The sequence below is a fragment of the Salmo salar genome, chromosome ssa16 (assembly GCF_905237065.1).
Source record: "Salmo salar chromosome ssa16, Ssal_v3.1, whole genome shotgun sequence".
Taxonomy (NCBI): Eukaryota; Metazoa; Chordata; class Actinopteri; order Salmoniformes; family Salmonidae; genus Salmo; species Salmo salar.
The window spans coordinates 68,051,711-68,329,654 of record NC_059457.1 but is presented as its reverse complement, the minus strand read 5'-3'; the positions used below and the strand labels follow the sequence as shown (position 1 = coordinate 68,329,654).

The following is a 277,944-nucleotide window of genomic DNA, read 5'->3' as shown; positions in this document are numbered from 1 at the left end:
CCACAGGGACGCTGGCCCATGTTGTCTCCAACGCCTCCCACAGTCGTGTCAAGTCGGCTGGATGTCCTTTGGGTGGGGGACCATTCTTGATACACACGAGAAACTGTTGAGTGTGAAAACCCCAGCAGCGTTGCAGTTCTTGACCCACACTGATTGAAGTGGTTTTAACAGGTGACATAAATAAGGGCTTTCACCTGGATTAACCTGGTATGTCTGTGTCATAGAAAGAGCAGGTGTTCCTAATGCTTTGTACACTTAGTGTACAGTACATATTTTAGGACAACCCATTGGGCATCAGTTCAACGTCTAGTTTTGATTTACATTTGGCTGAGTTGTCAACTAATGTGAATTCAATGTGAATTCAACATTTCATTAGAGTTAGGTTAAAAGTTGGGTGACAAAAATCCAAAATTCACTTACGTTGATGTTCAGCCTAAACTTACGTTCAGTTTCCCATGTATATTCGAACTCATCACAATTTTTGTTTATAGTTGAAATGACGTGGAAACAATGTTGATTCAACCAGTTTTTGCCCAGTGGGAAATGAATCATTGCCAGCTTCTTCACATTCTTATGTAACTAATAATACTGCTGCTTTATCAATGAGCTATTATGCATATCGTCATGATGAAAAATAACCAGTACCTGAAAGTCATGAAGCTGGCGGAGGTAATATTAATGCATGTAAATACTTTTCATATGATTATTATTCACAGTTCAGACAGCACAATTATTTAAAAACTATAAGTATACCAGTAGGTTTTCACTTTGTAGCACTTCCGTTTAGGCTTTCATTCATCGGCAACATTAATAATTGCCACATTGATCCTAATAGTTCCCTTTTTTATTTCACACTGAGGTGAATTTTTATTATGAAGAGACACACATGGAGAGGAGGCAGTGTGTCAACAGAGTGGGCTGAAGCTGAGAGAGGACTCAGAGGACGAATACTGGCATAACTATAGAGAATACATGTTGATCTCCAAATAGCAGCAGTGCAAAAACCACTCTCCTTCAAACCAACACTGACACTTACATTACAGGACCAAAAGTATGTGGACACCTGCTCGTCGAACATCTCCTTTCAAAACCATGGCCATTAATATGGAGTTGGTCCCCATTTGCTTTTATAACAGCCTCAACTCCTATTGGAAGACTTTCCACTAGATGTTGGAACATTGCTGCAGGGACTTGCTTCCATTCAGCCACAAGAGCATTAGTGAGGTTGGTCACTGATGTTGGGCGATTAGGCCTGGCTCGCAGTCGGCGTTCCAATTCATCCCAAAGGGGTTCGATGGGGTTGAGGTCAGGGCTCTGTGCAGGCCAGTCAAGTTCTTCCACAGTGATCTCAACAAACCATTTCTGTATGGACCTCGCTTTGTGCACGGGGGCATTGTCATGCTGAAACAGGAAAGGGCCTTTCCCAAACTGTTGGCACAAAGTTGGAAGCACAGAATTGTCTAGAATGTCATTGTATGCTGTAGCGTTACGATTTCCCTTAACTGGAACTAGACCAAACCATAAAAAAGAGCCCCAGACCATTATTCCTCCTCCACCAAACTTTACAGTTGGCACTGTGCATTCGGGCAGGTAGTGTTCTCCTGGCATCCGCCAAACCCAAATTCATCCATCGGACTGCCAGATGGTGAAACGGGATTCATCACTTCAGAGAACGCTTGGCATTGCGCATGGTGGTCTTAGGTTTGCTCGGCCATGGAAACCCATTTCAAGAAGCTATCGCCGAACAGTTCTTGTGCTGAAGTTGCTTCCAGAGGCAGTTTGGAACTCAGTAGTGAGTGTTGCAACCAAGGACAGACGATTTTTACGTGAGCGATCCCATTCTGTGAGCTTGTGTGGCCTACCACTTCGCGGCTGAGCCGTTGTTGCTCTTAGATGTTTCCACTTCTCAATAACAGCACTTACAGTTGGCCAGCACAGCATTAGCAAGGCAGAAATTTTACCAACTGACTTGTTGGAAAGGTGGCATCCTATGACGATGCCACATTGAAAGTCACTGTGCTCTTCAGTAAGGCTATTCTACTGCCAGTGTTTGGCTATGGAGATTGCATGGCTGTCCTCGATTTTATACACCTGTCAGCAACGAGTGTGGCTGAAATAGCCGAATCCACTAATTTGAAGGGGTGTCCTCATACTTTTGTATATATAATGTAGCACAACGCAAGCAATATTGTAACATCAAATATATCTTGACATCATACCTCAGAATGATGGAGATACAGATATTTCAACAAAAATGTAAAGGTCTATAATGTATGCAAACTGACTAGCTAAAATCATTGCCAGCTAATATTAGCTAGCTACAGTCACTAGCGGTTCTAGGGGGGGGGGGGTCCAGGGGGGGCCAGTGCCCCTGTGACAACAATTTTGGACCCCCTTGTGGCCCCCCTAAATGTGGAGTATGAAATAATTTTTACATAACTAATTTTTGCTATCGTTCTTTTTTTACATCCGTTATTAGACAGTGGCAACGATGATGATTATGAACATGGTCTTTTGCCTGCTAATGCAGTGAAGAAAACGATATGACAACAATAACATGTAACTGGCCCCTCTAACAGTACAACTGCTCCCAGCTTGCCCCCCCCCCAGTTGAAATGGTCTAGAACCACCACTGGCTACAGTTACCTCATTTCAACTCTGATTTGTAAGCTGAGTAGCTAGCTAGCATTCGTGGGCTTCATCTGCTAACCCCAAACAGCACACCTGACACTGTTTTCATACAAGTTTATTATGTGTAGGGCAAAAATGTATTAAGAATCGAACTATGGTAATAACTCATGTCAAACTACTACTATCATCGTCCAAGACACAAAGGGACCATTGTCACTGACCCCTGCTGACATTTTAATACCTCACATGAAGCAGTACTACCCTCGCTCTTACCAAGCATACAATAGGACAGAGTAGGTGCACAGCTGACCTCAGCTAAATGTACATCTAAATGCCTTTTAAAGTGGTCAGTAAGCTAAATCAGGGTCACACAGTGATTATTGGTAGTCTTAAACAAATCTGCTTTGAAACAAAAGTATACAACTCACACACAAGATTATGGGCTTAAAAAAAGACATGTCATATATAGAGTTGAAATGTATTCAATTTTGAGTTTCCATCCAAATATTACCATGGCCAAGGGCAGTAGGGGTGCTGAGGGTGCTGCAGCACCCCCTAAAAAATCTGAATTAAAAAAGTATACTGAACTTGCAACCATTTCAGTGATTTTACTGAGTTACAGTTCATATGAGGAAATCAGTCAATTGTAATTAATTCATTAGGCCCTAATCTATGGATTTCACATGACTGGCAATACAGATATGCATATGTTGATCACAAATACCTTTTTAAAAAATTGCCTCACAATGGGCCTCAGGACCTTGTCACACTATTTTTGTGCATTCAAATTGCCATCGATAAAATGCAATTGCATTCATTGTTCGTAGGTTCTGCCTGCCTGCCCATACCATTACCCCACTGCCACCATGGGGCACTCTGTTCACAACGTTGACATTATCAAACCGCTCGCCCACACAACGCCATACACTTGGTCTGCAGTTGTGAGGCCGGTTGGACTATTGCCAATTTTTCTAAAACAATGTTGGAGGCGGCTTATGGTAGAGAAATTAACATAACATTTTCTGGCAACAGCTCTAGTGGACATTCCTGCAGTCAGCATGCACTGGGCCTTTACTAGTCCTGTATTAGCAGACCGATATAACCTGTCTCAACCCCCCCCCCCAAAACTACTTCCTGCAGCTATGAATATTACACTTTATTTACATCACAGAAGACTGAAATATAACAAAACTGTTTGACATAGAAACATTGGATTTTCGTTGTTTTATTTTATTTATAATCCTAATTAGTTATGAAATTATGAAATATATTAATAACATTCCACCCATGAGGCCAAAGAGTGCGCTTTTGGTCATTGAATTCAGGAAAGGGCTACTCATAGCAGTCTAACACTCTAAATCCCAGCACCTAACTCTTCGATGACATGGTACGGTTATAATAATATTTGAGAAGGCAGAGTTTTTGACAAATACACTATGGGAGTTTACATTGCATGAAAAAGTTTCAGGAAATACATTTTGCATGCATCTATCACAGGGAAAATACGCCTTTTCAATGTATAGAGGCATACACACTACACCCTTTTTGCTTTAGGAGGCTGCTCAGGAAGATATGGGTGTCTGTGTGGGTGGGTGGGAAATCACAAGTCCATCCAGTTGGAAAGGACTGGTAACTAAGACAAATGTGGCATAAATTCTTCACAGGTTTTGTGATTTGAATGATACATTTCAGTTGAAATGACAAAATACACAGAATGTCAGTAGGTGTTTGATAAATACATTTCAGTCTGCTTTCAGATTAATATAGGAACATTTACCTTCTATTTTGTTTAATCAGTTGCATGTAGGCCTACAGTATTTACTGTATGCTGCAATTCAGCTTTTAGCTCCAAATGTGTACTATTCAAATAAAACTTGTATATATAATTCACTCAAAACGGTCATGTTAAGTACATTGATTAACTTTATCACAGATCATGATACAGTATTAAAACAAAGACCAATGAACCCTTCAGTAATGTTCAAAAGAAAATATGTCTCCAAACATTTAACCAACAGGTCAAGTTGCGATTCTCACCTGATAACTTCAGGATATGCCGAACAGTCTGATGGTGGACTGATCTTTCAGTGGGTTGCTCCAGTGACCTTGCTTCGGGAATTATGTCAGACGTCTGGTCATGGGCATGGGCCTTTGAAGGGGAAAATGTTAAATACACATCTAATTTAGCTTTGTGGAACCTTTAATGACAGCACAGAATTCAAATTGTTTTTTTGATGAATTAAAAACGCACCATTTACTTAAAGTCTTCAGTTGGCGATTGCAAAGAGTGAAATTTCACGATGCCACTTCGGGAACAAGTGAAACGCAAAGCAATTGTTCACCTGCCTGAGCCATACTAATGTAATGAAGAACTGTTAAATGAGCCATGTGCCGCCTACCATCTTCACCCAATATCTAACGAGGGCAAAACTTCTTCATTCCAGCATAAATAAATATAACCCAGGCCCTACGTGGATTTGAGTCCAACTCAGTTCACCATTACTTGAAGACCTAAACATCTGACATTGTCCATATTAGTACAATCTATTCTACCAAAAGGGAATAAGACACTTTTTGATAAATCACATTAATACCAAAATGATAACTTTACCAGTGCACGCTAACAAAGTAAAGAAACTTTGACGAGCCTAAAGGTATGTTAAATCATGGTAGTCAGATGTGTCAGTCATGCTTAGGGAGTGGCATCATCCCTTCTGGTGTCCTCAGCTAAACCCAGGACCAGTAATAAAACACAAGCATGAGTTACAATTAGTTCATGTGGCCAATGTCCTTGGCGTAATTTGGATACACTGACATAACAAGCATTCATTGTGTCATATTTAAGCAATAAGACATGAGAACCCAGGGATTATCGTGTGACAGCCCTTAGGAGGGTGTTGTTCACGATAATTACCCGGTTCGAGGGTTTTATTGCTTTTTTATAAAACAGGTTGTTTGGATCCTGATTGGTTGATAGCAGGGAGTTATTCACAACAATTACATTATTTAGCAGATGCTCTTATCCAAAGTGATTTACAGGATAAATGAACGTTAATTGCCTTGCTCACGGGCACATCGATAGATGTTTTTACTTAGACAGCTCAGGGATTCGAACCAGCGACATTTTTGTTACTGGCCCAATGCTCTTAACTTCTAGGCTACCTGCCACCCTATCTCCGGGTAATGCGGGGTTAACAATCCCGGGGTAATGCCTGTTACCAGTTCCATTTGAATTATCAATGTGCGTCTACTGTTCCACAGCCCAGCCAGACAATTCATAAACTTAATCTCCCCTGGAAAAAAGCATGTAGATATTATTTCCCCATGCTACTAGCCTAGCATTTGATTTGCAAAAGTTTGTCTAAACCTTGCTGCCTGCCTCTCCACCGTGCCATAGAGCAGGGGTTTTAAACTTGTCTTGCCTAGGGACCCCCGCCCAGGCAAACCAGCGACCCAGAGACCCCATCGTCTGTTAGCAAAAAAATATCTAATCACGTCTTGTCTTAACATCAGGTGAATGCAGGGGAGAACGACTGCCAGTTCTCATTGAATCCACAGAAGTTCAAGGCCAACCGAGCTACTGCAGGCATTCTTAACAGAAAAAAGGATCCCCCATTATAGAGAATGGAAAAATTGCCATTATTGTGGTCAATATTCTTGTAATAAGAACTTTTTTCGAAGACAATCGAAGAAAATTGTGTGTGGTTTGATGAGAAAAAAATAAACAATTGAATCAATTTTAGAATACGGCTATAAGATAACAAAATATTGAAAAAGTCAAGGGGTCTGAATACTTTCCGAATGCACTGTAGGTATCCCTCTTATCTAGATGGGTGAGGGCAGTGGGGAGTGCAATTGAGATTGCATCATTTATGGATCTGTTGGAGGCGGTTTGCAAATTGGAGTGGGTCTAGGGTGTCTGGGATGGTGGAGTTAATCTGTGCCATAACCAGCCTCTCAGAGCACTTCATGATTACAGAAGTGAGTGTTACAGGGCGGTAGTCCTTGTGGCATGAAGTCTTAGAGTTCTTGGGGACAGGAATAATGGTGTTCATCTTAAAACATGTGGGATTACAGACTGGGACAATGAGAGGTTGAAAATGACCGTGAATATGCCTGCCAGCAATTCTGCGCATGCTCCGAGAATGCGCCCTGGAATACCGTTGAGCCCCGCGTCCTTGCGGGTGTTGACCTGATTAAAGACCTTTCTCACGTCGGCCTCGGAGAGCGAGATCACCCAATCCACACGACCCAATCCACACGGTCTCGTGAGGGCCCTCACACCTGGCACGATGTTGTTGTCAAAACATGCATAAAAAACATGGAGTTCGTCTGGTAAAGAGGCATCGTTGGGCAGATCACGGTTGGGTCTTCCTTTGTCATCCATAATGGACTGTAGTCCCTGCCACATGTGGCGGGCGTCGGAGCCTGGGTAGTATGATTACACCTTATTCCTATAATTTCCTTTTGCTCATTTGATGACTCTGTGGAGGTTATAGCGGGACTTCTTGTACTTTTTCCTGTCCTCTGCCATGGCCTCAGAGTTGTCTATGATAGCTCTGTGTGCGGTAGCACTGTCCTTTAGTTTAGCGCCAACCTCTGTGTTAATCCAGGGCTTTTAATTGGGGAAGCAGCGAACCCTCACCGTTGGGACAACATCGCCGATACATTTTCTAATGAAGCCGGTGACAGAGTCGGTTAGTGGAGTCTCAAAACATATTCAAATCAGTGCTAGCAAAGCAGTCCTGTAGCACAATCTCTGATTCTGGTGACCATTTTCAACGGCACGAGTCACGGGTACATCCAGTTTGATTTCTGCTTGTAAACAGGAATCAGGAGTACGGAGTCATGATCTAATTTGCCAAATGGCCGACGTGGGAAGGCCTTGTATGCTGGCTTGTGGGTAGAATAACAGTTGTAGGACTTTATCGCCCCTAGTGGCATTGGAGACGTGTTGATGGAAGTTGGGCATCCCGTGTATTAGTGACGCGGAATTAAAATCGCCGGCAACCAGAAAAGCAGCCTCTGGATGAAGAGTTTCTTGCTTGTTATAGCCTTGTACAGTTCGTTAAGTGCCAGCTTGTTATTTTTCTTGTACTGAGGTGGAATGTATACAACAGTCACAATGACAGCTGAAATCTCCCTCGGGAGGTAAAAGGGTCGGCATTTGACCATCAGATATTCCAAGACAGGTTAACAGTGGGTCGACACTTCCACCGCGCTGGAGTTAGCATACCAGTTGGTGTTGATGTCTCCCCCCTAGATGTCCCTGACTCCACTGTCCTGTCCGTCTGGTGAATGGAGAATCCATCGTATCTTGTCCGAGAACCATGTTTCAGAAAAGCAAAGAAGAGACCCGTCCATCCGTCCATTTATGTTGACATACTCATGTTCCGGGAGCCATGTTGAATTGCAGTTACCCATGACTCCCACCTAGGCTAATCAACCATCATTATAAGACAAGCTTAAAATTGACTCAATGGTAAAAAAATGTTTTACTTATGCTGTGATCTTAACCAAGCATGAAGGTGGTATTACCACATACGACTGGGAAAAATCCACTTGAACACCCCTCCAATTCGTAATTACAAGTGGGAGACACGTCTATGACGCCGCGTTCATAACAACTGGCTACTCAGATCTTGGAACTCGGAAATCTCTGACTTCGGACTTCAAGACAACTGGGAACTTGGGAAAAAACTAGCTCTGACTGGGAAAAATTGTTTTGAGCAGTCATCAATGGAATTCCAGCACCTTTATCATGAGCGGTCAACTCGGAAGCTCCAACTTTACAACCGGAAGATCACTGATGTCATGATTTCACCGTCTTTTTTGGGGGGAGTTTCCAGTTGTCTTGGAACCACCATCATTCCTGAGCACCAACTTCTCCCACATGCTGACCTCAGACGTCAACTACTAAGAAAAGGACCTCGATAACAGCATTTTCAGCAGTTAAATGTAACAACAAAACATTATTTACAAAAAGCAATCTATTAATATGGTTTTTGAACACTACAATTTCTTTACAAGCATGATACTGTAGCTGTACTTTTCGTTTATGGTTGACGCAGCTGGTTGGCCATTAGCCAATCAACGTTTCTCAACTAGTTCAAGCACGTAAATACATCAAACCGGTATTTACAACTAACTACCATCTCCAGTTGGTTATGAAAGCAGCAATATTGGTGCTTTTTTGTGATAGTTGCGGGCAAAAATGATTGATTTGCTCTGGCAATTCTGACATTTTGCAGTGACTCCTGTCCAATGTGTCACGAAAATGCACTGGTGAGGGAAAAATATGGCTTGATTGAACCATTTTCGTCTGTAAAAGTGTGGCGATTGGCTAAAATTGTGAGCCCTCTTTTTGAAATGCAGTGGTCAGACAGTAATATTGCAGTGATTTGAATGTTATTGGGCAGTTTCCATTGAAACAAGTCCCGCCTGTGTAAGTGGGAGTTCCCTCTCTTGCATGAGCATGCCAGAGATTGGGCATTCCTCTGCCCAGGCGTTGCTGACACATACCAGATCTAAAAACAACTGGATAGTTAATTTAAGTATCAGCTATGAGCTAAACACGTTATCGCAATCTGTTAGTTGATGACACAGTCTATGAGCGGCACACAACCATTGGTTTATGCATGCAATGTCTGAGCAGGGGAACACGACCTATATGGAGGAACCATGAGCTCATGCGGGAAAGCATGCTCACATGAGAGAGAACACCCACATACAGACAGGAACCTTGATTTTAAATGGTAAACAGCCATATCTTTATTTATCCACCATCTTTGGTATATACAACTCATTTGTCTTTTTTATGTTAATTCCTGATGAAGACACTCCCTGAAATATGTTGGGGGGGGGATACTGAAGAAATATTCCATTGTCCTACTAAGATTGCTGAATATCATTTACTCTTCATGTTAACTGCATTGTTCATTCACCTTGGTTTGAAAGTAACATAACAAAAGCACTTTCTAGACTTAATACACTTACTGTACCATTAAAATAGTCCTTTCAGGTCATAACCATCGAGACACATTTATAGAAATATCTGTCTGCCTTTATTGGAATGTGGGTTGGCGTTGAAATCCACAGATTTGGTACATGGTCAAATACACGAGACCCTCGACAGCAATGATGGTCTAACAGTCATTTCAATTTAACTGATAATGTCACTTTTTTTGTGAAGATATTGTATGATTCAGGGATTCATGGATTATTCCAAACCAATCCACGAAGCGACCACACAACAAAACAAAAAAACTGTGGATGGTAAGACTACGTTATAGTTTGAGATAATAAAACCACTGTCAATATTACATGGGTAGTTATGGGTTCTGGCCCTCAAAAAAGTATTCATATATATATACACACACACACAACCGTTCAAAAGTCTGGGGTCACGTAGAAATGTCCTTGTTTTTGAAAGAAAAGCACATTTTTTGTCCATTAAAATAGCATCAAATTGGTCAGAAATACAGTGTAGACATTGTGAATGTTGTAAATGACTATCGTAGCTGACAACGGCTGATTTTGAATGGAATATCTACATGGAAGCTGGCCTTCTAGGCAGAGTTCCTCTGTCCAGTGTCTGTGTTCTTTTGCCCATCTTAATTTTTTATTGGCCATTCTGAGAGATGGCTTTTTCTTTGCAACCCCCATCCCGGAGTCGCTTCTTCACTGTTGACGTTGAGACTGGTGTTTTGCGGGAACTACTTAATGAAGCTGATAGTGACTTGTGAGGCGTCTGTTTCTCAAACTAGACACTCTAATGTACATGTCGTGCTGCTCAGTTTTGCACCGGGGCCTCCCACTCTTTCTATTCTGGTTAGAGCCAGTTTGCGCTGTTCTGTGAAGGGACACAGCGTTGTATGAGATCTTCAGTTTCTTGGCAATTCTCGCATGGAATAGCCTTGATTTCTCAGAACAAGAACAGACTGACGAGTTTAAGAAAGTCTTTGTTTCTGGCCATTTTAAGCCTGTAATCGAACCCACAAATGGCGATGCTCCAGATGCTCAACTAGTCTAAAGATGGCCAGTTTTATTGCTTCTTTAATCAGCACAACAGTTTTCAGCTATGCTAACATTACATTTTAGTCATTTAGCAGACGCTCTTATCCAGAGCGACTTACAGTAGTGAATGCATACATTTCATGCATTTTTTTTATATATTTTTTTTGTACTGGCCCCCCGTGGGAATTGAACCCACAACCCTGGCGTTACACACACCATGCTGGTGTTGCAAACACCATGCTCTACCGAACTGAGCCACAGGGAAGACTGTTGCAAAGGGCTTTTCTAATGATCAATTAGCCTTTTAAAATGATAAACTTCAATTAGCTAACACAACATGACATTGGAACACAGGAGTGTTGGATGCTGATAATGGACCTCTGTACGGACCGCCTATGTAGATATTCCATTCAAAATCTGCCATTTCCAGCTACAATAGTCATTTACAACATTAACAATGTCTACACTGTATTTCTGATCAATTTGATGTCATTTTAATGGAAAAAAATAATAATTTGTTTCAAAACAAGAACATTTCTAAGTGACCCCAAACTTTTGAACGGTAGTGTGTGTATATATAAAAACTCAATAATATGAAATATAAACAAGCTCTACCCTTGAACACTCAGAAGTACATTTGAAAAAAAGAGCTATTGACTAAACATAATCCAACTATACTTAATTGCTGTATGTGTAGATACCATAATAATAACAACATACGTCGGGCACATACTTAATCATACATGAGTCGACTTTATTATCTTGCACATTATTTTGTGTCCACACAATTGCTCTGAAAATGCATTTGGCTTTAAGACACCATTTCCTTCTCTTTTACATAGATATTCACCCCCGTTTGTCAGCCTGATAGTTTGGTCTGCAGTTGATAAATGAGTCATTCTCCATAGGAATAGAATCTAGTCACTCTTCCTGTATTTTGTCTTTAACCGTAGCCATGGAAATAGGCTGGATTAAGCAGCGACTGTAGTGCAGTAATGCCACTCTGCCTCTGTCCGTCCACTGCATTCTGCAAGCTCCAGTGATAACCGAGGGAAGTCCTTTTTAAGACATGACCCCGAAGACAGGGTTATGGCGGCAGATGCTCGGCCCGATCTCCTCATAGTCTTTTTTGGTGTGGCACACTTGGTAAAACTCCGGCTGAGGAAAGAGTAGATATGACCGTTATTATTTGTTGGTGTACACTTTTCCTTTCAAGTTTCCTATTTTATATTCTAACCAAGGCTAACAAAGCCTTCAACTGTCTGTCTTTAGCTTTTACATCAGTAGAATATACACTGCTCAAAAAAATAAAGGGAACACTTAAACAACACAATGTAACTCCAAGTCAATCACACTTCTGTGAAATCAAACTGTCCACTTAGGAAGCAACACTGATTGACTATACATTTCACATGCTGTTGTGCAAATGGAATAGACAACAGGGGGAAATTATAGGCAATTAGCAAGACACCCCCAATAAAGGAGTGGTTCTGCAGGTGGGGACCACAGACCACTTCTCAGTTCCTATGCTTCCTGGCTGATGTTTTGGTCACTTTTGAATGCTGGCGGTGCTTTCACTCTAGTGGTAGCATGAGACGGATTCTACAACCCACACAAGTGGCTCAGGTAGTGCAGCTCATCCAGGATGGCACATCAATGCGAGCTGTGGCAAGAAGGTTTGCTGTGTCTGTCAGCGTAGTGTCCAGAGCATGGAGGCGCTACCAGGAGACAGGCCAGTACATCAGGAGACGTGGAGGAGGCCGTAGGAGGGCAACAACCCAGCAGCAGGACCGCTACCTCCGCCTTTGTGCAAGGAGGAGCAGGAGAAGCGCTGCCAGAGCCCTGCAAAATGACATCCAGCAGGCCACAAATGTGCATGTGTCTGCTCAAACGGTCAGAAACAGACTCCATGAGGGTGGTATGAGGGCCCGACGTCCACAGGTGGGGGTTGTGCTTACAGCCCACCACCGTGCAGGACATTTGGCATTTGCCAGAGAACACCAAGATTGGCAAATTCGCCACTGGCGCCCTGTGCTCTTCACAGATGAAAGCAGGTTCACACTGAGCAAGTGACAGATGTGACAGAGTCTGGAGACGCCGTGGAGAACGTTCTGCTGCCTGCAACATCCTCCAGCATGACCGGTTTGGCGGTGGGTCAGTCATGGTGTGGGGTGGCATTTCTTTGGGGGGCCGCACAGCCCTCCATGTGCTCGCCAGAGGTAGCCTGACTGCCATTAGGTACCGAGATGAGATCCTCAGACCCTTTGTGAGACCATATGCTGGTGCGGTTGGCCCTGGGTTCCTCCTTATGCAAGACAATGCTAGACCTCATGTGGCTGGAGTGTGTCAGCAGTTCCTGCAAGAGGAAGGCATTGATGCTATGGACTGGCCCGCCCGTTCCCCAGACCTGAATCCAATTGAGCACATCTGGGACATCATGTCTCGCTCCATCCACCAACGCCACGTTGCACCACAGACTGTCCAGGAGTTGGCGGATGCTTTAGTCCAGGTCTCGGAGGAGATCCCTCAGGAGACCATCCACCACCTCATCAGGAGCATGCCCAGGCGTTGTAGGCAGGTCATACAGGCACGTGGCGGCCCCACACACTACTGAGCCTCATTTTGACTTGTTTTAAGGACATTACATCAAAGTTGGATCAGCCTGTAGTGTGGTTTTCCACTTTAATTTTGAGTGTGACTCCAAATCCAGACCTCCATGGGTTGATAAATTGGATTTCCATTGATTATTTTTGTGTGATTTTCTTGTCAGCACATTCAACTATGTAAAGAAAAAAGTATTTAATAAGATTATTTTTTTCATTCAGATCTAGGATGTGTTGTTTAAGTGTTCCCTTTATTTTTTTGAGCAGTATATATACATCTCTGATAGTAACATGAGTTAACAGACAAAGATCCCTCTAAGTTTTAGAACTCACAGTTGATGCCAACATAGACCCGCCGAACCAAACAGCATATCTCTGCATGTGGTGAGTGATGACTTGCACGTCGATGGGTTTGGGCTGACAAGAAAACATGAAACATGTCATCATTGAGCCAATAACACCAATGATTATGCTGGAAATGCAAAATATGACATCATTTTGAACATTTTAGGAGCCACAACACCCATAAAGCTGTAGCATCCCTATAGAGTACATCAGCTGACTAGGTCAAATGTAAATCGGTTCTCACCTTCAACTTGCCACCGCTCAGTTCCTCACTGAGTTTCAGTCTGCCGTCCACTGTCCTTTTCAGGTCCCTCTGCAGACGACGGCCAAAATCTCTGAACATAGTGGAGCCTCCAGAGAGCACGATGTTCTGCATAGCAACAGACAAGGTAAATAGACACTTGGAACCTCGACATACTCCTGAATAGATCATTAAGAAAGTAGAACACATTTCATCATCATACTTAATCTCCTAACTTCTGGATGGAGACAAGTCTCAGTATCTGGCATAAGTTTATGTTTCAGTAAATCATGAGGACTGCTTTTCTATTGTCAAACACAATGTTCTTGTCGCCCGTCATGTGAATGAAATAAAACAAACTTGAACTCCACAGACGTACCTTATAGAGGGGACGTCTGACGTCAATAGGGCAGTTCTGAATGACCTCATCAACAACCTCTGAGATGGGCTGGGTGAAGTCAGGGTTGGCAAACTGGGGGAGGAGAAAAGCACAACACATACAGTACAACCAATGTTATGATACAATTAGAGCTGAGTGATTAACAGAAATGTCAGTTCAATTATTTGAATTCCACTTTGTTCAGTTTTTTTTCTGTGAGCTCAATGCCGCACATCTCAGTTTCTCTAGAGATAAGAGATCCAGCCTGAACTGTGCAATGTAGTAGGGAGTTGTAGCTTCCAACAGGCCAATATTCTACATAGTTTAGCGCATAAAAACATGGTAATTAGCTACAATGACCATAATCCATTGTGCCTCTACTTGTCCAGTCTGTTTATTTTATGCCTGCTACTGAACAGAGAAGAAAGAGTGGTCGTGAGGTGATATAGAGAGCAGATGTTACTCTGCGGGGTACATCATATGACACCTGCCCGTCAAACATCTCAATCCAAAATCATAGGCATTAATATGGAGTTGGTCCCCCCTTCGCTGCTATAACAGTCTCCACTCTTCTGGGAATGCTTTCCACTAGATGTTGGAACATTGCTGCGGGGACTGGCTTCCATTCAGCCACAAGAGCGTTAGTGAGGTCGGGCACTGATGTTGGGTGATTAGGCCTGGCTCGTAGTCAGCGTTCCAATTCATCGCAAAGGTGTTCAATGGGGTTGAGGTCAGGGCTCTGTGCGGGCCAGTCAAGTTCTTCCACACCAATCTCAACAAAAAAAAAATCTGTATGCACCTCGCTTTGTGCACGGGGCTATTGTCATGCTGAAACAGGAAAGGGCCTTCCCCAAACTGTTGCCACAAAGTTGGAAGCACAGAATCGTCTAGAATGTCTTTGTATGCTGTAGCATTACGATTTCCCTTCACTGGAACTATGGGGCCTAGCCCGAACCATGAAAAACAGCCCCAGACCTTTGCATTCAGGCAGGTAGCGTTTTCCTGGCATCCGCCAAACACAGATTCGGACTGCCAGATGGTGAAGCGTGATTCATCACTCCAGAGAACAAATTTCCACTGCTCCAGAGTCCAATGGCGGCGAGCTATACACTATTCCAGCTGACGCTTGGCATTGCGCATGGTGATCTTAGGCTTGTGTGCGGTTGCTGGGCTATCAAAACCCATTTCATGAAGCTCCTGAAAAAAACGGTTATTGTGCTGACGTTGCTTCCAGAGGCAGTTTGGAACTCGATAGTGAGTGTTGAAACCGAGGACAGATGATTTTTACGAGCTATGCGCTTCAGCACTTGGCGGTCCCGTTCTGTGAACTTGTGTGGCCTACCACTTCGCGGCTGAGCCGTTGTTGCTCTTAGATGTTTCCACTTCTCAATAACAGCACTTACAGTTGACCGGCACAGCTCTAGCAGGGGGGCAGAAATTTGACAACCTGACTAGTTGGAAAGGTGGCATCCTATGAGGGTGCCACGTTGAAAGTCCCTGAGCTCTGCAGTAAGACCGTTCTACTGCCAATGTTTGTCTATGGAGATGGCATGGCTGTGTGCTCAATTACATGTCAGCAACGGGTGTGGCTGAAATAGCCGAATCCACTCATTTGAAGGGGTGTCCACATACATATATATATATATATATATATATATACACACACACAAAGGTATCTCTACCTGAATATACATGATCTAAGTGTTTGACAGTTGGAATTCAGCAGTCATAAAAGTATGCCTTATTTACTTTGAAGAACTACAAAATTGTGATTTTGTCAGACAGCATAGGGAGCAGCTCTAAAGTGATGATGACTTGGAATGAAATAATAAAGTAATCAAATAAAACAAATGTAATATACACAACAACTGAAATATTTTATTAATGTAAAGTGACTAAATAAATGGTTATAAGTGATAAGCAGTAATGGGCAGTCACTACCATCATGAGACTTTTATTGTTTTATTCTGTGTTGTTACAGTATTCAACCCACTTAATGCACAATGCATTTCATGTTTCCAAAAAAATATTGAAACCGAAATCTGTGATTTTGGTTAGATTATTAAAACATAAAGCACTAATCGCTCAGCACTAGATACAATACATTACATAACACAAGCACAACAATATATATTGAAAATCAATGGGATCATACCTCTGGGTGGAAGAAGATCTCAGGGCCGAGGAAGCGCTCGTAGCCCACGTCGATGGTAAACTCCTTCTTGCTGATGGAGTTGATGCCCGTGTACTGCTTGATCCACTTAGAGCCATCCGTATCGTACTTGTTGAACTCTTTCACCAGGTCAGGGCAGACATAACTGAACCTTTCCTGGAACACAATATGGAATCATTATCAATTGTAAGTCATAACCAAGCGTACATAAGACACTGGGTAGATGCCAAAGAGTTAACAAGGAGTCATGATCTGTGACTGTACATCTCTAGTCAATGGTGCAGCAATACTGACCTCTGCTGTTGAACCTGAGAAATGCTCACAAATATTACATGTAATAATTCCTTTGGTTTGTGCAGGGAACAAAAAAATTTATAAATGTGCTGGTACCTTGATGGCTTTGGCTGTTTCTAATGACTGCTCTGGTGGGATGCCCACCTCCCGCTCTCTCAGCAGCTGCTGGGTGAAGTAGGTGATGTCTCGACCAGCGATGGGGATGTGCTTTATACAGCTACCGATGACGTAGCCTTCCGCCTGGAAGAAAACAAACACCAATTGACAACAATCTATTATCGCTCATACAGGAATGTAATGTTACCATGTATGTGTTAGCAATAGTATATAGGTAGAATACATCCGAGTAGTGTTCAGTAGGGCACACTGTTCCAAACTTTTGCAGCAGATTAAGAAAATGTGTTCTTGTTGGACAAGTTCAGGAAGTACCTCCCCGTTTCACTTTGTTACAAAACGTTTGCTACCTACTAAAACATGACCCAGTTCTAGTAAAGACTATATGGAATGTTGATCGAACGAATGTACCCACCACTGGGATGACGTGGGTGACCCCATCACCGCTGTCAATCACCGTCCCCGTCAGGGTCCTCTCACCCAATTGTCTGGAAGTCCATGAGGCTGCCAGCGCCAGGACCGCCTGAGGAGGAAAACACAGACCGTGCCACTTTCCACTAATGATGACAAACCGTATTCGCAAAGAGTCTCAGATCAGGAGTGCTAATCTAGGATCAGTTTAGACTTTTAGATCCCAATCAATACAATTATATATAGTCAGGGGAGATCTGAACCTAGATCAGCACTCCCACTCCTTTTTTGAAAAGGGACCCAGAATTGAGATCCACCCAGAGGTTTCACGGACACCCTCATTTCCTCTGTGAAGTGTGTTGAGAGTTGTGATAATGCACTCAAAATCAAGTTTGACTTGACCCTTGAACATGAAGAGGTGCAGGGAAGAGATTACATAGAACCAACCAAGAACGTAGAGAGGATTTACCTGTACAGCGATGTAAAGACCTGGAACGTTGAAGGACTCAAACATAATCTCTGCTGTGTACTCTCGGTTTTCAGGGGTATTCAGAGGAGGCTCTGTCTGTGGAAAAGAAAAGCACAAATCCCATAGGTCCCTGCTACTAGGTAGCATACTTTCCACACTAACGTGCATGTTAGGATCGTACCAAGAGGAAGTAGTGGTCCTCGGGCTCTGCCCGCAGATACTTGAAGATGACCTGTTCCATGAACCTCTCCATGAGATCCCAGTCATCCACGATCCCATGACGAATGGGCCACTGTTACAAGGGGAACAACCACACACACACACACACACACAACATAATTTTTTCCATGAGGCTATTCAGTTCTAACAAGTATTCAGCATGACTTTACATTTAAACTTTAAAGGGGCAATAACAAAGCGAACTCCCCGACACTGTTGTTTTCGAGGGGAAAAAAACGGACTAATGGGGCTGAAGAAATTTAACACCTCTAAAATGCATAGAGAGAGATATGGTTGCAAAGACTGACCATCTAACATTGTAGTTTTCACCATGTTTTGTTTACAAACATTGGAGTAAAACAATATTACATTTTCGGTTCTGATGGGATATGCCAGTTGAGCCCAAAAAATATGCCATCAGTCCAAAACCGTATGTATCAACTGCAGACTTCCCCTTTAAGTAGACCTCCATCACTGGAAAATGCAATGTACCTTTGTTGCATAATTTGGTTTGTCTATTGCCTCGTCACCGATGTAAAAGTCCAGATCGTCCACCCCCTTCGTCATCCTGCGCTGGGCTTGGTCTCCAACCTTGGCCGACTCTTTGATGGCAATACCTGAAGTTTAGGAAGATTCGACACAATTAAATCCTTAGTACCAGCCTACATATGGTTAGGACATTGTTGATTGAAACAACATGACTTGAGGGTGCTGATAGTCAACGTTACACAGGTGAGCTGATTAAATCAAGCACAGGGAACGCAAACTGCTGATGCTAAACACAAGAGGAAACTCAATGAGCGGCAGGCTTATTACTTCGATTTGTCTTGTAAAGTCAGTAAACAAAGAGCCACCACTTTTATTAAAGAGATACTGAACGCACTGACTCTGCACGGGTTTTTCGGTTGCTCATTACGAAAAACAAGATTTCAGTCATGAGGGTGTGGTTCAATGTGGCGGTTACTGATGTTTGTCCCCCATGAGACACCGTAGGAATAAAGCCAGTATCACTTTCTCAAAATAGTCAGAATGAATTCAATTAAATTCAAATCAATTCAAAGGGCTTTATTGGCATGGGAAACATATGTTTACATTGCCGAAGCAAGTGAACTAGATAAACAATTAAAAATGAACAGTGAACATTACACTCACAAAAGTTTGAAAGGAATATAGCCATATTATGTCATTTGAAATGTCTATGTACAGTGTTATAACAATGTGCAAATAATTAAAGAACAGAAGGGAAAATAAATAAACAAATATGGGTTGTATTTACAATGGTGTTTGTTCTTCAGTGGTTGCCCTTTTCTTGTGGCAACAGGTCACACATGTTGCTGCTGTGATGGCACACTGTGGTATTTCACCCAATATATATGGGAGTTTATCGAAAGTGAATTTGTTTTCTAATATGGTCATACATTTGGCAGGAGGTTAGGAAGTGCAGCTCAGTTTCCATCTAATTTTGTGGGCAGCGTGCACATAGCCTGGCTTCTCTTGGGAGCCAGGTCTGCCTACAGCGTGCTCACTCAATAGCAAGGCTATGCTCACTGAGTCTCTACATAGTCAAAGCTTTCCTTAAAATTTGGGTGAGTCACAGTGGTCAGGTATTCTGCCACTGTGTACTCCCTGTTTAGGGCCAAATAGCATTCCAGTTTGCTCAGTTCTTTTTGTAATTTCCTTCCAATGTATCAAGTAATTATCGTTTTGTTTCATGATTCGGTTGAGTCCAATTGTGTTGCTGTCCTGGGGCTCTGTGGGGTGTGTTTGTGAACAGAGCCCCAGGACCAGCTTGCTTAGGGGACTCTTCTCTAGGTTAATTTCTCTGTAAGTGGCAGCGTTGTTATGGAAGGTTTGGGAATCCCTTCCTTTTAGGTGGTTGTAGAATAGCTCTTCTCTGGATTTTGATAATTAGCGGGAATCTAATGCTAAATCCCAAATCCCCCCCTTCCATAGTCCCTACATTAGCGCCTTCACGAGTGCCTCCGCCACATACACAAGTGTCTCAAAACTGAGGGAGTAAAAATTAGAGGGTGTAGGGGCTTACTTAGACCCTCTGATAGCCATTTTGACCAAGCCAGCAAGGCTGCATGCTCCAGAGCGAAGTGGTATCCCACACGCAGCGATATGCTTGGAGTTTGCGCAATTTCATACAAAAGAATGGAGAGGCGTGCCTAATTACATGCATTGTTTTAAATCAGATGAAAACTTGTCATGTAACAAATGGAATACCTCCCAAATTAAATTAGGTTTATATCTTGTAAATTGGCGGGGGGGGGGATTTGTTATTTGGAATTTCATGTTCGTTTTATTATTTGAATGTGGAACATGAATTGCATCATTCAAGTCACGAGTGTGTCCTAAAGTTGTTGGGTTCATTGATCCCCTTGCCACGCTGAAAGTCTCCCTTGTTGTTGCCAGCAACAAATTACAACGGAACACCTTCTGGGCGAGTTGGTAGGGGCGTTTTTGACGTTTTTGCCGAGGAGCTTTTAGTCGCACAGTTTTACATCTAGCTAAGGTGTTTGGTGCAGTATTTCTCAAGTAAAACATTTTTGTGACGTGTTGTTTTATGTAAACAAAGTCCGATCCTCTGTGCTGCTGGGCAAGTCTGTCTCGCTGTCTGTGCTCTGCCATACGACTGGATATCTATCCCGTGGTAATGGGAATTGTTGAAATCAAAACCAAACCCTTAAGTCATGACGAACTCTTGAACACAAATCTCACAAAACTCTGTTTTGGACAATACTGACCTTATGACCAAATTTAACCTACTTGTGCTTTTTAGTCAATTTTATCACTGGAATAAATGTTTGACTAATATCAATGTCACACATGCCATTTTTCAACAAGATAAGTTATTTTAGGTTTTTAATTACTTTCATAAATGAGGTAAGCTTTATCCAACAACTGAGTACGAACCCATTACACCCCTTTGTTTTGTCTGAATTTACGTGTTTTACGCACCAGCTAAGCTTCTGGGAGAGAGCGATCATTCTCTTTTGATTTGAAAATACATTCGATACAGAACCTTCTAATCAGCAGGTTTTACATGGGTGGAGTTACGGCTTGCCTGGTGACCATCACAAGACGGTAAATAAATTACACCAATAACAGCTATTTTTTCCATCCCCACTCAGACTACTCCCAAACAGTCCTAGCAAAATTATTGCTTGAGAATTATAATATTTTGCTTAAAAGCCATTTCTGTTTCTTTTTAACAATTTTTATGGAAAACTATTACAGTAAGGTACTTAAATTGTACCCAGAAATGATTTGACGTTGATATAAAAACAGCTGCATTGGGCCTTTAACTAACTGCATATAACTAACTGCATAATGTGACTTCATTGACAAAGTTGAGAGATTTACCAAGAGCACTTTGGTTTCCCAGGCCCACACGTACGTAAAATGTATGCACGCATGACTAAGTCGATTTTGATAAGTGTCTGCTAAATGGCATATATATTATTATTATACTGTCGGACGATGAACATTGCTCCTTCAACTACTTCCTTGTAGCCTCTAAATGTTTAGGCCTACTTGTCATCTGTCCAGGCTTCTAAAAGTGCACGTCATCTATCTACTGGCTACTTCAAGTCCACAGGCAGGTGGCCTTGGCAAGCTTGTCCGTTATTCTAGTCAGCAGGGGCACAAGGGGACTTCTGCTATGGAGCCATATCACTCAATATAGGCTGGACTAGCTTCCTTTCAAGCTGTGTCTGCACAGCTTTCAAGTACTGAAAACAAGTGAATAGGCAAAGATGATTGAAAATAGCCAAAAAATGGTTTGGATTTGTCACTGAATAACTAGTCTATGGTCCTCTAACAAGATGGCATTGCCATTTAGCGTCCACTGGATGACTCAATGCTAGAGGAAGGCGGCCAACTTCAAACTTTGTGGTTTTACATTTGTTGAATTAGGCGTGCTCGCCTACTTCTTTTGAGCACTCCAATCAGATAAGAAAAACAGGAAGGACCAATACCAAAATGCTTTCAGCAGATTCATTTAACTAATGACCATACAGTATGTCCGCCTTATGAGTTAGCCAAATAATGGACTAAAGGAGCCGAATGTTACTCCTAATAGACCAAGGATTTTCTTTTTAAAGGGTAAATTGGCTCTGGAAGCCAAAACAGACAAATACACCATCTAAACGTGAATCGGTTCTCAATTGCGGTACGGTTCGAGAAACATAAAGCCCTCTACTTTTATATCACGTCAAAATAATTTCACAAATGCAAGATGCACACTCACTGTACACTCTTTTAAACACAGTTGCAGCAGACAGTAATTTTCAGTGACAACACATTTGTGGCATCCATCTTCCGTTGATAACAGAATAAAACTTTGTCGATCCAGGATGGACATTTTACTTTGGCATCACCTTCCATTAAAATAATCACATATAGTTGAAGTCGGAAGTTTACATACACGTAGGTTGGAGTCATTAAAACTAGTTTTTCAACCACTCCACAAATTTCTTGTTAACAAACTATAGTTTTGGCAAGTCGGTTAGGACATCTACTTTATGCATGACAAGTCATTTTCCAACAATTGTTTACAGACAGATTATTTAACTGTATCACAATTCCAGTGGTTTAGAAGTTTACATACACTAAGTTGACTGTGCCTTTAAACAGCTTGGAAAATTCCAGAAAATGATGTGGCTTTAGAAGCCATGACAATTGACGTCATTTGAGTCTATTGGAGGTGTACCTGTGGATGTATTTCAAGGCCTACCTTCCAACTCGGTGCCTCTTTGCTTGACATCATGGGAAAATCTGCCAAGACCTCAGATATAAAATTGTAGACCTCCACAAGTCTGGTTCATCCTTTGGAGCAATTTCCAAATGCCTGACGGTACCACGTTCATCTGTACAAACAATAGTACGCAAGTATAAACACCATGGGACCACGCAGCCATCATACTGCTCAGGAAGGAGACGCATTCTGTCTCCTAGAGATGAACGTACTTTGGTGTGAAAAGTGAAAATCAATCCCAGAACAACAGCAAAGGACCTTGTGAAGATGCTGGAGGAAACAGGTAGAAAGGTATCTATATCCACAGTAAAACGAGTCCTATATTGACATAACCTGAAAGGCCGCTCAGCAAGGAAGAAGCCACTGCTCCAAAACCGCCATAAAAAAAGCCAGACTATGGTTTGCAACTGCACATGGGGACAAAGATCACACTTTTTGGAAAAATGTCCTCTGGTTTGATGAAACAAGAACAGAACTGTTTGGCCATAATGACCATCGTTATGTTTGGAGGAAAAAGGGGGAGGCTTGCAAGCCGAAAAACACCATCCCAACCGTGAAGCACAGGGGTGGCAGCATCATGTTGTAGGGGTGCTTTGCTGCAGGAGGGACTGGTGCACTTCACAAAATAGATTGCATCATGAGGCAGGAAAATTATGTGGATATATTGAAGCAACATCTCAAGACATCAGTCAGGAAGTTAAAGCTTGGTCGCAAATGGGTCTTCCAAATGGACAATGACCCCAAGCATACTTCCAAAGTTGTGGCAAAATGGCTTCAGGACAACAAAGTCAAGGTATTGGAGTGGCCATCACAAAGCCCTGACCTCAATCCTATAGAAAATATGTGGGCAGAACTGAAAAAGCAAGGAGGCCTACAAACCTGACTCAGTTACACCGGCTCTGTCAGGAGGAATGGGCCAAAATTCACCCAACTTATTGTGGGAAGCTTGTGGAAGGCTACTCGAAACATTTGACCTAAGTTAAAAGGCAATGCTATCAAATACTAATTGAGTGTATATAAACTTCTGACACACTGGGAATGTGATGAAAGAAATCAAATCTGAAATAAATCACTCTACTATTATTCTGACATTTCACATTCTTTAAATAAAGTGGTGATCCTAACTGACCTAAGACAGGGAATTTTTACTTGGATTAAGTGTCAGGAATTGTGAAAAACTGAGTTTAAATGTATTTGGCTAAGGTGCATGTAAACTTCCGACTTCAACTGTACATTCTCACATCATACACATTTAAACGAGTCAGTCCATCATGTTGCATACACTAACATAGAGGACATTAATAGATTCACTCACAAACGACCACTGTCTCAACTGCACTAGATAGATAAGTACATATACCGATACAATTTACTTCGCATTTAGTAGTAAAACAGCACAAGGAACGAATGAATGTTTGAACACGTTCTTCTTGGCCAAGGGCATTCTGAAGTGCCGGACAGAGGGAATCCTCTCGAACTGAGGGTGGGAGGGGGTCGCCAACAAAAGCCAGTGCCTTCTTTTTGGTTGCCTTATAGAACAGAATGCTCAAATGTGCCTGTGGTCGACCAATTACTTTGCTGGCTGTGTTGACTATTGTGGTTTGTTTGCTTTTTCTCCTCACTCTCAGATTCCCCAACCAGACTCATATTGAACGTAAGGATGCAGGTGTTTGGAGACACAGATAGCCATTTAGCACTTGTTCTGTCCGTTTTCCATAAACAAGCGCTGTAACATGGACTGATATGAAAGATAAGGTCCTTATGCTTCCAAAATCATACTGCAAGCGATGCGTGTTAATGTTCAGACCGAGCATCGCGGCTCTTAACAAATCTCCTCAGTACAGTCCAATGACTCATGTGTACGTAATGGAAAGGAACTGATTCTCATGATCAAGGGCTACATATGAATGAACATGGTACATTATCATTAGAAGATGACAGCGTTTCCCAAACTCGGTCCTTGGGACCACAGGGGGTGGTTTTTGCCCTAACACTACACAGGTGATTCAAATGATCAAAGCTTGATGATTAGTTGATTATTTGAATCAGCTGTTTAGTGCTAGGGCGAAAAACAAAATGTGCACCGAGTTTGGGGAACCGCTGATGTATGATACAGAAATACTTACATGAAGGAACAATAAACTGTGGCTCTGTGTTTCCAGCATATCCAATCTTTGTGTACCTACAACAAAAGCATTGCATGAGAAAGTTCAGTGGGTTATATAGATTCTAATGATGCATGATCTAAAGCAGTGGTTCACAACCTGGGGGTACTTGGCCATCCACAGGGGGGTACTTGAGAAGCCTCGTGAGACCATAGGCCTACTGGTAAAATGCACATAAGGGGTACTCAGTCCGAGCAGTGAAAATTCAGTTGGTGGTACAGTAACCGAAAAAGGTTACAAACCACTAATCTAAAAGGTGGCATGACTGTCTGTGGACTAGGCCAGTTATACGCTTCCATAAATTGAAACAGTTACGTAGACTCCTGTAACAGGTTAAAGTCAATGCATACCACTAATGTAACGTCTAACGAGTGGGGAACCCTGATGGAAATTAGCTACTAGCAAGCTATCTTCTAATGCCTAAAATGGTTAACTAGCTATCTTGCTGGGTGGATTAAACGAAATTAAGCAAATTAAGGTTGTTGCTGACTAGCTAGCTATCTTGATTGGTTTACCTTGCACGCCCAACATTTCTGCCCTGTCTGGGTGCATCTAGCTAAAGCCAATCAATCAGTTAGCTAGTTATTAGCATTAACACTTGGTACGTACCCTGTGCCACAGTCAACTACACAAGCCGGTAGACGTCCAGCCATGTTTCCTTAAATATCTACCGCAGACTGCAATAATGAATTGCTGCTTTATTCCAGTGGGTCTTATAAAAAGGAAAGTCGTTTGTTTTGGGTAGAGGGATAACCATTTATTTAGCTAGCTAGTTTAGAGGCGGAACCCTGAACCCGCAGAGTGAAGTTACTTCCGCAATCACCTGATGCGGAAGTTGAAAGCGGCTGACGCGACGCTGATCATAACGTTTGTTAAAGCATTTCTAATATCGCACCTTATCAGAAGGGGAGGTGAATGTACACTTTCTAATTGAAATGTAAACATATTAAACAATTATTCTCTATAATGTACCGGTAGTTTGTATAGTAGCAGCAGAATACCCGTGTTCAGTCAATTCACGGACAGGATTCTGTGACGATTGATATGAGTGCAGTAGACTATCTGAATATAATATCTTCTTTGAACATTGCATGACGCTATAGACACCAATGACATTAAAATGCATTGTATCAATGCGTTAGGTTGACCTTTTGGGTGAACATGAAAACCAAGATCTGTTCTCTCTATCCTAGAAGTAAACTGCATTAGTGATCAGTTTCACCCAAGACCATCTCAAAAGTTTCCATCATTTTCAGAGACCGAGTTAAAATCAGTTTCAAGTTGGATATTCGACAATAGCTTTCAAACCACTTGAGCCACAGATTCCAAATAAGTGTCATGATGTTGGAAAAATTGTGACCGTGACATGTGGGTACGTTTCATCAAGTTGACATTCAGTGATCCGTGCCCAGTGGGAACCTAGGCTTCTTCCGTCCGTTTTATGGTTCCGCAGCAAAACAATGGGCATGGATGGTACTACCCACATCAGATATAGGCCTCCCTCCCCAGACAAGCTGGAGATACCTCTCCCCACTTCATAGGGCATGAGCCAGATCCATGCAATGCCAATGAGTTTAGTCTCTGCCTCAAGTCTAGTGAGCGTAGAGGAGACCTCCCCACCTACAATGTGTGGGGCCGGCAAGCACCGTAGCTAGGGAGATCTACGAGAAGGGCCCGGCGCGCGTCCAGAGTTGCCGGACCCAACCCCCAACCGGCCCGCGGACAGACAGCACCCCGACAAAACCCCGCATGCAGCCCTTTGCGAGACCACGCACAAGAGACCACGAGATGGGCCGCACAATGACCTTCCAATGGTGGCAAGAGGAGGGCGGCGGAGCGACTGCTCCCCCAGCGGCGGCTCGAGCCCCACTTCGCACCCCAGCCAGACCGACCCAGCCCTTAGAGCCAATCCTTATCCCGAAGTTACAGATCTTTTTTGCCAACTTTCCTTACCTACATTGTTATAACATGCCAGAGGCTGTTCACCTTGGAGACCTGCTGCGGATATGGGTACGGCCCGGCATGAGATTTACACCCTCTCTCCCGGATTTTCAAGGTCCAGGGAGAGCTCACCAGATGTTGCCAAAACCGCAATGCTTTCCAGGGCTTGGGCCCCTCTCTTGGGGCGAACCCATTCCAGGGCGCACTGCCCTTTACAAAGAAAAGAGAACTCTCCCTGGGGCTCCCGTCAGCTTCTCCGGAATCGGTTGCTCACAGTGCCCGTCTCCGCCAGTCCGTGCACATTCTGAAAGTAGTTTGAGGTCAGTAGGTCACATTACCAAGGAGATATTGAAATGATAAAGTTTGAAAAATGTATGCAAAATTGTGTGAGATGAAAATGGACAAACTAAAGGGTGTGCAAGATAGAAGGGTAGTCAGTAGACTTTCTGAACCTTGTTTGAAGTCAGTAGGTCACATGACCAAGGACCTATTGAAATTTTGAAAAATGTATCTAAAATCGTGTGAGATGAAAATGGACAAACAAAAGGGTGTGCAATATGTTGGCCCACAATTGTACATTCTGAACCTTGTTTGAGTCCAGTAGGTCATATGACCAGGGAGCTATTGAAATTAGAATGTTTAAACATTTTATGTAAAAATGTGTGAGATGAAAATGGACAAACTAAAGGGTGTGCAATATAGTAGGGTAGTCATTGGACATTCTCAACCTTGTTTGAATTCAGTAGGTCACATGACCAAGGAGCTATTGAAATTTTACATTTTGAAAAATTCATATAAAATTGTGTGAGATGAAAATGGACAAACTAAAGGGTGTGCAATGTGTAGTGTCACAGGTGTCGAAATGTAGAGACCAAGGCGCAGCGGGTTGCGTGCTCATAATTATATTTATTATAGCGAACATGGAAAAACAACAAACAAAGAACGACAGCTAACAGATTTGCAGGCTATAACTACAAGCAGTGCAAATACAACTACCCACAAAATAACCAAACCAAACACACACCTCTATATAGGACTCTCAATCAGAGGCAACTAGAAACACCTGCCTCCAATTGAGAGTCCAACACCCAATCCTAAACATAGAAAACTAAACTAGACAGACCATAGAAATGCATACACAACACAAACCCTCTGCCACGCCCTGACCAAAACTAATACAATTACTCCCTCTGCTGGTCAGGACGTGACATGTAGGGCCACTGAGTGCACCGTCGTGGCCAAAAGTTTTGAGAATGACACAAATATTAATTTTCACAAAGTCTGCTGCCTCCGTTTGTATGATGGCAATTTGCATATACTCCAGAATGTTATGACGAGTGATCAGATGAATTGCAATTAATTGCAAAGTCCCTATTTGCCATGCAAATGAACTGAATCCCCCCAAAAAACATTTCCACTGCATTTCAGCCCCGCCACAAAAGGACCAGCTGACATCATGTCAGTGATTCTCTCGTTAACACAGGTGTGAGTGTTGACGGGGACAAGGCTGGAGATCACTCTGTCATGCTGATTGAGTTCAAATAACAGACTGGAAGCTTCAAAAGGAGGGTGGTGCTTGGAATCATTGTTCTTCCTCTGTCAACCATGGTTACCTGCAAGGAAACACATGCTGTCATCATTGCTTTGCACAAAAAGAGCTTCACAGGCAAGGATATTGCTGCCAGTAAAATTGCACCTAAATCAACCATTTATCAGATCATCAAGAACTTCAAGGAGAGCGGTTCAATTGTTGTGAAGAAGGCTTCACGGCGCCCAAGAAAGTCCAGCAAGCTCCAGGACGTTTCCTAAAGTTGATTCAGCCGCAGGATCGGGGCACCACCAGTACAGAGCTTGCTCAGGAATGGCAGCAGGCAGGTGTGAGTGCATCTGCACGCACAGTGAGGCGAAGACTTTTGGAGGATGGCCTGGTGTCAAGAAGGGCAGCAAAGAAGCAACTTCTCTCCAGGAAAAACATCAGGGACAGACTGATATTCTGCAAAAGGTACAGGGATTGGACTGCTGCGGACTAGGATAAAGTTTTTTTTCTCTGATGAATCCCCTTTCCGATTGATTGGGGCATCTGGAAAAAAGCTTGTCCGGAGAAGACAAGGTGAGTGCTACCATCAGTCCTGTGTCATGCCAACAGTAAAGCATCCTGAGACCAATCATGTGTGGGGTTGCTTCTCAGCCAAGGGAGTGGGCTCACTCACCATTTTGCCTAAGAACACAGCCATGAATAAAGAATGATACCAACACATCCTCCGAGAGCAACTTCTCCCAACCATCCAGGAACAGTTTGGTGACGGACAATGCCTTTTCAGGCATGATGGAGCACCTTGCCATAAGGCAAAAGTGATAACTAAGTGGCTAGGGGGAAAAAACATCGATATTTTGGGTCCATGGCCAGGAAACTCCCCAGACCTTAATCCCATTGAGAACTTGTGGCCAATCCTCAAGAGGCGGGTGGACAAACAAAACCCCACAAATTCTGACAAACTCCAAGCATTGATTACGCAAGAATGGGCTGACATCAGTCAGGATGTGGCCCAGAAGTTAATTGACAGCATGCCAGCGCGGATTGCAGTGGTCTTGAAAAAGAAGGGTCAACACTGCAAATATCTACTCTTTGCATCAACTTCATGTAATTGTCAATAAAAGCCTTTGACACTTATGAAATGCTTGTAATTATACTTCAGTATTCCATAGTAACATCTAACAAAAATATCTAAAGACACTGAAGCAGCAAACTTTGTGGAAATTAATATTTGTGTCATTCTCAAAACTTTTGGCCACGACTATACATTCTGAACCTTGTTTGAAGTCAGTAGGTCACATGACCAAAGAACTGTTGAAATTCAAAAATGTTAATAAATTCTTTAAAATTGTGTGAAATTTAAATCGACAAAAAAGAAAGTGTGTGCAATGTGTGTCTATGCCATCAGGTTAGATAGAATCAGTTTTGAACGTTTTAGGAGTAGTGGTTAAAGAGTTATTGAAATGTAAAAAATTGGATTTGTCACTATGTTTACTGCAGCCCCCACAAAAACCATCTCCACCGATCTGCTCTGTTTAAAGATGATATCATTGAATTACCTCCCATCAACCAGCCAAGGAGGATTGTATTCCCTTCCACCATGACCACATTGAATGGAAGGCCACTGATAAAGAAGATGTATTAGCCGAGAGAGCTCTGGGGCTTAGAGTTGGATCCATCATGGAGGACCATCTAGCAGCTACACTAGATCCAATCCTTGAGCTTTATAGAACATTGCCTTATTTCTCTCCAGGAAGAGTCATCCATCGCTCACGTCGGTGGTCCCTCACTCCCTGTATCCTCCCAAAGCCCTCAGCTTTCTCTTCTTGTCCAAATGGTCCTCTCCAGTCTCCAGTCAGTTGGAGAAACCATTCCTTTACTGTGTCGACATTAGGATGGGATCAGGAAAAGCTGACAAATAAATACAGTTTAGCTGAGAAACCTTTCAAAGGTACATTTGATTCCAGTCCTTATTTAATATTAAATGTACAGTGTACAGTGTATGTACTGTCTTTGAAGGGCTGCTATAAGAAAGAGGATGCATACAGTAAATTGTTATTATAGTTTGGGGAAAATTGCTATTTGCTATATTGCTATTTCACCAGTAGGTGGCAATGTGCATTTGACAGTACAATGCACGGTCAGTGCCTAGAGAAAGAACACCCCCTGTTTTCACATACGTTTTTGTGGGATTGAAATAGACTTTAATTGTACTTTTTTTTTTACATTGATCTACACAAAATACTCTATGTGAAAGTGAAAATATGTATGTATATATATATATACACACATATATATATATATATATATATATATATTCTATATTTTTTTTTACAAATGAATAAAAATTAAATAACTAAAATATAGTCGTTGCATAAGTATTTGCCCCATTTGTTTAGGCAAGCCTAAGTTATTTCAGAAGTAAATTTGGCTTAAGAAATCACATAATATGTTTTCTTAACTCACCAGGTATGTGCCCGGGTAGGACGCCAGGTGGCGCCCCTAAAGGGGGGAGGGGTCCTGTCACACCCTGATCTGTTTCACCTGTCTTGTGCTTGTCTCCACCCCCCACTAAGTGTTTCCTATTCTTCCCCATTATCCCCTGTGTATTTATACCTGCATTTTCTGTTTGTCTCTTGCCAGTTCGTGTTGTTTCGTCAGGTCTTTTCAGTGTGTTTCCTGTTTCTCAAGTTCTTGTTTTCTAGTCTTCCCGGTTCTGACCTTTCTGCCTGTCCTGACCCTGAGCCTGCCTGCCGTTCTGTCCCTGATTGACTCTGCCTTGGATTACAAACCTCTGCCTACCCTTGACCTGCCCTTTGCCTGCCCCTTTGTTATAATACATATTCTGAGAACCAAACTATCTGCCTCCTGTGTCTGCATCTGGGTCATATCCTGAGTCGTGATAGTTGTTCATTATTTTGACCTTCCTATCTACCATATACTCCATCTAAACGTGAATCGATTCTCAATTGTGGTACAGTTAAAATACTTCTCCTGGACATTATCATTCACCTGTTGATAAGACAAGACGTGAAAAAAATACGCTTTTTTGCTAATGTATGAAAGGTCCCTGGGTCTCTGATTTGCTTGGGAGGGGTTCCCTGGGCAAGAAAAAGGTTGAAGACCCCTGTTATAGAAAGAGAGGATGAATGTCAATCCAATCATGGCACAGGAACTGGACAGAAATATACACTAAATATACAAAAGTATGTGGACACCCCTTCAAATTAGTGGATTCGGCTATTTCAGCCACACCCGTTGCTGGCAGTTGTATAAAATTGAGCATACAGCCATCCAATCTCCATAGACAAACATTGGCAGTAGAATGGTATTACTGAAGAGCTCAGTGACTTTCAACGTGGCACCATCAAAGGATGCAACCTTTCCAACAAGTCAGTTCATCAAATGTCTGCCCTGCTAGAGATGCCCGGTCAACTGTAAGTACTGTTATTGTGAAGTGGAAATGTCTAGGAGCAGCACCAGCTCAGCCGCGAAGTGGTAGGCCACACAAACTCACAGAATGGGACCACCAAGTGCTGAAGCGCATAGTTCGCACAAATCACCTGTCTTAGATTGCAACACACACTACCGAGTTCCAAACTGCCTCTGGAAGTAACGTCAGCAAAATAACTGTTCGGAGGGAGCTTCATGAAATGGGTTTCCATGGCCGAGCACAAGCCCAAGATCTCCATGCACAATGCCAAGCGTCGCCTGGAGTGGTGTAAAGCTTACCCGCCATTGGACTCTGGAGCAGTGGAAACACGTTCTCTGGAGTGATGAATCACGCTTCAAAATCTGGCAGTCCGTCCCCAGATGGTGAAGCGTGATTCTTCACTTCAGAGAACGCGTTTACATTTGGGAATCTGGGTTTGGCGGATGCCAGGAGAATGCTACCTGCCCCAATGCAACTAAACCTGTTTGTTTAGTTGGTGTTGACTTAGAGTCAAAATCTGTGCATGAGAAAATAAATGCAACTATTTATTCAGTTTTACTCCCTTGAGGGGATGGATTCAAGCTCTTTTTGTCACGTCTACTCCCGCTCGACGTCACCGGTCTACTAACCTACGGTCCTGGCAACACATTATTACGCACAGCTGGCAACTGAGGTAAAGTTGCTTTTATATTCACACATTCAGACATTCAACAGACAGTCGCCAAAAGCCATTTATAAATGTAAACATCTATAACTAATTCACTGTGTTTCACAGAATCATGAAAATAGATATTATTTATTCTATAAATGTCTAGCATACTTTTACAACCTTTGTTTTGAGTAGAAATTCCAGTTTTGACTTGATAGAAATACATAAAATCTATAAAATGCCATTTAATGCGGTATAAATCAATAACTAATTCACTGTTTGTCACATAAACATCAAACTATGTATGATTTATTCTATAAATGTCTAGCATACTTTTCCAACCTTTGTTTTGAGTATAAATTCCAGTTTTGATTTGATATAAATACATAAAATCTATAAAATGCCATTTAAAGCTATAGAAATCAATAATGTTTTCACTGATTATGTCATAATCATCAAACTGGGAATGAATTATTCTATAAATGTCTAGTATACTTTTACAACCTTTGCTTTGTTAAATGTTAAATGTTAGTAGAAATTCCAGTTTTGAAATTCCAGTTTTGACTTGATAGAAATACATAAAATCTCAAATATTGTATTTTTAAAAAATGTGAAAATTGTCACGTCCTGACCAGTGGAGGGTGTAGTTGGGTCAGGACGTGGCAGAAGGGAGTAAGTGTTTTATTGTTTCATTTAATTTTGGCCGTGTGACTTCCAATCAAGCACAGCTGTAGAGGGTTGTGGTTGATTGGGAGTCACACATAAGTTGCCTACGTTTCCGTTGTGTGGTGTGGGTAATTGTGCTTGTCACTGTTGTTGCACCTGACAGGACTGTGTTGGCTGTCAGTTTTGTTGTTTTGTTAATTGCATAGTGTTCGTAACATTAAAAATGACGAACCCTAACTCCGCCGCATTTTGGTCCACTTCTTCCGTAGACAGCCGTTACAAAAATATGCATTTATTTGCAATAACTTTAAAGAAATGTTCATTTTAAGTGCAATTTGTTCTATATGAAGTTAGACCATGTTTACATAAAGCTGTACAATGTTTACTATCTTAAATTGTATGCCAAATCAATGGTTGCATTTTTAGTGCAACAGTTCCACAGTTACAAGGCACAACAGTCATTTATTTATACGTCTCTAATCTAACAGCAGAGGCCCCTTCCAATCATTTTCTATTTTGGCTTTGTTGAAGTCCTTTGTCATCCCCAGACAAGCTGAATGGTACCATCTCTGGCACACAGAGCATTCTATCTGCAGTATTAAAAACATAAAACAGGGTTATGTTAATTTACATGTAAATTACAGTTCTGGAATACCCAAATTCTGTTACATGCTTTTGCAATTAGGACTATTTTCAAATTGAATTGGAATTTTTGTTCAATTGCTAAATTGACATTAAATGACATGCATTTGCTCACAACCCTGACAGAAGCATACATAACCGAGGTGTTAATCATCGTTGAGTATTCAGGCAATATAAATCATATAGTATTAAAAGAATACATTGTAGATATCACAAACAACGCCGTTTAGGCAGTGTCTGTCTGTTATACGTTTGATCAATGGGTATAATGGTAAATCTGATCCCCAAGGTTCTCATAGGCTCACTTGGATATATAGAGTTGAAGGTAAAGAAAAAAATATGAAACTAGGACATTAAAACACTGGCAGAATTCTTTCATCCACATCCATAAAATGTATTTTAAAGTATAAATACCCTTCTAAGACCACTGTCTTTCTGGATGTTTTAAAATGTTTGCAAATAGTTCTTTCTGCAAGGAATGGGAATTGAAAGGGATATGGTAATACCGATGTTGGTGATGTCGTTTCTACACTGGTATAATGGGTATAATGTGTAGTAGTTGCACACCTCGCTGCTGAATTATTATGTAGAGCTGATTTGGGCCAGTTTATCTTTTTTTTCTTGATCTTTTGTGAAAAAACAAATGTTCACGTAGGCTTTGTACTAGCACTTTGTACGTTGTACTTTAAATAGCATACGTACAGCCTGGTTGACGTCCTAGCTTTTAATGGTTAGTGCCAGCAGGTTGCAGAGGGGTTCACATACAGTTCAGAGACGAATCATAATGTATACATTTAGCCCAAAAACCAAACATGTACCGTCTACTTCTTATATTAGTGCTTATATTAGCTTTTGTCATCTACCTTCTAGTATCTTTCGATACCAAATCATATTTATAAAGCCCTTATTACATCAGCTGATATCTCAAAGTGCTGTACAGAAACCCAGCCTAAATCCCCAAACAGCAAGCAATCCAGGTGTAGGGGCACGGTGGCTAGGAAAAACTCCATAGAAAGGCCAGAACCTAGGAAGAAACCTAGAGAGGAACCAGGCTATGAGGGGTGGCCAGTCCTCTTCTGGCTGTGCCGGGTGGAGATTATAACAGAACATGGCCAAGATGTTAAAATGTTCATAGGTGACCAGCAGGGTGAAATAATAATAATCACAGTGGATGTCGAGGGTGCAACAGGTCAGCACCTCAGGGGTAAATGTCAGTTGGCTTTTCATAGCCAATCATTCAGAGTATCTCTACCGCTCCTGCTGTCTCTAGAGAGTTGAAAACAGCAGGTCTGGGACAGGTAGCACGTCCAGTGAACAGGTCAGAATTCCATAGCCACAGGCAGAACAGTTGAAACTGGAGCAGCAGCACGGCCAGGTGGACTGGGGGCAGCAAGGAGTCATCAGGCCAGATAGTCCTGAGGCATGGTCCTAGGGCTCAGGTCCTCCGAGAGAGAGAGAGAGAGAGAGAGAAAGAAAGAGAGTTAGAGAGAGCATACTTAAATTCACACAGGACACCGGATAAGACAGGAGAAATACTCCAGATATAACAGACTGGCCCTAGCCCCCCGACACATAAACTACTGCAGCATAAATACTGGAGGCTGAGACAGGAGTGGTCGGGAGACACTGTGGCCCCATCCAATAACCATGCTAATATATATATACAGTATATGCGTATGTTATGGTTCACTCTTAGTTTTCCTCATCTCCACTGTGGAATGTCCATGTTGATCCTCTTGGTTATCTTGGTCCTCTTGATCCATCCACCTGTCTTCTTTGTTAGTCAGGCCTTCATCCTGTAGTTTTTTCCTGTAATCTATTTTAATATGACTAAAGATGCAGTATTTTCTGCCAGGCCCCTTCTAATAGGGTATAACAGACTCTTTAGAACTTTGACCACATGCCCTCTAGATGGACTACATGCCCTCTATCAAATCTATAATTTTTACTCACAACAAAGGTTGTAAAAGTATGCTAGACATTTATAGAATAAGTCATACCTAGTTTGATGTTTATATGACAAACGGTGAATTAGTTATTGAGTTTTACATTTTGAAATGGCTTTTGGTGAATGTCTGTTGAATGTCCGAATGTGTGAATATAAAAACAACTTTACCTGTCACGGTTGTCGTAAGAACGGGACCAAGGTGCAGCGGATGTTGAGTTCCACATATTTATTACAAAGTGAAACTTTAAGTAAAAACAATACATCAATAAACAAACAACGAAACGTGACTACGTGGTGCACATGCACAAACACAAAACAATATCCCACAAACACAGTTGGGAAAAATAGTTACTTAAATATGATACCCGATTAGAGACAACAATACCAGCTGCCTCTAATTGGGAACCATACATAACACCAACATAGAAAATAAAACTAGAACACAACATAGAAATTTAAACTAGAATACCCCCTAGTCACGCCCTGACATACTACACCATAGAGAAACAAGGGCTCTCTATGGTCAGGGAGTGACATTACCTTGGTCACCTGGCAACCATTATTACGCACACATGCGCCCCATCATCTGTCACACCTGGAATTCATTACTACCTTGATTACTTACCATTCATCTAGCACTCGGTTCCATTAGTCATCAGGTAGTATTGTTATGTTTCCTTGTTCGACACGGCTCTTGTTTTTGTATTTGTTTGTTGTTATTAAACTCACACTGCACTTTTCTGACTCCCTGCGTCTACGTTACACTTTTGCAAAACAGATGTCAAACGTTGGTTTCACTTTTGTTTTAAACATAGCAAGGCCAAAGGACAAACACATAAATATGAATTATGTTAATATATGTGGTCCTTGAGGGGAACAAGATCAAAATGCTGTAGGCATCTTTTCCTGATTTTATAATATTTATGTTTATTTGAGGTTTTGGGACTATGGACTACTCCATGATGATAACATAATGCATTCTGAAGTGACTGTTGTGAATCTGATGCAACAAAGTTATTTAATCCATTTAAATATCATAACTTACTTTGCCCAAAGGGGACTTGGTGTGGGAAGTTGGATGAGATACCTAAAGTAAACCTAACAGCAACATTCACATAAGACAATAGCAATACCACTCAATACCTAGGTGGCTTGTTTTGTCTGCATCAAGTGCAACAGCATCCATTATTTGTGGGTGACAAACTAACCTGTGACAGTCAATCTGGAGGCGCTCATGAAAATGCTTACTAGTGACGGAGCGAAGCACCTGTAGAGCAAACTCCTGGTCAAGATGAATCACCTTCCAATGGGCCAACAGAGGCTCAGCACACGGATGGAAGTCATAACCCTGAAACTACATTTTGTGGGAAGAGAGATTATATTTCAGGTTGTTATAACTAAACAATGGAATATTGAAGGAATATACTCACCATACCACATGGAATATGTGTGATATTGCATGTTTTGTATGTACTGTAAATGCTCATATCCACAGCATCACAAATACAATACATATAGTAACAGTCAAAAGTTTGGACACACCTACTCATTCAAGGGTTTTTCTTTATTTGTACTATTTTCTACATTGCAGAATAATAGTGAAGACATCAAAACTATGAAATAACACATGGAATCATGTAGTAACAAAAAAAGTGTTAAACAAATCAAAATATATTTTATATTTGAGATTCTTCAAAGTAGCCACCTTTTGCCTTGATGGCAGCTTTGCACACTCTTCGCATTCTCTCAACCAACTTCATGAGGTTTGTCACCTAGAATGCATTTCAATTAACAGGTGTGCCTTCTTTCCTTCTTAATGTGTTTGAGCCAATCAGTTGTGTTGTGACAAGGTAGGGGTGGTATACAGAAGATATCACTATTTGGTAAAATACCAAGTCCATGTTATGGCAAGAACAGCTCAAATAAGCAATGAGAAATGACAGTCCACCATTACTTTAAGACATGTAGGTCAATCAATACGGAAGATTCTTCAGGTGCAGTCGCAAAAACCATCAAGCGCTGTGATGAAACTGGCTCTCATGATGACCGCCACAGGAAAGGAAGACCCAAAGTTACTTCTGCTGAAGAGGATAAGTTCATGAGAATAACCAGCCTCAGATTTCAGCCCAAATAAATGCTTTACAGAGTTGAAGTAACAGACACATCTCAACATCAACTGTTCAGAGTAGACTGCTTGAATCAGGCCTTCATGGTCAAATTGCTGCAAAGAAACCACTACTAAAGGACACCAATAAGAAGAAGACTTGCTTGGGCCAAGAAACACCAGCAATGGACATTAGACCGGTGGAAATCTGTCCTTGGGTCTGATGAGTCCAAATTTGAGATTTTTGGTTCCAACCACCGTGTCTTTGTGAGAGTAGGTAAACGGATGATCTCCGCATGTGTGGGTCCAACCACCGTGAAGCATGGAGGAGGAGGTGTGGGGGTGCTTTGCTGGTGACACTGTCTGTGATTTATTTAGAATTCAAGGCAAACTTAACGAGCATGGATACCACAGCATTCTGCAGCGATATGCCATCTCATCTGGTTGGGGCTTAGTGGGACTATCATTTGTTTTTCAACAGGACCCAATGACCCAGCACACCTCCAGGCTGTGCAAGGGCTATTTGACTAAGTAGGAGAGTGATGGAGTGGTGCATCACAATCAACACAACCTCAACCCAATTGAGATGGTTTGGGATGAGCTGGACCGCAGAGTAAAGGAAAAGCAGCCAACATGTGCTCAGCATATGTGGGAAGTCCTTCAAGACTGTTGGAAAAGCATTCCAGGTGAAGCTGGTTGAGATAATGCCAAGACTGTGCAAAGCTGTCATCAAGGCAAAGGGTAGCTACGTTGAAGAATCTCAAATATATTTTGACTGGTACTGTACATGTTACACTAATGAAAAACAAGAAATTACATCAGTAAAATGTATGTTTTTTTAATTGTTATCTAATCAAATTTGTTAATTCAGTCTATAGTCAGGGGTCTATCAATTCTGAATCCTGGGACAGTTAAATGTTTTACTCTGAAAAAGTGGGAATCTGTTTATAATTATCCCAAAGTTGTAAAAAAACATTTTAAGACATGGCATCTTACTTTAGGAGATAAATGACTGGACTAGATTAATGCGAGCCACAAATTACACCCTATTCTCTATGGGCTCTTGTGTAAAGAATGCACTAGATTGGTAATATAGTGCCATTTGGGACGAACACTACATCCATTTCCATCACTGCATGTCTCCATCTATAAAGCATTACTATTGAATTCCAAGTGCCGGCTTCTATTTTAATCAGTGTAAAACGACAGGACATTGCACCAAGGGTTCTCTCGACCGACATTATTGTGATTAATACAGTCTCTTTTATCTTCTGGCTTCTTCTGGTGGCTTGATGCATTTAGTGTAGGCCCCAAAGCTTGTTAATGTTTTCCCATTGCCTAATGATATAGATCCTCTCGCTCTCATCCCTAACAACGCAGATGAATCAATCAAAACAGATTTGTTATTAAGTTTCGTTTTCTTTATTAGCTCCCTTGAGAAAAAGTTGAGACACTTTTTGTTTCCCATCAGATCACTTTAGAGTGGGAGAGAAACTAACATTTACTTCGTCAATTAGCTGGTTTTGATCAGCCTGGCTGTATAGTTGATCCTCATAACTTGGAACGTTTAGACATAACTCAGGATGTCTAAGACACAAAGAAATCGAGGCAAAGACACTATTGTGTATAATGCACGCCCGTTTTTCCGTGGTAAATGTACACCACATGCAGACACATGCTCCTATAGATCTCTACCTGCGTAGAGCACATGCTCCTATAGATCTCTACCTGCGTAGAGCACATGCTCCTATAGATCTCTACCTGCGTAGAGCACATGCTCCTATAGATCTCTACCTGCGTAGAGCACATGCTCCTATAGATCTCTACCTGCGTAGAGCACATGCTCCTATAGATCTCTACCTGCGTAGAGCACATGCTCCTATAGATCTCTACCTGCGTAGAGCACATGCTCCTATAGATCTCTACCTGCGTAGAGCACATGTTCCTTTTCTTTGCCGTTCCAGTCTCTAAAGTGTCCTTTTGTTTTGGGTAAAAAATTAAAACAATTATACAGCTTAGTCGTTGTGGCTCTGAACACACTGCCCGCAAGCCGTCGTAAAATTTTCATTAAATATGTGTCATTTTATTAGCCAATGTGGCCATATTTTGCTTTTGTGTAACTAAGTCATCAAAGACATAACTGCTCAACGAGTCAGTGACCGCGGTTACGAATTTTTATTTTTAGGTGTCCTTTTTGTTTGAGCACCTGCCCCCCAAAAGTTCTGTGCATTGCCCTGACCGTGCATGTACGCAACAGCATGTATTTGTGATGCCATTTTATTTTTTAAGTCTACTGCTGAAGCCTGGTATCCCCCCATTAAAACCACGTATTGATATGTACTGTATGAATGGTTTAAACATGCCAATTAACACACACGTGAAATGATAACTCAGATCAATCACATTGAAACTGTGGCTCCAAAAAAGTCCTATCAAGTCAGTATTAGAAGTCGAGTGATTACGATGTCCCTAGGGTTTTGGACCCACCTCCTCTAACCCATCCCAAAAACATAATAACTACCTTGTACACAATCCTTCCCAAAATATGAATACTTTTGCCATCCTGGCTAACACACTTACAAAGTAAACAAATCAAACATGAGTTGAAGTCCCTCATCAACTAGAGTGTTTCAACCAGCACCCCCTAATATGACTATGTTTGCACAAACATCATTAGGGCTGAAGCAGAGGTAGCCCTATTATTTCTAATAATCTCTGTCTTTTTGCTGTTTCTTAAACCCAGGAGGTCTGTAGTCTGCAGTTAGTACCCCCTCTTATCCTACTATCTCAATCCTTTGGCTCTCTCCTTTTCCACACAGCCTCTCTGCTTAATAGCGCTGTCTGTCGCCAACACTTTTTTTGCTGCAGGGTGCAGTTGCCGCTGCTTTAATGATCCTGTCGAGAAGGCACAGGAGCGTCTGCTTTGCCTGTGTTCAGCACTGTGGTTTCTCTGTGATCTTGTGCATCTAACTGTATGCTTTTATCCCACCGGCTGAGGCTTAATCTTCATGTACTGTATGAAGAGTACATACTTGCTTTCCGACTCACATGTACCTCCTCCTATGATTTTGTGTGTGTTTACTAGAAATATTACTACTGGGGACTTAACACTGTAAATGTACTGTTGGTCCATCATTGCGCATTCAAATGGAAAGCATGTAGGCCTCACTTCAGACATGGATGACAGTTGATGTGAATGAGAGTGTACGCTCGTTGTTACCATCGTATTCCTAAAGGAGAGTAGATAACAACAAAAGAATGGTGGCGGTGAAAGGCATCTCCTCATCCACCCTCTCAAGCACATCAACTAAAAAGCTCATGAGTTTAATGAGGCATTAAGGCTAGTCGAACGTACCGGGCAGAAACAGAGATCTCAAGGCCCAGTACACCTCACAGGAAGCTAAGACTTATATGTTGCTAGGTTTTTGTTGGGAACACGTGCCAGGTGTTGAAGCCTGTAACTGATAATTCATCTGTAAGTCTATGTCGTTGTTTTTTGTTTGAATTGTTTACGTGTTCGCTATGCGGGGGAAATGATAAGACAAGTGGAACTACGTGGCTAATAACTGTTGTAACGGGGATCATTATCGTAGCAACACACCTTTGGAGGTGAAGGCATTCCCGCGCGGTGTTAGCTAAGTTTTCATGTTACCGGGTGTAGTTCGTAAAGGTTGATATGTGTATGTTAGGATGAAGTGTGAATTCATGCCAGGAATATTAAGTGTGAAGTTTGACTTCCTCCCTTCTGTAATAAGCAGCCAATGAGGTATTTTTTCCTTTATTCGTGTGTTCAATCTGATACTGTTATAGCTCCGGCTAAACTGTTTATGTATGTAAGCACTTCAGAGTTATACCAAGCTAATAAGTCACTCATAAGACAAGAAGGTGTAAGAGTGTGCTTAAACTGTATTTTCATTTACTTTATAGTCCTCACGGAAGGTGATAATTCTGACTAAACGACAGAATAAATCCGACAGTTAAAATCAAGGAACGGTTGTGCTCGTGGTTACTGGAGGGAGCTGCAGTGAGAACTCAATGCTCTTCACGAGCAAGAGAGAAAGAAGTATCTCATCCAGCTGTAAACGTCTACAAGATGCCCAAATCCTGGTAGGCCATGTCATCTGCCAGATAAGAGTTGTGCACCTACCTGCAACCTAAGAAGAAAATCGCCACATAAGGAAGCATCGTGAGGCAACATAAGGTCAAGGCTAACAGGAAAGTCAGACACGCAAGTACAAGTCAATGCGTTCGAAGGTGGCCCTAGCCTTGTGAACGGCTAATTAGAGACTTTAAGATTACAATTCGTAAGGACTGGAGATAGTTGTGTATTTCATCAAGACGCTGGTATTATGCATTTGCTCTTTCTATCTTAATGTATCGCTGTTATGTGTATTACTGGAAAAAGATTATTTGATACTTACTAAAACAATATATATATTGCTACAAAACATTAAGGGTCAGCGTACACCTATTCATTATATTTTCACCTGTAAGTTAATAGTGTAATTGTTTGGTAAGGTGTTTGTTCAAGCCTTTGTTACAAGCATTATACATGTTTATACCACGTACTATGGTTTAAATAACCTACTCACTTATCCAAACCTTACCTAGAATTGATTTGATTTGATTTAGAATGTCAGAAAAGGGTAGTTTCCCTAAAGGTGATAGAGATGGGGTGGGTCAAGTTGAGCAGCTGCAGCAACACCTCGCAAACTTCAAGCCTTCATCAGAACAAACAGTGAAGCAGGAAGAGACCCAGACTGGTGTGGAGTCACGGCTGCCAGCGAATGATGATACAGAAACTGCTAATGAGACATCACAGCAAGAGCCACAAAGGTGAGAGGGTCCGCAAGTTAACTGAAAAGGGCAGAGAACTGCGCGACGAAAGGTGGAGACAGCTCGAACATCGTTTCAGGGTCAGCTATGAGAAGTGGAAGGCTCTGGTAAAGGAAGCAAAACTGTCACTGACAGGCTGTTGCTCTGAAGACCTACTAGAAGACCTCTTAAACAAGATCAGCCATACCTCTACAGAGCTAAACCTTGTTTATGTAAATTTGCGTCAAATTGACATTCCCGACAATGATATACGCCGCAGCGTTTATACGTGTGAAGCAGTTACAATGTCTATTATCAAGACTGTAAGGTGTCATTTAAAGGTCAGGGAAGAAGGTCAAAGTAACCAGATAGAGCTGCACTGGAAGGACAGCAATTCCTTGTGCATGTCTGAACTCTCACATAAGTCAAGTCTCAACTATCAGCCCTCAAGCATTTCCTCCCAGTCTCAAAGCAACTCAAAGGTCAACTCCAGACACTCAAGCGTGTCATCTGTCAAGAGACAAGAGGCTGCAGCGGAAGTTGCTGCTAACCAAGCAGCTTTAGAAGTAATGGTTGAGCAAGAACGCCAACTAGAAGAGCTTCAGAGACTCGAAGATGAAGATAAGAAGAGGACAGCGGAGCAAGAAGCTGAGGCTGTGAAACGCAGCTTAGAAGAAGCTAAGCTGCGAGTCAAGTTAGAGGTAGAAAATGCTGCCAGACGAAGGACGCTAGAAGGCAAGCGTAGAGAGTTAGAGCGCCTAGAAGTGCTCAAGAAACTAAATACTGCCAAGGCGCGGATGCAAGTGTATGAGCAAGATGAAAACTCAGAGGACGAGAAGAGAGAACTACTCTCTAACTGCAAATCTGTGAAAGAAGTCATGCACAGAAGTGGCTCATTTCACAGTCTCTCACCATAACATGTTGTGACAAGCACACAACATGAAGATAGCACCAAGACCATGTTCAGGTTACTAGCGAAATCAATCAGTGAAAGCCGCCTCCCCATACCAGAACCCGTAACATTCAATGGAGAACCACTCTCGTTCACTGACTGGAAGGTCTCTTTTCAGACTCTGATAGACAGGAAGAACATACCAGCAACTGAGAAGATATATTACTTAAGAAAATATGTCGGTGGGCCTGCCAAGAAAGCCATCGAAAGTTACTTTATGTTAGGAACAGAGTCAGCCTACCATGCTGCGTGGACCATTCTTGAAGAAAGGTACGGAAACAAATTCCTCATCGCCAAGTCCTTCAAAGATAAGCTCAATGCATGGCCTAAGATAGGATCCAAGGACAGTCTTGAACTTAGAGACCTTGTAGATTTTCTTCGCAGCTGTGAGGCTGCTATGTCTCAGAATAAGGGCCTGGAGGTGCTTAATGACTGTAATGAAAACCAAAAGATCCTCGCTAAACTTCAGGATTGGCTAACTTCAAGATGGAATAGGAAGGTCATAGACATCTTAGAAGAAACTGAGACCTTTCCCAGCTTCAGTCAGTTTGTGAAGTTTCTCACGAGAGAAGCCAAGATCGCTTGCAATCCTGTAACATCCCTTCATGCTTTGAAACCAAGCGAAGATGGAAAACCTAAGACGCCAAGAATTCAAAGCCCTGGAGCAAGGGTATTAGCAACTAACTCTGATGAGAAAGATACTGTCACTAGTTGTGTCTCCTGTGAGAAGTCAGGTCATAGTCTCCACAAATGTTGGAAGTTCATGGATAAGCCCACCGCAGAGCGACAGAAGAATGTTCAAGAGAATAAATTGTGCTTCGGCTGTTTAAGGCCTGGGCATCGTTCGAAAGATTGTGATAACAGGAACACCTGTGACACGTGTCAGAGGAGGCATCCATCCTGCCTGCACGAAGATCCAGCTAAAGAAAGGTCAAGGGATAGGAAGACAGAGTCCCCACAAGATAAGGGGACAAGTGCGTCAAGTGAGGCCATATCTAACAGAGTCGTAAGGGACATTAACAACACTCACACCTCCACAATCATTCCAGTATGGGTGTCAACCACAAGCGAGCCCGATCGTGAAGTTCTCGTGTATGCACTTCTTGACACCCAGAGCGACACCAGCTTTATCCTTGAAGAGACAACAAAGGCTCTCAATACAAGGAAGGAGCCAGTACAACTGAAACTCTCTACAATGGCTTCAAGGAATACCATCGTGCCCAGCCAGAAGCTGTCTGGTTTGCAGGTTAGAGGGTTTTACTTGGAGAAGAAAATCCCTCTGCCCACGACCTACTCGAGAGAGTTTATTCCTGCAAACAGAGATCATATTCCTACTCCAGAGACGACAAGAGCATGGTCTCATCTTGAACACATTGCAGAGGAGATTGCTCCTCAACAGAGCTGTGATGTCGGTCTCTTAATTGGCTACAACTGCTCCCAGGCTCTCCTTCCAAGAGAAATTGTGTCTGGTAAGGGAAATCAGCCTTTTGCTCAGAGAACAGACCTTGGCTGGAGCATAGTTGGCTATGGAAACCCATGTATCGACTATGGCTATGCTATTGAAGTGAGTCATCAGGTTATCGTTAGACAGGTGATGCCAAGTCTTCAATCTTCTTCCAACCTCACAAATCAAGTACACTATGTTTGTAGAACACGCGTAAGAGAGGTAATCACAGCACTGGACGTTATCAAGACGCTTGAATCCGACTTCAATGAGATAGCTGCAGAAGAGGACCTCATATCTCAAGAGGATATCCGGTTCCTGACAAAAATGAAAGCGGGCATCAGACGCAAGGACAATGGACATTACGAGATGCCACTGCCGTTTAAGGAAGAAAGACCCAACCTGCCGAACAATAAAACATGTGCAGTTCACCGTCTCAAGTGCCTGGAAAGGAGGCTAAGGAGAGACAAGCAGTACTACAAGGACTACACAGCATTTATGGAAGAGACCATAGCTTGTGGAGATGCTGAGAAGGTCACCAAGGAAGAAATGAACAAGCATCCAGCATGGTACATCCCAGATCATGGGGTTTATCACCCACAAAAGCCTGGGAAGATACGAGTCGTCTTTGACTGCTCAGCTAAGTTTCGAGAGACGTCCTTGAATGACCATCTCCTCACCGGTCCAGAGTTGACAAACACATTGCTGGGTGTCCTTTGTCGTTTTCGTAAGGGTCCAGTTGCAATCATGTGTGATGTAGAGCGCATGTTCCACCAGTTTCATGTGAAAGCAGAAGACCAAGATTATCTGCGGTTCCTTTGGTGGGAGAACGGAGATCTAGAGTCTCAACCCTCAGTGTATCGTATGAAGGTCCACTTGTTCGGCGCAGCTTCATCTCCTGGTTGCGCCAACTATGGTCTCAAACATCTCGCTGCCGAAGGACGAGGAAGCTTCAGCGAGAAGTCTATCCAGTTCATAGAAAGGAACTTTTATGTTGATGATGGGTTGACGAGCGTATCGTCTGAAGCTGAAGCGGCCCAGCTGGTGAAAGAAGCAAGAGAGCTTTGCAGCATCGGCAAACTTCGGTTGCACAAGTTTATCTCTAACAGCAAGGAAGTTATAGCCACAATTCCCAAGGAAGAATGTGCTGAGGGTGCCAAAGACCTGGATATGGCTCTGGGTGAACCACACATGGAGAGGGCGCTTGGTGTACTGTGGTGTGTCGCATCAGACGAGTTCCAGTTTAGGGTAGGAACGCCCACTCACAAGAAGAGGAGTGTTGTCTACAGTAGCCTCTGTATATGATCTGCTTGGGTTTGTGGCACCCTTTGTCCTGGCAGGGAAGCAGATCTTGCAGCAGATGTGTCATGACAAGATCGACTGGGGTGACCCCATTCCAGATGACCTACGTTTCCAGTGAGAATTCTGGCTCCAAGGTCTACAAAAGTTGTCGGAAGTAAGGATCCAACGAGGCTACTTGCCATCAAGTTTCAAGGAAGTGCAGCGTTATGAGCTCCATCACTTCTCCGATGCTAGTACCTCAGGTTATGGAGAGTACTCATACCTCAGAACAATCAGCACAGCAGGAGAAGTTCATTGCTCCCTAGTTATGGGGAAGTCGAGAGTCGCCCCTTCCAAGATTACGACCATACCACGACTGGAACTTTCAACAGCGGTGGTAGCTGTTCGAACAAGTGACATGCTCAAAAGGGAGCTAGAGATACAAGGTCTACAGGAATACTTCTGGACAGACTCGAAGGTAGTTCTTAGCTATATCAACAATGAAGCCAGAAGATTCTATGTCTTTGTAACTAACCGTATCCAACGCATTAAGCAAAGCACAGATCCCGAACAATGGAGATATGTGACCTCTGAAGAGAATCCTGCAGATCATGCTTCCAGAGGTCTCACATCAGAACAGCTCATGGCTTCCAACTGGTTCACAGGTCCAGACTTTCTTTGGCAAGAAGAACTTCCCAAAGGACAAGTCAAGGGGGGAGAGTTCTCAGACAATGACCCAGAGCTGCAGAAATCCCTGGTCCATGATACCCAGGCAAAGGAAGAAAGATCGTTACTAGATCACCTTCACAAGTTCTCAGACTGGGCAAGAGTGGTAAAAGCTATTGCCAGGCTCAAATGACGTGTCAAGGAAGCCATAGGCTTAAAATTGAGGTCCAATGAAGCTACAAGCATAGAAGAAAGGAGAGAGGCAGAGCTCACCATTATAAGGATGGTTCAATAAGCAGCCTTCTCCCATGAGATACACAACCTTAGGCACCAAAAAACATCAAGACCAAAGATAAAGCAAGCAAGTTGCATAAATTCAGTCCATTTCTGGATGAGCAAGGTATCCTCAGGGTGGGAGGTCGCTTGGCTCATGCAACTCTTCATTCCCACATGAAGCATCCTGCAATCCTGCCAAGAGATAACCACTTGTCAGTGTTGCTCGTCAAGCACTATCATGAAAGAGTACGACACCAAGGACGTGGAAATTCAGAAGATGTACAGAAGAGCAAAGGATGGCAGATCTTCCGAAGGAATGCATGGAGACCACGCCTCCCTTCACACACTGCGGGATGGACTGCTTTGGATCTTTCTATGCCAAGGACGGAAGAAGAGAGTTAAAGCGTTATGGGCTCCTACTCACTTGCATGGGCTCTCGAGCAGTTCACATTGAAATGCTTGATGACTTAACCACCGATGCCTTTATCAATGCCCTGTGTTCATTCATCGCCATACGTGGCAATGTTCGTCAAATCAGATGTGATCAAGGCAGCAACTTCATTGGCGCAAGACGCGAGTTTGTGGACGCCCGGAAAGACATGGATCAAGAACGATTGAAGGAACTTGGATGCGAGTTTATCATGAACACCCGATCTTCAAATCACATGGGTGGTGTTTGGGAAAGGCAAATCCGCACGATACGAAGTGTCTTGACATCCATTCTTGATCAGTCAGACGGAAGACTCGACAGCGCTTCTCTGCGTACCTTTCTCTATGAAGTCATGGCGATTTTAAATAGTAGGCCCCTAACTACGGAATATCTGAATGATCCATTAGGTCCAGAACCGCTCACACCAAATCACATCTTGACAATGAAGTCCACAATTATCTTACCACCACCTGGACAGTTCATCAAGGAAGATCTTTATCTCCGCAAGAGATGGCGCAGAGTACAATTCTTAGCCAATGAATACTGGACAAGGTGGAAGAAAGAGTACCTCCTAAACCTCCAACACAGGCAGAAATGGAATAAAGACAGAAGAAACGCAAGTATTAATGACATTGTCATATTGCACGATGATACTGCACCACGCAACCAGTGGAAATTGGCAAAGGTTACAGAAGTGTACCCGGGACAGGATGGCCGGGTGAGAAGATGCAAGTTACTGACCTGGATGAGAGAGGTAAACGCATCACCAAACCCACCTATCTGGAGAGGCCCATCCATAAGACAGTCACCCTCCTGGAAGCCGATCAAAAAACCTGCATACCCCTTTCACAGAAATCACAGGTGATTGGTGAGAGTGTAACTGACAATTAATCTGAAAGTCTATGTCGTTGTTTTTTGTTTGAATTGTTTACGTGTTCGCTATGCGGGGGAAATGATAAGACAAGTGGAACTACGTGGCTAATAACTGTTGTAACGGGGATCATTATCGTAGCAACACACCTTTGGGGGTGAAGGCATTCCCGCGCGGTGTTAGCTAAGTTTTCATGTTACCGGGTGTAGTTCGTAAAGGTTGATATGTGTATGTTAGGATGAAGCGTGAATTCATGCCAGGAATAATAAGTGTCAAGTTTGTAATAAGCAGCCAATGAGGTATTTTTTCCTTTATTCGTGTGTTTAATCTGATACTGTTATAGCTCCGGCTAAACCGTTTATGTATGTAAGCACTTCAGAGTTATACCAAGCTAATAAGTCACTCATAAGACAAGAAGGTGTAAGAGTGTGCTTAAACTGTATTTTCATTTACTTTATAGTCCTCACGGAAGGTGATAATTCTGACTAAACTACAGAATAAAGCCGCCAGTTAAAATCAAGGAACGGTTGTGTTGATGCATTGATTTTATATCTCTGCGGGAATGACTATACGTTGGGGCACCCTTGCCAGAGCTTCTAAATGAACCATGGGGCTTTATGTCTCACTGAAGGGGATTTTAGGCCTGGTGAATCAGCATTCAACGAGAGACTGACAGACAATGTCATTTTGGCTACATTTACACAGGCAGTCCAATTTTTATATTTTTCTCAACTAATTGTTATTTTGATCAGTCACATTAGCCCATTCATTTAACATATTTTTCAGAGCTGACTGATTGGACAAAAGGCCAATTACAAAACAAAAAAATCTAAACTCAGCCTTAGAGAGACACATAGAATCGGTTTCTAAATTCCTTACGCCTGCAGCAGCCCCTTCTGAAGTGCATGTTATCTTGTTTAACGCCTAAAACTATTTTCCTAAAAGTTTATTTGTTGAAAAGCCATAACAATCACATCTTCAATGTGTTCTGGTGTAATTGTATTCCCCTCCAAGACGCTTCAAATAAGCAGCAAGACTCATTGTGAGAAACAGTGTAGAATAGCATTAGAGGGGAGGTTTTCAATCATGGCCGCTTTGTATTGATACCGCTCTCTAGGTGTTTTTATTCATGAGTTTTAAATTGTGATCTCTTATTTTCTTTGCCAGCCTTTATCAGGTCAGAATGAAAACCAGCGGTGACTATCTCTAAAGTGGGCAGTCTGGGCTTTTGTCTATGATATTAGAAACGCGCACACAGAGATATTGCTAACTCCAGGAGAAGCCCAATCATGCTCGCAGAGGACACATCAGACTTTCTGCTGACTGTTGACCAAAGATACTTATTTCGCTGACATTTTCCACCAGCCTTGTTATAACATTTATGTCAACTATACTTCATTCTCCTCTTTTGTATGAGGAGCCAGTCTGGCCCTCTCTCCCCAGACAGATCCGTAGTGGGAGAAAGCTAAAGGCTCAATTTTTTTTTAAACATATGTTGCACTTGCAATGTGTTGAAATGCACCATCAAGGTATATTTGAAGACATCTGATAGAATATCCCTCTATTGCTTAGCGCCCCATCCGTCTGTGTTGCCTCTAAATGGCAAAACAGTGCTATGTAAAGGAAAGAGTATTGCGTAAAGACTTGCCCACTGCCTACATTACGACAGCACTGGGTTGTTTGTCACCGCACACACCAAGAAGACAGAGGAAGACCCTGACACAGCTGATCTCTCTTACCCACAGATCTGAGCTGTATCACCCGTCAAAGGTCTAATCGATAGTTTCTTATACCATAGAGAAACCCACATCCTGCACCATCCTCTACTTTCTTTCCTGCGTGAAGCAAATGATTGTTGTGCTTGTTAGCACCTGCTTGTTCATGACTGACTGCAGTGAAACGTGTACTTCCACGTGTGTGCATGAATGAATGGCAAGAAGCAGCTTGGTTATAATTGGTCTCTGCACCAAACTCCTTATTGCTTTTCGTAGCATGATAATTGAAGGTGGTGACAATGTAAAGTGTATGATAGTGTGGTACGCAAAGTGGACGGCAGAAAGTAGCATTATACGGTACAGTTAATTTAGTCCCTCACCTACTGCGGAGGAGAATGTAGAATCTTGGGTGTGAGAAATGTGCATTACAAATTAAACAAATTATTATTATTTAATGGAAAGACATTATAATGGTAAAACTAGTTTGTACAAGGCTAGACAGTGAAACAGTGACAATGTTCTGAAGACCTGGTTAATAGTGGTCACGAATGGGTTGTCATATTCCAACACAATTATAGTTGTCATTAGAGAAACCTAATAATGTAATCTTTGAGAGAAAAACTCAAATGAAGGTCTATTGCATTAGTATTGTCTGTAATAATGGAATTACAACAGTCGGGGGTCATTGGAAGTTGGGAGCGGCAGAATTATTATGAAACAGGTGCGTGGGTGGGTGCTTTGTCCACTTACAGTTGAAGTCGGAAGTTTACATACACTTAGGTTAGAGTCATTAAAACTCGTTTTTCAACCACTCCACAAATTTCATGTTAACAAACTATAGTTTTGGCAAGTCGGTTAGGACATCTACTTTGTGCATGACACAAGTAATTTTTCCAACAATTGTTTACAGACAGATTATTTCACTTATAATTCACTGTATCACAATTCCAGTGGGTCAGAAGTTTACATACACTAAGTTGACTGTGCCTTTAAACAGCTTGGAAAATTCCAGAAGATTATGTCATGGCTTTAGAAGCTTCTGATAGGCTAATTGACATCATTTGAGTCAATTGGAGGTGTTCCTCTGGATGTATTTCAACGCCTACCTTAAAACTCAGTGCCTCTTTGCTTGACATCATGGGAAAATGATGTAGATATATTGAAGCAACATCTCAAGACATCAGTCAGGAAGTTAAAGCTTGGTCGCAAATGGGTCTTCCAATGGACAATGACCCCAAGCATACTTCCAAAGTTGTGGCAAAATGGCTTAAGGTCAACAAAGTCAAGGTATTGGAGTGGCCATCACAAAGCCCTGACCTCAATCCTATAGAAAATTTGTGGGCAGAACTGAAAAAACGTGTGTGAGCAAGGAGGCCTACAAACCTGACTCAGTTACACCAGCTCTGTCAGGAGGAATGGGCCAGAATTCACCCAACTTATTGTGGGAAGCTTGTGGAAGGCTACCTGAAACATTTGACCCAAGTTGAACAATTTCAAGGCAATGCTATTAAATACTAATTGAGTGTATGTAAACTTTTGACCCACTGGGAATGTGATGAAAGAATTAAAAGCTGAAATAAATAATTCTCTACTATTATTCTGACATTTCACATTCTTAAAATAAAGTGGTGATCCTAACTGACCTAAAACAGGGAATTTTTACTAGGATTAAATGTCAGGAATTGTGAAAAACTGAGTTTAAATGTATTTGGCTAAGGTGTATGTAAACTTCCAACTTCAACTGTAGATGTCAACGTTAATCGATGAAACCACTTCAATGTTTTCCATTCTGCCTTAGCCTACATCTATCTGTGTGGAAGTTACAGAAATAGTAAATGCAGGGACATCTCCCTGTGATATTCATTTTCCAGACGGTTCAATAAGTTGAGCAAGGTCCACATGTACGTACTGTATCTGGTGGTGAATAATAAGAAAAGCCTTAGCCGCTGGAGGTCACTGAAATTTCAAGCTAGGCTCCGAGACAGGATATTTCACAGCCTCTGTCACCCTGTGTCTCTCATTTAAACGTGGTGCACGGCTGTGTCGGGCATCCCTCGCTCCCTCACTCTCTTCCTCCATCTCTCTCTCCCAGTGTGAGGCTGACCTAACTAGACCAATGTCTCATTTACAGACAAGCCTTAACTCCCCAACAAAGGAGGTTGGCATTTTAAGACTCCCGAGGTCATTAAACTGCCTTTTGAAGAAAAATAAATAAATAAAATCAAAAATGTTATTATAAATATTGTATTTGTCTATTACATATTGAAAACAGAATGGCGAGTCTGTTGCTTCAGAAGCACTGTTTTTGGTCACAACTCTTTATTTGCATTTCACATGGGCAGAATATACAATCACTCTTCACAGAAGACCAATTAAGGGAGACCATCAAAAAAATTACCCATAATACCCCAATTCTGTTAAACATGTCTACCTGTTAGTTCAATGCCTTACACGTTCAAGATAAACATCAAATCAGAAGGAGAAAAAAAGCTGTATCATTATCATTTAATTTAACCACTATCTTTTAATTTGAAGGATGAATTATGACATACTTCTTACGTTATCCTCTTTACAAAGCTTTTCAATAATTATAATGGCCAATGAATAAATTAAATAAAATACAATTGTATTAGAATAATGAGAGTAAATTATTAGATATGTTTCTGAAATCTATTTACATTTCATAAATGCTGTATTTCAAAAAGAATGGTCTTCCCTTCAGTCTCTGTGCTGCCTTTTCATCGGAATAAATAATTCATCAATTGACAATAGAATCGGCTGAAAAGAAAGGCAAAGTAGATGACTGTAAAGCTACTGTTAGGCTAATACTGACTATGACTGGCAAAAGCCCATGGCACAAGAACCAAGAAAGAAACACTAGCCAACATAAATAAATACCCCATCATGTATTTCCTACTGAACTGTTGTCTGTACTCTTTTGTCAAATGAACTCCACATTGTCACTTCAACATTCAGTAGTCATATACACTCTGATATACGTGAGTGACGTCAGTTTTAGGGGTCAATAGAAACATTTCGACCAGTCACTCACTCCAATGGTTCATGTGGATCATTTTATACAATCCAAAATATTGTAGTTGTGCTTGTGCGCTCTCTGGTACTTTCAAGTGACAATCCATCAGATAGGAAACATCAATAGAAAGAGAGAGAAAATGATTTCAGTAAGACATAAAAGTATGAGCAATATTTGTACATGATGTATTGTTGAGTAAATGTATCCATCAACTATGCCTCTCCACTTATAGCTAAGTGATCCATTCCACAACACGCCGTACGTGGTGAGCGTTCCGTGAGTCAATGTGTTGCAAAGGACGTATGCTGCTGAATGAGCATTATACTAACATCATCAATAGTTCCAGATGAGCAACTACACTAAAAAGCTCCTCTAAGCAGTTTTAGCAGGTAGCTACAATAACCAATACTTATATCTGACCTTCCCGCAATGACAGCCACATATCTCATGTCTGTACAGAAAATTGAATAATATGCATCCCTGCATTGAAATGTCCTTAATGTGAACTTGTGAATCAGTTATGAATAATGGAACTGCATAATCTCTACAACTAAAAAGCTGAACTATACTATAAGGACTGTTGAATGACTTCAAATATACTTGAAGAATGACACCTCAAAAAGTTTTTAAAGTTGAAACTGGATGTTGATACAGATTATTATTATCATCCTGTAAATGACTACAGCTAATAACAGGTTATTGAATACACTACCGTTCAAAAGTTTGGGGTCACTTACAAATGTCCTTGTTTTTTGAAAGAAAAGCACATTTTTTTAACCATTAATATACATCAAATTGATCAGAAATACAGTGTAGACATTGTTAATGTTGTAAATGACTATTGTAGCTGGAAACGGCAGATTTTTAACGGATTATCTACATAGGCATACAGAGGCCCATTTGTCAGCAACCATCACTCCTGTGTTCCAATGGCACATTGTGTTAGCTAATCCGAGTTTATCATTTTCAAAGGCTAATTGATCATTAGAAAACCCTTTTGCAATTATGTTAGCACAGCTGAAAACGGTTGTGCTGATTAAAGAAGCAATTAAACTGGCCTTCTTTAGACTAGTTGAGTGTCTGGAGCATCAGCATTTGTGGGTTCGATTACAGGCTTAAAATGTCCAGAAACAAAGAAGTTTCTTCTTAAACTCGTCAGTCTATTTTTGTTCTGAGAAATGAAGGCTACTCTGGGATACTGGCCTTCTAGGCGAAGTTCCTCTGTCCAGTGTCTGTGTTCTTTTGCCCATCTTAATCTTTTCTTTTTACTGGCCATTCTGAGATATGGCTTTTTCTTTGCAACTCTGCCTAGAAGGCCAGCATCCCGGAGTCGCCTCTTCACATTAAATAGTACTGCGGGTACTATTTAATAAAACTGCCAGTTGAGGATCTGTGTTCTCAAACTAGACACCCTAATGTTCTTGTCCTCTTGCTCAGTTTTACACCGGGGCCTCTCACTCCTCTTTCTATTCTGGTTAGAGCCAGTTTGCTCTGTTCTGTAAAGTGAGTAGTACACAGCGTTGTACGAGATCTTCAGTTTCTTGGCAATTTCTCGCATGCCTTCATTTCTCAGAACAAGAATAGACTGACGAGTTTAAGAAGAAAGTTCTTTGTTTCTGGACATTTTAAGCCTGTTATCGAACTCACAAATGCTGATACTCCAGATACTCAACTAGTCTAAAGAAGGCCAGTTTAATTGCTTCTTTAATCAGCACAACCGTTTTCAGCTGTGCTAACATAATTGCAAAAGGGTTTTCTAATGATCAATTAGCCTTTTAAAATGATAAACTCGGATTAGCTAACACAATGTGCCATTGGAACACAGGAGTGATGGTTGCTGATAATGGGCCTCTGCACGCCTATGTAGATATTCCGTAAAAAAGCTGCCGTTTTCAGCTACAATAGTCATTTACAACATTAACAATGTCTACACTGTATTTCTGATCAATTTGATGTTATTTTAATGGACAAAAAATGTGCTTTTCTTTAAAAAACAAGGACATTTCTAAGTGACCCCAAACTTTTGAATGGTAGTGTATGTCAATTTATATAACGTTTAAAAAGAAATCCCTTGTGTCTTTCAGCAATATTTGAAGTCCAAGAAAGTAATTGCGTATATACAGATGTAGGATCTTAATTTGATCGCCCTGTTTTTGCAGGGAATTTTCTGCACAGCAGGAAAAGCAAACTTGTTGTGTATTCAAGGTTTTTAAAGGCTTCTAAAGTTGTATTTTCCACTTTAAAATGTTGGTTTGCCTAAACAAAAAATGTATCAACCCCTACGAAAATGTCCATTAATTATAACCCACAATATAATTCACATTTCTGTAGGATTAGTTGCTGTAGGAATATTTTCCTGCTGTGAGAAACTGGTCAAATTAAGATCACACATCTCTACTTACAAATGATATAAGACATGAGATCCAGCAGTTAGTACTTACTGTAACAAGAACTTGTACGAGTAGTAAATGATGCAGACATCTAAGTATATCTCCAAAATCCCTACAACTCACTGCTCAATGTCCTCAACTGTCAGTGCCATCTCTACACTCAGATCCATGAGTTAACACAATTCTCACAGCTAAACGGCTGCTGAGTACTCACTGACTATGATCACGTCTGGCTCCTAATCATCAGGAGTATTGATCTGAAGCGTTCGATCTTCCTATAAACAGGAGAACACCGACGTTGATGAGGTCAGTGCCCATTGCCCCCAATAGGGACCCTACGGAGTAAGCAAAGGGTGATTGGAGGGCAAGGGAGGGACAAAGAAGAAGGAGGCAATGGCAAGCATTCAGTTCTCAAAAACTCTAAACACCAGGATTATAAAAGGGGATCCTTCCAAAGAGTCTGAAGCTCTTGAGTATCCAATCCAAAGGTGACGATGTAGAGTCCACAGGAGGCTGCTGAGGGGAGAACGGCTCATAATAATGGCCGGAACAGAGCAAATGGAATGCCATCAAACACCTGGAAACCATGTGCTTGATGTGTTTGATACCATTCCAGTCATTCTGATCCTGTCATTACCACAAGCCGTTCTCCCCAATTAAGGTGCCACTAACCTCCTGTGATAGTCTCTTATGTATGGGATTCCTCTCCAAAGATGACACTAGAGTCTGATGTAGCCAATACACTACGTATGGTTATGTACTCTCATAATACTCTAGTGTTATCTTCGGGTAGAGGAGGGGACAAATGGACGCCTCTAGGTCTATGCCAGAGAGAGGGAGACCAGCGAGAGGGACACCAGAAGAAAAAGAAGGGAGGAAATTGAAGATGTTGCGGCGGATGGGACCGGGCGGTTCTTCTTCCGGGGCCCATTGCAGAGCGGTGTGTTACAGCAGGAGATGCACACAGAGTTGATCCTTCCAGTGCAGAACTGCTGATAGCCTGATGAGGATATGAGGCATGCCCCGGACGAGGCACAGGACTTGCGGTAAAATATGCCTGAAGAAGGAGAGAGAGAAGTGGTCAGGGATAGTGCAAAGCTATACAGGAAGTCCAGGTCAAGGTATATGAGGTAGTGACACCGTTGGTGAAACTGAGCCAAGTCTCATAGCAAACTGAGGTAGCACAAACACTGGGGAAGGGAGGGGTAAAAGTACGTAAACTGTCATTTTTGTTTTGTTTTCATGAATGTGTGTCTGTTTTATGTTATGCCTGGCCTATGCCATGTCTCTCACCCTTTTACATCGCATGTTCTTGTACGTAAAGCAAATATCTGTGAAAATCAGACAAAGCAATATCTAATCTACCTTTTTTCACAAATAAACAGGAATAACAATTACACATCAAGAAAATGTGGTGATTTGAACATATTTGCCTTAGGATCTTAGCCAAGTGAGAAATTCTTGAGACATACAGTATATTGTAATTCAGTGCCATTTGCAATTTAACAGAACTTTATCCTGATCAATACTGGAATGGTTCATATTACTGGGAGGTGATCCTCTAAGTGCCTAGAACCTTTGTAGAGCCGTTGTAAAAATAAAACATTGAGAATGTCATCTCGACATAGAATATAATGCTCTCAAACTATGGAACAACTGCAACAAAACTATGCTTTGATTTATATGGTGGCGAGAGAATGCACATGAATAAGAGTGTTTTGATTTCATGGAAATGTTGTTGTGCCATTAGTCTTACCATAGGAGGTGGTAAGAAAGCCTGCGTCTCCCTGCCTGATAAATGAACACCTTGCAGGGACTCAACTCCCATTTCTCCCTACTCCTTCCTAGGAAATAGACACTGCGCTTTTGGACACAAACAAATCCAAGGTGACCCTGGAGATGCGACTCAAGCTCCACTGAATCTATAAGCATCAGTACTTGTTATAAGCATATATGGACGCTTATAATATCTTAATACAAGGTTTATCATGTGTTCTCTGCTGAAATTTGTCAACAGACTGCAAAGAGCTGTAATTATGAGAAGGGGTTCATAAGTGCTTAAGACATGTCTTACATTGCATTATAACTGTGGCATAATGCGTTATACCTGTCGACGTTAAGTGAAGTGTTACGAAAAGTTCAAATGAAAGCGTAGAGAGGAAATAGATGAAAGAGGTAGATGAAAGGGGGGGAAGAGAACTGCTAGTCACGTTAAAAGTTACATCAAAACTTTGCTGCTCTAATTTACTCGTCTTTCTCTTGAAATAATAACAGATGAGCTGTCAGACGAAGTGTAAATTTGTAAATGCAAGACAATATTCTTGTTTTGTCTCAAAGATGTCAGACAAGCCTTCAAGACAAAAGTAGACCATTTCAGTCTGCACCAGCCCCTGATTACTGCTATTAAGTTTGACAGAGTTAACAATGCAACTTCAGCTTAATCAACCCTCTGCTTTGTTCCATACTTCATCACTATGCACATTTAGAACTGACAGTAAAACAAACCAAGTTCCCAAACCTTTGTTGGGGGGAGGAATGGGTACAGACTAAGCTGGCACCAATTCACGTGCAAAAGCCAACTTTCCCTGAGGATTACGTTACAGATGTCTTCACATATCATAAACACATTATGCAAGTGTTTCTTTCCGCCGATAACATTGTGGTAATTCGCAAATTCATTATTTGTGATAAATTGAGGTTGCTGCATATAAAGATAATTAGTTAGGCTCCTGGTCTCAGGCTGACATTATATGAAATGATCAAATTAAGGAACACATTCATTACCAACATTGCTAGAAGGTTTCATGTTAGAATAAAAGTTTGCATGAATTTTCTGTTTATCTGCTTACAGAAGCACATAAGAATCCCTTTGCCAACATCGCATTTGAATCAAATGACTCAGAAGACCTTTCTAAAGAGTGCAGAGGCTGGAAAAGATTTGTGAATATATTGTAAGCATGTGCATTTCACACAAAAGTGAATCCTTATCTTAAGGTTATTCAAACCATTACACAACAGTACATTTGTTCATGACATTATTGCCGTAGATTATTGCCTTTGAGTGATGAATCTTGTTAACCATCATGTTCAGAGACATAGTTTGGGCATAAAACACTCGCTAAGGACAATCTTGCTTTGGCGGTCTTGGTAAAAACAATGTATGCTCTTGTAATTGGAAGCATACATTTGATCACAAATGACATACTGTACATAACATTGGATGTGGTAGGATCAATAGGCCTAGTGTATTTGAAGGGCGTTCTCTCATAAACCCTCTTGTTGTGTTCGTTTCATGTTAATTCATTCTGTGTTCCGGGTCCAAAATGACCGCCCCCATTAAAGCTGATTAGAAATCCATAATGATACATATATTATCACCTAATTTTATGTCATATCTTTTTAGCAACTTAAGTTCTTGTGAACATTACAAGTTTTGAACTTCTATTTGCTATTTATGGCTTGTAGGCCTCGTTGACCTGAGCTCATACAACTCGTTTATGAGTAAAAAAGCATAATGTATGGATTATTTTGACAATAACAAATACTCAGATGAAACATAGTGTTCTATTTATCTCAGACTACTTTGTGTCAAAGTTTAACAAGGACTCTCTCCTCCTCACCAGTGTTATGATCAAAGATATGATCAAGAGCCTCACATACAGTATATCGTTTGGTCATTGTGCTGCCACAGAATGAATTGTGAGCAAGGCCTCAAAAAAGCTTTTTATACCAGAGCCTGAGAAAAGTTCTATATATTATTGGAACAATGTTGCGATTGTTTGTGAGAATGCCAACAGGTGTGGTTCCTGTTGGGAAAGATTCTATTGGGGAAAGGTTCCCGTCGGGGTTGCCATGGAAGCCAAAGAAGGGGAGTGAGGTGTGTGTGTGTGTGTGTGTGTGTGTGTGTGTGTGCGCGCGCGCGTGCGTGCGTGCTCAAACACACATGCATGTGGGGGTCTGGGAGAGGAAGTGTGTCCATCTGATGAATGGGCATGTGCCTGAACTCAATTTTATACACTAATTGTATTCTCACCCATTCATTTCTAATGACCGGTCATTTCTGACCAGGAACATCACAGGTGTACAAAAGTTAAATAAAACACCCAAAATTTTATGAAAATCATCAACATTTATTTTGTGAGTTCAGTTGCCCTGTGTGGACAAAGTCATGGAACCTTATGACAATCAGATTAAATGAACTACATTTATCGGAGAGAAAACTTGTAAATAGGTCCAATTTGACCGGAACACAGCTGGAGGGTTAAGCAATAAGGCACGAAGGGGTGTGGTGTATGGGCAATATACCACTGCTAACGGCTGTTCTTATGCACAGCGCAACGCAGAGTGCCTGGATACAGCCTTTAATTGTGGTATATTGGCCATATACCACAAACCCCCCGAGGTGTCTTGTTGCTATTATAAACGGGTTACCAATGTAATTACAGCAGTACCAACAAATGTCTGATATACCACGGCTGTCAGACAATCAGCATTCAGAGCTCGAACCACCCAGTTTATAATAAAAAATATTGCATGGATCAACTGAGTACAGCAAACAGCAACCAAGGGGTTAACCACCCTTTGGGATAATCCCATTAAAATAATATGAGCCATAAACCATGAATGAACTATGGTAATAGCCTCTTCATCTATGGAGATTCTTTGATAGGTCCCAATTGATGTAGTGGGCATACGTATAGGCCTAGTTTATGATCTCATTTGTTGACGTTACAAGGAGACCCTATAGATCAGTTGCACTAAATTCAGAGATAGAGAGGAAGTACATGAAAGAGGAAAATATATCTTATTTAGGTCACATGTTAAAAGTGTCACAGTCCGGTGTGGCTTGGTTTTACATGGTACGGTAGGTGTCAGAGAAGGCAGTGTGCCCTGGGGTGGTCTAGCTGCAGACCACATTTATATTGTGTCGGCGTGGGTTCGAATCCGGCCCACACCCTTCTGACACAAAACAGATCCCCCAACCTCCCTGTCTCTCTCTCTCTCACTGGTCTCTGTCGTCAGACTGAACCTCACGCTCTGCTGTGGCGGAGATACAGCGGCAGTGAGAAGGTACTACTCTCCCACTATCTCTATCCAATAAAGAGCAAATGATGAAAGGAATGGGATTGCTCAGAAGACGCTGTTTTCTTACCATCCTTCTTCACCAGTACCTCTTTCTGACACATGTCCTGCACGTTGACCGTGCAGTTGACAATGAACTCCGGCGTGGAGCATTCATTGTTCTTCACCTCCTCACACTGGTAACACTGGATCTGGAGAGCATAACCTGTACAAGAGAGAGACAGGAAGAACCACAAGGGTAAAAAAAAAAAAGTCCACAAGAACAGTTCACCAGTATCTGGCATATATCTCATTATCTCATTAGTCTATGAATGTTGGTCAAGAGAGACTAGAGGCAAATTCTTTCAAATTTGTTTGGCTGTGCTTGATTGAGCTTTCCCGGCACAATGGAACCAATGGAGTAGTCAGAAAAGTGCAGAGCAACCCCACTCAACTAGCACTCCAGACGGGCTCGATCAAAACGCTGAAACTATTTGAAAGATTAGGCCTAAAATCTCATTTGAAAGATTTGAAAATGTTATGCTGTGCACCCAGGTCTGCAGTTCAGTCATTAGTCTTATCCCTTGTTCATCTGGAGCCTTTCAGCCTCCCATGTTTTCCTCCCAGCTAATCAAGAATAAGTGTTTTCGTGATCTATTGCCATTACCACAGATCAGGAACTGTATCCTCGAGGAGAGACAAATGCATCTTTGAAATGAAAAAGTCTCTTTGCTGGCATTTTGAAAGTCAACTTGATCCCTATTTGCAAGACTGGATCTCCTTGATGAATAACACATGTGAAGATTATCTCAAAGAGCATTTAATGTGGGAGAGACGATGTTGACGCTATCCTTACACATGCGGACATGTTACAAATATCAGACAATAGGACTTTGAGCTAATATGATGACATTTCTGTACCCCACCACAGGAAGCACTGATGAGTCACACAAACACATACTTCTCTGACTGCATACACGTTTGTCATGACAACAAAGAAACACAGCAGAGAGGAGTTGTTTAGTGCACAAACAGATCTGGAGTCAGGATAAAGGGATTTTGACTGAAAATAATGAACAAATACGTTTCAACAATATAAATCCATACTCTCATTTACTTGCCAACTAAACTTAATATAGAGCCGTCAGACATAATTGTGTGTGGAAGCTGGGCATACTGTATCTGTGCAGGGAAAAAGGCCACTCAACTTTACCCACTAAAATAATAATTGCCATTCTGACTACTACAGGTCCAAACAATCAAGCCAGAGTGTTTCAGACAAAGTGCTTTATCCACACACTCAATGAAGCTGTTGCTCCAGCACTGACTTAAAATGAGATGAATTCATTCTAACTTGACTCATTGGAATTAAATTGAAATTGAGATTAACAGATGGTTGGCTATTCATGCAAAGTTGTTTCACAGGGAAGAAAAATCTAGAGAATTTAATCGAGGATACCGATGGATAGCACAATCTGATTCAGGGTTTACACATGGGGGTTTAGCAGAAACATGCATGACTGTGCAATGAAAAACAATCATTCAAAATGTTCTCAAGTGCCACAGTTTCAGGTCATTTGTTCTCCGTGACAGTTAGTACTGTGTTCTAATTATTGAAATGGCGACAGTCATTCATCTCCCAGTCTGACAGCGCCATCAAGTACAAATTAAATTGAAAAGGATCCAAAACAAAAATCAGAGTGTAATTACTTTAAAAAAAGATAAATGCTTCAAAACTCCATCCATCAACCGAGCAATAGAGTCTCATAAAGTGCCTAAACACATTCTACACTGTAATGTATTTGTCCTCTATAAACCACTGGCTATTGATACTATATATAATTAACATTTAGGCAAGCATAAAGTTATGTACATATTGTCTATACTGTTCATATTGTTCTTCAATACAGTTTTCACTGAGATAAAAACATCCTCAAGTTATTTAGAAGTAATTTCTGCTAACAGCGAAGATGATGTTTAAGGAGTGAGTATGTTAACCAAATGCAGCACATCCAACTCAGAACGAAGAGAACATTTGTATGTTATTTACACCAGAGGCATTTTTTGGCGAGATCAAGTTCTTACACGCCACTGTTCATATGCCATGTGCAATGTGTTGAACTGGAAATATGGACTGGAAAAGCTCTGAGCGGCTGATTGTCACATCATTCTGATGATATAATCGGTGGATGTATGTTGGAATGACAATGCGGACTACTCCACTGACATAAGATTATCATTGTCATTTTACCTGAACCTTTTTTTAACAACTACATTACCACCGTTTGTATACGTTATTACCAAATCATTGCTATAAGGTGACCCATGTGGATTGAGAAATCAGTTTATTTGCCGTCATCTATCGTAAATGCTGTATTTTCCTTCCACAGTCATCTGAAGTGAGACAGCTTTGTTATTCTCTGCATATTTAGTGATATTAATATTCATCACAGGTGTTCATGGAGTGGTAGATCAGCTCCTTTAACACCCACTAAAAAATGGTGCTTGAGTTTATTACATTCACCTGAGCTGACAACTGTTGATCAATCAAGTTCCTTATCACTTGAGCTTGATGGAATGCCTACACCTGTAAAATAAAATGTTGAATTGCATCTGTGTTGTCAATTAGAGAGCTATTAATTAGCTATTGATAATGAGTGGCCTAAACATGTCCCTCTGCTTTATAAAATGTGTGAATACATTCTTCACCTGTAATGGTGTCTAGTCATGTTTAGTAGCAATTAATCGGAATATTCAATAGCCGAATTAGCATGCCATGTAGGGCAATTGTGAGATCAGAACGACGCTCCAAATATGGAATAACGTTCAATGTCACGCTCTATTATTTGTCACGCATTATTTGTCAGAGCATGTCACGCTCTATTATTTAACGTTTACATTTTTAAACAATATCATTCAATTCAAGCAAAGATATGTAAAATAGTAGCCTAAATCACATTTTGAAAAATTGCCTTTGCACAAGTGATATGCGCAATAGTTTTACAGACGCAATTATGACCTAAGGTGACATATTTTCTCTAGCTGGAGCGCAAGTGTCATTACAAATGTTAAATACAAGAATCTGTGTCACAATTTCTTATTCCAAGACAGTTATAAATGCATTTAACGAGATGATTTGATCTGCAATGGTAACCTCCTGCGCGCCTGCCTCACTGTTGGCATTACCAGACCTCTATTGGACTTCTGAAAACGATTTAATTGTTTTCATCCGACAAAAAAAAGCTCCCCAAAATCATTTAAACGTAATCCAAACTTGAATTAGATTGGAATACATGGAAACGTTGACACATCACTTGAGGAAATGCTCTCAGCATCAGAATACAACGCAGCAAGCCAACACATGTAAGATTACGCAGTCTCCAAAGTTTAGCATACCTGTTTTGAGGAAAATTCCAAGCAAAGTTGCATAAGTGAGAAGCAACATCCTCTCCCAAATGACACTATAGAGGAACACATCAGACCAGGTGAACTTAAAACGAAAGCAAAACCCTTAGATGGATCCGTGGCATCAATGTGTGAGAGCACATTCTGCTGCGAGGAATGTGATGCGCAGCGCTGAACGAGGGCGAGCTCTGCGGTTAGAGAGACTACGTTGCGGAATTCCAGTGAAATTGGATGAGGATAAATCGTAAAACGTACCACGTGATGAAAGATCGTGGCATGGAAGCAATTCTTCAATCACTCATATCCTACACACGCAGATCAGTGACTGTTTAATTGCCTCCAAATATGAAATGGTCACCATTGGATAGGCTTTTGGACATGGAGTGCACCGTTGGCAGCCATGCACATTTAACCAGATTTAGAAAGGCTACTATTCATTAAATACATTTGTTGAGATCATCTTATGGATCTTCTGTGTCTGTTATGGATCTTGTATGTTTCAGTTAGAGAGAGAGAGAGATGGGAGATGGGAGAGAGAGCGAGAGAGAATGTTTGGAAGTCACTCTTGGGTGGCTGAATTAATTACTTTTATTTATAGTCACATAATTACCCATCAAGAGACTCTAATTGTTATAAATACCCCTGCTTTATAAGCACTGTCAAAGAGAGTGAAGCTCAGTGAACACAGGCTATACGTTTAACACGTTTTGTAGTTGAAGACTATGACATGAGCTTTACGGCAAGCATTTGAAGGCAGGACTTGGCTCAAACCTTCCCTTGCCATTATTAACAATTCCCTGCTCTAGCCTACTTACCGATATTTCAGTTACACATTTATGAGCGCAATGGCAAAGATCAGCGAAAATCTCACTGTTCCTTATGACTACAGTACCTTACATTTGACTACAGTATATGATACTGAACGCACACGCACACACACAAACGTCAACCTCCAACAGTTACGGAAGCTGCACCAAATTTAAAATAGGACATAATTTCTTTTTATTTGTCTGGGAAATTATTACATAAAATATAGCATTAAAAGTCTAATGTAACAGCCAAAATTGCACACGTAATTACCAAACTAACACTGCTGGTAACAGGTTCTCTTACAAAGGAACAATCAAGCAGAGATGTGAAGTAGGACAATTAAACACCACTATACAGTTCCATGTACAAAAAGTGGGATATAAATACTCGTCAGCTAGAAAAATACACATTATGGTCTTAGCAAGACTCTCCTTACATATTATTAACAGTTTCATGGAAAATTGTTCAAACAATGAAACTTACACAGTCTGTTTTTGATTAGCACCAGAATCAAATTACGCACGTTTGGCGTGATGATTTATTCCCACTACGTGTCAAATGTGTTATAGGATAAAGTGATAAAAGGTTGCAGTAGTAGCTTTTATTCGACAAAATAAAACATTTTGTATCGACAAACCCTACAGGAAGTCACAAAACGAGGAAACGATCAAGAAAAGTTGAACCGTTCTCAATCAATAGACATATAGGTTGAATGATTGGCAAACATTACACAATTATTACATGTTTTAAATTGCATATACCAGTCAGCAATGCTCCATTCTGATATTAATTTAATTGCAGTTTTTAACACAAACAAAATATACAAAAAAATAAGTGTTTTATGATGCTACAAGAGACACAGTTTCAACAGTTATGTTATCTTGCAGTTCATGAAGGCTTTACTTTTCAAAAAATGTCTGTTTTCCGTTTTAAAAAATGACAGTATTTTCCATGAGTTGTAACCTTATATTCAAGGTAACTAGGTATACGCGTTGCATTTTCCCTGAGCTACTAGCATAGACCTTGCTCCGCAAATATGTTATTGAAGCAAACAGAAGTTTCTGATTCATAAGTACCATTCTGACACTAGTTCAGTTCTATGTTTACATTAAATACTGAGTGACCCAAGTACAATGGTGATGGCACGGTGATTGCTTAAAGGGATAATTCAGGATTTTTTTCTACTTCCCCAGAGTCAGATGAATTCGTGGATACCATTTTTATGTCTCTATGGGCAGTTTGAAGGACATTGCTAAATAATGTTAGCATAATGACTGGAAGTCTATGGTAACTGCAAACATGCTAGTAGATACCATATACTTCCAGTCATTGCGCTAACACTAGTTAGCATTAGCTCACACAACTAACTCTAACTTCCTTCATACTGGATGCAGAGACATAATAATGGCATCCATGAGTTCATCTGACTTGGGAAGAAGATAAAAGGCTTCATTGCCAAATATCCCAAAGTATCCCGTTAAGCCACTACACAGCAGTTGAAGTTCAGTATGACAGTTTTGACTTGCTGGTAGAAATGATTGATCATGTATTTCTCAATCTGTACTACAACTCAAAGTCAATACTGACTCCAGTACATTCAATATGCAGGATACTATTCTTTAAGATTCCACAGTACTGGTGGTTCAATTAAATGTGCATATGCATGTATTTAGGTCACTTAATATAAAGTATAAATCACGACACTTAAAAAATAAAATACATTATTTGTTCTTGTTCTAATGTGTGTGTGTGTGTGTGTCACATTTTAGTTCACCATGCAACTTTCAAGATACCACAGCAGTCTAGAAATCGTACACGTTTGAGCCAATGGCTTTAGGAGCTATGATTGTATGGTATGGGTTGCAGTGTATTGCATGATGGTAGTTGTGGTGTGTCGGCCTGCCATTATGGCATACAACACTGTGGCAGTAAAACATTTGAGAAATCATTTGAGAAATAATGATCTGTGAGAAAACCATCTATCCACATCCAACAACCGTAATATTTTTTTGCACATATTATGATTCTTTAGGTATTGCTTCACACTACTAGGCATCATCAGTTGCTCCTGATGATATTACTGATTGGTTTGATTTGGATTTGGTGGTATTTACTCTAGTTGTGTCTTCAAGTTGAATTCCTTAAAAACTTTGTACAGTATTTGTTACAGTGCAATGATTCAAAAAAAATATTCCCCCTTCGGGGAAAAATATATAATGCAAGAAGACAATTTCTAACATTGCTTTCCACACCTTGAACGGTGGTACTGTTGTAGCCTATAGTTTAATTGTCCAGCTCAGAGGTCATGCATACCGTACAGTCTGGGTTCACGTCCTTATCTTATGACATCACCTATGACATCCCTTCCTTCCTTGTGACCTAAGTGCTTCGGTTGGTGGGAGTAGCAGAGGACTCCAACAGAATCGCCCACGGCCTCCACTTTCTTACTCTACACATCGTTGGAGCCTTGACTGGTGCATGAGGAGAAGCTGTCGTAAAGCGAATCGCTGAGAGAACCCACACGCTCCGCCCCGGGCTTGTTGGAGTAGTAGCTGGACGACGAGGGCTCGTTGTCAGCCCTGCTGCAGCAGTCCTCTTCTCTCTCCCCTGCGGAACAGGAGCAGTCACCGCTACTAGGCCTTAGCTCTGTCTCCGGGTACAGCCCCAACCCACTGCTGTTCAGCTTGTTCAGGGAATCCATGGACACGTCTCTGGAGCCGGCCTGGACCCCTCCTCCGCAGCCGCCTGTCGTCATGTCCACTTGATTCCCTTTCTACAGCAACAACAAGACAAACAAGAGAGGAGAAAATGAGACGAGAGGTGTTTTTGTCATCTGCCCACACTGAGTCCACACTGTGTCCACACTGCAGCACATTATTATCGTCATACTTTAAAAAGGGCCAATCTGGTATTCAAACAACAAAGCTGTCCCAGATTACTTATATGAAACGATATGGAGAAAGGAGCTATCTGTCACTCGGTCTCTCAACAAAGAATATCCAGAAACAACAAAAACAAGGCTGTCATGCTGACTTTACACTGAGTGTACAAAACATTAGGAACACCTTCCTAATATTGAGTTACACCCCCTTTTGCCCTCAGAACAGCCTCATTCGTCGGGGCATGGACTCTACAGGGTGTCCAAAGTGTTCCACAGGGATGCTGGCCAATGTTGACTCGCGAGGTCAGTCTATGTCATGGAACTGTTTTGTACACTCAGTGTACATCTACTTCAGCGTAATGCAACACTACAAAGCAATTTGACTGCCATTCCCGAGTATCGCATTGATTTATTGAGAGCTTTGTTCATTCTCCTCCCATGCTTAAGGCCCAATGAGTCTGTCTGGGGGAATCTGCCGTGAGAGAGAGAGAGAGAGAGAGAGAGAGAGAGAGAGAGAGAGAGAGAGAGAGAGAGAGAGAGAGAGAGAGAGAGAGAGAGAGCGAGAGAGAGAGAGATTCTCCTTCGTAGCTGTTTTAACACAGCGTATTATATTTTTGTCAGGAGTCCATGTTGTTAAAAAAGAAACGAGGGAAACGGTGGCCGGCTTCGTCTCGCCATAAATTAACGCAAATGGCTTAACCTCAAATATACTGTAGAGAAAACCGCTGCTGTGTATCATTTTGCATATTGACAGGTGTTTTGGTATGCACAGAGAATCTAACTTAAAGGTATAATGTGGTATCTGGGTATCTGTTCAATGGAGATTTCAATCCTTTGATTCTTGAGGAATATACCACAACAAGAGTGGGGCTGCCATTTTTCTAAAGAAATAAATCCCAGATTGCAGCATTAATGTTGCAGTTTCAGGATGAATCCCTAGAGCCCTCTAGGTCCTGTTGTTTATGTACTTTTGAGAAATATTTTTGGCATGTACACTTTTATCGTGTGTGGTCGCTGAACTCATTGGCTTCTTTCATGGAAAACGCCTCCAAGCCATTCCACCACCCTTAAGTAAATTGGCAACACAACAATAGGAGAAGTCCCCATTGAGATACATACATATATATATATATATATATATATATATATATATATATAAAGTACATATAAAAGCTCTGCATCTCCAATCTAGCATAATCACAGAAATCATGCATAATGCATTTTTCCCACATACAGTCATACATCTAACCACAGTGAATACAAAACACATCTTCAGTAGAAAAAAAGTGATGTGTAATTCAACCTTGGTCAATAACTATTAGAATATCTTAATGGAAATATTTATGCAGAAATGCACTGAGGAATCTTGAAATAATTTGAGGAATCGTTAGAAGGAGCCTGTGCTCTCTGGCTACATTTTATCTGTGGTAAAGGTAAACACAATTCTCTGGGTAACTGGATTTTCCTCCAGCCAATCTACCGAAGGGGCCAAGCCATCCACACACTTCCTGGGTGGAGAGTACACAGAGGTATTACCGTATTACCAGGGGTATAGACTGCCCTCGGGGTTGCACTAACTCCTCATCATTAAGTGTTCACTGCCAGGTGCCTCTTAGAAATGGCTTTCCTCCCAGGAACTCCAGCCCAGAACCATTTTGCTAACAATCTGGCAGTTTACAATAATGCATTCTAAACACAGGCACCGCGGGTTAGATATTCTTCATGTAATAAATCAGCACATAGAAAAATCAGAAATACCCTAGACTTCTGAAAAATATCACTTTTGAGGTACAGTGACTAATAATGATAATTCAAGGGTTGGTGATAAAAACTAATGTGATTCAAATCTGCACCATGACACATCTCCATTCTAGCAAAGTTACTGGAGAATCAAAAGTGCTACATCGAAAATGCTTTTTAGTCCAAGACTACGCTCAATCTGGGTCCGGGAAACCAACCGTATAGTATGTGCCAGTGTAGTGGAGTCTACAGGTGCATGGATGTGGAAGACCATGAGAGCCAAGTAGAGGGTGTATGACTTGATTGTGATCAGTGATTGGAATTGGGGTGGCCTTTCGTTCAGTGCCTTTGACAGTGAGGAACAGCAATCATGGTCCTGTTCTTCTCCTAACAACACTGAGCTCTCTATCTCAGTAGGAGGGATTCTTATCTGTGATTGAATTTGATTTGGTGAAACACAATTACCACTCTTGTTTGTGGGTCGAAACCAACCTCCGTGCAGACCTTGACAATCCGAAGGCACCTAAGGAGCCAGTTGAAGTGTATCCTTTACAACGGAACACACAGGAAAACATCGCCTCAGGGGCACATCAGGTGGAAAAAGAGCTTGTCAACGGCTAATTGGTTATCATCTAGCAACACTGAGGTATTTCAGTTCAATGGGAATGTCTTGGGTACCTGGGATTCTAAAATAATATATATACGTTGGAAACATTCTTACTTTCTAAAGGTGTTAAGAGTAAGTCGATAAGGAGTCCAAAGAGAGAATGGCTGTTCTTCTCCCTGACTGGGATTCTGGACAATTGTTGTGTGTCTGAAATATTTATTGTTCATATACCACTAATGGTATACTGTTGTGTATGTACGTATAGGCAGTAGCAGCTGGCATACAATTGATATATATATATATATTAGCATGTGGGCCTTGAGAGACAATACTTTTTCTCTACACTTGGTGTCAGGTGTATAAAAAAATACACCTCTGATATTTACAAAATTACAAATAACTCATAACATTCCGGCCCAAAATTTGATTTGAAAGTCTGTCATCTGAAGCACATCTTACATGTCTGTACTTCTATTTCCAATTGCATGTCCAAGACCAAAAACATCCCTCTCTCTCCCCATTGCATTAGTGCTCCAGGTAACAAGCTGTTACAAGTAGCTGGAGAGAAGGTGTGACACAGATATTATATAGTTATGAGGAATATTGCTGTGTAACCTGGCCCGCTCTGGTCTGGCTCCTTAGGCCCTGCCATGCCCGGCCCCAGCACAGCATCTAATGCTGCTTTCCCCCTGTCGGAGAGGCCTGCAGCAATCTCTATTACCCATCGGGAGAGAGAGAAGAGAGAAAGAGAGAGAAAGAGAGAGAGAGAGAGAGAGAGAGAGAGAGAGAGAGAGAGAGAGAGAGAGAGAGAGAGAGAGAGAGAGAAATATAAAAAGGGGGGAGATTGAAGGAGGCAGAGGGGGTGTAGCCAGGCAGGCAGAGAGGCAGGCAGGCAGCGTGGCTGTCAGGCAGTGTCAGGATGATGAATGGGGGCCAGGCTGGGCCATGAGGTCTCTGATGGGAGCTGCTGAGCTTTACATCACTCTCCTGAGTGTTTGTGAAAGGTTATTAAAGGCACTTAAATCACCCAATCTCACACTGCACCCGCGCTCCCCTCGTCCGCACCTTCCACACACTTCCCACTTCCCAAACAAATCTTCCATAACGATATTATGAACTTACCTGACTGACTTTGTCACGCCCTGACCATAGAGAGCCTTTTATTCTCTATGTTGGTTAGGTCGGGGTGTGACTAGGGTGGCCTGGTTGGCCTGGTATGGTTCCCAATCAGAGGCAGCCGTTTATCGTTGTCTCTGATTGGGGATCATATTTAGGCAGCCATTTCCCCACTGTGTTTTGTGGGATCTTGTTTTGTTTTTGTGTAGTTGCCTGTGAGCACTCCAGAACGTCACGTTTCGTTTGTTCTTTATTGTTTTGTTTGTGCGGTTCACTTCGAATAAAATGTCAAACCGATTTCACGCTGCGCTATGGTCTGATCGTTCTTACGACAATCGTGACAGAAGATCTATTGTAAAGTGGTTGTTCCACTGGATATCATAAGGTGAATGCACCAATTTGTAAGTCGCTCTGGATAAGAGCGTCTGCTAAATGACTTAAATGTAATGTAAAAGATCTCAACAGGACCAAGCAGCGTGCCCAGGAGGAGAAGGTATCCTGGGCTTGGGAGGAGATCAAGGAGGAGAAGATATCCTGGACATGGGAGGAAATCATGGAGGGACACGAAAGCCTTCCTTGGAAGCAGACGCAAGGAGATAAGGGAGGACAGCAACGACGCCGGGGTTCGTGGCCACAAGGAAAGCCACGAGGGGGGGGGGCACACGGGGTGGTCGGCGGAGCCGAGGCGTGAACCAGAGCCAATCTGGGAGAAGAGGGAAAAATTGGAGGAGAGTGAACGGAGTGAACCAGAGTCAATCTGGGAGAAGAGGGAGAAATTGGAGGAGAGTGAACGGAGTGAACCAGAGCCAATCTGGGAGAAGAGGGAGAAATTGGAGGAGAGTGAACGGAAGGAGTCAGAGACCATCAGTGAGTTGATGGAGAAATTGGAGGAGAGTGAACGGAGAGAGTCAGAGACCGTCAGTGAGTTGATGGAGAAATTGGAGGAGAGAGAAATGAGAGTTGTTGTGTTGGTGTATGATGCACGACATTCGCCCTAAGGAGCGTGTTATCTGTTTGATGCCACCTGAGTCAGCTCTCCGTACTCGTCCTGAGGAGCGTGCTAGCAGTCTGGTAAAAACTGTGCCAGCTCCACGCACCAGGTCTCCAGTACGCCTCCACAGCCCTGTACGTCCTGTGCCAGCTCTCCGCACTCGCCTTGAGGAGCGTATCATTTGTCCGGTACCATGTGTGCCAGCTCTATGCACCAAGTCTCCACTATGCCTTCACAGCCCAGTACGTCCTGTGCCTGCTCCCCGCACTCGCCCTGAAGAGCGTTTCACCAGTCCGGTGCAACCTGTGCCGGTCCCACGCATCAGGCCTCCAGTGCGCCTCCCCAGTCCGACATGTCCTGTGCCTATTCCCCGCACTTGCCCTGAAGTGCGTGTCACCAGTCCGGTGCAACCTGTACCGGCTCCACGCACTAGGCGTCCAGAGCTTCCGGCAACGGTCCCCAGTCCGGCACCTCCTGCGACGGTCCACAGTCCGGAACCTCCTGCGACGGTCCACAGTCCGGAACCTCCTGCGACGGTCCACAGTCCGGAACCTCCTGCGACGGTCCACAGTCCGGAACCTCCTGCGACGGTCCACAGTCCGGAACCTCCTGCGACGGTCCACAGTCCGGAGCCCTCCTTTGCGCCAGTGCCCATTCCAGGCACGGCGTCCAGTCCCGCTCCATGGCCGGAGCCCTCCTTTGCGCCGGTGCACAGTCCAGGCACGACATTCAGCCCGGCGCCATGGCCGGATCCGGGGTCTGGGCGGGGGTTACGACCTGCACCGGAGCCGCCACCAACGCTAGATGCCCACCCGGACCCTCCCCTATTGAGTCAGGTTTTGCAGCCGGAGTTCGCACCTTTGGGGGGGGTACTGTCACGCCCTGACCATAGAGAGCCTTTTATTCTCTATGTTGGTTAGGTCGGGGTGTGACTAGGGTGGGTAATCTAGGTTGTTTTATTTCTATGTTGGCCTGGTATGGTTCCCAATCAAAGGCAGCCGTTTATCGTTGTTTTGTTTTTGTGTAGTTGCCTGTGAGCACTCCAGAACGTCACGTTTTGTTTGTTCTTTATTGTTTTGTTTGTGCGGTTCACTTCTAATAAAATGTTGAACCGATTTCACGCTGCGCTTTGGTCTGAGTGTTCTTACGACGATCGTGACAGACTTTTTCTTGTGAGGTCTTTCCAAGACCAATTATTGGACAGCAAAAGATGGTAGGATTAAATCCATAGTGTTGCTCTGTCTTTGGTGTATTTGTTGTCGTTGTTTGGGTGATCTCGGTGCAGGTTGGATGCACATGATCTCTGTCCGACACGCTGCATTTCTGTAGGGAATCTCGTCACAATCAGAGCCATGCTTTCAAACCCCCAGCTCATCACCGCAGCAGCCAACCACACATAAACCGTGTTAGAAAAACCTCAGTTACAACCCCACGTCCACAACCAGCAACCACACTTCCCTTTATTTCACACTGACATTAAAAATGGTCAAATCCTGGTCATTTTAGCACAAACGTCTTTGTAGAGTGGGAGCGGAAGCCTCATATCCAAAATGGTTTTATTAAGTGTAGACTAATGGCTGAGGAGACAAAAAGCGGCATATTCTATTTTTTCCCCAGTTATTCAATGAATAGATGAACCAATGTTTCTGTATGCAGAACCTTCGTCAGGGTCAAAGCATACGCCAAGGACATTCGTTTTTTTCCACATTCAATTTTGAGCAGTCAATTGTTCAGTCAATGCAGAATGGAATGAATCTGTACTTATTGAATCTATTAGAAATGTTTGACCCCAAAAAGAGACTGGCAAGGAGGATGTTGTAAGTTTAATAAAAAAGGCATACACTTTGAGCCCTGCAAAGTTGTATTTTGCTTTAGCAGAGTAGCTGCGAGTTTCAGTACTGCTCCTCTTTCATAGTACAAGGCCTCCATAGGACAACAGTAAGAACCATAGTTCAAGAACATAAAACATGTTCATGTATTTTTCCTCTCGCTCTCTTTCTCTCTCTGAACTTGTGTTGAGTCAGATCCTTTTGCAGATTATGGATTTTTCTGTCAGGTCGTGTGTGTGTGTCTGTGTGTGTGTGTGTTAGGTTATTCTACTGCACTGATCTGAGGGGAAGTGGGGGCCGAGGGGGGTGAGGGCCATTTCATGGTCACTGCTCCTCATTTGTCATTCAGTGAAGTTAAATACTGGTAGGCAAATACCCCGTGACACGAGAGGGCAAGCCGATCGAAAGCAATTAGGTGACTTTCAGTTTTTTTGTTTTATGAAAACGTCCGAACAATCCAACTACAGAGCTGTGTAGGAGGGTGAAAGACATCAAGCTTTGTGGACTTGGTACGCACTTTGAGAAAGCTGGAGAAGCTGGAAAAGGACAAATGTTGCTTCACAGCGATTTGTTTTCACATGAGTTGGAATGTAAGTTACCACGGAAACAGTTTGTTTTGAGCTAATGCATGATCTTACATAAGGTAAAGAGGTAAAGTGGTCCGTACAATATATCCTCCTAAAGCAACATCAACAGACCATGATCATCTAGCTGACGAGCTACAAAAGGATATGTCAAAGGTAATATACTGAACAAAAATATAAATGCAACATGTAAACTGTTGGTCCCATGTTTCATGAGCTGAAATAGAAAATCACAGACATTTTCCATACGCATGAAAAGCTTATTTCTCTCCAATTTTGCCCACAAATTTGTTTACATCCCTGTTAGTGAGCATTTCTCCTTTGCCAAGATAATCCATCCACCCAACAGGTGGATCCATCCACCCAAGCTGATTAAACAGCATGATAATTACACAGGTTCACCTTATGCTGGGGACAATAAAAGGCCACTAATATGTGCAGTTTTGTCACACAACACAATGCCACAAATGTCTCAAGTTTTGAGGGAGCATGCTCTGCAGGAATGTCCACCAGAGCTGTTACCAGGGAACTGAATGTTAATTTCTCTACCATAAGCCATCTCCGACGTTGTTTTAGAGAATTTGGCAGAGGGTGCTGAGGAGTATTTCTGTCTGTAATAAAGCCCTTTTGTGGGGGAAAACTCATTCTGATTGGCTGGGCCTGGCATATGCCCTCCCAGGGCAACCCGTGGCTGCGCCATTGCCCAGTCATGTCAAATCCATATATTAGGGGCTAATTAATTTATTTCAATTGACTGATTTCCTTATATGAACTGTAACCCAGTAAAACCTTTGAAATTGTTGCATGTTGCGTTCAGATTTTTGTTCAGTGTATGTCATAGGTCAACAGGAAGTACTTACGCTTAGTCTGTCTCCTGCTTTGCCCTCTAGCGATGACTGGTTCTGCAACAAGTGGTATTGGGAGAAACTCCCCCTGTGGTCGTCTTTCTCTATGTGAGAGAACATGTCATGTTGATAGTAGTCCATGATTGACGGGAACTTTCCCACACTGTTCCTCTTCATCGTCTTCTCTTCGTAGTAGACTGTGGAGCGCATGTTTCAATCAATATATCAACCAATCAAGATAAACTGGCTAAAATCAAATGATGTAGGCCTACATCTAAATAACATTAATATTGTGTCTGTGGATGTGGGATGCAGACAAGATTCTGACCTTGTTTGCTCGTCTTTTCTCTGTTGGTAAGGGTGCTTTGGGTGGAGCCTAGCGTGTTCCCTTCAGACTCTGTCTCGGTGTCACTGCTGCTGCCTGAGTATGTGCACACTCTTGGGGCTCTGTCCTGTTCAGGAAAGAGAGGGACATCAGGACAGAATGAGAAGATTGATAAATCCCTTTAAAGACTACTTCCCCTGAGTCAGATTAACTTGTGGATACCATTTTTATGTCTCAGCATCCAGTATGAAGGAAGTTAGTAGTTTCGCAAGCAAATGCTAATTAGCATTAGCACAATGACTGGCCGTCTATGGCACACTAGCTGTTAGACGTCTAGTCATTGTGCTAACGCTAGTTAGCAATTGCTGCCTTAAATGGATACTTTGGGATTTTGGCAATGAGTCCCTAGATCTACTAGCATGCCATCAGATACCCATAGACTTCCAGTCATTGTGCTAATGCTAGTTAGCATTGGCTCGCGAAACGACCTCTAACTTCATTGATACTGTACGCAGAGACATAAAAATGGTATCCACGAGTTCATCTGACTCTGGGGAAGTAGAAATCCCTTTAATATCACTGTATCCTCAGCAGATTACGGAGATACTCTTTCATAATGATAATGCTTCTTGGAGATGTGAAATTGTATAGGGATTGTATGGAAGCCACAATTACAGATGATAATGTGTCTTACGTGCTACACAGAAACACAACCATTAGGCATTTGAAGTACTGTAGATTTTTCAGTTTAGCAGTTCTCACATTGCTGCTATTATTCTGTCAGAGGATAATTGAACTACGTCCCTCTACTACTAGCAACATTTACTGTATTTCATGCAACATAAGAAATTGATGCTATTATATGCTACTATGCTATTGCAGTCTATTTGCTGCCAAAACACCACCCCTTTGACATAAGCCTAATAGTGCTGGGGAAGTTCCTTACACTGGGTGAGTTTAGATCCTTATTGTTCCTCTTCTTCTCCACTTGTTCCTCGTGGGCCTCCGTAGTGACTGTGTGGCTGGTGCTGCATAACTCTATCTGACTCAGTCGCTTCCTTCTGATCACATCTATCATTCAAAATTGAAGAGAAACAAATCATGATATACAAATAACAACCAAACCCACACACTCACATCAGTAAGAGAGCCTACGCATTGCGTACATAGAGGGTGGAAAAGTAAAAATGTCAAAGCTATTAGGTCCCGGAGTTTCAGTAAGACTCATAGCTACATCCCAAATGGCTCCCTATTCCCTTTATAGTGCACTACGTTTAACCATGGCCATAGGTTACCATTTGGGACACACCCATAGCTAACGCTATGCCAATATAGTTGTTAACCTGTGAAAGCACACGCTGTACAACATGAGCATGATGCTACAATTTCTTTAATTGTGAGGAGAGTTTGGCATTTCATCTATTAATAGTCAATGGCATCCTCCCTAGGGAGACTACATCGCTACATCTCTGACTTGAAGCAGCCCCGAACTATCAGCTTCAAACTGTCACTCCCAATGACAAAGCATCCAATGATAGTCACAGCTGAGTCAGTGTGAATTTTAATGACTACCTACCCCTTCCTTCACACTTTTTTTCTCTATACAACTTCCTACCTTCTCCTGACAATATAATTAACTGGGCCTCGTTGGCGGCGGCACCGCGGGAACATCAGCAGAATAATTTTTGCCGCACCGAGGACAAAATAGTCCTTTCATCTTCTTGACTACCTGTGAGGGAATCCGTGGTGGAGATTAGGCTCCTTCTCTATTCCTTATAATGACAGCTGCTGGTCATGCCTACCTTAACTGCAGTACCAAGGTCACACAGATAGACACTAATTCCCTGATTGCATAAATCCCTAGGCATGATCACGGAGATCACTCATCCCTATACAAGTACATTGTTAGTGTTACTTCCCTCAGCCCATATGATCCCTCTCTCCCACCCACTGTCATGCTATTGTGCTGCCGCGGTAAATGAACAGGCAGAAGGTGGTTTATGATCTATGTCGCTAATTGTCGCTATTGAGTTTGCGTGTCTAATTGTATTAGCGACTTATCCTTGGGATATGGTCTGTGGGTCGTATTATCCGGAGGGTTTTGAGAAGGTAGGCGGGGGACGCAGGGCCCTTTGTTAAGCAGAGCTACAGAATATCACTCAGAATACCAATAGGCTTGTCCATCTAGTCCAGCATTCAAAATGCATAGGAGACTGATTAACAAAGGTACAAGGTTTTCCTTTTCACTGAATAGCTTCAAGTAGAGAATGGATCCTCTGTTGAGATTGAGAGGGTGTATAGTGTGTGTATAGTGAATTCTTGAGTGTGACTTAAGGTTCATAATGATGTGAATTGAAGTAAAACACTGCCACCTTCATTGCACAATCAAATTGAGCCAGCGAGAATCTGAATTTTATCCTCTCTCATTTTATACACAGTTTATAGATGGGTTAACACCAAATTGGGTTTCATGATAGTGGCCAAACATCCTCTGAGCCTGCTCAGTCATTCTAGCTTTTATATGCAGCTGTGAATCATTGGTTTACCTAACATAAAACCATTGGCATGAAACAGAGACAACACAGAGCCTGTAACAGTGGTTGTGTCCCGATCATCGACTTTTCTCCCTGAAGTGTGCACTTCACATGATGGGACTGGACTGGTATAAGAGCAATGGTGTGGACATTGTCCCAGCCAATACTTATGGATTCTTAATACATCAAGGGGAGTGTGAAAGTGCACGCTTTGGGAGAAGGGTATAAAATGGAGACGTAACGGGGATGTTGATATGAGGTGAACCCCCAGTCTTACCTGAGTTGGATGGTCTGGGGAGGCGGCTCAGGGCTTCCTGTCCACAACCTCTTCCAGTAACTGTAGAGTCAGACAGGGAGTGGCCCAGGGCACTGGTGGGTGGTGCATGTGGGTGGGTCTCAGACAGGGACGGCACTTTCACATGGGATGGGGAATGAGCAGCAGAGGCCGAGAGGAGGTCCTGGTCAGGATCAGTGGGACTGTGAACGCTCGCCATCATCCGGTCGGGGCTGGACTCAGATCTAGGAATGTGGCGCCCGTTGATCCGGGTGACTGAGTCAGGGAGGGGGAAGGTGCCAATCCCGCTGTCCAGGGTTCTCATTTGGCAGCTGGAGCCTGGGGGGGTGGGGGACAGGAGAAGCAGCGTGTGATGATGGGGTTGGGGGAGGGGGGGGCGGAGCAATGGAAAAGGAGGGAGAGCCACTGGATTGGATTCACAAGCAACGGAAGGGGTTATGGGTAAAAAGGGCATCTTGGGGTAGGTTCAAAAGTATAGGAGAACGAATGGAGGCAAAAGCAAGAGATACAGGAGCATTACTTCACGTACGGAGCACCTGGGTACAATCCAAAGCCAAATCATTATGAGAAACTGTAGAAATGTAATGCAGGAAAAGGTCTGACCTTTTCGTATTACTTTGCCCAGTAATATGTGTGATACGATCTGTTGTGTGTGTAATTAATCAGGTTTATTCCTATAAGTGGTTATCGGCCCTCTATGATCAAATCTGTATCACTTCTTCATAAAATTAATAAAAGGTATCTGACTAATCTTGAAAAGGATCTAAAATGAACGGCCGCTTGTAACTCCTAGCTCTCTCTGCGTTCCCAATCTAATTTCACCCATTTGGAACCCAGCGTGACTTTAGAGTGCCAATTTATTAGTGATTTTTTTTCTCCCTACCTCCTGTATCAGCATTATGTTGATTTACACACATTCGCCGAGCTTGATATGTTCCACACTGCGCAGTGATCTAAGGACATTGTAGCAACAGATGGACAGCGTTTAAAATACACAGTTTTGCAAAGCCTCCGTCTCCGAGCGAGACAGATGGATGGCTGTTCGACATGATCCAATTCCATGTAACTGTGAATGATGTTGGCTAATCATTCTGTGCTCATTACTTAATTGCAACAATTTGGGTAAAAAAAACAAAGATAAGATTGAACTAGTTCTAACATTAATTAAGTTTAAAGACAGAAGTGGGGGAAAGGTCAGATGGCTGATATGACTGCAACTTTGACAATGTTCTATTTTCATTCTAGGTTGCACAGTATATTGCTGCATTGCAAAAGTAGAACATATAAAATCTAGCGTTATATACATTATAGACTAGTTGAGGATAGAAAAACCTTGGAAATGATTGATCCTTTCGAGTAAGCAGTTGTTTTGGAATATATCTTTCCCCATAGGACAATCTGTAAGTTCTGATTTCTTTCTTGCCTTTTATGGACAAGCATGGGACCTATTTTTTTTAGAGTTGGGTTGATTTCTGCTAGCTCTGCCCTTAACCTTGGCGCTTGGTCTTATAACGCCCAGACCATAAACATCCACTTCTTCTATATGCCCTAACACATCCCTCCATCGTTGGCATACAGTCTCTGGATGTTCAACGCAAACTTCTAGAAATGAATGGATAAATGGATGGATGATTGAATTAATGAATTCATTCATTATATATTAACCGTTTCCCCTGAAGGGGTTCAAGGCATGTAAGAGGTAGCCCTCATAACATCCATGGATATGCTTTAGTACAATAACCCATAAACCGAGGGCTCGCACAACATCTTCTCCTAACAGCTGCATCAAACCCTCATAATTAAAACCAAAGCTCTTTATCAGAGGCAATACGCTGCCGTTGTAAAATACATTATTAACCTAATAAAGCAATATTTTCAGCCCCCCTCTAAATTTGCAACCAGACATTCAATTAAACCAACAGTGCATCAACAAAAATAATTAATTCAATTATGCGTCAGAAACGTCCCACTGGATGACTGGGAGTAAACACAGTCAACTTAATCATGCTATTAGTACACAGTTAGAGTCATATTGTAGGCATATGCATCTTCTTCTGCCTCTCTTGCACCTCCTACTCTGCAGTAATGTTGTAGCTGAGGTGGTCATAAACCACCTCAATGGACAGATGGCCTGTTATGTTGCTTAGATAAATCTGCAATGAGTCATCACGGGGCGGTTGTGGCAAGCCCCTAAAACAGCAGCTGATCAATTACTACAGAGTTCTGCATTATGCATCAAGGTTAAGCCAGTTCAGAATGTCTCACATTCATGTTCACATAGTCAAGGAAGAAGACAGAGAAGATAAAGACGGAGATAGAGAAAGGGAAATAAAAGAGAAAGAGAGAAAGGAAAGAGAAAGAGGGAGACATCCATACCTCACAAAGCTTAATAATCTAAGGAGTTGATTTGGCAGTTGTTTTCAATATGCCGTTTGCACTCACACGATAACAAGGTCTAACATGGACCTATCGTCCTTTCTAATCGGGGACTGGTTTAGACCTGGGATGCCAGGTTTGTGCATATTAATTATCAGGTAGAACAGAAAACTAGCAGTACTCCGGACCTCGTAGGGTATGATTTTAATGACCCTAGGTTAATACTATCTAAAATCACAGGAAAAAGTATCAGAGAGGGTCTGAAATTGTGTTTACTGTGATCCCAATCACTTCTATATTAAACCTCCTGGTGATAGAGAGCTAGCTCTGCAGACCAAATGACATGTTATGATGAGGACTCATGTAAAACCCAGACATTAACCACCATCACAACTGCATGGGAATTACAACCAGAGATCATGACTATTGTCACATGACCGAGACCTCAAACCATTTAAATTCAGTCCAAGGTCAAAACTTGAGCTGTTTATTATCTATTATCTATGCACAGTCACTTTACCTCTACCTACATGTACATATTATCTAAATTACCTTGACTGACCTCTAACCCCGCACATTGACTCAGTACTGGTCCCGTTGTATGTAGTCTCTTTATTGTTATTTTATTGTTGCTCTTGAATTTTTTTAATATAGTTTATTTAAGAAATATTACATTTTTATGAAAACTGCATTGTTGGTTAAGGGTTTGTAAGTAAGCATTTCACCGTAAAGTCTACACCTGTTGTATTCGGCGCATGTGACAAATAAAATTTGATTTGATTTTAACCATGACAAAGCAACACCTCAGACTCATGAGTCCATCCGCATCCTTTTCTAGTTTCTAGTTTTAATCCCTGCTACAATATCACATTATGTAAAAAAATAAAATACAATTTTGTTTCTAGTTTCTTGTGTTCAGAGAAAATAAGTAACTGAGATCAGGCAAATGTGTGACATATTCTACCCATAAAAGCCCAGAGTAATATGATATGCTAGGCTGGACTTCAGGACCTATAAGTGGACTCTTTATGAGACCTTTAATTCATACTGAGGGGAGGTTGGATAGATGTGCTTAGCTGGCAGAATTAAATATGCCATTCAGTTAATTAGAATACAGAAACGATTAACAATCTTATTTTTGGCTCTGTTCCACGATATGGGGCTTAGTTGAATCAGGAAAATGTTCATACATCCTGGACATTTTCCCATGTCAAAACAATTTCTCACAATATTGGTGTGGTCGACTCCATCAATACAGAGGCTAGCATATAAAAATGACTTCGAGCCAAAGAGAGCAGCTTTTATAAGTAATGGTATGTAGGCCTATGGTTTTCCATGTTTGATGTAAATTATGTCCAAAATAACCTGCAAATCTAGGTCCTTAATGTCCATCCTTTAGAACCTCATTTGCACTCACTGTACATAGACTTTTTGTTTTCTTTTGTTCTACTGTATTATTGACTGTATGTTTTGTTTATTCCATGTGTAACTCTGTGTTGTTGTATGTGTCGAATTGCTATGCTTGATCTTGGCCAGGTCGCAGTTGCAAATGAGAACTTGTTCTCAACTAGCCTACCTGGTTAAATAAAAGTGAAATAAAGAAAAAGATAGTCAGCATAAAATAGTTAGTGAAATATTGCGTACCAGCAGCCATATCATCTGTGCCGACCTATTATGTGCATGGAAATAAATAAACCAAATTAAGCAGAGATAAGCCTGTGTGAAAATAAGGACAAACTTCAAATATAAAGAAAAGACCACTATAATTCAAGTCAAGGCGTCACAAACCCCTTTTGCACAGGTTGTACATGACTGTTTTGCTGCTCTCCTGCTCACATAATGCCAAAGCCCACATCAAACTAAGTGAGAGAAGACCCCATTCATGAAAGGACAACAGTCATCATCTCTTCAAAAGATAGGCAGTTAATGTGCCACTCAGTCTAAAACATTCCAACAGAGCAATGGGCACCTAGCATTATAAAACTCTAATAAACATTGATTGCCCTGTCCTAGTCCCGTTCCCTAAGAATGCCTTCCACCTGCCAATGAATGACAAACTGCCCGGCGTGTAAAGATCGCCTTGTCATTGAAATAGTAAGTGGGTGTTGCATATAATTTTCCTATCACACATTGTACGCTACCAAAGCTCTCAGAACAGCAGCTGCCCTGACAACCCCCAATGTCTTAGGCACGTAAACAATAATGTGCGCTAGCAACGCTAAAAGGATTTCTGAACGCCGGAGACAGTAACCATTTTGTTGATGACCTCAAAACGCAGTGGGAGAGTGGCGTGATAATAAAGACTCACTCTGCTAGTGACAAGACAAATCAGTCCTGCAAAGATACAGGAAAAATTTGTATAGGCTCTAAGCTTAGTTTTTCACTGGTATGAGAAAGTGGTACACATGCAAGTCCCACTTGCATTTGCCATTAGGTGATGAATGGCAACAGTTATTTCTGTATACTACAGAAGCCTAAAATAAGAAACCGTTTCTATAATCTATTACAGAAATACTTTACACAGAGAGCAACAGTTGGAGATGTATTGCTGGAGACTACTGAAAATGTCTATGTTGAAAAATGTATTTTAATGTTACTTATTAGCACTAAAATGTTATGTTTTCAGACGTTAGCTCAAAGTACAGTAGGCCCGTTGCTACAGTAAAACCTTACCTATCATGTGGTCCTGACATGAAGTCTCAGGGTTGGGGTCCTCCTCATTCTCTCCTTGCAAGCTGATCTTCTGTGTCACAATGATGGTCTGGTGGGAAAAAATGAAGGATGAAGTGCATTTAACTTAACTTGGGTTCTCACAACATACACTACCGGTCAAAAGTTTTAGAACACCTACTCATTCAAGGGTTTTTCTTTATTTGTACAATTTTCTACATTGTAGAATAGTGAAGACCTCAAAACTATGAAATAGCACATATGGAATCATGTAGTAACCAAAAAAAGCGTTAAACAAATCAAAATATTTGCTTATATTTGAGATTCTTCAAATAGCCACCTTTGCCTTGATGACAGCTTTGCACACTCTTGGCATTCTCTCAACCAACTTGACCTGGAATGCATTTCCAACAGTCTTGAAGGAGTTCCCACATATGCTGAGCACTTGTTGGCTGCTTTTCCTTCACTTTGCGGTCCGACTCATCCCAAACCATCTCAATTGGGTTGAGGTTCAGGGGGATTGTTGGGGCCAGATCATCTGATGCAGCACTCCATCACTCTCCTTCTTGGTAAAATAGCCCTTTCACAGCCTGGAGGTGTGTTGAGTCATTGTCTGGTTGAAAAACAAATGATAGTCCCACAAAGCTCAAACCAGATGGGATGGTGTATCACTGCAGAATGCTGAGGTAGCCATGCTGGTTAAGTGTGCCTTGAATTCTAAATAAATCACAGACAGTGTCACCAGCAAAGCACCCCCACACCATAACACCTCCATGCTTTCCAGTGAGAAATACACATGCGGAGAGCATCCGTTCACCCACACCCCGTCTCACAAAGACATATCTCCATTTTGGACTCCAGACCAATGGACACATTTCCACCGGTCTAATGTCCATTACTCGTGTTTCTTGGCCCAAGCAAGTCTCTTCTTATTATTGGTGTCCTTTAGTAGTGGTTTCTTTGCAGCAATTCGACCATGAAGGCCTGATTCATACAGTCTCCTCTGAACAGTCGATGTTGAGATGTGTTTGTTACTTGAACTCTGTGAAGCATTTATTTGGGCTTCAATTTCTGAGGCTGGTAACTCTAATGAACTCTGGGTCTTCCATTCCTGTGGCGGTCCTCATGAGAGCCAGTGTCATCATAGCACTTGATGGTTTTTGTGACTGCACTTGAAGAAACTTTCAAAGTTCTTGAAATTTTCCATATTGACTGACCTTCATGTCTTAAAGTAATGATGGACTGTCATTTCTCTTTGCTTATTTGAGCTGTTCTTGCCATAATATGGACGCGGTCTATAACATAACTGATTGGCTCAAACGCATTAACTTCCTCAGGATTGGTGGGTGCACTGCATGACAGGTTGAACTTTTGTAGGCTAATACAATTAGCATGAGGTTGTAAAGTAACAAGAACATTTCCCAGGAAATAGACATATCTGATATTGGCAGAAAGCTTAAATTCTTGTTAATCTAACTGCACTGTCCAATTCACAGTAGCTATTACAGTGAAACAATACCATGCTATTGTTTGAGGAGAGTGCACAGTTTTGAACATGAAAAGTTATTAATAATCAAATTAGGCACATTTGGGTAGTCTTGATACAACATTTTGAACAGAAATGCAATGGTTCCTTGGATCAGTCTAAAACTTTGCACATACACTTCTGCCATTTAGTGGCCAAACTTTAAATTGCACCTGGGCTGGAATAATACATTATGGCCTTTCTCCTTGCATTTCAAAGATGGTACAAAAAAGATTGAAAAAAAAATTGTAGATTTTTTCTTTGTATTATCTTTTATCAGATCGAATGTGCTATATTCTCCTACATTCCTTTCACATGTCCACAAACTTCAAAGTGTTTCTTTTCAAATGGTACCAAGAATATGCATGTCCTTGCTTCAGGGCCTGAGCTACAGGCAGTTAGATTTGGGTATGTCATTTTAAGCGAAATTTTTTAAAAAAGGGGCCGATTTTTAAGAGGTTTTAAGAAGGAAAGAAATTCCACAAATTAACTTTTAAGAAGGCAAAACTGTTCATTGAAATGCATTCCAGGTGACTACCTCAAGAAGCTGGTTGAGAGAAAGCCAAGAGTGTGCAAAGCTGTCATCAAGGCAAAGGGTGGCTATTTGAAGAATCTCAAATATAAAATGTATTTTCATTTTTTTAATACTTTTTTTGGTAACTACATGATTCCAAATGTGTTATTTCATCGTTTTGATGTCTTCACTATTATTCTACAATGTAGAAAATAGTACAAATAAAGAAAAACCCTTGAATGAGTAGGTGTTCTGAAACTTTTGACCGGTAGTGTATAATATCAAGTTCTAAATCATGTTTATGACAAATTTGTTTAGGCATAATGACAGAACATTGAAATAAAGTTTTATTAAATGTGCCTCACAGCGTCATCAACAGATGGTATGTTATTTGTTGGAAAAATGGTAGGGGAGATTGGGGATTTCTTGTCCACTTTTAGGCTTTTGCTTATTGAAAATATTATTTGATTTAGATTAAATAATATTGTTATACAAACATACATATCTCAGCTACTATTACATACTGTAACTACGTTTCTAGAACATTTACAATTCAACCAAAAGTGGCAGGAGTGAAATGTTACAATTGACCCACTATGTGGGGTTAAATGTAACAGGGAAAGGGGGATACCTAGTCAGTTGTCCAACTGAATGTATTCAACTGAAATGTGTCTTCCGCATTTAACCCAATCCCTCTGAATCAGAGAGGTGCGGGAAGCTGCCTTAATCGACATCCACGTCTTCGGCGCCCGGGGAACAGTGAGTTAACTGCCTTGCTCAGGGGAAGAACGACAGTTTTGTACCGTGTCAGCTCGGGGATTCGATCCAGCAACCTTCCGGTTACTGCTACGGGGTTAAAAGTAACATTGTCTTCAATGTTAAAAATGAAGGGTAATTGAAACATTTTATATTTTTGAAACTGATATTTGGATGGTAATACACTCAATTGACAAATATTTCCATTTGATCTTTTAGGAATGTCATATCGACCAAAAACTCTAATTGTATGAAAATGAATATAACCTGTTTTATATTAGCATTCAAATGTGTAAATTGAACTTTTTATCTTAATTTTACTACAAAACATTATGTAAAGAAGTTACATTAACATAATGCTATAAAATGTATCAAAATCCCCCCCCCCCACATAGAAGCCTATACTAATTGGAATCTTGTGAGAAAATACAAATAATTATTGTCATCACCTATACAAATCAAAATACCCCATCTTACTGATAAAAAATACTATGTTTAGATACATGGAGAATGCTCCACAGGTCAAAACATTAAAAAAGAGAAGCGGAGGGTATATTTACTGAAGGGCCTCAAAACCAATTTTTTTGTCAATAAAACAAAAATGACTGATGCATTTAGGCATTTAGAGACACCACCGAAGCATTAGCACATTGCACAACAGCTTTCTAAGTGGTTTTTAATTTGAGTTATTAAGCTCTTACAACTGACCCCGTGTTCCATTTTTTTCCCAGTCTCCCTTACATCATTGTAATGTGCATCGCATTGTATTCATAATTGCTTTGCTGCTTGTGTGTGTATTCAATCTTTTGTATTGTGGCCTTAACATTCCTTGAATATCATTCACACAGATAATAACAGAACAAACTGCTAGTTCAAGGACATGTCTGGTATGATTCATAAACCACAAACAAGCAAAGTACAATTTTCTACGTGATAATACTTCATATACTTCTACGAAGCCAGACATCCAAAATAACAAACGCAGCTAAGCTAACACAGATGCAATAGCTGGCATATTCAGATAGAACATTATTGATATATATTCTGTGTTTCCCTTTAGCGCTTAAACAAAACAATAGTGGAAGACGATTCATCAATTCTTTAAGCGATGACTCAAAACAGAATCGACATACACCTTAGATTTACAGAAATTACTATTACATTTTCAGAGCCTCTTTCATAATATGTAGTTCTGTCAGGGGATGCAACAAGGTAATTGATCTAATATGGAGGTGGGCTAACAGAGTGTGATGTTGAAAAAGTGTTCTCCGAAGGTATAAAGGGGATTTGCAGGTCATAAACACTTATTTTCTTCTGTTGTATTTCTGTAGAGGGGAGATGGAGATGAAGCTGCAAGGATAGTATTAAACAGGCCTTTGTTGAATTGAGTGTCTGCGATAAGAGCCTCCTCTTCGCTATCAAAGTTCCCCATCAGCTGGATTGAATTTCCTGCATATTGCATGTGGACTCTTTATTTATTTCTCCCCCTCCCTTCCTTGCTCTCTCTCTCTCTGTCCCTGACAAAGAACAAATAATATCTTCTACAAGGTCAGAATTAGGTGGCATTCTAAGTCTTACAAATCCCATTTTTTCTATGCAAAGCTTAGTATGTGGTTCAACATTGGTAGCATATCTCCCAAGATGAAGTGCTTTAGTGAGAGAGAGAGAGAGAGAGAGAGAGAGAGACCCATGCAATATCCTGGAAGCCAAGCAATGTTTCATTACAGGACCCCTTGCTCACTCACAGCTGTATCGGAGCAGATCTCCATATCTCCCCTCATATCGCTGTTTCTCTTGGGGATGGAGATGCCAGGGAGAGATTCAGCGATGGAGTCGCCCTTCCTCACACTCCTGTATAGGAAACATGATTTGATACATTTTCTGTCAGTCTGCTTAACTGATTTCATATGAACCGTGCAGGTGGAAAGAGATCCCGGGTGATAAATTCCACTGTTCTCACTCAATACGGCCTCCATATACACTGAACAAAAATATAAACGCAACATGTAAAATGTTGGTCCCAAGTTTCATGAGCTGAAATAAAAAATACCAGAAATGTTACATATGCACACTAGCTTACTTCTATCCAATTTTATGCAAATATTTGTTTACATCCCTGATAGTGAGCATTTCTCCTTTTCAAAGCTAATTCATCCACCTGACAGGTGTGGCATATCAAGAAGTTGATTAAACAGCATGATCATTACACAGGTGTTGGGGACAATAAAAGGCCACTCTAAAATGTGCTGTTTTGTCACACAAGACAATTCCACATGTTGTGGAATGTTTTGAAGGAGCATGCAATTGGCATGCTGACTGCAGGAATGTCCACCAGAGCTGTTGCCAGAGAATTGAACGTTAATTTCTCTACCATAAGCCGCCTCCAACGTCATTATAGAGAAACAAATTCTGATTGGCTGGGCCTGGCTCCCCAGTGCCCCGCCAAGTCATGTGAAATCCATTGATTAGGGTTTAGTTCATTTATTTAAATTGACTGATTTCCTTATATGAACTGTAACTCAGTAAAATAGTTGAAATTGTTGCATGTTGCATTTATCTTTTTGTTGAGTATAGCTATCCCCCTACCGTAGGATCTGAAATAACCTCTTTTTAACTGCTCTTCCCGACTCCAGTCTCATTGAGTGATAAATGTTTGTAACTACTCTTGATAAAATCTGTCAGCTGAGATTTTAGGTATTATATCAATTTATGGGAGGAGGGGTAATTCTGTACTCTTCCAGCCAAGATAGCTCAGGGCTGACAGTGTATCTAGATTCCAGGCTAGGAAGTGCTAATGTTCACTCAAGTAGAACCATAACTCAAAGAGACAGCTGGTGTTGCTGTTGTTTAGCTGTGTGTGTTTTTGTCTCTTTACATGCATGCATAATGTAGCAAGACTTGTGTTTTACAGCAGCATGAACACTGGGAGAAATGCTAAAACGACAATCCGCAATCATTTCGGCATCAAAGGAGACAAGTTACCTAATGAGTGTTCTTTTTCCTGATCAAATCACTGTAGTTTTTGGGAGGTTTTTACCTATGACTAATTATGCAAATGTACTTGAAATATTTGACAAATCACATTTTATGAAAGTTGCTACGGTAATACCAACCTTCCAAGAAGCTCTTTCATGAACTGGTCTTTCCCAATGTAGTTTGTAGAACACTGGATCTGATTGGCTATTTGTCCCATCTGAATATTGCAATGATCCAAGATCGAGCTCAGCTTGTTCTCCGACAGCGTCAGCTCTGGACTCTTTTCAAACTGGCTGTCGATTTTTTTCTTGTCCTTCTTTTTGTCTGATTTCATCTGTTTGCCTCCTAGCACAGATCCGATCTTCAGCTCTTGTTTCTCATCTTTCTCTTTCGGGGAGGTGGCGTCTGATTTCTTTCCATTCAAGGCTGGCAGCTTGCTTTTACGCAGGCCGAACCAGTTGGCCAGAGACGGGCCGGTCTTCTGCTTGGTCTCCGATGCTATTACCTTCTCTTGACCCTGACCTTTCTGGATATTCTCCTCAATCCCCATCATGACCTTCTCCTCGATGGTGCAGACTGTGGGGCTCACTGGTTGTTCTCCCTCATCGATTGCCTCTTGGGAACAGCCTGCCTGGACTTTGACACTCCTTGTGAGGTCTAGTTTGCTGGGGCTGAGCACTTTCCCACCCTTTGTTGTGGCCTCCGGGCTATAGACAGGAGAGGCCGGCAACTCAAATGGAGGATGAGATGCGACCTTCTTGGGATTTCGGGAGTTCTTCAAGCCGATCCGGTCGGCGAGGGGTAAGCTACGCACTTCTTTTTGAGGTGGAGCCGTGACGCTCTCCCCCTTTGTGGTGCTCCGTGGCCCTTCACCGGTGAATCCCGATTTGGAGGCTCTCTCCGGAAGACCCTGGTGGCTGTTTGAGCCTGTCATACCTCCGTAGTGGCTCAGCCTGTGGCTGGGGCAATGGACTGGACTTTCCCCAGATCCACTACTGGGTTTAATCTGTAAACCCTCAACAAACGAGCTCTGCCTTGTTAACGAGTTCCCCCTCTCTCCAGAGTTGGTGATGATCTGGGTTCGAATCTTCACATGTCCGTCCAACATGCTGATGTTGGGTTTTTCCATGTAGTGGGTGCTGAAACTCTGGCTGCGCGCTTTCGCCCCATTCATCCCCAGGACAGGCTTTAGGTGAGGTTTGGTCGTGACAGATGTGGACCTCTTGAACAGTCTACTGTCACATTCCGACTTGTCACCAACCCCCTGCTCTGCTAACTCAGAGGTGTGTTCCTCCTCTTCCTGAATGATGCACTGGACCTCACCCTTAGTCTCTATGATGGAAGTCATGGCTAATGAATCAACATACACTGCCTGAAAACTGTCACACGGGACGAAAGCATTTGAAGTCACAGTCTCTTTGGAGACCGAGTTGATGTGTTCCTTCTCTTGCTTTCCTGGTATCGTGGTGGAGCCTTTCTGCAGTGAAGGGGGCGATTTCACAAAAGCTTTGAAGCCCATAGGAATGCGTGTCTTTGACGCTTTTTCACAGGAATTTTGAGTGCTAGTTCCACAGACAGGTGGGATTGCTACAGCCTGGGGAGGTTGAGTCATACTACTGTGAGGTTCTGTTGGACACTGAGGGTGGCCCTGCAGAGTTACAGGAAAACTACTAGAGGACTTATACGACATAGAATGTCTACTGTCATTGGTACCTTTCTTACTTGTAAATGTGCTTTGAAGCGAAGAGCCACGTTGAGAGTTGTATAAGGGAGGAGGAACATTCTTTGAGCTTTTAGGTGCGTTTTCAGGGTGATCAGGCACATGCCCTGAGGCTGAGGAGGGGAGGTAGAGTTTTGTGGGGACCCGTTTCGAAGTGCCTTTAGAGGGGGTCTCATTTGAAGCAGGGTGCTGCTGGCTCGACTTGTCCAACAGTTTCTGAGGTGCGATTGCGGTACCGTAGCCTGCGTCCAGGTCTGTGGTATCTTGCCCCTTGTAGGGTGGTGGTGGTAATAAATGTTTCATATTTGGTACAGGCGGGGGGTGATAACTCGGGGGTGGCCCCCTCACAGTTGTCGGCGTGGATGGTTGAGCCCCTGGCTTTAGTGCTTGAGGTGACCCATCGTAGTTTGGTCTGATAAGTAAGGAGGTGGTGCGGCCAGGGGCCGGGGGAGGAGACGGGGACCTGAGTTCAGTTTTGCTGCTGGCTTCACAGTGTCTGTCTCTGGTTGGCTGTTCCCTGTAGTCAACGTGGTCCAAATGCCTTCTTGGGAGGTGTGGGGAGCCGGTTGGAACACTAGATGAGGAGCCCTTTGTCCAGTCATTCCTGCCAGGAAACTTGTTGATCACTGCCTTGGGGCTTGTAGTGCAGCCTGGAGCTTTGATGAACCTGGACATCTTGACCAGAGGAGAAGAAGGGGACTTTGACTCCTGAGCTGTGAATCCGGAGGTTGGGCCACTGTTGCTTGTTTCCGTGGTGGAGACCTTAGAAACCTTCAGTGGAGATCCTTTCCCCCGGCTGCTGGGGATCTTTGAGCTGATGGCCTTGGGGCTGGTGGAAGCATTGTTCATGGGAGGGACAGAGTGGCCTTTATTGGATCGATTGGAAGGTGGCTTTATCAATTTCCGCAGTGGAGTGACGTGCATTTGCAGCCTCTCTGGGCTTCCTTCCCTACTATTGCTGCCGTTGTTGCCTACTTTCTGACGAATGGGCCTATCATGAGGCGACAGTGCTGCATACTCAGCAACCCCATTTTCCTTCCTCCCAGGAATCTCTTTCCGAGCCCCAGCACCCAAAGAGGACTGCTGAGCACTGAGTTCAATGGGCTGTCCGTCTGCATCGAATATAGCCATGATACTCTCCTCAGACTGGGTGTTAGCCCCCTTTTGTTCCTTGATTAGGCTGTAAGGCCTGGGCCTTCCGTCAGCAGACTGAGTACGGCCAGGTTCCCTCCTCAAGCATTGTACGGGAAGCAGCTTGTCAGAATCTCTTGAGAGCCTCTTGATGTCCTTCTGCAGTTGCTCAGCTCTCCGGCTAACAGGCAGCCGGTGGTCGCTGACCTCAGAGTGCAGATCCTCAGGGTCGGTGTCTGAGAGGTGGAGGGGACATTCAGCCTCTGTGGGGCTGATGTCAAAGTGCAACAGGGAGGGGTTTAGAACAGCCGAGGTCCGCCCCCCGGAGAGGAAATTGTTGATGAAGCTTTTGAGTTTTTCTGGCTGCTCCTTGGAGTTATAGCTGGGCGGGTTCGTCATACCCTTGCTGCAGTTACTATCCCCTACTACGCCACTGTCCTGCAGCCCGTCCCAGCTACACACACTGTCCGAGACGCTGTGCGACAGCTTCCTGAAGTACATCCAGCCTCCGTCCTTACTGGGGACGCAGTCTCGTCTGCAGTACGCCGAATGTAGCGACTCGTCGTCCGCATCATCAGAGTCATACACAAACTTTTTGCCCCCCACCCCTGAGACAGTGGTCCTTCCCACATAAGTGGGCTTGGAGATTCCCTTGCTCCCACTCTTAATCCCCAGAGAGTAGATACCCTCATTAGAGTTCATGCAGTCCTTGTCGCCCGACTTGGAGACCCAGGAGGATGAGGAGCCTTTTGGTTTTCTCCTCTGGAGCTTCCGCAGGCCTTCTAGGATGTGGCTCTCTTTCCTCCTCATGGGGAGCTGCTCCTCCAGGGGGGCGCAGATGTTCCCGGGGGCCGAGGAACCCAGGCTCAACCTTTTCTCCCACGTCAGAGAGGACTGCAGGAGAAATATAGAGAGACAGAAGTTATTAGAAAACTCAGAGAGGACAGAGGGAGATTGAGAGACAGACACATCATTCAAAAATTCAGCTAAATTGAGCTGTGCAACAGCAATCCAAGCATGAACATAAGGGTGTTCAAGCACCTGTAGTACTTCTCAGAGGATTTGTGATCATGGCCCACACTCAATCTAAACAACAGAGTTGGTTGTGGAGTCATATGATTAATTTGTTGAGCTGTTACTCAGTCTGCAATTTGTTTTACTTCCTTTCACATGGTCTAATGGAGATACTAAGCCCTTTGGGTTATGTCTCAAGCTAAATATTTAATGCTTTGATTAAAAAAAAAAAAAATGAAATAACACATATGGAATCCTGTAGTAACCAAAAAGGTGTTAACCAAAATATATTTTATATTTGAGATTCTTCAAAGCATCCACCCTTTGCACACTCTTGGCATTCTCTCAACCAGCTTCGTGAGGTAGTCACCTGGAATGCATTTCAATTAACAGGTGTGTCTTCTTAAAAGTTAATTTGTGGAATTTCTTTCCTTCTTTAATGCATTTTAGCCAATCAGTTGTGTTGTGACAAAGTAGGGGTGGTATACAGAAGATAGCCCTATTTGGTAAAAGACCAAGTCCATATTATGACAAGAACAGCTCAAATAATCAAAGAGAAATGACAGTCCATCATTACTTTAAGACATGAAGGTCAGCCAATATGGAACATTTCAAGAACTTTGAAAGTTTCTTCAAGTGCAGTCGCAAAAACCATCAAGCACTATGATGAAACTGGCTCTCAAGAGGACCGCCACAGGAATGGAAGACCCAGAGTTACCTCTGCTGCAGAGGATAAGTTCATCAGAGTTACCAGCCTCAGAAATTGCAGCCCAAATAAATGCTTCACAGAGTTCAAGTAACAGACACATCTCAACATTGACTGTTCAGAGGAGACTGTATAAATCAAGGCTTCGTGGTCAAATTGCTGCAAGAAAACTACTAAAGGACACCAATAAGTAGAAAAGACTTGCTTGGGTCAAGAAACACGAGTAATGGACATTAGATGGGTGGAAATTTGTCCTCTGGTTTGGAGTCCAAATTGGAGATTTTTGGTTTCAACCGCCATGTCTTTGTGAGACGCGGTGTGGGTGAATGGATGATCTCTGTATGTGTATATCCCACCGTAAAGAATGGAGGAGGAGGTGTTATGGTGTAGGGGTGCTTTGTTGGTGACACTGTCAGTGATTTATTTAGAATTCAAGGCACACTTAACAAGCATGGCTACCTCAGCGATACGCCATCCCATCTGGTTTGGGCTTTGTGGGACTATCATTTGTTTTTCAACTGGACAATGGCCCAACACACCTCAAGGCTGTGTAAAGGCTATTTTACCAAGAAGGAGAGTGATGGAGTGCTGCATCAGATGACCTGGCCCCCACAATCCCCCGAACCTCAACCAAATTGAGATGGTTTGGGATGAGTCAGACCTCAGAGTGTAGGAAAAGCAGCCAATAAGTGCTCAGCATATGTGGAAACTCCTTCAAGACTACTGAAAAAGCATTCCAGATTAAGCTGGTTGAGAGAATGCCAAGAGTGTGCAAAGCTGTCATCAAGGCAAAGGTGACTATTTGAAGAATCTCAAATATGAAATATATTTTGGTTTTTTGGTTACTACAGGATTCCATATGTGTTATTTCATAGTTTTGATGTCTTCACTACGTAGAAAATAGTAAAATAAAGAAAACCCTTGTACGAGTAGGTGTTCTAAAACTTTTGACCGGTATTGTTCAGCTATGTGTTACTTCAAATTTTTTTTCAGCTGATTGAAACCCCACATTGATAAAGTTCATAAATGAGAGCGACAGAGACAAAAAAAAATAGAGAGAGACAGAGACCGACACACACACAGAGACAGAGTGAGCAGAGGTTGGTCTGGTCATCGTACCATTTTCCCACAGGAGCGTCCTTCATTCCAGGTGTAGGAGCCACTGGAGTATTCACTGCAGGCGCTAGACAGGGACAGCTCGCTGCTGCTACAGCTGCTGCGTGGGTAGACTGGCGCTTGCACCGTCAGACTCAGCTGGCTCAGACACTTGGCCACAGGAAGTCCCACCTTTCCGTTCAGTTGGACATCCTGCAGGATGGATTCCAAAGACACCATTAGTCATGATTTAGTGCCACATACATTAATGAGTCTGGATAAAGGGGATTAAGGTAGAGAAGGTAGAGACAATTATGAGAGATGCAGGAAAACACTACAAAAACTCTGATTAACAAGCCTTACTTCAGCTTCTCAGTCTAGAAGCTATAGAGTTGGGTCTGGACCCATACAGCGTGTTATATTGTATTTTAACTGAAAGGCTTTCCCCATCACTCTCCAGTGTTTATGTCTTGAATGGCTTCAAATCTAGTCTGGGACATAGACACAGGGCTGATGCCAGGGGAGGAGCATGGCTAAGGTTAGGAGCTAGGGGTGACAGCTGATGGGCTCCAGTGAAAGCCAATTATCTAGGGAGATAAGGGAACAGCTGGAGGACAGGTGGCAGGGGTGAACAGGGCCGAGCGGGTTGGCTCGTGTCACAGAGAGCTTCACAGGGTCATATGAGATGGTAATGATGTCAGAAGGTAAGAATATGGCCGGAAATCTATGACTATGCAATATTGAGTCGCTGGTGCATTTTACAAGGCTGTCTAAACACACACACCGCTATTGTCTTTGTACATTCATGTAAAAAAAAACTGGGTCTTTTGCATGTCTATTGACTGTTTTAAGTTAGATTACCGGTGGCTGATAATTTATGTGTGAGACTTTCTGGGGTTTTCAGTATTCCTGTAAAGTGTTACGAAAGCTACTGCTTCGACTCTGTAATTAGCCAGTGAGATGCAAATGATCAATCATACTTTCAGAAGCAATCTCCCCAACAGATGTTTTCTGCATCAGTCCTATTCCACAATTCTGTCCAAACAAATGTCGATTCAGAATTCTAATCAACTGTTCAGTCAGAGAGATAATAGGAAGCGAACTAATTGCCCCAGGAAATCTGTACCAATCTGTACTGCAAGTATATCACATTTGCGCGGCTTCTTTTCCCTAACTCGTTACCTTGTCGCAAACACATGAATACATTAACAGATTTCAACATTATTACACCATACATTTTTCACAATTTTTTTTCTCCACTTTTCTATACTATATATGAAGGTTTATCAGGTTGGGCCCTCAAGGAGTAAAAGGACACAAGACCAGAGTGAATTCATTTTAAGACCTTAATACATAATATATAACATGACTAATGTTCTACACTATCCCGCAGACTCATTTTTACTGAAGACGAGCCTCAATCGATGGTCCTCTGGTAATATGACAAGGATTTATACCTTTAAGAACGTGATACTGCCAACTCTGCTTGCCGAGAACAGCAGATCAAATCCCCAAATAGTTAGATCTGGTATTTTAATCCTCCCTAATGATTCCTCTGGGCTATACGTCAGTTCTGATGCCTGGACAATACATATGGGTGAGGCTGGGGGGAAAAGAACATGCCATTGGTTTGTTTTCCATCAATCTTACATGAGGTGGAGAGTCAGTGTTCCTGGATAGCAGGAAGCTTTTGCTCCTCTCCGGCTCCAGGAGGAGATCAGAGGCAGACAAATCCATGATCCGAGAGTGGAGTTTCTGAAAGGACAAGAAAGCACAAGGTCTTACTGAATGTCTCTACTACATACATAAATATATCAACTACATAGACAAGGCATTTGACACATTCGACTGTACAGAAGAATGTGGCAAACAAACAACTATATTATATTGCATGCTATTTTGCATTTCATATTGTTGTTCTGTATCAATCCCACCTTTCCAGTAGTAGATTAATGAATACACAATAGAAAGTCTACCATCAAACATAAATCATTTTCATTCAAATCTCACAACGAAAAAACAACAAAAAACACATTTGAGCAGGTCGCAAAAACGCTTTGGTTCAGCCGTACTTTCCCAGGGCTTGAAAGTAAACCTCTTTCTCCCTCCACTGAGATCGTATGCAGGGCACTCTTCAATAGTCTTAGACTCAATGTCATTAATGTCATCTGTTAAGAATAATTCATGTGAATGGGAAATAATTGCATTGGGGAGCGAGGGATTCCTTTGATTTTTGTATTCATATTCAAACACTATTTTGCGATCCATTACTTTCTTTGGTTTCTGTTCACAGGGGAAGGATACAAAACCAAATACATTTTCACATATTAATCCTCCAACCTAATTACTGCCCGGTTCCCCGTGCTCGGATCTACTTAACGGCAAACGTGCTGTAACAAAACACTCGATTTATGCCACATTCCCCTCCAAAGGCAACTTTAATGCTCGTTGAGGGAGGATATTTTCTCCTGCGCTATCTATTTTAATTTCTCCATCTCGATAATGAAATACAATTGCCAGATTCCTGTACTCTGCACTAACTTTCCTTCCCGTGCTGTGTACGCCCAATCTACATCAACATAACCGCCAGAAGGATTTCACGCTGCCGTCGTTGCAGCGATGAGAGTCACCGTGTGGAACTTTTAGTGTATGGTATATTAGCTTAAATCCATCTATAGTCTTCCTCCAGTGTCCTCCACAATTAATCCCAATCATTTGAAAGTTATGAAAATGATTATTTGCATGACATCAATAGTTGGAGATGCGGGCGATATCCCACAATGTTCCTTTAACATAAATGAAGTTTATCTGAATAAAAAAAGACAGGGAGAGAGTATACAATATGACAGGTCGAGCCTAATATACGTTTCTCTTTTCTTACTCAGTACAACAATAGAAATGCAATTTCTACCTCACATCATCTCTGTTCTACGACTCAGACTACCGAGATGGCTCCTTGAGTATAAAGCTACTCCTCTACTAAATCACAGAGGACACTCGGAACATGTTTATTAAACAACAGTTTCACACCTCGTAAACTCTCTGCTGCACAGCTGTGTCATTCAGGAAGCACTGATCTCAAACTCCTTGCCCAAGGCCAAACCATAGTATCACATCATCCATTATTTCATACAAACATCCTTCATGTTACCACCTGTTTAAGTGTGAGATTCCGATGCAAGATTTTGCCATTCTAGAGTTTGTATGTGCTATCTACCGTTACACTGAGTAACAGGGACAGAGCTACAGTACGGAGGTGACCTTCCAAAAATAGCCTTTAGCAATGAAGACACCGGCTCACTACATGAGTCCACTGATCCAACAAAGAAACAAAGAGCCAGACAATAAGTCGAAAAGCTTGAAATAAAATCAGTCCCAGTGCTAGTGATCAACACACCGGCCGAGCCCTGGGGTCCCGGAGGCTTCGAGCTAACAAGCCTTCCTGCAAACGCAGTGTGAAAGCCATAGAGATTGATATAAATACAACGCAATAGTGTATCTACAGTGGAAACCATATTCCTGGAAGCCATATTCCTTTTACTTGGGATGACAGCCCCTTGTAACCAGTTTCTTTTGAATCTCCAAGAAAAAATGCATTCATGATGAGAGGGATAACAATCCTAGTCCTTTGTTTCATAAACCCAGCTTTGGGCATTGATAATTGCTACTTGAACATTATGTTCAGAACATCCACAGACTACTGTCAGAGGATCAATAGTCACAATCTCACTGAAAGCAACTAACCAAAGCCACCTGAAGACCTCCCAGGAATTTACAGGTAGGTCACCTTCATTACAAGGCTCAATATGTTATATAACATTTGTGATGACTGCTGCACTAGTGTAACACACGTCATGCAATGTGAAGTGAGGCTTTAGTAGTAGAACACCAGCTAATACATATATCTTCACCATATGGCATCCCTTAGGCTAAAGAAACACTTCCCAGGACATACGTTTTGGTTGACTTGACATGGAATCTCAATGCATTGCATTTGTATTGATCAAGTTTGAAAAGCTGCAAAGGCTTGCTTGTGTGTGAGCCACCCTCTGCGAAACACAGGGAATGGATAGAAACAGTTCCAAGTGGTGCTGTTAATTGTAGATGCATTTATATGTGCAAATTAGAGCGAATTGGAACTAGTTTAAGGGAACATGGATGTAAACTGAAGATGTGAATTAAATCAGATTTAGAAAACCCTTTATCTCCTTAGAGTGCCAAATTAATCCTCCCTCTTGTTTCTCTTTCCGTAATCTCAGCCCCATTTAGACTGAGTTTAAGGGGACACTGACTATCCTGCAGACCAGCTAAACGATGATAGGCTATAATGGCAACATTCTAATGGATTAAATCATATTGATTTCCAATGTGTTTTTGTAAAGGTAATTGGTTTGTATTTTGATGTGTGTGTGTGTGTGTGTGGGTTGGTTCTTCTAACCGTGTTCTAAAATCTAAAATCCCATTAAGTTCCCACAAGGATAGTAAAACGAGGAAAATTGTCCCGCGTGGGGACATTACCTACGTCCCAATGAGGACAAAGGTTATTTTAAGCTTAGGGGTTAAGTTTAGAGTTAGGGTTAGGGTTACAACTAGGGTTAGGGTTAAGGGAAAATAGGATTCTGAATGGAAATACATTTTAGGTCCCCATGAGGATAGAAGAAGAAAAACTGTGTGTGAAATTTCAATTGAGTTGAAATTGCTCAACCCATCATGCAGTGCTGTGTATCGGCAGCAACGGGAGACAACCATTGTTTTAATTGTTTAAATGAATATACTCAATTTTGACAGTATATATTTTATTTTATTTTCATGAATGGTGACCATGTAATGCGCTTATTACGTCTTGTCTGGTTCTCTAGTACTGTACAGCATATTGTGTGCTAGCAGGGACCTGGAGGGACATCAATACTCTCTTTCACAGCTAATAGGCTATTTGACTATTTTCTGGAAATTCTGAACCTTGAGGTCATCTCGGTGGAATGCTCCGTATTTTATAACTTGGCCCAAGTCAATTTGGTCCAGAGCGGTCGCGATCGATGGGGATGTGGAAAAGGATTAGACGCAATGTGCTCTCTTGTTCTCCATCGTCAGTTAACTTATGAAATATAGAAATAATGATAGAGCTGTTTGAACTGGATTAAATGGGAATGTAGTACAGTATATAAACCGCATGTTGAGCCTCTAATCAATTTTATTTCATCCCTTTTTTTGCACAGTTCATGCACATTTGATGATAAATAGTTTTCAATTAGTTTATTAGGTATAATGAAATTGTTACATAAACTATATTATTGTTTATTGCTTACACATTTATGCAAAGACTTAAAATGTAAGAATTAATGGTAAGTGACAGTAATTAAATGAAAAGGTTTTAAAACACGTTCTGCTTATTTGTAGTTGAATATCATATTCATATCATGTACATAACTGTGAATTAACGGAGGCAAAATATACCTACTGCAGCTTGTTCTAAACCAAGTATTTTCTTGAATACCGCTAAACTTCCCATTATGACCTAAAGTTTATATGTAGATGAGAATTCTTCCCCTGTAGTTGACTCAGTCCAGGTTGTACTTTACAGTGGACTTAACATGCCAGATGATGTCTCTCTCACCATAAAGCCCGTAATAGAAATGTAGTCCTTTCTGAAGCCATATCGCTCCTCTCCAGGGTATAGGCTGTCCACACAGGGGGATGGGAGTGGTTGAGTGTCAGGAGAAGAGAAGGGGGGGCTGATGTTATCGTAGGGGTGCAGGATTACACCTCCTCAGCACAGTCATCAATGATTCAGTCAATAGTGTCACAAGGCCTCCGATGGGGAGGGGTGGGGAGAGGGAGTGGGGACATGGGGGCGGACAGCTCCCCCATCTCTGTGTCTCTTAGGCCTAGCCTCACTGTACCTGACCGCGTGGAAGTGTGATCTAGCCAAGGACGGAGGCACACTGAGGGAGCTCACCTTCTCTGTTACTACCTAATCTACGTTTGATTCTGCACTCAAGGCTTGGTCTTCCCTTAGTCAGAGGATACAGGTAACGTATAGCAGGGAATTGGCTAAGCTAAGACTCAACATGGCTCTCGTACTACTGCTACTACATTAACCAGAGTAGGAATACTGTGCAGGCAGTCCAGTTAACAAAACTCCAGCAAAGGCAACCCTTTGAGGGGAACCATAGAGCAAAAGCCCATCAAAATTCAGAAGGCAAAAATTACTGAATGGTACTGCGTAGCTACTACGTCCTGCCGGAGAGGCCTTGGAAGTTTCCACGGCAACCAGGACCTACTTTTACGAATAATTGTCAACTCAATTACCACTCGCCTGTCACTTTTGATAAGGCTGTATAAGTGGAAGGAGGGAATTATTATTCGCTACTTATACACCTTACTAAACACCTGGCCGAACTGCAGCAAACAGAGCTTTGCAGCATGTGAAATGCCAAATTACACGAGGCGACAGCAGGTCACGCATATTCCCAGTATTCCTAATCACAATCTCAATAGAGAGCAGTGAGTCGTTATCAGGGAAATTCAAGATGGCCCCAGGGGCCAATAACACATTTAATTACCGACTCCCAGAACAGTAGAAATGAAATACTCTGACTGAAAGGAAATATTAATATGTCTAGCTCTACTGTCGCTAACGACTATTTGATGCAAACCCCTAACTTGCCTAGTTAAATAAAGGTAAGAATTGTTTTTTATAATAATAAAAAAAACAGAAGGTTACCTGCAGCCATTTTAGAGGGCAAAATATTAGGCTACTTCAAGAGAAATGATGCACAATAAGTAGCAAGAGAACTGATTTCAAACCCATGTTTTAATTGACTCAATCAATCATATACTCTTCTTTCAGCACTTGTATTACTAGTTGTCGTTGTCACAGCCACCTTTATAGAGAAACTAATCCCAGAAATAGAAACAAGGTTTACAACCTGAAACATATCGACAAAACCACAACCATGAAAGAATCATGAGATGTTCAATAAAATGAATGTCTGTTTGAGGAATCCATGTAAAAATACAAAAAAAGCCTCCTATAACGTATGATTTAGCTATCGCTTACACAAGTGTCAATTATTTTCTTGTTGTTTAATGTGCTGGCAGACATCGGTTGGACATAAACCTTTCAAATCTATCCACCTCCTTCATAATAAAATCTCACTTCCTCACTGCTGAAAAAATGTCTTGCTACAAATCCTCATTCCCGGCATACTCCCTCGTGAAAAGCCAGCTCTGTCCCAAATGGTACCCTATTTTCTACATAGTGCACTTCTTTTGACCAGAGCGCTATGGGTTCGGGTAAAAAAAAGTAGTGCACTATATAGGGAATAGGATACCATTTGGGACAGAAACAGAGGCTCCTGCTACACAAGCAAATAGATTTACGGTATATTGCTCTCTTCAATGTCTTGTTGATCACGTTGTATAATTGAACACAAATGCTCTACTGAACAGACAGCTAACATTTACTGTTGTAGGAGATAACCAGAACATACGTATTAGTTTATTAAATCAAAATATGATTAAATAGTTAATAAACAATTACACATTTCACTTTATTCATGCCCTGGTTAAATTGGGACAAAAATAGCGCATCCACAGCCTCGCTCAATCTGTTGGGACGACGAAAATGCCTCCCTTCCAGCCAAAATTGCACCTTTCACTGGACAATGTGGACTGTGACTTTCAATTATCCATATGTCAGCATAGCAGAGGGCGACTGACAGAGGGCATACTCTCTCCTGAACTTGAGGTAGATAAAGGATTGTCGTCAGCTCGCTCTTTGCAATTCTCATTTATATCCTTTCGAATTTTGTCAACACCTGAACAAATCGTGATGAGGGTCTATTGATCGAAACATTGCTTAAACGAGATCCATTAAAATGGTTTGTGGACTATTCAACAATACCAGTGTTCTGGAGGCTGTTGTTTTACAGATATTGTCAACAATAAAAAAAAGTTATTCTTCAACTATAACTTTCTTTGTTTCTGTACCTGGATGTGTTGACTTGCACAGTACCTGGATGTGTTGACTTGCACAGTACCTGGATGTGTTGACTTGCACAGTACCTGGATGTGTTGACTTGCACAGTACCTGGATGTGTTGACTTGCACAGTACCTGGATGTGTTGACTTGCACAGTACCTGGATGTGTTGACTTGCACAATACCTGGATGTGTTGACTTGCACAATGCCTGGATGTGTTGACTTGCACAATGCCTGGATGTGTTGACTTGCACAGTACCTGGATGTGTTGACTTTCACAGTACCTGGATGTGTTGACTTGCACAGTACCTGGATGTGTTGACTTGCATAGTACCTGCACTCAGCTCTCCCCTGAGCTCCTCTCATCCATCCTTTCTGAGCCACATGTTCTCATTAAGACCAGTAGGAGTCTCATTATCCATCTGTGCCCTCTATAGGCCCCCTTTACCCCCATCCCCCTGAGCTCCCTCTCACACCCCACATCTCCCTCCTTTACACCGTGGCAGTCTGAGAGCCTCCACCCACCGCTCTGAGAAGAGGTAAGGTAACGAGAGCTGGATGGCCATAGCTGCAAATCAGATTAAGGAAAATCCATGCGGCCATTTTATAGCAGACATGGTTGTCAATATTTCTCTCTCTCTCTCTCTCTCTGCAGTGACTGGAGTAAATGATTTCTGCGTTACAGTAAGTGTGCATTCCTACCCACGGCAGACTACATACACACACGGGCGCACACACACATACCCTCCCCTCTCTCTAGCATCTATGTCTGTGTTACGTGCCACAAGGTCTGGTGCGCTAGAGGTAATTTGGTTGAGAGGTTTACCGTCCCCCCGAGAGAGCCCAGGATGGATGACGCAAGTCTCGGTACTTTCTCAAATGATCTTGTCTGAGCCCCGCAGCTCTGTGGAGGCTGGATGGTTCATGAGCACACTGTTTTTTTAGCGATGATGATATCACAGACCCCGGACTCAGGATCACATCGCCATCACAAAAAGATGGATGATCTAATATCGCTGCTCTTCAGAAGTTTGAAGTGAGCAAATATGCTACTGGAGCAGATGTCCTTACATCCACACTGTTGCCTTCAACGATATTGAATACAAGAACCAACATAGTTCTAATACTGAAACTAATAGCAGTGAAATGCTATTTTAACTCCATCAGTCAGGCACACCTGAGTCATGGCCAATAGTTGCTCTATGAGGTTCTATCGTGGTTCTGGTATAATTAGGTTTTACAGTGGTTCTGGGACAATGAGGTTCTATAGTGGTTCCGGGACAATGATGTTCTATAGTGGTTCCGGGACAATGAGGTTCTGTAGTGGTTCTGGGACAATGAGGTTCTATAATGGTTCTGGAACAATGAGGTTCTATAGTAGTTCTGGGACTAGATGAGTGGACAGGTCCCTACCTGCAGGAGCAGGTCTGATGCAGGTCGGACTCGCTGCTGGAAGAGGACACTCATGGTCCGGTTTTGTTGCTCCAGGTCAAACACTCTGGTCCGCAACTTCAGACACTCCTCCCTCAGATCCTGCATGGGGAAGAACAACAGAGAGAGAGTTATTACAAGCAGAGGTGTGAACTTACAGTGATGTGTGACTGTCCAAATATGGACACCATAAAAGTTGATTAGTTAACACGGGATAATGAGAAGTGTCTAAAAAAAAAGTGAATGGTAAGATTAAGTTTTGAGCTACTGTATTACATACATGTCTAACAACATCATTGGATCTAATATTAGTATAATTCTGAGACATTTCTATAACACAGTTGCTTTGGAAACCAGACTCCTACCTTTTGGGTGAGCAGTGCCTGCACAACTTGATTGGCAACCTAAAACAGAATGAAAAAAGAAACAAGATGTCATGCCGTGTGTGTAGGTGGCAGGGAAGTCAGGCGCAGAAGAATCAAACTTGGTATAAATGGAGTAGTTTAATAACGTAAAACAAAACCTCCAAAACCAAAGTACATAATAAAATAAAGGTGGGTACAAGAACCCGTCGCGCACCAAACGAATATCACGAGCATAACAACAAACAATCTGACAAGGACATGAGGGGAAACAGAGGGTTAAATACACAACATGCAATGAATGGGATTGGAACCAGGTGTGTAGGAAGACAAGACAAAACCAAAGGAAAATGAAAAATGGATCAACGATGGCTAGAAGACAGGTGACGTCGACCGCCGAGCACCGCCCGAACAAGGAGAGGCATCGACTTCGGCAGAAGTCGTGACAGTACCCCCCCACCCTGGAGCCGCGCGTCGACACCGGCCTCGGGGACGACCCGGAGGACGAGGCGCAGGGCGATCCGGATGGAGACGGTGGAACTCTTGCAGCAGGGAAGGATCTAACACGTCCTCCATCGGAACCCAGCATCTCTCCTCCAGACCGTACCCCTCCCAGTCCAAGAGGTACTGAAGGCCCCTCGCCCGACGTCTCGAATCCAGGATGGATTGAACGGAGTACGCCGGGGCCCCCTCGATGTCCAGAGGGGGCGGAGGAACCTCCCGCACCTCAGCCTCCTGGAGCGGGCCAGCCACCACCCGCCTGAGGAGAGACACATGGAACGAGGGGTTAATGCGGTAATCAAGGGGAAGCTGTAACCTATATCATACCTAGTTCACTCTCCTCAGGACTTTAAACGGCCCCACAAACCGCGGACCCAGCTTCCGGCAGGGTAGGGGGAGGGGCAGGTTTCGGGTCGAGAGCTAGACCCTGTCCCCCGGTGCGAACACCGGGGCCTCACTGCGGTGACAGTCTGCCGCAGTACGGCGCGCTGAAGGTGGACGTGGGCGGCGTCCCATGTTTCCTCCGCGCGCCGGAACCACTCGTCCACCGCAGGAGCCTCGGTCTGACTCTGATGCCAAGGAGCCAGAACCGGCTGATACCCCAATACACACTGAAAGGGAGAAAGGTTAGTGGAGGGGTGGCGGAGCGAGTTCTGTGCCATCTCTGCCCAGGGCACGAACGCCGCACACTCCCCCGGCCGGTCCTGGCAATAAGACCTCAGAAACCTACCCACATCCTGGTTAACTCTCTCCACCTGCCCGTTACTCTCAGGGTGAAAACCTGAGGTAAGGCTGACCGAGACCCCCAGACGTTCCATTAAAGCCTTCCAGACCCTTGACGTGAACTGGGGACCCCGATCAGACACTATATCCTCAGGCACCCCGTAGTGCCGGAAGACGTGTGTAAACAGGGCCTCAGCAGTTTGTAGAGCTGTAGGGAGACCGGGCAAAGGGAGGAGATGACAGGACTTAGAAAAAGGATCCACAACGACCAGGATCGTGGTGTTACCCTGTGAAGGTGGAAGATCGGTTAGGAAATCCACCGACAGGTGCGACCACGGCCATTGTGGAACGGGTAAGGGTTGTAACATACCTCTGGGCAGGTGTCTAGGAGCCTTGCACTGGGTGCACACTGAGCAGGAGGAAACATAAACCCTCACATCCTTAGCTAAAGTGGGCCACCAGTACCTCCCACTGAGACAGCGCACCGTCCGACCGATCCCAGGATGACCAGAGGAGGGTGACGTGTGGGCCCAATAGATCAGCCGGTCGCGGACAGCAGACGGAACGTACAGATGCCCAGCTGGACACTGAGGGGGAACGGGCTCTGCACGTGACACCCACTCAATGTCCGCGTCCAGCTCCCACACTACCGGCGCCACTTAACAAGAGGCTGGGAGTATGGAAGTGGGATCCATGGACCGCTCCTCTGTGTCATACAGCCGGGACAGTGCGTCTGCCTTAACGTTCTGGGAGCCTGGTCTGTAAGAGAGGGTAAACACAAAATGGGTGAAAAACATGGCCCACCTTGCCTGGCGAGGATTCATTCTCCTCGCCGGCCGGATGTACTCCAGATTGCGGTGGTCAGTCCAGATGAGAAAGGGGTGTTTAGTCCCCTCAAGCCAATGTCTCCACGCCTTCAAAGCCTTGACGACAGCCAACAGCTCCCGGTCCCCCACATCATAGTTTCGCTCCGCCGGGCTGAGCTTCTTAGAGAAGAAGGCACAGGGGCGGAGCTTCAGTGGCGTACCCGAGTGCTGAGAGAGCACAGCTTCTATTCCAGCCTCGGACGCGTCCACTTACACTATGAACGCCAAAGAGGGATCCGGATGGGCCAACACAGGAGCCGAGGTAAACAGAGCCTTCAGGCGCCTGAAAGCCCCGTCCGCCTCAGCCGACCGCTGCAAGCGCACCGGGCCCCCCTTCAGCAGTGAGGTAATGGGAGCAGCTACCTGACCAAAAATCCCGGATAAACCTCCAGTAGTAGTTGGCAAACCCTAAGAATCGCTGCACCTCCTTCTCCGTGGTGGGAGTCGGCCAATTACGCACGGCTGCAATGCGGTCACTCTCCATCTCCACTCCTGACGTGGAAATGCAATGCCCTAGGAAGGAGACGGACTGTTGGAAGAACAGCCATTTCTCAGCCTTGACGTACAGGTCATGCTCCAACAGGCGACCAAGCACTCCGCGCACCAGGGACACATGCTCGGCGCGTGTAGCGGAGTATATCAGAATGTCATCGATATACACCACTACTCCATGCCTGTGCAGGTCCCTGAAAATCTCGTCTACAAAGGATTGGAAGACTGATGGAGCATTCATCAACCCGTACAGCATGACGAGGTACTCATAATGCCCTGAGGTGGTACTAAATGCCGTCTACCACTCGTCTCCCTCTCGGATACGCACCAGGTTGTACGCACTCCTGAGATCCAGTTTAGTGAAGAAGCGCACCCTGTGCATTGACTCAATCGCCGTGGCGATAAGAGGTAGCGGGTAACTGTACCTCACCGTGATTTGATTGAGACCTCTATAATCAATGCACGGGTGCAGACCTCCATCCTTCTTCTTCACAAAAAATAAACTTGAGGAGACGGGTTTAGTGGAGGACCGAATGTACCCCTGACGCAAGGATTCAGAGACATATGTCTCCATAGTCACCGTCTCCACTTGCGACAGGGGATACACGTGACTCCTGGGAAGTGCAGCGTCTACCATGAGATTTATCGCACAATCCCCCCGTCGATGGGGTGGTAATTGAGTCAAATCGGCATATTCTGGGGAAATGCGCACGGTGGAGACCTGGTCTGGACTTTCCACCATAGTAGCACCAACGGAAACCCCTAAACACCTACTTGAGCACTCTTGCGACCACCCCGGGAGAGCCCTCTGTGGACAAGAAACAGTGGGGTTATGACAAGCTAACCAGGGTAGGCCCAGCACCATGGGATAAGCAGGAGAGTCAATAAGGAAAAGACTAATCTTTTCCTTGTGACCCCCCTGTGTCACCATACTCAAAGGAGCGGTGACCTCCCTGATAAACCCTGACCCTAATGGCCGACTATCTAAAGAGTGAATGGGGAAACGCACATCCACGGGTACAATGGGGGTCCCTAAACTGTGAGCTAACGCTTTATCAATGAAATTCCCAGCTGCGCCTGAATCTACTAGCGCCTTATGCTGGGAACGCGGGGGAAATTCAGGAAAAGTGACAGACACAAATATATGTGCAACAGAGGGCTCTGGGTGAGACTGGTGCTGGCTCACCTGGGGTGACGCCAGAGCGCCCTGCCTGTTGCCTCGATTCCCAGAGGAACCAACCCAGCACTAACCAGCAGTGTGACCTCTGCGGCCACAGATGGTGCATGAGCGGGAACCGCCTCCGGTCTCCCTGCGCACCGCCCCTCCCAGCTCCATGGGTATCGGAGAGGGGGTGCGGGAGGATGGAACCACCAGACCCCGATCTGGACGTCTGCGAGCAGTCAGCAGGTTGTCCAGCCGGATGGACAGATCCACCAGCTGGTCGAAGGTGAGGGTGGTGTCTCTACAGGCCAGCTCCCGACGGACGTCCTCGCGCAGACTGCAACGGTAATGGTCGATCAGGGCCCTGTGGTTCCATTCCGCGCTGGCAGCCAGGGTCCTAAACTCCAGGGCAAACTCCTGGGCGCTCCTCGTCTCCTGCCTCAGAGGGTAGAGGTGCTCACCCACCGCTCTGCCCTTGGGTGGGTCGTCGAAGACTGCCTGGAAACGGCGGGTGAACTCCTCAAAATGGTCCAACGCCGCATCTCCCTCTCCACACACGGCGCTGGCCCACTCCAAGACAAAACCAATGGAAAATGAAAAATGGATCAATGATGGCTAGAAGACCGGTGACGTCGACCGCCGAGCACCGCCCGAACAAGGAGAGGCATCGACTTCGGCAGAAGTCGTGACACAAGAATTATCCAAACATTTTATGCAAGCTGCTTAGTGACTGACCATAATATGGTGGCTGTTATGGGTGAGAAAGATGAGTGATAAAGAAAGAAAGAAAATGTCTCTAGTTGACCCACAACCTCAACTCTAAACTGCCCCTGCTCTGTGCATGCCGACGCTGCATTTTCTCACTTCCCCTCTTCCTCCAACAACATTTTATACACAAGTTCCTCCGACCGCTTACATTATTATGACAGGCTTTAGTGAACACGATGTCCCAATACATTACAGCATTGTCCCCCCGTCTGCCTTCCTTTGGAGGAGTGTGTTGATTCCTAAGGGGCCCAATCATCATAAATCTGACGCAGGGTGGCAGAGAAGGCCAGTAGCGGCCCGGCGAAGCAGAACAGATTGGAGCCAGGCACGCTGCATGTCTTCATGATGTTTAATTGTCTTCTGTTGATCCTGTATTGACAGCAGTGTCAGGGCTGATGTAGTGGCTTGGAGAGTAGGGGTTGTGTCCTGAATGGCACCCTATCCCTTATATACTGCACTACTTGACCCCATAGGCCCTGGTCAAATGTAGTGCACTGTATAGGGAATAGGGTGTCACTTGCGACACAGCGGTCAGTCGGAGAGAAGAAGTGGCGGGCTAAAGTACTGTTGTGCCTGGGCTTTGCCCGCAGAGCGCCTCACACCCCTACCACTCTTCCAAGTTTAGACCGCAATGCCCCATCGACTCTGACTCTGATTACAGCCCATTGATTGCTCGTTAATTCAATGTAAGCACGCATTGGCTTTTTCTCAGAGGTGTCCTCTCCCTCTATTGAATAACGGGAGATGGAGTAAATATGATGAAGTGATTGAGCCCTGTGGGGAGTGATACAGAGCTGCTCCTGTAAAACTGAAGGGCACTAATTCAAAGAATATTTAATGATCTTCAAGTTAGAATCTAAATTACAACTGATAAATAAAACAACTTATATAGGCTTTATAGAACATTCGTAGTTCAAGTCATATTACATGAAGTGTGGCCTAACAGTCTCTTGCATCTGATGCATTGCCAAATATAGCATAACTCCTTTTACCAGCCTTTCAATAGCATGACATTTGCACATATTTACTAAGTGTAACAAAAATTATATATATATATATATATATATATATAAAAATATCATTTTAAAAACTAAAGTGAGTGGCCAGCCCAAATAGCATACCAAACAACCACCACTCTGCTTATGTAGAGATAATAATCCACAATCGTTTTATTTAAAAAATGCATCATTACTAAACAAGCCTTGCTTTCTCTTCAGTTTCCAAAGGTCCTGAGCCCATCAGCAGAGTTGTTAGGGCTGTGGAGTCTTCCGCATCACAACATGCTCATTAGTGAGCTAGCTCCAGTCAGAAGAGACCTCAGAGGACAACAACACCAGACCAGACAACAGAGCAGCACAGCCCTAGCTTTTTGAGGTCACGGAAGTGGAAAAGGGATTTGGTCTGGGCTACCCCAGGCATTAGCCTCCAAGGCTGCAGCATGGTGTGGAGTTTCATACAGTATGCTTGGAGCATTGCAAAACAATTGCATACCACGGATGGACTGTTAACAACACAGATGAAGTATTGTTAACGCTCATTGTATCTCTCTATCCCGTTCTCTCTCTTTCTTTTTCGTTTTCTTTCTTTCATTCTCTCGCTTTCTCTGTCCCACCATAAATCTACGTCTCCCCCCTCCCCACCCCCACTCCCTCTGGCACCAGAGCCCAGATCTCAGGTCATATGAGCCCCAGTAGCTGGCACCACAGTGTATTAGACCAGTCTGTCCCTTCTGGTGCCCGCGGGCCTCCAGCCTTCCCTCAGGGTGACTCAGCGTGCGGTCCGAGCCAACAGGCTCATTAATTGCTGTCATTCGGCTCCCTCAGGTCACCATTTACCCAGCTTCTCCCACAACACAGTTCACCGTCAGAACGCCAAGTACCTCTTTCTCCATAATCACATTTCCTTTGGAGAGGAATTACTTTGGAATTGCATTGATAGAATTTGAGAGCAGGAAAATTGTCTATTGAGAAATAATCTCAAAGAAAGTCGGTAAAGGTAGAGAAGGATACCGGAAATAGTGTAGTGTTTGTAACCTGTTTGATCAGTACTATATTAGTAAGATCTTAAAGAAAGTCGCTAAAGGTGAATAGAAAAGAATACAACTCACAATAAGTCACAGAATCGGAAAGAAATACCACTTGTTCCTGAGATGTAGGCTATCATCAGTGTGGTGAAAAATAGAATTCCCTCACTGAGGTTGAGGGCTGGGTGAATAGAGTGAGGGTTGGACTACTCACCTCATCCAGACAGTGCTCATACTGCTCTCTCTGGCTCTCATTCTCCATGGCCAATGCTGAGTTTTCCTCCTGTACAGCGAAATAAAACGCATTTAGTGATGACTGAAATCCACCGAGAGCTTGTCGTTAAAAGCAATTCATACAGTTTGTATGCATCAGATTTATTCATGAGCCATTAACCAAAACAGTAATGAAGGAAGAGTTAAAGTAATTAAAGTAGTATATAAAGAAATACCAGGCAGTGCCTGCTAGTCAATTTAAATAAATAAAAAACAATCACAGGTGGTTATAGAACAATCAACATATAATTATCTACCCTGACTGACATACACTGAACAGAAATATAAACGCAACATGCAACAATTTCTAAGATTTTACTGAGTTACAGTTCATAGAAGGAAATCAGTCAATTGAAATACATTCATTAGGCCCTAATCTATGGATTTCACATGACTGGGAATACAGATATGCATCTGTTGGTCACAGATACCTTAAAAAAAAGTATGGCCATGGATCAGAAAACCAGTCAGTACTGTATCTGTTGTGACACCATTTGCCTCATGCAGAGCGATAAATCTCCATCGCATAGAGTTGAACAGGCTGTTGATTATGGCCTGTTGAATGTTGTCCCACTCTTCAATGGCTGTGCGAAGTGGCTGGATATTGACGGGAACTGGAACACGCTGTCGTACACATTGATCCAGAGCATCCCAAACGTGCTCAATGGTGACATGTCTGTTGAGTATGCAGGCCATGGAAGAACTGGGACATTTTACGTTGTACAGATCCTTGCAACATGGGGCCGTGCATTATCATGCTGAAACAGGAGGTGATGGCGGCGGATGAACGGCACGACAATGGGCCTCAGGATCTCATCACAGTATCTCTGTGCATTCAAATTGACATAGATAAAATGCAATTGTGCTCATTGTCCATAGTTTATGCCTGACCACACCATAATCCCACCGCCACCATGGGGCACTCTGTTCACAACATTGACATCAGCAAACCGCTCACCCACACAACGCCATACACGTGGTCTGCAGCTGTGAGGCCGGTTGGACATACTGCCAAATTCTCTAAAACAAAGTTGGAGGCGGCTTATGGTAGAGAAATTAACATTCAATTCTCAGGCAACAGCTCTGGTGGACATTCCTGTAGTCAGCATGCCAATTGCATGCTCCCTCAAAACTTGAGACTTCTGTGGCATTGTGTTGTGTGACAAAACTGCACATTTTAGAGTGGCCTTTTAGTGTCCCAAGCACAAGGTGCACCTGTGTAATGATCATGCTGTTTAATCAGCTTCTTGATATGCCACACCTGTCAGGTGGATGGATTATCTTGGCAAAGGAGAAATGCTCACTAACAGGCATGTAAACTAATTTGTTCACAACAATTTAGAGAAATAAGCTTTTTGTGCGTATGGAAAATTTATGGGATCTTTTATTTCAGCTCATGAAACATGGGACCAACCCTTTACATGTTGCATTTATATTTTTGTTCTGTGTAGATGTGAAATGATACTGCATATGTGGCCAATGAAAATAATGCCAAAGGCATTTTGTAGTCTCTCCAATCTTTGTTTTCATATGAAAAACTATTGATGCAACAAATCATATCCGTGTTGTGCAGCACAAGACTACACTGCCAGAGAACAAGATAACAACAAGAGAGGATTCGCCGGAGGTCGAAAAGGTCAGGTGTCAACCATAAGACCGGGGCCAACTAATAAAAACCTGCAGAAGTATCTCACAATGAAAGGTCAAGGGGATTGAAGTTATGATTCTGAACTTTAAAGGTACAAGTAAGAAGTTAGGTAGAATGGGCTAGAAGGGGCTAATGTGAATATGTCCTTGTTTTAGGTGGGGGAGGGGGGGGTGAATATTGCTTCACCTTTTAAGGGAGAGGGGCTATTGATCTCCTCTGTTTCTAGTTTGTCAAATGCAGGCGGTCCAGGCAGGCCATATTAGAAGCTGTCAACATCGCTCCGGCTAGCTCGCCTCTCTCGGCGCATGCCCTTTAGTACAAACAGGCAGCCTTTGATTAAAACCCAGGCTAAATAATTGCACCTAACATATTCCCCTGCCTTAATCGAAATGGCACAGAGCTATAACAAATGAGCAACTTTGAGATGTACACGAAAACCCCTTTACAAAATGTTTTTGCTTGTATTAGTACGTATTAATATTAGTAAAGTAAAAACTCCTAGTGAAGGCAAATAATTGCCCAAAGGTTGCATATAAGCATGTTTTTGAATGTTTTTATCATATTCGTTGTGTGGGTAGTAACTGGTTGAATCATCTTTCTCTATGGAACAAGGGGTCGGAGAAAGGTGAAGTGGCGTGCTATATTGACAATATTGTTGATATAGGAACTATGTGGAAAAATGTGTCTACTTCCATCAAACTGAACCTATCAGTACCTGATAAACACACATCTAAAAGCATCCATGATGAACGCTGAACATTTTCTGCTTGCACTAAAAGCATTTGAGATCCTTTCATTATAGTGCTCTTTTGCCATCTTCTATTGCAAAACGTCATGGAGAGCATCTGACATCGCAGACATAATCTAACAATAAAAATATTATTTGAGCCTAGTTGAAAAACAATATTTTGTTCAGCCACAGTGCATAATCAATTTTACCGTGAATGAATGCAGTGCACGGCTGCGATGCGTTATCAACAAATGCTAAACTAAATAAATGTCCCATGCCAGAAAAAAAAACATTTTGATTGGGGATGAAAAGAGCAACTAAATCACATAATAAACATGTATTCATATTTGCGCATCCTGTCAATGTATTGCTCCTACAGCCGCTCCAATTAAAGCCTAGCAACTACAACTGCTGTTGCCATAGATTTTGAAACATATCAATTATGCATGCCATTATAAGTTGCTTTTTATAGAACAGAATACATGCATGATCATCCAGATAGTTTTCTCCCGCTGAGTTCCCATGATTAGAGAAGTGGTATTCTAGAATCATGGATGTATTTTTCTTTTAAACTTCAATGGAAATTAACTAGCTAGAAAACAGAGTTATAGACAGCAGGAGTTTTTGCTTCTGGCTTACAGTAGGTTTTGAATTGGGGTGAGGAGGGTGGAGAAGGGATGAGGGATTGTATGGAGAGGGCTAGAGCTGGCTGCACCACAGTCAGTTCTCACTCTGCCTGTAATTGAACAGGAGTTAGAGCCAGCCCTGCACTGAGACCAAAGTGCCAGCTGTCCTTCTGTGACGCCTGTACGCCAGGCCTCCTTTCCCTGGCACCCGGCTGCCAACTGTGCCAGCCAAGCTGCATGGGCACAAGGCTGGGCAATGGGCATGCACACTTGCTCAAACTGCAGACAGTTACCCAAGACCCAGTCACTTGCTTGCTCTAGTGCTCTGTCTTACTATGGAGTCTCTACAACACTGACTTGTGTGGAAAGCTAGGAGCATTGAGAGTTGAGCTGGAGTGGATGAGTTAGGTACAGGTATATTATCTGTAGCGGTGACTTGTATTCCATCCTATGTCCACTCGAGATGAACCCTAACTCATTTTGTCCTTCGACCGAAAGTCTAATCACTAAACGACAATGCTTCCATTAGTGTTTTTTTGGGCCGTAAAGAAAATATATAAATTAGAGTAGCAGCATTAACTGATCTTTCAAGCATCTGAGAAAAGAACACCCATTTTTTTTCTTCTCCAAGACGGATTTTTTCTAACGGATTCAATCTAAACTTAAAGTAAGCACCATTTCTAAAGGCATAGCATGCCCACCATGGTAATGAATGATATCAGTTGGGCTGGGCTGGTGGTGGGGAAATAGAAATGGGCGCCCTTACTTAGTGTCATCACCGTTTACACATAACAAAGGCCAGTGATGTATTGCCTCGCCGTTGTTTTAGCCGGTTCTCTTCTGGAGGAGCATCCATCATGGATGCAGCGGGATGGAAGAAAATGGCAGATAAATTTCGATAAACTCATTTAGAATGTAGCTTTTTGGGGTAATGTGGGAAGCTTCCTCCGACAAATCACGAGACAGGCCAGCCATTATTTTCTTTGACTGCGGGGAAGACAACTTATACAGTGATAGAGGAGCTATAAAACAACAAGCAATTACACTGCATTTTGTTGTAATTAGCCTTAACTGCAATTTCTGTCAGCGTGGAGTTAGTGTCACTGTTAATAACGTCTGTAGAACGTGCCGGTTTCTTGGGTCGTCTATCTCTGGCAGCGTTTTCTCATGTCTGAGCTGTCCATAGTGGCTGAGGAGAAGACCTGGGTTCAAGTAGTATTGTCGGGCACTCCGGTAGGGGCTCTAACATACGCTCAAAGTATTTGAACATTAGCCACAGACCCTTCGTAAATGAGTAGGTGTGTCTCTGAGTGTAATTTGATTAAGTCTTAATAGACTTAGCCCCTTTAATTGCTGAGGAGATCTGAAGGCCTGGCGTGTCATTCTAGTGGGTGTACTGTATGGTCGGAAACAATCAAAATGGATTTCTGACTCATCTGTTGCTAATGCTGAGAACAGAACACACAGTGGAACAGTGGAGGAGCGCTATGGAAATGAACAGACGGTTGTAAAGGCCCCAAGTCCGAAACCTGAGCCCTCTGTGGAGCGCTTTGCTCTTCAAACAGCAGAGCGCACAAGACTTTGATAAGACCATTATGCTCCAGACTGCAAACACAAGAAGGAGAGCCTGGTCGCGGCGGGAGAAGGGGACGAGGGAGGCGAAGAGAGGCGGAGCCATGTTTCGAACTGTACCTCTAGGGTGCGCAGACGCTCCAGAAGGAGCTTTGTTTGGTCCTGAAACTCTTCCGCTCGGCTGACGCTGCCGACGTCTGGCAGCAAAGGGTCTCCAGAAGACGGCAGTGGGCCGCCACCGCTGCTGTTCTGCTCCAGGCTGTCACGCGTCTTCTGCACCTCCTCCGAGAGTTTATCCTGATAGACAGACAAGAGGAGAGAGAGAGAGAGAGAGAGAGAGAGAGAGAGAGAGAGAGAGAGAGAGAGAGAGAGAGAGAGAGCAAAAGAGAAATAGAGAGAGAAAGGCAGAGAGAGAGGGAGAGAGGAGAGAATGAGAGAGCGAGAAAGAAAGAAAGAAAGAAAGAAAGAAAGAAAGAAAGAAAGAAAGAAAGAAAGAAAGAAAGAAAGAAAGAAAGAAAGAAAGAAAAGAAAGACAAAGGCGGGAGAAGAAGGAGAGAAAAAGAAACAGATAGAGAACAGAGAGGAGAGAGCGAGAGGGGAAGAGAGATTTTTATTTTTTTTTAACTCCAAAACATCCCCTAATCCCTAATCGCGTTTCACTTGTATTTCAAGAGAGTGGCAGTGACCTTGAGACCTCTCCATCTTGTCTGCCGATAGGGGACCCCACACCCCCCCTTTCTCCCCCTTCACACCCTGCCTCAGTCTCCAGCTGTGACACTAATACACAGGCGGAAATTAAAAGCAAGCACAATAAAATGATGGGGTCCCTGATAATGGCTCACCAGGAGATTCACAGACCAGACAGCATCCTGACATTGACTAGCTAATTAGGTACTGTACAATCAACACAGGATATAGAGTACTAGTAAAGGAGGATATGTCATGTGTCGTCTGTCAATTATTCTAAGTATTTTCACACTATCCTAGAAGTCAAGGAGGGATTTTCTTTAACAAATAAATTATATCATGCTACTTTGGTCTTAAATCAGTACACCATGTTGTTTTGTATGTGATATTGAGACATATGAAAACCATAGCATAGCCTGTTGTTAAATATAATATACTGTATTTACAACAAACTCCCTTTTCCTTACAATTTAATACAAAACCCCTACCAATGGGGATTTATGATGGATTTCCTGCATCCAAAACAAAGTGATATGCCGATAATATGAAACGCTTAACCTCACTGAACTAAACTGGGCATTTATCTGTACGCATTGAATGTGCTTTAAAAAAAACAACACCGCTTCTGGGGTGATATAGTTGCCATGAATCCTAAATGTAGGTACATTTCAATAGGAGAGATTGAGACACCTTTAAATACTCAGCATGCATTGCTTAGTCCGATCGAGGAGGTCACCGCCCTTTCATTTGCAACATCCATTTCACAAACCCTCTTATCTCCATCCTATTCCAAATCTGATCAAGGACCAGAGAGGGATGAAACTACAATTGAGCTGGGAGTTAGATGTCGTGTAAACCTCAACACATGCCTATAGCCAGCCAATGAGCTTTGCAATGCAAGTAAATGGATTTTCCCCCCCAATTTTTCCCTTAAAATCTCACCAAAGCCTTTTGTTGTTATCGCCTGATGTACACCTGTGCACCTCTGTTACATTTTCATTCAAACCTTCTCTTCCCCCCTTGACAGTTAATTGTCAAGTCTGATGATAGGCTTTCACGGACGCAGACAGCCATGGCTGGAGACATTGATAGATGAGGTTGAGTCCTTGCTAACGCCGCCATATACAAATGTATTCCAAATCAAGTCGTCCCTCCCTCCCAAACATAAATTGGAAATGCTGTCCTTGGCAACAACTAGCATTACGTTTTGCTTTGAACTTTAAAGGACTATTCCAATCTTTGCTGAAACATACCGGTGGTTCCCAATCTTGACTTTGTTTGATTATTTTGTTTTGCAGGCACTTTGAAACCAGGGTTGTATTCATTTGGACACTCTGTAGTAAAAACTTAAGCATTTCTTATTTTCCAAGTTCAGGTCGTCCCGCCCTGTTTGAGTCAGTTTTCTTCTGTTTGGTGCATAATGAATATGACCCATATCTCTCCCCCAGTAATGGTACCATTAATTGAGAGCTTGTTCTTATTACCACAGCCCTGTTATGTCTGATTGCTTGCTGAACATCTGGTTACAGTAGGTACAGTCATCTCGGTAACCTAACATATGTCTCTCTCCACATGTGTATGTTTGCTGCATCCATTCACATAAGTTAGCGCAAAATCGATCCCCCACACTGGCACACGTTAGAGCGAAATCAATCCCCTCCACTGGCACATGTTGACAGATCCTAATTCCATGTTTAATAATCCACTCAGGTTGATTCATTCTGGGGCTGCTGTTAGTCTGTATAATACCCATCATTTGAATAATCACAGGGTATCTGGCTATGTGGAAATATGGTCCACCGCTGAGAGAGACTCTACACCGCAAAAGGCACCGTATTCCTGTTATGCCTAGTGCTAAATACTCTATGGGCCCTGGTCCAAAATTGTGCTCTGTATAAGGATAGGGGATTCAGCCATAGAGTTGTACTTCCTACGTTCACCCACAATAAATCTAGCTTAGGGCATGTATTAGGCTTATTGAAATGTATACTGCCATACCTCCATTTCCCGTTATGACGCTCATTTTTTACATTTTTTCTTTTATTCCACCTTTATTTAACCAGGTAGGCCAGTTGAGAACAAGTTCTCATTTACAACTGCGACCTGGCCAAGATAAAGCAAAGCAGTGCGACACAAACAACACAGAGTTACACATGGAATAAACAAACGTACAGTCAATAACACAATAGAAGAATCTATAAATAGTGTGTGCAAATGTAGTAAGATTAGGGAGGTAAGGCAATAAATAGGCCATAGTGGCATAATAATTACATTTACATTTACATTTAAGTCATTTAGCAGACGCTCTTATCCAGAGCGACTTACAAAATGGTGCATTCACCTTATGATATCCAGTGGAACAACCACTTTACAATAGTGCATCTAAATCTTTTAAGGGGGGGGACAAATTACAATTTAGCAATTAAACACTGGAATGATACAGTAGATGTGCAGAAGATGAATGTGCAAGTAGAGATACTGGGGTGCAAAGGAGAAGAAAAAAAAACAATATGGGGATGAGGTAATTGCGTGGGCTATTTACAGATGGGCTGTGTACAGATGCAATGATCGGTAAGATTCTCTGACAGCTGATGCTTAAAGTTAGTGAGGGAGATATAAGACTCCAGCTTCAGTGATTTTTGCAGTTCATTCCAGTCATTAGCAGCAGAGAACTGGAAGGAAAGGCGGCCAAATCAGGAGTTGTCTTTGGGGATGACCAGTGAAATATACCTGCTGGAGCACGTGCTACGGGTGGCTGCTGCTATGGTGACCAGTGAGCTGAGATAATGCGGAGCTATACCTAGCAAAGACCTATAGATGACCTAGAGCCAGTGGGTTTGGCAACGAATATGAAGCAAGGGCCAGCCAACGAGAGCAAACAGGTCGCAGTGGTGGGTAGTATATAGGGCTTTGGTGACAAAACGGATGGCACTGTGATAGACTATATCCAGTTTGCTGAGTAGAATGTTGGAGGCTATTTTGTAAATGACATCCCTGCAGTCAAGGATCGGTGGGATAGTCAGTTTTGCGAGGGTATGTTTGGCAGCATGAGTGAAGGATGTTTTGTTGTGAAATAGGAAGTCGATTCTAGATTTAATTTTGGATTGGAGATGCTTAATGTGAGTCTGGAAGGAGAGTTTACAGTCTAACCAGACACCCAGGTATTTGTAGTTGTCCACATATTCTAAGTCAGAACCGTCCAGAGTAGTGATGCTAGACGGCGAGCGGGTGCTGGCAGTTAGTTTTACTTGCATTTAAGAGCAGTTGGAGGCCACGGAAAGAGTATTGAATGGCATTAAAGCGCGTCTGGAAGTTTGTTAACACAGCGTCCAAAGAAGGGCCAGAAGTATACAGAATGGTGTCGTCTGCGTAGAGGTGGATCAGAGAATCACCAGCAGCAAGAGCGACATCATTGATGTATACAGAGAAAAGAGTCGGCCCGAGAATTTAACCCTGTGGCACCCCCATAGAGACTGCCAGAGGTCCGGACAACAGGCCCTCCGATTTGACACACTGAACTCTATCAGAGAATTCTAATGCATGGCCTGTGTTACCAAGCAAAGCATTTCTCCTACACAAGCCTCTACGGTTTGGCTTTATAAAGAGCAGGAAGGAGAGCCCATTTTGGAGGAGTGCTGAGCAGTGCGGTGTTACCTTGTAGGCCTTCATGATGTCCACAGTGTCCACGGCTGTCTGCTCCAGCACCCCCTGGTTCTGCAGTAGCGTCCGCACCGTCTCTTCCATCCTGCACATGCACGCACAGAGGGGGAAGAAGAAGGGGGAGATTGGTTTAGAGCCAGCAACACAAGAGAGGACGGTGGGTTTTGGATCGTACCCCAGTCCCTTCCCACTACAGTATGTGGTACACCACATGATGTGGTGCTGAATGGGTACATATGGTGCTGGGGAGGTTCAGAAGGGCATCCACTGAGGCAGAGCATTGACTGACTGCCTCTGCCTCAGTGCCTCTTTGGGACTTGTGATACGGTTGTGCCTCGATTTCTGTGCCAAATAAGGATTTCTCTCAATGCAAACCAGAGACTTTTACCCCACAGCCTACATCAATATTCTACTCCTCACCCCTGATTCCCATATGAATCACTACAATGGCATTACCTTTTGCTCTACGTTCTCCCTGGCCTACACCAGGTAAAAAACACATTCAGTGAGAGTTGAAACTTTAGAGAGATTGTCTAGGATAGGGCTCCCTCCGTTGACCCGGCTGAAAATAGGCCTACAAGTCAGAGTACAAAGAGATGGAGCGATGAAACCACTGTGACATTTCAGGAGAGGAATACCATTGTGGAGCAGGGAGAGAAGGCCAGACTTTGATAAACGAAGACGAATTCCAAATCATCACACGGACAAAGCCAGGGACAGAGCCAGGGTCACAGCCAGGGTCACAGCCAGGGACCTAGCCAGGGACCTACTGTAGCCAGGTACATAACCATGGATGGACAGATGGGTGTGTCATAAGATCACTATCTTAGGAACGGCATTTCAACATTTCATAGGCAAAGAGACAGCAAAAGGACAGAACTTGATGTTGCAGTAAACAGCATTAGGCAACCTACTTGTGTCTCACTGAATTCCCTGTCAGTGTCAGTCACCTTTAAGTGGTAGTTGTGATAGTTGACACTGTTAATTGTTCAGGCTTAACACACTCTGGAGAAGACAACTCAGCCACGTTTGTTTTGTTTGTTGTTTTGTTCTTACATCTGAGCTCAGTGCCTGTTTTCCCATCGCGGTTTTCACAGTTGAACTGTTGCACGACGGCAAAGCAACGGGTTTAGCGAAGGCAATGCTGTGCTCTGCCATCGTGGTAGCCACACAATCTGGCAGGCTGAGTTGAAAGCCAGAGAAAAGCTGGCTATAATCAGGCCTAGCTAGCTGACTGACTGAGAGGCTGAGTGAGTGGTCAGGTCTATGGCAGATTGCTGTAGCCCGCCACTTAGGACACTGTCCTTCATTGTTGTGGTCAGGGATAGTGGGTGTGGGACTGGGACATTGTAGTCAGGCCACGTCAAGGACTTTATGACTGAATGACATGCTAAATCAGATTAGTATGGTATTGGAAGTAACCAACATGGGGTAACTGACTCATTCAGAGTTTATTTACTTAACATTAGCTGGGAAACAAATATGGCTGAGCTGAAATACAGTGGGATTCAGTCAACCTCTTCACAAACGTACCGGTGTGTCTACAGTATGACCAGGGTCATGAGTTTTTCCTGGTCAGATCATGTCGCAAGGAATAACTCCTGACCCTTACTTTGATTCACTAGATGAATGGGAGAGCAAAGGCATTATTTACCCAATATTTACATTGATAAATGTTTTATAAAGGTTATAAAAATAAAATAAAATCCTGCTTCATCAAAACAACTTTATTTCACTATTTCATTCCCTCCAAATCTTTTCTTCCCTAAAAAAAAAAACGTATTCAAATCAAATTCTCCACATTCTCTGCCACATTACCAGACAGACAGAACGTGACTGTGTAGAGAGGTAGTGGTCTGACCCCGGTGACCTCCACATGGCTAAGTGACAGGATGATGGGGGCCTTTGATGTTCCTCTCCTCTGGCTGGCCTGTGTTGTGGATGAGGACTAGGGGCTGTAGGCCGGAGGTCTGGTGGCTGCGGCTAGCCAGCACCTGAAAGGGTCTCTTTGTGTGTTTTTAATAGGGGCTGATTCAGGGCAAATCACGAGAGCACATGGTGTGCCTCAAAGTCCCAACAAGCAATGCTGGACACGCCCAGGCCCATTCTGAATCTACAGCCTGACCATGAGAGATGGGCAGAACAATTCCCCTGCAGCACACACGCACTTACACACGCGCACACACAAGGCTTCCAGTGCCAACTGAGGGGAATGACTTCAACATGCATTGGATTCCCCAGACTGTTTGGTCACAGGGTCCTGTATGTGCACCATATAAGCAGAGAGAGAGCAGAGGGGGATAAAGGGACTATGGATATGGATGGAAGCCACTGCAGAGAGGTGACAAAGTCTGACTTCATAATACATGCTGAGCTACAAAGTACCTGACGCCATACCGGGACTGTCAGAATGCTATTCTATGAATCAGGAATGTCCAGGACTAGTTGTAATGCTCTGCTGAACAGCTTATTCTAATAGTTAGTTAAACATTTAACCAATAGCTACCCAGAATATCTGTACACTGTATCTTTTAACTCATCACATACGCTGCTGCTACTATCTGTCACTTTATTCCTACCTGTATATGTACAGTACATATCTACCTCACTTACCTCGTACCCCTGCACATCAACTCGGTACTGGTACCCTGTGAATATAGCCATGTTATCGTTATTCGTGTATTTATTCCTCCTGTTGGACTATTATTTTCTAGTATTTCTCTTTTTTTCTCTCTACATTGTTGGGAAGGGCCCGTAAGGAAGCATTTCACTGTTAGTCTACACCTGTTGTTTACGAAGCACGTGCCAAATCCAATTTGATTCGATTTAATGCCATGACATGTTTGTAATGCCATGACAAGTCATAACGCTATGACAAGTCGTAACGCTGTGACACGTCGTAACGCTGTGACACGTCGTAACGCTGTGACACGTCGTAACGCTGTGACAAGTCGTAAGGCAGCAACATTGTCATTCAAAAGCTACATATGAGAGGAAGCCAAAGAAATCTTTCTCAGGTGTTTTTTCAGCTACTAGCCTACAATTTACATATGACACATCTCATCCCTCAGCACCATACATGACTAAGAGAGATGAGCTACACACACAGTGACCTGAACATAACATTTAGTTCTATTGTCCTCTCGAAAGGCGGGTTCAAGTTTAGCTCCCATTAATTCTAACCACATTTCTCCCTCCGATTCATCTGGGAGAGCATCCCAAATAGGACTGTCTTGGACAATTACCCCTGATAATCACATTTTGATGGTGTTCTGATTAGGAATTATAGTGTTTTCTGATGCTATTTAGAAGTATAATTTGCGAGGACAGGGGAGGGAGATCCACGATGTTGTTTTGAGTGCATAATGCTTTTAAAAATAGTTTTATGGTTTATATGTAATCAAATAGAGTGAGAAGGGTTTAAAAGATCCTGAGTGTTTACTTCATTTATCTCTTATAACAAACTTGGATTAAGATCCTAACTGTGATCCATTGACAATTTCAAAACATCCTCAAGTGGCACATGCGCTGTATATTAAGTGTGAATATGATATCACTTCGATTCAATCTACATAGGCCAGAGTCTATGATTTTTTTCTCCCTAACAACTTCAGCCATTAACTTTGTCTATGATACTAAACGCATTAACATTGCCATTTAAAATCTGTTGGAAATGTCCTATTTTTGTGTGAAACACTTCAATCTTTTCGCTATCAACTCTACTTGATGTCATCCCAACCCACTAGAGCTGATAAAAAAAGCTGTGAAAGATAGCTTTGATTCTACACAAAAAAACATAAATCTGTGTCCAAACAGATTTAACTTAATATGGTTACAATCTCAGTGGTTGTACATGACCTTCTACTGAGGACCTCGCTGGAGAAAAGGAGGGAGGAAGGGAAGGATGGAGGGATGGATTAAAGAAAGCAAAGTCTGACTCATTTGACCCCGACTGCACCAGCTGAATTTCAAACACGTCGGCAACAGCCAGGAAGTACAATTAAGTCTCCAATCAATCTCCAGCCCCAGGTATAAGTAACACACGCGCGCACGCACACACGCACGCCCCCCCCCCCCCTTCCACATCACTTCAAGTAAATCCAATGGGTGAAGGAAGCCAGATGTCTGAATGAGCTGAATGAGGTGTGTTTGACAAGTCATCAGAACATGCAAACCATTGATGGACCAAACTGGCCTGTTAGAGGTAGAACACCCTGTGTGGCGGTCTCCCCTGCGTCCTGTGTCTCACATTACTCATGTCTCAGCCACTTTCAGATGGCCCGAACATTGACACACAGATTTGCAGCTTCCTGCCATTAAAGCCATGAAAATGTTCACCACCGTCCAGACTTCAAATGGGACACCATTTTTATCACCCGTCAAAAAAAACTATCAAGCGCTATTCCAGTTGTAGAACGGATACTAGTGAAATTAAATGAGTTCTCAGAGGTACCTCTAACAATGCTCATGCACAACCAAGGATTTAGCAAAAGAATGACACACACACACACACACACACACACATAGATCACATACAGATCACTCACACTGATCACTCACACTGATCAGATTGCCTCAGTCCGACTTACCCCATGTTGCTGAATTTGTGTCCGTTGGGGTTCTTACAAACATCCTTTCTCCTAATCAATGCCACAAACACCGTGCACACTTCCCTAAGCTCCATGGGGACAAGCAGAAGGACCAACCAGCCAGCCTGCTCTCAGCACTCAGTGTCACCGGATGACCCAGACACAGATCAAAATGTGGGTCCGCTAAAATAGGCCAGTCAACAATCATACAAGCCTGAGTGCTTTTCCCATCGAACAGACACTGCCAGCATGTTTGGTTGGTCGTTCGTTAGCTGGTCGCTGGTTTGGAATCATGAACCACACACAACCCGCAGGCCAGTCTGAACCAGTCTCTCTTTCTATTAGGTGGGTTATTATCCAATCCCTATGCTGTCCCAGTCAGGACCATGGTCTGGTAAGGGAAGGGAGGGAGAAGTAAAGGGGGAGGGAAACCCTTTCCCATATGTCCCATGTTAAGCCTGAGCCAGAGGAGGACAGCCCCTGCTGTGTCGACACTAGGCTGCGGCTAGGCTACGACCAGGGATCAGGTCTGTGGCCACAGGGGGGAAGCCAGGATAGGGATCACTCAGCCTGGGATGAGTGTGAGGGATGGATGGGTGGAGGGGTGGTGGATGGATGGACAGCAGACATGTGGAGCTTTATTAGCTGCCAGGGATTAGGGAGGCTGAGTTGAAACCAGCACTTTCTATTGCTATGTAAGTCACTGCTGTGTCGTCATGTCAATACTGTGCACAAGCAATAATCCCACAAATTGACAGACAGGCAGACAGACAAAGACAAACGGACGTATTTCTCAGGACACATATTACCATGATAGAGAAAGAGTGAGACCGTTGGATTGATCTATCTGACTACTGCAGTCTCTGGGCTCATTGGGAAAAGCCCTGGTCCAAACTCTCACTCCATCAACACAGTCTTCCCTGTGGCTCAGTTGGTAGAGCATGGTGTGTGCAACGCCAGGGTTGTGGGTTCAATTCCCACGGGGGGGCCAGTACAATAAAAAAAAAGAAAAAAAAAGAAAGAAATGAAATGTATGTATTCAATACTGTAAGTTGCTCTGGATATGAGCGTCTGCCAAATGACTAAAATGTAAAAATGTAAAATGTAACATGGTATTAGGAGCTGAGCTTCCCCAAACACTCCATTAACCAGGTTTGACAAAGGCACAATTTGAAAAGTCTTGAGCCCCCCCCACCCCCCCCAAAAAAGAGTAGGGAACAATCATCAGGTTGTGGCTGGATTGGGGTCATGAGGGGTCACCATGACTTGATGGATAAATATTATTATCACCTTATCTTCACCTGGCAGCAGCAGCTGGAAAACTCACCCAAACTATCCGACTCAGCATTGCAAAGTAAAATTTTTCTGGTTGAACACTCTTTTTCTCATTTCCACTAAATCTCCTCCACCTCTATAAATGCATGTAATTGCCCGGCAGGCCGATAGATTAAGCTAAGCCACTTCTTTATCCTCTTTCAAACTTTGGTGTTGTGTTTTTTCGACCAGAATGGGTCATTGTAGTGGAGACTCTCCTGGCCTCTATCCTCTCCTCCTACCTTAGAGGGCACTGAGCGACCTGGACCCCTAATAAAGCCCTCACCTCTGCACTCGTTCTCTGACCAAGCGATCCATATCCAGTTTTGTTTAAAGCGGAAAAGGGGGGGGGGGATCGTTCCCCCTTTAGCACAGGGGAAGCATTACAAATTCCTTAAATCCTACGACCACTGGCTCTTTCAAGTCACCTTTGACCCCTGACAATGAGACATGCATGACGGGGAGGCAGGGGGACACCAAAGGGATGAGTGAGACAGTCAGAGGCCAGGCAGGCCAAGGCAGTCATGTCACTGTTTTACAGCCTCCCATTCTTCTGAGAGAGATAACAACAACCTCCAGGATGCTTCCACCATTTTCATTTCATTTGAGTGAAGTACCGTGTCACATAGGGTACAAGTCTCACAAACATGTGACCAAAAAGTCACTGCATGGACATATGGATAAGACTCGAGTTAATTCCTCTTGAAAACACAATTCTCTCTTTTCCCTCCTTTAGTTGAGGTTGGAGTTCGAGCAAATCCATTAAGTTTTTTCCACGTGTACATCTCTGGCCATAGGAAGCAGTTAGCAGTGAGCTGGGAGCCAAGGGGCTCCCAGCAGAGGCCTCTAGCCCCCTGAGGCTCCCGGAGGATCTGCGGTAGGGTTATGTGTGTGTGTGTGTGTGCGTGACTGCGTATGTGCGTGTGAAGGGTAGCATGTGTGGCCCACATGCAGCACAGAACATCACTGACGGGCCCCAGAGGAGACACTTAGGGAGGATGACAGGATGAATCGTATTACTTCACAGCACAGCCAGGAGTACAGCTGTCCCGCAACTGCGTCACTTTGGCCAGGTTTTGGAGCGGACACCATGTTAACGCCTTTATTCTCGACATTTTGACGAGGTAACAACAGGAGAGCGCCTCTGAAAATCCCCTATGAAATGACCCGCTGTAAACAATCAAAACAGAGCAGCGAATTTAACCAATGTTTTTATTGATCAGCATTCGGGATAATGTTATCCAAGTCGGTACTGTGGACATCTTGATAGGTTTTGAAAAGGATCCAAAATAAACAGGACAAAGCGGAAGCGTCCATTAACACTTTAGCAATGGCTATAGAGGAGAAAGAAACCTCACTGGCTCAACCCTCGAAATAAATGACTTTAGTAGCGGCTATTAAGGCACAAGTGTCTCTATGCATTGACCATGCGTATCAGTCTACGTGCCTGATCATGTAATAACAGGTGTTCATATTACGCCATAGACAGCTCCTGTGTGTCGCCTGCCTGCCTGCCTGCCTGCCTGCCTGCCTGCCTGCCTGCCTGCCTGCCTGCCTGCCTGCCTGCCTGCCTGCCTGCCTGCCTGCCTGTGTGACTGCCACAGACGAGTGCCACCGCCACCAGATCCATACAACTTCCATAAGGTGACTGCATATTCCATGACACTGTGCCACAGGCAGTCTGCTGGTCTGCATCCTACCCAGCGGCAGCCCTTTGAACAGCGGCAAGACAGGAAAGCCTTGATCATGTGTGAACGAACAGATGCCCTACTTTCACACAGGCTTGTAATCTGACCTCGTTTAGTACGCCTGTAAAATATCATCATAACCAACATGGTTAATCCGTAGCGGAAGTGAATTAGTGTGTGTGTATGTCTGTGTGCGTGTGTGTCTGTGTGCGTGTGTGTGCGTGTGTGTGTGTGTGCGTGTGTGTGTGTGTGTGTGTGTGTGTGTGTGTGTGTGTGTGTGTGTGTGTGCGCGTGTCAGTGACTTAAGAGTGCAGATCAAAGTAGAGTGTGTGTATCAGGTCTTGGTTACAGATTACACAGTGCTAATAAGTATATTTTTATAAACAGTGATCTCCCCTCCAACTAACGACTCTGTCACCACTATACAGTAATGATAGACAGACTGTTTCATCTGAATAACCTCTCCAAGTTGATCAGCCTCTGAAATTAAATTACATTTCAAAACTTCCCCTAATCCCCGTAAATAAACTCAATCATTCCAATTCCCTGACTACATTGGAACTCCTGTAACTCGGTTAATTGCGGCACAAGGGAGGGTGGGGACGGAGAAATATAAAATCAGCAACAAACAAACCCTCTAATAATGTGGGTGGTTTAAATATAGAACTGACACATATTATCAGTCTAACCATCTCCAATCCATCGCTAATGTGTCCACTGTGAGTGGAACAGCAAAGTCTGATGGCTGTGAGTGGAACTGCAAAGTCTGATGGCTGTGAGTGGAACAGCAAAGTCTGATGGCTGTGAGTGGAACAGCAAAGTCTGATGGCTGTGAGTGGAACTGCAAAGTCTGATGGCTGTGAGAGGAACAGCAAAGTCTGATGGCTGTGAGTGGAACAGCAAAGTCTGATGGCTGTGAGTGGAACAGCAAAGTCTGATGGCTGTGAGTGGAACAGCAAAGTCTGATGGCTGTGAGTGGAACAGCAAAGTCTGATGGCTGTGAGTGGAACAGCAAAGTCTGATGGCTGTGAGTGGAACAGCAAAGTCTGATGGCTGTGAGTGGAACTGCAAAGTTTGATGGCTGTGAGTAGAACATCAAAGTAGCTTCAAAGAATATCAAATGAGACATTTTTTTCCTCAAGACACCACCAGATGTGCAGGGTGTGGACCAGTGCCACAAATCAACTCTGCAGCTGCTCAGACCGAGGGGCCCTGTTTGAAATGCTTCAAATGAAACACTTTGGGGCTGGTATTGGGTGTTTGATTAGCCTAAAAGGGCATTGATCTCTGAACATGAGTGCACACAGACGCAATCACCGAGCTCACTGGGAATCAGGGGAATGTGTGTGTTAGCTAGCTAGCTGTGGACGGGTGATAACTCGTTGGAACAGCTGTGGGCCAGAACGTGCTAACACGCTAACGAGGTAAGCACATGACCATGGTCTTCCCCTCTCTCAGACCGTGGTAATAGTGGGGGCCAGCTTCAGCAGTCTGAAACCAAGCATGACTCTCCAAACAACACGTCTGGACTTGAACGTCCATCCACTCATTCCTGCCTGTTTGCGTCATCCTACTCCACAGAGTTGTAAATCTAGACCAAGAGTCATCATCTGCTGTTGTTATTAATACTCACAAGCCTGTAGTCCATATGTCTCCCATATCCTGACAAGGAACACAACTTGTGGAGACAAAACTGATTGAAAGTCAAGAAGGAGAGCATAGGTCAGTGTCTTGGAGTTAGGCCATTGATTAGCCAGCATATTATTACAGGTGGCCATGACCTTATACACAAATCATAGGCTTTAGTATGCAGGTTTAAGAGTTCTCCAGTATGCTACCGAGTATTCCAGAGTACAGTAGACAAGTGTTGAAGACAAATAGAGACAGTGAGAAGCAGAGCGAGCCTGGATCTTTCATTACCTGAAAACTGTTTCTCTCATCTTCAGGCCAAACCCTAAGTGGAAGCCTTTGATGGGGGGCCCCAGTGGCCCCCGGGTCCCCCGGTCTCTGCCTGTCCACAGGACATCCTGTCTGACTGTAGGGAGGAGGGAGGGGTGGAGGAGGGCTAGACAGCTGAGGGTGATGTGACTCAGGCTCTCCTTAAAATCCAGTCCAGTCTGGTCAACTTCTAGTAAAGTCCATACGGCCACCTTCTTTCACCTCCATCTTCCGCTACTTGTCTATGTAACTCTGCTCCTGTCCTACTAACTGGTCAAACTTCAGCCCTCGAGAAGTTGAGAGGGCTCCTGTTAGTTGGTCTCCCGTTGTCCTCTGTCCTCTCTCTACAGTGTCTGGACCCTGTGTGTGTAAATAGCCTACAGGGTGGGCTGTGTGGGCTCTAAGTCTTCTACTAATCCTTGAGTTTTAATGACGACCAATCTGGAAGCTAGCTCCCTGAGGGCTGACCCAAGTCTGGGGCCGACCATGTGACCTTCCTGCTGGGGTCTCCTCCTCTTTAATGCTCAGCTGGATAGGGGATGGGGGAGGTTGTGTGTGTGTGTTGGTGGGGTTCGAGTGTGTGAGTGACCAGTCCCTTAAGGAATGCAGACCTGCTGATCTGAGGACAGACATGAACACAAAGGAAAACACAAAACTGGGAACTGAGACTATGACGTCTTTTTGTGTACAAAACGGAGAAGAAAGCCAGACGACCCACTACTGAACGATTGTTTTGATCAGGTTCCTGCCCTTACATTCACCTCCCGAAAAGAAAGCACCAAGGCACATCAGGAAGCAAACACACATTCCCACTGGGGCTAGTGAGAAGCTGTGCTTCCCTGGGGTTCGTCTGGCTTCACTCTTAGGCATTCTCTGATGTGTGTGTTTTCTCTATTCCCTGATCAGAGAGAAGGAATGAGGGAGACAGCGAGGTGCTACAGATCTAACAAGGAGCTCATTAACATAACTCTCTCATATCATCACAGAACACCTTGGTCTTCCAAAACAGGAGATTGGAAAGCAACCTGGTCTCAGAGCATTTCGTATTATTCTGTAGGTAAATCTGGGACACTCCATTTAGTATGATATGTTGCGTTTCATATGGTATGTATTAATTTGTGGATGTCCATCACCCATTTCGTATGATATGTTACGAATTACTATTCGTATTTTATATTATGAATTTGCAAAACTTACAATATATTTCCGAATTTGCAAAACAAATTATATATTACGTATTCTAACTAGGTGGCTAACGTTAGCTAGGCTAGGGGTTTGGGTTAGGGGTTAGGGTTAAGTTTAGGAGTTAGGTTTAGGGTTAAGGTTAGGGGAAGGGTTAGCTAACATGCTAAGTAGCTGCAAAGTAGAAAGTAGTTGAAAAGTTGGAAATTAGATAAAATGCTAAAGTTGTCCATGATTAGATTCGCACTCTAAACTTTTGGTTTACTAGACGTTCACATTTGGGTTGCTAGACGTTCGCATTATACGCCTGTCCATCCACCTCGACCAACCACCCTACTTTCGTTTTTGTCTTAACCTGTTTAGGATAGGGGGCAGTATTGACACGGCTGGATAAAAAACATACCCGATTTAATCTGGTTACCACTCCTACCCAGTAACTAGAATATGCATATACTTATTACATATGGATAGAAAACACCCTACATTTTCTAAAACTGTTTGAATGGTGTCTGTGAGTATAACAGAACTCAAATGGCAGGTCAAAACCTGAGAGATTCCTTTACAGGAAGTGGCCTGTCTGACCATTTCTTGAACTTCTTTTCCATCTCTATCATTTACTAAGGATCTCTGCTCTAACGTGACACTTCCCACGTCGTCCATAGGCGCTCAGAGCCCGGGAAAAAACAGAATGTCGTCATTCCAGCCCCAGGCTGAAACACATTATCGCCTTTCTCAAGTGGCCGATCAAGGGACACTGGCTTATGCGCGTGACCCCGACCGCCCCGCCTTTGGGATTTTTTTCCTCTGTTTGCCGAAAAAGGAGATTCCCTGTCGGAATATTATCGCTTTTCTACGAAAAAATGTCGTAAGAATTGATTTTAAACAGCGGTTGACATGCTTCGAAGTACGGTAATGGAATACTTAGAATTTTATTGTCACGAATTGCGCCATGCGCCGACACTTCTTTACTATTTCGGATAGTGTCTGGAACGCATCGAACAAAACGCCGCTATTCGGATATAACGATGGATTATTTTGGACCAAACCAACATTTGTTATTGAAGTAGCAGTCCTGGGTGTGTATTCTGACGAAGACAACAAAAGGTAATCAAACTTTTATAATAGTAAATATGATTATGGTGAGTGCTAAACTTGCCGGGTGTCTAAATAGCGAGCCCGTGATGCCTGGGCTATGTACTTAGAATATTGCAAAATGTGCTTTCACCAAAAAGCTATTTTAAAATCGGACATATCGAGTGCATAGAGGAGGTCTGTATCTATAATTCTTAAAATAATTGTTATGCTTTTTGTGAACGTTTATCGTGAGTAATTTAGTAAAATGTTAGCGAATTCCCCGGAAGTTTGCGGGGGTATGCTAGTTCTGAACGTCACATGCTAATGTAAAAAGCTGGTTTTTGATATAAATATGAACTTGATTGAACAAAACATGCATGTATTGTATAACATAATGTCCTAGGGTTGTCATCTGATGAAGATCATCAAAGGTGAGTGCTGCATTTAGCTGTCTTCTGGGTTTTGGTGACATTATATGCTGGCTTGAAAAATGGGTGTCTGATTATTTCTGGCTTGGTACTCTGCTGACATAATCTAATGTTTTGCTTTCGTTGTAAAGCCTTTTTGAAATCGGACAGTGTGGTTAGATTAACGAGAGTCTTGTCTTTAAATGGCTGTAAAATAGTCATATGTTTGAGAAATTGAAGTAATAGGATTTTTAAGGTTTTGAAAATCGCGCCACAGGCTAGCAGTGGCTGTTACGTAGGTGGGACGAATTCGTCCCGCCTAGCCTAGAGAGGTTAAGTAACCATACCAAACACAACATATCATACTAATTTGAGTAACCCGAATTTACATGTATTATGTTACGTCTAGTCTATGAGACCAAGCTGTGGAAAGGCAAAACTAAAACAGACACTAATAACTTCACAAAAAATGATGTTATGTTAAGGAAGTTCGACTGAAAAAAAATGGTTCTGTTACATATAGACAGACATAACATATTATAAGCACTTTAAGACAGGCCCATAAAGGCTCATAACATTTTATAAAGCATTATTCCTGCAGGCTACAAAAGTTTTACCAAAATATTGATATGTGTTTGTGGTATTTTATCTTTATCCTATTTGGAGTGGTCCTTTATAAGATGTTTCATGACTGAAAGTTAGAGGTTCTACTCTAACCTTATTTCAATGCACTATCGTCATTCAATGTGACTTCATTAAAGATACTCAAATTAATTGTTGCCATGGGACAAATTGATTCCAGTCTATTTAAGTCTCTTTAAAAGAACCGATCTCAGTCCTCTTTAAAGTGAACCCTGGGGTAAAAAAATTGCAAAAGAACTCGGTTCTCTTTCTATTCCCACTGCCCTTGTCTTTGAATGAGGACTCAGCTCTTTTGCCAATTCACTTCACCTATTTTGTGGCCTGAGTCCTCAAATTTTTTCCAACATTCACCTAATGCATTCTGGGTTTTTACAAAGTGATGGTGAAGCCATTCCATCCGAACATGTTATCAGACAGCTAGATATACCTACTCACATTTTGGAAGCTAATAGACTGCATTTATTTCAAATATGAGGCATAATAATAATGATCAGAAGATAATAACATGAATATATTATTGATAACAGAATAAATAGCAGAATAATAACTGCAGATTAAATAATGCTGTAATTGAAAATAGTACAGTCAAAGCCCCTTTAAGAGTTAGCATTGATTCACCAAATATGTTGTTGCCTTCCTACACTATTCAAACCCCATAATCGAATAGACAGTTTACAAGGCTCTCAGCCTTTATACCACATATTGCAAAGAAATTATCTGAACATCGTGTCAGTACAAAACTCCACACAAATGTTGTAATGTCTGTGCATCGCTAATCAATATCCAAAAACAACACGTTTTTTTTCTGCGAACCTACACGTCATCGTTATCTTTTGTGGAACCAATGTGAGGGGTTATGTCAGAGGAAGCGGTGTTGCAGTAGTCTAGTGTGTGGTGCTGGAATAATGAGAAGCGAACCTGGGGAGCTTTGTTTTTCACACTGCCCTAAAAAAGGGAACCGGCCAGGAACCGAACTGAAACCCGAACTGGTCTCAGTTCGGGTTTGCTTCAGGGGCACTTTTGAGGGGTCTGATTTCCTTCAGAGTGTTCACACTGCACACAAAAAGTTGGCAAAAATTGTCTCAAAGGGGCCAAGTGTGAAAACACCCGAAGAGATGAAATGTCAACCTCCATAATTCCTGGATATTATCTATGAGCACACATTCATGGGATGAGGCTATTCTCTTTTGATGAGAAATGAAAGGTGGCTATGTCTGCATCCAAAATGGCACCATATTCCCTATATAGTTCACTACTTTCAAGCAGGGACAATAGGGCTCTAGTCAAAAGTAGTGCATTATATAGGGAATAGGGTGCCATTTGGGACGTAGGATATGTGTTGCCTAGATGTATGCAGGGCACATAGGTTCTATCCTTGACAACCAAAGAAACAGGTACAATGGAAGATTATTTCACTGGAGAATCAGATTTTAGTGGGATTGCAAGTAATAATGCAGGTAACAATATAGTAATGAAATAATGCCACAATTGGATTGCACAATATTCTCAATCATCCTGAACTAAGCACTACACACAATGTGTGTGTGTGTGTGTGTGTATGTGTGTGTGTGTGTGTGTGTGTATGTCAGTGACTTAAGAGTGCAGAGCTGGCATTATCAAGTGGGTCAAAGGTTCAGGCTGAAGACAGTGTGAGCAGCCTGCTGACTGACTGGTTTGCTGGCTGGTAAGCTCATAATTAAAGTGACCACACAGATGTCCCATCTGCCACTGCAACCACCACCACACATTACTGGCTCTCATGTAAACATAATAATCCAATGAGAGGCCAGGCACACACACACACACACACACACACACACACACACACACACACACACACACACACACACACACACGCATATATGCACACACATGTACCCAATAAACACACAAGCACACACACACAAACACGCACCCACACCCGAACCCACCAACACAGCCAGACACTCCAACATACAAAAACAAACATTATGTATTCAACAAGCAACTGAGTCTCTCTAAACCCGTTTATCTCCTCTATGTCCTGTCACTGCAGAGAAACCTCCTTTAATAGGCGCTAAAAGGTACAGAAACAAGAGCAATACAATGACAAAGAAACACATTTCTAGCATTGCCTGTTGAAATTACTATCATCCACCACCACTGACAATGAGCAATACAGGAAGAATTACACCAGTTGAGCAATGCCAAGCACTTCATCTCCTATAGTGTTCAGTGTGGTGGGAAGGTCTCTTTTCGCTGAGCATTATAAGGACATAATGGAATCCCCGTCTACATTGTTCTTCCACACTCTAGGGGCCGAGGAGGCATGCAGTCATCCACAGGAGTCACAGCCAATAAGAACAATCAGTCTGGAGAGAGGCAACCGCCCGGCGACGGAAGCATCTGTCACAAAGGGACTAGAGCAGGACCCAATCACAGATAAGCCTAATATATTTCCCCCTACACACACACACATGCACACCCAGTCTAGCCTGCCTCGCTTATTCGGGCTCTGGGACATCGGACGTCGTTATGCTAACGCTATCAGCTGATTCATTGGTCCACGCCAGCGATAGCCCAGAATATAAACAGATCTGAGATCAGCCTGGAGTCTGGATGATGTGACAGAACACATAGTAAGGCTATGGCTGGTTGAGTCAGTCACTGATTGGGGATCAGAGTGATGGCAGACATAACTGAGTCAGTCAGGGAAGGGCGATATGAATAGGGACAAAGACTGGAGACAGGCACTTATGTAAACAAAATACGATGTCTCCCCCGCTCACTGACTTTTATTCGATTTCTGTGTTGAATGATCTGTGCCTGATTCCTCAGGCATTATTCCATATGGGGGGGGGGGGGGGGGACAGCTAGCTACTATACAGGCACACAATAGCAAGTCTGAGCAGACTGTGTTGTCTGTGCTGACTGCAAAATCTGATCTACACGGTACGCCCACATGGATAAAGTAATTCCGCGACAGAATGAATATGTTGATGGATACGCATATAGATATATGGTGACAGAATGCCACAGCCAAGGCTGAACATGATACAGAGTTGTGGGGCATGGGTATGTTGAGCTCGTGGGCTGGAATGACAATGTCCCATGCTGACTGTTTAACAACTACTAGTCCATTAAGTTTGACAACATATAGAATTATTGGGTTCTAAGTTAAGGAACGTTTAATTGATGTGCATTGCAGTGTGTTAGCCATCAACGCAGTTGTGAATGCGGTTGAGTGAAGTGGGCGAGTTGCCATAATAGCCACTACACTGGAACACATCCTTGGAGGCATGGGTTCGAATCCCACTTCTGACATCATTGTTGCGATTTGGGGGATGCTTGAACTCCAGTCGCCTTGACCAAGGGCAGCGACAGTAACCACTGGCCCACAAACACCCTTGGGAGAGCAGTTTGCGGTCTTAAGAACATCAGATTTCTTACAATACTCATTTATTTTCATTTTTTAACATTTTATTTAACTAGGCAAGTCAGTTAAGAACAAATTCTTATTTTCAATGACGGCCTAGGAACAGTGGGTTAACTGCCTTGTTCAGGGGCAGAACGACAGATTTTTACCTTGTCAGCTCAGGGATTCGATTTTGCAACCTTTCGGTTACTATTCCAAAACTCTAACCACTAGGCTACCTGCAAAACTTAGAGAAGAAACACTAATACCATAGCTGGACTTGTACCATAGATGGACTTGTACCGTAGTTGGACTTGTACCATAGCTGGACTTGTACCATAGATGGACTTGTACCGTAGTTGGACTTGTACCATAGCTGGACTTGTACCATAGATGGACTTGTACCGTAGTTGGACTTGTACCATAGCTGGACTTGTACCATAGCTGGACTTGTACCATAGTTAAACACTACATGACAACAATGACTATGACGACCCACCATGTTTAGAGGTCATTCTGCGCAACTAACTCCAGACAACTAACTTCAGTTACAAGGTCAGACTTTTTTAATATGACAGATTTTCTCACCCAATTTAAAATGGGAAGATAAGCGCTCATTATAAAAATCCACGGGTTATTCTCGTAAGGCAGTGCATTGAATGACTATCTCCTAATTATGACATCAGTTCCCGAGCTGAGTGGTGCTGAGTAGTGAATTATTTTACATACTGTCACACCTCAATGAGCCTATAGTAAGAAGAAAATGACCATATAGTAAGGGGGAAATGGAGTCTCGAAGCAGTAGTCATTATTCACGGTCAGAGAACTGACAAAGACTTCCTCCTTCCTTCATTTTAAATGTTGGAGAGATAAAAATGTGTCTTTCAATACAGTCAAGGTTGACTGATGAAGTAATACACCAAGAGATAGGTCTATATTCTCCACTGAAGTGGAGAAAGTTAAGAGGGCAAATGGACTGCAATAACGATTTCTCGCCACAAAAGATTTAAAACAGAGACGGCTAATGAACCAAAGACAGTGTAATTTTTGGGGGTGTAAATTAAAATTGGCTCCTAGTTTGAAACCTGTGGCAAAGTCTTTTGCATTAAAGTCTTTGGCATTACATCAATGGGTACAGCAGTGCAATCTGATGGTAGCATGCACAGAATGTATCTAGGCCTATATAGTTTGTGTCTGACCTGTGTCATGCTACTGTGTAAGCTGGTGGCGCCTACTGGTCTGTTGTCATGGCGCATGGGACGGCGGTGTGTGTGTGTGTGTGTGTGTGTGGGGGGGTGCAAAATCCCCACCAGGTCAAATGCTATTTCTAGGGGGTTTAGGGTTAAGGTTAGAATAGTGTTGGGGTTAGAATTAGGTTTTGGGTTAGGGTTAGGTACTAGGGTTTGGTTTAGGGTTATGGTTAGGTTTTGGGGTTAAGGTTAAGGTAGGGAAAATAGGATTTTGAATGGGACTGAATTGTATGTCCCCACAAGGTTAGCTGCGCAAGACTGTGTGTGTGCGCGCTTGCGTGCATATGGGCTGCGTGTTACCTGGAGAAGTGTTGCTGTAGCGAAACCATCTGCGCTCGGCCCAGCTCCGACTCGTCCGTCACCTCCCGAAGCCGCTTCTCACTGTCCAATCGCAGGCGTCGCTCTTCCTCTAGGACATGAATCAGCTTTTGTCGCTGTGGGGAAAAGGACAGTCAGGTTAGCTGCTGGTTTTAGTAGGTGTTGTTACCAGCCAACACAGGTAGAGAGATAGAAAAGCCACCAGCAACAGACTAAAATCTGAGTATCTACAAATATCCATTTCATAATATCTATGTCATAATATCTATGTCATAACATCTATGTCATAACATCTATGTCATAACATCTATGTCATAACATCTATTTCAGCAGTGCATGTGTAATTCTACAGTTCAGGAGAACCATACCATCTAACTAGAGTTCCTAAAGCCATCCCAGTTGCCATGGCACAAAATGGATACCCAGTGTAATGCAGCACCCTGCACTGTAATAAAACAAAGATGTTTATTCAAATGTACAATTGTAAGGCAACCAGCAGTCCTATTGCAGCTGTGGTAATAAATTCAATCTTGAACCCTGCTGACCTAACCCTGATACAATTGAGACATGGATTGTGTATCAAGGCTTAAAAATCCTTCTTTAACCTGTCTCCTCCCCTTCACCTACACCTACTGAAGTGGATTTAACAAGTGACATCAATAAGGGATCATAGCTTTCAACTGGATTATCCTGGGCAGTCTATGTCATGGAAAGAGCAGGTGTCCTTAATGTTTTGTACACTCACTTAAACCCTGCTGCCAGAATCACAGTGGATAACAACTGCACTAATGCTGTCTTTACTAAACATGGTTTGGAAAGACTCCACTGCAGGCTCACTGCTGAAAGATGATCAACTTTTGCTATAGAGTCTCTAAAAGCAGAAAATCTTCTGAACATTCATTTTTTTTTCTCTATGACATCCTAATTGGACATGAACTATGTCCTGAAGCCTCAGAAGTTACTCCAAAGAAAAAACTGTCCTTGGTTCAGATTCTACACTTCAAAGGCTATGCGGCCTGCCTGCCTTCCTGTCTGACCAAATCAAGGAAGAAGTTTCACGTCAAAGATAATGTTGGGGTTCTGCGGTAAATTTTTATGGGGCCAAACACTGCCTGCTTTACATCTAAACTTCCACAAGCTGGTTGAGTTTGGGGTTTTCACTTGAAGATACTGTAAAACTGAAAACATGATATGGGGAAAATTAGTGCACCAACTTGCCTATAATCTGTCTCCATATGGCGAAATTAGTTACAGTAAGTGACAGATGTAACTATTGATCACTGCATGCTGGGTAAGCCTCTTAGCCGTACAGTAGGTTTAACCACTCAACCATCTCCCTCTGTCTAGGGTGTAATACGCTTGCCAAAAGATAAGGTTGTTTACTTCTGGTAAAAAAAAAAGAGAGGCCTTGACACTGTGTTGAACACAATAATGGTACAAAGTGAAAGGAACACTGCCACTACCTTGCTCTCCAACTAATGTGCATGAATTGAGGAGCAAACTGAAGTGAAGAGGAAATTGGACATTTCCTCTTCACTTGAACACTATAACATACAGTACAATATTAGGGGCTGGGATCATAGCAAAGGAAAATCGTGCCTCGAATAATGCAGATACTGATAACCGTTCTTTATATTATGTTTCATGGACATTCCATGATATATCTCATTCACAGTGAAGGCTATAAGGGATGCCTCAAAAGGAAGGAAAGAAAAGGGGATACCTAGTCAGTTGCACAGCTGAATGCATTCAACCAAAATGTGTCTTCCGCATTTAACCCAACCCCTCTGACTCAGAGAGGTGCGGGGGCTGCCGTAAAATCGACATCATCGGCGCCCGGAACTTTTGTTGTTGGGGGTTAAACTGCCTTGCTCAAGGGCAGAATGGTCGATTATTTCCACCTTGTTGGCTCAGGGATTCTAACCAGCAACTTTTCGGTTACTGGTCCAAATGCTACGCTACCTGCCTCCTACACAGCAAATAGCCACCAAGGCCATGGGTAGCTGACTATGGCTGTCTTACAATAGAGGGTGTAATGCACATTTCATCATATGTGTCATTCACAGTGAACATTGTAGTGGATGCTTCAACATAGACTACAAGGCCATGGGAAGTTGACTATATATATGGCTGTCTTAACAATGTATTATAGTACTATATGGACGTCTCACTATACGGACGTCTCACTATACGGACGTCTCACTATGCGGACGTCTCACTATGCGGACGTCTCACTATGCGGACGTCTCACTATACGGACGTCTCACTATACGGACGTCTCACTATACGGACGTCTCACTATACGGACGTCTCACTATGCGGACGTCTCACTATGCGGACGTCTCACTATGCGGACGTCTCACTATACGGACGTCTCACTATGCGGACGTCTCACTATGCGGACGTCTCACTATACGGACGTCTCACTATGCGGACGTCTCACTATACGGACGTCTCACTATACGAACGTCTCACTATACGGACGTCTCACTATACGGACGTCTCACTATACGGACGTCTCACTATCACGGACGTCTCACTATACGGACGTCTCACTAAGCGGACGTCTCACTAAGCGGACGTCTCACTATGCGGACGTCTCACTATGCGGACGTCTCACTATACGGACGTCTCACTATACGGACGTCTCACTATACGGTCGTCTCACTATGTGGACGTCTCACTATACAGACGTCTCACTATACAGACGTGTTATGAAAGCACATGACTCCCATCTTCTGACTTCCTTCTGTTCTCTGTACTGTTGTCCTGAACAAGGTCCGTTAGAGACTGCATCTGAATAGAAAGACTAAAAGGTGCTGAATAATAAATACATTGGTAGACCATTATATATAAAGTGCTTAGTCACTGTAACTGAGTGAATAACCTTGTCCAAAATCAACTAGTTCAACACTCCATGAGGAATAGAGCCTTAGAGCAAACAAAGTATGGCCTTTCCTTCACCTCTGTTAAAAAGATATACAGGTATAAAATATTTACCTTCGTGGCTTTCACACATAAAACATGAGTTCATTTTAAAAAGTGATAATGAACAAAGTTCTTTAATCATCATTATTATGTTATTTCTGAAATATGCAACACTACCAAGATCTTGTTCATTAGGTTGTCCATTGCATGGTAACCAAGACGGACAATTTCACAAGACAAGTACTGCAGGGCCATCTAGTGGCTATTGAACAACACAATTGCTCAAGCAGCATACAGGAGAGGAACTAACCAAGGAGCCTACTGTAACACAAACCAGGGCCCTTACCACATGAATGACACATTTCAAACCTCCATATATACTATGTAGGCCTTAATATAACAACTCTGTATTACTCTCAAATCAAACTACCTATGTAACTGTACATCAAATCAACCCCTATACCCTACCCCTAGACACTACTAATGGTTAATGTGAATACCAAATCAACCCCTATACCCTACCCCTAGACACTACTAATGGTTAATGTGAATACCAAATCAACCCCTATACCCTACCCCTAGACACTACTAATGGTTAGTGTGAATACCAAATCAACCCCTATACCCTACCCCTAGACACTACTAATGGTTAGTGTGAATATCAAATCAACCCCTATACCCTACCCCTAGACACTACTAATGGTTAGAGTGAATACCAAATCAACCCCTATACCCTACCCCTAGACACTACTAATGGTTCGTGTGAATACCAAATCAACCCCTATATCCTACACTTAGACACTACTAATGGTTAATGTGAATACCAAATCAACCCCTATACCCTACCCCTAGACACTACTAATGGTTAGTGTGAATACCAAATCAACCCCTATACCCTACCCCAGACACTAATGGTTAGTGTGAATACCAATTCAACCCTATACCCTACACATAGTCACTATTACCCTACTCCTTGACACTACATTTGAAACCCTACTTCTTCAAAGAGTATCTTAAATAATCCCACAGCACCCCTCCTCGTACCACTTCCTCCCCCAAAGGTGCGTAACACTCACACAGCTGCTTTATTGAGTAAAAATGTACTTACTATGACTGAGATATATGGTTGTCTTAAGATGAATGTAAGTTGCTCTGGATAAGAGTGTCTTCTAAATGACTACAATGAAAAAAAATGCCATCTCTAAAAGAGAAAGACAAAGTAACACTGAATGGAAAAAGTGGCCCACACTACTGCAACACCACATCCAGGGCCATTTCCAGACCAAAAAAAAGTATTAATTAAATACAAAACAATGACAAAAACTTTTTTTCCCAAGGGGGGGGGAAACCTCTTGGCTCCTTCAGTTGTGAGCCCAGTGTGTTAGAGATGAAGCCATCCAATAAATAACCATGTTTCACTCTAACTCTGTGACTTGGCCCAAATTCTTCCCAACAACGCTTTTCATTCGCTGAAGCAGTTGAGCAGACCACATTAAACCCTATTCACAACTGAAACCACCCCCAGTTCTTCAACACGGCCGTAAACCCAGGGCTACTATGTGGCGCACCAGGGAGCCTCTCCATCACACGTAATGCCTTCCGTAAATAACACGCTGCTACAGGAACATAAACCCACAGTCGCAGGGGTGGTGCCAAGTTAGAGCTGGACCTAGCTGCAACCGGGACCAAACCCAAACGAGTTCCTTTACCACGACTAGTTAGACCGGAGTTGAACAACTGAACATGAGTTGAAGTAATCGTTTTTGAAAGTTTAGTGAAATTAGACCTTTGCTCTTTCAAAAGGGATGGGTTTTCTATCATAAAATGAGACAACTCTAACATAAACAGGTTTAAACACAGGCACAGTTCAAAAAACAAAAACATCTCAAATCAGAAAATTAAAGGTAAATTGTACTGGACTTATTGCAACTTAAATTACTTTACATCAAAAATGTGTCGACCGATTGTTCAAATACCCACACTAATTGCCTAAAGATGTTTACTGTATGTGAATATCACCTCCATATACAAAGGGCAAATTTGCCTCAAACTTAACTGCAAATGACACCCTATTCCCTACATACTACTCGATAATCTCCCTAAGGTCCGTGGTCAAAAGTAGTGCACTACACAGGGAATAGGGTGCCATTTGGAACGCATCCCATGCGTCTTCATACTAAGCCTTGCCAAGAGCTTCAGTAACAACACACTTATAACAGCATACATTATATTAAAAGCAGTCTTCTGCTTTTGTTCAATGTATAATTTCTGCCATTTAACAAGGCACAGAACCGTTAAATCCTACTTTAAGATATCTGTACGTTGCCAGAAAATCCTAGCCAGACATTACAGTATTTCACAGCTGAAGTATTTACTGTCCACAGATTTTATGTGCGTTTGGCAATTGGCCTTGCCCAGTGATAGCAAGCCTGATAATTGAAAGCATACACTAACGTGCTAAAAACCAACCACTTACATTTAGCTGCAGCTAGACTAGACAACGTTCAGTCTTTTCAAAAGGAGGATCAACTCGATGTGAGAAAAACTGTTCAGGCAATCAGTAGAAAAACTAGCATAAGCATTCTTTCTAAAGCAACATTTACTTTGATGTCTCAAGTGACTAAAAAAGGATATACCTCTGATTATGATTAGCTTGCACGGTAGTAGACTGGCTTCACTGATGTTCTTCCCTCTCTGTCCTGTAGATGGCCTTCTCTTCCTAAGAAAACTGTCAAGGCCCATATTCACAAAGTGTCTCAGAGTAGGAGGTGCTGGTCTAGGATCAAGTCCTACTTGTCCATATAATCTTATTAATTGTGATCTAAAAGGAAAAACTGATCGTACAACATTTATAATACTGTACTGGGGTTTTGTCACATTTAATGTCTCCTCCTTTACTCTTATCAGTCATATAATCTGCCAGATGAGATGCTTCATGATTCTGCTGACTCATCAAGGTTTAGCAAGTGGCTCTGCCTAGGGATTGTAGCTTGGTATTCAGGATTAACATTGAACTCAATGGGATTATCATGCTATTACCTGGGAAGGTCACGGTGGGGAAATAAGCAAGGCTAGTGATTTCATCCAAATATTACTACAGCATTGTTCAGTGAAAAGTGAAACATTGGACTGCCTAGTCAGTTGCACAACTGAATGCAATTCAACCGAAATGTGTCTTCCTCATTTAACCCAACCCTTGTAAAACAAGGCATGGCATTTGGAGCTGGGTGTATGCATACGATCTATCATTAGGGAAATATATACATATGGTATAAACAGAATCATAACTTCAAATCATGTCTCTGTCATATTATACAGCATATGTACCTGGGCTTGATTGCTCCATGTTATAGTAACCCCGTTGCACTAGACACAGTCCTAGCATGGCTGTGTAATTCTACAACATTGTGTTGTCATTTATTCATAAGGGACAGACAGACAGGGTTCTCAGTAGTGAATTACTAGACCTTCCGTAACCCCCTGATACCCCTCCATGATCCGGAGGAGATTTTAAATTAATTAGAGACGACTGCGTCTCTCAAGGCCACATTGTGCACAAGCTGTAGTCTGTGCAATATTATCAGTGAATGTGTGTGTGTGTGTGCAAGTGTGCGTGTGTGCGCGCGCGCGTGTGTGTGTGGGGCTGATGGGGTGGGGAGAGAGGGTGTGTGTGTGTGTGTGTGTGTGTTTGGGGCTGATGGGGTGGGGAGAGAGGGTGTGTGTGTGTGTGTGTGTGTGTGTGTGTGTGTGTGTGTGTGTGTGTGTGTGTGTGTGTGTGTGTGTGTGTGTGTGTCCCTCTCTCACTCTATAATCTCTTCATTACACAGTGCACCTCAGTATGAGGCTGGGAGGCTCTCGCTGAATCAAAGGTCTGGAGGATATCTCCTTGGCCCAGTACTGCAACACAAACATCAGGGACACAAAGCACCATGCAGGTTCCTCCTCCTTCATCAATAATACATGCAGTTTACTGTCTGCCTGTCTGCCTGCCTGCCTGCCAGGCTGGCAGTATATTGACCAGCCTGGATTCTGCTGGAAAAAGTGTAACAAGGGGATTTGTCTGACAAGCAAACTGTAGGCTAAACAATGTGTGTTCACAACAATGCAGAATACAGGTACCTTCTATTATGACAACAACAACAAAATGCTTTAAAAAGTAGCATGTCATGTAGCATTTTTGCCTGAAGTGCCTTTACTCTTTTAGCCCAATTGCATTGAAACAATTAATTTTCTCAATAACAATTTAATTTCTGGCAGGTTCTTAGTAGTAGCTCTGCCCTTGGTACGTTGAGCAGAGAACAATTACCATAATATCCATATTTAAATTGCAGTATAAAATATGATTATATTCTTGAACATGGCCTTTTGCTAAAAGAATACTTATCTTTGAAATACAGAGGATGGTGTAAACCGAACCTCATGCTATTCCCTAGAAATCACTGCCCTACAGATCCCTGGGGAGTCCATAAATTCAATTATCATGCAGGGCCAACCATTACATTAGAGCCTGGCTATTGCTCTCACGCAGGCAGCAACTGCGGATGTACAGCATACACACACCCCGGGATATGGTAAACCGTATGAGTGGCCCATTTATCATTGCCAAGGGACCCACACCCTGTCCATCCACACACAGAAATAGAAAGAGAAAGAGAGAGGGAGAAAGACAGACAGACACAAAGAGAGAGAGGCACACACACACACACACAAAGAACACACACAAACACACAGAAACGTAAACACATACACACAATCACACAGAAACGTAAGCACACTCACACGCGCACACACGCGCACACACACACACACACACACACACACACACACACACACACACACACACACACACACACACACACACACACACACACAGAAACGTAAGCACATACACACAATCACACAGAAACGTAAGCACACTCACACACACACGCGCACACACACACACACACACACACACACACACACACACACACACAGAGAAACGTAAGCACATACAAACACATCAACTCAGCAAAGAAATAAATGTCCCTTTTTCAGGACCCTGTTTTGCAAAGACAATTCGTAAAAATCCAAATAACTTCACAGATCTTCATTGTAAAGGGTTTAAAGACTGTTTCCCATGCGTGTTCAATGAACCATAAACAATTAATGAACATGCACCTGTGGAACAGTCGTTAAGACACTAACAGCTTACAGACGGTAGGCAATTACCTGTACGCTCTCGTTGGCTGGCCCTCGCTTCATACTCGTCGCCAAACCCACTGGCTCCAGGTCATCTACAAGACCCTGCTAGGTAAAGTTCCCCCTTATCTCAGCTCGCTGGTCACCATAGCAGCACCCACTTATAGCATGCGCTCCAGCAGGTATATCTCTCCGGTCAACCCCAAAGCCAATTCCTCTTTCGGCCGCCTCTCCTTCCAGTTCTCTGCTGCCAATGACTGGAACGAAGTACAAAAATCTCTAAAACTGGAAACACTTATCTCCCTCACTAGCTTTAAGCACCAGCTGTCAGAGCAGCTCACAGATTACTGCACCTGTACATAGCCCATCTATAATTTAGCCCAAACATCTACCTCTTCCCCTACTGTATTTATTTATTTTGCTACTTTGCACTTTCTTCCACTGTAAATCTACCATTCCAGTGTTTTACTTGCTATATTGTATTTACCTCGCCACCATGGCCTTTTTTGCCTTTACCTCGCTTATCTCACCTCATTTGCTTTCTTTGTATCAAGACTTATTTTTCTACTATATTATTGACTGTATGTTTGTTTTACTCCATGTGTAACTCTGTGTTGTTGTATGTGTCAAACTGCTTTGCTTTATCTTGGCCAGGTTGCAATTGTAAATGAGAACTTGTTCTCAAATTGCCTACCTGGTTAAATAAAGGTGAAATGAAAGAAATAAAAATTAAGGTTACAGTTATGAAAACCTATGACACTAAAGAGGCCTTTCTACTGACTCTGAAAAACACCAAAAGAAAGATGCCCAGGGTCCCTGCTCATCTGCGTGAACATGCCTTAGGCATGATGCAAGGAGGCATGAAGACTGCAGATGTGGCCAGGGCAATAAATTGCAATGTCGTACTGTGAGACGCCTAGGACAGCGCTTCAGGGAGACAGGATGAACAGCTGATTGTCCTCGCAGTGGCAGACCACGTGTAACAACACCTGCACAGGATCGGTACATCCAAACATCACACCTGCAGGACAGGTACAGGATGGCAACAACAACTGCCCGAGTTACACAAGGAACGCATAATCCCTCCATCAGTGCTCAGACTGTCCGCAGTAGGCTGAGAGAGGCTGGACTGAGGGCTTGTTGGCCTGTTGTAAGGCAGGTCCTCACCAGACATCACCGGCAACAACGTCGCCTATGGGCACAAACCCACCATCGCTGGACCAGACAGGACTGGCAAAAAGTGTTCTTCACTGACGAGCGGCAGTTTTGTCTCACCAGGGGTGATGGTCGGATTCGCGTTTATCGTCGAAGGAATGAGCGTTACACCGAGGCCAGTACCCTGAAGCGGGATCGATTTGGAGGTGGAGGGTCTGTCATGGTCTGGGGCGGTGTGTCACAGCATCATCGGACTGAGCTTGTTGTCATTGTGGGCAGTCTCAACGCTGTGCTTTACAGGGAAGACATCCTCCTCCCTCATGTGATACCCTTCCTGCAGGCTCATCCTGACATGACCCTCCAGCATGACAATGCCACCAGCCATACCGCTCGCTCTGTGCGTGATTTCCTGCAAGACAGGAATGTCAGTGTTCTGCCATAGCCAGCGAAGAGCCCGGATCTCAATCCCATTGAGCACGTCTGGGACCTGTTGGATCGGAGGGTGAGGGCTAGGGCCATTCCCTCCAGAAATGTCCGGGAACTTGCAGTTGCCTTGGTGGAAGAGTGGGGTAACATCTCACAGCAAGAACTGGCAAATCTCGTGCAGTACATGAGGAGGAGATGCACTGCTGGTGCCCACACCAGATACTGACTGTTACGTTTGATTTTGACCCCCATCTTTGTTCAGGGACACATTATTCAATTTCTGTTAGTCACATGTCTGTGGAACTTGTTCAGTTTATGTCTCAGTTGTTGAATCTTATGTTCATACAAATATTTACACGGTTGCTGAAAATAAACGCAGTTGACAGTGAGAGGACGCATCTTTTTTTGCTGAGTTTACACACAGAAACGTAAGCACACACACATACACTCCACCCAACCCCCCACCCCACATGTGCACCGTCCAGAGACTGCTGGCTCTGTAGGCCTGGCTGTCACCGCTCGTCACCCATCTCAATGTGTGAAACCACTATGGGAGAGAGGGATCCCATTGATGGTCCCCATAGTGGTTTCGCACATTGAGATGGGTGACGAGCGGTGACAGCCATCACTGGGATCCCTCTCTCCCTGCACATAGCTGATAAGCCCCAATCTGTAGAGACAGCACCTGAGTCCCCAGCGGTCCCCTCAGTCCCCAGTCCCTCACCAGTGTCAAAGATCCTCCAAACAGCTGTCAAAGGTATCTCCATGCTGTCTCCACACAGACCTCAGTCCACCACACAGACGTCAACCATAGAAATACAAGAAAAATACTATAGAATGAAAATATACTATTATACCAGCACTATTCTAGAATAGAAGTAATGCTATTTCTAGGACTTCAACTCACTAGGCAATCCCGCTCTTTCTTTTCCCCCTAACGGAGAGCTTATAGCTAGAATGCATAGGCACGCTTTTTTGGTTTATTATCCCTTTGGCCTACTGCTCTGTATGTTTGTCCTGATCTCTTTTAAAGACTCAGATCTGTAACAGTACCTTGCATTTTCCCCATGAATTACCACTGGTGCATTTGGATCCTTTGGAGTAAATGGGACAGTTGAATAGCCTGAATGTGATGCTGATGAGAAAATGTTTCAATCCCTTTCGCTAGAATTTCATTCAAGCGTGAGCGAATCGCATGCAGTAATCAAGGAAGGAGAAATAAAGTTGTGTGTGTGTAGACTTGCACGTGCGTGAATGTGTGTGTCGAGGAAAGCTGTACGCATCTACACTTCATTATGGGTCTATTAAGCTGTGATACCATGGTGTGCCTCAGATGGCAAAGAAAATAAAGCGTGTTTCACACAAAGTGCAGCGTTTATTTTCCCACGTTGTTTAGACAGCCGTTTCCAGTGGTCATAATCTCAGCCAGCATTTTAAAATGAGCCTTTAATGTACAGCCAGCCCGGCCAAAGCAGCTGCACCTAGCGACCTCAGAAGCCACACATTCTCTCTATCTCTCTGGAAACACAGCATCCTGCCTAGGACAAGCTTAGATTAGAGACTCGTCTCTCTCTCTCTCTCTCTCTCTCTCTCTCTCTCTCTCTCTCTCTCTCTCTCTCTCTCTCTCTCTCTCTCTCTCTCTCTCTCTCTCTCTCTCTCTGATGTGAAGAATTCTGAATTCCAGGGGAAACCCACAGCAGTGACTGGGTACTGAATGAGAGGGTTTGACTGGAGAAAGACAGGCCACGCTTGTTGGAGTGACTGGGCCTGTGTTCTGCCTACTCTGAGCCTAAACACGACCAGTTACCAGAGCTCATCATCAAATACCTTGTGGGGGATCCAGTGTTTTTCTTCCTGACTGAGTTTGAACGGAAGGTGGCTGGGTGGGGCTGGCTGATTAAACACCCTGCAGGGCTTAAGATAATGTTTAAGCAGTAAACAGCACGTTCAAGGCCTGGCAGGTATGGCTATACCAACATCTCCTTATAACCAATAAACCAATGAATATAGGTAATGTCTATCATACAGGGACTCTTCAGTATCTTAACCTCATCTGTATACAGTGTGTGCAAATGAAGTAAGGAGGTAAGGCAATAAATAGGCCATAGTGGGGAAGTTAGCAATTTAGCAATTAACACTGGAGTGATAGATGTGAAGATGAGGATGTGCAAGTAGAAATACTGGTGTGCAAAAGAGCATAAAAAAACTAAATTCTGAGACGCTTGATACATACCTTTTTACAAACTCCTGTAGTTTAAGTTCTGATAACAAACTTTAAATGCCCAATGAAGAATGATACAGAAGTCTAAGGCCCGTGTCGTTGGCAGTTGCCATGGTACTGCGTAACTGTAACCCCCCCCCAATTTAAAACACTAGCTAAAGTAAAGGCTTGTTACTCAGTAGTATTACGGCACATAGGGGACCAGGAAGTATTCAATTACTGCAAGGGTACCAGTCTCTCTCTGTCTCTCTCTCTTGCACGCTGAAGGCAGAGAAGAGAGCATAACTAGTTAAAGAGGAGGCATCAGACACTGGAGGGTCAGAGATGCACACTTCAAAGTCTACACCATTTAATCTGTCGTCCTCTGGAGGCGGTGTGTGTGCGTGCGCGTGTCTGTCGGTATCTGTATATCATTATGTGTCTGTGTGTGTGAGGAGGTTACTCTTAGGGGCAGAGTGCTTCTAGTTCACCCTGCCATCACATTAACAATGATCTCCCTGATGCAGCCCTCTCTTTTCATTTCTATTAAAGACCCTAAAGAGCATGCCTGAGCTCCCAGAGGAGAGGAGCATCTCCCAGGCCTGGGTGTGTGAGAGGGGGTTAAGAGGAGCGATAATCCCAATTTCAAATGGAGCTCAGAGACACACACACACACACACACACACACACACACACACACACACACACACACCACATTCTTCTTTTACCACTCCCTTCCCCTCCTCCTGTCTGGCACAGATAAATCATCCCTCTTTCACCCCCCCCCCCCTTTCCTCACACACACACCCGGAGTTGTAATTAGCATGGCATCCACTCTCATGACTCGAAGAAGCAGTACTCAGAGAAAGCCACACACAGCCAGGCAGTAGATATTTCCCTCCTAGCTCTTCACTAAGGTCAGAGGCTGATCAGTCTCTTAGTCTGACTGAGTACAGTACGAGGTGCTGACACAGAGTTTCCCAATGAGATAAGAGCTATGTGGGAACGTCCTTCTCTTGTGCTGTGACTGTGTGGAATTGGCTACAGTGAGCCTCAACGTGACTCTGATTGCACGGTCACGCACGACCTTGTCGATGGCTACAGCGCACCTCAGGAACCGCAATGCGGAAATAAATACACTGGGTAGGCCGTGCTCCACAGTCACAAACTAACATCCGAGTGTTTTCCGAAGACTCCATGGTAAAACGTCACTGCCTCAGTGGGGTGCTTCCAGGAAACATTTCTCTTACAATCTATATCTATATGTCACTTAGCAGATGTTTTTATCCAGAGCAACTTACAGTAGTAAGTGCATACCTGTTCATACTGGTCCGAATCTACATCCCTGGCATTGCAAGCACCATGCTTTACCAACTAAGCCATACAGGGCCATCTATACAAAGAAGGCTGTGTACAGTATGCGGCCATTGTCATGATGCGTATGCTAGCCACTCTATTCAGTATGTAGTGTGTTCATATCCATGTCTATTCTACTGTATTTTAGTGTTACGAGCCCAGGCTGTTAACTCGGTATTCTCAGGAGGACTTCTAGAACGCTCGAGACCACTACGAGAAAGCATTGCAGATGTGGCTATCCTAAAGTATGTAAATCTCAAGTCTGCTTTAGGCTTGCTGCCGTAGCGCTCTTCTATGAAGCTATTTGGGGCTGTAATGAATTTACCGTAGTTCTAAAGTTGTAAACAGCTGAGTCCAAGGCCGTGCGTCAGCTGGTATCTGCTCTGTCACGCTGTCGGCCTCCTCATTCCGAACCCAACTCACGCCCTCTGCGTCCTGTTCTGCTTTCCCCTTGTTATACAACCACAGTGTGTGTGTGTGTGTGTGTGTGTGTGCGCGCTTACGCGCTACATTTGACGTCATCCCTGAACTCTGCTGCACTAATGTCCCATAATATGGGTTGATAATACCATGGCGATGGGAGCAAGACCTAGAATTGCCACCCAGAAAAGTGCTGCAAGACCCAACGTAAATATATGTTTTTGGTTGAGGAAAATGATCAGTTCAGTGACCTTGGTCAATGACCGAGCAGGACTGGCATGCATACAACTGTGGGCTGTGGGTTTAAGGGTGTGTGTGTGTGTGTGTGTGTGTGTGTGTGTGTGTGTGTGTGTGTGTGTGTGTGTGTGTGTGTGTGTGTGTGTGTGTGTGTAAGACAGCATCAACAGTACCATTGTTCCTTCGCTTTTGCTTCGTGCGACTTCCCTCTGCAGGCGAGCCACGGCCAGCTTCTCCCTGAACAAAAGAAAGAGAGAGAGAGAGAGAGAGAGAAAGAGAGAGAGAGATGGAAAGAAAGAGAATGAGAGAGAGGGAGAGAAAGGGAAAGAGAGAGCGAGAGGAGAGAAAGAGAGAGCGCGAGAGAGAAAGAGCGAGAGAGAGAGAGAGAGAGAGAGAGAGAGAGAGAGAGAGAGAAAGATGGAAAGAAAGAGAATGAGAGAGAGGGAGAGAAAGGGAAAGAGAGAGCGAGAGGAGAGAAAGAGAGAGCGCGAGAGGAGAGAGAGCGAGAGAGAGAGAGAGAGAGAGAGAGAGAGAGAGAGAGAACAAGAGACGAGTGAATAGCTGATCGTTTTTCATTGGGACACAGTCAGGCAGGTCTGTCACCTCTCTCTGTCAGTGCTCCATGCACTGTGCTCTGCCAAACAACTAGCTAACAGCACTGTGGTTTACCAACACGTCAACAAACAACAAACAGAAAGGGTATAGGGGGCAGCAACTAGACACTACACACTAAACAGAGACACACTAGCTTACGCCTTGATAAAAATAGCACACAAAAAGCACGAAAAGCATTCCACATTGACAACCATAAACATCCACTCAGTCATAGAGATACAGCGTCTAGCGTTCTATTTCTATGAAAATTGTAGGACAGACAAACCCCCCACTCTCACTTGAGCTCAATCATTTTGCTAATGAGAGAAAGCGGTGCGTTCATGTACTGGCACTGATAATGATGGCCTCTTTAGAGCTTTTCCCAAGGTATCACCGCCTGACTGACTAACAGTTCTCTCGGCCAGGCATGCCTTCCATATTAACAACATACCGTAACATGTTTGATTGCTACAGACAAGAGGAATTGTACTGCTGTGGTTTCAATGCCAGCCAGCCAACATCACTTTGTTAGCCCACAAAACAACGCTTAGTATTCCATATTACTGGTAGCTACCTGTCTGGAACCAACAGACAAGACAACTCCTCTAGGCCAGGCATACCTTCCATATTAGCAACATATCTGAAGGCAAGAAACAAGAAGAGGCACTGTAAGGGTTTCATTGGCCACCAGACACCATTGTTAGCCCACAAAATAACTCTTAGCATTAGTAACAGAGCAATTTCACGGCATCGGAATTGCGCTGAGACTCCAACAATGAATTTATTCTTTGACTTACCTGGGGGAAGTCCTGTGTAAAAAGACTACTAAGGTAGAAACAATACAGTAGTAGATGAATACAGATATAGTATAATATGGACGGTGAAGTCCCCACTGAATGAGCAGTTTGTAGGACACTACTCGCTGACGCTAGCTAAGAAAGTTCTGGTTTGTGTGTCATCCAACTGCTGTGTGTGAGGAAAGAGAAAGAGAGACACATTCAATTACGCAAAGCCTTGGCACGCTGACTGATTGAGAAACAGTGACGCTGTGAATCCGACCGGAAGTTGATGCAGTGAATCTGAGCGTAAGTTGACCTGCCTTATTAAAACACACACACACACACACACACACACACACACACACACACACACACACGCACACGCACATGCACACACACACACGCACACACACACGCGCACACACACACACACACACACACACCTGTCCCCATGTGATCCTACACGCTACACCTGAAACACACGGCAACACACTCCCGCTACAATTGCATACTCCTGTTAGTAACCATTCCAGTTACTGTGTGTGCGAGTGTGAGTGTGTGTGTGTGTGTGTGCGTGTGCGTGTGCTGTGTCACCTTGTGAGAAACACCTGAACTTCTGTAACTCATCACCACATCTACACTGTTTTCCTCCTAACTGGCAACTCATCACATACCTTGCTGCTACTGTTTATTATCTATCCTGTTGCCTAGTAACCTTACCCCTACCCGTATACATATCTACCTCTATTACCTCATAGCCCTGCATATCGACTCGGTACTGGCACCACGTGTATATAGCCAACTTATCGTTACTCATTGTCCATTTATTCCTTGTGTTGTTATCTTTTTATTATTATAATTGTTTCTCTCTGCATTGTAGGGAAGTAAGCATTTCCCTGGTAATCTACACCTGTTGTTCATTAAGCAAGTCTTTGTTATGTCTGCGAGCTAGACATGTAAAGGGTTAAGTTTCAGGCCACTTATTTACAGACATGTTACAGGGGGCAGGAAACTTGAGCTAACTGAGCCCGTTGAGAAAACCACTGCCAAAAATAGAGCCATTTGACATTCTGTGTTAAACATAATTACAGTAATTGGTACATTTTTAACAGGCAGTCAAAACAATATTTCAACATGGCAACATTTGACTCCAATTTCAGCCCTGAGAATGTTAGAGGGGTGGTATTTGAATAGTATCATGTAAGTAAGGGGTGGAGAGAAAAAAACGGCCTGGGTAATAGACGACCCATTTAGCATATTTGATCCTGACATCATGTGGCATCTGCATTTCAACTACATCCAAGTTAGCCCATTCTGCTGATCTGTTCATCTGGGAACGGCTGGGATAGCCTGTCCATGACCAGCTGTGTAAACCTACCTCTCAAAGGAGAAACAGAACGAGAGTCAGTCCTAAAAGCTATAATGACAAACATTCCACATATCAGAGCTCATCCTCCTTGAGTTGTGATAGGTTATAAATATAAGGCTCTGTTCCCATAGGCCACACTGGCATACAGTACCACTTACTAGAAAGTATCGGGCATGTTGTAATTAAATGGTATAGTGGTATGGAATTGGAACCTGGCCAAGATGTGTTCCAATGCTCTGGTCCCATGTTTGATCGAACACAGGCGGAAAGGAAGCGCGCGGTATGCTCAAACATCTAGCTGTCCACGGTTGACAATGTCTTTGTGAATGTTTTCATCTCAATACTTAATTGAAACCCCAGCTGCATCCAAACCCTCCTCCCTTCATCCCTGCTTTTTTCCTGCTCTTTGAACACAGTTAGGGGGCTTCGGGAGCGAGTGCATTCCAACGGCAGCGACGGGCAGACAGATCGGGGTTGGCACCTCACTGGCCTCCAGCAGTTCCCAGTCACCTGGAATCACCTGGCACTGCCCGCACCAGTGCTCAGTCCGCGCCCACAGTCTGCCCACAATATATCCACCGCGAGCAGTTGGGCCAGTGGAGAGCAGGAACGCAGCTTGACTAGCTCCACGCTTCAGTGAAGCAGGCCCGACCACCTAACACCCCCCCCCCGCCGGACGCCCCACTGCTTCCCACGCCTCGCACAAGCTGCTGCTGCAAAGGGCAATGGGCCAAGGACCAGGGAGGGCCAAGCTCTGCCCCCAGGCTGACACCACGGGCAGGGCAGGGCAAGGGGAAGGTAGGGTGCCCCAACCATCCTATATCCCACATGCCATCTCATCGCTCACCCTATAGGGCTAGGGGTACATTTTGGCAATATGTACTGACAGTATGAACGTTAAACCAAAAAACTAAATTTGATTGGTTACTGCAGAGTATTGGACCAGAACTATACTGAAACCTTATTAATCAGGCTCCATATGTTTCTGAACTAGATCTGTCACATCTAGTTCTGATCCAGGATCAGCTGTCAGGATCAGCTGTCAGTTGTCCACAGGATCAGCTGTCAGTTGTCCACCCACCCACACGATACCTTATTGGTCTTTTTCTCATTGGGATGTTGTTATTCAGGCACAATCACAGCAACATCACCTTCCTTTAGGTTTCATATGACAGCCTAGAGTGAGCCAAGGCGAGGCGAGGAAAGGTGTGTGTATGAATACAGATCAAATCAGCCCTGTTTCCCCAGACATTCTCCCACATTCTCCAGGCTAAACAATCTTCACCATCTCTAGATTGTTTTCGTCGTCACGTGAGAGACAACGAGCGCGGCTGCTTTGGCGTCGGAGCATCCCAGCGTGCAAAGACATGATCTGGCGAGGGGCGGGAGGATCAATCATTCTCTGGGAGATGTTATTTGCCAACCTGAGCTGACACGTTCGCCCCAAGACACGCTTTGAACTGCATTGTGGGAGGCAGCTCGTTGTGTTGCGTTTTTTTCTTTTATCCTTATTGTTCCATTGTCAACCATTGTCCCTTGTGTGAGGTCGTGTGGTTTAAGTCTATTTTGTCAAGTCTAAGTTTGTCTGATGAGGAAAGACGGGAATATACAAAGAAAATAGTTATCCTTGTTCATAATACTTAGGGTTAGTCTGTAGTCCAAACTACACATTCATACACTGGAAAGCCAACCCTACCTCTCTGTCCTATCAAAAACATTGCCGCAACGCTACTGCGTACGTAACAATGAGAAAATAACATACTGCCTTCAGGTGGCCTAGCGTTTAGAGCACTGGGCCAGCAACCGAAAGGTCGCTGGTTCAAACACCCGAGCAGACAAGGTGAAAAATCTGGCGATGTGCCCTTGAGCAAGGTACTTAACCCTCATTTGCTCCAGAGGTGAAGTACTACTATGGCTGACCCTGTAAAATAACATATTTCACTGCAGCTATCCGGTGTATGTGACAATAGAACATCGTCCATGGTTGTACGCTACAAATAGGCCGGGGAAGAATTTGGCTAAAACAGGAAATCGACCTCACCATCCACTACATAATAATGAAAACTCATCTCCAGCAACGCCAGCTCTCACAGACTACACTCTAAACACACCACTCTGGGAAAAGGATGCCTGAATAAAATAGCCCTCCGTTAGTGTTAATACAAGGCTTACATAAGCAAACGGAACATCTAAACCATGACATTATCTCGATCTGAGTAAACCGCAAATGTACACAGAGTGAAGTGGATGGGAAGCATAAATGTTTGGATGATGATGAGTCCCCGTGCATTTATCTATTAGCGCTGGCTAGTTCCACGCTGAGTTGTGTGTGTGTGTGTGTGTGTGTGTGTGTGTGTGTGTGTGTGTGTGTGTGTGTGTGTGTGTGTGTGTGTGTGTGTGTGTGTGCGTGTTTGGAGAGACCTTGCCGGGTGCCTCTCTTTATGGCCAGGGTCATTTCCTTCCACGGAGCATCAGGCCAATGAGTTTGTTCAGCCGCTTATTAAGTTATAGCATCCATTAGAAAGCAATCATGGCTAACGCCCCCGCGCGTGCGTGTGTGTGTGTGCACGTGCATCTACGCACATGTATGTTACGCCGTTACAGCCATGTCACTAGAAAACGTTCCCCCTTAGCACTGAGAGGCAGAGAGAGGCTGCTACATCTACCACTCACATCTGGGGGTCTGACCTCTGGTACCCTGTCCAGACCTGGGCTACACGGGAGAACAGCGGGAGGCCGGAGCCATATGTTATCACGTCACACACCCATGAAATGAGGAGGTCAGATGGCCAATGAGTGTTACCACACCGCATGCGTCAAAAATGGAGGACATGAAACATGAGGTTTCTTTGGAAACACACAAAGAACACCTCTATATCTATCATTGGGAGGCTATACGGGCTGGACACAAAAGCGTTGTTTTCGATAAGAATGGCTCCATCTTTTAAGACATTTTAACACTTTATGAATTATGGAAAACCTTGATAGAGAATAGCCAGTGAACGAACCATGAACCTTTTCAGGTGCAGAGACATATTTTACAAAATACAGTAGGAAAAGTTCAAATGGGATGACGTTCACATATTATATGCTTTGCCAATTTGCCTTATCTTCTGAAATTACAACACATACGTCCACACGTTCATTTCCACACAATAAGAAAACCCGCGGATCTTTAGCTCATATTACCCGTCAACGACCAGTAACAGTCACACAAACCACTAATCCTCTGTCCAATGACAGCTATGGCAAATCTAGCTCTGAAGCCTTGGGTCTGACAGGGTTTAGAATGTTCCTAGCGAGCAAGGATCTCCCCCCCCCCCCCCACACACACACACACACACCTCCCCCCAAACCACATCAGCCACAGTCAGACGCATTCTACCTCAGACGGAACGAAACACTCTGACAGAACAGATGTACTCTGAAATGGCCTCCGATGCCCCGACATCACAAGACAGTTCGCAGACAGAATCGCAGACAGTCGGCTCGGGCACGATGAATGGAGATTCTGAATCATCAGTCACAAACCACTGCAGGTGTTCAGTGTTGGAACCAGACGCAAACGTGCACAGATACACACACACACACACACACACACACACACACACACACACACACACACACACACACACACACACACACACACACACACACACACACACACGCGTATGCATGCATGCACACAAACTTACACGCACACCACACACTGTAGGGTATTTTCACCATCTATGTCAAACCCCAGTCATTCAGGTAGACACTCATGTTCCGATGTGTAATCATGTGTGTATCACTCCTATAATTGTCTTTATCTGTCCATTCCTTTCCCCATGGAGCCAGTGTTCGATGTCACACTGACCAACACGTGACAACAACCATCACAAGCTTTTCATTCGCTCTGCAGTAGGCCCTTCAAAATGCACTGACTGCCTCTCAGTATGGGGGGACACACTCTTAAGCCTCTCACACACACACACACACTCCATACCCCATTATGGCCGTTTACTGCTGACTCATCCAGGCTAGTTTTAAAGGCCACCCCTGGTCCCTTGTTACTCATTGTGAATGGGAAGCCATCGACCATCGTTTCAGAGGCAGCGCAAACACTGTCCCCTTTTACAGAAGCAGACAAACAAGTCAGTCCTCTAGAATAGACACAAAGGTACGGGTAAACACTGGCTCTCGTTCTCTCAAGGGTCCCTGGTCTCCCTGGAGAGGCCATTACAACGTGTTAGCTATGTCACACACTGACACACACATACGGATGTGGGGGCACGCACTCACACACACACACACACACACACACACACACACACACACACACACACACACACACACACACACACACACACACACACACACACACACACACACACACACACACACACACACACACACACACACACACACACACACACACACACACACACACACACACACATCTATGTCTCTATGTAAGAGAGCGCCAGGTACCAGCAAACAATCCAGTTCTGACCCCACTGAGCCAAATAAAAAGAAAAGAAACGGCAAGTGGACGAGGTCTGCTTGTTTCTCCCACAATTATCCTGTGATTTACGATTGGGATAGATGGGAGCTGAAGTTTGTTGACATTCCCGAGGCTCGGTTAACCTCAATCTGAAGCCATGGGCTGTATGTAACTCAAAGTGCTGATTTAGGATCAGTTTCGCCTTTTATATCACAGTGAATAAGATTACATCGACAGGGGGAACCGGATCCTACATCAGCACTCCAACTGAGAGGCTTGATACATACGCTCCAGTTCATTCCTAACAAATGTCATAAATGGCTTTGTTTCCAAAAAGGGCATCTTTAAAACGTGTTAAGAGATCAATCAAGAGATGCTCCTCGAATGGTTTGACACCTGTCCTTGGTTAAGAATCATGATGGAAGCTTACGTTTCCAGGTTTTAACGATAAAGAAAGCATTTTCTTCAAAAGTAGATGAAAGCGTGTCACATATCCTGTCATTTTCTCCATCCATGCACCTTGGTTGGACTGTGAGGCTGCGACAGTATACTGTTCACATTGTAGCTTTTCTCATCACAATTTTGCGGGATAAAGTATGAAGCTTCGATGCCAAAAAAAAAACTCTCAAATGACGGCAGACACATCAATCTTCTCATAAAGAGTTTGCATGTGAAACTTATGACCCAGTTACTGCTGAAAGCATACTGCTTAAAACTAGTCTCAAAGTCTTAAAACTAAATCCGATGTGGGGTGTTTCCAACTAACTTTTATGTCCACCGGTTTTGTCTCTTAAACGTAATCCTTAGTGGACACATGTATCAAAGGGATAGATGCCAACACAATCAAAGATTAAGGTTATACTTAAAGAGGCACAACAACCAGAGTTCTACAAGCCTGTGTTCCAAGAATCTGTCATTGCATAAAGACTCTGATGAGAAATATAATCCATGGCTTTATTTTGTGGGCCAAACCTGATTGGCAAACCTTGCAATTTAGCAGTTAGCGACTGGAATAATGTCCTGCTAACATGTTCACCTTGGAGAACTCCCGTAGAGCGAACCCAGACGTTTTAAACCACAAGAATGTGGCGTTTTAATGGCATAATTTAACAGGGTAATACTGTACTTTGTCTCTAAAGGCAAAGGAGTAATCAGATTCTACCAACACCATCCATTGACAGTTACCATATAAAACCCTTTTATTGCCTATAAATGGTGTTGGGGTGTTAACTTTTAATGTTGCTTTTGAGTGGGACACTACATTCAGCAGGCAGTCAACCACAACATGACAAGGACTTAACAGTCTTTCACATTTGAAATATGTCTTTCACATTTGAAACTATGTTGGCAATCGCTGCAACTATAGAACAAATACATTCATATAGCCGACACAGCTGTCAAACTGAAATCTTGCTAATCTCAAAATGACTGAGCTATCCATCAGAGACAAGGCATTTGCCTTGCCCCATTTTCAACAGGGAAACTTAGACAGACTTAGACCGAAACAGGCTCATACTGGCTTGTCCCATGTCGGAGAGCTCTCCAAAGACCTCTGCTGTTTTTAGAGTTTCCCACGTGCCTGTTCTTAGCAAGATACATGTGTAGCGGGACTATGGGAGGAATGCATTCACTGCTGCTCTTAATTGATGTGAGTGGTCGTCAGCAGCAGTACAGACTGTCGAAACAGAGCCAGGGGTTAGAGAGGGGAGAGAAACTCAGGCCTCACACTCAGGCCTCACACATCATTACTGCTTTATGGGCGCCTCTGGGTCTTCCCACTGTGTGTGTGTGTGTGTGTGTGTGTGTGTGTGTGTGTGTGTGTGTGTGTGTGTGTGTGTGTGTGTGTGTGTGTGTGTGTGTGTGTGTGTGTGTGTGTGTGTGTGTGTGTGTGTGTGTGTGTGTTTGCGTGTGTGCGAGTGTGTCCAACCTCAGTGCTGGACAGCACAGAGCGGGAGATAGACTGGCCTCTGGGGAATTGGGTCCTCTTCCCAAATGAAATGAGTCTGGCTGCAAATGAGGTGGAAATGCTCCCATGCTGGGACACACTGGGGCTGGCCATTAAACAGGAGGACATTCCTCAGCAATTCATTTTGACCTGAACCCGGTATGCTAGCTGGGTCGATGAATGGACGAGGGGAGGGAGGGGAGAGAGGGGGAGGAGAGGGAAGAGAGTGAGAAGAGAGAGAGAAGATAGTGAGAAGAGAGAGAGAGAGAGAGAGAGAGAGAGGGGAGAGAGAGAGAGAGAGGACTAAAAGCATAATATTTGATGAGGGGATGGCAGTAACTGGTTGTGATCCCTGTATGCTTACTGCCAGCGGCTTGTCTGTCAACAAACTGACTATCCATGTAGACATTTGGATTACATGCAAAGTGGTTGGCAGGACATTGTGAGTGGATAATATGGGGTGCCACTGTACCACTGGTTGGACTGGAATAACAACATTTACAGTACCTCCACTGAAATATCACCTTTCAACATTCATATTGTTTCATCTGAAAGTATACTTTTAGCGGGATTATAACAAATAGGACATTTACACAACCAATCCAGTGACTCCACAATACATTTCTCACACAAAAACACACTTTAAACTGGCTCCATATACCGTAGATTACATAGTACAGTTAAAGACATACATTAACATCAAACTCTGTACAGGAATAGAATGGGGGGGGGGGGAGATAATGTCACTCAGAAAATGTTTTCATTCATCCATCGCGGGGACACATGCAGCACGACGCTTTTAAATCCATCAAATCAAATCTCTCCACTTCGCAATCCTCTTAAACTAATTCCCAGGTATGTTTCAGAGGCCGCTGGCCTCAAACTGGAGAGCACCAGCAACACATCTGCCCAGTGTGAACACTTTCACTTGGCCAGGAGCTGGCCCAGGCTGCCTGTAAAGTATCACCTCCTTGGAGGCATCTCAGCCTGGACCTTATAGCATTATATAGTGAATCATTACGGGCAATCATAGCCTCCCTGGTGATTACAAAAATATGTTGTTAAAGAATAACAGAGTCTAACTGCAATGCTATTACATAGTCTAACTGCAATGCTATTACATAGTCTAACTGCAATGCTATTACATAGTCTAACTGCAATGCTATTACATAGTCTAACTGCAATGCTATTACATAGTCTAACTGCAATGCTATTACATAGTCTAACTGCAATGCTATTACATAGTCTAACTGCAATGCTATTACAGAGTCTAACTGCAATGCTATTACATAGTCTAACTGCAATGCTATTACATAGTCTAACTGCAATGCTATTACATAGTCTAACTGCAATGCAATTACATAGTCTAACTGCAATGCTATTACATAGTCTAACTGCAATGCTATTACATAGTCTAACTGCAATGCTATTACATAGTCTAACTGCAATGCTATTACATAGTCTAACTGCAATGCTATTACATAGTCTAACTGCAATGCAATTACATAGTCTAACTGCAATGCTATTACATAGTCTAACTGCAATGCTATTACATAGTCTAACTGCAATGCAATTACATAGTCTAACTGTAATGCTATTACATAGTCTAACTGCAATGCTATTACATAGTCTAACTGCAATGCAATTACATAGTCTAACTGCAATGCTATTACATAGTCTAACTGCAATGCAATTACATAGTCTAACTGCAATGCAATTACATAGTCTAACTGCAATGCTATTACATAGTCTAACTGCAATGCTATTACATAGTCTAACTGCAATGCAATTACATAGTCTAACTGTAATGCTATTACATAGTCTAACTGCAATGCAATTACATAGTCTAACTGCAATGCAATTACATAGTCTAACTGCAATGCAATTACATAGTCTAACTGCAATGCTATTACATAGTCTAACTGCAATGCAATTGTGTTTGTTTGAGACAGAATAACGCAGTTTGACAGGAGAAAATAAACCAACAAACATGTCATCTCCTACGGTCCTTTGTTGTCATGTTTATGTGTTGCTGTCGCCGCGATGTTTACTCCAATAATAGACAGAAATAGGAGCCATCACTCAAGTCAGCTGTGTTTGAGTGACAGCTAAGGGTTCTGTTGGTAAGGGTGTGTATGCAGTACTGTCACCCCCTCATAGGGTGACTGCTGTAGGGCTGGCGTATGTAGCTAGCTAGCTCTCCCCTCACCAGTCATGGAGGAATAGGGGTAGGGGTCTACGGGAGCCCCACAGCTGTACAATGGAGCTGGCCACATCCATCCATAACACACACACACACACACACACACACACACACACACACACACACACACACACACACACACACACACACACACACACACACACACACACACACTGGGGGAGAGCCAGGGGCACCCAAGCCAAAGCAGTAATGATGTGAACACACACACACAATCCCAGCAAGGGAGTACAATCCATACCCCACCATTGCTGTTTCTATGGCAGGATTAGACTCACTGCTGGGGGAAACATACTAATCTTTAATATGGCTAAGAGGGGACGAAATACATTCCAACACACACACACACACACACACACACACACACACACACACACACACACACACACACACACACACACACACACACACACACACACACACCTCCCAGAGTAGCTTGTTGTACCTCTCCTTGAACGATTGGGAGCATATTCCCTCTGTTATCAATCAGAATTAAAGCCGCTTACAGGGCCGGCCCCCGTGCCATTGCCACAAGCAACAGGCCACACAATTGCTTTCCTTTTCCCTGCACTGGCTAGTAAAGGGATCCTGCAAATCAGGATCATCTCCTGCAAGTAGCCTCATTCCCGAAATAAGAAATGTAGCTAACGTTAGGCTACACGTTCATCGGAACCAGTTGGACAAACACAGACCACAGCAAGCTGACCCCGATTTAAAGAGGCACAACAGGTCAAATATGATAACGCTACAGTCAACGACACGTACGCAGCAAGGAAGCATGTACACTGAGTTTAACTTTGCGGCTCCTTGAAACTTAAAGGACACATCTGGCTGAAATTCACATGAAATGACAACAGGAAGAAAACACAACACCTTTAAGCCCAACACAATAGCCTACTATTATTGGGTCGCGTAGAAGCCTATGCACCAGATGCAGAAGCTTGATGCCCCCAGTCCACAAAATCTGAGAAAAAATACTGCTGAATTCCCATGTCTTAAAGGGACATCTCCTGTTTTAAAGGGACATCTCCACTCTTAAAGGGACATCTCCTGTCTTAAAGGGAAAAGAGTGGTGGTGTTATGAGCGTCTAGCTGTTCTCCTTACCATGCCTGAGGTGCTGCATCCTGGTGTTCTGTCTTCAGTTGACACACATGGTAATCCTGCTGCACTGCACAGCAGCTGCTGCAAGCCACTGATCCCACCCACGATAAAGTTTACATCCACAATGCAGCCCTCTGCTCGGTGTGACAACTGCGCAGAACAGCGATCACCCTCTCTCTCTCTTTGCTCTGAGCCTCTCTCTTTCTATTGCACTCCCTCTTTCTCTCTCTCTGACTTGCTCTACACAATCTCTGCCTGTCCTCACTCTCACACTGTGTGTGTTTCTATCACTCTGCCTCTCTCGTTCTCTCTCTCTCTCTCTCTCTCCCTCTGACAACATGCACACTGCTGCCTCTCAACGCCGTTTATCACTCTTTCTCCTCTGTCTCTCTCCCTCTCTGCCCCTCTCGCTCACACTCGCGTTACATACTCTGCCGCTCCCACACCGTCTCTCTCCGTCTCACTCTCGAGGTCCCTCCTCTTTCTGTGCCTCAGCGCTTTTCTCCTGCTCAAGCTACAGGACGTTTAACATGTGTTGGGGGGGTGTAGGGATGGGTGAGATGGCTGCCGGCTCTGAAGGTGGCACTTTCCTCTGGGGAGATGAAGGGGGTGGGTGATGATGGGGGGGTAGGAGAGATGGGGGAGGGTGGGTGACAGCAGGAGGGGGGGGTTCAGGGACGTGAGTGGAGCTCGGCTTGAGATGTTTCTGACTGAGCTCTTTTGAGCGAGAGAGAGAGAGAGAGACAGAGAGAGACAGAGAGAGAGAGAGACAGAGAGAGAGAGGGAGAGAGGGAGAGGGAGAGGGAGAGAGAGAGAGAGAGAGAGAGAGAGAGAGAGAGAGACAGAGAGAGAGGGAGAGAGAGAGGGAGAGAGAGAGGGAGAGAGAGAGAGAGGAGAGAGAGAGAGAGAGGGAGAGAGAGGGAGAGAGAGAGAGAGAGAGAGAGAGAGAGAGAGAGAGAGAGAGAGAGAGAGAGAGGGAGAGAGAGAGGGGCCTGGCTGCCTGGGACAAACTCCAACCCATCTGCCGCAATCACAATCAGTCTCAGCTGAATGGCTGTGACAAACCAAAGCCCAGAGCCTCTCGATCAGGACGCCTATGAGGGTAGAGGGGGGAGAAATGGGGGAGAAGTGGAGAGGAAGGGGGAGGGGACCCCTCTCCATTGTCTCCCCCCTCCACTGTGAAAAGGGGGCAGACACTGGAGGGGTGAAAGGGAAATTGAAAGGGTCCTGGCTGGCGAAAGCAGTCCTTGTTAAAATAAAGAGAAAGAGAAAGGAAGAGCTACTCCCAGCCTAGCCAATCACAGTCCCTCTGCCCAACATTCACTAGTCACTAATGTCGCTAAATGAACAATTACGCTAAACACATGAGTAATTAGTAGCACCACAACCAAAGGGGACAGAAGCGGATGCCTCCAAGCTAAATTTATGACAAGTGAAAGTTGTAGTTGGGTGAAAAATAAACATGCACATACACCCACATTTTGGGTCAGAGAAAGTTAGAAGTTAATTAGAAGGGTGTAAAATTGGAAACGCGCACATTCCAGTGAGAACACGCAGGATGTGAAAGCCAACATTTGAACTGAGGACGCAACATCAGCTGGAAGGTTTGTGCCGTGATCGTAAAGTCTTGGCGTGTCAAGACTACATAGTTTCTTTACTGGATCGTTGTGTCCCATAAAATTGACAGTGAGGAACCTATTCATCATAATAACAGGGAAGATTTGCGACGGCTAATTATGTTGAATATGACAGAAGTGTCATGCGTCAAGCGTATTGCATTTATCATAAGTTGCAGATGTGTCTTACACACACACACACACACACACACACACACACACACACACACACACACACACACACACACACACACACACACACACACACACAATCTGAATATGTGGTGAGGGTCTAATTTGATTTCTAGAGCAGGTGGTCACCAATTTAGTCCCATTGTCCTGTTTGGATAAAAAAGATAAATGGACTCAGAAGTCAACAGGAACGGATACATAATCAAGAAATATTGAGGAGTCGCCCCACTTTAATTCAATAAACTGCATGCCCCCCAACACTGAGCGACGGCCATGTCTACAACGGGATCCAAAATGGACACACAGAAATACAGCTTGTCTGTAGTGAGACAGAAACCAGCAGACCAAGCCCAGTCACTCATAGCAGAGTCCGATCCCCCCGAAACAGGAAGCTCTGTTTGTTTGGACTTCCACCACATGGACATTGTTTTAAAAAGTGTAACAACATGTCCAGGGGTGAGTTAGTGTGTGTGTGTGTGTGTGTGTGTGTGTGTGTGTGTGTGTGTGTGTGTGTGTGTGTGTGTGTGTGTGTGTGTGTGTTCCACCACCACCACGACTACTACCATCCCCCCGTTAACCATCACCAACGGGCTAGCATTCCACTGAAAGGCGGGTGTTGGATGGTGGTACTGCTGGGCGAGGGAAGGGGAGGAGGAGACAGGGTTGATAAGGGGCGGTGTGGGGGGGATGGGAGTTGAGGGGGGGCTCTCCTCCACTCCTCCTTGGTAAAAAGCGACCACAATCCCCCAGGCATCAGACATTAATGTCATTAATCCGGGAGGGCTTATTAAAACATGTGTGGACGGAGGGAGGACAGCGGAGGTCGATGACGCGTGTCACTTAGCTGAGCGCATTACGTGACCAGTTTCAGCCGCCATCGTCGTCAAGGTCTGTGTCCCCCCCCCTAACCCCCCCCCCCCCGGACACTCGCTAATCAGGGGGCGATAATCATGGGATAAAATGCAATGGTGTGCGTTTGTGTGTGTGTGTGTGTGTGTTCCCCCCTTCCTTAATCTTCAGGGCCTCAAACACTATTTACCCCATCTTATTGGCTCAGACAAACACAACTGCCAAGCATTTGTATACATGTCTGAATGTCTGAACACTAAATGAGGTACGCTAAAGTCTAAATACGGTTTTGAAACTAAAACCAGAAGTGTTGATAGCATTTTTCTCACCTTGTATAGTTATTTGTCAACAGACTACCCCCTTGGGCTGTTTGCACGTTGAGACGAGCGGTGGGAATGCCATAGCGTAGACATGGGGGTTTATTTACCTAACACACACACAGGCTATCCCACTAGGGCTACACAGCTCTCAACCACCGCCCTAGACAGCAGTCAGACTATGGAAATCATCTGAGCTGTGATCGTCCACTTTGGAACGGCCCCACCGACCGCAAACTGGAACAGCCATTTAACATTTTGTTGGAGGGGGGCCAGATTGAACGTGCAACACGATGACCGGGATCTGTGATAATGTGCCTCTGTCATGTTCCATTAAGCAATGGAATGGGTTGGCGTGATATGTTGGGGGTGCAGGTTTGTCTGTGACACCATTCCTAGCCTGACTGTGCTACTCAAGGGAATGACGGTAGCTAGTCCAAGATGTACTCTTAAGGAGCCTCCCGTTGCTCCTTATGGCCCAAGGCCCTTATATGTTCTTTTCAGAGGTAGACTGGCTCTGGAAGCCAAGACAGCCAAATACTCCATCTAAACGTGAATCGGTTCTCAATTGCGTTACGGTTCGAGAAACATAAAGCCCTCTACTTTCATATCACATCACAATAATTTCACAAATGCAAAATCTACACTGTAAAATATTTTTTTTTCGTAAACACGAGCTGTAACTTGGAAATATGGCCGTGTGGGAACACTAACCCTATAAAGGTGTGTATCAAATGATTTATCGCCGATATGAAACGTAAGGTCCTTATGCTTCCAAAACCATAACGCAAGCGACGCGTGTTAGTGTTCAGACCCAGCGCCACGGCTCTTAACAAAACTTCCCCTTACAGAAGATTCCTTCGTACAATGACACTCCCGTGTAATGCAATGGAACTGAGAGTCATGATCAAGGGCTATGGCTCAGGGGGAGCATGACATGCGGGGATGTAGGTTTGGATTAAACACCATATTCTTTACTATTCTAAAGAGGACAATGATTTGCCTGATCCCAGATCAGTCCTGTATAGACGATTCTTATGGTCATTGGCATGCCAAACTGACCAGATAGCTGATATGTGACCAGTATGCTAACCAATGATTACTATGCTGACACAAAATAATATATATAACATTTAATAATATATGCCATTTAGAAGACACTTTTATCCAAAGCGATTTACAGTCATGCCTGCATACATTTTACATATAGATGGACCCGGGAATCAAACCCACTACCCTGGCGTCACAAGCACCATGCTCTAGCACATGAGCTAAATAGGACCACAAAACCTACAGCATATACAATGTTATAAAGCAATAAATACTGTAAAACAAATCAATACTGAAATGATACAGCATGGTTTAATTCATTACTAGCACCCAAACCCAATACTGAGTCAGTTTGGTACTCGGCTGGAGGTGAATAGCACAGATGCAGCTACTGTGACTTCCAGGAGCACACTGCGCCAAACCTGCACCTCCTCTATCTCGCCACACATCTCAATACAAGGATGTTTCTCCAAACGGTTAAAAGCGACCGTGTCAGTCAAAACAACTGCACGCTTTGGTGAATACGTACAAAAGAGCAAAAACATTGTTTAGCCTACTAGCTTACCTTGATAATAAAGCCAAGGAACTCCACTCAAAAGATCTCAGGAAATAATCACTCACCTAATATACTGGACATCTAAAGACTCAAAACATCAGAACTGTAGATGCCACCCATTTTGCTCAAAATAGAACGACATAGCGGCTCAGACGCTGTGATGTGTGTGTGTGGTGCCATAGTTAGCATGGCAGGCATCATGAGATTAATGGTGTGGAAGCCATTGGGTTGGTTGGGTAATTACCAGTGTTCATTAGTAATTACACAAGGCCACAGTGACCACTCTTCTTCACCGGATCTGATTTCCCACAAGAACAGTCCTAATACCTCCACTCAATGGACCTACAGTACTGTAAGCAGCACAACAAAAAGTCCCTTTATTATAATGTTGTGTAATATCTTTTATTTATTCAACCTATTTAACTAGGAAAGACCCCTGAGGTTAGAACAGATTTTACAGAGCCCTTCTTTGCACAGCCTACCAAATCAAAACAAATCAAAGTTTATTTGTCACGTGCGCCGAATACAACAGGTGTAGACCTTACAGTGAAATGCTTACTTACAGGCTCTAACCAATAGTGCAACAAAGGTATTAGGTGAACAATAGGTAAGTAAAGAAATAAAACAACAGTAAAAAGACAGGCTATATACAGTAGCGAGGCTATAAAAGTAGCGAGGCTACAGACAGACACCGGTTAGTCAGGCTGATTGAGGTAGTATGTACATGTGGGTATGGTTAAAGTGACTATGCATATATGATGAACAGAGAGTAGCAGTAGCATAAAAGAGGGGTTGGCAGGTAGTGGGACACAATGCAGATAGCCCGGTTAGCCAGTGTGCGGGAGCACTGGTTGGTCGGCCCAATTGAGGTAGCATGTACATGAATGTATAGTTAAAGTGACTATGCATATACGATAAACAGAGAGCAGCATCAGCGTAAAGGGGGGGGGGGGGGGGCACAATGCAAATAGTCCGGGTAGCCATTGACCTCGGTCATGTAAGAAGTGAACTCAAGCACACAAACACTTATCTTAAGTAACAGGATGCTTTCAAATTCAAAATGGCCGCGACTGTAGATGACCACTTAGCTTATGATTGACCTTGAGTACATCATAAAGAGAACTGCATGGCCCACGAGGATGCTAATGTGGTACCGCGTGGACTGAATGGTGGGGGTGGTGAGTGGATAAAGGACCAGCATAACATTTCAGTCACTAGCCTAAGTGCTTTGCTTCTCCACTGTACTATAGCACAGGGATAATACGGCGAGTTAAGACGACGGGTCCTTTCAGAATGTATTAACAAAAAGCTTCATTAACCCATTCGATTAACCTCTTCCTCTCATAAGCGCCATAAAACTGATGCATGTTTTTAGCCAGGCCTGGCCATACTGATAAATCACGGGAGACCCACAGGGCTCTTACAGTTAGCTTACAGTTAAGCCTGGTTAAACCAGACTGAATGCTGTGTTCAATTGGGATCGATGGTGAATGCAGCGTTCCGTTTGGCTTAACCAGGCTATCTTTCAGTAGGCACAGACATAAACAGCACTGGACCAGACTGGGTTGATGTTAGTGGTTGGAGATCCATATAATGTACTGTGGCAGCCATGGCTGACTTGTGTTATGGGTCAACAACAGTGTCAGGCTTTAACTAATTTGCCGAAGTGTTTTCATCATCTGGTCTATTTATATGAGTTCATCTTCAATTAATAGATAGTACAGTGCGGTATTGACCAAGAAGATGCACAACAGTGAGCACAGCTCTCCACGGTACTCTGATTAAAGACTAAGCTAAGCAGCTAAGCTAAGACTAAGCTTAGACTAAGCTAAAGTTAGCTTTATGCTAAAAACAGATGGGACATACAGGCTAAAAGCACATGCTGCATATTTCCTCAAGCATTGTTCAGTTCTCTGTTCAGAATTGACTCTTGAGTAGCTCAAAGTACGCTATTTTCTTACACATGTAAGAGCTTGAAATAACAACCACTGATTACTAAAATAAACATATTTCACCGGATCCAATCAAATACAAAAATGTATTTGATGAGAGTTTTCTGAGGGAAGAAGAGGGGGGGGGTCTCTCTGCAAAACATTTCTATAGAAAACCAATGGATTAATTTATCTCCAACTATGGTGGGGGAACTGTCCTCTAATCAATGCATTAGGCTAAGTCTCTCACTCACAGGAGGGCACATAAATACACAATTGACCTTATTAGGTCTCTGGTGGGGGCTTAGCAGTATCAAACGAAAGCATTAGACTGGTCAACTTATCCAATTACAGTTGTCAAATGCATGGCCTTCACCCAAGTGAGACGGCTGCAGAACAGAGCCTTGGGGCGCGCAGTTGCATTGTGGCGCGTACCAAAGGGACGGCTCGGCCCTATCCTCATCATCTGGAGAGGGAGAGAGGGAGAGATGGAGAGATGGAGAGAGGGAGAGCGGGCCGCATACTTCCACACAGGATTACATAGCCTTTCATCTACCGAGACCGGCGGCAGCGGCGGTGGAGGAACAGAGGCGTCTTTGAGGTCGAGACATGCCTTGTAGTAACATCAGTGAGCCGCACAGCTACAGTCACAAGCCGTTAACATCAGTGGAGGGAAAGCCTCCTCCGTTAGCCTGCTATCATCATAGTGGATGGACACACACGAATATAAACATGAACACACGTGCCCACACAAACACAGGCTCTCTTTCAATGAAAGTGTCCCTCAGTCTGCGCCCAAAATGGAACTCAATAAAGATGTATTTAATCATATACTCAACTATGAACTGTTTTTGATGATCATAACGCTGCCTTAGGGTCTTCAACTGAGACGCTGCAATTTCATGAAGGGAGGGATTATTGCCCAAATAAATTAGAGGGAATTCAGAAGGAAAAGAATTCCATTTACTATGGATGAAATCCCATTTGCAAGCTAAACTGGTAAATGAGCACACTGCTCTGGTGGCTATAATTCACCATCTAAGCATAATACAGTACTAGTGACTAGTGGTAATATCCTGATCAAGGCAAGGACACACACAGACAAATGAAGGACAGATATGGGAATACAATATACATTTATTCCAAGTGGCTGAACGTTAGAGAATGATAAAGAGTTGCTTTTTACTACTTTTAGACCCAAAGAGAAATACATCCAAACAAAGATATGTCACGACTTCCGCCGAAGTCGGCTCCTCTCCTTGTTCGGGCGGCGTTCGGCGATCGACGTCACCTGCGTTCTAGCCATCGCCGCTCCATTTCTCATATGTCCATTTGTTTTGTCTTGTTCCATACACACCTGGTTTTCATTCCATAATCACACTGCATGTATTTAGTCCTCTGTTCCCCTCCATGTCTTTGTGTGTAATTGTTTATTGTTATGTGGATATTGTCAGGCGCCATACTTTTGTTATATTCCGTGTTTTTGGCACGTTTATGTTTTTATGTGCTGTCGTTTTTGGACCAGAATTCAAATGCGCCTGTTTCCTACACTCTGATCTCCTGCACCTGTCTTCGCCTCCATACACACCCCTAACAAGATATTTCAAAATGGACAGATAATCTATCAAAACCTACTGCCAGTCCTCCCACTTCACTCAAATTTGGAGGGATAATTCCTCTCTAAAGATGATGAATAGTTTATTGATCAGCAGATGTCCTGGCTAATGTCCATTCAGGAGGGGCTGCAGATGCACGACTTGCCGGTGCTCATAGCCTAAGAGACTATCCTCCATAGATCGCCAGCAGTGTGCCCATTCTCCCCTGCTCCCCACCCCACGCCCCTGCTACCCTGAGCAGGCCCCCTGCCTGCCTGCCCTCCCTGAGTCCTCCAAGGTGTGGAGGGGTCACAGACAAACAAAGACGCACACCATCTGCTAAGGCCAGGTGAGACCAGCTTTGGCCACCTGGCTGATCAACGGACAGCGTTCTACATAAAATGTTGGCACAGACACCCAAAGGAAAGTCAATGGAGATTTAGTATACAATGAAAAACACTTTCATTACATAAGATAAGACCACAGGCAATCCCAACCATACACGCAGACACATAGACAGAGTGCAAGAAGGAGGGGATGAAGAGAAAAAGGAGGAATTGGCAGAAAGAGGGAACAAAAACTAAATCTGCATTGTTTTAATCCAAGGCCAAGGAAGATTATATATATTTCTGTTCCCTCGACACAGCAGCTTTTCAGACAGGACACGTGACCTTCCACCCGGCCAGTCATGCTTTTTAGTGTCCTAAAGCAGCATCCATATGTCCTCATCCAAATCACGCCTGCCCCCATTCAATAGCTCACTGAAACAGAGAGAAAGCTGTCACTCACTTCACTTTCACCACGTTCCCTCTCTATTCACATGTAGAGATAGATGTACATAACATAGACTTAATATTGTTGTTTGGCCAAATACATCTACTGTGAATCCATCTTTTTGGCAATCATTTCCACATACAATCAACCTATATCTGATACGATCAGAGAGAACCAGATATAACCGTAACAACCATAAGGAAAGCTTATATGATGCATCATGACATGTCGCGTCTTGTTTGGAGGTTTTCAATCTGATGTTGACACAGGGCTGTGGAGCCTTTGTTTGTGTTTGTCATGGACGTCATCAGAGTTAATGAAATAATGAACGATGCCGCGACAGTACCCCACTGTGGTTTTGTTCTGTGCTCCCTCGGCCAGTGTTGCTGTGTGTGTGTGTGTGTGTGTGTGTGTGTGTGTGTGTGTGTGTGTGTGTGTGTGTGTGTGTGTGTGTGTGTGTGTGTGTGTGTGTGTGCGTGCGTGCGTGCGTGCGTGCGTGCGTGCGTGCGCGTGCGTGCGTGCGTGCGTGCGTGCGTGTGTGTGTGTTGTGGAAAGGAGTGGATACAAGGAGGACTATATTATGGAACAGATGGGTTTGACATATGATGAGAAAAATGTTTTTGGAGTGAGCTTTCTTGTATTCGTTGGCAGACATTTTCATATATTTTAAAGAGTTTGATTTGTAATCTGTTTTTAGCCTGCAATTACAATACATAGCAATGGCGAAACTGTGGTGTAGATATTGGGGGGGGGGGGATAGATGGAACAGAAGGGTGTCCGGGGCTCCTCCCCCGGAATTTCTTTTGACTTTTGACATTTATAACGCATTTCCTGCTATTTATACACAGTTTGACAAGACTTATTATGTCTCTCTTCAGGGGTATATGGAGGGGTATTTTGAGGGGTATATGGAGGGGTATTTTGAGGGGTATATGGAGGGGTATATGGAGGGGCATATGGAGGGGTATTTTGAGGGGTAAATGGAGGGGTATTTGAAAACACAGTACAAGTGGAAGTATAAGTGGAATAGAGCATCAAATCAAATCACAGTTTATTGGTCGCGTACACAGTTTAGCAGATGTTATAGAGGGTGCAGCGAAATCCTTGTGTTACTAGCTTCTAACAATGTAGGAAAAAATATCAAACAAAGGACATTTACAATAAAGTATGGCACATAATATTGAAATCAGGTACAATATCCAACATCTGTGTAATATCTTCCTATAATGTGATAGACTGTATAAATATAATCTTGCATTGGGTCTGTAGGACACAGAAATAACAAGCCCTGAAGTGGATCCAATTCGTTCTCTCTCCAGCTTCTTGATGGATTGATTGCCTTCATTTTCCCAGGAAAAAAGGAGGAATATAATGTAAAGTCCCCTCGATGATAAAGTAGCCGTAAGACACAGCTTAATATGGGGAAGGAGGCGTGCATGTCTTTATCAGTCCTGAGTTTCTGCTTCATGCCCAACAAAAGAAAGTGTGGAGTCATTTATCACTGTCACTAATAATGTCGAGCAACATCCGAGGAACAGCGGCACAATCCCTAGGATCTGGTCTGTCAGGTCTGTCAGCGTAGCTGTCTATTCCAAGGAGGTTTATTACCATGAATTTCAATATTGTAATTATACATACAGTTGAAGTCGGAAGTTTACATACACCTAGGTTGGAGTCATTAAAACTCATGTTTCAACCACTCCACAAATGTCTTGTTAATAAACTATAGTTTTTTATGTATTTCAAGGCCTACCTTGAAACTCAGTGCATCTTTGCTTGACATCATTGGAAAATCAAAAGGAAAGCCGAGACCTTCAGAAAATACCGCTCAGGAAGGAGACGTGTTCTGTCTCCTAGAGATGAACACACTTTGGTGCGAAAAGTGCAAATCAATCCCAGAACAACAGAAAAGGATCTTGTGAAGATGCTGGAGAAAACAGTTACAAAAGTATCTATATATCCACAATAAAACGAGTCCTATATTGACATAACCTGAAAGGCTGCTCAGCAAGGAAGAAGCCACTGCTCCAAAACCGCCATAAAAAAGCCAGACTATGATTTGCAACTCCACATGGGGACAAAGATCGTACTTTTTTGAGAAATGTCCTCTAGTCTGATCAAACAAAAATTGAACTGTTTGGCCATAATAACCATTGTTATGTTTGGAGGAAAAAGAGGGAAGCTTGCAAGCCGAAGAACACCATCCCAACCGTGAAGCACGGGGATGGCAGCATCATGTTGTAGGGGTGCTTTGCTGCAGGATGGACTGGTGCACTTCACAAAATAGATGGCATCATGAGGGAGGAAAATTATGTGGATATATTGAAGCAACATCTCAAGACATCAGTCAGTATTTAACGCTTGGTCACAAATGGGTCTTCCAAATGAACAATGACCCCAAGCATACTTCCAAAGTTGTGGCAAACTGGCTTTCTTAAGGACAACAAAGTCAAGGTATTGGAGTGGCCATCACAAAGCCCTGACCTCAATCCTATAGAAAATATGTGGGCAGAACTGAAAAAGTGTGTGCGAGCAAGGAGGCCTACAAACCTGACTCAGTTACACCAGCTCTGTCAGGAGGAATGGGCCAAAATTCACCCAACTTATTGTGGGAAGCTTGTGGAAGGCTACCTGAAATGTTTGACCCAAGCTAAACAATTTAAAGGCAATGCTACCAAATACTAATTGAGTGCATGTAAACTTCTGACCCACTGGGAATGTGCTGAAAGAAATAAAAGCTGAAATAAATCATTCTCTCTACAATTATTCTGACATTTCACATTCTTCAAATAAAGTGGTGATCCTAACTGACCTAAAACAGGGATTTTTTACTAGAATTAAATGTCAGGAATTGTGAAAAACTGAGTTTAAATGTATTTGGCTAAGGTGTATGTAAACCTCCGACTTCAACTGTATGTCAGTTTTAAGTATTTGTAGGTAAGTGATTATTTATATGAGCTACTGGAAGAAAAATGTTGAATAGATAAAATTATCATTATCTAATTAGAATATCATTCTGTTTCACTTACAGAAAAAATGTACGCAAACACACAAATAAAAAATCCTTAACAAAACTAAACAATGATCACTAAAACTTTAGGGTCAGCCACCCTAGCTATTGCCCCCACTGTCCTTCCAGGTCTAAGCAAGTTCATGGATTCCAAACAGCCCCTAGTGAGAAAACCCCAACCGCTCCCATGGGCCAGTCCACACAATAACAACCAGGCCCCTCTAACCTGTTATTGGGTCACTTTCCTGGTCAAAAGAGGAAGGGTCTCCTCTTCTAAAGTGGTGTGAGTGAGACTGTGGACAAGACAATCATTCCTTTACACACCACTTCCTTACCCTTCTATTGAAAGCCGGCCTGCCGTAGCAAAGGCCCTGGTCAGCGGTCAACTTCTAACCTCCAGCATCCACCCTGGGTCCACTCAGAGGCCCCTCTCCCAGGCCTCCCTGCTCGCTCAAGGGGAAAATTGTTGCTGGATGGGGGGAAACCAGCTCTTTTGACATGGAGAGTTATAGGATAATGGGGGTGAAGTTTGAAAAATGGTCTCTCTTTTCTTTGGGCGGTATGACATTCAAGGGTCTAAGGATAGGTTTGGGGGCCAAGGTCATGAGTTTGGCCTCTCCACATCCCCATTGTCTCCATGAGAAATGTCCCCAGCCAACCCCAAAACTGAAATGGACTGAACGTACATCTTTGTCTTTCCTCACCTTTAGCACCCTTGTCCTCACCATCACTTCACAATAGCATTTTCTCACCAAGACTGCACACAAATCATTGTGTCAGCTTCCCAAACTTAACAACATTGTTCGGCTGGTTCTCATTGAGAATAGATTGCGTTCAGCTGTTGATATTTATTGGCAACTAGCAGCAGCTGTCAAAATGCAGATCGAGGATCCTCCCTTACCTTCGGACATTCCTCCGCTCTTCTTCCAGCTGTTTGAGTAGCTCCTCGATGCACTTGTTGGCGTCCATGTACTCCTGTTAACAACAGATGGAAATGAGTGTCAAAGATGGATTCCATGTGCAAACATGGATGAAAAATATCAGTAATATCAAGAACAGCCCAACAATCCTACACTGCCTCAATTATTATGAAGTTCAGGGGTCGGTTTCCCAGATTCAGCCTAGTCCAGAAGTAAAAAATACAAAATAAAAAATTACTTCAATGGAGATTCTCTTGTGTTTATCAACAGCAGTGGTAAACTACAAAAAAAAGGACACAAGACCATACAGAAGCCTACATGGAGTATGAAAAAACAGACCAAAGCCATAGTGTATTGCGTATTGTGTATTTTTCCAGCCGGTGCCTTGTTTCCAAACACTCCTCTTCCAAGTGTGAAAAGGAACACTGAGGCAGAACTGGACTGTGTTTCAAAAAAGGTGTGATTCATTCATAGGCTCAATACTTTTTGGGGTGTTCGTTTCAGGGAGTTAAAGGAAGAGTGTAACTCCAGAAGCACCGCTGGGTAACTTCGCCTGGCTGGCCCTGAGTGCAGGCGGCCAGCTGTGTAGTGTCAAGAGGGAATACCTTCACACACACTCCACAAACACACTCCCAAAGTGTGCTATTGAATTACAGCATGGCCCAAATGAGCAGAGACCCGGGAACAGTATGGAAAAACAGATGTTCAGCTTATTTGACTTTGCCCTAATGATGTGCTCGTCTATGCCATGCCTGTATAGTGAGTATAAGACATTATTGTACAAGAAATAGGCCACCTAGCCATAATATTCCACCCAGCTGTTCTTTGGAGAAGCAGATAGTGACTGTATCAGTGGTTGGCTACATATGAACATCCAGTAGCGGCTTATTTGTGCTTCGGTAGTGGTTGTGGCTAGCTTGAATTAATTATTGGTATTGGTGACGCCTCTCTTGGGTAAAGCGTTATCTCACGGCCACAGACGCCCCCTCCATTGATTTTTAGACCTCCGTCATGTGCTGTTCACGTATAATTGAATCATGGGGAATTCCTCTGAGAGATGACCCAGCTGAGTATCGTTTAGACTCGTCCCATGGGCATATTTTTCATGCTAGAGACACTTAATAGTGTAAAAATACTGTGTGTATCTAGAACATGGAAAATATGATGGTACAGACAGTATACATTATATGGTATAGCCTACATTGTGGAACACTATAATGTTCTTTCTTAAGCTGAAAATAGAGAGAAACCCTTATTGTCAGAAGAGCTTTCTTCCCAGAAGGCAACCGTATGGCTGGCACCAGGGCAATTATCACACTTCAGGACTGACCTGAGGCTAGCCACTGCAGGTGCCCACCGTCTCCAGTATGCCCCCATGCCAACTGAAGATGGCACAAGCCCAGACCTCCAGCCAAAGTCGCCAGTCAAGGGCATACTAGGTGACCAATGATCATCAAGGGCACGGACAGAGGCCAGAAGAACATGGCGATGGCCAGGTGACGATGTGTTTTGTCATTCATAAGAAAGGATATCCAAATAACCTGATGAAATCATCTTATTTTCACTTTCTTCATCATTTGCTTGTGACCTATAAGAAAAACTGTTAAATGCACATACATGTACTTACTTATCCTCATATCTGAACTGAATAATTCAAAGTGTTGGTGCTGTTTATCAGTGGTGTCCCCAAGGCCATCTGGAAGTCATAAGGTGCCACTACACCCAGCAGAGATGCCAGTCACACTAAACCCACTGAGTGTCATAAGGACCAAATGAAGTTGCCAGAAGCCTCCCGAGTGACGCAGAGGTCTAAGGCACTGCAGTGCTTGAGGCGTCACTACAGTTCCGGGTTCGATCCCGGGCTCTGTCGCAGCCGGCTGCGACCGGGAGACCCATGAGGCGATGGAGGGGGAGGGTTTGACCGGCCGGGATGTCCTTGTCCCATCACGCTCTAGCGACTCCTGTGGCGGGCCGGGCTCAGTGTACGCTGACACGGTCACCAGTTGTATGGTGTCTCCTCCAACACATTGGTGCTGCTGGCTTCCGGGTTAAGCGGCTCAGGGTTTCTTACAGTATCAGAGTGATAGGATAGGAACATGGGAGAATGATCTGAGTAGCGTCCAAATCCTGCATGAACACGTTTACGTACAGGTTTAGTTAACAAAAGCTGCTAAACATTAACTATAGTGCATCTAGCTCTATCAACTTAGAACGGAAAGAAGTTGTCATACAGAGGAATTGTCAGGAGAAAATATCTGTTGTTAGAGACCACTAGCCACATAGTCTTACAGATCCAAATCTTAACTTGAGATCCCTAATGATTTAAGCAAAAGTCCATGTTAAGCAGATCTCAAGTTAGGATTAAGCCCGGTAATGATTTTCCCTGTCTCTCAGAGAGATCTATGTCACAAAAAGATTTAGAGAGTGCCATGTCAGAGAGTGCCATGTCACAAAAAGATTTACACCCTACATCAAACGTTAAGCGCAGCTAGCTAAGTCTCTGTTGTCATCGCGGAAACCTCTACTAATGATAGGGTTCTGGCGTACTCCTCCTCATACATGAAGGCATGCAAAGAATGTGCAATGGTCTGTCGTAATGTCAAATGGAGGGTATTTAAACCGAAGATTGAAGGCCTGACTCGTATATGTTATGCGGAGCACGCTGCCGTGTATTACATTAAGTCTTTGGTGGGGCATTACTCCTGACATTTGTACTGTGTGCGAAAGCTGCAGGGTTCCCACAAGGGCCAGCGCCTACATTGGGATAGAGAAAATGATGGACCTTTGCCTCAAACTTTATCGAACACATATTTCGCAAAGTACACTTGGAGTGCGATACAGACCAAATAATTCATTGAGGTGGTTGAAGTGTCTAAATAGCACTAAAGCTCATAAGGACCGAATATCACCTTTACAGAAAATGTCGCTCAATCATTGGGCCTGCAAACTCCTCAAACTCCTCCACAGCAGTGACCAGACTATACCTTCTCTATCTATACAACCCTCTGGTCAACAGTCTTGTGAGGCTCATTCGCAAAGTGTCTGCAGATCCCATGGATACCAAATCCTACATGGCAAGAAACCAAAGGAAGTTGTTTATAGACAGACTAAAATTCATATGAGCTCACGAACAGGCGATAAAATGTCTCGGAGTAAGTTAGCGATGATGGGGAGCGATCGTGAACTGTCTTATCCAATGCAATTATCTGCAAATGTCGCTTATTTCACCATATACAGTCCTCTCCTCTGGTTCTCTTTGTAGGATGGACACAAAACAAAAAATGAACCAGCATCCAAATTCTGAATCCAAATCCAACTTCAGTGTAGGAGTCAAGGGGAGAAACAGAGCACTGGGATTTGTTGAGCTGGAGTTGGCTGGTGTAGGCATACACTTACATACTGTAGTTTCCTTTGTGTGTTTGTTCATGTTTCTGGTCTATGGCAGCCTATGGCAGTTCCTGTTTACTCTGTATGTGAGAGGGGTTGATAAGAAGACTAGAGCTGTTGAGAGAGAGGGCTTCCCCCACTGGGCATGCTGTGAGGCCCATATCCTGCAGCCCTCCAACCGATCATGTGCCTCCTAATCTTTAGGACATTTTAAAATGAGCTTTGTCCCCCACTGCTGCGGCACTCGGAAACTCGGCCAAAAAAACGTTGCTTTACGCCAGACACACATGCTCACGTGCACGTATGCGCACCCACGCGCAAATGTGTTTAAAATAAATGGTCCAAGAATTTCAGTAATAAAACATTAGATTCATTATTCATCCATGAGAGCGTCTCGCCCCCCCCTTTCTCTCCCTCTCGGCTCTCTCTCTGGCAGATCCACACATACTGAAAGGCTGTAAAGGATGGGATCATATCCCTGTCAACATATGAGTTCCTTTAGGTCTTGGCTGAGAAAAACCCAAACCCAGATACAGCCCTGACCCATTTGCGGTATGGGGTCAGTATGTGTTTCAGGCTTCCTTTAAAGTCCTACCTATCTATAATGTGATTTCCTCCCAACCTCACCTCGGCAGGGCTGTAGATCTGAGACCCAGGCAGCAGGCGAGTGAGAGAGATAAGAAAGCTTGAAGCTGCCTAGTGGCCTCTGGGAGTGAGACCTGTCAGACCAGTCAAAGCCAAGGTCAGGACCTATCCCAACCCCAACCGCCAGCCCCCTCCTCTCTGGCCGTAAGGCAGGCCGAGACCCGATGACATGACAGAGTGGCCTAGGGACCCACTTTAGCCAACTGGAAATCTGCTCTGTGTGGGGCGTTCGAGGGGAGATGGAATGTGGAATTCCCGACTGGCGTATGGCAGTCAAAGGTTATGCCTATAAAACCTAACACTTCTTTCTGAGAGAATTTTTATGGCTAGTTGGGAATTAATGATATTACAAACTTTCCGGGGTGTCGACACGTTAGAGCTCATATGGCTGAGAAGACTACCTCTCGCGCACCTCATGACTATGACAGCCCTCCGCGCTAAAGCCTAGACACTGACCCGGGGAGCCAACGCAAGTCTTTATGTCTCAGGCAAAGTTAGTCATCAGATGGGCGGTTACACAGATATTGAAATTGCTCATTGTATCCGTCCTCAGCCCTGGCTTGAATCAATTAATGTTATCAGCAGCTTATCTGTAGCACAGCACTGATGATCTTTCCCTCAGAGTCATTATTCAGGTCAAAATGACTTCATGTCACCATATCAATCCTGCCCATCAACCTCCCACCTCCCAAGACTGTGATAGATTAGATCAAAACATCCTGATGAAGGCTATGTTATCAAGGGGTTACTATGGTGATTACATGTGATTTGCCATGATAAGCCATGGAGAGCTGAGTGATCTGGTTTGTAGGCCTTGACGTCAGAAACCAATACGCCACCAGTATGAAGCAAAATGCTTTCTTCAGATTGCAGCAGTTGTTACTAGAGTAATAATAATAATAAATGACGCTTGTAGAGCTCTTTTCATTTACAGACGTAACTCACAAAGTTCTTCACACTGAGTGCAACCATTCAAATAAAAAAGCTTTAATAAAAGGGCTAAAAACATTAGGAGAGTAACATACAATTCTATACACTCTAAAAGCATATCTAAAAACAGTAAAAAACATAGCGGTTTCAATGCCATCAGTGTAAAAGATTGAACAGGCTAAACCAGGTAGACAAAGCCTCCAATGCTAAATTCATCCCTTGCATACCACATGCAAACAGGGACAGATTTGGGAATATGGATTTCCTGATGACACAAAGGAAGCCTGTTCATCCTCTAGGGCGGGTTTCAGTTATCTGATGTCCTCTTACAGCACCTTGCCTGTCCTAGTCCCAGCGCACGCACGCACGCACGCACGCACGCACACACACACACACACACACACACACACACACACACACACACACACACACACACACACACACACACACACACACACACACACACACACACACACACACACACACACACACACACACACACCAGACGGACATCAACACCTCCCCGGCCGTCAGGAATCCGAATCTGTCAGATTATCTTTCCAAACATTAAGATATATTCAACACTTAAATAGCCCCTGTCTCCTCTCTCCTCCTTCCAACGCTCAGTTGGCTAGTCAAAGAGTGGGTCATTCATTCCTGTGCAGTATGTGGCGGAACAGTAGCCAAGCCTGTTCCCCAAGCAAATCATACTCAAGAAAATTGAAAAATGGAATAAATCCAACCTGACATGCCCACTCCATAACACCCCATAGTACAACCTGTGTAGAGATGAAGCACATGCAACTACTACTGTATGTAATTTGGGAACTAAACATAGAGCCTCTGTTTGACAGTATCTCAGAGAACATGTGTGGAGGGTAGAGCACCTAAAGAACGGGTCTATTAGAAATTCTAATATTTATTTCTACATTTTTTTATATATGTTCAATTCATATTAAAAAGTTATATAAAAGCAGGTAGTGAAATGTGAAAATACACACTGTATTCATACACCATATTGATGTTTAGAACCATGCCATTCATTTAAAAAGGGTCTATTTTTTCTCAATTTCCACCTGACTGATGTGCCCAAAGTAAACTGCCTGTTGCTCAGGCCCTGAAGCCAGGATATGCATATAATTGGTACCATTGGAAAGAAAACACTATGAAGTCTGTGGAAATTTCAAAATAATGTTAGACTATAACACAATAGATATGGTAGGAGAAAATCCAAAGAAAAACCAAAGTGAAAAAAAAAATTGAGAGCCCATGCTCTTCCAATGGAACGTATAGGGAAATCATTAAATCTAGCTCCCAGTATGCAATTCCTATGGTTTCCACTGGGTGTCAGTAGTCTTTGTTCAAGGTTTCAGGCTTGTTTCTTCCAAAACGAGGAAGAATAATGAGTTTTAGTACTGGGACACAGACTTCAAAGTTCGTGTATCCGCGTGTGACGAAGAGGACACACACCTGCTAATATTGTTTTCCTATTGAACATACTTCTTTCCGTATGAAATATTATAGTTTAATTACATTTTAGGGTATCTGAGGATTAAATAGAAATGTATTTTGACTAGTTTTAACAAAGTTTAGCAGTAGCTTTTTGGATTCCTGTCTCTGCATGTTGAACGAGTGGATTACTCAAATCGATGGCGCCAACTAAACAGACTTTTTGGGATATAAAGACGGATTTTATCTAACAAAACGAGACTACATGCTGTAGCTGGGACCCTTTGGATGACAAATCAGAGGAAGATTTTCAAAAAGTAAGTGAATATTTCATCACTATTTGTGAATTTATGAAACCTGTGCCGGTGGAAAAATATTTTGATGTGAGGCGCTGTCCTAAAACAATCGCATGGCATGCTTTCGCTGTAAAGCCTACTGTAAATCGGACAGTGCAGTTAGATTAACAAGAATTTAGGCTTTTAACCAATATAAGACTTGTATGTACCTAGATGTTTAATATCCATAATTTTTATGATTATTTATTTGAATTGCGGGCCCTCCAGTTTCACCGGAAGTTGTCATGCTAGCGGGACGCCTTATTAAAGGAGTCCGACAGATCTGTGGCCAGACTTTACAGGCTGAGGGTTGCCAGTTGTTACGGCTGTCTGGAGACTAATATCCATCAAGGTGTGTTTAGAACAGGAGGGGTGGTGACGGAAATGAAACGGCAAGAGAGAAAGAGTCCGAGAGAGAGAGAGAGAGAGAGAGAGAGAGAGAGAGAGAGAGAGAGAGAAAGGACAGAGAGGAGAGAGACAGAGAGAGAGAGACCGAGGCTAGAGAGGAGAGAGATAGTGATACGAGAGAGAGAGAGAGAGAGAGAGAGAAAGGACAGAGAGGAGAGAGACAGAGAGAGAGAGAAACCGAGGCTAGAGAAGAGAGAGATAGTGATGAGAGAGAGAGAGAGAAGGAGAGATTAGAGAGAGAGACAGAGAAAGAGAGAGACAGAGAAAGAGAGCGAAAGAAAGAAACACACAGTGAGGATAAGCAGAGTTTGTGAGTACAGGTAAGTGAGAGGAGAGAGAGAGAGAGAGAGAGAGAGAGAGAGAGAGAGAGAGAGAGAGAGAGAGAGAACCAGATGTTGATCCACCGGAGGGAGTCTCAGCTTCTGTTTGTGCAGGCTTTGACAGGCAGGCACCACACCTAGCCTAGCCATGCACAGTTGGCTCTGCCAACATGTTAACGAGAGCCGCAGCGATCAGATGGCCTGGCTACCCCTTAGCTTCATGGGAAATGAGACAGATTAGGCACATTCAGCAAGCGATATTCAGTTTCAGTCAGTGTTCGCTTTGCTCAAACAGCAGCCATTCACTCTATATTACCTCTCACCTTATTGAAGCTGCACACACTGTATATGTGTATCATTGTGTATTGTGTATCGGCTAAAGTCACACCTTGTCAATGAGGGGTTTGTCGTTCCGGCTCACTGTTTTGGCCAGTGAACGGCGCTGAAAGCGTTAGAAAGGTCTAAGCCGGCTGGGCTAGTGTTATCCCCGAGTGAGTCGGCTTAGTGAGATATTTATGCTCCCACCCAAAAACTTAACAACAACAAGAAATCCTCCCCAGACACATGAAGTTAGTGACTTGTTTTATTACCACCTCACCTAGCCTGACACCAGTAAAACCGCGAAATCCAAGCCAACGCTTGGTACAGTCTTCGCTGCCGACGTTATGGGAGCAACGAATGGAGAGAAGCCAGACTTGAGAACACATTCACGGTATAACAAATGAGCACAGTGAAATATAGCTTTGTCTCGTCAATGCAAACTCCCGACCCCCGAGAGTATGTTTTGTTAGATATATTTTTCTCCATACATATAAATATGTATTTCTCCACCATTTGACCTGTCTTGCGTATTATCAATGTAATAAGCCCCACAGCTTCAGGTTAATTACAGTATATTTTCTCTGTTTAATCTGCTGGGTGATTTATTGATTAGGCTGGTTGTGTCTCAAATGGCACCCTATTCCCTATATAGTGCACTACATTTGAACAGGGTCCTGGTCAAAAGTAGTGCAATAGGGTGCCATAGAGATCCGGTCAAAAGTGGTGCACTCTATAGGGAATAGGGTGCCATTTTGGATGCACACGCTGTCTCTAGGTTGACCCATGTGTTAGGCAGATGTCGAGGCAGGCAGGCAAAACATTCCTCGGAAAAGCTGGAGCTGGAAGGTTAGGATCTGCTTCTGCCTGATTTCCAAATCTCTTCTCCCACTGGAATGGTCCTGAATGCCAGGGAAATTCCCTGTTGCCGGGGAGCATGAAGCAGGAATGCTGAAGCCTGACAGAATGGTCATGTGACAACGGGAACGCTGTTTGTTTGCACCTCTGTCATTCCCCCTGCCGCCTCTCATCCTCATCACAAGCCATATTTCCATTTTAAGTGACAGTGATAGACAACAGATCGGTTTCCTATTTTGGTGGGGGATATGTGTGTTTGTGTGTGTGTGTGTGTGTGTGTGTGTGTGGGCGCGTGTGTGTATGTGTGCGTATGCCTGCCTGTGTAGTGTGTATAAAGGTCTTTTGAAACAGGAATGAGAAATGTGAGCAATGATTGGTTGTCGTAACTTTTGACCTCCCTCGGGTCTTAAATTGCTTTCATGCAGATATGGTGCAGAGGGCGATTTCCTGTCATATATTAAAGCAGGGAGGAAAAGGTGTATCTGAACATAGTGATATCCCTACAGCATATAGCCTTCAGCCTTCAATCTGCAATATCCAACATTCCACAGCTAAACCGAACATCGAATGAATACTGTATGTATCAGCGAACTTTGCACTCTAACCTAAAAGTGTTAACATACTATGGTAGTGTTAATCTTGTGATACAGATGGACACTGTATGAGGATGAAGTAAACCAACCCCCGTTATTATATGTGCAGCGTCCATGGAAGTCCATGGAAGTCCCTAGAAGTCTGGACATTTGTTATATGTCTTCTTTGAAGCCATCCCATATGTATGCAAAATGAGCCCATTAGCCGCTAAGTGATGACTGTCAGTCAACAAGAGCCTTCTCAAGAGGCAATTTCCTTTCTCTCTCTTCGACCACTTTAATGGGATCCAGGTCATGTGTTTCTAGTATATTTCTGGGCACACAGGCTACTCGGTGTGTCTGCTAAGCACACAGTGGCACACAGGCTACTCGGTGTGTCTGCTAAGCACACAGTGGCACACAGGCTACGCGGTGTGTCTGCTAAGCACACAGTGGCACACAGGCTACTCGGTGTGTCTGCTAAGCACACAGTGGCACACAGGCTACTCAGTGTGTCTGCTACGCACACAGTGGCACACAGGCTACTCAGTGTGTCTGCTGAGCACACAGTGGCACACAGGCTACTCAGTGTGTCTGCTGAGCACACAGTGGCACACAGGCTACTCAGCATGTCTGCTGAGCACACAGTGGCACACAGGCTACTCAGTGTGTCTGCTGAGCACACAGTGACACACAATCAAGTGATATGTGGGGAATTAAGGGGAATAAAAGCCTAATATCTGAGCAGCATGAAATGCTGAAAAGCTATATGACGTACCGTTATCCTGCTAATTATCCTTACTATAAAAGTGTGTTATTGTTATTGTAATGTTGGCCTATTTTCACTTTCTCTTTTCTGTGGAGAGGATTTAGAAATTGTATATAAAGTGCAACAGAGATTTTAGGTCAAAATCGAAAGATGGATTATTGCCAATAATAGCAAAGGTATATTCAAAATGTGTCAACTTTCATAAATAACTTAACCCTTTACACTTGTGGGAATTGGCGTATACGGATAGGGCTAAATGAAATGTTTCTTACAGAAGAAATATGGAAAGCATATGGACAACCATGGCAGCAATTAAAAGGGAACAGTTTGGAGTTTCTGGGAAAATTATTAGACTAAAGGTGAGGACAAAACTGTTCACCTGACACAAGAAAATACTCTGGATACATTCAGTAACATGATAAGAATATTCTTGGAAATTTTGGGGCAGTTGCAACATAAGACAAAAAAAATGACAAGGGTTTGAGTGAGAGGTCTAACTGGTGTTTCCAAGTGGCCACACACCTGCTCTGACATCATGTATAGCATTTTACTGTACAGCCACTGCGTTCCAATTTAGGCATTTATCAGTGTCCAAAATCTGTCATTTTCAACCCATATACAGGTATGAGTGTAACGGGCTACAAGGTTAAGCAAATTTTTACCATTATTTTTAAGAGGCCTTCACTATTTACAGTCAGGTATGGAATTTGAAGATGTACTGTATGCTTATTACACCGTAAGCAATAAATCTCTTTTATCATTATCTCAAGAGGGCCTCTATTTTTAGTCGCCATCTTTGTTTCATTGCTTCCAGATGGAACAGACTCTGAAGGAATTCGACATAACTTCTGGTTCTCATTAAGACTCAGACTGGGGTGACATCATCACACATGAAAACTCTCGTCTTGGGATTCGACAGATGCCTGGGAGCGTTAGCGCTAAGCCAAGGTGCTAACCCCTAAAGGCGATCCCAGCCCAAATAAGGACGATAAGTCAATGGTCAGTCGGATATAAAACAAGCATGTGTCATTTGGCATAGTGATGTCACTATCTTCTCCGCTGTCACACAATGGATTTAAAACCGCACATTTCGTTTATTTGTGTTATTTTCTCTTTTTCAAGATATCCTCATCTTTCGACCTCTGATCTCCGGGATTAGCGAGCGATACTTCGGCTACTGTGGGAAAATGTCAAACGGCGAGAGTTGAACTTCCTTCGGTTAGGCCAGCTATTTTCTCCTACGATAACAAACACAGTTCTGCCATTACTATTTGTTTACTTAGCTAACCCTCTTTATCTAGGGGTGCCCCCCACCCTTGGGAAAACCTTTACCATAGGGCCATTCTTTAGACCGACTAGAGGGATTCAAGTTAAATCAGCTCACTCTCCGAGGTATACAATGGTGCGCCTTCTACACTGAAAGCATTACCTTACAAGAGCTATTCATTCACTCAACATCACATAATGCAGAGAGAACAAGAGCATTCTGCATTGTCCCCTTGCAGGTCACATGTCCAATGACCAGCAATTTCTCTGCAATGACGTTTGCTATTCATTGAATAGAACTGACTAGAGGGCATCCATTGCATCTCATACTTTGAACATGAATAGTTACGTACTACTATGAATGGTTTCGAAGATTGATAACCAAAGGAAAGAACCAACTGAAAATTGATTATATTTGCCCATTGTAACACACATAATACTGTACTGTGCAGACCTGACGAACGCACATAAATGCATCCAACATTAATGCTAGCATGATATTTCATAGATCGTTTTTGAAGATTTTTACACATAGAGATGCTTAATGGAACGGTGAAAACACATCCTGGAAGACCACAACGGCCTTTTAACACTGATACAGTTGATTTATTCACCCTCTGCATCGGCAATGCACCCACTCTAACTTCACAAAACTAAAACGCGAGGGCTCTCACCTGTCAAAGCCATTTCAGAGTAGATTTACCCTGAGCGTTCACCTGTCAAAGCCATTTCAGAGTAGATTTACCCTGAGCGTTCACCTGTCAAAGCCATTTCAGAGTGGATTTACCCTGAGCGTTCACACATACAGGCTCATTTAGCAGAAATGTATCCTGAGACTTGAAGAGAATGCTTCCCAAGCTCCTCTTATTCTGTCTGGAGCTACGAGAGGGGAGCAATGGAGAACTAGGTCAATAATAATGCACTAATTCAGCTAGCTCAACTCAGCGAAGAGTCTCCCTGTTGCTGAGTCTGCCTTCCAAATGGCACACTTATCCCTATATAGTGGATTACATTTGACCAGGGCTCATAGGGTTCTAGTCAAAAGTAACACACTATACAGGGAATAGGGTGTCATTTGGGACGCAGGCCTGTCTCCCACTAACACTGTTCTGCCTCAGGAGGAGACTAATTCATCTGACTCAACTCAGCCAAGAGTCTCCCTGACTCACTGTAATACTCACTAATACTGCTTTACCTCAAAGGTCTGGGGATGGACAGACTACATACAGGTTGAAATTGAACAGGCAGAAACGTCCTCCCTGTACGTAGGCTATAAAGTGTATGTAAGATACTTTTTGAAATACACTGCAGGCATGATGATTAGAATCAAAGCTCATTGACTGCCACAACTACATGGATTACTACAATGAGTTATCTGATGGTGGTGGTGAGTGGTGACCCATGGAGAAATAATGTACTTGTACCATGCTACAGTAGCCTACATTACCCAGTTCTCCAACAACCAACATCCAACCAACAAACCACCAAACCCTCAGTATGCTGACCAGCTGCTGGGACCAGATGGGGGTTAGAGCACAGCTTGATAGCCCACTGACCCCTATCTATCTATCTATCCTATACAATGACCCCTAGGCCATGGTGACCACTGCTGATGCAGCCGCCAGCCACACACACAATGGCCAGTCATTGACCGGTTGACACTGTGGACAATTGGCCCTGGGGTCAAAAGGGGGTCCGAAGAGAAGCTACGGTCATTCACCTGAAGGGCTGGACCCTTTTGGTGGTGGTGTCGCCTCATAAAACGTCCCCCATTATATTTATGTCCACCATCATGAGGAGGTTGAGGGAATCATTGAGTGCCACTAGCCCATCACCATAAACATGAGTTATGGACACATGAATAGTAGATAGATAATATTGCCTCTTTAGAAAGTGACTAAGACTCAATAGGCTGAATGGATGGTGATGGTCCAACCAATGAATTGCCATATCAAGACAAATGCTCCTAACCTGAGGTAGTGGTGAGTGACTGTTCTTCCACTCTCTGTATGGTCAGATCATTAGAATAAAGGACCTAAATGGGTTATGTGGGAATTGGTATGCATACAACATCATTGATCACTGTCAGCAATATGATTAGTACTGTGAATACAGCCTCCCTAGGGCTTATACCACTCTTCCATCATAACATATTATGATGAGCCCTATGTAATAAAACAAATAATGGTAGCTTTCTCTGATGGTCAACTTCATAATGACACTGTATATAGTTATGCTATTTTGGAATAGCTATATGAACATGACTGGGTTTTGTTGTTTATAACCATGAGAATAAAACACGGGGAAGTGTCTCCTGCTACGTGATTGGTTCCCACTTGAAGAATAAAAAACCGCTCCCACTTGGAAAAAGCTACGACTTCCCAAACCACAGAAGGAAAAAAAAAAGCTATTGATTAGAGAGGAATCAAGAGTTAGGGAAGAAACGACACCCTGTTCTACGGGAGAGAAAACTGTCGTTCCCTATGACACTGTCTTACGAACTCTTGAGAAAACGACTCAACGAACAGGTCATCGCATCCTCACTGGTAAAACTCTGATGTGAAAACACCAGCGGGCGACCCAAGGGTGGCCACGTTTTGCTTCACCCAGAATTCAGTGGCAGAAAACAAGGCTTGCCTCAGCCGCAACTGCTTCTGACAGACCACGTTAGCTATGTCAGAAAGAAATCCCTTAATGTAATATGATGCAGTTCAGTACGACGCAGTACATGCTTTGAGGCAAGACAGATCCCTGGGTTGTTATCCGTGAAAATACTTTATTTTGAAATGAAATACGGGCAAAATAGAAATCCAACTGCTGGAGGTTTGGGAGAGATATCCAGCTGAATTACCTTGTTGGAAGAGAAACGTCTACGGCTATTTGCTGGATAAAATGTCAGGTTGAATCATACCCATTTTAGAAGAGACACAGCACTGCTTTGGTTTTCTGTTTTGAAATTGTAAATGCTACTGCAAACAACCTTGTCAGCATAATCCACCCCCCGCCCTCCACACACACACACACACACACACACACACACACACACACACACACACACACACACACACACACACACACACACACACACACACACACACACAGCCCAGACTAAAAACAGAACGGTGGCCCAGCCAGGACCAGTTGTGTGAAGTTAACTTAGTCAGGAGGACACATACTGAGGAGTACCAGCTTTGGTAAAAAAAAAAAAAGAAAAGAAAAGAAAAGAAAAAAAAGATTTGAACTGGAAGGCTAATCTAACATCAAGTGGTGGGGGAAATGGCCCCGGAGAGGATCATTATAGCAGCTAATAGGAGTGATACATGAGTTTAGAGACATTCACAATGGCCTGTGGGACGCCCCCCCTTGGTCCCTGGCCCCCGGGACTGAGAGCGTGGAGGCAGGTGATCTTTTGTGTGTGTGTGTGTGTGTGTGTGTGTGTGTGTGTGTGTGTGTGTGTGTGTGTGTGTGTGTGTGTGTGTGTGTGTGTGTGTGTGTGTGTGTGTGTGTGTGTGTGTGTGTGTGTGTGTGTGTGAAAGAAGGAGAGAGCGAGAGAGAGAGAGAGAGAGAGAGAGAGAGAGGCTGAGCCCCAGGCTGTGAGCTCTCCCCCAGAAGCCGCGTTGCATTGTGGTGTCCTGTAGCGAGAGCCTCATTATAGGCTGAAGCTACATTCTCAGATGTGGTCATAAATGTAAAAACATACATGAGCAAGGAACCAGCTGGATCACCTGTCACTAATGTCAACACAACTGATACTGTTTGCCTCTCTAATCACTGCTGTTTGGTTAATCGGCATGGGTTTGAATACATTACTTTGTTATGTATGAGTGAAGCTTATCAAAGGCCTATACAGTGCATACTCTATCCTTACTTGGACTATGATAGAACAGATTAAAGATCATTAGAGGTGGAATAGAGTGTAAAACCTCAGATGTGAATATTCAAAATCTAGCCTGCAATTGCTATTGGTTCTCGACCATTTATAACAGTACATATTTAGAATGAAATACAGTATAAATTGTATTACCAGTAGCTTCTTCAAGCTAGAGATATGAAACAAGAACTCACACAGTGGCGCTTACTTATTACATGAGTGATGTCAACCCTACACGTTCAGTAGCCATCAAATGACCTATAAAAATCACCTCAGTATCCGTAACCACATAACCAGCAGTTTCCAGATTCCACTCCAACCTTTTGCTTTTCCACAACTGCATGAATAATCTGACCTTCATTTTTTTCATGGGGATTATTCTTTTTTTGGGGGGGGGGGGGGGGGGGTTGCAAAAGCAAACGCTCAAAGACTCTGCTCGTGTTGAAAGTTAATAAGGCAGGCAGCATCAAACGAGGGCAGAGTTAATTAATCATCTCCGCTTCCTGTTCATGGCTCTCCCCTCATGGCGGTCCTGGGGGCGAGGCAGGCTGCTCCAGGTTGCAGCTGGAGCCGGGGTTGATATTAGCATATGGATACGTGAAGCAGACTGCTCGCTTCCGCATGCAACTTGCAGCCGCGGAGACAGGAAACGAGCAAAAAAGACTGAAAGTGTTGTTTTTTTTCAATGACCAAAAAAAAGGAAAAAGAGAATGTGGGATGAAGAGAATATGGGATGAAGGGGAAGATACGTTGATAACCTTCTCACTATTCGCTCACTGTGAAAAAAAAAGAGCATGTGTGGAATCCAGGAAACACATGAAGATGTAGATAACCTCGCTCTTGGGTCACTGTGAAATGAAATGAATGAAGATCAATTTCACGTTGTCTTGGAGGGCCAACTAGATTGTGAGAGTATATTTCAAAGGGCAGCCAATCATAGAACCCACTCTTAACATACTGTAGGGTTCAGTGAAAATGTCAGCAGCAGATAGATGGCCAGGACAGCCATCCACAATTACCTATGAGCTGAACCTACATTACAATCTACCACATTGTCAACAAACTGAAATCTGCTAGGGAATTCTGACCTCTGCTAGGGAATTGCCTTTTTATGCACTTTTCTCTCTACGCGTATTCTGACCTTAAACTTAAGCATCAGAGTAGCATGCTATTCACCTGCTATTTGTTTGGGGTGAATATCAAAGAAATTAAGATGTGGTACTTTCCTAACCCTAAAAAATATAGAAGATCAGAGTATTTTTTTTAATCTACCAATTGGTGCTGAAAAGGAGACAAATTTGCATGTATTCACATGGCTTTCTTTCATTGATCCCTAATATTTTGAATCGTTTCATCCATAGGTTTGAATGAGTCTGTCGGAAAACAATCGAATTAAAATGTACACCAAATTGAACGTTTTCAGCGGTTGAATTAAATGTGTTCAGCGAGGGCAAGGGAAGCCCATTACGCACCTGCATAAGGGAAGTCTGAGTACCAACTACTGAGAAGTGCGTAGGAATGGCGTGAGTAGGAAAAGCTTAAATTGCATAAGTCTGAATCTGGCCCCTACCGCATAAGCCAACATCAAATCCAGAACCCAACATAATACGACGACACAGTAATCAAAGCATCCCTCACCTAATTCAAAACCTGTAACCAGTTGACAGCGTTAGTTATTATTTTTCAGTCAAGATACATACAGTATTTCCATCAACACAGAATTAATTTCCTCCACAAAGGACACAACAATGGCACAACACACACACACACACACGCACGCACACACACACACACACACACACACACACACACACACACACACACACACACACACACACACACACACACACACACACACACACACACACACACACACCATGTGAAATAGGATGGAAACGTTCAACCATGCATCAAAACTCTCTCCAGCACCTCATAGTGTGATTCATCATAACACAGCTTCTGGTAATGTAGTTAGACAAAGGGTATATGGAGTGATTTGTCTGGTTTAATGGGTTCCTAGTCACAGTGGAGCACCACGACCCTTGGCTCCATATAAGCACACTTTAGGGTAAATAATTCAGTTGGAGTGCTGTGTCTGGGAGCTTTGCCCCGAACACAAAGCCACAGAGGAGAAGAGGAGAGGAGGAGGAGAGAGGGAGAGGAATCCTCCCCAGAAGAGTGGAAGATTCTCTCTCTCTCTCTCTCATTCTCTCTCTCTGTTTTTCTCTGTCTCTCTGTCTCTCGCGCCATTTCTTTGTCTCTCTCCCTCTCTGTCTCTCACTCTATTGCGCTCTCTTTCTTGCTCTCCCTCCCTCTCTCCTATTTATAACTCTAAGAGCTGTATATGTTTTCCAAAGAAACACAAATCTAGTCTCTATCCCTGTCTGCTGTCCGTCCGGGGGAGATCCCAAAGTCTTCTCACTAGAGTCGAAACCCCGTCACATATGAATCCCATTCCCCCCCATCCTATTCCTGGTAGAGACATTTTTAGATTTGGCCACTGCCACACATCGGAAAATCCACTTACACATAGACAGATAGCACACAAGGAAGCCATAGAACACAAAAGGAAGCCACAGTAATAAATTGCGATATGTGGCACCATGTCGTCCCACAGTGAATCACTTCCATACAGGAGGTACATATGGCAGGCACATACCTCAATCCAAATTATCTGGAGACACTAGACAGATAGAGCATGCTTGATCCCCACGGCAATTAGTGGTTGTTGGCAGTTAGCAGCAGTTGGCAGGTCAACGACCTACATACTACAACACAGCAACGCTAACAATCACATTATTGAGGGTAACTGAAGGATGGGACTAAAAACAAACAAAAGATAACTAATGCAAAATATGCCGTGTCCGTAAAATCTATGTAGTATGCACAGTATAAGCAGGAAGTAGAAGCCTAAGTATTATTGTCCATTAGTTTTCTCCAACTAGGGGAGGGGTGGTAGGGTTACGGGAAAATAGTAAAGAAAAATATATACAAAAAATATGTATATATTTAAAATAATATATATATATATATATATATATATATATATATATATATATGGTGTATTGAAAAAGCTGATCTACCCCCTATATTTATATATTTGTTTTATTCACAATATTCAAGAGGCTGTTCGTCTTTTTTGTGAACCACATATATGTTCCCCCCTCCATGTGCTGTAACATCTGCCCAGTGCAGTTCCCTGTCTCCCAGTCTGCTGCAGCCATGACGGTCCGGAGGCCAGGTCAGGCATGATTAACACCCAGCCGGCCCCACTTCCACTATAGACACCACGCTGACTGACAGCTGAATCCCACAGCCAGAGAGGACGGATGGTGAACTCACCACCAGCAGTTGAAGCAGAGGGATGCTGCATATCCTCCCGCATATGGAAACGACGGCGTGGTCCCTGAGCTGACTCATACTGTTCCTTCGGTGTAACCTGTACTGTTTCTCTCTCTCCTGTCCCTCTCTCTCTCGCCGTCTCCTTAACGTGCCTCCCTTCCAAAACGCTTGCCACGCCTGTGGCGAATGTGTGCCGGAATCCGAAAAGATGATGCAGGATTCAGGAAGCTCTTTATTCCCTCTGTCCTTCTGTCGCGGCCCACGGCTCTTCCTCTCCTCATCTCCCTCCTCCTCCTAGGCACAGCAGCACATACACTCTTCTGCTGCTTGTCAATATTTAACTACTTTGTCAAGTTGGATTAAATCAGCTGTTCAGGATCCCCTGTTTTCTGCCGCCGCCCTGGGAGCACGGCAGTGTGTGTGTCTGCGCGGGTGCGTGTGTGAGTGAGTGAGTGTGCTCGCTTGCTTGCGTGCGTGTGTGTGTGTGTCTTGTCCGGGCTGGTCACAAGAAAGAGCGGTCGATTTCAGACATTTGAGAAGGTTCCCGAGGACATCGCTATACACCTTGTCAGGGTGTATGGGAGAAAGGACATCCAACGTGTCAACAGGCTAGCCCTCCTGGAACCCCCAAAACCTCTCCTCCACTCTCCTCCTATCTCTCAGCTCTCTGCCGCTCCATCTGTCTACTGAGCCGTGGCTTCTCCTGTGTGTTTACAGCAGCAGGAGGTTGAAAATGAGCATTGCGAGGAGAGCTGACTGGCAGAGCAAGAGAGCCACGGCTAATGTAAGGGCTCACTGACATTAGTCTCCGGAATATTCAGTCAGAACCACGGTTAAGCAGTGCAAATGGAAAGGTACAAATAAAGACCTGCTGACACTCACAGAGAGCGCACAGAGAAGAAGTCTCAGTCGAGTAACGACAATTCCGGTGGCCACAGACATTTACAGTAGCATTTTCTATGAATATATGCATGTAGCGCTTTATGAATACCTCATAAGGCATGATAAATGCACTTATAATTAGCGCCGGGATGATACCAGTACGGCAATCTTTTTTTCCATGGAAAAATGAAAACACAAAGCAGCCCAAACTCTTCGGTCCTTTAAAATCCTGCTGTATATAAAATATAGTGTGCTATAGCTAGGGTAATAAATACATGTGACTCTGGATGACAACATAATGTTGTTTGTTTACAACAAAGGGTCTGTTTTCCTAAAGATGTTAAATCCACTTTGTGTTTTTTTTCCTTCCCACGATACTAAGGAATATCGCAATACTGGTATCGTTGCAGCCCAACTTATAATGCATTATGGTGAGGTTATTCAAGTGTCACCACAGTCAAATATATTCTTTAAAGTGTAGATATTATCTTTAGATTTAACGACAATCAGATGATAGCATAATTTGACATATTCACATACTACATTGATTTCCTTCAGGTTGCAAAATACAGGTAATTTCACCGATTTTCCAGAAATCCCAGTTGGAAGATTCCTGTATTCAGGGGGGAATGAGCAGGAGATCTGGGAATCCCCCCCCAACAGAGATTTCTAGAAAACTTGAGAATTTTGAATTTTTCATCCCTATTTCAAACAGACAAAAGCAACCAAGATGTTCAGTAACACTGACCTATTTTTCACCGATTTTCTTCCAGAAGAGTCAAAGGAAGAGAGTTGAGTTACACCTCCAGGTCCCAGTCCTCTAGATATTATAGTGAGTGGAAGAGGACATTACAGCTCACACAAAAGATTACAAATATGTCACATCAGGTGCCTGGGCAAGCCACTTGGAGAAGAGTGAAGTTACCCCTAGATACTGATCTTGAGTCCGTTTTGCATTTCCCCCACAAATGGTTAAGGTTAGGATCGGGGGAGGGGAAAACTGATCCTACTAGATCTGTGCTTAGGGGGAACTTCACCCCGGGAACCAAGCCTCTTTGAGGCATTTATGACAGAATGTCCCTGCTGTTGTTGAGCAGTTTAGGGTGCGCTCTGTTGTAATTGTAAATCAAAGGGGCCTGTCGTATCCGTAAATGGCCCAATCTAGGTGACTAATCGTTTTCTTATCAAGTGTTGATGACGCATGCTGAATCACACATAGTCTACATTTCGTTGGATTGCATCACAGCTTTAGTCACCTTTTAATTAAGCAATCAATTGCATAAACTACTTCAACTGTGACAATTCAGTTTCTAACAATAAGCTTCAAGTAAATTAATTGAAAGTAATATTGCTAGTACCTCAACAGGATGAGACACCTGTACATTGAATTTACAATAAAATTGTAAGATGATGCAAAAAAAATATAAAAAACATTTTACTCCTATTGCTCAATAACCAATATATAGCTTTTTGGCAAAAATTCCTATACTGTTCAATGACCAACCTAACTTTTTGAATTTTCTTTATAGGGGGTCGCCAGGTGCATGGAAGTTCTACTCATCTTCTCTGGAACACCTGAAAGTGTCTCACACTACAGGCCAAACCAGTAAGGTATGTCGAACAGACATATGACACTGTTTCCCCATTCACACCCTAATAGCTTTCACAATATTCTGTACTCAAACAATGGCCCCTCAAATTCTTCCCCCGATGTCTACCACATCAGTTAAACCTAAATCATTCTAACAATATAATATAAACAGTATCTGTCAAACTAAACGAAACGAAGACTAGTTTCTTCAATGTTTTCAAGTGGCTTTTGCATTTATTTACTCAGTAGTCGGGCTAATGTCGGAAAATGTAAATATTTCCTGGACTGAGGGGAAATTATTGAGGGACTGTAGATCCTTCCAGAACTTGCGCTATGCACCAAGCCAAGGTGTATTTATACAGTAGTCTTCTTGTAAAATATGAAACCCCTCTAGGGATTTGTAGAAAATGAATTACCTCACTGTGTGCTTCAGAAATGTATACATTTTTAAACGTAGATTCAGAAAGATCATTGTATGCTCAGCAGGGCAACTTTCTGCATGCAGACATCAACAACAACAAAATTAATATCTGCCAATTTCAGCCCTGCCTTGAGGCATACACATATTGGATGAAGGCCAATAGTGGCAGTCTTGACAGATTTGTGTTGTCAATTTCTGTGAGCAGGAAGTTGCCCTGCTGTGCATGATGATGTCATATCCCTGACTGTACCTTAAAATCTTCTACGATCAATAAATCAAATCAGTCTATCCACCAATAAGCCAGTCCATCCAAATCTCCAGATGGGGTGTGGTGAATGAATCCCGAACATTGGGGACTGAGAGAGTTCACAGACCATAGACTACAGGTCATAACTTGACTTGGAGCCTGATGAGGATGTGATCACACCCATTCACCCTCACACCCACTCAGCCGGTCTCCCTCTCGGTCGCCCTTCCCTAGTTCAGTGTTCCTGGGCAGGGCAGTCTGGCCTCTCTCTACCCCTGCTAGTCCCAGCTGCATGGTGGAAGGGTGGGCATCCCCTCTTCCCCTCGCTGACAGATGCAGTGTGGAGGCCCCTTCCACCCTTCACCACTCCCCCAAGGCCCAGGCTCTAATCCGCCACATTTAATCCTGTTAGCTGCCCCTCTGCCAATCTCTGCCTCATTCACTCCCAGGCCCCTGAACCACACTCTGCCAATAAGCCCTGATCTTGGATCAGTGATCCACAGTCCCACACATCATAATAATAAACCCCCAAAGACACAGTACTGCCAGGTCCATGTGGGCGTGGTAAGCAATTACGGACAAAACACATGCAGCAATGTCGACTGACAGGATGGACCACTTCCTAGTGAGATAATGATTATCTGCATGTTTGGCTTTTAACACAGGGAATCACAGGAAGAGGATTCCCAAGGTTCTTAACTTCTGTTTCTACCAGTTAGTTGACTGGGGTTTTACGTTGACATGGTGCACTGAGATTCGGAGAAAAATGCCCATATAAATATAATTACCAGTCATTGTATTTCTATTCTATTGCCGTGTCATCGTCTTCAGCTGTCCATTGGGCGTACAATGGGCCTGAATCTGAAGTCATTTATCATAGTAGAGAAGTTTCTTTCAGCCTGTGGTTAAACCTAAAGAGAGTCCCTCTGGCCTTTAAAACAAATAGCTGTGAACTGCTATCCTGTCCCCTGGGCTTTTGGCTCTTTCAGGAAGAGGGACACAGAGAATAGAGGTGTGTGTGTGTGTGTGTGTGTGTGTGTGTGTGTGTGTGTGTGTGTGTGTGTGTGTGTGTGTGTGTGTGTGTGTGTGTGTGTGTGTGTGTGTGTGTGTGTGTGTGTGTGTGTGTGTGTGTGTGTGTGTGTGTGTGTGTGTGTGTGTGCACGGCGTGGTGTGCACCAATGTTTGAATATGCACGCGGCCACGGCAAGCCCATCAACCACTTTTCATCTAGGGCATGATGGGTAAAGAAGAGAAAGCTCCCTAATTGGAGGCCCTCTTGACTCAACGGTTCAACAAAGGGCCATCTTATTGGACGGAGGGGGAAAACTTTATGTCCAATTACACATGCCGGGCTCTTGGCCTGAGCGAAGCTACCGAGGAGAGGACAAACTCAGTGTTCTCTTTACAGAGATGTAACTCTTCTCTTCTCCAACAGCCCAAATTCCAACCAACTCTAGTGGTTGACCTACAGAGACTGAGAGGCCTATTTTGTCCGTTTGAATGCATGTTGTCTTTGATTTTGCCGACATAATAACCGATAGCCTCACGGATGGTTAAATAAGAGGTTTGACAGCGACAGAACTCTACATTTAGCAGAGAAATAGTGATTTTCAGGATCATTACTGAGGCATGTGTAACACAGATAACTTACGACACGGGTCAGAGACTTCAGCAAACATCAGAACACAGAGAGAGAGAGAGAGAGAGAGAGAGAGAGAGAGAGAGAGAGAGAGAGAGAGAGAGAGAGAGAGAGAGAGAGAGAGAGAGAGAGAGTTCTCTTGCCTAGCACAACATAAACAGGTCAACTGAAATGTTTTCCTCATCATCTACCAGAGCGAGTGCAGAAACATGACTGTTACTGCTCATGGATTGCTAGCCTATTTATTAGAGTTCATTTACCAGAAACGCAAGCAACAAATAGCAGGACAGGGTTCTCCACAAACCTACAGTATACAGGCACATGTGGCTCTTACAATTAGTTAAAGTGGAATGCATTAGTGAAGAGCAATGCCACTCATTGCTTTCTCTACAGTAACTGTATCCACATGTCCTCTTTCTATGGGCTAATCAACTTGAAAATCATGAGATATAGTATGATGTCTCAAACCCCCAACGCTCTACAAGGTACCGTTCCCTAGAACGATTTCATTATACCATGTTTTCCCAGACATGTTGTGAGTAGGAAATACTATCTAATATGTGTATTAAATACCTAATAGATGTTATACAGAATGTGATTAACAAGTCCATATGGAATTCATAATTACATGAAATAAAACCAGAGGAAAGTTTCATTAAGTCTCAGGGGCTAGACAAATCTCATTAAGGTCGGAAAACTAGACGAGTGGCCAGCAGCACCATCAAAACAACCTCGGTAGCGATTAAACCGGTTTTATGAGCAAACGGGGCCGAGCGCCCGACTACTCTTACCCACAGGATAAGGTGAATATGGAGGATGCCACTGAGTTGGAACTCAGATCGGGGGAATCGTGATCCCACGTCCAAGGCTGTAATCATTTGTCTCTAGCCCCATCAGAGCCAACTCCACCAAGGCAGTTCCCATGAGACTGTAGCCAGGACTCCAAATCCCCATTATGTAAAACTATCACATGCTCCCTGATCACCGTTGAGGCCCTTAGCTCCACCAGGTGCTAAAAGGAATAGGTCACAGGTTAAACCCTGATCACTTCTCTCCGTTATGATTATTTGACACATGTCATATGAACCCTAAGCCACCTTTAAAACAGTGTGTGGACTGTGGAGACATCCACTTTAGAGTTATACATGCTGTTATACTATAGTCTAGTGTGAGAACCCAGGCCTCTGACCACAGTGGCTTGTCAATGGATTTCTACACTGTTATAACTCTCAGTTACACAGTCGCTTCAGCCATAGGATGTGATATCAGACTTCCCCATTGGACTGCATAGTAATGTAAGAGCCCAATCCCCTTAACCAGCATGTCTACCCCCGTACACAGTAGTTGCTACCCAGCACCATGTTTTATTTATGTCTCTACTTGGCACTGTGGTAGCTGACTGTAATATGGCTATGGTGAAGGAAAAAAAAGCTTTACCAACCCGACACCATGGTGGCTTATCTTCCAATTCATTTGCACTTAAATGACGCATAAACCGAACTAATTTGTCTGTTTTGGAGATATGTTCCCATTTCTGGCTTGTTTTATTGCTCTGTGGACTAGGCCTATGAAACAACACATAGGCTCTGGATAACAACAATGGAACAAAACAAGCATATAAAATATATTATATGAGGAAAGGCTCCCCAGAACCAGGAGCCGGACAGCTACCCAGAAACCAGACGTAGGTTTGGATAGTATTTGTTACCTTTCAAATACTTCCTCTGCGCTTGACTGAGCTTGCCCGGTGCACATTGAACCAATGGAATAGTACCAAAAGTGCAAGGTGCAAACCGTGCCCAAATGGCACTCCAGAAAGGCTCAATCAAACATTCAAAGAAAACAAATACTATGTGAACCCAGCTCTGCCCAGAAACGCAACACAGAGACAAACAGGAAAGCACTCCCACATGCTGTTTATTCAGCAACAATTCACAACTAACCAGTGAGTGTTTAATCAGTAACGTGGAACTCTTGATTATTAACCCTCCATTTGGAGTATTTTCAATTTGCTTTTGCTTTTTTTGTCAATTGTCTCTAAACATGAATGCATAGCCGCATGGATAAAATACAATTTTGGCAGGAAATAGGGAGAGGTTGCAGAAACAACGGTATTCTAAGCTGCTTACTCACTTACGGTTTAGGGTGTTGTTTCATGTCTGATTCATAAACACACCCATTCTTCTCCTGATACCTCCTGATACATCGTCGTACGGCATGTGCCTGATGTCACGGCTGGGAAGACAGTTGCAAAATGTTGATACATTTCCCAGAATTCCCAGTTTGCATTCCAACTAGGTTTTCTGGAAGTCCGGGAATTTTGAAAACGTTACTAGAATTGTGCTACTCAAATAGACAAAAACCTATATCATTTCACAAATGGATCCCCCCCCCAGCTTTGAAGGGCCAGTCTGCAGTTCAAACAACAACAACAAAGTGGTCACCGTAACCTCATGAGGCAGGTACATGTATAAGTTATATCAAATGGATGTACCAATCGCAGATTGCCACTTTAATCATTTTAGGTCTGGCCTCATCCATGGTGCATGCATGGCTAACATGTACTAACATGTACTAACATGTACTATGAAAAGTGACAGGGCATGAGGGAGCAGCAGAATGACTCTGATGGAGCTGGATCCTGACCTATATTAGGGCTAATCGCTGGGCTGTGAGCAGGCAGAGGCGGCAGACACAGAAGGGCATCATTCAGATACAATATACTGCATCACTGCATAATTACATGACTAAGAGCAGTCTCATCTGCAGCAGGCAGACTTTAACATGATAAAAATACATATACACAGAGAGTCCACCCAGCAACACAGATCTCTTATGTAATGCAAGGCAGAGAATGCCCTAATTAGGCTACAGCTCGCCCTACGCCCTTCCTTTAGAAAGATAACCCTGCATGGGGATATTAAATATAAAACCAAACTGACTTCCTGTATAAAGTATATTGGAGTTAATTGGATCAATAAAGCCAGATATCTTCTTTCATACACTACTGGTCAAAAGTTTTAGAACACCTACTCATTCAAGGGTTTTTCTTTATTTTTACTATTTTCTACATTGTAGAATAATAGTGAAGATATAACTATGAAATAACACATATGGAATCATGTATTAAACAAATAAGTGTTAAACAAAGCAGTTCCCACATATGCTGAGCACTTGTTGGCTGCTTTTCCTTCACTCTGCGGTCCGACTCATCCCAAACCATCTCAATTTGGTTGAGGTTGTGGGATTGTGGAGGCCAGGTCATCTGATGCAGCACTCCATCACTCTCCTTCTTGGTAAAATAGCCCTTACACAGCCTGAAGGTGTGTTGGGTCATTGTCCTGTTGAAAAACAAATGATAGTCCCACTAAGCCCAAACCAAATGGGATGGCGTATCACTGCAGAATGCTTTGGTAGCTCATGCTGGTTAAGTGTGCCTTGAATTCTAAATAAATCACAAACAGTGTCGCCAGCAATGAACTCCCACACCACAACACCTCCTCCTCCATGCTTTACAGAGGGAAATACACATGCGGAGATCATCTGTTCATCCACACCGCGTCTCACAAAGACACAGCGGTTGGAACCAAAAATCTCCAATATGGACTCCAGACCAAAGGACAAATGTCCACAAGTCTAATGTCCATTACTCATGTTTCTTGGACCAAGCAAGTCTCTTCTTCTTATTGGTGTCCTTTAGTAGTGGTTTCTTTGCAGCAATTTAACCATGAAGGCCTGATTCACGCAGTCTCCTCTGAACAGTTGATGTTGAGATGTGTCTGTTACTTGAACTCTGTGAAGCATTTATTTGGGCTGCAATTTCTGAGGCTGGTAACTCTGATGAACTTATCCTCTGCAGCAGAGGTAACTCTGGGTCTTCCATTCCTGTGGTGGTCCTCATTAGAGCCAGTTTCATCATAGCGCTTGATGGTGTTTGCGACTGCACTTTCAAACTTTCAAAGTTCTTGAAATTTTCCGTATTGACTGACCTTCATGTCTTAAAGTAATGATGGACTGTCGTTTCTCTTTGCTTATTTGAGCTGTTCTTGCCAAAATATGGACTTGGTATTTTACCAAATAGGGCTATCTTCTGTGTACCCCCTACCTTGTCACAACACAACTGATTGGCTCAAATGCATTAAGGAAAAAAATTCCACAAATGTATTTTCAAGAAGGCAAACCTGTTAATTGAAATGCATTCCAAGTGACTACCTCATGAATGCCAAGAGAGTGCAAAGCTGTCATCAAGGCAAAGGGTGGCTATTTGAAGAATCTCAAATGTAAAATATATTTTGATTTGTTTAACACTTTTTTGGTTACTACATGATTCCATATGTGTTATTTCATAGTTTTGAGTTCTTCACTATTATTCTACAATGTATAAAATATAAAAAATAAAGAATAAAGAAAAACCCTTAGAGTAGGTATTCTAAATCTTTTGATCAGTAGTGTATGTACAGTAGGTACTATTCCACAAAGAAATTACATTTTTTTTGTCCATTAAAATAACATCAAATTGATCAGAAATACCGTGTAGACACTGTTAATGTTGTAAATGACTGGAAACTGATGATTTTTTATGGAATATCTACATAGGCGTACAGAGGCCCATTTTCAGCAACCATCACTCCTGTGTTCCAAAGGCACGTTGTTTATCATTTATCTGTTTATCATTTTAAAAGGCTAATTGATCATTAGAAAGTTATTATTATAAGTTATTAATAAACCAATTTGGCACATTTGGGCAGTCTTGACACAAAATGTTGAACAGAAATTCAATGGTTTATTGGTTCAGTCTAAAGCTTTGTGCATACACTGCTGCCATCTAGTGGCCAAAATCTAAATTGCAACTGGGCTGGAATAATACATTATGCCATTTCTCTTGCATTTCAAAGATGATGGCACAAAAACAATACAAAAAAAGTTTATTTTTTCTTCTTTGTATTATATTTTGCCAGATCTAATGATTTATATTTTCCTACATTCCTTTCACATTTCCACAAACTTCTAAGTGTTTCCTTTCAAATTGTATCAAGAATATGCATATCCTTGCTTCAGGGCCTGAGCTACAGGCAGTTAGATTTGGGTATGTCATTTTAGGCCAAAACATTTTTTGAAAGTGTTGGATCCTTTTTACAAACATTGTCAAAATACTTTACATATCCCAACAAAGGGAGCCGACAAATGTAATGCTTTCAAATCTACTGGCAGACAATGTGTTGAACAATTACACAAAATCCCTATGTTCATAGATTCATAGACCCATTGTCTATCCGGTGACCAGATACAGGTACATTCTGATTCGAGCTGGAAACTGGAACATGAATGCTGGGCCTGTCGCCAGACGGAATGTCAGAAATGACCTTTCTTGTTTTCACAGATGCTTGGGAAAATAAATGTATCGGGAGGCTCATATCCTCTCAGGAAAGGGAGTGTTTACAGGCTTTAGTGAGTTTCTCTGCCAGGGCCACGAGGGCTCTGGAACCCTGGCTGGGATCATCCACATCCCTCCTCACCAGGGCAGGCCAGAGCCAGACATGTTCCACCATAGTGCCCCCGTTCCTGGGTAACAACTCAGCTCGCTGGTCCCATTTTGTCACTAGCTCAACACGAGCCCTGTACAAATGCTACAGGGCTCCTTCTGCTCCTCTCCTAGGGCGACAAAACCCCATTCTGCCCCTATATACTCCAGCTGATATAAGAACTGTCGGTAACACTTTCTATGTCACCAATATCTATAATGCATTACAAACCCTCACAATGAGTTACAACGCAGTCATAATGCAGTGTCAATTTTGAGATGTACACACATAATAGCTGATAATGGACTATAGACAACCTATGTTAGTGTTACAGAAATGTCTGGGAACTAGTATGGTAGATGACGCGATTGTGCCTATAAGTCTACCAGTCTTAATAGTCATAATATGATTCATTCTCCATGTGTACACTATAAAACAGGCGCATCTAGCTCCAGCTGTCCCTTGAGAGAGGAAGAGACAACGCATGCATGAGTAAATGAACAGACCAATATTGTTGAATAGTATGGCGTGTGGTTAATATGGCCCAGTATCAGCCTGGACAGTGAACCAGGCCAACCCGTGTCAAATTAAAGCAATAAACACCATATGCCAAATCTTCAAACGGTAATTGCACCGCCTGTTATCACATAGGGTGTCATAAACAAGGCGCAGTAATCGGGCACGTGATGTCCCGCTGAAGTGATTTGAGGATATGATCATATAATGGTGAATGAAAGTGAACCACTTTTCAGTGTCATTTCATGACCACCATTTAATCAACATCTTTCCTTCTCTCATGAAAATGACTTAAACCAATTATTTCCGCGTCACATAAACTCAGCAAAAAAAGAAATGTCCTCTCACTGTCAACCGCATTTATTTTCAGCAACCTTAACACGTGTAAATATTTGTATGAACATAACAAGATTCAACAACTGAGACATAAACTGAACAAGTTCCACAGACATGTGACTAACAGAAATTGAATAATGTGTCCCTGAACAAGGGGGGCGGATTTGACAGTTCTTGCTGTGAGATGTTACCCCACTCTTCCACCAAGGCACCTGCATGTTCCGGGCATTTCTGGGGGGAATGGCTCTAGCCCTCACCCTCCGATCCAACAGGTCCCAGACGTGCTCAATGGGATTGAGATCCGGGCTCTTCGCTGGCCATGGCAGAACACTGACATTCCTGTCTTGCAGGAAATCACGCACAGAACGAGCAGTATGGCTGGTGGCATAGTCATGCTGGAGGGTCATGTCAGGAAGAGTCTGCAGGAAGGGTACCACATGAGGGAGGAGGATGTCTTCCCTGCACAGCGTTGAGATTGCCTGCAATGACAACAAGCTCAGTCCGATGATGCTGTGACACACCACCCCAGATCATGACGGACCCTCCACCTCCAAATCGATCCTGCTCCAGAGTACAGGCCTCGGTGTAACGCTAAATAAATGCAAATCCGACCATCACCCCTGCTGAGACAAAACCGCAACTCGTCAGTGAAGAACACTTTTTGCCAGTCCTGTCTGGTCCAGCGACGGTGGGTTTGTGCCCATAGGCGACGTTGTTGCCGGTGATGTCTGGTGAGGACCTGCCTTACAACAGGCCTACAAGCCCTCAGTCCAGCCTCTCTCAGCCTATTGCGGACAGTCTGAGCACTGATGCAGAGATTGGGCGTTCCAGGTGTAACTCGGGCAGTTGTTGTTGCCATCTTGTACCTGTCCCGCAGGTGTGATGTTAGAATGTACCGATCCTGTGCAGGTGTTGTTACACGTGGTCTGCAACTGCGAGGACGATCATCTGTCCGTCCTGTCTCCCTGTAGCGCTGTCTTAGGCGTCTCACAGTACGGACATTGCAATTTATTGCCCTGGCCACATCTACATTCCTCATGCCTCCTTGCAGCATTCCTAAGGCACATTCACGCAGATGAGCAGGGACCCTGGGCATCTTTCTTTTGGTGTTTTTCAGAGTCAGTAGAAAGGCCTCTTTAGTGTCCTAAGTTTTCATAACTGTGACCTTAATTACCTACCGTCTGTAAGCTGTTTGTGTCTTAATGACCGTTCCACAGGTGCATGTTCATTAATTGTTTATTGTTCATTGAACAAGCATGGGAAACAGTGTTTAAACCCTTTACAATGAAGATCTGTGAAGTTATTTGGATTTTTACTAATAATCTTTGAAAGACAGGGTCTTGAAAAAGGGACGTTTCTTTTTTTGCTGAGTTTATTTCTGATACACATAAACCTCGTTCCCACTAGGGAAGGTGTCCAATCAAAAATGCATCTTTTGACCAATGGGTAAAATCTATGAATTCTGTAGATATTCCTTTAAGAAAACCAATGGTCCAAACCTCATGTCTCTATCTTAATCTGTTCCAAAGTTATTTTAGTTTTTACCCTTGAAGGATGACCAAGATTAGGGTAACTAAATCAATGGAGGCCAGAGACTAAAAGTGGTGAAAAACCCGCAAAAAAACAGTATGTCAGCTAGGCTGGATGCTGTGAGAGAATTAAGGCAAACTGACAGGCTCACCGTTAAACTCTCATCGTTCTTCTTGAATCCGAAGGACATAAAACAATATAGAGGTAAGATAGATATCAATTTTGAGACATGACATGTGGTATTTTCATATTTTAGTATATGGCTTTTCATATTAATGGGAAATTCCTGTTCTTTTTTGAAGATTTCTCCGAAAAACAAGCGTATCTCTGAGAAATATCAACGGAGCACTGAGTCTACCGCAAGCGTTTTATTTTCAAAGCCTCTAACATTCAATTCACCTCGTGTGGAACAACTCTGCAGGAGACCACCGCAACGCGTCGTTGTGAGAAGCGGCACCGCTCTGACAACAGAGTTCGTTGCTTATTGCCAGATGTATCTGACATTTTGAATATAATGTTAATGATATATTAAAGAAAGACCCCCCACTGAATGATTCAGAACGTGAAGAATATCCTGGTCAAATGTATTTCATTTTATAACATAAGGAAGTGAAATTTCATAACCACCCACTCTGGGCAGAGTGGTTGGACACCCTACACTAGGGCTAAACCAAGCCAAGCTAAGGCAGGTTGTACTGTGCTGGCCTGGTTAAACATCCACCATAGTTGCTGGAACCATGCTGGAAAGAACAATGTGAAAACAAAAATAAGAACGGGAAGGCCATAATCGAGACCTACCACCACAGACAGACGTGCTTGTACTTGACATTCCAAAGGAGCACTTAATACTGAGTTCACCTTGAGTTAACCCTGACAAAAACAAGTTTCCACTCTCAAAGTCTTGTGTGTCGCTCTAGACACCGGGGGATAGATAAGCCTGTCAATCACGTCGACACAAACACAGCCAGAGGAGGCTGCTTTTTCTCAAACCGTCTGACAGGGTATGTTTAGTGTACCAGACCTGGGTTCAAAGCCAAATAGTAGCTGTTTTGTTTTAAAAACTTTAGCTGCACTTGATTGAGTTAACCTCAATGGAACCAATGGAGTAGTCCCAAAAGTGCAACTGCAAATCCCGCCCATCTGGCACTCTGGGCACAGGCTTAATCAAACCCAGGTCTGGTTTGTACTTTTCTCTAACCTGTGTGAGTTGTAGTGAAGGAGAGAGAAAGAGACATATACACAGAGACAGAGACACAGAGAGACGGAGGCACAGAGACAGACCGAGACACAGAGAGAGACCGAGACACAGAGAGAGACGGAGACACAGAGAGAGACAGAGACGGAGACACAGAGAGAGACAAAGATGGAGACACTGAGAGAGAGACGGAGACACAGGGAGAGACGGAGAAACAAAGAGAGACGGAGACACAAAGAGAGATGGAGACAGAGAGACGGAGACACAAAGAGAGATGGAGATAGAGAGAGATGGAGACACAGAGAGACCGAGACACAGATAGACCGAGACACAGAGAGAGACAGAGACACATAAAGGGACATAGCGAGAAAGAGACACAGAGAGAGACAGAGACACAGAGAGAGACAGAGACACACAGAGAGACAGAGACACAGAGAGAGACAGAGATACAGAAAGAGACAGAGACACATAAAGAGACAGAGACACATAAAGGGACATAGACAGAGGGAGACACAAAGATAGACAGAGACACAGAGAGAGACAGACACATAAAGGGACATAGAGAGAGGGAGACACAAAGAGAGACAGAGACACAGAGAGAGACAGACACATAAAGGGACATAGAGAGAGGGAGACACAAAGAGAGACAGAGACACAGAGAGAGACAGACACATAAAGGGACATAGAGAGAGGGAGACACAAAGAGAGACATAGAGAGAGACAGACACAGAGAGAGACAGACACAGAGAGAGACAGAGACACAGAGAGAGAGACAGAGACACAGACAGAGACAGAGACACATAAAGGGACATAGAGAGAGAGACAGAGAAAGACACAGAGAGAGACAGAGACACATAAAGGGACATAGAGAGAGAGACAGAGAAAGACACAGAAAGAGACAGAGACCTGTACCCCCGCACATTGACTCTGTACCGGTACCCCCCTGTATATAGCCTCATTGTTATTTTATTGTGTTATATATATATATATATATATTTATATATATATAAAAAAAAAATATATATATATATATATATATATATATATATATATATATATATATATATATATAAATATATATATATATATATATATAAATATATATATATATAAAATATATATATATAAAAATATATATTAAAAAAATATATATATAAAAATATATATATACATACAATTTTATTATTTAAAAAAAAAAATTAACTTTCGTTTATTTAGTAAATATTTTCTTAACTCTATTTCTTGAACTGCATTGTTGGTTAAGGGCTTGCAAGTAAGCATTTCACTGTTGTATTCGGCGCATGTGACAAATAACATTTGATTTGATTTGACACAGAGAGAGAGAGAGACAGAGAGAGCGAGACAGAGAGAGTGAGACAGAGAGAGCGAGACAGAAAGAGAGACACACACAGAGAGAGAGAGAGAGAGAGAGTGAGAGTGAGAGAGAGAGACACAGAGACACAGAGAGAGAAAGAGAGACAGAGAGAGACAGAGACACAGAGAGTGACAGGGACACAGAGAGAGACAGAGACAGAGAGAGGAGCTTGCCCCTTTAACTTACCACCAAGCTGCTGTCCAGCGTCAGTCTCTTTAGCTGCTCTTCCTCTCCAGGTGTCGGTTCATGGTCCTCCTCTTCCGCTGCAGCCCGCCGCCACGGTCATGGGAGCCACTGTGGGAGGGGAGGGGTGGGGAGAAGCCAAAGATCACTCTTTTGTACAGGAGAGACACTATCCTTGGTTCTCCCAGTTGGCTGGTGGGTACACCAGTAGTGAGGCTGTAGTAAGTTAGTAGAGCAATCACCCTAATTGTTATAGAGCTCAGAGTCCATGTTATATTTTGCGTCTTTGAAGCTGAGAAGGTGGCGGTGGCGTCTCTCTCTTTCTCTCTTTCTCTCGCTCTCCCTCTCTCCCTCTCCCCCTCTCTCTCTCCCTCTCTCTCCTTTCCTCCCCTTTCCTGGCTTCCCACCCGATCTCTCTCTTTTTCCTTACCACTTCTATCGTTCCGTTATTGTTGTGCTCGCTCTGCTAACCTGATAGCAACCGGAAGTGTTGGAGAGAGGGAGAGCCTCACTCCGCTGATCATCCCTGAGTTGATATGTTTCCTGTCCCCCTCCCTCCCTTCTCCTACTTCATGTTTTCATAGGCTTCTCCAAACAGAGCTGGGAACCAGCGCGACCGGGCCAATGGAGGCTAAGGGAGAAGATAAACACTTCACTTCACGCATACTACTCCTCTACAAAGAGCTCTGTGCCTCCACTCAGCCCTGCCACAGAATAAGCACACAACTTCCTCATCAGTGAAGCGCCCGGGTCAAAGGTCGCACAGTGACCGCCAAGGGTCAGGCACCTTCTGTCATGACCGCTGTATAGTATGTAATGTATGGATTGTGTGTGTATTTACAGTATGTTGCGTATTCTAGGAGCCACTTCAAAAGAGAAAATCTCTTTGGGTACTGAATACAATTCATCTCTTTTAAGGCTAAATTATTCCAGGTTTACTTGCCTTCACAGATTGTCTTCTAACCACATCCCCTTGGTCCCAAGGCCCTCTGTCTCTGGCTTGTCTGTTCCACCCTGGCTGAGATCTCAAATGGCTTGACTACACCTGTCAGTCAGTATGCTGCTGACATCAAAATGCTACATCCACTGTCAATCTCTCATATCCAAAAGGTTCAGTCAATATACTGCTAATATCCAGATAGCATTTCAAACCCACACAAAAATGGTTAATCTAAAACCCAATTGACTACTCATTGATTGCTCTTACCCCAGCACTGGTAAAACTGGTTGAGATTACATCATTACAACCAGAAACTGGTTGAAATGACGTCATTATGATGACATTTCAACCAGTTCTGCCGGGTTGGTCGGCCCGTTCTTGCTGCTCTACATCTAAGCGTTGAAGGAAAGGGCTTGATCAACGACAGGACAGGACGTCATGCAGGCTTCCTCCCGTTATGCCACCAACACAGACGGTTCCTGTTCTTGTTATTTTCTCCCTAATGGTCCTACATTCAGTAGCTTTGATGTCAATCAAACCTGGGTTTAAATACTGTTTGAAATCATTTCAAATACTTTCGCTGGGTTCGATTGAGCTTGCCTGGCGCAACGGAACCAATAGAATTGTCACAAAACTACAAAACCTGCCCCATCTGGCAGGCTGAAACAAATGCCCAAAGTATCTGAAATGATTCAAATAGTATTTGAACCCAGGTCTGATTGCTATGTGTGCCAGGACATTACGTCAGCTGTAATTCTCATTCCATGTTTAGATTACATTTTCAGTTAGTGCCTTCTCTCTAAAGATTAGACTGGATGTAAAGCCCCCACGCTTCCTGCAGACGGCCAGATAGGGATTGTGGGTAATCGAGAGCAAATGATTCAAATGGATTTACGTTTGAACTTGACTGCCCTGACTCGAAAAACGTAATAGATTAACAAGTCAAATGCAATGACACCGTTTCCATTGAATGTAGGGTAAACTCTAACAGGGGAGTCAGAAAAATAGAACCAGAGAATACGTTTACGCTGAGCAGTGAGAGCCTGTAATGTAGCCGTTCAGCTTATGCCCAGTCTTCATTGAAATGAATGGGGGGCAATTCCCGCTCTGCAAAAGTGACCCTTGCAGTGCAGCAGGTCTGTAAGGTTGTGTAGAAACGGGTGGTCGATAGGAGGTCGTTAAAGCTTAACCAAACACATTTGGAGTCAGATATGAGAATGGGGAAGGTAGTGAAACGTGATAACGTACAAGGACAAAACTAATGGTTGAATAAAGCAAATTACTCTCGATCTTGGATAAACAGCTTCTGACATGGTCAAGTTCGGAGAAATATGTGCAACTGGCCCGAAAGCAGAAGAGAGGAAATAGACCAGTCTGTAGACCAGTGTCTTACATCACCAGCCGAATGTTGAAAATACTACAATAACATGTGTCTACATAAATGCATCACGTGATATTTCACAAAGACTTAATATTCAAATGTCCGCGGTAACGTCAGTGAAAAGTCCAAGTGGCTGGAAATGTCCCCAATGGATTTCAGGGATATTATTTCATACATTTACAATGCCAAGGGTCGTGGGTTTGATTCCCGCTAGGGCCACCCATATGTAAAATGTATGCACGCACGACTGTAAGTCGCTTTGGATAAAAGTGTCTGGTAAATGGCATATATTGTTATTGTTATTAAGTTTATTATTATTATAATTGTATGTAACAGAGGTGGTTCAGTGAACATACACTTGTGTGATGAGTAGCACATTTGGGATAGTCCCGAAGAATTGGTTATAGACTTTAGCTCAGAGGGCTAACACAGTCCTGAGACCTGGGTTTGATACCCAGTCTATCCCATATGCTGTAGAAGCTGATGGAGTCTCACTCGTCTGTTTATTGGCCAAGGGAACAGCATAAATAGGCCATAGGATACTAGGAACAGATTACGTCTGTGATGATCTCTGGCCCACGCTATCATCATAAAATACAATCCCACAGGGACCTCCCTATCCTCATCTCCTTATCTCCTCACACACAACAGCCCCTCCTTTCTCCAAATGATTTACACCAAACCCAATTTACGCTGTGTAAAACCAGTCTTCTGTATGGGGGGCGACACAGATACAACAAAGAGAGACACACGTCTATGGCTATATTACGCACTCGTCCCAGCCAGTAAGACAGTAAGTCAGCCAGCCAGCAAGTCAGCCGGGTGGAATGGATGCAATCAAAGGTCCACGGACAATCCTGACATCTGGGAGTCTTTGTGTACAACCCTAATTAGATGCCAGGGTGGAGGTGGAGGCGGCTCTGAGGGTTATGGAGGGGGAAAACCACTCTTTTTAACATCTGCTGGTCGAGAAACTAGGGAGGGGGATGCATTTGGGGTTGCACAGGGGTGGACTAGAGAGGAGGGAGGGAGGGCTAGGGATAATGAGAAAAGAAAATAGCATTATGATCACTTATATACAATTGTAACAATGTCACATTTGTCGTAGGAAGGAGACCAAGGCGCAGTGTGGGTATCGTTCCACATATTTTATTTTAATGTGAAACTTTGCAAGACAAACAATAAACTATAAACAAAACACAAACCGTGACGACAGAGGTGCTACATGCACTAACTCAAAATAATCTCCCACAAACACAGGTGGGAAAAACAACTACTTAAATATGATCCCCAATTAGAGACAACGATGACCAGCTGCCTCTAATTGGGGATCATACAAAAAACCCAACATAGAAAAAAGAAATTGGAACCAAACACCATATAACTAAATAAACTAGATAAACACCCCCAGTCACGCCCTGACCTACTCTACCATAGAAAATAAGAGCTCTCTATGGTCACGACGTGACATATAAGGCATACATCGCTTCCATTTTATTTGCACTGCGATAGGTTATTGTTCTGTGGATGCACTGATCCATCAACAGATGTAGGATCTTAATGTAATCATTATTCTGTTGCTGAGAGTTTTCCTTCACAGGAGGAAATGCAAACTTGTAATGTATTCGAAGTTGAAAAAGGCTTCCAAAGTTTGCGATTTCCACTTTAAAATTGTCAGACTTGGATTTGCCCTAACGATAAATGTATCAACCCCTATATCAAAATGTCCATAAATTATAATCTACATAATAATTCCTGTTGCTGCATGATTATTTTCCTGCTGTAGCAACCTGGCTCAAATTAAGATCCTACATCTGTATGGTGTTCGGCTGTTGAATATCAGCAGATTATAAACATTGTCTAGGAACGTTGTTCATTCAGGTTCTATTTGTGGTGAATTTGTGTTGTCTGAAGTATCAGCTGATGAAATGTACCCCATGTTTTTAATTCACATACATGAAAAGGTGGAATAATTGTCACGACTTCCGCCGAAGTCGGTCCCTGTCCTTGTTCGGGCGGCGTTCGGCGGTCGACGTCACCGGGCTTCTAGCCACCGCCGATCCACTTTTCATTTTCCATTTGTTTTGTCTTTGTTTTACACACCTGATTTCAATCCCACAATTACTGTTTCATTATATAACCCTCTGTTCCCCCATGGCTTTTTGTGAGTGATTGTTTATTGTATTTTCGGTCTGTCATGGTGTGCGTGTATTTGTTACTTTGTATATTTGACATTTTGAGTAAAAGTACGTTGCTGACTCATATCTGCTGTCCTGCGCCTGACTCTCTACACCAGCCACACATAGGACCCATTACAATAATTAACTAAATGTATTTTGATTATTTCTATCATTCATTTATTCTTCATCAAATAATGAATGTCGCTCATATTATGAATGGATTCTTATTACGGAGTTGAAATTCACACTTCTCCTAAGCTCTCTACAGCTATGCCTCACCTACAATCTAGCTGATGACTCACAAGTGTGTGCCAAGGACTGGGAGGCCACTCTCCACCAGTATTGACAGTGCTGCCCTTTGTACCCATACAGTTAAACATTCACCCACTCATATTCCCATTTCAACACTAAGCAAAGAACCGTACACCAATAAGGGCTCTTTATAGAGGGATAGTTCAAACAGGGATATCAATTGGTTGTTGTGGCTTGAACTTTAAACCCTACAGCCATTTCTATTGGAGGAAACAAACATTTTGGCAACAAATGATTATACCCACAATCCCCATTACATTTGGATATTTCCTCTGAGCTGAATACAAGTGAACGTCTGATAAATGTTTAGTGCTGTGTGTTGCCAGTTGAACATTATTGGTCATAACACATCACGAAACACAATGAGTGACTCGGTCGGCAAACATGTCTACTCACCACCATCTGGGCTCTCAGTGCCACGTAAATTCTCAGAGGTAGACGGATTCCAAACATCTGTACTGTCGCATGAGTTTTCAATTCGCACTTTCATCTATCACGCAGTGCAATGAAAACGAGGAAAATGGACTCTCGTGTCTAAAGAAAAACCCTATTGGCGAGGTTGTATGTGTGTCCCAAATAGTACTGTATGGGGAATATGGTGCATTTGGGACGCAGGCTGGATCAATACACCCCCCCCCCCCCCCCCCCAAAAGAACAATGAGATTGCCAGGAAGTGTCAGTCAGCCTGGGATGGATAGCGATGGTTGACATTGATTGGTGCACCGGCCCTTGCCCCGGGACCCTATTTATTTTGTCTGTGTGTATGAATGGAGGAGGGCTATAAAGGAAAGGGGATCAGGCTGGAGCCCGGAACCACCCCCCCCAGCCAAGACCTCGTTTTGTGAATGATTCATCCAGATTGCTCAGGCAGGGTGCAGAATGAATGGGGAGGATAATTATACATTGGAGATTTGAGAGAGAGGAGCATGTCTAGGCTACCTCCTAATTCCCAGATAGCTATTACTTTTCAATCATTGAGAGGTGGGGGGGTAAGTATGATGTGAATGTGAGGGTATAGAAAGAGAGAGATTGCTCTGGCAATGTTAACATATGTTTCCCCTGCCAATAAAGCCCTTAAATTGAAATTGATTTGAGAGAGAGAGAGAGAGAGAGAGAGAGAAACAGAGAGAGAGAGAGAAACAGAGAGAGAGAGAGAGAGAGAGAGGTCCATCTGTGTGGCAGGCTAGCAGCACAGATGGCATATGATGATCAGTCCCCTATATGTCCTCGACCTCCTGTCTCTTTGGCTCGGGTTGTGCGCTACTACTGACCAGGGCCCATTGGGCTTTGGTCAAAAGCAGTACACTACCTGAGGAATAGGGTGCCATTTGGGACAAGCTTTGTGGTACCCAGACAGACAGACAGACAGACCCACAGTCATCATGGTATTAGAGATAAGTACAAAAACTGCAATTAACTCCAAGATTAAGGTGTTCCACAGTGTTGATTTATACACACCCACACACACTGTATATACATATGCTACATACACACTTGCGCGCGCACACACACACACACACACACACACACACACACACACACACACACACACACACACACACACAGCTGTGTGAGATACAGGGCGGGTGTGAGTTCACTCCTAAGAGATGAACAGACAGACACTTGTTACATTTCGATCTGCATTCTATCGAGTGTTTTTTTTTTATTACAATCTTCACCCGACGCCCTTTCTAACACTTCGTAAGTCGGCTCAAGACTTTACATCTAACGTAGCTAACCCCATTTGCATGGGGGAAGTATTGGGGGAAGAATGTTGTCTTGCATTTCAACAGGTTGAATATGAGAGAGTTGCTGTGCTGTAGATGTCTCAGCCAGAGACACACACGTGTGACACATCTCATATGAAATATGCTTGCTCTTAAGAAAAAGCCTAGGAGCATCTGGCAAAATGAATTGACATATTTTTGCTCTGCGCTCATGTCACGTGCGATAATAAATTAACTGCAAACACTGCATTAAAGATGACATAGGGACACAATTGTAAGGGTCCTGTGTGTAGCTGGTGTAGAGAGTCAGGCGCAGGACAGCAGAACTGAGTAATCAACGTATTTTACTCAAAAAAGACAAATATACAAGGTAACAACACGAGCCCACAAAGACTGACCGAATTACAAAAAACAATCACTCACAAACACAACATGGGGAACAGAGGGTTAAATAATGAACAAGTAATTGGTAAAGTGAAGCCAGGTGTGTGAGACAAAGACAGAACAAATGGAAAATGAAAAGTGGATCGGCGGTGGCTAGAAAGCCGGGTGACGTCGACCTCCGAACGCCGCCCGAACAAGGAGAGGGACCGACTTCGGTGGAAGACGTGACAACAATCTACTGTAACTACACTGATAGAAACTTAATTGAATTCGAATGAATATCCTTCATTTCTGCGACAGTGACAAAAGACTTCAAACTCAAGGGGGTGCGCTCATTGCTTGTCTATGGAAGGAAAATGTGGTACGCCACTGCACACAAGTTCATTAGAGTTGCTTGGGTTTAAACGTTTTATCAAAACAATGAGCATAACGTCATGTAGCTCATCAGGGATTCGATGCTGCAGAAACACATTTCCCTCCACCGATCACACCCCAAACACAGGCCCTTAGGAAGACCTTATTACATCCTGAAACAAATCAGATGGGTTTCCTGCCTTAGGGCCAGCGCTGGGTTCAAATAGTGTTGGAAATCATTTCAAATACTTTAGCCGGTGCTTGATGAGATTTCCTGATGCAATGGAAGCAACAGAAAAGTCCCACCCACCACCTGGCACTCCAGGCAGACTAAAGCAAATGCGCAACGTGTTTGAACGATTTTAATAGGATTTGAACCCAGGTCTGCTTGGGACATTCAATCACAATGTCCAGCATGTGTAGCCTAGCCCTAGCTGCCCTGCTGACAGGAACATGACTGTCTCTCTCATCATGGCAGCTGGTTAGGAAAAGAGACAGAAAAACACTAAAGTCCAAAGGGACACTGCATGTATCTCACCAAGCTGAGAGAGCACAGGAATCTTCCAAGCCTTGTCTAAATAAATACATAAGTTATGTCTGCTGGGTATGTGTGTAAGCAGTTTGATCCTGACCAGTTTGCATCTCTCTCTCTCTCTCTCTCTCTCTCTCTCTCTCTCTCTCTCTAGTGCGCACACAGACAGATACACATTTGACAGTCTGATAAGTCTACATCAGACATTGTAACATGGAATTCCCTTTGAAGGTGGCTGAAAACATGTTCCTTTGGTAAATTCCCAGTGAGGAGTAGCAGTAGCATGGGAGGCACTGAGTTTACACACACTCACTCTAGCTTGCCAGACTGGTGCTCTGCAAACACCCTGCTACTTGTAATGAGGGAGGGAGGAGGGAGGAGGGGGAGGGAGGAGGGGGGCGGTGTAGGTGAGAAGAAGTTCCACATTACATCATGTGCAGCTGTTGACAGATCAGTGTTTATTAACTAACTGTCAGGAGCCATGGGATCTGTTGCTGCAGGATTCACACCCCGGCTTGCCACACACACACACGCACGCACGCACACGCGCACACACACGTGCGAGACCACACGAGCGCACCAGCGGAGGCTGCTGAGGGGAGGACGGCTCCTAATAAAGGCTGGAAATGAGCAAATGGAATGGCATCAGACATCTGGAAAGCATGTGTTTGATGTATTTGATACCATTCTGCTCCAGCCAATACCAAGAGCCCGTTCTCCCCAGTTACGGTGCCACCAACCTCCTGCGGTGCGCACACACACTTGCACGCAGACAGGCAAACACATGCATGCATGTAGGTGGGCCTACACACACATACAGTAACAGACACTAACTCACATGCACATGCTAATGACACATAATATAACACACAACTTCACAACCCTTCTGACAGACGGTAATTACACACTAACAGAATGATGCTGAGACTAGGATTTATCACCTTTAAAAGTATGCCAAACAAAAAATGTTTTATTGCAATGTTAAAGAAACGACACAAATCAAATCTTATGTCACATTCTTCGTAAACAACAGCTGTAGACTAACAGTGAAATGCTTACCTAACTCTATGCACAAGGACTACTTTTAACAATTTCCACAGAAAATTGTATGTAAAATTTGGTAACAGAATAACGGTAAAATCTCTCCGTTTTTTTGTGTGAGACAGTTTTTCAGAAATGTTTGAATATCTACTCCGAATTAAGAAAGAATGGGCTGTCAGCTGTTATATAACACCCTGAGTTTGAAAGAAAATCTATTTTGGTTATTGACAGTAAGTGAAGTGGATAAACACCCGGTAACAGAATGACATCATGGGTCCGTGATCTGTACTATACAGAAATGCATGATTATGAATGTCATCCTCTTCATGGTGATGTATCCTGAATAGACACAAAGGTAGAACCAGTGATATCATCCTTTGCATGTTTAGGTATTATTCTACACACTGGCTATTATTCTAATGAGCTCCGCCCCCAAACAAGACCAAATGAATCTGTACCAATCACAGATGTTTATGTTTCACAAGTTTGGACATCACAGTACAGCACAGTTGAGTAGAGAATAGTAAAGTACAGTAGAGCATAGTTCAGTATAGTACAGTGATAGTTAAATCAAAAAATTTAAAAACAATACAGTAAATTATAATGTACTCTACTCTAGTGTGCTCTACTGTACAGTACTAAACTCTACTGTACAGTACGGTACAGTACTGTGTTGTACTGACCTCTACTCTACTTTACTTTACTTTGACCACCACGTGACAGAAAGAAAACAGTTATGAGCTGAACATAACAGTATGTCAGTGGAAGGGAAGACAGTAGCAGGTGACCCACCTGTGGATTGTGACTACTATGAATTCCCATTGTAGACAATTCAGTTTCAGTCATTCTGTTATGGATTTTTTTGGTCATCTTGTTACCGATTTGGTAACAGAAGGAAGCAATTTAAATCACTTAATAAATCATTGTAAAGGGGATTTTCAGGTGAACAAAAGAGAAGAGCAGTCGCAGATATAGTGAAACCATAAATCATTTCAGGTTAAATTACAAGTTGCAACAGGGAGACACCTCCAGCACACTTTTTTAATAATTTTTTTTATTTCACCTTTATTTAACCAGGTAGGCAAGTTGAGTACAAGTTCTCATTTACAACTGCGACCTGGCCAAGATAAAGTAAAGCAGTTTGTCTATATACAATGTGAGCAAGTGAGGTGAGATAAGGGAGGTAAATGGGTGGGTGTTGCTATGGGTGGGTGCTGCTATGGTGACCAGCGAGCTGAGATAAGGGGTTGACTTTACCTAGCAGGGTCTTGTAGATGACCTGGAGCCAGTGGGTTTGGCGACGAGTATGAATCGAGGGCCACCCACGAGAGCGTACAGGTCGCAGTGGTGGGTATTATATAGGGGCTTTGGTGACAAAACGGATGGCACTGTGATAGACTGCATCCAATTTATTGAGTAGGGTATTGGAGGCTATTTTGTAAATGACATCGCCGAAGTCGAGGATCGGTAGGATGGTCAGTTTTACGAGGGTATGTTTGGCAGCATGAGTGAAGGATGCTTTGTTGCGAAATAGGAAGCCAATTCTAGATTTAACTTTGGATTGGAGATGTTTGATGTGAGTCTGGAAGGAGAGTTTACAGTCTAAGCAGACACCTAGGTATTTGTAGTTGTCCACACACAAGCAGAGAAAATGTCTCTGCTACACACACACGCAAACAAACACGAGAGCCAAAGTGCTGGAGTACTGAGCCAAATCAACAAAAACGGTGTTCCTGTGCAAAATACTTTCAGACCTCACTGTATATGTTAATCAGACAGTGGCAAAATGTTCTGTAAACACCAGTCCGAGAGGCTGTGAGGAAGACATCAGCAGCAACAGAATCACGCCATGTCAGAGATAACTTATAAGTGTGCCGCCAATCAGCATCAACGGATATCAGATAATATGTAAAATACAGTATCAAGTCTAGTGACCATCAACACGTGACGCAAATGAGTGTCACAAATACAACACTTTAAAATCATGTGTATTACAGACAGGGGAAACATATAAATATGTTTTGTGTTCATTGTGTTACTTACTCCGAACGGAATATGAACTTTATTCATCTTAAATATTCCCCATTACGATCATAAACCAAATGACTAATTGGTAGGTCTACCTTTACTTGTTAATTCTGTGAGCTTTCATTATCCGCCGTCCTCGTGAGGGAGAGAAATTAGAAAATGTCTATAAGATACAGTGCCTTCGAAAATAATTCAGACCCCTTGACTTTTGGTTACGTTACAGCCTTATTCAAAAATGTCCTCAGCAATCTACACACAATACCCCATAATAACAAAGCAAAAACAGGTTTTTGAAATTTTTGCAAATGTATTAAAAAAAGAGATCTACATAAGTATTCAGACCCGTTGCTATGAGACTTGAAATTGACCTCAGTGCATCCTGTTTCCATTGATTATACTTGAGATGTTTCTACAACTTGATTGGAGTCCACCTGTGGTAAATTCAATTGATTGGACATGATTTGGAAAGGCACACACCTGTCTATATAAGCTCCCACAGTTGACAGTGCATGTCAGAGCAAAAACCAAGCCATGACGTCGAAAGAATTGTCCGTAGAGCTCCGAGACAGGATTGTGTCAAGACACAGATCTGGGGAAGGGTTCTAAAAAATGTCTGCAGCATTGAAGGTCCCCAAGAACACAGTGGCCTCCATCATTCTTAAATGGAAGAAGTTTGGAACCACCAAGACTCTTCCTAGAGCTGGCTGCCCAGCCAAACTGAATAATCGTGGGAGAAGGGCCTTGGTCAGGGAGGTGACCTAGAACCCGATTGTCACTCTGACAGAGCTCCAGAGTTCCTCTGTGGAGATGGGAGAACCTTACAGAAGGACAACCATCGCTGCAGCACTGCACCAATCAGGCCGTTATGGTAGAGTGGTCAGACAGAAGCCACTTCTCAGTAAAAGACAGCCTGCTCGGGGTTTGCCAAAAGGCACCTAAAGACTCTCAGACCATGACAAAGAAAATTCTCTGGTCTGATGAAACCAAGATTGAACTCTTTGGCCTGAATGCGTCACGTCTGGAGGAAACCTGGCACCATCCCTACAGTGAAGCATGGTGGTGGAAGCTTCATGCTTTGGGGGATGTTTTTCAGCGGCACGGACTGGGAGCCTAGTCAGGATTTAGGGAAAGATTAACGGAGAAAAGTACAGAGAGATCCTTGATGAAAACCTGCTCCAGAGCGCTCAGGACCTCAGACTGGAGCAAAGGTTTACCTTCCAACAGGACAACGACCCTAACCACACAGCCAGACCAAAGCAGGTGTCTCTGAATGTCATTGAGTGGCCCAGCCAGAGCTTGGACTTACATTACCGTTCAAAAGGTTTGGGGTCACTTAGAAATGTCCTTGTTTTTGAAAGAAAAGCACTTTTTTTTGTCCATTAAAATAACATCAAATTGATCATAAATACAGTGTAGACATTGTTAATGTTGTAAATGACTATTGTAGCTGGAAACGGCTGATTTTTAATGGAATATCGACATAGGCGCACAGAGGCCCATTATCAGCAATCATCACTCCTGTGATCCAATGGCACGTTGTGTTAGCTAATCCAAGTATTCATTTTAGAAGGCTAATTGATCATTAGAAAACCCTTTTGCAATTATATATAGCACAGCTGAAAAATGTTGTTCTGATTAAAGAAGCATTAAAACTGGCCTTCTTTAGACTAGTTGAGTATCTGGAGCATCAGCATTTGAGGGTTCGATTACAGGCTCAAAATGGCCAGAGACAAAGACCTTTCTTCTGAAACTCATAAGTCTATTCTTGTTCTGAGAAATTAAGGCTATTCCATGCAAGAAATTTCCAAGAAACTGAAGATCTCGCACAACGCTGTGTGCTACCCCCTTCACAGAACAGCGCAAACTGGCTCTAACCAGAATAGAAAGAGGCTAGACCTGAAAATAGCTGTGCAGCAACGCTCCCCATCCAACCTGAAAGAGTTTGAGAGGATCTCCAGAGAAGAATGGGAAAAACTCCCCAAATACAGGTGTGCCAAGCTTGTAATGTCGCTGCCAAAGGTGCTTCAACAAAGTACTGAGTAAAGGGTCTGAATACTTATGTAAATGTGGCATTTCAGTTTTTATTTTTAATAAATTAGCAAAAAATGTCTAAACCAGTTTTTGCTTTGTCATTTTGGGGTACTAAGTGTAGATTGTTGAGGGGAAACATTTTTTAAATCAATTTTAGAATAAGGCTGTAACATAAAATGTGGAAAAAGTCAAGGGATCTGAATACTTTCTGAAAGGCACTGTAAGTGGGCTTTTGGTAACAGAATGACAAGAAATACACTAGGCAATATTTCTTAAACTTACAGAAGGCAAATCATTTCTGTAAAACTAAATGTTGATATTAGTTGTCAGTGGTCTTAACTTCAACAATATTGTGTTTTGATGCATGTCTAATACCTTTTAAGACTTTTTCTGCAAGATGTTTTCTAAAACCCCTTTTCCATCTGTTTGACTAGAAAGCCTTTGCTTATGCCTAGTTTATATATGCCTTAATAAAATTATTATATAGATTCATAGCTTTCATTTGACACCAATTTGTATGTGCTCCTATGAACTTCCTGTTACTGTTAATGACGCTTTTACAAAGAAATGCCCACCAATTTACACAGACTCGCCCATGTCACAAACAACCACATTTACCCAACTCCTATACACACACACAACTGTTATGTTCTTCTAACCTCGTGGGGACCTACAATTCATTTCCATTCAAAATCCTATTTTTCCTAACCCCTAACCATAACCCTTACCCTAACCTTAACCCATAATTCTAACCCAAACCCTAAACCTAACTACTAACCTCTAACCCTAATTCTAATCCCCACAAGGGGGGATTTTCCTTGTTTTACTGTCCTTGTGGGGACTTTTGGGGATTTTAGGTCCCCACAAGGATAGAATAACCAACACACACACACACATTATCTATGTTTGCAAATGCTATACTTCCATCTCAAAAGCTCTGTTGGTTAGCTGACTTGAGTCTGTCTGACCAGCCAGCGTTACTATGTCTCTCTCAGGCTTCAACTGTGGCAAACCAAGCAAGGCCCAGCTGCATTCCTTAAGCGTCTGGGCTTGGCGTAGACCCCAGTCTCTCAGAAGGTTTAAAGTGTTTATCTTTCTCTCTCTCTCTCGTTTAAAGGGAGACACATGACTCACAGCTTTACTGCCAACCAGATTTTTCTACTAACATGCTGATTGGAAACTACTGGTCTGGGCCATTATTCACAAACTCAAGAGAACTCTTAGTTGTGCTAATCTAGGATCAGTTTAGAAGTGCTGATCTAGGGTCAGTTTAGCCTTTTAGGTCATGATGAGCTTGATTTTATGGACAGCACTCCTGCTCTTAGACTATTTCTGAATATGGGCCCAAAGTCTGTATGTCTCAAGTGTCTAAAAGTAGGAGTGCTGATCTAGGATCAGGATCCTCCCTGTCCATATAACAGTAATCAATATGATCCAAAAGACAAAACAGATCCTAGATTAGCACTCCTACTCTTTAGATAGAAGCCCTTGAGCCATATTCATTAAGTGTCTCAGAGTAGGAGTGCTGATCTAGGATCAGTTTTGCCTTTTGGATCAACATTTATTCGTTTCAATTTTGACAAGGAGGGGATCCTAGATCAGCACTCCTACTCTTAAGACTAAAGTATTTCCAAATAAGGACCCCGGTCTGCTTTTCATTGGGGCTCCCCACAGAATTTCTGCTTCTTAACACTTTAAGCATTCCTCACCACAGACCCAGAATAAAGTAGACAAGGGGCACACTGACAGAAACCATCAGACCGGTCACGTCACCCACTGTTCGTCATCGCAGTCGGTGATCACACATGCACCAATTCAGCCTCTCTAAATGCCTCTGTTGCATTCCTTATGGCCACAAATGCAATCATTTTTCAAAAGATTCCACACTGTTTTCACATTCCTCCTCTCGTAGCTCATTGCATTGCTGTGCTGTTCGGCAAGAGATGTCTAGGAGACCCGTGGCATTGCCTGTCAAAGCAAGGCTGGGTTGTTTACCCCCAAAATTGTCGTGGTGACCGCTTTGTTGTTGTTTGTATCCCAGATTGACCCTTTACAATGGGTCTTATATCATAAGGCAACTACATTGCCGGTCAGATAAGAGTGTAGACTACAGCTGGTCAGATAAGAGTGTAGACTACAGCTGGTCAGATAAGAGTGTAGTCTACAGCTGGTGGGAAGTGGTGTAGTCTACTCCTTGAGAATTTAATTTGGAAAGCCTCAAATGCTACATAATGTCAAAAACATTAGCAGGCTATGATAAGCCTTAGATAAATCTAATCAGAATAACACAAGTATTAATCAATTGGCTCAAATGCTTGTGCACAAACCACTTGTGAAGACACACTTCAAGTTATGTATGGGGACAAAGCACTCCATTATCTTCGAACTGACATTTGAACATTCTATTCTATTCAATCTAAGCGAATTCATTGGATACATGTGGTAGCCTGTCTCGTAAAAAAATATAGCATTTTTGCGCAATCAAACGCATTGGCATTTCTCAGTTTCAACCTGGAAAGAGTATCTCTCTCCTCGTGACGTCTAACACTTCACTGTGGCTAGCTGCACGACCTGAGAGGCTACCGACAAGGTAATCATGCACAAAATATATGGCTTGACCCATGGCTAGAACCCATACATTGGAGGGAAGACCTTAAACTGTGGGTTAAGGGTCAGACCCTTTGAGGGTGACTGAGGAAACGATTGCCAAGGAGTAGAGTGACGTAAGAATTCCTCCCTCTACTGAAGAGGAAGAAAGCTCTAAAGATCATTCCTCTCTTTTCCTCTCCTCCTTTGTATGCAGTGATCTCAAAGAACTGACCAGGGGTGTAATCGTTAGTCCAAACAGTTGCAAAACTGAACAGAACGTTTTGCCCCAGGTGAAAACCAGCCTAATGACGAGATTCCACCCTATAATTTTTACCTGGGCCATGTTCAGCAAGCAAACGTTGTGGAACATTGCACATAGAAATACCATGAATAGAGCTCCCATGGTTCCTTGTTCTACGTGCCAGAGGCATGTTTGTTCTACATAATACGTTTTTATTGTGTCCTGCTGAACGTGGCCCTGTAGTTTTTTCCAATCAGTGTGGATGAAGGGAAGGAGCCAATGACAGGATTCGTTTTATGACAAATAGCCTGTGTTTTCTTTAAATGATATCAGTCGGGCCTTCCGAGTGGCGCAGTGGTCTAAGGAACTGCATCACAGCACTAGCTGTGCCACTAGAGATTCTGGGTTCGGGTCCAGGCTCTGTCACAGCCAGTGCCTGGATGGGTTGTGTTTCAGACGATGCATGGCTCTTGACCTTCGCCTCTCCCAAGTCCGTTCGGGAGTTGCAGCGATGAGACAAGACTGTAACTACCAATTGGATACCACGAAAAAGGGGTAATAAAATATATCAAAGTCACTCTATTTTTGTTATGCCTTTACTACTTGACAATAAGTTGCCACTGCCAGACATACCATTACTGCTCTTTGGCTGTACTAATGTAGTTTGAGGGTTCTTCATAAGGTGGATTGATGACTTTATATGTTGACAACACTGGATGGAGACAGATTACTCTTTTACTCTTTACTCTTTTGATATCTCTTTTACCCATGAACGGACTACATTCACAGAAATGTCACTTCAAATACTTCCTGTTCTCAACATCTAACCAGTCAGAACAGAGAAAAGTAGTTGCTAGGTAGATCATCAATTACCATTAAAATCCACTGATTCACCATATTTTGGAACTACAAAACATTGACAAATAATAATATCTCTTAACAACATAGTTATACACTATTGTTATGTGGTGAACAATGTTACAAACAAAATGTTTCTCAAAAGGTCTTTCGTATCTGGTCTGCTTTGAGTCATATTGGCTAAGATAGGTAGAGGCATGTGAGCCATAAAAAGCCTATTACAAAGACTACAGAGACTATTGTAGAGAGTAATGTCAGCAGTTTCAAATCCAGAACATTTTAAACCTATTAAACGTGGAATGCAGGTTCTAGTAGAGAGAGACTCTCAAAAGAAGATGAGCCAAATACTCAACGTTAAGAGTGCCATTGCAGTTTTACTTATTTATGGATTTATAGTTATTAGCACCTGAGTGTTGAGCTATCGCCCATTGTTTTGAAAGTGTACTTAGCAGTACTTTGGCTGTAATTGCTTTCTAATGAGGTTTTAAATAGGATAAAACGTGTATATCTGGCCAATAGCTCTAAGTGATTTTCACCCTGCACTTTCCAATAAGAGAGCAATACCTCACATACAGTATCTAAAGTCATAGACTGTTCTCTCAGCTACCGCACGGCAAGTAGTACCGATGCACCAAATCTGGAACCAATAGGACCCTGAATCGCTTCTACCTCCAAGACTACTAAATAGTTAACCAAATAGCTACCCGGACTATCTGCATTGACCCTTTTTACACTTACTCTTTTGACTCTACAGTTTATTATCTATCCTATTTCCTAGTCACTTTATCCCTACCTATATGTACATATTTACTTCAATTACCTCGTACCCCTGGACATCGACTCAGTACTGGTCCCCTGTGTATATAGCCAATTATCGTTACTCATTATGTATTTATTCCTTGTTATTATTTGTCTATATTCTTCTCTCTGCATTGTTCGGAAGGGCTTACTGTTAGTCTACACCGGTTGTTTACGAAGCGTGTGACAAATACCATTTCATTTATTTAATAACCAGTCTGGGACACTGGGGAGGAGCGATGTTGGACTTCTACGGTCAGAAACCCATACATTTAGCCTACCCTCATTGTTTTCAGTGCGACCAGCTTTCACCAGACATTCCTCCTTCCTGCTTTCATTGCACTGATGATTAGCAAGAGGTTGGAGCTGGTCCATGGGGTGAGCTATAGGCTACACAATTTTACTCTACAGCAAATGCATACTATAGTGCACCATACCGAAACAACCAAAGCTCTTTTCAAAATCACTCTCAGACAGATTCATGTTTGAAAGATATTTCCATTCTCCTTTCTGCCATAACGTATTACGTGATGGAATGGAATGGCAAATCTATATCTTGATACAATCATATACAATCCGATGTCTGGAATTCATAAAGATGAAGAGTTGGCCAAGTCTCTGTAAAAGATATTGTTAGAGAATTCCCATAGTTAACCAGAACACTACCCTTTGGAATTCCCAGCTGCATCTGGGAGTTAAACCTGCTTGATCATAAAGCAGTCAGTCCTACAGCTTCCATACCAGCATTGAGATAAATATGACTTTTAATTATCCAGACATCTGGTTAATGGTAAAAGTGTATGTGTTTTGTTTCTCCTTAGAACAAATATTAAAACAAGCAAACTCAATGCTATGGTGTGTCCTATACATGTAAAGGTAAAACTGTTTTGATAACATCAGAAAACATCAGAAAAGGAGAGTGTAATAATGAAGGGAAATCTACTATCCAATACAAATCCAACCAAAAATGTTAGCTGGAGCTAAAGCATGGTTCTATCTGAGACAGTGTAGCTCCCAGTGTAGTGAGATGACTGGGGCGTGTAGAGGCAGTCTGTGTCTGCTGAAACGTGCTCAGTGTTGAGGCAGTCTCTGAGTGCGTCCCAAATGGCACCCTATTCCCTTTATAGTGCACTGCTTTTGACCTGGGGTTTTATTTGTCTCCCCATTAGCTGTTGCGAAAGCAGCAGCTACTCTTCCTGGGGTTCACACGAAACATAAAACATGACATAATACAGAAAAAGAACTAACGAGAACAGATCTAAAAATAAATAAATATAGAAATATACAAGCCTCTGGTTATAATTACTGCAATACAGGGAAAAGGGTTCCATTTGGGACATAGATTCTGTGTCTACTGAAATGTTTTTGCTCAGAGGAACACTAAGTGGATTCATGCATCGCCCCATGCTACAATGACATGTTGGAATGTCCAAGCCATGTTATTTTCAGTCCCACTGGGAATAAAGCAATGTCCCTTTTCACATCAGCAGCTTGAAGAGAGTCCCTTTATATGGCCATCAACATTCGTGAGCTACAAAGGGAATCTATAGATAAATAAATTGTCCACATCTTGAAATGTTAATAAGCTCACTGATTCTAGCAACTCTTGCTTCTCAGGAGACGAACAGAGATGCCGGTGAACCAAGGCACAAAATGTGGAATAAAAACATTACCAAGCTATACAACTCTGCCCTCCCTGCTTTTTTTTAGAGACAGTCCACTGTCATTTGGAGTGATAAGTCATGCATTTGTTTTTGAAACTACATAAAAATCAACAAATCAACAGTAAAAGTCAACATACTTTTTTTTTTTTTTAATATTGCTTCTTTTGTCCAGTCTTCAGGTAAGCTTCCTTTCTTCCTCCTGTCCCCAACCGGCCTTGTCTATCCCCAGCGTGTGGATGGGTATCCAGTCCAGGCTAGTGTGGTTAGGAATTGTCAACTGTTCCTCCCAAGGCTGCCTGAGGTGAGGGGGGAGGAGGCCTAAACAAATGTGCTTGTGTTCACCCTCGATGGTTTGTATGCAGCCAACACCACCACGCCACAGCTGGGCTCTTAGCCAAGGCCCTACCTCCCCTTCCACAAATGGCAAATGGCCGTCAAAAAAATGGACCAGTTCCCGCCACAAATACACACCCACTACTTGTACTTTATCATTTCCTCAGAGTGCTAGGCCAACACAAAGGAGGGCCGTTGTGAGGCGTGGCGTGATGAGAGGCCCCCAGAAAGACTACGTTGTGCCACTGTGAATGTACATGGAGTAGGGCAGAGTGGCGGGAGGTGTGTGTGTGTGTGTGTGTGTGTGTGTGTGTGTGTGTGTGTGTGTGCGCGCCCTGCGACTGAACCTCAGCGCCCTGTGCCATTATGCCATGTTTGCCCTGTGAGACCGGCAGCTGGGGCGAGGACAAGGCATTTTTGTCTGTTTTATTTTCCTATGAGGGCCCTGGGACAGGGAGGGAGCGCTGATGATGAGGGCCCATTCGGCTGGCATTGACATGTAAAGAGACTGTGTCAGTGACAGCTGAGGAGATCAGGCCCTGTAATTAGCTGTGTGTGTACAGAGAGGATGTAGGATGGGCCATTGCTTCCCCCTCTCCCCCATCCTTTGACATTCAGCATCACTGATCATATTCTGAGAAAGACAAACTGGGTATAGCAGACCTGGACTCCACTAGTGATTGTTTTCTTTCAAATACTTAGGCTCAATCAAACACTCAATCTGAAATGCCAGGTACAGTAATACTATAATTAAGCAATAAGGCATGAGGGGGTGTGGTATATGGCCAATATACCACGGGTAAGGGCTGTTCTTAGGCACGACGCATGGCACAGCCCTTAGCCGTGGTATATTGGCCATATACCACAAACCCCAGAGGTGCCTTATTGCTATTATAAACTGGTTATCAATGTAATTAGAGCAGTAAACATAAATGTTTTGTCATACCCGTGGTATACGGTCTGATATAATAGCCTTCCCTGTAGCTCAGTTGGTAGAGCATGGTGTTTGCAACACCAGGGTTGTGGGTTTGATTCCCACGGGGGGCCAGCACAGAAAATAATGTATGAAATTGTATGAAATGTATGCATTCACTACTGTAAGTCGCTCTGGATAAGAGCGTCTGCTAAATGACGTAAATGTAAACACGGCTGTCAGCCAATCAGCATGCAGGGCTCTAACCACCCAGTTTATAATATAACAATATATGCCATTTAGCAGACGCTTTTATCCAAAGCGACTTAGTCATGAGTGCATACATTTTCCATATAGGGTACAGGTTTGCACTACTCATTTGCTTCCATCGTACTGTGTTCGATTAAGTACCAGTGAAATAATCAAGTATTTGAAAGAAAATATATCCTATTTGAACACACGTTATATAGCTTACCGAGCAAGATATTCTAGTCTGTGTGGGATTTCACACAGAACTAGAATTATACGACTGTTATAAATATAAGGTTGTGAGAGCCAGGTGGTTGGGGCCAGGGGTGGCCCATATAGAGCCTGCAAGGCCTGGGGGAAACGTTTGGAGGAGGAACACTGACAGAACCATCCATGTGAGACACAGGTGTGATCAACCAACAGTGAAAAACTCACCCACCTCATTACACGCAGTAAATCACAGTGAACACTATTTGTTGTAACTCAATATTGCAAAATGTTGAATTAATCCTCATGTAACGACAGCCTTGATTTGTTGATGCTGTAACAGAGGTGCTTCAGAACCACACTGGTTAAATGAGTAACCTTTGCCTGAGACTTGACAACTTGCGTTAGTACCTCAAACAAATGCCTAGGCTTTAGCTAAGCGGGCTAACACAGTCTCGTGTCACCCAGCAGAGCCAGGTTTGAACCCGTCAGTCGCACTGTCAACTTGTACTGCTATAATTGGATAAGTAGATGTATTTGTCAGCAGCATGCAGACTCAGTGATATGTCAACCATGAACTATCCAGACCTCACACTCTTGTTTCGCTCACTTTCTCCTCCTGAGTCCAAGACTCACTCTCTCTCACAATGGGACAGTGTTGTGTAGGGACTAGTTGGCCTCTGTGCAGTTACCATGGTGATTAAGCTGCTCTTTCAAGCCCAGGACTGAAGGTGCACCTCTTCTCTTTGTGACAGAGGATCAGGGTCTCAACCTGCACAAGGCTCTCACTGTCTCACATCAAAACATTGATGACACTTCAGCTGGAGGTGAAGGGGAGCCTAACCTGCTGGAAGACCCCACACAGGTCCTCTCCTGGGGCCCCATGTCCCACGGGAAACAGGGGCGGACAGGGTGCCTCAAACTGGGCCTTTGCCATCTCCGTGGCCCCCCATCTCCGTGGCCCGTTGGGCCCTTTGATGTACAGGGATGTGTGGGATCTGGGGCAGCCCCGTCTGTGGAGCTGTCAACCAGAAGAGAGGCCTCCTCCTCGTCGGGTTACCCAGGAAAGAGTGAACCATGGCTGGACACGGTCGTGGCTACGGACAAAGTGGAAGCGTGGAGGGCTGGATGGAAGCTTCAAGGTCCCTCTGATCTGATGGGACAGTCAAAGGCCTAGCTGATTACTCGCTATCCCATTAAGCCTCTGTTCTTCTCGCTGTGATACAGCCAGAAGAGATGGAGAGACAAGGGCCACGATTGTTCTTTAATCCTGGGACTGATATGGTTGTGTCACAGAAGACTCCAGGGAATATTGTTTGTGGAATATCTGTACAACATTTATGTCTGTGTTCTCTAGGATAAGTAGGCCATCTTTGAAGTGAAGGCAAGAACTAGATACATGTAATTGTTATGAAAAGCTGATTTAAATCAGTTAAACATAAGCAATCCTTCTTTCATCAGGAGAACATCTAATTCAAATAAATATGGTCTTTCATTTTCTTTCAAAACATGTGCACGGACAACATTAGACAAATAAACATATCTTTGTTATTCCTCCCTCATTTTAACGATTTCAAATGTGTATTGTTCACTGTTATCCTCTGAAAGGCTTTCAAATTTAAAAAGGGCAAGTGACATCAATTTCTTTTTTTATTTATTTAACTAGGCAAATCAGTTAAGAACAAATTCTTATTTAGAATGACGTCCTAACAGTGGGTTCAGGGGCAGAACAACAGATCTTTAGCTTGTCACCTCGGGGATTCGATCTAGCAACCTTTCGGTTACTGGTCCAACGTGCTAACCACTAGGCTACCTGCCGCCCCAGTGCAGCTACAGTAAGTGTGCCCCCATGTGACAAGATGAAGTGAAACAAAAGAGTCACAATACATTTGTTTTTCACTCAAAATTATTATTTTCCGAATATTTGTTCCACAAATTGTAAAATTGTTAAATGAATAGAAAACACTTTTGCAACCAACAAAGATTACTTTACATTTGTCAAGTGTAGTTAGTTAAGTTGATAAGCTGATACACAATCAAAACACAAAACATATGAATATGCGAGAAAGCACGTTAAGTAGTGGTTCTTCAGACAGTATCAAATGATAAGGAATGTTTAGTGGTTACAGTTACATTTTGATGTAGTTACAGTGTTATGAACGAGCATTTATGCAGCACTGCTGCCCTCTGATGGTATGATGGTGCTATTGGAAGTGGCTCCGGGGGTGAAGTTGCCCTATAGGTACAGATCTAGGATCAGCTTCCCCTCTCCAATCCCAACCTAACCATAGGGGAATGCAAAACTGACAAGATCAGCATTTAGGGGCAACTTCACTCTACACCATTGGAGGAGCTGCAGGTTCCGTGGCTGCAGGTTCCAGAGTGATCACATATGTTCAGGGTGGTTCTGCAGACATGTGATAAACTCCTGCACAGCTTTTCCCTCAAAGCAGATCTGGTACACAGAGGCAAACAACGGAAACCTACAAGACAAAACATTGCACTAAATCTCAATGCAGCAAGAAGTGGTTCCATTAGCAGCACTCACAGATTTGTTGAGGAGAGCTTCAGTTCATATTTGCAGCTAATTTGATGAAAATGTATGTGGTGAATGAGTAGAGGAATATTGGAGGAACATTTGCAAGTCATTAAATGTATTAAAGGTAGGCTCAGTGATGCACTAAGTAAACAAAATATCAGGCCACAATTTCCACAAGAGCGTTGAAGCATGAGGCTAAACTTCTTCACTATTTTGGTCCCATAGCCATCATGCTGTAGCAGCGTGAAGCGGACCCAGTGTACAGGCGCAGGTACTCTGTGTGACTGTGTGAGAGCACGCAAAGTCCTAAAGTCTCACTTTAAGGTGAAAGAGTTTGTACTCACTTGTTGATCATGTCCCTCTTCTTGAGAATTTTGAACACCTCAGCGGAGGTTTGTGGGCCTTGGAGCTTCTGGCCATTGAGCATCTCAGCCTCTAGCTCTTCAATAGACTGGAAAGGTATGTAACATAGTTACTTAAAGCACACACACACAAGTTTCTTGAAGTGATGGATATGAATATCGTAACTGTTATCAACCTGACAAAACAGTTAAAAGTTGCACTTGGTCACAGCACAGTCACATCCTTGAGTGGTATTTGTCTAGATATGTCACCTTGGACGTCTTGGCGAAGGCCTCGGCCACCTTGCGGTTGCGCCCCCCGTAGCAGGTGGTGATCAGGTCGGCGACCCCACAGCTCTCCAGGAAGGTCACGGAGGACACCTGGCCCTTACAGAACAGCTTGGTGAAGGCGATCATCTCCATCAGCCCTAGCCGGATCACCGCAGCCTTGGTGTTGTCCCCAAAGCCCAGACCGTCACAGAACCCAGCGCCCACCGCTACAATATTCTGGGAAGGAGAGAGTGGGAAAGGAACCACAAGTGTTATCTGCAGTTTTCTACTCTATTTCTATCAATATTATGATTCATGGTTTGTAAAAATAAATATTTGACTATGTGAGCACATAAAACAGAGTTACAGTGCAACGAAAGATAGGCCTCCTGTGTAAGAGCAGGACGTAGCTAGATGGAGCAGAAGTTGTTCTCTTTGAGTTGAAATGTAAATTGTACCTTAAGAGCCCCACAGAGTTCTACTGTGTCACTCTCCTGCACCACAGTGATCCTGAAGTTGGGAGTCTGCAGCAGCTCTTTAAAGATATGTCCGTTTGCTTCGTTCTTAGCTCCTGTTTAGGTAGTGATAGAAAGTCAATGTACAAATAACTGCATCAGTGGGAGTTGCAACACAAGCCGAGGGGGACACAAAACATTACAGCACTGTTCTAGATAATATTATGGAAAAATGTCTTACCAATTGTGGTCTCACAGAACTTCTCATCAGCCACTTCGTTGGCAATGTTGGCCCCCATCAGGACGCTAACCTCGATTTCCAGTTTCTCACGGATGATGTCAGAGATGAGCTTCAAGCCCTCGGGGCCTTCATCGATGCCCTGAATAAGGACCAGGGCAGAAAAGAGATATTAGGCTGCCTTCAATCACTCATTTTGTAACATATACCCTAGTTACCAGCATTTGGGTGGCTGCATTTTTTTTTAGACAAGGCTGCTGTTACATAATGAGTGTAAAATCATAGCCGTGATGATAAATTCATACAGCTGAGACTTTCCCTGAATGATAAGAAGCCCGATATGAAGCCAGAGTAAAGTCAGACGTATACATTTTATAGATTTAAGCAATGGTTTTTCTAAGTGAGAGCTGGTGTGAAAATGAGCTAAATGACATTACTTTGATGAGGGATATCCCAATGGTTCCCTGTGTAATATGAGGTTTCATCTGATCACATAGCCTCCCAATGAACTGATGTGGAATGACAAAGATCAGTATGCTGGCCCCTTTCACCGCTTCTGTGATTTCTGGAACAGCAACCTGGTAAATTGGAGCGGGAAAAGATAGCATGATACATTGTACTATTCATGATGGATGTTACTGTGTAGTAGCATTTATCGTGAATCTACATTACGCAGTGGAGGCTGCTGAGGGGAGGACTGCTCATAATAATGGCTGGAACGGAGCAAATGGAATGGCATCAAACACGTAGAGACCATGGGTTTGATACCAATCCATTTTTTTCCGCTCCAGCCATTACCGCGATCCCTTCCACCCCAATCAAGGTGCCACCAACCTCCTGTGATTACAATATGTTATGTGATGTTATTTTGTTACAGGGTCGTTTAAGGAATTGACATAAGGGACGGCTGGATACAATAACACACACATTAAGTCTTGGCACAGTGGAAAGCAAGGTATGTCATACTGGTAGGCCGTTCATAGAATGCCAACTACCTTTAGCATCTATTTATGAAGGTATATTCTGGCCGGGGGAGTTTTGTTAAGAGCCCCGACGCTCGTTCTGAACGTTAACATGCATCACTTGCGGTACGGTTTTGGAAATATAAGGAAAGTATCTTTCATAGCAGCGAGAAAGAATCTCAAAAAAACGTACGTCTAAATTACTACACACCTTTTATAGTATGTCTGGGAATTTCCAGGGACCTCACAATATCATATTATCACGATATTTAGGAGCCAATACGATATGTATTGCGATTCTCACAATTCTATGTATTGCGATTCGATAATGTGATTTTATTGCGATTCGATGTTCCAAACTGTTCACCATAGCTGCAGAGGGACAAGCAAGAACATGAGAAAACGAGTTTGGATCAGTCATGGAAATAAAAGTGCTGAAAACAAATTGACTCCCCATTTAAAAAGGAGATGGAGAATAAGCTATGTAGGAAAAATACTGGACAACTAACAAAAAAAATCCTATTGCGATATTGTCAAAACTACATGATATATTGTCAAAATAATATCCTGATATGTAACTGTCTAGACTTCTTACCCCAGCACTATTTTATAAGGTTAGGGTTTGTGTTCCCATATGGACATGTTACAGTGCTTTACTAAGGAAGCCTAATGGAAGGCAGAGAAGACCATGATATTGATCCCATACTATGCATACACACTGCCCTATGGTTCAGTGCAAACCTGATACAGTAAGTCTATCTTTTTTATATGAAAGATTATTTCTCACTCATATGAAAGATAATTCCATGTCTCAAAAACCGCGATGATTATTGACGTTTCTGAACTTTAAAACAAAGATGGGATTGTAGTTTACATGGGCCCACCGGTAAACAGCGCTTATAGCTGATATCCCTAGGGATAAGGCAGAATGCCTTGTTAATGCCTTGGGTTCTTGAGAACAACACCACACGGATACGTTATCAACTCTGTATAGGTCAAACTTCACTCATCTTATCTGCGTGTGTCCTTTTACACAACCGCAAAGCATGTCCGGAGATAACGTTAACTCCAGATGTATTGCCCAACTCAATGATTTGTAAACTCGAGGCAAAAATCTAATATTAAACAAAACACAATACTAACCACATTTTTGGGAAGCTTGTGACCGGGGAGGTATTTGACGTTCTCATGCTCTGTGTTGATGATTTCTGTTAACTTTTTGCCATCGATCATCTCTTCAAACACCCACATGTTAACAATGGGGTCAAACCTGTTGGATCCCTTTACATTGTGACCGACGATTTTGGCTATCGCAGAGCCCCTAGGAGATGATGAAAACGGATTAGTTTGGAGGGCAATGGAATAACAGCATTCATATTTTCAAAATCCCAGTCGCAAAATGAACAACATGCCAAATATATCTTGGGGGTACCATAACCAGATTACAACAGTACACGAAATGGCTTGCATATCCCCAAGCCTACATTCAATGAATGTAAATCAAACTTCTATGTTTGAGCTTCTATGAAACTACAAGCAAGTTGTCAATTTAGCCAAAGATCAGCACTTAGTTTGCTACATTATGAATCAATGAGTGGAATTCATGATACAATTTTGTCGAATGCAGGCACATGCAAATAGAGAAAGCCCATAAATATACCAGTTTCCAGATCCAACGATGCACACTTTCTTAGCAGGCATTTTTAAGGTAGAGTAGCAGCCACGATTCCTGTTAAGTGTTAAGGGATCAGTAAAATGCCGTGTTTATAACCATGTCCATAACTTCCTTATACGCCCTAGTCGTGTGGGCAGCACATTATTTTTAGCACACCGCCCTTTTACCCTGTATATAAAAGAAGGGAAAGGTTTGTACAGGTTAGATAACAGTAGGGTTATTCTGGGTGTGCCACCACGACGAACCTGTCATGACAAGTATGGAGAGACGTTTATGCATGGAGAAAGTCCTATAATTTTCTCGATTTGCCGAGCTCGGGGAGATACAAAATTCTCACTGTTTGTCATGCAACACGACTGAAATATATGCCGGCGGTAGCTCGATGGGGTATGTGCAGGATATATTTGAAGACGTGTTCTATTTCTACAACTGCAACCTATTTCGACAAACTTTGTATGCTACAATTTTCCCTATTGTTTTGCCAATGCGGAAGTCCTTTCATGGAATTGAATCACATGACTCCAGTTCCGTGTCGCGTCATCGTGAAGCCTGTTAGCAGCGATTTGGATAATGTTAACCCCAAGCTCACGACCTATCTAGCTAGCACGCCACTGTTTTTATACGAATATATTGTGATGGATTACTTAATTAGTCGTTTAGATAGTTTTTCATGAACGATAGCTATGTGTTTTGTAAAGCCATAAACCGAAGAAATCCATCTGTGAGCAAGGCCTTCAAGTTAGCAAATCAGACTAGAGTGCTGTGTGACTAGCTGTCAAGCTAGCTAACGTTTCTGGCAAGGTTTGTAGCTTGTTAGCTAGCTATAACGTTGGCTATGACTATGCAAGGAGAAACCGCCACGGCAATACGAATATCGGACAGTGAAGGGAAACTGGATGTCTTTCCCCAGAAAGGAACGCCTGGTAGTTCTGGGAGAGGGAGTTCTAAAGGCTGGCAGTACAGGTATGCTGACTGTCTAGCTAGCTAGGCTAATTATCTGGCTAACCAATCGTGCAAACCTAGTTAGCTGCTGTGATTTTGTTTGGTTAATAGGCAGTGCAACACACATCTTCAGTTGGTAACGTTAACTAGCAAGCCCTTGGTCAAATGTTAGCTGTCTAGCCAGCTATGGTTTCTAGCTGAGCTTACCGACTTAGCTATTAGTTAACAGGCTAGTCAGAGTTGAATCCGAGGTTCTTCTGGAGTTGAACTTTGCCAACCCATTGCTGTTATTGTAGGATAACTAGCTTTTTTGCTAACTGTCAATCATTTTCTCTATCTCTGCTCTGCAGTGACCACATGGAAAATATTGATGGTTACCTGATGAAATACACCAACCTGGTAACAGGATGGCAATATAGGTGAGTGGGCAGCCCAGGTTGAAGAACATTGATTAAACAGTGCTATGCATTTAGTAAAAGTTTTTACAATTTGATCAAATCAACTAAACATACTATTGAATTGATTCAATGCTTTGCCAACAAGCATCTTGAGCTCAAGGGCATTGGGCCAGTAACCAAAAGGTCACTGGTTCGAATCCCTGAGCCGACTAGATGAAAAATCTGTCTATGCCCTCGCAAGGCACCCAACCTTATTTTCTTCTATAAGTCATGTAAATCGCTCTCTATAAGAGCGTCTGCTAAATTACTCAAACGTTTTGATTGAAAGTTCTGCTCTTCATGCAGGTTCTTTGTCCTCAACAATGAGGCAGGGTTGTTGGAGTACTTTGTCAATGAGCAGTCCAGGCCCCAGAAACCTCGCGGGACTCTCCCCTTGGCAGGGGCGGTCATATCCCCCAGCGACGAGGACTCGCACACCTTCACAGTTAATGCCATCAGTGGGGAGCAATACAAGCTCCGAGGTGAAACGCACACACTATTGTCTGTCTCTCACACTCCTCACCAATCAAAACAGCTACAACAACTCATACAAGAGTGTCATGCTGTTTGAGTAGTCTACTACTGGACATGTATGGTTTGCATTTCAACACAATGTTGTTATATCCTCAATGCATCAGTCAGTAGTTGGACAGGCAAGATGCACATCTAGTCACTGTCAGACTATTATACCAAGACTTCAGGAAGGGGAGAAAGCATGTAAAACATATCCAAATCAATACACGATAATGGCGGTTTTCTCATTATCCTCGGTCGGCAAGGGATAACATTGTCGTTATTGATCCATGCGGAGAGATTCACTCTGCTGCACTGTAACGAGCTCACTCTGTTCAGGCACCAAACTAAAGAAAACCGACCGAAACAGGGCTGCACTAACTGAACATACCCAATAGGAAACTCATTTGAATTTTCAGTTGCAAAACATTTTGCAACCGTGTGCACTAATGAATGTGACCCTGTGGTGTTGTCTCCCAGCCACGGACGCCAAAGAGAGACAGCACTGGGTGAGCCGGCTGCAGATCTGCACGCAGCACCACACTGAGGCCATGGGGAAGGTAAAGGCAAGGGCTTTTCGTCTGACACGCACCCAATTGACAGGCGCATACACACAGTTGCATGCGCACACACACGCGCACACACACTTGCATGCATGCGCACACACACTTGCATGCATGCGCACACACACTTGCATGCATGCGCACACACACTTGCATGCATGCGCACACACACTTGCATGCATGCGCACACACACTTGCATGCATGCGCACACACACTTGCATGCATGCGCACACACACAGTTGCATGCATGCGCACACACACTTGCATGCATGCGCACACACACAGTTGCATGCATGCGCACACACACAGTTGCATGCATGCGCACACACACAGTTGCATGCATGCACACACACACGCATGCACACACACGCATACACACACACACATAGTTGCATGCATACACACACACACACAGTTGCGCACACACACACACACAGTTGCGCACACACACACACAGTTGCATGCATACATACACACACACACACACACACACTCACCATCACAAGCTCTTTCTCACTCACAACAACGTTTTCCCTTAATCCAGACACTCTCTACTAGCTCGTTTTGTTACGCAATTCCATTGATCGTGTCCATGGTTGCCTGTAACATGAGCTTCATAACAGAAGTGGAGAGCGGATGTCTGGTATTTAGATTAGATGTAGTAGTGCTTGTGCTTGATAATGAGAACACATTGATGGGGAACTCTAGCTACTATTCATTTAGCTTAGTTATGAGCCAAGACCATCCTAGATGCCGGACTTTGAGTGTAGTGTTGTAACACACCAAAGACACCCCTGGCTGCATCATAGCAGACAAATGGGGATGTGACACTTCCTTAAAAAACAAGTTTGATCTTATTGTTCCTGGCTGAAGTCAGTGAGTCTGTATTACTCAGTGGGATTTCCTTCCAAACAGATGTACATTTTCTATTGAAATACTGATAAGACAGAATGTGACGAACCACAAGCATGATGCAAACTCTATTCTTGGATAAATTGTGGCGTAACCATAACGACTCGATTCAGTGCACTTCATTATTGGCCTTAATTCGTCTCGCATCTTGAGCACTTGAGTTGAAGACAATCAACATTTACAGAGCACACTGACATGACACCATAAGGTCACACAAATAGTCACAAACAAGATGGCTCCATAGGTTAAGATTCCCCTAGGTACAGACCTAGGATCCTTTTCCCCTACCACAATCCTAGCTGTAACTAATGGAGATAGAGGACTCATCATTGATATAACTCGTTTTAACATGGACATTTCCATTGAGTGCTTCCACCATTTTTAAAGTAGTCAACTGGTGGGAATTCCTATAAGTTGGGAGCAATCAGCCAATGACAATGGCCTAAGTCTCAATGTCGCTGCCCATGCTGTCACACACACACACACACACACACTATAATGGCACAGATACGAAGATGAGGCCTCGATCTCTATGCTGTAACCATTAGTGAGGGAAATGCTAAACTGACCCAATATCCGAGTCTAAGGGGCAACTTTACTTACATTCCACAAGCTCCAATGATCAAAATATACTGCTCCAATGATCAAAATATACTTTTCTGAAGAGCCTATCACAGATGACATTCACTGTATGACAAATTTGTTGACCGTCTTGTCTTTGTCCAGAGTAACCCTCCGCCCAAGTCTCGCAGCTACTCCATGGCGTCTCAGGGGAGCGCCAGCTCGCCCCTGTCCCAGCGCAGGCCCAGCCAGCTCCAGAACCAGAATGCTGCCTCCTTCTTCAGCATGACTCAGCTCCACAAGGGCTCCTCGCTGTACTCCTCCAAGAGGTCCCTGCTGCCCGACCATCTGCTTGATGCCAGAGAGGTAGGCTGGGGATAGGGATGGTAGCTGTTACCTCATGAACCAAAATAGAACTGGGGTTTAGCGTAGCTTGAAGGTTATTTTTGTTCTTTTTCTCCCTGTTTTGTATTTTCCATCAGGTTTTATTTTGTTAGAACTTTGCGTCTCAACAGGAATAGCCGGTGGTAGAGAGAAGAATATCTCTTCTGCCTTATTTGAAATGTATTGTCATAGAGGTATTCTCTTCTTAGTCTCTTTACCTGTCTTTACCCAGCTTTTTTTGTTTAGTGTAATTTTATGAAGATCGTTCATCTAGGACTAGGTTACAGGGACTTCTTGTTTTCATCTAATGATGGATACATTAAGCACATTTGTACATCGGTATCAACTTACTCCTCCGGTTCCTTCCGCTCTTCTTTACGCCCAGATGATGACCCAGGCCCAGGGCCAGCACCGAGACCTGATCCAGACCATCGAGGGCCTGCCCCCGGCCGTGGGCCCCCTCTCCCCGCTGGACCAGGACCTGCTGATGCTCAAGGCCACCTCCATGGCCACCATGAACTGCCTCAACGATTGCCTGCACATCCTGCAGCTGCAGCAGGTGGCCCGCCAGAGGAGCTCCCTGGGAGGTGAGGGTGACCGCTGGGGGCCTGGAGGGGAGGGGGAGTAGGTCACTACTGGTGACAGTAATGAGTGTTCATTTATGGATGAACTCCAATGAAAAGAAAGGGATCTGTGTACATGCACTGTTAGTTTTTTCAGTGGGTAGATCTTTATTGCCAGGCTTTCTCAGATTTGCCTTCTAGATGATGGTTAGTTTACCACTGAAGAGAGCAAGGTAGAAACTGTTTCAGTTACCTTTTCTTTGACCCATTTCTCAAAGTTAGCCATGGAAGTCTACATGGATTAAATGTGTTTTGTTTCCAAGAAGGGTTTTAGTCATGTTTAGTTGTATGTGACATGTACTAGACACCCAGCATGTGCTTGCACAATTCTACCTCACAAATCATGGAATTGCACATGTTGACCCTCCCAGTCCAGATGTACTCCGAAAGTTTTCTCCGAAAGCCGACAGTGGAATTATTTTCCATAATTGATGAGGCAGCGGTACTTATTCTTACCGGCTGTCTAGGCTGGTAACCAGATCGCTCATTGGGTAACTGAGTAATAACAGCTCTCCCAATTAACCTCCTTTTTGATCACACCGCACCATACTGACAGCCAAGAGACTTACCAAAAGTGTATGGCTGCAATGATCTCAGCCATTTCTTTTGACACAGACAACCAGACACTGTGGAATTGGGGAAACAGTGAAAAGCAGTCACAAGTTCCCGGTTTGACGTAGGAGATCATAAGATCTTGTTACCTGGCATCCATATTTCATTAGACCCACGAACAGGACAGAACCCGGGGACTAGCCAATCAGGAAAAGTTGTCAAGGATTGTATGGGCCGTGCTAATTTGAATGGGCCTCGCCTCCCACCCAAACACTAACCCACCAATCAGGCGGTTTCCTGTTGGCGGGGCATAAAACGTATCTCAATACTCCCTGTGTACCGGGGATCGGGTTAACGTCTCATCCTGTGGTCCTAGGGAACTGTCAGGGGAATACGCCAGCCTGGGTCTTTTTTTGAATGGTCGCTGGCTACAACCTTGTTGTTTTGGTCTGGTAGCCTCAAGGGGCCTTGTAGCATAGCCTAGCATGAGTACCTCTGAGCTAAAGGTCGTGGCGGCCGCCGCTGTGTCGGGTGTTACAGGGCCCACTATCGAGTGGCTGGAGCCCAAGCTGCCGGACATCCTGAAGAATGGCGGGCCCTTGGACAGCTTCAGCACCGAGGGAGGGCCGCTGGAGGGTAGCCTCCTGGAGCTCAGTGCCACGGAGCCCTGCAGTTTCTCAGGGGTAAGGACACAGAACATTACTAGACCCAAAAAGGCTTTTCCCACTATCGAGCCAAACTGTACTGACCTGAGGCTGTATGTATCAAGCTCTGAGTAGGAGTGGCCTGGTTACGCATCCAGCATAGTTACTGGAACTGTGCTAGAAAGGGCGACGTGAAAAGAAAGTATTTGAAAAGTGATAGGCGCCTCTCTTTGGACAGGACAATTTGACTTAAGTACTTTTTATTTAATAATTAAATGTATAGCATTGTTTCCAATGATCAATGTGTCCATGGTCAGGTGAGGACGATGGTAAATATAACTAAATAAAGGCCTTTTATTTTCAATCATGGCTTTTTGTTGTAGGTACTTTAGTTTGACTGTTTTTCAAGATGCAAGCCACAACTTTTGTTCTTAACGTAAATATTGTTGCATGCCCTGCCAGGAGGAGATTGACGGGGAGGACGAGGTGGAGGACGCCTTCACGGAAAAGGAGGAGGAACTGGGGGCGGTGGAGGAGGAACGCAGTGTCATCCTACACCTGCTCTCGCAGCTCAAGCTGGGCATGGACCTCACGCGGGTAGGTCGAGTTCCACAACGCTCACACCACAACCCCCCCGGCCGTGGCCTGGACACCGCCTGAAACATATGGGTGGACCAAGGCCCAGCCTGAAACGTGCATCGGGCTGGACCAAGGCCCAGCTAGACAGACCGTAGTGGTGTCTTGTTTCCCGTCGTCTGATTGGCTAATGTAAAGGACTGCAGTTAAGAAATGCCTCTGTCGTTTCGCTTTTCTTGTTGACTTCATAGTAGAGCTGGACGATATGGACTAAAATCCATATTGCGATGAATTGATGCGATAACAATAAATAGAACGATGTGTTTTAAAGTTAAAGTGCACCAGTTGTATTTGCGTTAACCTTTAAACTAATACTACTAGTGTGATGGTTTTAGCCATAAGTTGTCCCATTAACAATCCTCCATATTAGCAAACTTATTTCATTTCAGACTTCACATTTCTCTAATATAGGCTACAAAATGCCTGCGATAAGTGATCTGTATGGTCGGCGTCGATCATTTTCGATTATCGTCACAGCTCTACTTCAGTGAAATTCAGTTTCCCATGGTTAGCAGCTCAAAGCCTGTGTGTCGGATGGTAGTTAGTCAAGACATAAAAAGAGAATGTGTTCTCAAATTCCAATTGACGCTTTAAAAAAAATCTTTACCTCATAGCTACATGTCATTATAGATCACACACTAGATTATTGAACAATTGTCAACCCAACCCGCTTTATTAAAGGTCATAAATAGTTCTGTCTCCTCAGGTGGTGCTGCCCACCTTCATCCTGGAGAAGCGCTCCTTACTAGAGATGTACGCTGACTTCATGTCCCACCCGGACCTGTTTGTAGCCATCACAGACGGCCAAGGGCCCGAGGAGCGCATGGTGTGCTTCGTCGAGTACTACCTCACCTCCTTCCACGAGGGCCGCAAGGGCGCCATCGCCAAGAAGCCCTATAACCCCATCATCGGCGAGAGCTTCCACTGCTCCTGGAGGGTGCCCAGGTCAGGGGAACCCGCCAAGGATGCCCCCTCGCCCCCCTCTCCTCCCCAGGGAAGCCCCACCACCGAGGGGGAGGACGGTAGTTACCAGTTGCGCTTCGTGGCTGAGCAGGTGTCCCATCACCCGCCCGTGTCGGGCTTCTACGCCGAGTGCCCCGAGAGGCGGATGTGCGTCAACACCCACGTGTGGACCAAGAGCAAGTTCATGGGCATGTCCATCGGGGTGTCCATGATCGGGGAAGGTAAGGCCGGCCAGAGACGGGGTATCAATTATTGCACCGGGTTTGAAATGGAGAGACTCTGTAAGGGATTAGGCCTACTTCCTTCAGACCAATGTCAAAGGGAGAGTGGACATTTCTTCCATACAAGGCTAAAAGTGATCTGTAATATGCATCTAATGCGAACAGGATATAAGGTATAAACCTTAGTGTAAACTATGTGTAGGCTGTCTGTACCTGCTGGAGCATGACGAGGAGTACACGTTCACGCTGCCCTGTGCCTACGCCCGCTCCATCCTTACCGTGCCCTGGGTGGAACTGGGGGGAAAGGTTACCGTGAACTGCACCAAGTCGGGGTACTCCGCAGTCATCACCTTCCAGACCAAGCCCTTCTACGGAGGCAAACTGCACAAGTGAGTGACCCTCACAGAGCGCGCGCACACACACCTGCAAAGGAATTTCTAATGCTTTCATTAAATTGTTACATTGGCTTTTGGTTAGGTTTATGTCCCTGTGCCGTTACAGCTTCATATAGTTAGTTCCATGTTATGTTACTGTGTGTTTTTAGATTTAAACTATTACATTTTTATGGATCCTAGGACTCCCTGGAAAACAGTGACTGTTGAGGAGTGGATTATCCTGGCTAAAGAAAGATTAATTAAAATGTAGTTAATAAACATGTTTGAATAATTGACAAAAGCCACACCTCTTTGGCTTGAAGTGACCTCATTGTTCTGCATAGTTTGCACGGAGAGGCTGTGATTGGTTGATATCGTTGACCATGTGTCCTCCTGCTCTTGTGGCGCCTCACGCAGGGTGACGGCGGAGGTAAAGCACAACGCCACCAGCGCCGTGGTGTGCCGCGTTCAGGGCGAGTGGAACGGCGTGCTCGAGTTCAGCTACCAGAACGGCGACACGCGCATGGTGGATGTCACCAAGCTGCCCGTCACCAAGAAGCGCGTGCGCCCCAACGACAAGCAAGGACCAACTGAATCAAGGTTAGACCAAAAAGTTAATTCGTATTGGCATTAATATGCTCAGATTTTGTTTCCGACGCTTTCAGGTGAGGTTGTGGCATTGATGAGGACTGTAGATGAAAAATAAGATGTTTAGTTAATTATGTCTCCTCTGTATTGTTGATTATTGTGCCTTGTCCCATTTAATAGTCATGATGTAAATAACTCTGTTTTTAGGCGCCTGTGGCAGCATGTGACTGAGTCGCTGCGTCAGAAGGACATTGAGAAGGCCACGGAGTACAAGAGGATCCTGGAGGAGAGACAGAGGACCGAGGAGAGACACCGCACTGAGACCGAGACTCCATGGAGGACCAGATATTTTGAGAGCGAGGTACGTAGAACATTGTCTTGACAAACCTTTTCATATTTGGCGCGCTTGCTTCAGTAAGACCTGGGGGAGCACTGGACCGACATGCTTTTGGACAGCTGAAGCAAGCACATTTTCTTCAGGAAACGTTATATCATTGTTTCGTTAAGCGGTCAGGCATTCTGACACCCAGGTTTGCTAGAAGAATGCAAGGATAATGGACACATGATATCTAGTGAGACATTTACAGTTTATATTCAGGAATCAATGGATTTTCTTCTCAGACATTTCTAGGTTGAAATGACAGTTGCGTTTTATTTTATATTTATGTTTTCTATTCTCTTCTCTCTGTGCTAGGGCGAAGGCTGGATGTATCACAAACCACTGTGGAAAACACCCACTCTGAAAACTTAGTCCTACCGGTCAGTGAGATCTATCATCGAACGGGTGTAGCCACGAGACTGACGCTCTTTTGGTTTGTGTGTGTGTGCGCGCGTGAATGTGTGGGGTTACTTCCTAAACGGTCGAGGTAAAGCGCGACCTCCACCTACATGCATACGGATGCAAAAGTATTGGGGAAAGCCCTATAACGTGGTGAAAGGCTATATAGTTTCATCTCCCACTCGTTGTACAACTCAAACCTCAAGGTAGTAGGTACAGGCTTTTGTACTGATGATCACTTTTTGTATAATCCACTCTGAATGAGGACATTTCTCCTTGAACAGATAAAAGGTACTCCATTTACGCCGCGTTCACAATCGTATGACGAGGCGCTCGTTTGGGTTGTTTAAAGTGTTCAAAAATCCCGATTCAGAGGGAGTTTTGTTTTTTTACAGTGACGTCGCGCACTTCCATTCTCGTGTATCTTTCAAAGTACACGATTGACGTTCGACGGTGTGAACTGGATAGCCATATTTTGGGATATGATTGGCACGGCCTGGGTCATGTTCATTAGGGCATGCGGCAGAATGTTTTGAAACGCATTACAACGGTAAATGAGTTATTGGATAAGTACATACAGTCCCTCCCTGTTTGACTTTTCTTCCGTTTGGTGCCTAATGAACATGACCCTGCACATATTATCATGTCACAGCTTGGATAAGACACACACACACACACACACAACTTGTCACTACAATGAACAAGTTTAGAATGGGGACAATGTTCCTGAATTCATACTGTAGGTAATTAATGCCGTTACTCCTTTGGTTTTGCACAGACCTCTCCGTTTGGATGATTCCATCGTTCAAAATGATTGACAAGGCTTGGCATAATACAGATAGTATTTTAACGATTTAGCCCCCCCCCCCCCCCCCAAAGTGAATGCATTTGTTGATATGAGATGTATGATACAGTAACAATCATTCCTTTCGCAGTCCCAAAGGGATATAGTCCACCTTCCTTGAGGACTTGGAAAATGGAACGCATGATGAGCAATGTCTTTTTGTGTACTGCAAGTATTATTATACTCTGGTTACTATGTCTGAATTCCACAATTTGTTTTCATATGCAAACAAATGTTTTACTTATTTTTCTGGTTAAAAATGAATGTTAATCTCCTGGATGTCCTGCTTTTTACGAGCAGAATATAACTTAATATCGTCACCTTAATTAGTTGGTTTTGAATGAGATTGCTCCCTCGTGGTGCTTCTTTTGAAAAGCTACAGTTATCAAATCTTCCCCCCCCAATGTATGAAATACACAGTACTAGTTGAGTCTCAACACCAACACAGTCAATATCAGCCTGGAAAGGTTCTCCCAACCCCTCTTTTGAGAGGCAGAATGCAAAGAGAAGACCTGCTTGAAGCATGGGATGTGATTTTTAACTCTGCATTGATAAACTACTCTCCACGTCATGGTGCCTTAATCTCTTCCTGTGTGCTTCTCCCCCACCCCCCCCCCAGGGCCGGATTACCGCATCTGGAAGTCAGCTAATTTACAGCAGTTTCATACTGCTATTCTACACATTTTGGCATGAGCCTGAGAACATTTTGCTGTTTTAAAGCTATATTGAGGCAGTTCTTCACATTAGGCTTTCTGGGGGCCCCCGACCTCCAAGGGGAAGCAACCCCTTGAGGTCGGGGACGCCGGGGACACATGCCCTGCGTGCCAGTTCTGTAATCCAGCCCTGTTTGTTTCCCCCGTCACCGCTATGAATGATGCAATGGTATGTAAATATTGGTTGTTTTGGGGGATTTATGTTGCGTTCTTTCCTGTTTTGAAGAAAGACATGTTAGAAGCGCAGACCCCTAAATGGTGTTATACACGTTGACTTTGTTGTTTGGAATATTACTCGTTTGTCTCGCTGACCTGTGAAATGCACTGACATTGAAGGAAACATGACTCTCCTTGTAGACTATGATATGTGTGGTAATGAATGATTAAATAAATTGCCTATCAATTGAGTATCGCGTTAACTCTTTTGCCAAAAAAAAAAAAAATGCTCATACGACAGTAATATTTAATAACCCGATACATTTTCCTTATTGACTGTGTATTACTTACATCATGAAACTGCTCAGTATTCTAAAGTGGATTCTTTGCCCGACAACGGGTGCATCTCAATACTCTTCAAATTGGCGTTTCTAGTGAGCCACAATCAATAGAAGCTAACTTTCTCTACAATTGTGTGTTTGTCTTACATGGCTAACAGTTTAGGTTGGGTATAAGTTCGAATCCCTCTTCAATATTCCTTATGAAAAGAAGCACTTTCAAATAATACTTTTATTTATTTTCTAAATCAGAATGAACCACAGCTTAAGTGTGTGTGGAGGGGAGGGGAGAGATGTGAACATGTTGACACAGGACAGATTAAGAAATGTAGGTTATCCCTCCACCACCAAGCTTTGATAAGAGCCCACTTGTGCAGTGATTGTCTGGCGGTGTTCACATTGCAAGTTAAACTATAAACAATATTGGTAGTCTTAAAACACCCAGTCATATCTTAATCACCCGAGAACTGTCGTCACCACTCACAAAATGTCCCTCTCAATCTTTGATGCCCTTTCCCCCACACAGGGCACAGTCATGTTTCTGTGCATTCTTTCCACGTGTCCCCTTAGGCTTTGCTTTGTTGCAATCATTTGACGTATACATTTTTTTTTCTCTCTGTGGGTTTTCTTTGACTATTCAATGTACTTCTGGCACTGAAGCATGACAGACGTGTGTAAGATTTATCCTGTGAATTTCCATATGCAATGTCAAATAACAGACAATTGTGAAAGATGTGCAACAGTCACGGTAGAATGTGGTTTCTCCCCACGGTCTCATATGCCAGATCAAATGTTATGTCACAGGCGCAGACCTTAGTGAAATGCTTACTTATGAGCCCCTAACCAACAATGCAGTTTCCAAAAAATACGGCTAAGAATAGAAGTAACAAGTAATTAAAGAGCAGCAGTAAAAGAACAATAGCGAGACTATATACAGGGGGGTACCGATACAGAGTCAATGTGCGGGGGCACCGGTTAGTTGAGGTAGTATGTAGGTAGAGTTATTATAGTGACTATGCATAGAGTAGCAGTGGTGTAAAGAGTTACTGAGCACGCACCACTGAGGGGCCCCTGTGTTGAGGATCAGCGTGGCGGATGTGTTACCTACCCTTACTACGTGGGGGCGGCCCGTCAGGAAGTCCAGGACCCAGTTACAGAGGGAGGTGTTTAGTCCAAGGGTCCTTAGCTTATTGATGAGCTTTGAGGGCACTATGGTGTTGAACGCTGAGCTGTAGTCAATGAATAGCATTCTCACATAGGTGTTCCTTTTGTCCAGGTGTGGAGTGCAATAGAGCTTGCATCATCTGTGGATCTGTTGGGGCGGTATGCAAACTGGAGTGGGTCCAGGGTTTCTGGGATGATGGTGTTGTGAGTCAGATTGGAACAATTCGTGAAACATTTACAGCAATCTTGACTGCAAAATGGTGTATTGATTATCCTCATATGCACTCTCGTGACTGCCAGTGCTCAAAGATCTGCTACTGAAGCAACAATATGATTTCCCTCATATGCGTAGTCAGATTCCAGCAGAAATGATTTGCCACAATGACAGCAATAAGGCTTCACCCCTTTTTGAATCCTAATGTGAGAACTCAGACTAGCACTATGAGCAAAACATTTTCTACAGAGCTGGCAGTGATATGATTTTACATTTACATTACATTTAAGTCATTTAGCAGACGTTCTTATCCAGAGTGACTTACAAATTGGTACATTCACCTTATGATATCCAGTGGAACAACCACATCTACATCTTTTAAGGGGGGGGGGTTAGAAGGATTACTTTATCCTATCCTAGGTATTCCTTAAAGAGGTGGGGTTTCAGGTGTCTCCGGAAGGTGGTGATTGACTCCGCTGTCCTGGCGTCGTGAGGGAGCTTGTTCCACCATTGGGGTGCCAGAGCAGCGAACAGTTTTGACTGGGCTGAGCGGGAACTGTGCTTCCTCAGAGGTAGGGGGGCCAGCAGGCCAGAGGTGGATGAACGCAGTGCCCTTGTTTGGGTGTAGGGCCTGATCAGAGCCTGAAGGTATGGAGGTGCCGTTCCCTTCACAGCTCCGTAGGCAATCACCATGGTCTTGTAGCGGATGCGAGCTTCAACTGGAAGCCAGTGGAGAGAGCGGAGGAGCGGGGTGACGTGAGAGAACTTGGGAAGGTTGAACACCAGACGGGCTGCGGCGTTCTGGATGAGTTGTAGGGGTTTAATGGCACAGGCAGGGAGCCCAGCCAACAGCGAGTTGCAGTAATCCAGACGGGAGATGACAAGTGCCTGGATTAGGACCTGCGCCGCTTCCTGTGTGAGGCAGGGTCGTACTCTGCGAATGTTGTAGAGCATGAACCTACAGGATCGGGTCACCGCCTTGATGTTAGTGGAGAACGACAGGGTGTTGTCCAGGATCACGCCAAGGTTCTTAGCACTCTGGGAGGAGGACACAAGGGAGTTGTCAACCGTGATGGCGAGATCATGGAACGGGCAGTCCTTCCCCGGGAGGAAGAGCAGCTCCGTCTTGCCGAGGTTCAGCTTGAGGTGGTGATCCACACTGATATGTCTGACAGACATGCAGAGATGCGATTCGCCGCCTGGTTATCAGAAGGGGGAAAGGAGAAGATTAATTGTGTGTCGTCTGCATAGCAATGATAGGAGAGACCATGTGAGGATATGACAGAGCCAAGTGACTTGGTGTATAGCGAGAATAGGAGAGGGCCTAGAACAGAGCCCTGGGGGACACCAGTGGTGAGAGCGCATGGTGCGGAGACAGATTCTCGCCACGCCACCTGGTAGGAGCGACCTGTCAGGTAGGACGCAATCCAAGCGTGGGCCGCGCCGGAGATGCCCAACTCGGAGAGGGTGGAGAGGAGGATCTGATGGTTCACAGTATCAAAGGCAGCAGATAGGTCTAGAAGGATGAGAGCAGAGGAGAGAGAGTTAGCTTTAGCAGTGCGGAGAGCCTCCGTGACACAGAGAAGAGCCGTCTCAGTTGAATGCCCAGTCTTGAAACCTGACTGATTAGGATCAAGAAGGTCATTCTGAGAGAGATAGCAGGAGAGCTGGCCAAGGACGGCACGTTCAAGAGTTTTGGAGAGAAAAGAAAGAAGGGATACTGGTCTGTAGTTGTTGACATCGGAGGGATCGAGTGTAGGTTTTTTCAGAAGGGGTGCAACTCTCGCTCTCTTGAAGACGGAAGGGACGTAGCCAGCGGTCAAGGATGAGTTGATGAGCGAGGTGAGGTAGGGGAGAAGGTCTCCGGAAATGGTCTGGAAAAGAGAGGCGGGGATAGGGTCAAGTGAGCAGGTTGTTGGGCGGCCGGCCGTCACAAGACGCGAGATTTCATCTGGAGAGAGAGGGGAGAAAGAGGTCAAAGCACAGGGTAGGGCAGTGTGAGCAGGACCAGCGGTGTCGTTTGACTTAGCAAACGAGGATCGGATATCGTCAACCTTCTTTTCAAAATGGTTGACGAAGTCATCCGCAGAGAGGGAGGGGGGAGGGGGAGGAGGATTCAGGAGGGAGGAGAAGGTAGCAAAGAGCTTCCTAGGGTTAGAGGCAGATGCTTGGAATTTAGAGTGGTAGAAAGTGGCTTTAGCAGCAGAGACAGAAGAGGAGAATGTAGAGAGGAGGGAGTGAAAGGATGCCAGGTCCGCAGGGAGGCGAGTTTTCCTCCATTTCCGCTCGGCTGCCCGGAGCCCTGTTCTGTGAGCTCGTAGTGAGTCGTCGAGCCACGGAGCAGGAGGGGAGGACCGAGCCGGCCTGGAGGATAGGGGACAGAGAAAATCAAAGGATGCAGAAAGGGAGGAGAGGAGGGTTGAGGAGGCAGAATCAGGAGATAGGTTGGAGAAGGTTTGAGCAGAGGGAAGAGATGATAGGATGGAAGAGGAGAGAGTAGCGGGAGAGAGAGAGCGAAGGTTGGGACGGTGCAATACCATCCGAGTAGGGGCAGAGTGAGAAGCGTTGGATGAGAGCAAGAGGGAAAAGGATACAAGGTAGTGGTCGGAGATTTGGAGGGGAGTTGCAATGAGATTAGTGGAAGAACAGCATCTAGTAAAGATGAGGTCAAGCATATTGCCTGCCTTGTGAGTAGGGGGGGGAAGGTGAGAGGGTGAGGTCAAAAGAGGAGAGGAGTGGAAAGAAGGAGGCAGAGAGGAATGAGTCAAAGGTAGACGTGGGGAGGTTAAAGTCACCCAGAACTGTGAGAGGTGAGCCATCCTCAGGAAAGGAACTTATCAAGGCGTCAAGCTCATTGATGAACTCTCCAAGGGAACCTGGAGGGCGATGGATGTTAAGCTTGAAAGGGCTGGTAACTGTGACAGCATGGAATTCAAATGAGGAGATAGACAGATGGGTCAGGGGAGAAAGAGAGAATGTCCACTTGGGAGAGATGAGGATTCCAGTGCCACCACCCAGCTGGCTCGATGCTCTAGGGGTATGCGAGAACACGTGGGCAGACGAAGAGAGAGCAGTAGGAGTAGCAGTGTTATCTGTGGTAATCCATGTTTCCGTCAGCGCCAGGAAGTCTAGGGACTGGAGGGTAGCATAGGCTGAGATGAACTCAGCCTTGTTGGCTGCAGACCGGCAGTTCCAGAGGCTGCCGGAGACCTGGAACTCCACCTGGGTCGTGCGTGCTGGGACCACCAGGTTAGAGCGGCAGCGGCCCCGCGGTGTGAAGCGTTTGTATGGCCTGTGCAGAGAGAAGAGAACAGGGATAGACAGACACATAGTTGGCAAGCTACAGAAGTGTTGTTTCTTGTATTATTGCCTCGTGTCTTTAGAGAACTGTTTCACTTTGATATCCTTTTTCTTCTGTCCTGATTTTCTCTTTCTTTTCTTCTGTTAACTAGATATTCTTTGTTGTTCTTCGTTAGCTAGCTAGCTTCTTCCAAAAGAGTCCCTAGCAACTGCTTAGCAACTGGTAAACAATTCAGCTAGCTAAGATAACTACAATTTTATGAAAAATAGGCTTTTGAAAAATAACTATCTTCTTTGTTTGTTGCTTGTTTTTTCTCCTATTCAGTCTTGCAGTTTTCTTTTGCTTTTTTCCGATGTACTTCACTCTAAAAACCATGTAAATTTCAATATTTGTAGGAGCTCATTTTTCAGCTGCTGCTGCTCAAATTGGAGTTCCGGAACAATTTCTGCCCTATGTGAATCCTCATGAATTTTCAGACCAGTGCCAAAATGAAAACAATTGCCACAATCATTACACCTACATATTTTATCCCCTGTGTGGATCCTCATGTGATAAGTCAGATACCGAACTTCAGAAAAACACTTGCCACATTCACCACAGTGATTAAATAAGACACTGACTCAAGAGGGAGCCAAAGACCAAGATAACCAGAAGGAAAAAAAACGTAACCTGACCCAACCATTCTCCTCTCGCTCCTGCTGGCTTTCGCAGATGCTGCCATTACTCTCCTGAGGATGCCGGTAATAGGCTACACGAGGAGTCGGCAACCTATCTTACCATTTCTACCGATCTGCATGAAAGTTATGTTTTTCATATGAACATGTTCGTGGAACAGTTGTTTATTTCATTTATAATAACATATCTCAAAATCATTGTCATGTGGTTAGTCAATTGTATCCAAATCTAAATGAAAATGATACAAACCTAAAGTAATTTCCATTGTTATAAATCACATTGGCTATGCATGGACTGTCTGTAAGGAACTTGAAACATTGTATAAACTAACTTGGGACCAGCCTGAAGCTCCTTGCAACATTGTAAAAAATATTCTGGGCCCCAAGTTTCACATGCAGACCAAGCTGTAGGTTATTTGCGCAAGAAACAAGCAATCTGGTAGGCCTATTTTATGTTTCTACTGGATCAGAGAATGACACTTTTCACTTTCACGCTGAGTGGTTATCGAAAGGGAGAGAGCTGGAAAGATTTATAAAAAAAATACATTTAGGAATTGTCACTTTCAATGGATGTAAAAACAGACTTTGTTTCCTTGCTGTTTGAGGTGAAGAAAACATGAATTTGGGAAGCGCCACAGCTCATTAGTGGTGGTGCATTAAGCCAATCATAAATGCTATCAGATCCCCAAATGGGCACATTTGTGCGCAGGCCAGGTAGCCTATAGGCCTACTTCAATGCGTAAATCAGGTGTGCGTCCCTACTCAACATTGACAGGAACGCACCAAACAAAAGACAATGTCTAAATTGACAAAACTCGTAAATGGAATGAAACAAACCAAAACTTGTTTCTCACGAGTGTACCATAGGTTGTGCGTGCTGCAAACAACGTGTCCAGTCCAACAATGAGAACGGTAAAAGGCTGGAATAATAACATTTTATTGGTCACATATACATATTTATCAGATGTTATTGCAGGTGTAGCAAAATGCTTGTGTTCCTAGATCCAACAGTAAGAGTAGTATCTAACAATACACATCTAAAAGTAAAATAATATAAATATTGAATGCATTAACAGACATTACCGTAACCAAACAAACATTGTAGATAAAGTATAGTAATTAATGGCAAATGTACTACTGGTGATATGTAATCAGGAATTGATAGATACTAACAATCAAATTCGCACAATGAAGTTATGAATGTGCACAAATTGGCGGGAGAGTGCATTCTGGAGAGAGATGTGCAGCCACACTCCCCATCTTCTTGAAATGTGCAATCCCCACAGCCTCCACAATGGATTATTTCACTGAGATGGGCGTGAACAAAAAAAGATAGATATGCTACTGCTCGACAAAAAAAAAAGATCTGGACCAGTATAATAATTTGGGTCAGCCTAAACCTAATCTTGCAAGCTAACAGGCAAATAATGGCGTGGTACAACAGTGGTGCGCAGAACGGCATCTCGGGACACACAACTGGTCGGTCCTTGTCATGAATGGGCTATTGCAGCAGACAACCACACAGGGTTCCACTCCTATCAAATAAAAACAGGAAGCACATGCAGTGGCACATTAAAGTATTTTTACTTAAGTAGTATCTGTACTTTTTTATATTTTTGACAACTTTTACGTCACTACATCCTTAAAGAAAATAATGTACTTTTTTTAAATGGCAGAAGGTAGCCTAGTGGTTAGAGCATTGGGCCAATTCTGACAAGGTAAACATTTTTCATTCTGAACAAGGCCATTAACCCACTGTTACCCGGTAGGCCATCAATGTAAATAAGAATTTATTCTTAACTGACTTGCCTAGTTAAATAAAATATACTCTATACATTTTCCCTGACACCTAAAAGCACCTGTTACATTTCAAATGCTTAGCAGGACAGGAAAATGGTCCAAAGAACATCCCTGGTCATCCCTCTGATCTGGCGGACTCAACACAAATGCTTCATTTGTAAATGGTGTTGGAGTGTGCCCCTGGCCATCTGTAAATGAATACAAATAATAAAAGTGGTCTAAGGCTGTGCCACTAGAGATTCTGGGTTCGAGTCCAGGCTCTGTCGCAGCCGGCCGCAACCGGGAGACCCATGGGGCGGCGCACAATTGGCCCAGTGTCGTCCAGGTTAGGGGAGGGTTTGGCCTTCAGGGATGTCCTTGTGCCATTGCGCACTAGCGACTCCTGTGGCGGGCTGCACGCAGTGCATGCTAACACAGTCACCAGGTGTACGGTGTTTCCTCCGACACATTGATGCAGCTGGCTTCTGGGTTAAGCAGGCATTGTGTGAAGAAGCAGTGCGGCTTGGCTGGGTTGTTTTTCAGAGGACGCACGGCTCTCGAACTTCACCTCTCCCGAATCCGTACGGGTGTAGCAGCGATGAGACAAGACTAACTACCAAATTGGATACCACAAAATTGGGGTAACCCCCCCCCACCCCAAAAAAGTATATTTAAAACTATTCAAGTAGTATTTTGCTGGGTGACTTTCACTTGATTCATTTTCTATTAAGGTAACCTTACTTTTACTCAAGTATGACAACTGGGTACTTTTTCCACCACTGGGCACACGATCACTAACACTGCAGAATTGAGGATTGCCTGGGCCGACGAATCCTGGTTCCTGTTGCGTCATGCTGATGGCAGAGTCAGGATTTGGCGTTAGCAACATGAGTCCATGGCCCCATCCTGCCTGGTGTCAGCAGTACAGGCTGGTGGTGTAATGGTGTGTGGAATGTTTTCCTGGCACATGTTAGGTCCCTTGATACCAATTGAGCAACGTGTCCATTCCTTGAAGAATTCAGGCTGTTCTGGAGGCAAAGGGTGGTCCAACCCAGTACTAGATGGGTGTACCTAATAAACTGGTTACTAAGTGTAGTGTGTAGTGTGTAATTCATTCAGTTTTTCATCCAGTGTTAAAGTTACATTGTTTTAGAGGTCTCCTGAATCAAATTATCTGTATGTCATATGTTGCCTACATTGTACTTGCCTGGACACCAGACGAGTAAATTTCTTAAATACACTAACGTCTGACTTTACAGTGTTTGATTCTGGAAATGGTCCTCTACAAGTCGGAATATACAATACAATTACATTTGAACTTACTCTACTGGTTGTCTGCGTTGTTGTTCCTTCGTTGGGTCGAAATTTCTGAAAGAATATCCACAGGAAAGTATAATTAAACCACCTTCTCAAAGCGCTAATAGTGTATTCAGATAACTATCACCTGAAGCATGTGCAAAACCATGTAAACATGCACACAAGTTCAGTAAGTATATGCATGTATTTACATCGCGTGTACATGCCTAAGTTGAATTCTGAACACACTTTGACTGTTTAAGCTTTTTTTTCCCGAATGAGGTTTTCAAGCTTCTGAATCTGGCAGGTAAATGCTGCACCAAAATTCTATCAACACATCTCCTGTGCTACACACGCAACACGGATGCTGGATCATTGCTACTCTCCCTTCTGGGACGGCTACAAGGCCCTCTCTTCGGCAAATCCGATCACGCCTCCATTCTGCTCCATCCCACCTATAGGCAGAAACTTAAACAGGAAGCTCCTGTGGTAAGGATTGTTCAACGTTGGTCTGACCAATCGGAATCTATGCTTCAAGATTGTTTTCGATCACGTGGACAGGTAAATGTTCCGGGTCGCCTCAGAATAGTATTGATGTATACACGGTGTGACGGGGTACATCAGGAAGTGCATAGAGGATGTTGTTCCCATTGTTTCGATTACAATTTATCCAAACCAAAAACCGTGGATAGATTGCCGGATTTGCATGAACCACCGCCTTTAACCATGGCAAGGTGACTGGGAACATGGACATGTACAAATAGACCAGCTACGACCCTCCGTAAGGCAATCAAAGAGGCAAAAACGACAGTACAGGGACAAAGTGGAGTCGCAATTCAACGGATCAGACACGAGACGTATGTGGCAGGGACTCCAGACAATCACTGATTATAAAGGGAATGCCAGCCACATTGCGGAAACCAACACCTCCCTCCCGGACGAGCTAAACACCTTTATCCGTTGAGGAAAACAACAGAGCCCCCGACGCTTACGAGAACTGTGTTCTCTCGTTCTCCGTGGCTGACGCGAGTAAGTCATTTAAGTATGTTAACCCTCACAAGGCTGCCGGCCCAGACGGCATCCCGAGCCACATCCTCAGAGCATGTGCAGACCAGCTGCCTGGAGTGTTTTACGGACATATTCAATCTCTCAATATCCGTGTCTGTTGTGCCCACTTGCTTCAAGATCTCCAGCATTGTCCATGTACCCAAGAAAGCCAATGTAACTTAACTAAATGATTGTTGCCCCGTAGCACTCACTTCTGTCATCATGAAGTGTTTTGACAGGCTAGTTAAGGATCATATCACCTCCATCTTACCCAACACCCTAGACCCACTACAATTTGCATATCGCCCCAACAGATCCACAGACGACACACACTGCCCTATCCCACCTGGACAAGAGAAATACCTATGTAAGAATGCTGTTTGACTACAGCTCAGCCTTCAACACCATAGCGCCCTCCAAGCCCATCACTGTGCAATTGGGTCGTGGAAACCCTGGCAGGCCGACCCAAACTGGTGAAGGTAGGCAACGACACCTCCCCCACGCTGATCCCCAACACGGAGGACCCACAGTGGTGCGTGCTCAGCCCCCTACTGTACTCCCTGCTTCACCCATGACTGTGTGGCCAGGCACATCTACAAGTCAATCATCAAGTTTGCTGACAATACAACAGTGGTAGGCCTGATAACCAACGATGAGGTGAGAGCACTGTTGGAGTGGTGCCAGGAAAATAACGTCCCTCAACGTCAACAAAACGAAGGAACTGATCGTGGACTACAGAAGACAGCAGAGAGCACGCCCCCATCCATGTCGACGGGGCTGCAGTTGAGAGGGTCAAAAGCTTCAAGTTCCTTGGCATGCACATCACTGACAATCTGAGATGGTCCCTTCACACAGACAGCGTGGTGAAGAAAGAGCAACAGCGCCTCTTCAACCTCAGGAGGCTGAAGAAATTTGGCTTGGCCCCTAAGACCCCTCCAAATTACTACAGATGCAACCGCGGGGCTCTCCAGAAGGAGGTGCATTCAGCCCTACGCATCATCCGGGGCACACTGCCTGCCCTCCAGAAAATCTACAGCACCCAGTATCACAGGAAGGCCAACAAGATCAAGGACCTCAGCCACCCGAGCCAAGGCCTGTTCACCCCGCTACCATCTAGAAGGAGAAGACAGTACCGGTGCATCAAAGCTGGGACTGAGAGACTGAGAAACAGCTAATATATCTCCAGGTCATCAGTAGGGCTGGGCGATATGGACCAAAAGTCATATCCCGATATATTTAGGCTGAATATCGATAAGATATATATCCCGATATTTTTTCCGCAAAGTGAGAGCAAATGTTCAGTCAAAGTCAAAGCCAGATATGACATGTCTCAAGTAGTTTTATTGAAACCGGCTATTTCAGTGAACAGTTGAAAAATCAAATGAATAAATAATAAACAGGGCTCTTCACCTGGTTCAGATTAAATGCTCAGCTGTTCAAATAACAATAACATGTAAACATAAACACTGTATAACAACAGGAGTACCTTTTTTGAAATCAAAGCTCCATAAGGTGCCTGACTTCAGTGTACATTTGTGGCAGTGCTTCTCGTGCAAAGTAGTTGCGACTGGGAAGCTCATATCTCGGGTCCATAGTTTTCAGTAGCTTTTTGAATCCGACTTGTTCCAGTTACAACAGGGACCATATCTTTAGCAATGTGATAGGACACCGCTTTAGTTATAGTACACCACTTGCCAATTTTCTTTTCATAAGGCACACTGCGGGAAAATGAAGTTTGCAGTGAGCTTTGTTTCGGGGCTGGAGCTTTTTCGGGTTGTCGACGGCTTGCGGCTGGGGCTTCTGCAGCGCGCAGTTTCATACACTCTTCGTATTGCAGTTTGTGCCACTGTTTTAGGTGGTGAAAAAGATTTGTAGTGCTTCCACCCCTGGCTGTAACTTTTTTATGGCACTGCCTACATATAACGTGATTTTGTTGCTCATCTGATACTTCCAATCCGAACCATCTCCAAATTACTGAGCCAATGCTTTTTCTTTTACTAACCAATTCCTCCTCAAAACGCTCCGCAGACGCTGTTGCTTCCTCCATGTTTGTTGAAGTGTCTGTTCCCGCCCCTTCCCCCTCTGTGCATGAAAGAGGAGGGGCGGGGCGCGGGGAGCAGAGCAGAGAGCTCCGGGTCTGCAGCTTGCTTGGAGCAAGGATCAAAGCGCAAATTTGAACTATATCGATATATGCGAAATGGTCTAATTTCATATCACATTTAAAATATATCGATATATTTTTTATATCGATATATCGCCCAGCCCTAGTCATCAGACTGTTAAACAGTCACCACTAGCCTTAGTCATTGTTCTAGCCGGCTACCACCCGATATTCTACCCTACACCTTAGAGACTGCTGTCATTATTAAAGTTCAATGTTTACATACTGTTTTACCCACTTTATATGCATACACTGTATTCTAGTCATGGCTCATCCTATATAACTACTGCTGTACACACCTTTTCTATACATATACTGTCTTTACACACCATTATATGTATATATTTTTACATTGAGTATACTAAACATTAAAGAACACCTTCATGAAATTGAGTTCCCCCCTCCCCATGGGCCAAGGATGCGGCCCCATGTTGACCCCAATGCTTCCCCCAGTTGTGTCAAGTGGGCTGAATGTCTTTTCGATGTTGGACTATTCCTGATACACACAGGAAATTGTTGAGTGTGAAAAACCCAGCAGTGTTGCAGTTCTTGACCAACTCAAACCGGTACGCCTGGCTCCTAATGCCATACTCCGTTCAAAGGCACTTACATCTTTTGTCTTGCCCATTCACCCTCTGAATGACACACACAATCCATGTGTCAATTGTCTCAAGGCTTAAAAATCCTTCTTTAACCTTTGTCCTCCCCTTCATCGACACTGATTTAAGTGGATTTAACAAGTGACATCAATAAGGGATCATAGCTTTCACCTGGATTCACCTGCAGAAAGAAAAGTATTTGGAAAAGTATATGGATTCACCTTCAGAAAGTATTCACACCCCTTGACTTTTTCCCCACATTTTGTTGTGTTAAAACCTGCATTTAAAATGGATTAAATTGCTATTTTTTTGTCACTGGCCTACATACAACACCCCATAATGTCAAAGTGGTATTATACATTTAGAAATGTTGTGTTCTCAATGTTTTGTATACTCAGTGTATATACATTATGTCATCACAGTATATTTATAGTCCAGTCTCTGACATTGCTCGTTTTGATATTTCTGAATTTCTTAATTTTTTTCTGGATTATGTATTACTGGAGCTAAAAACACAAGCATTTCACTGAACCTGTGATAACATCTGCAAATCTGTGTACACGACCAATAAACTTTGATTTGATGAACCAGAAAATCATGTTTGGGTGAACACACACACACGCACAGGCTGGCTGTGAACTGATAGATTTGTGAAGAAGTGTTATTTTATTTTTATTAGCCCTATTTGAAGGGGTTAGTCAGTGATAGTGCATTCGGGAAAGTATTCAGGCCCCTTGACTTTTTTGATACATTACAGCCTTATTCTAAAATGTATTAAAACGTTTTTTCCCCCCCTCGTCAATCTACACACAATACCCCATAATGACAAAGCAAAAACAGGTTTTTAGATTACATTTTGGCAAATGTATTAAAAATAAAACAGAAATACCTTATTTACATAAGTATTTAGACCCTTTTCTGTGAGACTCGAAATTGAACTCAGCTGCATCCTGTTTCCATTGATCATCCTTGAGATGTTTCAATTGATTGGACATGATTTGGAAAGGCACACACTTGTCTATATAAGGTCCTACAGTTGACAGTGCATATCAGAGCAAAAACCAAGCTATGAAGTCGACGGAATTGTCCGTAGAGCTCCGAGACAGAATTGTGTCGAGGAACAAATTTAAGGAAGGGTACCAAAAAATGGCTGCAGCATTGAAGGTCCCCAAGGGCACCGCGGCCTCCATCTTTCTTAAAAATTGAAGAAGTTTGGAACCTCTGAGACTCTTCCTAGAGCTAGCCGCTTGGCCAAAAACTGAGCAATCGGGGGAGAAGGGCCTTGGTCAGGGAGGCGACCAAGAACCCGATGGTCACTCTGACAGAGCTCCAGACTTCCTCTGGAAATGAGAGAATGTTCCAGAAGGACAATCATCTCCGCAACACTCCGTCAATCAGGCCTTTATGGCAGAGTGGCCAGATGGAAGTCACCCCTCAGTAAAAGGCACATGACAGCCCGCTTGGAGTTTGCCAAAAGGCACCCAAAGGACTTTCAGACCATGAGATACAAGATTCCCTGGTCTGATGAAAACAAGATTGAACTCTTTGGCCTGAATGCAAAGCATCACGTCTACAGGAAACCTGGCACCATCCCTACGGTGAAGCATGGTGGGGGAAGCATCATGTTGTGGGGATGTTTTTCAGCGGCACGGACTGGGAGACTAGTCAGGATCGAGGCAAAGATGAACGGAGCAATGTACAGAGATCCTTGATGAAAACCTGCTCCAGAGCGCTCAGGACCTCAAACTGGGTCGAAGGTTCACCTTCAAACAGGACAAAGACTCTAAGCACACAGCCAAGACAATGCAGGAGTGACTTCGGGACAAGTCTCTGAATGTCCTTGAGTGGCCCAGCCAGAGTCCAGACTTGAACCCGATCCAACATCTCTGGAGACCTGAAAATAGCTGTGCAGCAACGCTCCCCATCCAACCTGACAGAGCTTGAGAGGCTGTGCAGAGAAGAATGGGAGAAACTCCCCAAATACAGGTGTGCCAAGCTTGTAGCTTCATACCCAAGAAGACTCGAGGCTGTAATTGCTGCCAAAGGTGCTTCAACAAAGTACTGAGTAAAGGGTCGGAATACTTATCTCTACTGGCCAAAAGCCTGTGTTAGCATGGTCAGCACCATTGAGGACTTCCGCCATTTTGCTTTCGTCAACTCGCCGGGACTTCCCAATTCATTGTCAGTTCCCTCCTGATGACCTGTTTGGCATGACCTGACGACCCGGTTGGAGTCCTGACAGCCGGGTCATCAGGAGCCTATGAATTTTACTTGTGAAGAAGAAAATTTACTTTTTAAGATGAGGTGGCCTCAATGGCACCGCCCATTCTCTCACAGACGCCATCGTGACAGATACAGAGATGTTATGTCTATGGTCCAGGCCCATCACCTTATATAGTACAGCACCCAGTGGCAATAAGTGACATCCTAAGAAAACAAACTATAGGCCAACAACAAAATAAACATTTCTATCAAAACTCAAAAAAATTAAAACTAGCAAATCAAGTCTAAAAACTAACTCTAACTAAACTGAATTTCTAATCAAAATAAAAAACTAATATTAATTCACAAAACTATAATAACCTTGCAGCGATCACTAGCGTCTGTTCAGGCTATAAATGATGCAGATGCAGGTTGCTAGTGACCCAGCGTAAGCTTGCTAGATGTAGCCTAGGCATAAAAAAAGCCTAGGCATGAATCAACATCGTTGGTTAAAAATCACTCAACTCCAATTTAAACATTTTTTCAGATAACGCCTATAGCTAGCTTGTTTGTCACCTGTGAAGCCAACAAGAGTAATGAAGCACTTCCAGGTCAAGTGTAATTATTTCAAAGTTAGTCATGTCACATGAAACTGTAAAATGAATAAGAAAGGCTAAAATGATTGTATTATCAGCATATCTTATACTAGTCATAAAACACATGGACCTCTAAGTCATTTTTGGTCTTTTTAACAGGGCTCGCACTCTTTTCAAGAAATCATTCTATAACTTTTCCATAAAATGTTTTATCATGACTTACAAGGAAGACAGTACTCAATAGTGGGTAAAACACACAATAACACACCGAAGTAGGTATCATACATCTATACATAAACAATGTATCAATTCCCTAGGTGAAATTCCCGTTAGTTCAGGTAGAAAATGGCTACTGGTGTCTAGTGGGCTGAACTGGAATCTAAGGCTTTCTACTGGATTCAATAGGACCAGTTTAGTGGCCGTTTGAGCTAGACTAGGTTACAGCTTGCATCAACGTGGGTTTTATCAGATCAAAATAATCCTATCACTATCGTTGGATTAATTATTTGACAGATATTGTGCAGGGTTCACATGGAAAGTTAAAGAAGATGACTATACAATGTAATCAAGTATAAAACTATGAACAACAGTAACTATTTGTAGTATTACAAATAGCAAAAGACAGAGTATATTATTCACCCAAGGACCGTATCTCCACTCACAGGTTGAAGTTACAAAATGTGACTCAATTGCCTGACTGATGTCCATGTGTCCGCTTAAGCATTGCTTTGTTTTGAAGCAATCATGACTTAACCTAAATAGTTTCTTTTCAGTGTCTATTCTGATGACAATTCAATGCACTTTTGGCACTTAAGCATTTGACAGACGCTTGTAAGAATCCTCCCGTGTGAATGGCTCATACACAATGTAAAAAAAAAGGCAGTCATGAAATATTTTCTAGTCATGGCAGTACTGTAACTCTTCCGCTCCGTCTCCCCAGTCAATTCAGATTCAAACAATTAATGAAATATTTACAACAATCCTGACAGCAATATAATTTATCATTCATGTGATTATCCTCATATGAACTCATGTGACTACTGCCAGTGCTGAAAGATCTGCTACTATAGCGACAATGATGTGATTTTCCTCGTGTGAATCCTCATATGTGTTGTCAGATTACCTTTATGACGAAAATATTTGCCACAATAATGACAGCTATAAGATTTCTCCCCTGTGTGAATCCTAATGTGAGAACTCAGATTACTAGGGCGAGCAAAACATTTGCCACAGACCTGGCAGCGATGTGGTTTCTCGCCTGTGTGAATCCTCCTATGAAGTGTCAGCTCACCAACTCGAAAGAAACATTTGCCACAATCATGACAGCGATGAGGTTTCTCACCTGTGTGAGTCTTTATGTGATAGTTCAGATATCCAACTTGAGAAAAACATTTGCCACATTCACCACAGCGATGCGGTTTCTCTCCTTTGTGGGCCTTCCTGTGCAATTTGAAGCAGTCAATCCGAGTGAATACTTTGTCACAATCCTGACAGTGATACGATTTATCCCGTGTGTGGGTCCTCATATGAGAATCCAGTGTTCCCATCTGAGCAAAACATTCACCACAATCACTACAGCAAAATGATTTCTCTTCTGTGTGACTACTCCTTTGCACTGGTGATTTCAGATCCATGGATTTTCTACCATTCGAGCTTTGTCCTTTTTCTGTCCATGTCTTCTTCAATTTGCACTGGGGATGAGAGTCACTGGTTGGCTCTGAGGAATCATCTTCCTTAGGTTCTGTTTTGATCTGTTCAGTAGAGGCCATTCTGTCCTTTGTACTCTTCACTTTGGGTTTGTGAGGACTGAGTTGAGTACTGATCATAGTCACTTTTCACCCAGGCAGGAGTGAATACAGAGTCTTCCTCCTCCTGGATGACCCTGAATTCCTCCTGTTCCTCTTTAATCTGTATGGGGTTCCAATTATATTTCCCCAGACTGGGGCTCCACTCCTGCTTATAATGCTGCTGCTCAGGGGGAAACTCCTCTTCAGAGACAATGAACTGCTGGAAATCTGAAGGGAAGGAGAAAAGATGAGTTAGAAGTTAGAAGCTGATGAGCTAGGTACTGATGATCTGACATAAGATAAAAGGGGTCTAAGATAGCCTATGTTCAGGATTTCGCACTCATCTGTGCTGTTGTTGATTGGCCCAAACAGTTTGTGTATATAATAGTCAATCATTTTTACCAACAGCCACAATCTGATTAATGATTATAATGGAGGGGGTATAGCTCATTACTGGTCTAAACAACACTAATGGTCCATAAAAAACACAAGGGTAGTACAGCGAGCAACTTTGTCTTCAGTAATCTCTGTTAACCCAGAACTCAAGTCTTGCGTATTTGGTCTGCTGCTCAATTAAGTTCTAGGTCCTTTCTGGGATAGGGGGCAGTATTTTCTCATCCAGATGAAAAGCGTGCCCAAAGTAAACTGCCTGCTACTCAGGCCCAGAAGCTAGGATATGCATATAATTAGTAGATTTGGAGAGAAAACACTGAAGTTTCTAAAACTGTTAGAATAATGTCTGTGAGTATAACAGAACTGATTTGGCAGGCGAAACCCCGAGCACAATCCATCCAGGGAAAAAACATTGAGGTCACTGTGTTTTCCAATGGTTTTCTATGGGAGACCTGACTTATTAGGGTCCAGATTGCAGTTCCTATGGCTTCCACTTCAATCTAATGGCAGTGGAATAGTGGAAGAATGGAGTGTAGAGAATGGAAAAAAGGAGCAAAGTTATGTTGGAAAACAAAATGTTGAGTTCTGATAATGTGTCCTCTTACATGGTAGGAATACAGTTTATAGAAGAGGAGCAGATGACCCAAATGCCAAACTTGAGGATTCTGTTTGTGATATTTCAGCTGGTGGGAAAAGTATTAGGTAAAGTTAAAGCTGTGAGGATCACGAGAAGTAAGCTAGTTTTGATTTCTTGTACTTCTGCGGAGCAGAAAGAGCGTGTGTTGTGGCTCATCCGATTTGAAAAACCTGCTGTATTGTAGCTCTTGGGAGCAGGGCACCCGTCAATGTGAAAACTCAGATTAAAGGGGTCATGTTGGGCGTTTCATGGGGAGTTGACTTTAAAGAAAATAAGAATATCCCTGGAGTGGTTGACCCACGTCGGATAAATCGAGTGGTTAATGGAGAGAAAGTGAGGAGTGTCCTTTAGTTGTTTTTTTTAAGGAGAGTCACACCCTATCTAGGTGAAGTTGGGATATGTGAATTATCATGTCTGAGCATTTGTGCCAAGAGTGATGCAGTGTAACTCCTAAAGCTTTTGGACATGAGGAAAGTGTATGCAGAAGGGAAAAGCTGAGATGTCCATGTTGTGGAGGAGATCATCTAATGTGTTGTAGAAGTGTGGAGAATGTGAAGTGTTGCAAATGTGGTGGGAACTATGAAGCGATGTCTTTGGAGTGTCTGACGAGGGTGAAGGAGGGGGAGGTTGCAAGAGTTAGGGCTAATCAGATTATATAATATGGAGAAGGGTTGAGGGATTGAGTGACCCTGAAGAGTCCATGGTGGTGGATAGGCCTTCTCTGCAGGTCGCAGGGATGGCCTCTCACCAGCAGGACCCAGAGATCTTACATGTGAAGGTTTTCATGGCAATGGTGGTCAATGTTACAGCTAACTTAGAGAAGAGGCCCGGAAGGATGGACGTTATTGTTGGACACAGCAGAGCGGTTCCTGGAACTGAAGGATTTTTTTGCCAAAGGATTTACATGAGGTACTGGCAAGAGCAGTACCACCCTCTCAGGCCCCGAAGGTAGCTATGGAACTTTGAAGGACTGAGAGTTAGAGCTAGTTCATTTTGTTTTAGTTTGTCGTCGTCCCCCTCCCCCCCCCCCCTCCTCAAATGGAATGGAGTTGAATTATTTCACCACAGTTAAGTTGGTGGTAGCGGTAACGCACCATAAACACTGGATGCCAACTTCCGTTAAACACTGAAGAAGAAAGGGTTGACATGTCCGTAATTTTCCTGTCAAATTCGGCTACGATGTCGCAGGTGAAAATATATTGGTCACGGGTTTTTGGGCTACTTCTAAATTGCACTGCAGCTGCCATGAGATTTTTAATAGAAAAAACATCTATTAATTACACTGACCTGCTGCCACTGACTATCTGCTGAGTGGTAGAGGCAGAGACAGTAGTTTACTAGAGCCAAAACAGAAAGGGAGAGAAACTGAGAAATAATCATTCAACAGTTTCAGAGAGAGGATCGAACGATGTGCTTTCTTTATGGGTAGGCTATATAACCAGGGCGTCCTGTCGTACCGGGGACGATACATAAATATGGCTGGGATCGGTTCTGGACAATAGATCCAAAATTCATACAACTACGCCTACTGTATGTTCATCCCCAAATGTTAAAAAGCAATTAAGATGATGCAACTATTATTTCTAAATATTATAAGTGCACAAAGCAGTAGGCTATGTGTGAATGTTCGAAAATGCAATTAGCGGGAACACACCATTCTAAAGAGCACACCGCACATGTGAGTGGTTTCGTGTGACAGAGATGAAAATATCTGTTCGAAATTTAGAAAGAGGGGAAATCTACAAATGGAACAAGCAACATGGGTTGCTAACATGACTAGGACTGTGAATGCTGACTGCCTCCGCTCATATTGCAAGGTGAGTGAGGTATGCAACAGGCACCGGCCTTTCTCTCCAGTCATGACCATTTGATCTGAACGAACTGCGCCTCAGATATGTCAAAAAGAATCAAGACTTTAGACGTTAACTATCCTACATTATAAATTGTCAAACATGACTGGCATTTAGTCTATATTTATGTAATTAAAAGTCTCATTAAAGTTGTGCTATTTTTTCTGACGCCTTCCTCATGTTAGCATCAGTGTTGACATGAGGCTGTAGCCAATACACATACAGTCCAGGCTACACTTTTCCGTGTAGGCCAATTATTTGTGTATTATTTGGGCTTTTTAGAGTGAATTCATGACTTAGTTGACGAACCCATTTATCTATTTCAGTAGTAGGCGAAGCTACTCTTATTAGTCTTGTCATGACTGTCCTGTGAGGATCCAAATAGGTTAGATCGGCTAGGCAATGGATGACTTCAACCAGACCCTCTCTCACCCACAGAGGGGGGGAGGAGGGAGCTGGTGGGGGGGGGTTGACAGCTCCACACCCTGTTGTAAATCAGGGATTATAACTTTCAGCTATCTCCCTCTCCAATGTTCACACAGGAATGTGCCTTTGTCTACACAGACGTTTTCCCACCGAAATGCACGATATATCGGTAAGCATATCGGAATTGGCCGATATTAGCTAAAAACGCCAAAATCGGCATCGGCCCGATGTCTAGTTTAACGCCGATGTGCAAAACTGATGTCAAAGCTGATGTGCATACCTATATAACGTACGTAGATACCTATATAAAACGTACACAGAACAAAAGCAGAAAAATACTAAGCACACACTTCCAACAACTAAACAAGTCCAGCAGTCATTTGAAAGAGTAAGAAAATTTCAGCGAGACAACTCAAAGGCGAAATCCATTAACGCCAAGATAATGGAATTCAATGCCCTTGACAATCAACCATTCTCTGTCGTGGATGAGGTTTGCTTTCACCGAATGGTCGAGTACCTCAAGCCCCGGTACACACTACCAAGTAGGCGCTATTTTTCAGATGTTGCCCTACCGGAGTTGCACAGTATTGTTGAAACGCACATCCATGAGCTACTTGCTATGGGCGTCATTGTTATTAGCTTCACGACTGGCGTTTGGACTAGCGGTGTCAGCCCCATGAGCATGCCGAGTCTGACGGCACAGTGGGTTGACGAGGATTTTGTACTGAGGAAAGTCGTATTGCATGCTCAAGAATGTGCTGGTTCTCAAACCTCTGCTGCCATTTCAATGGCAATTGAGAACATATTTGAAATTTGGAAACGTGAACACACTCCTAGCTCCATTCGAACAACTGATCTGAGAAATAAGATCATCAACTGCGGCTGCAGCAGACGTGATACCCTCTGTCATGGCATTGAAACGCCTGCTCAACAAAACTGCCCACACAGACCAACGGGTTAGATCTTGAAATAGTACTCTACAAGAGGCTGTGAACAAGCGATTTGGTGGCATTCTCTGTGAGCCTCTTTACTGTGTCGCCACCATGCTCGACGCTAGGTACAAGGCCCGATACTTCGATCGTGAAATGTTACAGACACAGCTGGACAAGATGGAAACGGACACAGTGACAGTGAAACAGGTTTTGATTATGTTTTACTGGTAATGGAGACATACGTATTGGCGGCAGGTAGCCTAGTGGTTAGAGAGTTGGACTAGTAACTGGAAGGTTGCAAGATGAGTGACCAGTTATGAACTTGACAATGTATCAATAAACCAATTAGGCACATTTGGGCAGACTTGATAAAACATTTTAACAGAAATGCAATGGTTCATTGGATCAGTCTAAAACTTTGCACATACACTGCTGCCATCTAGTGGTCAAAATCTAAATTGCGCCTAAACTGGAATAATACATTGTGGCCTTTCTCTTGCATTTCAAAGATGATAAAAAAAAAAAGTTTTTTTCTTTGTATTATCTTTTACCAGATCTAATGTGTTATATTCTCATACATTAATTTCACGTTTACACAAACTTCAAAGTGTTTCCTTTCAAATGCTATCAAGAATATGCATATCCTTGCTTCAGGTCCTGAGCTACAGGCAGTTAGGTTTGGGTATATCATTTTAAGAGGGATGTGAACTTAGAAACAATTTCCTCTTATAGTTTCTATAACTTTGTACAAGTGAGTAGTCACCGCCCCTTGAGTGAGGTCAGAGAGCGTGTCAGGCTCACGAACTGCCCCTTTTGTAGAACTGTATAAAATGAGGGGTTAAGAATTAACATATCAGACCAGAGAGGCGTTGAGCTGCAGCTATCTTCAAAGAATCCTCTTCCAGAGCAAATGGAAGAATAACAGTAGAAGAGACAGGTGGGGACTCCTTTTGGACAATCAGAGCCTGACAAGTGTGCCGCACAAATGCCCAACACCCTTTCCAAGAAGGCCTGGTTCCGACAGAAATTCATGAAAAACCAAGACATTTACACGTAAATACATTCATGATTTCTTACTCCAAACGGGTGGCAGTTCCTGTGCAAAGTATATGATAACTGTGAGAGTAGTTTCTAAATGTACCAAAGTATTATGTCTCTGTCCCTCTCTCTCGCCCTCTCCTTTGTAACAAGCCGCCATATTGCATCAGTCCGCTAGGGACCTGTTTTAATGTATTAAGTGTGTATGTTTATCCTGTGTTACCATTTAGTTAGTAAATACATAATTAAACCAATTTGTGTAGTACTGAATCATAAGTAAGGCTGGGGTTTTTGCAGATGCAGGAGGTTACGACTGTTCAGAATTGTGAAATGATATGAGGTTATGATTAATACGTTGACTGTTTTATGGATGTGATAGGTAAAGACCTTTAGAGTTTAATTCAGGAGATGGTAACTCTTTAAACAACCGCTCTCGTGGTGCCCCAAATCCTAATGAGTTAATTGTTACATGAATAATACAAAAAAATTGGGTAACAATTAAACAACGTTAGTTGATTTGATAAATAACAGTCATCAGATTAATGAAAGTAAAGTCACGACAGCCAATTAAATAATTGTGAATGACCTTGTTCCTAGAGTAGACCCATGTCGGCATATGAAAAAAATTATCAGTTTGGGACGATTTAAATTGCACTTCGGGACAATTCTGGGACGGTGAAGATAAACGTCAGTCTCGAGCCCTGTATGTCACAACCTATCTAGCATTGGCCAGAAAGTCAGAGGAGAGAGAGAACTGTGTACAGTGGAGCCGAGGTGAGGACAGAGAGGAACCTATTAACATACCTGACTGTTCAGAGGGATGGAAGTCTGCAGCCACACATGAATTAACATTTTTTATTAAATAAAAGACAAAAAGCAAACTGTTGGAGCTTTTGGATTTCTATACTCTGCTCTAAAATAATTGTATTTTCAACTAATGTGCCTTGTATTAATACCATTTTACAAGAATGTTCTGAAAAAACAACATACATTTTAACCATTCACTATCATGAACCAATAACAAAGGGCGAAATGCAGAGAACAAGGTAAAGCAATTGGATTTAGATTGTCATTATGGATAAAGGTGGCAACTCCTCTCTTGCTGCTGGAGCTAGTTTTCAGTAGTGGGTGTTGCAAACCGTGCCAATATATCCTCTAAACACTGGCTTTGAGGGCATTATCACTTTTATACAACGGGTTACCAACATATTCAAATAATGATTGACATATTTTCATTAAAACTTTATTTTTATGAATTTATTCATACTATTTATTCTTTCCACAAGATATAGTCCTGACACAAATCTAGCTGGGTGGTGGTTCGTTCTATTGGTTCGGTTACTAGAGACACGACCCAGTCGATCAGTCTTTTTGTTCTTTATCTATGGACATGACCCAGTTGTTTATCCTAAATGTTCCATTGCCATATGTTCTTATCCCTTACTTGCTCGCTAACCAACTAAGGCTAATTTACAGTCACGTCAAAAAATGCAGCCAGATTAACAAAGTAGCTGCATTTGCTTAAGCTGTTTTCTTGTGACATTTATTTGGGAACATTCATAATAATTAGCTAATGAGGCGCAATTTCACCCCTCATAGAAAATATGCTCACTTGTCAAGACACTTGTTCAGGGATGCTAGCCAACAACACAGTAAACACAATCACTTCAAACTGAAGCTGGAAAGACAGCAAACTAGCTGCCCTTGTTTTGTATTTTTTCAATTTATATTTTTTTGTATATATCCAGAAAATTGATGCCAGCTGATTCATGATTTCGACTGGCTGAGAAACACTGCCTGCCTGTCTGGCTCATCCTGACACGTTCATTACTATGGGACAGCAGGAGATCGAATTTGAATATTGAAACAATTTTGCAAATGTCGGAGAGACAGACAGCAAGGTTTATATAAATCTCCAATGTTGAAAACGAAATGTTACTCTAAAACAAATGTGACATAATGTCTAGATACTTTTTATATTGGAGATCAAGTTTATAAATTGCCTGGCTGGGCTGACGAGACAGTGAATTGCACAGTCAGATGGAACAGAGTAAATAGGCATTTTAACATCATAGATTTAGCTGGTGGCAATTTGTGGATTATAAACTGGGTGGTTCGAGCCCTGAATGCTGATTGGCTGACAGCCGTGATATATCAGACAGTATGTATGACAACATGTATTGTTACTGCTCTAATTACGTTGGTAACCAGTTTATAATAGCATTAAGGCACCTCAGGGGTTTGTGGTATATGGCCAATATACCACGGCTAAGGGCTGTATCCAGGTACTCCGTGTTGCGGCGAGCGTAAGAACAGCCCTTAGCCGTGGCCCTCTGGCCTTATTGCTTAAATAGATACCGGCTGGAATGCCAACCCTGAAGACAGTTACAAATCGATAGCCCACCTTCGTCTTCAGCATCAGCCGCGGGGGAATTGCCCGAAGGACTGTTGGTTCTCGATGAACAACAGGTAACAAGCGTCTGCCCTTCTATGCCACTCACCGACCTGTACCTCGACTCAGTCAGGCTGAGTTGCTTCTCTAGCATTTTGATTTGCTCTTTGCTTTGAAAGACTTCTACACTTAACGCTCCACAGCAATCCTCTACTAATTTGCAAATCTCTGTCACGGCAGCGGAGGCTAGAATGTCCATGACGGAGCTTATCCGTTGATGCAAAACACTTGTCTCCGACATTGTAAACCCTTGTTTTTTTTTTTAAACAGGTCACAATTACTTAATCTATTAAGATTCTAAACGTTTTTTTCCAGCAGCTTATTCACGAAATAATACTATTTGTAAAGAATATATGGCTTTTTGTTATCAATGTTTCGCCATCTTCGATAACTGTGTTTTTGCGAGCGCATCCGGTCAGATTTTAGATAGACAAAAAGCTAGAAAGCGCCACCTACTGCGTGGAGACTAGAAGGCGCATTACTCCGAGTCAAATATTTGAGCACTAATTGGATTTGGTGTATTCTCTGACTGCATGATTTATTTCTATGGTTTGCAGAATCATTGTTTAATAATTGAGTAAATCATGGTTTTTATTATGGTTGTTGGTTATCTTGAATAAAGGATCTAGCACTGGAGTAGTCTTACCCTCAGACAAACTATATGAGGTTGTATTAGTCTCAAGATCTTGAGAAAAACTTTAATATTGTTCATTTCTAGTACATATGCTTATTGTTTTACCATAGATATAGAATATGGTCTGTCTTTTTTTTTTTTGGTACACCATCACTTACTGGAAACCCTCTTATCCAAATAAGGCTGTAAAAACATTCCATGCAAAATGTCTCATCTAAACACGCCCCTATATCCAGAGCCTTAGCTGAGCCAAGGACAGGTCTCGGTAAATAGGTAAATAGAGGCTCAATAAATAAATGGAGGATTCTACAGACTTTCTGTTCTCATCGCAAATCTTTTCTCATCCCATTTTATGCTGTCAACCAAAAGCACCATATCCAATGTTTTTTGTTGTCATATTGTTCCACAGATGATCATAGACAATACTGTTATCTTCCTGAAAGTAATAGCCCGTATAATGTTTATATATATTATATATATATACACACACAAAAAATTACTTAAACAATAATACCAGTTTAAGTATATACACCAGTATAAGTTTATTTAAAGTTTGCAGTAAAATAATGCAAATGTTCAAAGCAGTTAGAAATCTTCTTCATTCATGAATTGTGTGTTGCAAACAAGATAGTCAACATTGTGAAGCATTTTATGGTCTAACATGCACAAATGAATGGGTATTGTGTGCCACATGCGAGGTTCCTCCAGCCCTGCACCACTACAAAAGGAAAACAAAAATGTGTCATCTTAGGTATTTTATCTGCCATATTTTAATCCGTCATACAGTTCTGGGACCAGGCTACCTGCCATTCATTTTCAGGTAACATAAATAAATAAAGTAGTTGCTGGTTGCAGTGCTCTGGCTGTACCAGCTGTGGTAATAAATTCCTGAATGGTTGACCCACTTTCTTTTTTTGTTTTTGTTGTAATTTAGCAGATGACTTACAGGAGCAATTAGGGTTAAGTGCCTTGCTCAAATGCACAATGGCATATTTTTCACTTAGTCAGCTCAGGGTTTCGAACCAGCGACCTTTCAGTTGCTGTTACTGGCCAAATGCTCTTAACTGTCCGTGCTTAACCACTAGGCTACTTACAGCCGCAATACTGTCCCTTACCACTAACAGATCTGATATCATGCCTAGCTGCATGAGTAAAATATCTGAACTATTTTTGCATGTGACCTGAGAGAAAAACTCTGGTTCAAAAACGTTCTGCTCACGCCACGTTGTCAGGGGACCCTTTCTCTCACCCCGAGGTCGAATCCAGCGATCCAGGCGGTGGCTCTGTTGGCTGTTCTTGTTATCTGTTGCAGGTAACAATACTCAGACGAGGAGCCGGCGAAGGCCAGGCTGGCGCCCAGTTCGTTGCAGTGTTCCTGAAAGGAGAGGGGGGAGATGAGACACGTGTGTGCGCACACACACACACACACACGCTAAGCCTGCACATGAAAAAAAGGTTGAGCATAGTGATTATTTCAGTAAATACCAACAACAAAAAACGCACAAACATTTTGAAAGTCCACAATTTGCTATCATATTAATAAATTAATGTCAAGCGCTCAGACACTAATTAAATCGGGAAGTGCGTTATATAGATGACTAAACTCAACTCCATGGTGAATGAAGTTTCTGATGAACTCCAACAACAGAGTTGAGCAGAGACCAGACTTTGTGGAATTCAGCTCCGACTACATCGATTAGCCTGAGGTCAATAATTTAAAAAAATAAGTAAATTATGAAACGCTTGCCTTGTACCTATGTTTGTCTTCTGTAGTTCTTCGTTTCCTGAAATCTATACTTTTTCAATAAACGTTAATCAAATACAACCACCAACTGTTTGCTCATTGCTGTTGCTCTAAGATGGCAACTCAGAGCAAATGCATGTGCCAATTGAATCTCAACAAGGAAATACCCAGCTAACAAACGTTCCCACAACTTTAGAGTACATTCCCTTAATGTTTTCATAGGAACGTTCCAGTGATGTGCAAGGACTGTTTCTAAGAGACCATTCAAACAGAACTTACCCAGAATGTGGTTACCATGTTCTCAGAATATTCAATAGTAATGTTCTAGACACGTTTCCTGGGAACGTTGCAAGAACATTCATGTATCCAGTTCTCTGAGGGTTAGGAGAATATTCCATCAACATCACACAGAACATGGTTGCCATGTTCTCAGAATATAAGATATTCATGTTCTAGACATGTTTTCATGGGACCTTTGCGAAAACATTCCTGCGT

The 277,944-nt window shown here is 43.3% G+C and overlaps 5 protein-coding genes and 1 long non-coding RNA gene across 14 annotated transcripts; 1 reads left to right on the top strand and 5 right to left on the bottom strand.

Moving 5' to 3' along the window:
• Positions 1-11,380: 11,380 nt before the first annotated feature.
• Positions 11,381-25,649, bottom strand: LOC106574434 (actin-related protein 3). The gene is made up of 12 exons (XM_014150321.2): positions 25,432-25,649; positions 24,784-24,839; positions 18,388-18,512; positions 17,858-17,968; positions 17,677-17,772; positions 17,212-17,319; positions 16,779-16,922; positions 16,371-16,544; positions 14,216-14,308; positions 13,840-13,965; positions 13,584-13,667; positions 11,381-11,805 (listed from the first exon to the last, which is right to left on the bottom strand). The coding sequence occupies exons 1-12, from the start codon at positions 25,473-25,475 to the stop codon at positions 11,710-11,712; spliced, it is 1,257 nt and encodes a 418-aa protein (XP_014005796.1). The 5' UTR covers positions 25,476-25,649; the 3' UTR covers positions 11,381-11,709.
• A 30,652-nt stretch (positions 25,650-56,301) lies between these two features.
• Positions 56,302-64,416, bottom strand: LOC106574457 (ly6/PLAUR domain-containing protein 1). Its single transcript, XM_014150354.2, has 3 exons — positions 64,071-64,416; positions 60,766-60,900; positions 56,302-56,670 (listed from the first exon to the last, which is right to left on the bottom strand). Exons 1-3 carry the CDS (start codon positions 64,117-64,119, stop codon positions 56,435-56,437), a joined length of 420 nt encoding a protein of 139 aa, XP_014005829.1. The 5' UTR covers positions 64,120-64,416; the 3' UTR covers positions 56,302-56,434.
• A 641-nt stretch (positions 64,417-65,057) lies between these two features.
• Positions 65,058-230,880, bottom strand: LOC106574435 (nck-associated protein 5). 7 transcript variants are annotated; one of them, XM_014150324.2, is made up of 20 exons: positions 230,736-230,878; positions 211,542-211,649; positions 177,613-177,686; positions 152,499-152,562; positions 138,405-138,538; positions 120,621-120,711; positions 116,400-116,576; positions 111,645-111,713; positions 104,899-104,937; positions 104,516-104,635; positions 96,770-96,874; positions 95,144-95,332; positions 89,591-93,198; positions 88,223-88,328; positions 83,686-83,773; positions 78,619-78,954; positions 76,754-76,878; positions 75,811-75,934; positions 75,498-75,679; positions 65,058-67,662 (listed from the first exon to the last, which is right to left on the bottom strand). In XM_014150324.2, exons 3-20 carry the CDS (start codon positions 177,678-177,680, stop codon positions 67,339-67,341), a joined length of 5,949 nt encoding a protein of 1,982 aa, XP_014005799.2. In that variant the 5' UTR covers positions 177,681-177,686; positions 211,542-211,649; positions 230,736-230,878; the 3' UTR covers positions 65,058-67,338. The 7 variants fall into 7 exon arrangements, with proteins under 7 accessions (XP_014005799.2, XP_045553588.1, XP_014005800.2 ...); XM_045697632.1 differs by lacking the exon at positions 230,736-230,878 and having other exon boundaries at positions 211,542-212,203; XM_014150325.2 differs by lacking the exons at positions 177,613-177,686; positions 211,542-211,649; positions 230,736-230,878 and adding an exon at positions 164,825-165,305.
• Positions 230,881-234,188: 3,308 nt separating this feature from the next.
• LOC106574437 (glycerol-3-phosphate dehydrogenase 1-like protein) lies at positions 234,189-239,044 on the bottom strand. Its single transcript, XM_014150334.2, has 9 exons — positions 239,026-239,044; positions 238,766-238,834; positions 238,249-238,426; positions 236,581-236,721; positions 236,147-236,285; positions 235,909-236,021; positions 235,454-235,687; positions 235,184-235,290; positions 234,189-234,783 (listed from the first exon to the last, which is right to left on the bottom strand). Exons 2-9 carry the CDS (start codon positions 238,804-238,806, stop codon positions 234,687-234,689), a joined length of 1,050 nt encoding a protein of 349 aa, XP_014005809.1. The 5' UTR covers positions 238,807-238,834; positions 239,026-239,044; the 3' UTR covers positions 234,189-234,686.
• Positions 238,889-250,437, top strand: LOC106574436 (oxysterol-binding protein-related protein 11). 2 transcript variants are annotated; one of them, XM_014150332.2, is made up of 13 exons: positions 238,889-239,167; positions 240,073-240,141; positions 240,466-240,641; positions 241,153-241,232; positions 242,875-243,075; positions 243,479-243,680; positions 244,809-244,951; positions 245,375-245,509; positions 246,255-246,732; positions 246,935-247,121; positions 247,524-247,706; positions 247,902-248,055; positions 248,389-250,437. In XM_014150332.2, exons 1-13 carry the CDS (start codon positions 239,163-239,165, stop codon positions 248,443-248,445), a joined length of 2,070 nt encoding a protein of 689 aa, XP_014005807.1. In that variant the 5' UTR covers positions 238,889-239,162; the 3' UTR covers positions 248,446-250,437. The 2 variants fall into 2 exon arrangements, with proteins under 2 accessions (XP_014005807.1, XP_014005806.1); XM_014150331.2 differs by having other exon boundaries at positions 238,889-239,743.
• Positions 250,438-256,865: 6,428 nt separating this feature from the next.
• On the bottom strand, positions 256,866-262,044 carry LOC106574459 (uncharacterized). 2 transcript variants are annotated; one of them, XR_001321550.2, is made up of 3 exons: positions 262,001-262,044; positions 258,979-259,023; positions 256,866-257,411 (listed from the first exon to the last, which is right to left on the bottom strand). It is a non-coding gene; the product is annotated as an uncharacterized lncRNA (long non-coding RNA). The 2 variants fall into 2 exon arrangements; XR_006759644.1 differs by lacking the exon at positions 262,001-262,044 and adding an exon at positions 261,485-261,812.
• Positions 262,045-277,944: the final 15,900 nt, after the last annotated feature.

Bases quoted from the DNA above. Each gene is read 5' to 3' on its own strand.
- LOC106574434 (XM_014150321.2), bottom strand. From the start codon at position 25,475: ATGGCTGGACGTCTACCGGCTTGTGTAGTTGACTGTGGCACAGG. The intron at 18,513-24,783 runs GTAAGTATTTCT...CCTAAACTTCAG, and splicing joins ACAGTTTATTGTTCCTTCAT to GTATTGCCATCAAAGAGTCG. The intron at 11,806-13,583 runs GTGAGTTCTAAA...CTCTTTCCTCAG, and splicing joins GGTCTATGTTGGCATCAACT to CCGGAGTTTTACCAAGTGTG.
- LOC106574457 (XM_014150354.2), bottom strand. From the start codon at position 64,119: ATGTTGCTTCTCACTTATGCAACTTTGCTTGGAATTTTCCTCAAAACA. The intron at 60,901-64,070 runs GTATGCTAAACT...TCTCTTGTACAG, and splicing joins TGGAATTTTCCTCAAAACAG to GTTATGCTCTCCAGATCCAG. The intron at 56,671-60,765 runs GTAAGAAAACAG...CTCCTTCTTCAG, and splicing joins GGTACTGGTGAAGAAGGATG to GCATATTTTACCGCAAGTCC.
- LOC106574435 (XM_014150324.2), bottom strand. From the start codon at position 177,680: ATGGACGCCAACAAGTGCATCGAGGAGCTACTCAAACAGCTGGAAGAA. The intron at 152,563-177,612 runs GTAAGGGAGGAT...TCTTTTGTTCAG, and splicing joins GAGCGGAGGAATGTCCGAAG to GGAGAAGCTGGCCGTGGCTC. The intron at 76,879-78,618 runs GTAAGACTGGGG...TTTGAATGATAG, and splicing joins CCCCAGACCATCCAACTCAG to ATGTGATCAGAAGGAAGCGA.
- LOC106574437 (XM_014150334.2), bottom strand. From the start codon at position 238,806: ATGCCTGCTAAGAAAGTGTGCATCGTTGGATCTGGAAACTG. The intron at 238,427-238,765 runs GTATATTTATGG...ATCATCTCCTAG, and splicing joins ATCGTTGGATCTGGAAACTG to GGGCTCTGCGATAGCCAAAA. The intron at 235,291-235,453 runs GTGACATATCTA...ATACCTTTCCAG, and splicing joins CCTTCGCCAAGACGTCCAAG to TCTATTGAAGAGCTAGAGGC.
- LOC106574436 (XM_014150331.2), top strand. From the start codon at position 239,616: ATGACTATGCAAGGAGAAACCGCCACGGCAATACGAATATCGGACAGT. The intron at 241,233-242,874 runs GTAAAGGCAAGG...GTCTTTGTCCAG, and splicing joins ACACTGAGGCCATGGGGAAG to AGTAACCCTCCGCCCAAGTC. The intron at 243,076-243,478 runs GTAGGCTGGGGA...CTTTACGCCCAG, and splicing joins ATCTGCTTGATGCCAGAGAG to ATGATGACCCAGGCCCAGGG.